A 269710-nucleotide genomic window follows, 5' to 3' on the forward strand; every position below is an offset into this window, starting at 1 on the left:
CAGAAGCTGAGGCATTTCCCCAGGAGAGAGGGGCAAGGCTGGGTGTCCTTCAGCCCCAGGGCACCTCCCTTCCTCCCCACACTCTTGTTGCCTCCTGTCTAACCTCTCTTCCTCCTTTGCCCAGTGCCTGTAGGCTCAAATGGTCAGCAACTCCCATTGTACAGAAGGGGAAACTGAGGCCTGGAGGGAGCAGAGTTGCCCAGGCCACATAGCAAGGTAGCAGCAGAGTCAGAACTGAGCTCCAGCCTGTGTTCTGTTCTCTGCGCCACTGCCGGTCACCTTCGAGTGTCCCACCTTCCGTAGGGGGAGGGGGGAGGGGCAGTCACTGTAGGTGAGGGTCCAGGCCCAGCAGACTGGGCATGGAAGGCCCTAGAATGCCCCTCTGCCTGTGTGGATCACATACAAGATCCAGGAGGCCACGTGGGTACCAGAGACAGCCTGGCTGGGAGGCTGGACCTGCGTTCTAATCCCAGCTCTGCCATAGACCCTGTCGAAATGGCCTTGGACAGCTCCCTGCCCCTCCCAGGGCCTCAGTTTCTCCATCTGTAAATGGATCTAGGTGAACTACAGCAGTGGCTTTCACTTGTTTGGAAGCAGAACCTCAAGCAGCAATGAGAGTTGTTGCCCCAATCAATATGCAGTGATGGCAAATAGGTACCCAGCCAATGGACCCCTTCATTTCCCCTCCACCAAGGAGCTAAAGGAAGTCCCACCCAATCGCAGAATCAGGGGTTAAGAGATCAGGCTCCAGCATAGAACAAGGATGGACCACTTACCAGCTGTGCTTGGCTCTCCAAGCTTCAGCTTGCTCCTCTGTAAAAGGGGGTTAACAGTATCAACCTCCTAGGGCTGTGTGAGGTTAAATGAAATAAGTCATGGCCAGTGCTTGACATGTGATGAACAGATTAAAACTTCAGGCAGGGACTTCAGATGCATGAGTGGAGGGGTAGAGAGATGATGGTCCAGTGGTTAAGAATCTGCCTCCCAAAGCAGGGGATGTGGGTTCAGTCCCTGGTTGGGGAACCAAGATCCCACATGCCATGGGGCAACTAAGCCCACACGTTCTAAATCCTGCACGCCACAACTAAAGAAGCCCCTGCGTGTCACAACGAAGAGCCTGTGCGCTGCAGTGAAGACCTACTGCAGCCAAAATCACACACACACACACACACACACACACACACACACACACACTTCAGGCAATAGCAGCTCTTACTACTAGTCACACCAGATGAGAACCATGCATAAGCCAGCTGGCTTCACCGTGACTTGTATCTGTTGTTCTGGCCCCAAAGCCAGCGCATTCTGGCAGCTGCTACCCTAGATTCCTCAGCCTGCCTGTCTCTGCAGCTGCTCCGGAACAGCTGGGCATGCAGAAGCTGCTTTGAGGCCAGGCCTGGCCCTGGGGAGGGGAAGCAGAGGGTGCCCTGTAATCAGGACAGGCCATGGCGCAGGGTCTGGTTCATCCGGACGACCAAGCCTCTGGTAGGCCATCATTAGCTCCCCTGCCTTGCCCCAGGCCCTGACCCGGCTCCTGAAACCCCAGAGAGAAGGCAACAGGTATTTCGTCAAAGCCTTTCATTCTCAGGGCCACCCCCCAGCTGCCTAGTGACACAGGCAAGAGGGAAAGTCTGCCTGAAGCCAGGGGCCTCACCCACAGGCAGCCATCAGCTCCGGCAAGGACAGGCGCTTGGAACTGGGAATCCTGCGATGTTGGAGCTGAAGGAAACTCAGAATCACCTAACGTGTAGAAATACATACAGTGGAATATTATTCAGTCTCTGAAAGGAAGGAAATTCTGACACATGCTGCAACATGGATGAACCTCAAGGACATCGTGCTAAATGAAATAGACGCAGAGGACAAATGGTATACGGTTCCACTTACATGAGGTCCCTAGAGTAGTCGAAGTCAGAAAGACATAGAATGAGAGCTTCCAGGGGCTGGGGAGAGAGTGCAGCAAAAGTTATTTAAAACAAACAAAAAAACACTTCTGGGGTCTGCCCTTATTTAACAAGTGGGGGAACCAAGGCTGAGATGTGGAAGGAGCTTACACATGTGCACTCAATGGGTGAGTGTTGAGAGACGCCCCCTGACTTTCTGCTCCTTCCCAGGCAAGCCCCACTCTCACCCCCACCCCACCCCCAGCTGCCCGTTCCACCTCCTAAACCTGACTCCAGCTTCCAGCTGGCTCTTTGGCACCCCTTCCAGTGCAATTTCTTCCATTTAAAAAAAAAAAAAACTTTCCTCCTTCACTCCAGGCTTTTTCCTCCCAGTTATAAAATATCCCTGTCCCATAGCAAAGAGGGACCTCATCTGTTTGTTTCACCCCAGGATCCCATCTCCCAGATTTGTGTCAGGCAGGGCATGACCCAGGCTGAATACATGAATTTCAGAAAATTTGGAAAATACAGGAATACTTGAAAAAAATAAATCACCTGTGGTCTCCCACCTTCAACATGCTTTAATGTATCTTATTCTTTCTTTAATTTTATCTTATTGAAGTATAGTTGATTTACAGTTAATTTCTGCTGCACAGCAAAGTGATCCAGTTATACATGTATATATATACACATTCTTTTTCACGTTCTTTTCCATTATGGTTTATCACAGGATACTGAATATAGTTCCCAATACTACACAGGCTTCCCAGGTGGAGCTAGTGGTAGAGAACCTGCCTGTCAATTCATGAGACTTAAAGAGATATGAGTTCGCTCCCTGGGTGGGGAAGATCTCCTGGAGGAGGGTATGGCAACCCACTCCAGTACTCTTGGCTGGAGAATCCCATGGACAGAGGAGCTGTTCTATACAGTAGGATCTTGTTTCTTACCCACTCTATATATACTAGGCTGCATCTGCTAATCCCGAGCTCCCGATGCCTTCCTCTCCCATCCCCTTCCTCCTTGGCAACGAGTCCACTCTTCGTGTCTGCGAGTCTATTTCTGTTTCACAGGTAATTTCGGTTCTGTCATATTTTAGAGTCCACAGATGAGTAATATCATATGATATTTGTCTTTCTCTTTCTGACTGACTTTGCTTAGTATGATACCCTCTAGCTGAATCCATGTTGCTGCAGATGGCATCATTTCATCCTTTTCATGGCTGAGTAGTATTCTATTGTATATGTGCACCACCTCTTCTTTATCCATTCATCTGTGGATGGGCATTGAGGTTGTTTCCCTGTCTTGGCTATTGTGAATAGTGCCGCATTGAACACAAGGGTGCAAGTGTCTGTTTGAAGGTAATATATCTTATTCTAAGCGCTAATAACACTTAAACACAATTTTAAAAAAAGGTCAGCACTCACGACATGAATAGTTTTGTGTCCTGACTTTTTCATGTACCATTTCACCATGAGCATTTTCCTGGTCATTAAGATGTTTTCTTGGGGAGGGACCACGTGGGGTCTGGCGGAGCTGAATTTCTGGCAGTCCTCCAGTTGGGGGCTAGGTTGGAAATATGGAGTTGCTGAAGGAAACTTTACCCAGCCTTGTGCCCCTGGCGGCCTGGGACTGGAATCTTCCCCTTAATGTGTCCACCTGTATGGAGCATCCATTGGAGGCTGTGAGGTACTGGTCAGATCGGGTGTTCCTGCTCCAGTTTGCAGCTTGAGTTTCCAGCTTGAGCAGCCAGCTGCTGGGCTGGCTCCCTCTGGCCATTTATGGACCTTTGTGCTGCCCCCAAGGAAGGTTTCTACTCCACTGGAATCCAGACAGAGGCCAGAGAGGCTGACCTCACTTGATACCATCAGAGCCAGAGGTATCCTAGTGGCTTCCAGCCCAGGTGCTGTTGACCTGTGGGCACTGGCTGAAAATGAGACACTCGTTGGCAGCAAGTTCTACAAGTACGAGCAGATCACGTTGTGTCTACAGGGTCCCGGGCTGTGGCACAAAAGCTGTCAGAGGAAACAAAGACTTCTGCATCAAGATCCGGGACCTTGCTCAGCAGATGGTTCTGAATCCAGACCGAGCTCACTCTGGATGGGTCACCTGTATTGCTGCCTCTCCCCACAAGGACTCCATGTTTCTTTTCTTTTAACTATTTTTCATTTATTGGTAACTCACATCATTCTGAATAGCATTTGAAGCCTTGCTTCAAGCAGTGTTAGAAGCCAACCCAGTAATAGTTGAGATTTATGATGTGCTCACTGTGGTTTAATTTTGGCCAAAGGTCAGTTTTGAGCTATTACAAAAAGAAAGCTCAATGTAGTCATGACACTTGGTAACTTTTGTATTTCCCATTAATCTAGTGAGGGAGTCCGTGTTCACGCAGTGAGGACAGCAGACTTTCACTGTGGGATCCCCCCGTCCCAAGCCAGCATCACAGATCGGCTGCGGTGCCTCTGCCCACCTTCCTACCTCCCTGGCTTGGCATCCTCAGCAGTCTTTGTCTCTGGTGATGAGAAGCGATTGTTTCCCTTGTGGACACCAAGAGTGCAAGCCGTGTCCCCAACACAGCTGCATACTCCCAGGGCGTCACTGGGCTAGTGTTCTCCCCACACAGGGCCCCCTTCCTGGCCTCTGTCAGTGAAGCCTGCTCACCCAGGCCTTTCCAAGGTGTTTAGAAGCTGAGCCCACAGAGACTTTGTGAGCAATGCTATTTGGTCCCTGCTCAGTCACTCCCTTCTTACTGCAGGGGGCTGGGACCACCAGGTCACCCACCATATCCTGCCCACAGAGCCTCTCCTAAGAGTGTTGCCAGGTAGACTGGATTTTAGACAGAAAGCAAATCCCCTATGAGTATCCACTCCCTTTGCCCCTATCCTCTCAGCTTGTGAGACAACACAAGAGCCTCATATAGTATGTGGGTTTTGTTTTTGTTTTATGATTTATTTGTTCATGGCTGTGCTGGGCCTTCATTGCTGTGTGCAGGCCTTCTCCAGGTGCTGTGAGCTGCGCACCAGTTTCAGTGCACAGGCTTCTCATTGCAATGATTTCTTCTGCTTCAGAGCACAGGCTCTTGGCACACAGGCTCCAACAGTTGTGGCACGTGGGCTCAGTTGTTGCGGCTCCCAGGCTCTAGAGCACAGGCTCAGTATTTGTGGTTCATGGGTTTAGTTACCCTGCCACATGTGGGATCTTCCTGGACCAGGGATTGAACCTGTGTCCCTTGCACTGGCAGGCGGATTCTTTACCACTGAGCCACCAGGGAAGTCCTATACAGTATGTTCACATGCCAGATCTGTGCAGTTAATAGGCATCATCTCTCAGACTGGAGGAGGGCTGGATTCTGGGGTCCTGTAGTCCTGGAAGAAAAACATCCTTGAACATGGATATGTATGTGTATGGGTATACACATAGGTTTTTTTTTTTTTCCAGGGGGAATAAAAAGTCCATTCCGCATCTCTCCCAGGCCCACTTCCCACCCCCCAAAGTCAGCAAAAGGTGTTTTGTTTTGTTTTTTTAAATAAAAAAAGATTTATTTTTTAAGCCAGACTTTTTTTGCTTGTTTGTTCTGGCCACACTGCACAGCATGTAGGATCTCAGCCCCCTGCCCAGGAATTGAACCCATGCACCTTGTGTTGGAAGCACAGAATCTCAACCACCGGAGCACCAGGGAAGTCTCAACAGACGGTTTCTTTGCTTCACATGTAGCTATGCATGAGGAACTGGCCATGTCTGGATGGGGTATGAGATGTGGGCACCCCTGGGTTCTTGGAAGCAGCTCATAGACTACTCATAGAGATAGGAGCAACTTTATAAATATTTTTTTTTATAGAGTCAAATTCAGCTCTATCATGGGCAGCGCTCACATTCAGCCCAGCTCACCTTGTAGAAGAGCCAGGACACTCACCACAGTTGTGCTCATCTCCCTGCTATGAAACTGAGCCAGAAGCCTAGTTTCTGGCTGAATAAGAAGTTTGGCTGGCACCTGTGTAATGGCCACCCCTTACTCCCATGGAGCTGTGTATACCCTCAAAAGAGATGAGTGTATTTCTGCCACAAGATGCCATTGAGAAAAGTTTCAGGATGGAGAGCTTAAGGGCTTTTCAGTTAAAAATGACACAGACGTGCTCAGGAATGTCGGCCGCTGCCTGGGCCCTGACACGCTTTCCCCTGGGCCCCTGCCTCTGGATACAGGAAGCCTGGATGCTATTTGGGGGGACTCTGAAGATTTTAAATGCAGCATCAGAGAGAATCCGAAGTTCTGGTCAGTGAAATAAAAAGTTGATTCATTGTTGTTGTTGTTGTTGTTGTTTTTTCAAAGAAAGGATGTTTTCTTAACAACACTGAGAGTGGCTCTGTCAGTGGGTGTCCTTCACTCAGAAGCCGCCTCCTCAGCAAGGCTCCTAGGACCACTCAGCTTAAAGTGGCCCTTTACTCAATCACCTTATTTTCTTCATGACGTGTCTTACTATCTGAAATTATCTTATTCCCTTATCTGCTCACTAGTGTCCTTTTAAAATGCATTTAATGTATCTATCTATCTATTTGGTTGCACCTGGTCGTAGTTGCAGCATATGGGACCTAGTTCCCTGACCAGGGATCAAACCCAGGCCCCCTGCATTGGGAGCTTGGAGTCTTAGCCACTGGACCACCAGGGAAGTCCCCTTCACTTGTGTCTTATTTGTCTGCTTATAAAACTAGCCATGAGGCAGTTGAAGCCCTAGGACAAGAGGAACGAATGGACCACTGGCACCTAGCATACAGCCCCCCTTACCAAACATTCATGGGCTATGTGCCAGGCAGAGTCCTGGTTCCTCAGACCACAGCAGTGAATGAAAAGACAAAAACCTTTACACATCACTGGGGAATGAATGAATGAAAGGATGAACGAACTGGATGAATGGATGGATTTACCTCCTGTTGTTAGACGTTTAGGTCAGTGCACCTTAAACTTTCCCCTGATTTACCTCTCAGGAAATGTCTTTAAATTCTCGCATTTGATCATTCAAATAAATGTAAAGTTTGTATTCTACGCAGAGTGACCAACTTGTCCTGTTTTGCTTGGGACTTTCCTGGTTTTCCCACTGAAAGTCTCTTGTCCCAGGAAAATATTTAGTTCTGAGCAAACTGGGACAGCTGGTCACCCTAATTCTTCACCCTATTATATTCATCATTAAAAAACAAAACAACCAGCTTTATTGAGATATATTCCACGTACCGTAAAATCCACTTGTTTTAAAGTGACAAATCAGCGGGTTTTAGTACAATCACCACCACTATCTAACCCCAGAACATTTTTAGCACCCCAAAAAGAAATCTTGTACCCAAGAGTCCTTCCATTTCTCTGCTGCTTTTGGCCATTTGTGGACAACACCTCCTCCTGGATAACGCCCAGGCTCACCTGCCCACTGCATGGAATCACTGATGGATTCAGGGATGGAATCTGTGAATTCCGTCACAGTCTGATGGAATCACTAGTTCTTGGGGTCACCTTCCTGGGCACACAACCTCTGAAGAAGAACCCCCTGGTTTGGAAGGGCCCCTCAATTGGTTTAATGCTCTGCTGTCACCACTTTGAAATTCTGAATGATTTTTTTAACAAAGGGTCTCACATGTTTATTTTGCACGGGGACCTGTCCATTATGTAGTCTGTCTTTCTTGTTTACCTTCCGCCTCTCACACAGGTTAATACACTCCTTGACCTCAGACTCTGACCTACCCTCTCCGTGCCCTAGTGCCTGGTGGAAGCTGAATGAATGACTACTCAAAATGCATGAATAAAATGAATGAATCACAGGAAGAAAGGAAGGAAGGGGGAAAGAAAAGGAGGAGAGAGAAAGAATGAAAAGAAGGAACGAACGAATGAAGAAAGAAAGAAATTCACCTATTATACCTTGAGGAATAAGGTAGGAGGAATTTTCAGTGTAAACAGAAGTCGAAAGAACATTCCAAGCAAGGGGACAGTGTGGGCAAAGGCAGCCATGGGTGAAAATTTCCAGAGGGCAGGAAGGACCAGGAGGCCCTGGGAAACGTGGTTGCACTGGTCTCAGCTGAACCCCAGGATTCTGGGGGGAAGAGAGGGAGGCAATGGCTGCTCTCTGAAAGAAGCTCTTTCCCTGACTGGGGGCAGGGAGAAAGCCCTGGAATCCAGAAGAGGGGTGCTAAATAGTGCCTCCAGAGGGGCCTCTCCTGTCATGGGTGGTTGGAGAGGTCAGGCCAGGAAGTCGAGGGGAGCAGGTGGGGACAGCGTGGCTCAAATCTAGGCCATCAAGGCTCAGTGATCTTAGTGACTCCAATTGAAACGCCTTTGCCACCACTGGGACAGACGTCAGGGCTTTGACTCAGGGCTCTGCACCTCCTGCCTGGTGCCCTAGCAGCAACAAGGCTTCTCAGGGCCCCAGGCCCCCCACTCCAGCTCACCCTTGGCAGCTAGATAGTTCTCAGGGTCCCAGGACTAGTGAGAGGTCAGAAGAAGCCTTGGCAGGGGAGTCCCAGCTGCCTGCAGGGACAGGAGATAATGACCTCTTGGAGTTTATGGGCATAGGACTTGGCCCTGCCAAGTTCAAGAGAAGAGGCCCAGATAGCTGCAACCCGCCTCCGCCCCACAGAGTTTAATATTGCTAATCTGGGTCCGTCTACTCCTCCCCTCCCCTCCTGACCTCCCAGCCACAGTGACTTTCTTTCCGGCCCTTGATGAGTCAAGTTCATTCTCGCCTCAGAGCCTTTGGACTTGCTGTTCTCTCTGCCTGGAGCGTTCATCCCCTAGATCCAGGCTTGCCTGCTTCTTATCATTAGTGGGGTCTTGTCTCAAACTCCACCTCCTCACTCTGGAACGTTGGAAGGGTCCACTCCAGACCCATGACCAGCCCTTCTCCACTCCATGACCTTGTTTAATTTTCAGACTGCCAGGCTCAGAATCCTCCCCACTATTATCTACTAGCTGGGGCAAGTTTCTGAACCTCTCTGCTTCTATTTCCTCACCTATAAAATGGGGATAATAGTAACACTTATGTCATTATGTTGTTGGGAGGAGTGAGATGGCACAGGCACACAGCAGGATTCCATAAATGGTAGCCCTTGTGACCATCATCGTCTGCCCGCCCCAACTCCCCCTGAGAGGAGAGCCTGTGTCTGGCTTGCTCATAGCTGCAACCCCAGGGCCCAGAACCATGCTTTGTACAGAAAAGCCATTTCAGCAATAGGTTTTGATGTAACTGATCTCTTTGTTTCTCTCTTAATATTTTCCCTTTTCCTATTCTCCCCACTCCCCATGCAAGAGAGGCTGTTAAGCAGACTAAAGGCCTCCCAAGGCTAGAATGAGAGGAAGGATGGACAGAGTGATGAGAGCAGAGACATCGTGGGTGCTGAGAGGTCCCTGCAGGTGGCAGCCGGAGCCCAAAGGAGGACCTACCAGGACTCCCAGACCACAGTGTGACCCCAACTCAGCAGAATGATTCTGTGCCCTCCACAGAAGAAGTGGAGAGGGGTGTTGGCCCCCAAAAGCACCAAGGTGACCCATGCAGACTCATGGCTGGAAGACCCACGGGCCTACCCAAGCCTTAGCTCTATGTACATTCCTCTCCCTGACACCAACTCAGACACACCCCTGGGCTAACGAGAGAGAAAGTTCTACTTCTCACACCCTTGAGTCCTGGCCTGGCAACCATACCTGGCCCTCAGCTAGGAAGTTGCATCATTGTGGCTCACTGACCTCTCTGGGTCTGTCATCTGTAAGGGGGAGGCAGTTCCTCCCAGATGCTATTCAGTTTTCAGGCTTGATAAAAAGCCTGGAAAAACTTTATGTGCTATCTCATCTAAGCCTCTCAAAACCCCTGAGAGATCAGAACTACAATATTCTCTGCCTGACAGATAAGGAAACTAAGGCCCCAAAAGACTTGCAACAAAACAAACCTGGTCTGGGGTTGAGTGGCTGGTCTGACCGGAATCCACTTCACCTAACCCCAGGCCCACCCTGGGTAAGCAGAGAGTGACAATGTTTTCTAAGCCGCACAGACCTGTGCTAGTGACAGCAGGCAGTGGGGCGGGGCGGAGGGGGGGGGAGGGGCGAGGGCCGTACAGAACAGGAAAGAAGCAGAGTGTGACTCAGCCCTGGCCAGTGTGTTGCAGGGAGTATGTGCAATGTCATGCCACTTGGGGGGTGTGGCGCAGCACAGCCTGGTCTGAGTGGTCAGCAAAAGGGCAGAGAAGACTCGCCCCCTCCAGGCCCCAGTCAGCTGCCCAGGGAAGGCACCTGACTGGTCTCAGGAAGCCTGGATCAAGTGCCAGCTCTGCCTCTGGCGCTCAGAGTGACCTCTGCAGGTCTCTCTCCGCCCAGGGCCTCAGTTTTCCCACTGGGCCCAAGTACACAAGAACCTTGGCTGGAGGCTCAGAGAGCTGACAGCTATTCTAGTTGGGCTCTCTATTGCCCCCTAGTGGACAAACTGATGCATGCTTCCATCAGTTCCCAGGTGAGAACCTGCAGAATCGCCCCTCCCCAGTCTTGATCCCTGACCTTGAGTAGGTAGAGGCCGCACCCGCAAGTCTCACTGTCAAGCCTCAGAGGAAGGGAAAGGTCCAAAGGAGATCTGGATGGGGCAGGAGAATTCCCACGCCCTGGTTCTGCTCCTCAATCGCTGTATGAGCTTGTACTCACCTTCCTCTCTCTAAGCCTGCTTCTCTAAGGACGAGAGTTACAGGATGAAGCCTGATCTGGGAAGCATAAGGCTTGATTTCCATCCTTCTAAGGAGCTGTGTGTGTGTGTGCTAAGTCGCTTCAGTCGTGTCTGACTCTTTGCAACCCTATGGACCATAGCCCACCAGGCTCCTCTGTCCCTGGGATTCTCCAAGCTAGAATATTGCTGTGGGTTGCCATGCCCTCTTCCAGGGGGTTTTCCTCACCCAGGGATTGAACTCTACTGAACCCGTTTCTCTTATGTCTCCTGCATTGGCAGGCGGGTTCTTTAGCACCAGCACCACCTGGGAAACTCTTAATGAGCCATGTGAGCTCAGGCAATTGCCTGCACTTCCCTGGGTTTCAGTTTCCCCATCTGCACAACAAGCTGATGGGACCACATGGTCTCAGGACCTCTCTGGCTCTGACATTTAGGGATCTAAGTGGGAAATATGTGTTTAGGGAGATTAAGAGGAGGTGCAAGGGGCCGCAAGGAGAGCTTCCTTGAAGGAAGGACTAGGTCAAAATTATCCCCCAGGGCTTATAGAGGGTCACATGGCATTGAATATATATTCAGGTTTTATATTTACTGAAAAAACCCACACCTAGGACCAGACCCTGTACTGGTCACTGGTCATATGATAGCATACAAAACAGACACAATCCTTGTGCTTGAGGAAAAATTCACAGCCAAGTCAGGGGCACTGATTAGTAAACAAACATTCGCACTCTTGTCTGAACAGGGACGATAAGATTATGGACAAGTCATAGCCATAGCAGTGTTGGAAAATGAAACATCAGAAGGGAGGTAACATGTGAGTAGGGTTTTGAAAGGTGAGGATGAGTAAAACAGGTGCTGAATTCTTCTAAAATTAAACAATTTTTCCTGTCACATTGGCTTGTGCAAAGATAGTGATCTTAGTGAAAATTCTGCTTTTACCTGGGAAAGAGGGACAAGCAAGTTGTTGATGGAGACAGAAAAATCTAACAAAAAGGGCTTCTTCTCTGGGTGCCTAAGTTGAAAATAGATATCAACAGACTGTGACAAATGAAGTGAGTCTCAGACACAGAGTGGGATGCAGAGAGGGGCTGAGGTCAAAGGTCAGAGATGTCTGGTGAGCCTTAATAATAAAAGAGAAACCTCATATTTTGATATGAAGGACTCAAAATGGCCAAGCCAAACTGGCTGTGTCTATGTGGCCTTGAATTTGACAGAGTCATTGCTTCAAGTTTCTTCCTCTGCTCCAAGGCACAAGCCAGCTCAGATTTTCCAGGGTAAACAGCTTCACCACAGTCTCTCTAGTCATGGGGCCTCTTTTATTGGCAATGTCCCATGGGATGTGTTTGGATGCGACAAGAAAAGCAGCACACCCAGCTGGCTCACACCAGCTCACAGGAGTCAGCTGCTAGAGTTTTGGGAATTCTGCAATTTCAGGTTGTTGAAGAGTCATTGTCTTAAAAAATTAAATGATATGAATTTACAATTAAGAGATATTAAAATACAGATAAACAACAAGGTGCTTTTGTATAGCAAAGGGAGCTATATTCAATATCCTGGGATATACCAGAATGAACAAGAATATATATAATTGAATCACTTTGCAGCATGGAAGAAATTAACACATGGTAAATCAACTACAATTCAGTTAAAAAGAAGAAATGTTAAAATAAAGGTAATACTCAAAACTCATGACTTCCTAATGATTTTACTACACTTTACTATGCTTTTAAGGTTATCTGCATCCACTGTAGCTAAATAGCGGAACTCTGGCATAAAGATGTACTTCTGCACACCTCTTTCCAAGTCAGCTTGGTGATTCATTACATTGGTAACTTGAAGTTGGCCACAGTGGGAATTGGCAAATGTTATAAATTGGGACTTGATTTGCTGTTTTGTTGACTTTCTGGATTAAAGAAAGTGATGGGCAAAATATTAACAAAAGTGCTGAAGCTGAAAGAGGTCTCAGTTTAATGAATGTATTTAGAGGGGACTGAGAGAGAGTAGCGTAACAGTAGATCACATATCAGATTTAATGACAATAAATTTATTGGGAGGACAGTTAGCCCCGCAGACTAAAATGCAACTCCATTTCAAACTGTGGTTGAATTGCAACCACAGATTAACTAGACATACAAGAGTTCAGCTCTCTCTCTCTTCCTCATGCGTGGGCTCTCTCTCTCTCTCTGTCTCACTCTCACTCTCTCTCTCCCTCCCCGCGCACTCCTCCACTCTCTTCTCTTCAAGTCTTTGGGTTGGCATGCCCTCACACTTCGAGAATGGATTCTCCTGCTATCTTCTAAATAAAATAGAGCTGTAACACTGATTTGCCTAAGAGCTATAACACGGTTTGTCCAAGACCCGAGAGCTGTGACGTGCCGAAGACTTTAATGTCTGTCGCTCCAATTCTTTGTTGTGATGAGAGAAAGAACCGAGGAACATACACTCGCATGACATCTATGGTGCCGTGACTCGGATTTAACCTGGCTGAAACAACCTCTGCACGGAAGAGGCCAAGCACAGCAGGAGCCCAGCTCAGCAAAGCTCCCGTGCTAGAAGCAGAAGGCGAAGAAACCCAGCACAGGGGAAGGCCCATCGTGCTGGAAACCAGGACGGCGAAAAACGAACTCAGCAGAAAGCTCACATGGCCCCGTCTCAGATTCCAGAAGACCTCCCGTTAAGATGGGAAATAACCAATCCACTTCCCAGCAGACGCCCTTGAGATGCATCCTTGATAACTGGAAGCTGTTCGACTCTCTAGCTCTAAGGAGAAGTCGTTTGAAATTCTTTTGTGCCACTGTGTGGCCACAGTATCCACTGGGGGACAAGGAACACTGGCCTGAGGATGGAACTTTAAATTACAATACCATCCTGCAATTAGAATTATTCTGCAAAAGACAAGGGAAATGGACAGAGATCCCCTATGTCCAAATTTTCTTCCGACTAAGAGATATGAAGGAACTCTGTCTTAAGTATGGGATTGTTGTATGCCCTAAAAGTGAGCCCACTAGGCAAATGGTGTTAGGCACAGGCAACCAAGAAAAGGAACCCCCTCGTGAAGGCTCACCTCCCACAGGTCCCGAGTTGCCTAGTGCTCCTTCCTCATACCCAAATGTGCCCCCATATCCAGGAGCACCCCCTCCACAAAAGCCAGCTCGAGTATGTCCCTTAGTTGAAACTGGAGGAGAATTAGGACCAACCCAGATGGAAGCAATCTAGATGTCCATCAACAGATGAAGGGTAAGAAAGAATTGGTTTCTTTCCACAATTGTGGTACATATACACAATGGAGTATTACTCAGCCATTAAAAAGAATACATTTGAATCAGTTCTAATGAGGTGGATGAAACTGGAGCCTATTATACAGAGTGAAGTAAGCCAGAAAGAAAAACACCAATACAGTATACTAACGCATATATATAGAATTTAGAAAGATGGTAACAATAACCCTGTATACGAGACAGCAAAAGAGACACTGATGTATAGAACAGTCTTTCAGACTCTGTGGAGAGGGAGAGGGTGGGATGATTTGGGAGAATGGCATTGAAACTTGTATAATATCATATATGAAATGAGTTGCTAGTCCAGGTTCGATGCACGATACTGGATGCTTGGGGCTGGTGCACTGGGACAACCCAGAGGGATGGTATGGGGAGGGATGAAGGAGGAGGGTTCAGAATGGGGAACATGTGTATACCTGTGGTGGATTCATGTGGATATATGGCAAAACCAATACAATATTGTAAAGTTAAAAAAAAAAAGTTCAGCAAAAATGAAAAGCTGGAGAATCAATTGACTACATGGAATTTACAATCAAGAGTTCCTACATTGTGCTATTTGTACATTATGTTCTGCACATCCATTTTATCAGTAAAATTTATAACAAACATATGTGTATATGTATATAATGTATACACTTGGATTTCTGAAGAATCAGTTGTCAAATATGTGCTGGCACACCCTTGGACAGCCCAAGTTTAATAAAATCCTTTGCAAAGCACATTTCTGAAACTGAGCAAAGGGCTGGTGTGCTAGCAATGCAGAAAGACAAACTCTGACAGAGGAAGTTTGCAGCAAAGTAAGGGTTTATTTCAGGGCATCAAGAAGGAGGGAGAGACAAGACTCAGATCCACCCCAACATGGTCTTTGAGTTAGGGATTCTTTTTAAAGCGGAAGAACAAAGAGGCTGGGATTAATCATTGCCCAGTGAAGGTTCTTTGTGCCTCAGCTGGTAAAGAATCCACCTCCAATGTGGGAGACCTGGATTGGATTTCTGGGTTGGGACGATCCTCTGTAAAGGGAAAGGCTACCCACTCTACTGTTCTAGCCTGGAGAATTCCATAGACTGTATAGTCCATGAGATCGCAGAGTCGGACATGACTGAGCGACTTTCACTTTCAGTGACGGTTCTGTAGCATTTCTTAATTGTAGTTTCGGAAGTCAAGATGTCTCTAGTTTATGATTATTTGACCAGGTGGTCCACAGCTGGGGTGGAGGTAGGGGTCAGTTGACTCATCTTACCCTGGAAAAACAACCTAAATTTGTACATTAATGAGCATATCTTGTAATGACAACTGTAGTACATTAACAAAATGTTATTGACTACAGCAGTTTTAGTCATCTGACTCTGGTTGATGAGTGTTCAATTAGCACAGGATTGACGTCAGAGGGAACAAGAAAGGGAATAAAGTTTTGGACAGAGATTAATCATAAACTCGATAAAGGAACTCGGCTTCATTTCCACTTGGGGAAGCCCTCTCCACAATGGGAAGCATTTTCAAGACAAAAGACAGATGACTTCATGCTTCCACTGGGGACACTCCCAGGACATAGGGTAGCTCTGTGGCTTTGGGATCTGTCCTCTTCAACAACGACTATAAGACCAACACGTTCAGGGGCTTTGTGGTACTTTGCCGTTTTCCAGTTTAAACTTAAATAAGGCTATGTGGCTGCACGTAACAGCCATTTCTCAAGCTAACTCACACGACAGCAAGAGTTATCCTAAGGATGAACGTAGGGGAGGAAGCGGTCATTAGCAGAAGGGGCAGCTCCCCTTTCCCTCCACTCATCCCTTGGAGGCTACTTCATCCCTCTCTGCCCCTGTACACAGCTTCCTGCATCTTTTCTTTTGTGCAAACAGCAGTGAAGGTGAAAGCAGCTGGTGTAGTCTACAAGTTTACCTGTTCTTAAGTCAGAGATCATCCTGAGTGGATTGACAGGCCGGTCCACAATTCTCAAAGGATCTGATTGGGTGGCTTGGAGCGTGTAGGCATTCCTGGACCAATCAGTCAAGGCCAGGGGTACGGATGGGCGGGGCCAAGGCTTCAGACTGGGCCTCAAGGGCCACACTGAGTGGGGAGCGTGAGCAGGGGCTGTGCAGACTCCTAAGTGATATTTAAGGAGGCCAGTTGGATGCCCAGGACTCACTGGCAGGGCGGGTTTCCCTTCATTCCAGTTCGTGAGAAAGTCTTCTAGATTAATTGGCCGCCACGTGGGGTCTACGATCCAAGCATGTAACTGACACCACTGTCGGTGAAAATGCCTTCATTACATGTATGATGTTTTTCTTTGCAACTTTGAAAAGGAGTAAGTCTCTAGCTCAGGCATCTTCTATATAGTGAGCTTGGAATAAGGATAGTCATCTCTATGTGTCTGCAACCTGGTGACCATCACGGGGCTTCCGGGGTTGTCCATGGATCCCAGTCAAGGTGATGCTACATCATAATCATCTTTTTTCTTCATTTCACAGGAGGCCCCAAGAGCCCTGGGTCCACAGTGCCTGGTACATTCCTGGTCCAGCACCATGGCAACCACTGACAGAGAAGGCTCTCTGGAGCAGACAGCCTGGGCTAAAATCTCAGCACCCTTACTAGCTGAGTGATCTCAGATAGGTGACTCAACTTTTCTGTGCCTGAATTGCCTTATATGTAAAATGGTGATACATGACCGTACCTCTCATCAAATTGTGAGGACTAAATGAGTGAATATAAAGTGTTAGAAGTGCCTAGCACATAGTAAATGTTTAACAAGTGTTAGGTATTATTGTTACTGGCATTTCAACATCAGCTGTGCCCTTGCAGGCCGGCACACAGCATGGGTAGAGGAGCTGGCTTTGCCCTCCTATCATTCACCCCCAAGCCCGCAGGCAGAGTGGTAAGTGCAGGGGGGAGTTGCGTGGAGTAGGAAGGGTAGGAGAACTCTGCAGCCCAGATGAAGGGCGGCTGGACCTACCCAGCTGGGAGGGGCGCTGGCTCAGTGTGAAGCTCAACAACCCAGGGGCCGGTGCTCTTGTGTGTTTCTGGAGGGAGAGGTGTGTGTGCCTCGGCGGTGGTGGGTCTAGGCATGCAGCCAGCTTCCCAGGTGTGAGACCTATGCAGCGCAACAGGGCCCTGCACTCAGAAGGACCTCCCTTGTGGTTTAATGCTTGGAATTCTTACTAATTTTATTTTTCTTTTTTAATTTTCTTAGTAACTTTTTAAACAAGGGGGCCACTTTGCATTGCTCCTGCTGCTGCTAAGTCGCTTCAGTCATGTCTGACTCTGTGCGACCCCATGGACAGCAGCCCCCCAGGCTCCGCTGTCCCTGGGATTCTCCAGGCAAGAACATTGGAGTGGGTTGCCATTTCCTTCTCCAATGCATGAAAGTGAAAAGTGGAAGTGAAGTCGCTCAGTCGTGTCCGACTCTTCGTGACCCCATGGACTGCAGCCCACCAGGCTCCACTTTGCATTGGGCCCCACCAATTATGTCACCAGTCAAGGGTTGGGGATATGTGAGCATGCGTCTGGGTATGTGTGTGAGGTCACATGCAGCTGAGTTACTGACAGGTTCCTGGACTGTGTAATCTATAGCAACTGATAAAGAGGCCAGATGAGAAATTCAGGCAAAGTTTTACTGGGACTTGTGCTGCAACAAGAGGGAGCAAAAACAAGAAACAGGTTCCCTTGCTCACTCCCTGAAGGAGGGCAAGCTGGTCCCTTAAATGTGGTGAGGGTAGGGGTAGGTTCATGGGTCAGGTCAGAGGGGTGGCTTGGGTGGTCTGCTCACCCCCCTTGGTGGTGCTGTGTCCAGGGACCATGCATAATACCCTGATTTTTGCTCTTGACACCTCAGATGTAGCAGCTGGGTTTCTGGCATTTTTGTATCTTGTTTTTCATAATTTGCCCCAACTGTGCATGTACACAGTTATTTTTAGTCTCTTATAGTTTGTATTTTGTCGCTTGAGGAGACATTCGTCCAGGTATAAGCACTGCAACAAAGGGTCTCAGGTCCCTGGTCCCAGCAGTGTGTGTCTGAGGTGTCTCTTCCTCTGGACTTGGGGACTAGAATGGTGGTCTTTGTGAGAATTTCAGAAATACATAGAAGAACTACAAAAAAGATCTTCATGACCCAGATAATCATGATGGTGTGATCACTCACCTAGACCCAGGCATCCTGAAACGTGAAGTCAAGTGGGCCTTCGGAAGCATCACTATGAACAAAGCTAGTGGAGGTGATGGAATTCCAGTTGAGCTATTCCAAATCCTAAAAGATGATGCTGTGAAAGTGCTGCACTCAATATGTCAGCAAATTTGGAAAACTCAGCAGTGGACACAGAACTGGAAAAGGTCAGTTTTCATTTCAATCGCTAAGAAAGGCAATGCCAAAGAATGCCCAAAGTACCTCACAATTGCACTCATCTCACACGCTAGTAAAGTAATGCTCAAAATTCTCCAGCCAGGCCTCAACAATACGTGAACTGTGAGCTTCCAGATGCTCATGCATAGCAAAGGCAGAGGACCAGAGATCAAATTGCCAACACCTGCTGGATCATTGAAAAAGCAATAGAGTTCCAGAAAAACATCTGCTTTATGGACTATGCCAAAGCCTTTGACTGTGTGGATCACCACAAACTGTGGAAAATTCTTAAAGAGATGGGAATACCAGACCACCTGACCTGCCTCTTGAGAATTCTGTATGCAGGTCAGGAAGCAACAGTTAGAACTGGATGTGGAACAACAGACTGGTTCCAAATAGGGAAAGGAGTACGTCAAGGCTGTATATTGTCACTCTGCTTATTTAACTTCTATGCAGAGTACATCATGAGAAACACTGGGCTGGATGAAGCACAAGCTGGAATCAAGATTGCTGGGAGAAATATCAATAACCTCAGATACGCAGATGACACCACCCTTATGGCAGAAAGTGAAGAAGAACTAAAGAGCCTCTTGATGAAAGTGAAAGAGGAGAGTGAAATAGTTGGCTCAAATCTCAACAGTCAGAAAACTAAGATCATGGCATCTGGTCCCATCACTTCACGGGAAATAGATGGGGAAACAGTGAAAACAGTGACAGACTTTATTTTTTTGGGCTCCAAAATCACTGCAGATGGTGACTGCAGCCATGAAATTAAAAGACACTTACTCCTTGGAAGGAAAGTTATGACCAACCTAGACAGCTATTAAAAAGCAGAGACATTACTTTGCCAACAAGGGTCCTTGTAGTCAAAGCTATGGTTTTCCCAATAGTCATGTATGGATGTGAGAGTTGGACTATAAAGAAAGCTGAGAGCTGAAGAATTGATGCTTTTGAACTGTGGTGTTGGAGAAGACTCTTGAGAGTCCCTTCGACTGCAAGGAGATCCAACCAGTCCACCCTAAAGGAAATCGGTCCTGAATAATCATTGGAAGGACTGATGCTGAAGCTGAAACTCCAATACTTTGGCCACCTGATGTGAAGAACTGACTCATTGGAAAAGACCCTGATGCTGGGAAAGATTGAAGACAGGAGGAGGAGGAGACGACAGAGGATGAGATGGTTGGATGGCATCACTGACTCAATGGACATGAGTTTGAGTAAACTCCAGGAGTTAGTGATGGACAGGTGTCAGGAAGCATTTAACAGGAGGCTTCCTGTGTGCTGTTTTGGATCTGTCAGGAATTCTCTGCTCCTTATTAATTCCTGAAGCCTCTCCCAGGACTGAGGAATCCAGGCATTTCCTTCATTAGCGTTTCTATATGGTGATAAGTACCCTCCTCCTTCTTGTCAACCATACAGTAAAAGTGATTGTTCACAAATCTCTAATATGGATTGCCTATGTTTTGTAAGTCTGGAATTTTAATCTTTATCTTTGACGGTATATATGCCCACACCATGTTGATTAAAAGACCTTTGCTCCATCAGAGCACTGGTCCCCATGTGTGTGTGTCTTTCTCTCTCTCTTTCAGGCTGATCCCTGAGTTCACTTTCCTGCCCGGGCTTCCAAGACCCTCTCGAGAAGGTGCTCTATGCCTTCACCCCATCGAGAGGGCGCCTGAGGCCTTCATGAACAGAGCAAGCCCCGTGCCAGGGGCTTTACTGGCTTTCTGGAATATCAGAAACCAAGGAATATCAGCCTCTTTCTCTCCTTTACTTTCCTATCGTCGACTCCAGACCACCAGGTTCCAGTCCATTAAAGGACCTCAACAGATAGGGAGCCTGGCATGTTGCAATCCATGGGGTCACAAAAAGTCAGACACAACTGAGCAACGAAACTGAACTGAACAAGGAGGTAACCACCCAGCCCAGACACAGGGAATAGCCTGTCTCCAGTTCCTCCCTACACCCCGCAGCCCAGACTCACCCCCTACCTCTGTCTCTGCAAAACTCCAGTGTCCCACAGCACCCCTCCTCCCACCCCTGCGGGAAGATAGGAAGGGCAATGGAACTTAGATCACCAATCCCAGGGAGAGAGAAGCGGAAGCCATGCCGGCTGGGCTAACATTATGTGCCATCATCTCCAGATGTGTCACCTCTGTCCTTCCCATCTCCCCCACCCCAGAGATCAGGGAAGGGCCCGTCTCCCCACTTCCCAGGTTGCTCTGTACCTCTTGATCAGGGCTTCTTATGGAGAGAAGCTGAAACAGGTGATCAGGAGTCCCTGTTTGGGGCCTGGCTTCGTCCCCAACTCATTCTGGGACCCTGGTTGCCCTTCTGGAAACCCAAAAAAGTTGATATTATAACCCCGAAATTCTCTTCAGTAGTTGCATCTTACCTGACTCTTGGGTTCCCATGGCCTGTGACAGCCACTCTCGGCTCTGGACAGTGGGACCCTGACCCCAGGCCAGCTCCAAATCCCTGCCCAGTCTGACCTAGATGGTCACTGACTCCTGGATCTGACAGCACCCGGTCCCCTTAGACCGGGAAAGTGTGGTCCTGAGAGGGAATGTGGTGGCAGTGGCTTAGTTGCTAACTTGTGTCAGACTCTTGTGACCCTGTGGACTGTAGCCCATTAGGCTTCTCTGTCCATGGGATTTCCCAGGCAAGAATACTGGAGTAGGTTACCATTTCCTTCTCCAGGACATCTTTCTGACCCAGGGATCGAACCCACGTCTCTTGCACGGCAGGTAGATTCTTTACCACTGGGCCATGAGGGAAGCCCCTGAGAAGAAATAAAACACACCAGTTTAGTTGCAGAGCCCAGGCTCAGGGTAAATCTTCCTGCCAGACCACCTCACCCCACCCCACCCTCTCCAAGCCTCTGATGCCACACCCACCATCCCTGCCTCTGAATTCCAAGCAGGATCCCATCTCTCTTGGGAAACCCAGCGCCAACAGCACCATCTCCAGCCCCACCCCCATCTTTCCTCCAGTCACGGAGGGTTTAAGGACATCACTGCATTCATCCATCGTACAGATGGGAAAAATGAGACCCAGAGAGGGGCAATGGTTGCTCCAGATCACCACTGGGGGTACCAGGAGGCTCCTGATACCAAATCTTGTGGCTCCCCTTAATTTCTCCTCTCATCCTCTTACGTGGGACTCTAAATCCAGTTAAGCATCCAGAGACCCTGGAATCCAAATCCCCCCCTCCAGCACAGGAACTCGGGGCCGGGGGGGCGGGCAGGGAACACTCTATCTTTGGGAGTGGGGCTGGGACAGAAAGGTAACCCGGGATGGGCTCTGCCTCTTCTTTGCCAAAACACCTTAGACACCCACCTCCCCACCACCATCCCCGCCCCCACCTCCAGGCTGCAGGAAGAACAGGCAGGGGTGGGGCAGCCAGCCCTGCCAGGCCCAGAGATCCAAGTGTCCACGCTGGCACTCTTTACATCAGCCTCGCTAGCCCCCTGGACAACACAAGTATGTACCAGGCCCCTTCCCGGCTTCCACCGGTTCAGGTCCCTTTTGTTTCATCTCCTGGACTTCTACCTAAAAATGTGTTTGCCGTGTTCTCTGTTGTAAAATGGCTCTTAAACCACATTGCCTCCTCATGCTATTCAGATGGGGAGACCACTCCAGAAGGCAAGTGGTTTGTCCCAGGTCACAGAGCAGAGGGTGCCTTGTCTGGGACCCCATCTCCTGCCTTCCAGGGTATGCTTTCCTCCCAGGGCTGCCTTTCAGATTTTCCCCTAAGCAGAGTCTGGAAGCGTGTGTGTGTTTGGGGCAGCAGGGGTTGGGGGGCGCATAGAGGGCTTCATGACGGCCAAGGATGCTGCTGAGTCAACCAATGAACTCTGACAGCAGATCTGTTTTCTCTGGGGGACTATCGGTGCCCTGGAAGAGGACAGAGGGATCAGGGAGGCACAGCGCCTGCCCTCAGCAAGCTCTGCATCTGGGCCTGAATATGGGGAACAGGAGTCTCTCCAAAGCTAACTCTAGACACCTCCCCACTCATACTAAGCTTCTCATCCCTGCCCAAGAGCCCTCAATCTTACCACTCTGCCTTTTTCCTGAAGTTGCTGTATCTTCCTCCCTCCCACTCCAATCTTTCTAGGCTCTTCTCCTCTCCCTCCCACATCAGCGTTTATCCCACCCTGTTTCACAGCCAGTAGCCTGGGAAAAGGAGCACAGGCCAAACAAGGAAGAGGTAGGACAGGCAAGTGGCCCAGCAGGATCGGACTGCAACGCCCCCACTTCCCAGGAGGGGGCGCACTGTCATCCACAGCCACCCATCCCTCCAGGAGCTCAGCCCTGCAGGTGCAACCCAGATTCCAGAGCCAGGACCGACATCTTCACAGTCACGCGGCAGGAAGGCAGGGATAAGCTTCCAAATGGAAAGACCCAGGTCCAGAGAAGGGTCAAGATGGCTGGAAACCTGGAGTGACAGAGCAGGTATGAGGCGGAGTCCATGAGCCCTGCTTCAAGTGCCCTGGACTCAAAACTACCTACCTCCTTCCGGTCCTGGCAGATCTACTCCTGCGAGTGGAACTCCATGCTGGGCTGCCTCTGGAGCTCCTGGGTCCAGGGGTACTTTTTCTTGAATTTCTTGAAGGGTACGTATTCTTGAATTCCTTCCAAGACTGACCTTTCTTTTCCCAGGACCCAGAGGGATCTCAGCTCTGCCAGGGGACTCAGGCAGCACCTATTCCCCAAACACTCGCTTCTCTCAGAAGCCAAAGACAGCCCTGGGGCCTCACTATGTACCAGGCTCTGCTCCAAGACATGTGTTAGCTCACTGAACCCTCAGGTGAGGCGCAGAGAAGGCAAGTGACCTGCCCACATGGCCAGTGAGTGGCAAAGCAGGACTAAAAACTCAGGAAGTCTGATTTCAGACAAAGACTGTTAACCACTGTGTCAGAGACCTCTGGCCCCCGGATACCCATTCTCTCCTGTTTCTAGACTAACAGGCAGTCCAGAATAACGACCACGTTTCTCAGTCTCGCTTGCACATGGATGCATGGCTAACATCTAACCCAGAGAGAGGAGATGGTGTAGCTGTCAGGTCGCACCGTTAATTAGGAGAGGCGTGTCCACTCTGCTTCTCCCCTTCTGGCTGTCTGCTGGCGTGGGTGAGCAGACTGACGGCTGCCACAGCCTCACACGAGTGCCAGAAAACTCCTCCCTTAATATGAGTCAGATCGTCGTGCTGTCCTGCCCCCAAACCTTCAGTGGCTTCCCATTCCTTCAGAAGAAAAGCCACTTCCTCCATGATGGGCAAGGCCTTCTCCTGCCTAGCCCTAAGCTATCCTCTCTTCCCAGATCAATCAGCAGGAAAATCTCACCCTTGTTTAACTCTCCCCATGTCTCCTGCTTTCCCAATTCCTTTCCCCACCCAGAAGACACTGATGTATTCATCAAGACCCAGCCCAAAGGGTATCGTGGGATATCATCTATGTGAAGCCTCCCCTGGCCCTACTGGCAGAATGAGCGGCTCCCTCCTGTGGTCTCTCATGGTCTGTGTACAGCCCGCAAGAATAGTGACAGTCTTTCTGTATTGTCATAATCTGTAGATGCATCCACTTCTCCCATCTCTCAAGAATGAGAGTTAAGTCTGGGATATCTGTTGGTTGTCAGTGACCTGCACAGGCCTAGCCATCATGCCAGTGGCAGTCAAGTTCAATGAGTGCGAGAGAGAAGGATACGGGGTGTGAGTGTGTGTGTGTGGTGTGTGTGGGTGCCCTGAGCTGGCTGAAGGCCCAGGCCAAGGAGACAAAGAGGACGCTTAGAAATAGCCCTATCCTAAGCCCCAGGCCAGGCCTGGTGCCCAGATAGGCTGACCCTGAGTAAGGAGGTGGGGGCCCAGGATGGGTGGGTGGAGAGGTGTGGCTCCAGTGGGCTGTGGCCCTGCTGTCCTCTAGAGTCAGCAAGCCGAGGCAGATGGGCTCTGCCTGCCTGTTGTCAGGTGTCCTGGCACTTGGATTTCAGTGACCGCCCCCTTCAGTGACCAGCGAGTATTTCAGGCTGGGGCTAAACATCACCTGTTCCCTTGGCCCCACAACTTGTAGGGCAAAGGGGAATCCACCAGTCCATCCACTAAGGAGGGCCAGGGTTGGGGCAGAGATTCTGGAAAAGTTTGTCCCTTCATCCCTCTAGCCCCACCTCACCCTCTTCCCCACTTGGAAGTTCCCTTCCTGAACTACTGACTGCCAAAGGTTGAAGGATTAAAGAGATCACCTGGCCCAAGTCCTGCCATGGAGTTGGGGACACTGAAGGGAAAAGCCTGGCCCAAGGCTGCAGAGCGAGACAGGGCAAAGATGGCCACAGGGAAAGGTGATGTGGAATAGCAGTTAAGTCATACAAACTCTGATGCTGAAGCTCCAATACTTTGGCCACCTGATGCAAAGAGCTGACTCACTGGAAAAGACCCTGACGCTGAGAAAGACTGAAGGCAGGAGGAGAAGGAAGCAACAGAGGATGAGATGGTTGGGTTGAATGGTATCAGCAAATCAATGGACATGAGTTTGAGCAAACTCCGAGAGATGGTGAAGGACAGGGAAGCCTGGCATGCTGCAGTTGATGGGGTCGCAGAGTCGGACACTACTGAGCGACCAAACAACAATATACAAACTCCAAAGAAAGTATGCCTGGGTCCAAATCCTCACTCTCATGTGTAAACGGGTGATGGAGACAATGCACCTACATCCCTGAATTGTCGTGAGAGTTGTAAGAGCTGAAAGACAGAAAGTTGTTAAGTCCAGTGCTCAGCACTTAGTAAGGCTGCACTGACTTTAGCGGTCATCTTCTGCACCACAGTTTACAGCATACAAAGCTTCTCAACACCCACAGTCTTATTTGCTCCTTCCAGCAACCCTCAAAGGTAGGTATTATGAGCCCCATCACACAGAGAAGGAAACAGGCACAGACACTGACTGGCCAAGTTCACACAGCTGATATGTCTCAACTGCCCACCAGTGGTCTTTCCATACCCAGCCCCCTGCCTCTGGCAGTTCATACACTGGTTCATCAAATAGAGACGGCGACATGGAGAGCTGGCCCTTGGCTCCTGACGCCTCCCTGGGCTCGTCTTACCCCTGCACTGGATGACCCCAGTGCAGGGAAGACTAACGTGCTCATCTGACATCCCTTCTGCCTCTGATCCCAACCTTCTAATTCTTAGTCTTGCCACCACCCGCCCCAGAATGGGAAACCTCTCACTGCGGGCTCTGGTCCTGGTAGTCCCCCAGCCAACCCAGACCTTCCGACAAAAGGCTCTCTCCTTTTCCTCTCTAGTGTCTCTGTTCACTACAGAGCCCAGGGGTGCTGCCCTTCACTGACCCCCAGCCAACCCCAGGATCCCAGGCCCCTAAAAAAAGGCCCAGCCAGGCTGACAGCCTTGGCTCTGTATCTGCTTCCTGTAATACGCTTGGCCCCAGTCTCCCGAGGCCAACGGCAACTCCCTGCCAGGCCCCCTGCCATGGCCTGCCAGATCTCCTCACCTAAGGACGCAATACAGTGGTCACACGTCTGCACCAACCAGGTTCCCTGGGCCTCCTGGAGCTGCTGAAACTTCCCAGAATCTTGGGCAAGCTACTCCTAAATGAAGTGCACTCGAGGGAGTGACCACTGAACCACCTGTTTGGTGCCAGGTCACATGGCACTCGGACATGACCCAGAACTTAGGGTGGTGTGAGGTGCTGTTTGTAAGCACTAGGCTTACCTAATTGTACTTTACTTAATCCAATCTTAATCATCTGTAATTTTTCAGAGGCACATTTTTCATCTGATAGAGGAGTAATCTGGGGAAGGAGCCAGGAGCAGCCCCAAGTCTGGGATCCGGTTAATTTCCTGGGAGCCTCCCTGTCCCCAAAGAGACTCAGGCTACACCTATGTGTCCAAAAGGGCACTTCTCCCTTGAGAAGACTTGGGGCCCTACTCTCCACCGGAAATGGCCCTCAGGAATGGAATGAGAAAAGAAAGAGGAGAGGAGATGGGATACTTTGGCAGGAAGAAAGCTGAGAGCAGTAGACGAGGTGGGGGTAGGAGGGGGGCTTTTCAAACAGAGAGAACACTGACGGGGACAAGTGGCTTTCTTTGCTGGAGAGAGATTGTCTGTCTACTCTATAAAGCCCTGCCCGTCCCTGCACCAGGCCCTGTGGGCACAGCGGGGAGCCTTCACAGGGTTTCTGGCTTAATAGGAAGACAGTGTGTGTGCGTGCTTCGTTGCTTCAGTCCTGTCCAACTCTTTGTGACTGTATGAACTGTATCCCGTCAGACTTCTCTGTCCATGGGATTCTCTAGGCAAGAATACTGGAGTGGGTTGCCGTGCCCTCCTCCAAGGGATCTTCCTGATCCAGGGATCGACCCCGAGTCTCTCATGTCTCTGGCATTGGCAGGTGGGTTCTTTACCACTAGCGCCACCTGGAAAGCCCCAAGAGGAAGACAAGTTCTGAAGCAAAAGGATCGCATGAAAGTAGGGTAAGTGCTACGACAGGGAGGGCTTCCTAGAGGCAAAGAAAATTAAGCTTAAAAGCGAACAGGAATTAACTAAAAGAGCAGAGCCTGGGACTCCCTTGGTGGCCCAGTGGCTGAGACTCCACACTCCCAATTCAGGGGCCTGGGTTCAATCCCTGGTCAAGGAACTAGATCCCACATGCTGCAACTAAAAAAAAAGATCCCACAGGCCACAATGAAGACTGAAGATTTTGTAATGCCGCAACTAAGACTGGGTGCAGCCAAATAAATAAAACTTAGGAAATAAAATAAAAAAGAGCAGGGCCTGGGATGGAAGAGTATTCTAGGCAGATAGCAAGCGAGAAACATGGCGCCCCTTCAAGGCACAAAAAGGGCAGACTGGCTGCTGTGTAGGGGCCACAGCATGGGCGCTGTGGGGCCTGCCTCTCCAAGCAGGCTGAGAAGAGAAATAATTAACCTTTGTAATTGCATTCCCAATCCTACCTTATCTTCCCAGAGTCCTTGGGAGGTCAGCTGGGTGGGGCCTGCTTTTTGCAGATGGGGAAAGAGACCCAGAGAGATGGTGATCTGAGGCCACGGTTAGTAGATAAATAACAAGGGCAGGAGAGGAATGCAAGCGAGTCTCACTCCTGAGACCCTAAAGCTGGGGAGGCAAACAGATTCACTCACTCACTCATGCGTTCATACGCTCACTCCCTCAGTGTTCAGTAGTCATTCATTCACGCCTACTATTTGCCAGGCATCCCCCCTAGAGCAGCACTTAAGTAATAAATTAGATTTATGAGACAAATGAGATAAGGCTAAAAGAGTTTGGGCTGATTCTACCAGCAACAGGGAGGACGGCCAGTTTCTGAGAAGGAAGAGTGACTGCCCTCCACCAGGAGCTGCAGCCCATCCACCCCACCCCACCCAACCTCCCACAAGAAAACCCATTGTTTTCCTTCCAGGGAGCACTCTGCCACAGGCAGCAGTTTCTCAAAAGCAAAGCAGTGTTGAGTAAATCTCTGTCTTCTGCCATCATTTGTTCTCTCAGACCCACAGTATCTAGAACTCTAGGGGAACAAGGAAGCGATTTCCTAGTGACAGAACACTCCATTCCTCCCACTGTGGCAGCTGTCCCTCTCACACTGTAAGTTCAGGGAGTGCAGAGCTGTGGCTCTCCTGTTCCCCCTGGGTCCCCATTGAGCCCAGCACAGTGCTGGGCACAGGCAATGCTCAATTTATTTAGAGAGAGACAGAAAGGGAGAGATGAGGAAACTCCTCTGCAGCATCTGAAGGCACCCAGTGACATCAGAGAAGAGAAATAGATATATTTGGATTCTCTCCTATGGGTCTCAAAGAGCCTTGGTTTATTCTTGAGCACTGCTGGGTCAACTGCCCTGGGGAGGAGACCCAGAAAGGAGAAGGGGTGAGGGGTCACCATTCATGGTATGTGAGGCTTACCATCTGTTATTTCTTTCTATCCTCATGACAATTCAGAAAAGTGGATGGCCTCCCTCCATTTGGGAGGAAAGGAGACTCAAAAGGGGGAAGGCACTAGTTCTGGGTCTCTAGCTAGTAAGTGGCAGGCTTGGGATTTAGAAGCCAGGCCTCTTCCCAAAGATACTGCTTCTGAACAGACCATGCACCAAGGGAGGGGTATGAGGGTGTGGAGGGAAAGGTTGTCTAAGACTTGATTTCATGGCAGGCAGAGGCAGAGAACCCCACCACCATAACTAGCCAAAGAGGAAAATTCCCAGTTATTGGGGGTGGGCTGAGGGTGGTCAGCATCCACAGACTTAGGCCCTGATGGGGTAAAGGGAGGGTCTCCATATCCTGGGTCACTGGAGCCTCCGAGCTCAGCTTCTTTGGCCTCTACCTCTCACATCTCTCCTGTGCCAGCAGCACATCCCCTAGCTTAGCGGAGGCGTCCAGATGGCAGGGAGGGCCAGGGAACAGCTGAAGATGCTGAGTAGGCCTCCGTCGCCCGCCTTCCCATGGCCCCACGGATCATCCGGTGCTGCCAGCCCGTCTCATTGGCTCTCTCCTGGTTACTCATCTCTCCTCTTCTCCATCTTTCCAGCCTGTGGTTGCTGTGGAAACACAGAACAGTGACATCACTATAGGGCGAGGGCTGGGGTGACACTGCTCTTGGCAGGGACTGGTTCCTGCTGCCTGCTAGATGTTAAATCCACATCTGGATTTACCAAGGGCGACAAAACGGGGGGAGGGGGTGGACAGGAAAAGGGACAGAGCTCACACACTCCCTCCCCTTGTGCCGCTTTCCCCCAGTGTAGTGAGCACAAGAAGGCGGGGAGGATGCAGGTGATCAGAGGGATGAGAAGCTGCACACACCTAGGAGGGAGAATAAAAGTTAAGGAGACAGGGTGTGGCTTGGGAGTCAATTCCAGTGAGCCAGGCCTGAGGGTGGGGCATGGGGCGGGTGAAGATGGGGGTAGAGCTTCGAGAATAAAGGGTCTGGGGTTTGTCTAGTTTCTCAAAGCACCGTGCTGTTCAGCTTAGACAGGGCCCACGAGAGGATGCAAAAGACTTCTGAAGATCTCTAGAGCCCCCTCCTCACAGCTACAGCAGTTTTTAATCCTGTCTCATAAATAAGAAAACTGAGGATCAGAGAAGCAAAACAATCTGCCTTGTGTGGCCCGGCAGGTCAGAGCAGAGCTGAGAGCAGGTCTCAGAAGTCCAGTCCAGCACTAACCATGGAGATAATCATTATCCTATAATGATAATAACAGTAGCAGCATTGAACACTGATTCAGTCTACCCTGCTTAGCATTTAAGAGCCTCCTACACCTCGGTGTGGTAAACACTGTCATTTCTCCCATTTTTGAGAGGAAGCTGAGACTCAGTGTGGCTTAAGTGAATTGCCCACACCCACACAGTTAGCACCCACTGAAATCAGAACTGGAACCCAGATCTATCTGCCAGGAGCTGCTCACCCACCCCAGCTCTCCAACACTGCTTCATAAGGACCATGTAGGGAGAGCACCCTGGTCCCTGGCTCTCCAGCCACTCTGTTTCTGAGAGAGGAGGTGGCCCTGTGTCTAAAGGTTGTGACCTTTAGTTGGAAACCAGCTCAATCCCCTCCTCCTCCTACACCTGCTCCGGCAGTGAGGTCACTGGGGCTCTGTGCCCAGCCCTGAGGCGGGTCCCTGCAGCTTTGGCAGAAATAGGCCTGCTCAGTTCTGGCAAGTGGACCTGTCCAACAGAACCAAGAACTTGGGGGAGAAAGGGCTCTTCCTCCCTGGCCTGCTTCCCAGAACGTTAGGGGAAGGGAGGCAGATGTTCTCCACTTCCACATTCAGAAGCAGAGGTCCAGGGAGGTGGCCCGCCACACTGTATGTGTGTGGCAGAGCTGGAGGGATCCCAGGGCTCCTGGGCCCCACCCTGCGGATCTCTGCTGGCTCAAGTGCAGTTGGGCACCATTCCCTTCTGTTTTGCGTTTTCCTTCCTAAGCTTGTCATGTTCCCAGTTGTCTCTCCAGAGCCTGGCACAAAGTAGGTGCTTTAATAACTGTTGGATTAGAAAAAGGAAGGGTTCCTCTAAACCTCAAGTCTGCTCCTCTGTAAAAGGGATGATAACAATAACACCTACTTCAGGAACTTGGTTTTTAAAGTTCAATCAGACAATGCACTTAAAGCCCCCAGCATGCAATAAACAACACAAGGTGGATCTTATCATTAAAAGTGCTTTGGAAACTGTAGTGTCGAACAAGGTAGATTAAGGCCAGTCTCTGAAAGTGCAGGCTGCCTGTGGAAGGCTGCCTGCCAGTGGAAGGTCAGAGAAAGGACGGCAGCTGGGAGCCAGTGGCAGTCAGGCAGAACAGAGCTGTCCTTGAGTCTTGAAGAGCCGGCTGAAAGGACGGAATTTCGGAAGGAGAGTGAGGAGGCAACGGCCGACAGGAGCAAAGGCTCGGAGCTGTGCGCAGAGGTCAGAAAAGCCTGGCGCACGGGCAGGGTAGAGGGGGAGCTGGACAGCTGGGAGGAAAGGCGCGCGGTAGACATTCCGCAGGGAGGGGCGAGCACGTGTGGGGCAGACGCGGCGCGTCGGACAGGGTCACGCTTTTGCCGGGGGCGAGCAGAGGGCACACGCTGACCCCGGTGCCTCTCCCCGCTATCGGGCAGAGTGGGGAGCGGTGGGAGAGCACGGGCTCTGGGACCAGCTAGACCAGGCTCGCCACCTGGACTCCCCACTCACCGTCTCCTTATTTCCTGCGAACTTGTCAGCCCTACGCTGAGTCTCAGCTCCCCTCACCTGTAAAATGAAGATCGAGATGATGCCTGCGCCGCCAAGAGTCGGCCAGCGCTTTCCCGGCGTGGGCATCATGCCCAAGGGGGAGTTTCCTTTCTCCTCTGGTTTCTCATCTCTGTTCTGACCCCAAGCTCCGGGAGGGACCAGGGTACGGATGTCGGTGGCCTGCGCCCCAGCTCTCGGGCACCGTGCCCCCCCAACTGCTTCCTTCTCAGATTCCGAAGAGCGCCTTGAGGCCAGGGAAGGGAGCAGGGCTTACCAGCCCGGGGCAGGGACACGGAGCCCGGGACCCGCGCTGACGTAGGCAAACTGGGTGCCACCGGGGCCCCTTCGCCCCTGGGAGCATTGGGGGATGGGCGACCAGCCCCGGACGAGAAAGGGCCTGCTTGGGGCTTCCTATTTCGGGCGCGGGGGTGTGGGCCACGCCCCGTCACGTGACACAGGGGCCTTTTAAAGCGGCAGCGCGGGCTGGGAGCTGCTGGTCCCAGAGTCCTTGTACGCGTTCTCTGTCGTCTTTCCCAACCTAGCCCAGCTTCACCATGGTGGACGCCTTCGTGGGTACCTGGAAGTTAGTGGACAGCAAGAATTTCGATGACTACATGAAGTCACTCGGTGAGGACGGCTCGGGATGCTGGGCTTGGGATGGATGCTGTGCTGGGGAGGGCTGGCCGCGTGCCCGATCGGAGCAGTTCTCTAGCCCTGGCTAGATCCTGCATGCCTGCTGCATCCCTCCTGGTCAAGGTTGGGGAGCCAGGGGACGCGGAGAAGGTGGCAGCCTGGGCTAGGGCATGCGAGGCCTGTTGGGAGGGGGCTTTTTTTTTTTTTTGCCTCCCCGCGGCGCATGTGGGATCTTGGTTCCCCAACCCAGGATGAACGTTGCCCCACTGCAGTGGAAGCGCGGAGTCCCAACCACTGGACCGCCAGGGAATGCTGGGAGGGGACTTTAACGATCTGAACTTGGTCAGAGAAATTCGCAGGCAAGGAGGCGCCAGGGGGCAGCTGTGTCGGTTGATGGAGGGTGGTGGGGGCAGGGAGGCACTTTCGAGGAAGTAGGGCTTATGATCTGGAGGTAGGGGTGTGGGTAAAAGAGGAGCACTGATTGAAGGTGAGGAGGGAGGAAAAGAAGCATGGGCAGTTTAGGAACTGGAAACTGAACCGTGAAAGGGAATAGAATGGATGGGAAGCGTCCTAAGGTCTAAAGTAGGTAAGTCCCCAGGAGAAAGATGGAAGGGGGAACAGCTGTGAACAGGCTTTGAGGAGGAGGTAAGATGGGCCTGCAGAGTTAGCAAGAACCCCTGCTCCTCTTTGTTGGGTTAGTTAGGGCAAAGGATTGTTGCTGGAGGTTGCCCTTTCTCACCAATCAGCCTAGTGGTAGGGTAGGGCAAGAGGCCCCATCATCAGCTGCAGCCCAAGGATAACTGCTCATTGGAGAAGTATCTGGTTAGGGGGTACAGCAAAGAGGCCTGAAGCAAAGCCAAGACCTAGTAACAGCAGGGAGGGTCGTTGGCCTAGGAGGGTGTGGTGCCAGGATGGAGGAGAATGAAGATTCAAAGAATCTTGCAGAGAAGGACTCCAGAGATCCCCATGCCTTGGTTCAACAGAAGGAGAAGTCAAGATCCAGAAAGAGTAGAAACTTGTCAAATCAGTTCCACAGCAGAGCTGATATGAATATCTAGATTTCTAAATCCCAACAACTCAGAGCAGTTCCCACTATAGGCCCTGGGGGTGGGAGTAGTAAGAACTGCTTCATTCATCATTGATCTCAGCCCTTCCCCTTCTGATATGGATTAGAGGGAGAAGGTCATATCCCTTCTCTGGAATCTCCAACTATGAGATTATCCCAGTTCCCCAAGCTGGGATGGGGAAAACTGGATGGTTGAGCTAGGTTCCATGCCTTCCTCCCAGGGGACGGCTGGATTACAGTAGTTAACCAAGGTGGAACCCAGGCACTTCCCACCTGTTCCTGACCCCTGAAATAAGGACAAGTGTTGACTTTTGAGGCCAAAGTGCTCAACTGCCCCTCTATGCTAAGCAGTATACCCAATGACTCCAGGAAGGCAATAATTCTTAAGAGAAGTAGGAGGCCCAGGGCAGTTCTTAGGGAAGATGGGATGCCCAGAGCTAGCTCCACACCCCCAATCCCCAAAGTCTCTCCTAGCAGACATTAGAACTGAAAACCTAGGTCCCTGAAGTGAGTTGCACCATCCTTACCACCCTTGCTCCCTTATTTTGCCCCAACTTGGATTAAGTCTAAGAATCCACCCATCCTGTTTGTACAGATGGAAAAAATGAGAGGCCGAAGGGGAGAAAAGACCCTCCTCAGCTCTCAGTAAATAGCTTCAGCTTCATTTCTAAGTGGAATCCATCTCTTCCCGGGTCTCCTAATTCTGTAACTTGTTCTTAGCTCAGTCCCTCACTGACTCCACAGTGCCTTCCTTCCTCAAACACTCCACACCTCTGGGTAGGTCCTAAGTAAACAGAGCTCCTTGCACAGTGACAAGGTCCTGCTGTGTGCTGGGGAGTGGGACTAGCCTAACTTACTCTGATAACAGGTGCGTGATCAGTCGTGTCTGACTCTGCGACCCCATGGACTGTAGCCGACCAGACTCCTCTGTCCTTGGGATTTTCCAGGCAAGAATACTGGAGTGGGTTGCCATTTCCTTTTCCAGGGGATCTTCCTGACCCAGGGATTGAACCTGCATCTCTTGCATCTTCTGCATTAGCAGGCAAATTGTTTACCATGTGCCACCTGGGAAGCCCCTGATAACAGGGGGCAAGGCCAAACCCTCAGTGGCCAGGCAGGGTGGGCCAGCAGCAGCACAGCTGCAAAGGGTGCCTGAGCCTCTTTTATGTTAAACCAAAAGTTCTCAGAGGACGAAGAGGCCCAGCCTAGTTAGTGTCAGTGATCTCAGGCACACTTGGCGGCCTCAGACCTAGATGAAGTGCATGCTGGGAGACAGGATGGCCCAGGAGGAACAGTGAACAGTTTTGGAGCCTAAATTCAAATTTAGATAAACCACTCATCCTTTCACTTTGGACAGTACTTCACTCTCAAAGCCTCGTTTGTAAATTGGGGATAATAAAGCCAACTGTTCAGAGCTTTTATAAACATTAAGTAAAACCACCCATGTAGCCAGGCATATCCAGGGACTTTCTACCCACCACCTCACCAAAGCCTCTGCTCTTGGAGAACAGCTCAGCAGAGACTGTTCGAAGGGGAAATTGGAGGCGAAAGGCATATCAGGGAAACCATGACCTGCAGGGCTGTTTGTTCCACGCTCTCTTGCAGCATTGGGGAAGACTTGCTGAGGCCCAGAGGGGAGTCCCCACAGGAGGGGGGGACTGGAGGTCTGACTGCCTACCACTTCAGGCCTCTCCTAAAACTGAACACTGAGACTAACACCCCCTCCTGCCTATCTCCTAGATTATGGATAAGAGGTTTTGAAAATGTCTTTGTTATCATTTATGGGGAATGAGCACCAGTGCATCTCAGAGCAAAAACTTTCAGAAGCAGAAAGTCCTTGTCCATAGGTTCCAGAAGGCAAAGTCCACATTTCTTTTCTTTCTCCCTCAGCCTGTGCTTGGAAAGCTGCTCAGGTGGCCTGGACGAGAGCCTTGGGCTCCAGCCTTTTTTAGCTGAGCAGTAAAGTGAGCTCTGCAGTCAAACATTCTGGATTTGAATCCCAGATTTGTGACCCTGGGCTTCACCTCACTCTCAGTTTTTGCATCTGTAGAGATACTAGCATCAATCCTGCAGGGAGACCAGAAGAACTGAGAGAGACTTAAACGTGTGGTTTTTACCACACAGGAGGCACTTAATAGTAGCTTATTCTACTCAGCTCTGCCACTAACTTGCTGTGAGGCACGCTTGTCCGTTAAGTTTCTCATGTCTCATTGAATCAGTAATGTCTCTTTACTGCACAGAGCTAACGGGAAAAACTGAATTACAAAAAGCCATGTAACGTCTTTGAAGGTTCTCACCCGCCTCTTCTCCCTCCCCAACATTCTGGTCTGAGTTGGTCACTGAGCCCCTTGTACTTCGCCTCTCGCTCCAGCTCATGCTCATACCCTTCCCTCTGCCCTCAGGTGTCGGTTTTGCTACCAGGCAGGTGGGCAATATGACCAAGCCTACCACAATCATCGAAGTGAATGGGGACACAGTCATCATAAAAACACAAAGCACCTTCAAGAACACAGAGATCAGCTTCAAGCTGGGAGTCGAGTTCGATGAGACCACAGCAGATGACAGGAAAGTCAAGGTGAGTTGAGGAAGGGGCCGTGGGGGATGGAAGGCCCTGAAGGGGAATAGGGCGTCACCCTACTGTTGCACCTTGAGGGGTGGGCTGTTGTGGGGGATTGAAGCTGGCCTGTGGGGTGCTGGGATGTCCAAAGTGCTAAAGGCATGAGTCCTGTCCTCTTGTTCTCTTCCCTGTCTTCTTGGGAAGCATCTACCTGTTGCCTGTGGGACTGGACTGCACAGAGCCAGGATATTCTGACCTCAGCGTCTACACCAGCTCCAGCTGGGTGACCTTGCACATGGCATGCAACAGCTCTGGCGTTCCTTCCCCTTCCATAGATGGCGGGGAAGTTATGTGGACATGGCTGTGACCTCAAGTACTTTAGGAACAATGCCCAGAAGTCAGGGTCCTCAACTGAACAGGTGATCCTGGCTGCCAGGAGCCGAGGAGACAGCTGAAGGACAAGAGGTGGAGACCTACTCAGATGCTTCTTCAGCCTCCACCTCCCGGGTTTGGTCAGTGACCCTGAGAAACCATTTCTAGTGCTGCCAGCCTACAGGGAAGAAAAGTTATCTTCTGGATGGAGCATTGTCTTTGGTGTGTTTGTAGTATCTTCTCGCCAAGCCTCCGCCCCTCTCCTTCCAGGGAGGAAGAGGACATCTGTGTCCAGTCTCAGGACTTCTTGGCAGCTTGTCTGCAGGTGGCTGTCTTGGCTGCTTGCCTCAGGCCTCCCAGGCCGAGCCAGGCATGGGAGAGAGAGAACAAAGGGGTTTTGCCCTCGACAAGGTGTTCCTCCAGCAGCACCTTTCCACTAGACCCTATCTCCTCTTCCTCACAGCTGCCCCTGAGGACAGGAGAGGGTCTAGTATCCTCCCTGTGGAGGAAGCTGGAGCCCAGCCCAGGATCACACAGGAAGCTGGCAGCACAGAGGGGGTGGTACCCCCAAATCACAGCCCACCTTGGAAAGAAGTGCTTACCCTACCATAAACCTTCACCTCCTTGAACTAGCCTATCTTCTTGAAGGGCAAGAACCCCAATTAAACACAATAGTAGCTCTCTGGGATGCCTCGGCTAAAAAACTTGCTGAATGGACCAAAAACTAGAGGAATGGGAATGAGGAGGAAGGGGGTGGTAAGGGTGCACACCTACCACCCCTCTAGCCCCAAACACATACACACAGCCTCTTTAGATCTGCTGGTCCATCAGGGTCCCCCAGCCTGGCTTAAAGCCCCCAAATTTCTAGAGAGACCTGGGAAGACTTGCCAGATGAGAGCCAGCTGACGTAGGCTGGCAGCACCCAGAAGACAAAGTGGACATTTGACCAGGGCTATGGAACACCCCAAGGACACCCAGTCCCAGTACCTGGCAGTTGATGCTCACTTATCAGCTGGAGGGGAGAGGCCATATGTGATATGGACCAGGGGGCACAGGAATACGGATGGGACAGTCTAATCTTCCAACACCTCGCATCCCCAAGGTTCTTTTAGACACTATGTGTGATCACCACCAGGAGTCTCAGGATTATTCCTCCTCACTGGTCTTTCCCAGGGATTAGGCTGTACCCCGCTCCTATATCTTAGAGGGACTGGGGCTGTGGGCATCACCCAGGGTATGGGATAAGTGCCCATCTTAAAGGCTGGTGGCACTTCTCAGAGCCAGGCTGTCTGACTTCACTGTACTGCCTGCTTCTCCCTTCTTGCCCAACAGCTGAAGGCCCCTCTTCCAGCCAAGCAGCAGTGGTGAAGTAGACGTCTCACGGGACTGGGCTGGAGGTGGACTGGCTGAGCTCTGGCTCGCACACCATCAGTAGTTTGGGTTAGAAGCTAAGTCCTTTGTGGCCCCGGTGACCAGACCTCTTCTTGCCCCTCAATCCTAGCTCAGATCTCAGCTCAGCCTCTACCCTCTTTCCACAGTCCATCGTGACGCTGGATGGCGGCAAACTTGTCCACGTGCAGAAGTGGAATGGACAAGAGACATCACTTGTGCGGGAAATGGTTGACGGGAAACTCATTCTGGTAAGATGGATTAACTTTGACCCCTTACCCAATTGGTTGCTACTGTCCCTTCAGCTAAGCCTAATGTGCAAAGCCAAGGTCATGCCCTGTGACCAACGGAGGGTGGAGGCAGGCCTGGGTGGTATTAGGACTCGTAATACTGTGGCTCTGGGCTTTGTACATGCCTCTGCATAAATCTCAGCTTATAGGGTGCGTGATTTTGGACAAGTCACCTTCTCCAACTGTAAAGTGGGTACTAATAACGACACCCTTGTAGGACTGCTGGGAAGTCTGAAGGAGAGAGTGCTTGCAGAGCACAAAGCCTCGCTGGTGTGGGAGGACTACAGTAGGCACACTTGACAGCCTTCGTTTCGTCCTCCGCATGGGCCCACTGCCTTGCCCAGGGAGAGGTGGAAAGCACAGCTAAATGTGATTCATGCCCTGTAGGAAAGGCTCCCATCTCCTAACCCTTTGGGCAGGGACAGGCTGGTGATGGGTTGGGCCCTGACAGCACAGTCCTTTCTACTTCATTCCAGGCTCACTCACCTCTCATTGCTTTCCATGCCTGACCTATTGCAAGTACCTGATGAAGGCCGGGGTTGAAAGCAACAACCAGGCTGTCAGATCTGTCTAAGGACCGCACTCAAAGAATGTAGCCTTGACTGAATACCCCCCAGGGGTAGAGACAGCAGTCACTTGTGGTCTCTGCCTCCTTATTCTGTAGGGTCTCAGGTTTTCACCTCAGCATCTTCATTGTAGACCTTCTTGGGTCAGTGTAACCTGCTCACTGCATTCTTGCACTCACACAGGGCAGGGGTCCCTGCAGTTTAGAATGAGGTACCTGGCTCTGGTGGGAACGTGATATACAGAACTAAATACTTGCTGGGCAATGAAGCTATGGTGAAACCATGGGCCTGGCTGTATGATGCCTGGAAGGATGATGGGGGCTTTGGCCTCTGGCCCTGGCACCACCCTAAGTTAGGGAAAGAATGGAGAATTGGTGGCCTAAGATAGTCCTTTACCAAGAGTCTCTGGACATTTTTATTCACCTTTTTATCTACTATGTGCCAGGCACCTTCTTAGGCACTAAGGATGGAAAGGAATGGTACAAGGGAAAGAGAAATACTCTGGGATCTTGACCAAGTTGCTTCCTCCCTGAAAGTTCATTTTCCAAAATCTCTGCAAGAGGAATTACAATACCTAACTTAAAAGACTTGGGTGGATTCCCTGGCAGTCCAGTGCTTAGGACTCAGCACTTTAACTGCCGTGGTCCAGGTTCAATCCCTGGTATGGAACTAAGATCCTGCATGTCATGTGGCACAGCCGAAAAAAAAAAAAAAAAGACTTGGTATAAGCATTAGGAAAAAAAAATCTGTCAAGAACCTGGCACATAGTAGGTAGGCAGTAAATGAAAATTATCATGATGAAGTAGTAGAGGGCTCTCCCCATCAGAATGGAGCGTTCCCAATACCTTCCATGCCCATGCCCTTGCCCTAATCTGACTGTCTTTTTTCCAGACACTCACCCATGGCACTGCAGTTTGCACTCGTACTTACGAGAAACAGGCATGACCTGGCCTCTCCTTCCACTGACTGCTCTTCTGCCAGTGGGCTACTCCTGGACTCGGCACCAGATTGCCTCATTTTTCTCCTCTGGCATTTTGTATAAATCCACCTTGACTGGGGAAATTCTCCTGGGGTCAGGTGGCACCAGCCTGGATCCAGTTCCGTTCTCATTGTGTCTGTTTGTTTTTTTAACTGCATCCAAAGGGTGCTCTGAGGTCAATAAAGCAGAGCCAAGGCCACCCAGTTGCCTTTCTGCCTTTGGTGACATGATTCTGGGATTCTCAGTTTCTGTGTGTGTCAGAGAGTAGGCAGAAAAGACTGCTACTCAGGAAGCAGCACTGGATGAGACTGAAATGGACAGTCTCAGGGACAGGGACAGCTGATCACCTTACATGTACAAAAAATAAAACAGCTGTACCTACACCCTGCCTTCACAGTGCCCGCCCCCCCCCCCAAGTCCAAATGAGCTAGTCCAACCTGGAATAATCACTCAGTGACAGGACTTCTGAACCATCACCCCTGGCCCACCCTGCACTGAATGCCAGGGGGTCTAGACAGCTGCTCTTCTCTGTGGAATGCTGTGGACTCTCTTCAGGCTTGTGCCAGTGGTGGTGGGAGAAAATGCCCACTGGCCAAGATGACTGCTGAGCTTCTGCACATGTGCCAGGCCATTACTCATGGGTACAAATTCTTACTGGTTCTCCAGTCAGCCCTGGGGGAGAGGTCATCCGATCATTACAGAAGTGAGGGCTTATAAGTGATCTCCTAAGAAGGCTGTGACCTGCTAGTGCCTCTGGCTCTGTACCTTAGCTGGGCCGCTCTCCAAGGTCTAAAGTGACATATTAAATGTTTTCCTGTCACCTAATGCAGCCTCAATGACTTTTAAGTCTGTAAGTTTACAGGAAGAGGGATTATACTAATAAGGACTCTCAGTAAGTTTAAAACCAGACACACTTCCATTTAGTACCAGGAATTTAAGCAGAAACCTGAAATGGAACCAATTGACTCACACTGTAGTAAATACAAAGTAAAGCAATGATTTCAGCTCGAGCTGTCTGGTTCAGTGGTCTGCGGGAATGTCACAAGCAAGCTAAGTCACTGCAAACAATGTTTTTCTGGCTGTGACCACTGGCTGTCACTTCTAACATAGCAGAATCATGTCGGGGGGATGGAGAAAGTGAGCACCACTTCTTACCGTGTTCTCCCTCATACTGCCAGTCTCCCTCTGCCCGTGTGCTGGATGTCACAGAGACCATCCACCAGTCAGGCCAGGGTAGGTAGGCCAATAGGCAGGGGCCAATCACTCTGTTCAACTACAGCCAGACTCACCCCCACAGCAGTTCCTGTGGCTCTATCCTGGACTCCTGTACGGGAATCTGGCTCTGGCAGTGGCAGCTGGAGAGGGTAATACGACCTCCCGCTGAATGAAGTTGGGTGAATGAATGGGAGAGCTGCAGGGGTCACTTGCAAAGGGCCCAAGAGTGATAAGGGAACAACTCATTCAGGCAGATGCTTTTGATACCTAACTTCCAGACTTGCCTGTGACACAAGGGGACGCCATCTCCCATGGGAGAGAAGAGGGTGGGAGGCCATATTCTTACTACTGAGTCTTTCTAGGAGCCAGGGCTTCAAAGCACAGGCTCCGGATTCCTTCTCTCAACCACCCTCTCTACGCTCCGTTCTCACTCCTTGTGCTTCTTCTTGTGCTTCTTCTTCTTTTTCTTCTTCTTTGCTGCCTTGCTGTCCTTTGATGTGTGTCTTGCCCTCTTGCCTGTATCACTCTCAGAGTCTGAGCTGTCGGAGTCAGATGACTTCCTGTCTCTATGTTTCTTTTTCTTCTTTTCCTGAAAAAAAAAAAAATTTAAGAACTCAACATTATATGTGTGTATTTGCTTTAAAAAAACATGGCATGTAATCATTAGGGGATAACAATAAATTAGAAAACATTCATAATAAAATCTTTAAGTACTAACAAGAAAAAGTGCTCAAAACAAATAGAAAAGGATCAAGTCATAATGCAGTGTGTATTCTAAGTTCCAAGGTATATAACATATATACATACCATGTGTAATATACATTTACATATATAAATTATAATATTTTGCACAGTAAATTATAATACACATATTTAACATACTTGAATATACTTAAAATCACAGAAAACAGTGAAAACGACACAAACAGGCAACAAGGGTTAGCTCAGGAATGAACTGAATACAGGGAAGCTGGGGCCCTTCACTGTCCTTTTTCACTTTTTTAAAATAAGTATTTACTACTTTCATTTTTAAAAAGCACAAGATATTAATGCTGAAAGTCAAGTCCTTAGAGATCACCTGGTCTCTCAAGAGACAATACCTCACACGTCCGAGAATAAGAGAATAATAGATTGAGAACTCCTGACTCCCAGGCTGGTTTCTATCAGACCCAGCTGCCTGGGGAAATAACAGCCATCAACTAATAAGGCCCTACCTGCTGCCCTTGAATATTTATCATCTCTAACTTTCACAACCAACCTTACAAGAGTAAACTGATACAGAACTTTCTCAACACTCCAGACCCACCCCACCGTGCTGCCAAACTAACAGCACAAATGCACACAAAGAATGAGACAGACCTGTGGGCTTCTGTAGGGTACTCAGAGCAATTTTTAAGCACTGCATGAACCTTTTCCTTGGACTGCAAATGTGCATGTTGCCTTGGTAAGGTTTCTAAGAGATTATGGGAGGAAAAAAGAGAGTAGACGAGGACAAGGCTGCTGCTCCTCCCATAGGCTTCCAGTCAGCATTCTGAGAGCTGTTAAGTCTGCCTGACAGACCAGGTCTTGGGAGCGGGCTGTGAGAAAACAGTGGACCAAACACAGAACCAGGTGTTACACCCAGACTTGAATTCTGGCTTTGCCACTTATATTACTCTCATGTAACCTTGGGCAAGTCATTTTACCTCAGGGTGGCCTAGTCTCCTCAAACGTAAAACAGAGATAAGACCAGCACCTATGTCACACGCCATGATGAAGATTTAAAGAGACAGCGTCTGTGGCTGGAGAAGCTGATCACTTGCCCCTGATCACACAGGTAGGGTTGGGATATGCATTTAGATCATTTGACTGGAAATCTGAATTTTTCTCTGTAGCATATGGCCCCTGTTCCTGAACAGTGATGGAGGCCTCATGGTAAATGGTGGTCAGAACAAGAATTTTGGAACAAGATGGAATTAGGCTCAGATTTCAACTCTGCCACTTACTATGTGACTTAGAACAAGACTTAACTTTTTTGAACTTAAGTTTTCTTTTCAGTAAACTACAAATAATAAATACCCACTTCAAAAGATGCTATGAGGATTAAACATAGTAAGAACTGTCATTAACTATAGTGCCTGATACACAGTAAGTACTCAGTGATAGCCAGAAGTATCATACTATTAGAGAATTCCCAGGATGTTCGGACAGTCTGGCCAAGTATCTACAGCAGATAAGTCAAAGTTCTAAGAGAAAATTAAACCAAAATTCTTTCTTGGAGTCTCCAGTGGAGCAGAAAGAGGGGAAGCTTGCCAGGCCCATGTTACCAAGCTGTAGGAACCATGGCTGGGAGAAGCTGAGAGTCGGCAGATCCATGATTTGGCTTATGGTGTTGCAATCTCCTGGATGGCAAGATCACGGACACCAATCACAGGCTATATGGGTTTGGCAGCCTTGTCCGTTTTTGCCCCTCAGGTAGGACAGAGTCCTGGAAAAGTAAATAAGCAAGTGCAGAGTCTGGCACCAACTCCCCCAAGCCTGGCCCACCCTGGATAAATAAATGAGAAAGGAGAGTAACAATACTACTTTACAACCAAACAGCACTTTAGTTTATCTAGCTTTCCACATCTCATATCTAGTAATATTAATCTGGTAAGGTCAAAATTCAGGAATTATTATTGCCATTTTACAGAGGTGAAAACAACTGAAAGAAGTGAATTAAGCTACACCAAAGACAAGAACAGGGCTTCCCTGGTAACTCAGCTGGTAAAGAATCTGCCTGCAGTGCAGGAGACTCTGGTTCAATTCTGGGTCAGGAAGATTCCCTAGAGAAGGGATAGCCTACTCACTCCAGTATTCTTGGGCTTCCCTGGTGGCTCAGACAGTAAAGAATCTGCCTGCAATGCTGGAGACCTGGGTTTGATCTCTGGGTTGGAAAGATCCCCTGGAAGAGGGCATCGCAACTCACTCCAGTATTCTTGCCTGGAGAATCCCCATGGATGGAGGAGTCTGGCAAGCTGCAGTCTATGGGGTCGCAAAGAGTCGGACATGACTGAGCGACTAAGCACAGCACACACAGCAAAGACAAGAACATTAAACTTTCTAATCCAGAGCTTGGCATTATTTGTACTTTTCTTTCTCTCAATGATGAATGCTCAAAAGGAGGACAGAGAAGAACAAATCACTAGAGAACCCTGGCATGATAGAATGTGGCCTCTAGCTAGCAAGCAGGACTCAAGAAAATGGTCTTCTAGACCTCAGTCTTGACATAGAGGCTCTTTTGCACCCTGAACAAAGAAAATCTTGTCCTCCAGCAGGTTGGCACCATTTTCATTGTGTGTCTATAATCTTGAGCTGGAGAACAAAAATTACTTCATATGTTGTAGTTCAAGAGGAAAGTTGGGAGTTGGGGTAGAGGTGAAGATGGAAAGTCAGAGGTAAAACTAGCTTCTGGTTCCTCAACTGCATTCAATGGGAAAGAGGAGCATAAGGTAAAGGGTAGTGAACCAGGGGTGTGAGCTCATGGCAGACAGGCCAGAAGGACAGGGGAAAGAAGCCACTCCTCAAAACCACTCTCTCGGAAAAGCACATACCCTGTGCTAAACAGTTAGTCCAGCCACATTCTCTATAGTTCTGAAGAAGGATAGCAGTCAACTAGTGTGAGATAAAAACAAAAACTGAGAAAGGGGAAATAACAGCAGTTAACACTTCCTGAGTACCTAGTTTTCTAGATATTGGGCTGGGCACTTAGCACACATACCTCATGACCTTCACAACAAACCTATTAAGTGGGTATAATCATCTCTCTATTTTCAGGAAAGAAAATTATAACTTCAGAAAGGTTTATTGAGATACAGTGCCTTGCCCAGTGGTAGAACCTGGATTCAACTCAGACTGGGCCCCAAATCAGATGTTCTTCACATGGGCTTCCCAGATGACTCAGTGGTAAAAAATCTGCCTACCAACGCAGGAGATGTTGGAGACATCTCGATCCCTGGATTGGGAGGATCCCCTGGAGGAGGAAATGGCAACCCACTCCAGTATTCTTAGCTGGAGAATCCCATGGACAGAAGAGCCTAGGATGCTATAGACCATGGGGTTGCAAAGAGTCAGACACAACTGAGCAAATCAGATGTTTTTTATATCTCCGTGTATATTAAAGGTGGAGAAGGCAATGGCACCCCACTCCAGTACTCTTGCCTGGAAAATCCCATGCATGGAGGACCCTGGTGGGCTGCAGTCCATGGGGTTGCTAAGAGTCGGATACGACTGAGTGACTTCACTTTCACTTTTCACTTTGATGCATTGGAGAAGGAAATGGCAACCCACTCCAGTGTTCTTGCCTGGAGAATCCCAGGGACACGGGCGCCTGGTGGGTTGCTGTCTATGGGGTCACTAAGAGTCGGACACGACTGAGCGACTTCACTTTCACTTTTCACTTTCTTGCACTGGAGAAGGAAATGGCAACCCACTCCAGTGTTCTTGCCTGGAGAATCCCAGGGACGGGGGAGCCTGGTGAGCTGCCGTCTATGGGGTCGCAGAGTCGGACACGACTGAAGTGACTTAGCAGTAGCAGTATATTAAAGGCAGCACCTAAATTAGCATTTTTTAACCCAAAGGCACTGATTGGCCAGAAATCAAGCAAGCAAGCATATATTCTTTTTTATTCTTTTCTCTTTTTGGTTGCACTGGGTCTTTGTTTCTGCACCCAGGCTTTCTCGAGTTGCAATAAACAGGATCTGCTCTTTGTTGCGGTGCGCAGGCTTCTCATTGTGGTGGCTTCTCCTGCTGCCAAGCACAGGCTTGAGTAGTTGCAGCACAGAGCCTCGTTAGTTGTGGTCTGTGGGCCCCAGAGTGTGTGGGCTCCAGCAGCTGCAGCTTGCAGGCTCTAGAGCGCAGGCTCGGTAGTTGTGGCACCTTGGCTTAGCTGCCCACAGCATGTGGAAACTTCTCGGACCAGGGATCAAACCTATGTCCCCTGCACTGGCAGGCAGATTCCTATCCACTGTGCCACCAGGGAAGTCTTTTTCTATTTATTCTTAAGAACCACTCTTGAGAAAGCACTGGTTATTTATTCTCTTATTCTTGAGAAATGATTGATTCTCAAGAGAAAATCTGATTCTCAAACTGATTCTCCAGGGTGAATTTCTGTACAGTAGGATGGAAGGTGATTCCTGGTTAGAATTTGCCTATAAGACCCAATTTATCAAAGCTTGTAAAGGGTAAGACTGGAAGGAAAAGGTTTATTAATCAACTCACAAATATTTACTGAACTTTACTACCTACAAAGCATTTTAGAAAGCCATAGTTACATGAAATGTTGCTTAGGAGATAAGAACACACAGATTTTTAATATAATTCAGACAAACAGAGTACCTGCTAAAGCCATAGTAGCAGATGCAAAGTAAACACATTTAGTAGCTCAGTAGTAGTGACTGGCGCCATTCCTCCAAACCTAAGCTAACCTCGTCAAACAAGGGAAAGAATAACTAACTCCCTATAACCATACAGTACACTCATTCAACAAATATTTGTTGAGTACCTTCTATAAGCCAGGAATATCTACTAATTTGTCTCTTGTAATACTTGAATGACATTAGAAATCAGGGATCAGAAGCCTTCAAGGTACACACTAATCAAGGAGAAACACTAATTAAGATACTAGGCAGTCCATGGAAGTGATGTAAGAAAAGTACAAGTAACATACCACAGACACATAAGGGAAAGAAATCAATTATATCTGAGGAATCTGGAATGGTCTCATGAAGGATAGGTAATGCGTTGTACTTCTAAAAGATGAATATGGCTTTGGCAGGTGGAGTATGGTGGTAATGCTGATGGAAGAAGGGAAGTGAGGGTCTTCCAGACAGAGGGAAGACAGATAAGGTAAATGCTTGAAAGCTCCCATGTGGCTTATTTACCATGTACTGGGTCCCATCACTTCTTTCTTACTCAAAGGCATCAGTCCAAGAATTGTCCCCTCTTTTCTGCATCAAATTTTCCTTCTTTAGTGGCTCATTCCCAGCAGTAAACAAATGTGCTCTTATAGTTCCCATTAAAGAACAAAACAAAACCCTCCTAAGCAATTTTAACCAGGTTAAAATTGTTAAGCTGGTTAACACCACTCTACTGAAACCGGTCTTGTCAAAGTTACCAATGATCTCCACACGGCCAAATTCATGGTTAATCCTTAGGCCTCATTTACTTGATCGATCAGCTGCATTTGACACAGTCTATCATGTATGGATGTGAGAGTTGGACTGTGAAGAAGGCTGAGCACCGAAGAATTGATGCTTTTGAACTGTGGTGTTGGAGAAGACTCTTGAGAGTCCCTTGGACTGCAAGGAGATCCAACCAGTCCATTCTGAAGGAGATCAGCCCTGGGATTTCTTTGGAAGGAATGATGCTGAAACTGAAACTCCAATACTTTGGCCACCTCATGCGAAGAGTTGACTCATTGGAAAAGACTCTGATGCTGGGAGGGATTGGGGGCAGGAGGAGAAGGGGACGACAGAGGATGAGATGGCTGGATGGCATCACTGACTCGATGGACGTGGGTCTGAGTGAACTCCGGGAAGTTGGTGATGGACTGGGAGGCCTGGTGTGCTGCGATTCATGGGGTTGCAAAGAGTCGGACACGACTGGGCAACTGATCTGATCTGATCTGATTTTCCATAAAATATACTCCTGCACTTAACTTCCGCCACATTCTCTCACTCTCCACCAACTTCCCTAGCTGTTCTTTTTCAGACTCCCTTGCTCCATAACCTCTAAAAATTGAAACACTCTGGGGCTCAAGTCCTCAAACCTGTTCTCTTCCCTATATTTACTCTCCAGGCAATCTCATATATGAACTCAAATACCATCTATCTATAGATGGCTCCCAAATTTATATCTCACCTGAGCCTTTCCTTTGACCTCCAAAACTACACATCTAACTGCTCACTCTACACATCCATGTGTGTACCTGATAGGCTTCTATGCCTTACCCCCTCCCAAACCTACTCTCCTGCCCCTCCAGTTTTCTCTCCCATTTTCATTGATGACAACTCAAACTAAACCCAACTGCTCTCCATTCCCAAACCTACTTCTGCATTCCTTCTCTTAGCTCAGTTAACCCAAAACCTTGCAGTCATCTTCAATTGTTCTCTTCCTTATCTTACATCTGATCACTCAACAAATTCTGTCAGCTCTGCCTTCAAAATATATCCACACTTCAACTCCCTTCTCACCACCTCCACTACTTCTACTTCTAGTAGAAGCCTCCATCATCTCTCATGTTTCCATCATCATTTCCATACAGTAGCCAGAATAATTCACTTAAAAGAGAAGTCAGATCATGTCATGCTGCTGCTGCTAAGTCACTTCAGTCGTGTCCGACTCTTAGCGACCCCATAGACAGCAGCCCACCAGACTCCCCCGTCCCTGGGATTCTCCAGGCAAGAACACTGGAGTGGGTTGCCGTGTCCTTCTCCAATGCATGAAAGTGAAAGTGAAGTCACTCAGTCGTGTCCAACTCTTAGCGACCCCATGGACTGCAGTGCACCAGGCTCCTCCTTCCATGGGATTTTCCAGGCAAGAGTACTGGAGTGGGGTGCCATTGCCTTCTCCAAGATCATGTCATCCCTCTACTCAAAACCCCTAATGACAACCATCTCATTCTAAGTGAAAGTTGAGGTCCTCATATTCTCATATAAGGCACTGGTTTCCTTTAATTCATTCACTTCCTATACTGGCCTCCTTGCTGTTCCTTAAAAAGGCCAAGTTCATTCCCAATACCTAGCTATCATACCTGTTGAAAGGCTCACTCACCACTTCTCTGAGTAGCTTGCTTTCTCACTTCCTTCAAAGATCAACTCAAATGATGCTTTTTGAGAAAAGCCTCATGCGAAGAATGGGAAGTCTAGAATGGGAAGTCTAGAATGGGAAGTCTAGAATGGGAAGTCCTGTCTAGAATGGGAAGTCACCTATTTCCTTACCCCATTCTACCATTCCCTCTCTCTCATAACCAAATTAATTTTATCCATAGCACCTATCGGGCTTCCCTGGTGGCTCAGACAGCAAAGAACCTGCCTGCAGTGCAAGAGACTCAAGTTTGATCCCTGGGTTGGGAAGATCTCCTGGATAAAGGACTAGCTACCCACTCCAGTATTCTGCCTGGAGAATCCCATGGTCAGAGGAGCCTGGCGGGATACAGTCTATGAGGTCGCAAAGAGTCAAACACAACTGAGCAGATTAACACACAACACACAGGACTTATCAGTACTTGAAATGTTAGTATTTACTTACTAAGTTCATTGTCTGTAACCCTCATTAGAAAGAAAGTGCCATGAATTTTACCTGTTTGGTCACTACTGTACCTGCAATGACTAGAACAGAGCTTGGCATATAATAGAAATTCTTTTAATGAATGAGGTTGGAGTAGAGTATGTGACAGAAGGGACTGGTAAAGAGATGATATTGTGATGTTGGACAAATCATGAACAGTCTTAAAGGAACTCAGACTTTTCCATAAAAAAAGGGGAATCATAGAAGGCTTTTGAGTGGACTACACTGGATGACCCTCTGTGCTCCAGCAGATCGGGCCCAGGACTGGCAACCTCTCTCGAAGGTAGGCACCAGAAATTCTCTGGATAATAGAACAGAGCCAGCACTGCAGCCAAGGGATGGCTTTCTATTTCTGTTTTCTGTATATAGTACAGCAGAGAGTAATTATAGTAGCCGAATCAAAAGATGAAAATTATATTCTGGATCAAATATAGCTAAACTTCACTATAATAAGCGGGCAGCCAACCCCAAGGTAGATGCTTCCTCATAATAGAGCCTGATTTAGAAAGACCCATGATGGTATATGATAAGTGAAAGAGGCTAGCAAAGCACAGACCACAGGTTCATGGAAAGAGTATCCAGGGCTTCACTATAAAAGCCTCTATACCTATTTTACTAGCCTCTTCATGGCCCATTTCCATTTGCAACACAGAGGTTCCTCTTGTTCTAATTACGGCCAAAAAAATAACTTGCAATCTTCAGACACTGGGATGAAAACTGTCATGAATAGGTATAGCACTGAATTAAACCAATGCATACTAGATTTTTGTACAAGGCTTCCCCGGTGGTCTAGTGGTTAAGACTCAGCACTTTCACTACAGAGGGCACCGGTTTGATTCCCGGTCGGTTAACTAAGATCCCACATGGCATGCAGAGTGCCCCCAAAAAGGAAAATGAAAAAAAATTAAGATATTTTATAAATTTTAAATACTAAACAAATGTATGGCATAAAAGATAATGAAGGGATTAACGACAAGGTGCGAAGACAATGGTGCTAGCTGCTTTCTTGGTAGAAACAATGGGCACCAAGGGGGGAGATTTTACCGTGTCAATTCCCTTAGAGCACTTTTTAATCAAAGAGGACTCATGAGTCAGAAGTTCATATACACAAAGGCATTTTAAAAAGTAGTAGGTATGATGACTGTTACTGCCACCGTTCATCAGACTATTTCTCTACTAAGTGAAGAGCAACGGAAGGTTGGATAATGGGTTGACTAAGCAGGTCATAAAGAGCCTCATACCTAGCAGATCCTTAATAATTATTTTGGAGAACTAAAATACACATCTCAAAGCAGCTTTAGAAACAAAGCAATAACTAATTGTACCAGCTGTATTAAGCAACACAAAAACACCCAAAGACCCACAGCAGTGAGAAAACCACAGAACCATTTTAGGAATCTGACAAACACCATTTAAACTCTAAAAGGTTAAAAGAGAATGAAAAAAATCCCTGCAACATATAAATAGAATTCAGTTTAAAATCAAGCTCTACTAAAGAAGTAAAATTATCTGTCTATAGATATAATCTTTATGTAAAAAATCTTTAAAGAGTCCACAAAAAACTATTAGAACTAATCGATGAATTCAGAAAAGTTGCAGGATACAAAATCAACATACAAGAATCAGTTTCATTTCTATACACTAACAACTAGCAATCTGAAAAGGAATTAAGAAAACAATTCCATTTATAATAGGATCAAAAAGAATAAAATACTTAGGAATAAACTTAGCCAGGGAGGCAAAAATAGTAATAATTCTACATTAGTAATAATTCTACAATAATGAAAACTACAAAGCAATGCAGAAAGAAATTATTCCCTGGCAAACAGAAGGCGAAAAAGTAGCAGTGATAGATTTGATTTTCTTGGGCTCCAAAATCACTGTGGACAGTGACTGCAGCCATGAAATTAAAAGATACTTGCTCCTTGGAAAGAAAGCTATGACAAACCTAGACAGCAGAAATTAAAAAGCAGAGACATCACTTTGGCAACAAAGGTCTGTAGGTCTGCAGAGTCAAAGCTATGGTTTTTCCAGTTGTCATGTATGGATGTGAGAGTTGGACCATAAAGGCTGAGTACTGAAGAATTGATGTTTTCAAACTGTGGTGCTGGAGAAAACTCCTGAGAGTCCCTTGGACAGCAATGAGATCAAACCATTCAATTCTAAAGGAAATCAACCCTGAATATTCGTTTTAAGGACTGACGCTGAAGCTGAAGCTCCAATACTTTGGCTACCTAATGCAAAGAGCCGACTCACTGGAAAAGATCAGGATGCTGGGGAAGACTGAAGGCAAAAGGAGAAGCGGATGACAGAGGATGAGATGACAGATAAGATATAACATCACCAACTCAATGGACATGAATTTGAGCAAAGTCCAAGAGATAATGAAAGACAAGAAAGTCTGGCGTGCTGCAGTCCATGGGGTTGCAAAGAGTTGGACAAGATTTAGCCACTGAACAACAACAGTTACAGAAGAGAAGGGAGAAATACAACAGCCACAGCCTCAGAGCAGTCCACATTCAGAGTTAAAGCAGAGGGCAAAAGAGAGTCAAGCAGTGAGATAAGGGTTTTTTGGGTTTTTTTTCCCCAAAAAAATCAGATGTCCAGACCCAGGCCCTGTGAACTTGGTACTCAAGAGGTAGAAGGGAAACATGTATTTTAAAAATCTCCATGGGCTGGGACTTCCCTGGTGGTACAGTGGACAAGAATCTGCCTGCCATGCAGGGGACTCGGGTTCGATTCCTGGTCTGGGAAGATTCCACATGCCACAGGCAACTAAGGCCCACGCGCCACAAATATTGAGCCTGTGCTCTAGGGCCCACGAGCCACAACTAATGAGCCCCTGTGCCACAACTACTGAAGCCCACACACCTAGAGCCTATGCTCAGCAACAGGAGAAGCCTGCACACTGCAAATCAAGAGTAGCCCCACTCACTGCAACTAGAGAAAACCTGCATGCAGCAAGGAAGACCCAGGGAAACCAAATATTTAAAAAAAAATTTTTTTTTTAAATCTCCTTGGGCTAGTTCACAGTCTGAATATAAGTGAGAGAGGTAAGGAGCAAAAAATACACAGTAGTAGTGGGAGGGGGAAGAAGGAAGAGAATTGAGATATTATAAGGCACCACAGACAGGACTTGGTGACTGACTATGTACAGGATAGAAAGGAGAAAAAAATTAATTGCACATTGTTTCTTTCTTGGAGACTGGAAGGTTATTGCTGTCATTAAAACTAGAAATACAAGCAACAAGGGTTTTAGTGGTTGTGTTTTTATGGGGCTTGGGGTAGGAGTGTGTGTATAGGGAGGAGGGCCAAAGAAGAGCTCATGATAGTCGTGACAGTTAACATTAATTAAAAACTTATCAGTGCTTTATATCTAATTTGAGAAGCTGGGCATCACTCTGCAAGGAGCACATTTATCAAAGATCCACAACAATCCTACTTTGTCAGTTACTGATGTTAGCAAATAGCACAGAAAGGTCTTATACTATGTCTGACTGGCTCCAAGCCAGAGTTTGAGGTACCACTGGGATATTACTTAGTGATGTCAAAGTTGTCAGGGCAGCTGAAGTCTTAGAAGGGATGTGATCACCCAGGGAAAGAATATACAGATTGATAAATTATCACCCATATATTGGGCTAATTCTTAATAATGGTACAATGGGCCTTTTTCCTTGTCCAAAAAATGAAGAAAATACTTAAATTTTTAAATAACGCCCACTGAGGGCAAGGACTTTATCAGAGTTTTTATGTTCCTAGGTTTGCAATGCCTGGAACAAAATGACCACTTAATAAAAGTTTGCTAAAGCTTTAAAACAAAACAAAACCAAAGAAAACTCCAAAACTTAATAACTGGCCACAACTAAAAAAACACTACACTATATGAGAACAACTATTTCTGACCTAATTATAGCATAGTTGTGTTTTTTTTTCTTCCCATTTCCTCTCTGTGCTGTATGCTACAAATGCACTGGGTTTTTTTCTGCACTACAGTAATGTCTGTTTTATGAATTGTATAGACGGAAGATACAACGCAGTGAGACAGGCACTCTTATGCACTGCTGGGTGCAAAATAAGTACTTTTTAGAAAGACAAGTTGATAAGATGTATAGAGAGTCTTAAAGCCCTTATTCAGCAATCTTACTTAGGAATTTATCTAAAGAAAGGAATAACAGACTTGGCCAAAGACTAGGCTGAAGTATTCAAAAATATCCCATAAAAAATACAATTAAATGAACCATCATTTAGCCATAGGGTAGAGTATCGTATGGTGCTCTTTAATCAAGTTTTTAAGAATACTTAGGGCTTCCCTGGTGGCTCAGATGGTAAAGAACCTGCCTGCAATGCAGGAGACCTGGGTTCGATCCCTAGGTTGGGATGATCCCCTGGAGAAGGGAATGACTACCACTCCAGTATTCTTGCCTGGAGAATCCCATGGACAGAGGAGCCAGGCAGGCTACAGTCCATGGGGTTACAAAAAGTCGGACACAGCTGAGCAACTAACATGCACAAGAACACTTTAGGTTACTAGAAAATGCTTTTGATAAATATGAAAAAAGTAGGATACAAACTATACCTAGCAAGATGATGATTGTGCATTTATGTGTAAACACATATATATATGTGAAAATCATATATATATACGTGATATGATATACAAATCATATCATATATATATACAATTACATAGAGCATTATATATTTATCTATGTATATATTTACCTAGAAAAATATAGGAATATTAAGAGTCTCACTGGGTGGAAAGATTACAAGAGATCCTAACATTCTTTACATTTCTCAGTATTTCTAAAATTTCTGCAAAAAGTATATTTTTATTTTAAAACTCAAAAAAATATGATAAATAAAAGCAAGATAGCACTCACCTTCTTTCTTTTTCTAGAAGAATTTCTCGTGGTGTCAGGCTTTTCAAACTCTGCTGACTTTGCCTCTTCTTTCTCCTCTTCCTCGTCAGGTATCAGAGAATACTTGGTCCCACCTGGTTGCATGAAACAATCCTTTGCAAAGTGGCCTGCAGAACAAAAGTAGAAAAAGTAGGGAGGGAAGAAGCGATCTCTCCCCTTAGCAGGTGGATCTTCCCCAGAAGCTCCTGAAGGGCTGGCTGGTTCAGGAGGTACTACTAAGTTCATTCACAGCAGCTACTGCATTCAGAGCAGCTTGACGGCATTGCTCACTCAACCAGAGCTAGACAGGCAGCTGGTCCTAGAGCTGTGGGAAACGCTGGCACTGCTTTGGAAATGGCAAGAATGTGAGGGTATAGGCTTGTGCTGCCCTCATTTGCAACTGGGTTGAGTAATTTTTAAAGGTCTTATTGTTGTTGTTTAGCTGCTAAGTCATGTCTGATTCTTTTGCAACCATAGCTATGGACTGTAGCCCGCCAGGCTCCTCTGTCTGTGGGATTTCCTATATAAGAATACTAGAATCGGTTTCCTTCTCCAGGGGATCTTCCCAACCCAGGGATTGAACCCACGTACTCTGCATTGGTTTTAAAGGTCTATCTGGAACTTATTTCTGACAATGAAAGGCTGCTCCAGAGAGCAGAATATTTACCAGAGGGAGCCAAGTGGCAGGCAAAGAAGCCCTAAAGGAAGATAGCTCTTAGGCAGCAGATAAGAACACAGCACTCAAATTCAAGCTAACACATAGAGAGACAGCAAAGTCACCTAGGGGCAGTCAACATTCACAGTCTGTCAGGTCCGGCAAGGCCTGAGAGATCATCAAATCCAACACTGCATTTGCAGAAGATATGAAGGCCCAGAGTAAAGAAGTACCTCAAGGTCACACAGACAGCAGAACTAAAACTTACCCTGGGTCTCATGTCTCCCTGCCCTGTGCTCTTTCTGTTGCACCCAAACCAACCACCTTTGGCCTGCCTGGGCCAAACTCCATCTTTCATTATTCTTTTCTGCCTCATGTAACACCTGGTGGAAACAAGTTGAAGGTAAGAGAACCTCACTCTCCCTGCGCCTACATTACTATTAAGGGGCCCTTTAACAGATGCTACACAGCTGGTTTTATGTGAGCTTTTTGTAGGCCCTGCCTTAGGGGCACAAAGAATTTGATGAGATCATCAAAAAGCTATGTGTAAACTATAAGACTTTGCAACTCAAGAGTCCAGAAGCTGAATAGTGCCTGGAAGGAGAATACAGCATAAAGTTTTCCAAATATCTGGAACAATCCCACAATATCTGCAAGGAAGTATTTGTTCTCTCAATTTCATTTTTCCCTTCCTCCCTCTACATTAATGATAAATCAGGACTTAAACCCCACAACCTCAACCAGGACACAAATCTGCTACCACTCGTAGAAAAGTCAAGAGAGCAAGGTAGATGAAAGGCTAGGGAGACCTGGTGACAAATTGAGGTCACTCTGAAAATGAGAAGATGGCAATCCCTCTCATTATAGTTCCAACAAGGGAAGTCAGGCTGAAAGGGCTCTTTAATATTTGAGTAGGACTGGAGGAAACTTGAGGAAACAAAGCTAAAAGGAAGTGACTAGACTATTCTTTACTATGAAAAAAATATTGTATTCAGAACTCAGAAGTTAGAGAGAGAAAGGTAAAATAAGCAAGAAAGGATTGACTTGGATCCTTAAGGAATGTATTTCCAAGTCACTTAATTTTTGCAACCAAACAATAATGGTCCTTAGAGATGAAATTTAGATTGTTAATAATCCAACACTCTTACCCCTCCTGTCATAGTACATGGGGGCCCTGCCCAGGGAGGCATCGCCTGCGAGGGAGGGGAGTAGTGGTGGTAGTGTAGTACCCGGCAGGGCCAGCATTCAGAAAAGGAAACAGAAAAAGCAACAAGTCATGAACTCTGATGTGAGTCTAGTAGGAGCAGCAGATAAGCAGGTGAGGCCAACACTTGGCTAAAACCCAGGGTGATCTAAAGGCACACTAGGTGGCCTCCCTCATCCTGTAAAGGGTTCATCCACAAGGAGAATAAAATTGAAAGGGCAGAGGCTTCACCTTACCTTTACAGCCACACTTCTTGCAGGTGGTGTTCAGGACAGCCTCGAGGGTGATCTTCTGCCCAGTGTAATCCTGGAAGGACCGCCTCCGCCTCTCTTCTTGCCTGTAATGAAATGATACTGACTGTTGGCCCTCTTAAGAGATGTGGCCACAGATATTACTAGCTAATACTCTATGTTGGTTTTTTGTTTTGTTTTTGGCGGGTAGAAGGGAGAAAGGAAAAGCACTGGGCCTAAGGAGATAGGCAGTGAAAGCAACAACATGAACTAGACAGTTTTTTCATTCAGGACAAGGCTCTGAATTAATTACTATGAATAAGACTAGATTTCATCTTACTCGTGCACAGGGGATAAAGATACAATTACTCACCTTGCTAGGTCCCCTACAACCCTTACAAGGTCACTCCCGGTGACCATCAAAGATTTCTTAAAAAATCAAGTCCAAATTTCTTATGCTGGTATTCAAGTCCTCTCATAGGCTGTCTCTAACCTACTTTTCTGGCCTCACCTTTACTTGTACAATATGCTCTAGCCAAACCACACTATTTTACCTTCCCCAGATGGTTCACTGCTTTTGCTTAGGCCCCTCCCTCTTCCTGAAATGCTTTGCTTCCCCTCTTTACTCCCACCTCACCGCCTAACTACACCCAAACATTTCAAGGCTCGGCTCAGTTATTGCTCCTCCTATCAAACTCTCCTCCCTAAGTCCCTCAGCCAGAATTAATCTCTTTGTTCATAGTCCCATAACACTTTTAAAAAATTCTAAATATATGATCAAATAATAAAATACACACAGAAAAGTACTCACAAGTATACAGCTTGACTGATTTTTTACAATTTGAAATATCCACATAATCATTCCTCAGAGAAACAGAACATCACCAACACCACAGAAGCCGCTCTAGCCACTGTGCCTCCTCCAAGAACAACCACTATTCTAGTTCCTAACAGAATAGACTAGTTTTACATATTTTTCTAAGTTATATCAAGAGAATCAGAGCAAGGACCCTTCTGTATCTGGCTCCTTTCACTGCTTTGTGAGATCCATCTAAGTGTTGTGTGTGGCTGTGGATCATTCATTCTCATTGCTGTAAAGCATTTTTCCGTTGATGAATATTTGAGTGATTTCTACTATCAGAGTGCTTCTGCGAACTTTCTAGCACATGTCTTTTGGTGAACTTGTATATGTACGTGCATTTCTTTTGGGAAATGCCTAATTCCAGGTAGGACTGTAACTACTGAGTTACAGGGCATCTGTCTCAGTAGACACTGCCATACAGTGTGTTTACCAATTGCACTGCTACCAGCAGAGCCGAAGTGCCCCAGCTGTCTCAGCTTTTACTACCTTTACTATAATACACAGGACCTACACAGAGTTTTCTTAGACAATGTTTAACTGAAGAGTATCATCCCTGATCACTCTTCCTTTCAGACTCAAACTGCATCCTATATACACTTCAATCCTAGCACATATCACACCACATAGTTATTTCTTTCTAGATCCAGGCCTGTTTAAAAATATCTTGTCTTTGGTTCCCTGGCACCTCAGCCCAGGGCTTGGCAAGCAACACATCAATGGATGCTTGCTGAAATTTCTTTGTTCTTTATCCAAAATATTTTTCTTTACCTGAATGTCTTTAACTTTGAACTCTGACTTCACCTAGGCTTTTCCAACTGTTCACTAGCGGGTCTCTCCAGAGTCCAGCAAAAGTAGAGAAATATTGTGCAAAAAGAGCCACATTACCCAAAGCAATGCAGGTTAATCAAAGCAGAACAAAGCTACTCACTTCACAGATTATAGTCAAGTTTTATGGGCTATGTGGGCTCAAGAAAGGAAACAAAGAGGATCAAGATACTCCATATTCTATCCCATTCATTTTTCAAAGTTCAGCTCAAATATCGCATCTTCTATAAAATGCTCCCTGTTACCACAGGCAAAGTTACTACTCACTTTATTTTACCAATTTGTTTATATTTTGCCTCACCCTTTATTCCACAACCTGATGCAAAAAGCCAACTCATGGGAAAAGACCCTGATGCTGGGAAAGATGGAAAGCAAAAGAAGGGAGCTGCAGAGGATGAGATGGTTAGATAGCATCACCAACTCAATGGACATGAATTTGAGCAAACTCTGGGAGATAGCGAAGGACAGGGAAGCCTAGAGTGCTGTAGTCCATGGGGTCACGAAGAGTTGGACACAACTTAGCAACTAAACAACAACCTTATCACAACCAGGACTTGAAAAGTAAAGTCTATGTTAAATTCTTTTCCATATCTGAGCAGACAGCACACCATCTAGCATACTGTTGTCAAAAAAAAAAGCAAAGATGTAAAGTTATAAATATGTCTATACTGCTGACTACGTCTGACTTTGTGTCTATGGCTAATGAGCACTTCAAATGTGGTTTGTGATTGAGGAATTAGATGGTAAACTTTATTTACTTTCAGATAATTCACATTTAAACCACCTATGTGACTAGTGGCTTCCCAGCTGGGACAGACCACACAAGCATATGGTTTAAGTTCTAAAGTCTGTTCATATCCCTAGCTTGTGCCCTAGAAGAATCTTACTCAAATGATAGAAGGTCAGCTGTCTGGTATGGGTCACAGGAGAGGGTCCATTCAAAGAGTGAAGCTTGAGGAACAAACTCCAAGGTGAGGAGCATGAAGAAGTAAATAGTGAGTTACTTACCTAGGATATAAAGTTTCAATTAAGGAAAATGAGTAAGTTCTAGCGATCTAATGCACAGCACTGTACCTATAGTCAACAATACTGTATTATACACTTAAATATTTGTTAAGAGGGTAGATCTCATGTTAAATGTTCTCGCTGCAATAAAATTAAATTTAAGAAAACAAGGCAGGTTCTTGGGGACATAACTTGAACAGTCACAAAAACTCCATTGCTTTCAGATGTCATTTGTAGAGCTCAGTTTCAAGTGGCTATGAGTTGCAGCCTAAGCAAACCCTCATTATAATCAATTCCAATCCTCTGTGGATTCAAACACACCATAAGCCAAATCATACGTCCCACCTAACACTCAATTCAACAAATATGGCACTCACTCTCTTTCTGTCCTTATTGCCATCAAGCTAGTTTAGGCTTCAGTACATTTCACTTAAACAGTAATAATTCATTTACTGGTCTCCAGCACACATAGTTGGATTAATCTTTCATTTTTAAGTTTAACTAATAAGAAGCAAACACTAGTACTAATGATGTGAGGAGTATAGTAAAGTGATAGGACATGGTAGATATATATATATATATATTTGTAAACGGATAATTACAGTGTGGTCATACATAAACTCTCTTTCTAAAGACTATACTATGCTGGTTAAACCCAACTGGAAACTGTATTTAGCCCTTTTCCGTTTGCAGATTCACTTATTAGATGACCTTGTTAATATTCAATACTTTGGGGCCTGAGGGAATGAAATATAAGACCACTAGATTTTGATGGAGAATGAAAGGTAGTTGTCAAGCTGTGGGCAGCTGGAGACAACATGAAGATATTGAGCCTAAAGGGTAAAGCCAGAGAATGGGGTACCTGGAGAGTCTCTCCCACTCAAAGGCTTTAAAAACATTCATATTCTTTGACTGATATGCAAAGCTGCCCACAATCTGACTCCAAACTATCTTTCAAGCCCTACATTCTTGTACCTAAGCATACCCTCTTCTTTCCTTAAACAAGACTCTTGAATGTGCCACATGCTTTCCTGCCTCATGCCTTTCCTCAAACTGTTCCTTCTGCCTGGAATACTATTCTTTCCTCTGCTGCCTGACAAAATCTTACCTAGTCTTTAAGACTTAGCTCAACTGTCCCCTCTTCTTTGACCATCAAGGCCTGATATCAACTCTTCCTCTTCAGGATATTTCCTGGAATCCTTCCTTTAAACCACTCTTTTAATATTTATTACATGTTGCCTTGTATCAGGAGAAGGCAATGGCACCCCACTCCAGTACTCTTGTCTGGAAAATCCCATGGACGGAGGAGCCTGGAAGGCTGCGGTCCATGGGGTCGCTGAGGGTCGGACACGACTGAGCGACTTCACTTTCACTTTTCACTTTCATGCATTGGAGAAGGAAATGGCAACCCACTCCAGTGTTCTTGCCTAGAGAATCCCAGGGACGGGGAGCCTGGTGGGCTGCCGTCTATGGGGTCGCACAGAGTCGGACACGACTGAAGCGACTTAGCAGTAGCAGCAGCAGCCTTGTATCAAAGTTATTTGCATAATTACTTCATTACACTAGGCAGTAAGGTCCTTAGACAGAAACCTTGGTATTGCCATTGTACTTCAAATAGAATAGGAGCCCAATAAATATTTGTCAAATAATAAGTAAATGGATACACTAACTAAACAACTACTAAACATCAAGCATTATGTGAGACAAGAAAGATAAGATGTGGCCTCTGCCTCATGGCTTTTATATATTTTTCAAAAGAAAGAGTGTGGGGGACTTCCCAGGTAGTCCAGCGGTTAAGACCCCATGCTTTCACGGCAGGAGGCATGAGTTCGATTCCTGGTCAGGGAACTAAGATCCCTGCATGGCATGCAGAATGGCCAAAAAATAAAAAACAAAAGAAAAGGTATGATAATCTCAGATACTAGAGGAAAAATGAAGAAATATTTTAAAACAACAACTACATGTAGTTGTTATATGTTAAATTTCTACTATAGATTAGACAATAAGCTGAAAGTGAAAGTCTCTCACTCATATCTGACTCTTTGTGACCCTATGGACTATACAGTCCATGGAATTCTCCAGGCCAAAATACTAGAGTGGGCAGCCTTTCCGTTCCCTTCTAAGTTAAGGTTCTTTCTAAACAAAATTTCATTTAAACCATACCATCATTTCTATTACACCAAGATGTAGGTAGGTGCCAGTCACTTGGTACAGTGAAGATATACCTTCACTGAGGTTCAGAGAGGCTAGGTAACCTCTTCAGGGTCATGCAGAACTAGGGCTCTTCCTGATTCAAGTCTAACTCTAAAACCTGTCATCATTCCACTACACCATGCTTCTTTCCTAGATGCAGTCTATAAATAGTTTACAACAAAAGTTACTGTTCAGCCACTTGGTCATTACTAGAAATAGCCCATACATAGAAACATGTACAACATAAAACCAAGGGGTCCCTTCCTTCCAATTTTATTCCCTCGTTGTAAGAAACAGATGCAGCTCTTTTATCTTGTTTTGTATTTTTACCCTTATAAGAGTGGCTTTAGGAAATTTCACTGCTTTTTAATGTGTCTGTATAGACAGGATTCTTTGGAGCAGAAGTAATTTATTACAATGCAATCACACTAACATTTCTGGGCTCAGAATTATAAAAAATTTCAAATGTAAAGTATTTGTCAATAATTAGCCCTACCAAAAAACAAAAAAATCAACCCTACAAACCTGTCAACATTTACAGACTAAACTACAATAATATGAAAAACTCTGTAAGTCACATGCAACACCTGGAAGCATCATGTGGGGAAAACAATATTAGTTTTAACACCAGAGAGACCTGGATTCAACCCACCATAACTTGTTACACAATCCCCGGCAAGTTATTACCAAGTATCAAGCTAGAAACTAAGAAAATAAAGTAAAATGGAAATAACACCCACTTTGCAGGTTGTTATAAGAATTAGACACATTAATGTGCATGAATCACCTTGCATAAGTCTGACATATAATATGTATTCAATAAATATTACTTCCCGTCCTTCATATTCAAAATTATTTTTTTTCAGAAGGGCTTCCAAACACTGCATTGCCAGACCCCACTCAAACAACACTTTTTTTTCCTTATTTAAAAAAATTAAATAACATGATGGCCACTAAGAGCACCAAATTAGCATGAAATAAACAATGTGATATTTTATGTAAGAAGCAACAAAATAATGTCATGGTTAACCTGAGGATAAACATATGATTTTAGTTGGCTTTCTGAAACACTGAAAACAGTTCATAAACCCCTCAGCCTCCTTCAAGGGATATTAAGGATCTAGGAACCCCTAATTAGAAACCACTTGTGAAGTGAAAGTCCCTCAGTCGTGTCCAACTCTTTGCGACCCCATAGGCTATATAGTCCACGGAATTCTCCAGGCCAGAATACTGGAGTGGGTAGCCTTTCCCTTCTCCAAGGGATCTTCCCAATCCAGGGATCAAACCCAGGTCTCCCGCACTGCAGGCAGACTCTTTTATTAGCTGAGCCACAGGGAAGCCCAAGAATAGCGGAGTGGGTAGCCTATCCCTTTTCCAGCGGATCTTCCCAACCCAGGAATCAAACTGGGGTCTCCTGCATTGCAGGCGGACTCTTTACCAATTGAGCTATCAGGGAAGCCCTAGAAATCACTGCTGCTGCTGCTGCTGCTAAATCGCTTCAGTCGTGTCCGACTCTGTGCGACCCCATAGACGGCAGCCCACCAGGCTTCTCCGTCCCTGGGATTCTCCAGGCAAGAACACTGGAGTGGGTTGCCATTTCCTTCTCCAATGCATGAAGTAAAAAGTGAAAGTGAAGTCGCTCAGTCATGTCCGACTCTTAGCAACCCCATGGACTGCCGTGCACCAGGCTCCTCCATCCATGGGATTTTCCAGGCAAGAGTACTGGAGTGGGCTGCCATTGCCTTCTCCGGCACACCCTAGTTTTACTGAGCTTCACAGATCCTGTGTTTTCTACAATTTGAAGGCAACTCTGAATTGAGCAAGTCTACTGGCATTATTTTTCCAACTGTATTTGCTCACTTCATGTCTCAGTATCAAATAAGGTAATTTGGCAGTGTTTCAAACTTTTTTATCACCATTATTATTTCATTTGTTATAGTGATCTCTGATGCTACTATTATCATCATTTCAGCACTTTTTAGTAATAAAATATTTTTTAATTAAGGTATATATATTGCTTTTTAGACACTGATATTGCACACTTAATAGACTACAGTATACTTTTGTATGCACTGGGAAATCAAAAAATTCATGTGACTCACTTTATTAAGGCATTTGCTTTATGTGGCGGTCTGGAACTGAAACCACAGGATCTCAGAGCTATGCTTGTATTCAAGAAAGATTCTGAGACAGCAAATTCTGTGTATCACCAGACAGTTTCCTACACAGAAAATCTTCTATTCCTAAATGAAAAGTCAGAAGAGCTAGTGAAAGTAAGGTGTTGTGTTCAGGACACAGCACATCCCAAGATGCAGGAGTCTAAAACCCCACTGGAGTTGTCCCTTGTACGTGGTCTCTGCCTTTTTTCAGTCACAGAGCTAGGGGAAAGGCAATTAACAAGTACCTCATGATGAATGCTTTTTGGCTAACTGGTTAAAGGGCAGAAGCAGAAAAAGAATAAGGGGAAGGAAACTTCTATGCTAGGAGCTGCAGAAAAAGAATAAGAGAAGGAAACTTCTATGCTAGGAGCTGCATGCTTGCATTTCATCTTAGTGTTTGCTACAACACTTTCTGGGCTTCCTTGGTGGCTCAGATGGTAAAGAAGTTGCCATCAATGCAGGAGACCTGGGTTCGATCCCTGGGTCAGGAAGATACGCTGGAGAAGGGAATGGCTACCTAACCCCAGTATTCTTGCCTGGAAAATCCCATGGACAGAGAAGCCTGGTGGGCTATAGTCCATGGGATCACAAAGAGTCAGACACGACTAAATAACTAAGCACACACACACACACACACATAACACTTTCTACCTCTAAAAACCAAAGAGCACATAATTTATTAATATCACAGTCTACAAACAGTGGAGTTTAAAGGTGGGCCTGATTCACTATATCATTCTGTGGTTTTAAAAGTTATTTTAACCTTTCTAAACCTTTTACCTACTCAATGATAACGTTGTTGGGATCAAGGTCCTTTCCAGTCCCTTGGTTGACAACCTTCATGGAGAGGGATACTTTTATCCTATCATTTTTCATCTGAAAAACACAAAAGGAAAATTGGCAAAAGCTCAAAGTACATCATTTGGACTGCTGGTCTAAAATTATCTAAGAATTGGATGTTTTTATCATGTATTTAACACTGAATTCCTCTAACGGTCAACATTTTGGGTACTAACAAGCATAACAGGCAAATTCTATGGCAAGGCATTTCAGGAAATGGTTTTCTTATCATTCTTGACCCTCCTTAGGGGAAAGACAAAAATAATTGCTCAGAAATCCGGGGCCTGTGGAAGTAACCAGGCAAAAAATTAAAGCTATTTTTTTTAATATAGTTCAGTGTAATAATCGGTTCAGAGATCCATGAGCATAGAATGGATTTCAGAACATTCCAGTGGACTAGATCTCCTTTTGGACTTTGTCTAAAAGCTTCTTAAACATGAAGTCAACTAACAGTGTCTTTAAATGTGAAGACAGTCGTTAGCCACATTGGTCTTCTTTTGCTTCCATCAGCACTTGAAGGCCTCTACAATTTGCGGTCTTTATCAGCTACTCTCTTTGCCTGCAATATGCTTTTCTCAACTTTTCACATGACTGGCTCCTTTTCCTTTGGGTCTCAGATCATATACAACCACCACCCCCTCAAAAGTCTGTTTTGTTTTATCTAAATCAACCTCCACATCGTTTGACCCTACTATATAGCACTTACTGTAACCTGTAGTTATTTTTAATTATTTTAGTTTGCTTACTTATTTATCTCCTCTTGTATAGAATATATATTCTACACAAGTTCCATCACCACTGAAGTCAGTTATATCTGATTTACTAACTCTTGCATCCCTCAGACCTAGTATATATTAGGCACTCAAACATTGTTGAATGTCTCTTTCAGGACTGTCTCCTCTGCCATCCTCTGGGAGAAGAGCAGGTCTCAGTGTGCATGCACATCACTCCGGTGGTCTGAAGAGACCCCCAGACCCTCAAGTGAGCTGCTGTTAACAGGGTCCTCCAGCATTTTCTCACTCTTCCTCACATAGCCTGGTGTCAGGTATTATGAAAAATGTAAACTCTATGTATGTTTAAAAATGTATGTAAACTCTATGTTCTTTTTTGTTTTGGTCCAAATTGAAGTGTATTTTGAAGTTTTCTACTAAAGACAGGCTCATAGATTTAAGTTTTCTTCTCTCTTTTTGGTTCTTTTTTTTTTTTTTTCCTCCACATCCATCATTTGGATGAACTACAGGGAGGGAAGTCTTATAAACAAGTAATTATTAGACCACACTAATTACAGCTCACACTGTCCTTCTGAGTTTGCATGACAGACAGATGGCCAAAAGGTTTAAATTCAGGTCAGATTATCAGCCACAGTTAACAACATATACACACTTGTGAAATATCACCATGAAAAACTTAGAAAATCCCGGCTTTACTTAATAGTTTCTAACCAGCTAAAGTTGCACAGAACTTTACCTCTCGGCCAATAAGCTTCACCCACACTTTGTCTCCAACATCTACTATCTCAGAGGGCTTATCCACGCGACAGGATGACATGTGAGTTCGATGGACCAGACCTGGGAACAAGAAGAAAAGCGCACTGGGCATACTCATACACATACTCTAAATAACACAGTAAAGAGGCAGTGGGAGTTGGGGGTTCACTGAAAAAGTTTTCATTGGTTTAAAACTGCAAATTAAAACAATTTGAGATGACTTTTTATACGTAATCAACTAACAAATATTCTTTAAAATAATGCTTAATTATAGAGTAGAGACGTGATACAACAGCTATATTTATATAATACTGGTAAAAATACAAGTTGGTACAATTCTTTGAAAATAAAAGGCATTAAGATGTTTATACCTTTGATGCAAAAAAACACCACTTGAATTTTTCCAAAAGAAAAATTCAACAGAGGCAAAAATTTATGGCATATAAAAATGCCTGCAGTATTATCTACAAAGGTTAAAAATAAAAATTATTACAAAATGTAAATGACCAATACTTGGAAAACAGCTTGATAAATTATGATAAATCTTTCGTAAAAGAGTAAGCAGCCATTTAAATTAGTTATAAAAAATAATTATGATGTTAAGTGAAAAAAGTAAAAATAAACAAGGTTGCCATTTTTAATCTATTAAATTAGCAAAATATTTAGAAGAGAATAATATCCGGTGTTGATATAAATATAGTAAAATAAGAAATACTGCTGAAGCTAACGTAAAGTTTTAGAAATCACTTAGCAATGGCTATCAAGAGTGATAGAAATATTTAATAAAATTAATAGACATCCTTTTCCTTGTCTATCCAAGGTCATTTTCTGGGAGAACCACCTTCCTTACATTCTAAAAAAATCTGGTCAGTCCTTGTAGTTTGGTTGGAGCTGATCTAACCCCCAACTGTGGGGATATGACACAGGCATAGTCAATCAAGGTACTTCATTCCCGAGGCCACAGCAACTGACTGGTTCAGGGACAGACACAAGATACTAGCTAAATCAAATCTTTCTCAAGACTTTTGTCAGGATTATAAACTACAAGAAGTTACCAATGCCCATCTTTACCACCAGGTGGCAAGAATCAGCCAGACAGAAGCAAAGAAGAGCCTGCATAAACAAGAGACAAAGCCCTGAAGGCATAAACTAAGCACTGGATCCAGCCCTGGTGGAAGCTAGATTTATTAATATCTTACACTGCCCAGGGAAATTAGCCAGAAATTTACAAAATGTTTCTCCTGCATTTCTGTCCCTAGGAACCAAGAGTTCTAATAATTAACTTGACCCGTAATCACTTCTGAGACTAAGAAAAAAACTTATACTTAGAAAAATCTATATGTACCTAGAAAAGTGATTTACATCAAAAATATTCAATGTATTTTTAAGACAGTGAAAAAAATAGAAACAACCAAATATCCAGCAATAGGGTAATGGCTAAGTCAACTACGGTACAGCTACTTGACAGCCCATTAAAAACAATGTTCAAAAGATTATGTAAAAATATATCAATAATTCATTCTTTTGCAAATATTTGAGTGCCTACTATGTGCCACGCACTGTAGGAAACAGCATTTCTCATTTAAATAATGAAAATGCTTAAAACAGATTCCAAAAACTAGAAAGGAATAATCCAAAATGCTATAGCAATGGTTAGACTAGGGTATAGGATTGCAGGTTAATTTTTTTTATTTTCAAATGTTCTAATAATAGAGAAAACTCTATTCTGAGGGAAATTAATATAATAAACACTTATTCTGAATGAAAATAAACCTGGAATCTAAAGAAAAAGTAGTAAGTCAAAGATTTCTGTCCAAAAAACTTGCACTCCCTGAAGTTTCCTGAGAGAATCACTAACCTTTATTCTCAATCTCTCTTACACACAGGCATACACAAGGTTGTCAGCACATGCCTGTAACAAAGTATCTGCCATCTGTGTCTGGAGCTCCTGTGGGAAGCCACTCCTTTCACTGGTTGTGGTTATTGGGTCTCTCAGACCTACTTCAGCTGATTCTGGAGGCTGACAGTCTATCTTCCAATACTGCCAGAGCTAAAATGCTTTATATATATAATATAACCCATGTTTAAAATTTTAGACCATCATATAATCTTTAAATTGGATAAAATTCATGGATCTGGGTTCTCTTCTTTTTCGTGATCAAGTAATGAGCAGAGTAACCTAATTAGAAAACCCAGAGGAAATTCAGATGCCCTAAAGGAAAGGGAAACATTTCATTTTGACATCTTTTTGGCTCCAACTGTCCTCTAATTCTAAACTTCATTTTTTTCCTGAACTGCAAATGGAAGTTGTGAAGGAAATTAATGTTGAACCTAATATACTTGAGAGAATATTTTTTTCCTGAAACAGGTCTATTTATTGGAGTACCACAAAGAAAGAATGAGTTAACCATCTGTTCTCCTATGTGATTCCAAAGTAGGATATTTTTTGGCCCAAGCATCTCTTAAATATGGCATTTTGCAGAGCATTAATAATGAAAAATTATAAACAATTTAAAATGATTATGTGATACATGTGAATGATAAACTAATGCCATTTAAATGTTTACAAAAAGTATTTTAAAAGACAAAAAAATGTTTAACATTCATTAAGTGTAAAAGCTACAAAATGTATACACAGGGTATAATCTTAATTTCAGTATGTTCATTTCTATGTACATATGTGACTATAAAGAAATGCACTGAAATGTTCACAGCACCTATCTCTGTGTGGTAATAATGATCATTTGCTTTGGTAGGTTCTCTCTTATTATTCCATAAGCACGAATATTTTTAACCATAAAAAATGTTAACTATAAAAACCAAATATATATATATTTATAAACAAAATCTAAACATGATACGTACACTATGATTGAAATTATGTAAAACTATGTCTCATGGACACAGATGAAAAGGGAATACAAAAATTGTTATATTGGTGTGTGGGATTTTTATAGTTGAAACTTAATGGCTTATCTCCTTCACTTATTGGATGAATTAAACAAGAGAAATGGTCGAGCCCATAGTCTTGAATGTAAATGTCAGGTAGGCAGTTGGATATCTAAGTCCATAGATCAGAGGAGGGGTATGAATTGAAAATAAAGTGTAGGAGTCTTCAGCGTACAGATGCTTATATACCAAAATACATTAATCAGACTGTCAATTTAGTGATTGGTTCAGAGATACACACAATTCACCAAGTTATTAACTTACAGTGGAAGATATACTTTTCTTATACCTGGAAGGTTCCAAGTCCTTATTTGGGAAAACTACTCACTGACCCCAGTATCATATACCTAAAAATCAGATTAATGATTGGAAATTGCTTCAACACAGAATAAGAACAAAAGGGAAACAAATGTTTTGAGAGGTGTTTCCTGTCCATGAAGGTTTGATGGACTTCCTCATAAGAGAATCCATCTCTCTAGTTCCTATCATCAGATTCATTTCTTCCTTAATAAGGTAAGATAAACACTGCCAACTTCAGGCTCTCAGGCTTTCTTTTACTATGTTCCAGAGATTGATATCTACTCATATAATCTCTTCCTAGTAGAAAGATACAATCAGATTTCAGTCTACTAAACTGCAATTTCATTCCAACTCTTTTTCCCTGGAATTAAACTCAGATTACCTTGTTGAAGTCTTAAATGTTCCCATCTCTTCAGTCACAGATTTACAGGCAATTACCTGGTATATTTCTATCTGTGGCTAATCCTATACTCTGTATAGGGGATTCATCATTAGTTTAATTCTCAGCCTGAATTCTTGGGAAGTATTTCACTGTTAACCACACACACCACCAATAGTTGGATTAAGTATATATGGTAGAAAACCAAAATAAAACATGAGGCTCCCTCAGTTCATACTGGATACCTCACTAGATCCATTTAATCCTTCCTTACATTAGCCCTTTGACATAGACTCACATGAGGAAATAGTCTAGAAGTAAATTGTCCAAAGTGACAGAGCTGATAAAGAAATGCACTTCAAATGTCTTTGACATCATATTGATACTTCTCCATTATTTTCTATATTATCAATCTGTTATCTTTTCAATTAAAAAGAGAAAGATGACCTGCAACAGTAGAAACACATCTAATTCTTTTCTAGCAAAGGCTCTAAAACAGAAATCAACACAAATGCTTTGCTCACTGTGTTACATGGAGGAAGCAGTCTGTATCTGGATCTCTGACATTAAGTCATAAATGCCCAAAGGGCATATCAAGTCCATCACAATATTCAATAAACCCAATATGATACTTAAACAGAATGACTCCCAACTGAGTGTCTGCTGATAAAAGAAAAAAAATTCTGACAATTTAGAAAGAGCTAGAATCTTAACTGCCATATGAAAAAAACAGAATTAGCCTATTACAGTTCCCTTAAAAATATTCCCCCAACTGTTTTAGGTTCACCATTAATTTTACAAACTTCACTGACAATAAAGGAAAAACGTAAAAATTACAAACTATTAGAGGTCAGCTGCAGCCAAAAAACATCAAAATAAGGTCTCCTTTACCTCTGGGACATATGAATTTCCTCTCTAGACTTTTCAAGTTAAATTACTGAGCTGGTCAAAAAGTTCGTTTGGGTTTTGTTACGGAAAAACCCAGAATGAACTTTTTTGGCTAACTGAGTATCTTCAATCAGCGATTTATAACAATAATGTAGGCACATAAATTAAAGTGCTTGCACATCCTTTATCTTGTGGTATTAGGGATTCATTCAGACATTTACTAAACATCCACTATACTATAAGCAAAAATGGATCCAAGGATGAGTAAGACATGATCTTGTAAGTCAAGAAACTCTAAAAATAACACACATGGCCCCATTTCACAGATAAGGAAACGAAGGCTCAAGGACTCAAGGTTCAAGGCTCAAGCAACCTGCTATAGTCAAAAAGCTAGTAAGTGGCAGAGCTAGGACTAGGATTTATTTTTTTCATTTAATAAAATTCACTGAACATCCATTATATCTCAGGCACTATAGCAGGCCCTGACTCATCCCAGTAGCCTAACTATTACACAGCTCAGTGGATTAACTGAAACTTCACTCATTTTATTATACTACATTGTAATTTGTTTACGCCTCTAGACTGTGAACAATCTGAGAGCAGCAGGGACTATGTTTTCTTATCTCTGTTCCCACATGACACAGTGACCAAAACATAGAACTCAGTAATCATTTGTTAAACCTGAATTCACTGCTAAAAATATTTGCACTTCTACCACAAGCAAGGCACTTTAAAAGTGCAACAGTGAATAATCTCTACTCTCAAAATTTTGTAGTTCAGTGCTGGTGGGAAGAGGATAGTAGAGAAAGAAAGAACTTCATAAACATATAGGGCTGCAATGTCCAATACAATAGTCACTAGCTACAGATGTTTAAAGTTTGAATTTAATCAAAACAAACAAAATTTAAAAGTCAGTAGGCTACTGTATTAAACAACAGATGTGGTACAATATAAAAATATATTTGGTTTTTGTCCCTGCTCCCTACACAGAACACTTAAAACTCTTGGAATTTCCCTAGTGATAGTGGTGTCTTTGTAATTCATAAGCCTCTTTTGATCATACTAGAGTTTATGCTAAAGAGGGGACTTTGTTTTGGGGACCCTTGATAATTCCTGGATGGAGCTGTCACCAGAAAGACCAAGTGATGAAAGGATTGGAACTTTCAGCTCCAATGACCTCCAGGAAAGAGAGAGAGGGGCTGGAGACTGAGCCCTATAAAAACCCTTAAAGCATGACAGCCAGAGAGTTTACGGGTTGTTGAACACATCAACTTGTTGGAGGGCAGTATGCCAGAGGACATGGAAGCTCTGTGTACTCCCCACTCCTGTATCTTGCCCTGTGCATCTCTTCCGTTTGGCTGTTCCTGCTTGCATCCTTTATAATACACTGGCAAACAAAAGGAAAGTGTTTTCCTGAGATCTGTGAGCCATTTTAGCAAATTATCAAACTCACAGAGGGGAGGTCGAGAGAACTCCTGATTCATAGCCAAGTATTGACTGGAGACATATTTAATATGTTTTTTGTTACCCAAACATTATTGACCAGAAACGTTTCAATTCTCCAACCAGTTGGTGCCTGGAGAACTGGTGAACTGGCTGGTGTTACACAGCACATCAGATAAAGAACATTTCCATCACTGTGGAAAGTTCTGTCAGACAATACTATAAGAGGGGAAAGAAAATCTAGTTTAGATCTGAATACTAGGAACCAGTCTTTAACTCAGTAGTGATTTAAAAATTCTGAAAACAGAAATCTGAGAAAAATAACTCAAATTAGAGTCTACCTTCCTGACAGATGTTAAGATCTAGAGATCATTTATTTCATAACTCAGCCCTCTCAGGACTGGACTTAATAATCTTCTTCCATTTAAGGGCAGAGAAGCTAAAGTACACTGTGGAAAAGTCAACTGCTCAAGTTACCAAATAAACCTACAGAAGTGCCCAGGATTAGAACTCGTGGAGTTTCCATCTAACGATTTGGCTCCCTGAGCTCTCCCTTCAAGCTTATCTCAGCACAGTTGTTAGACTGACAGATTCACTTGTAAACTGGCAGCTACGATCAGAGGCATCATCTGACAGGGTATGGATATAAGTGAGTTGAGGACTAACTGCTGGAAGCTGGCAGGCTTTTAATCCTCACACAGTCACCAAAGTGTCACATAAATGCTCAAGTAAGGATGGGACTTTCAGGTACTGGTGGCTATGGCAAGTACACTGACAAGAAAATCTGTCTTCAGATCTAAAGAGGTGCATACCATACAGGGATGAGGATTAGTTTCATGTCATTAAATCTTAGCCAACATGAAAGGAGAAATTTTATTACAGATTGCCGATTGCTAGCTTGGAAACTGGAGAAGGCAATGGCAACCCACTCCAGTACTCTTGCCTGGAAAATCCCATGGATGGAGGAGCCTGGTAGGCTGCAGTCCATGGGGTTGCGAAGAGTTGGACACGACTGAGCAACTTCACTTTCCCTTTTCATTTTCATGCATTGGAGAAGGAAATGGCGACCCACTCCAGTGTTCTTGCCTGGAGAATCCCAGGGAGGGGGGATCCTGGTGGGCTGCCATCTATGGGGTCACACAGAGTCAGACACGACTGAAGCGACTTAGCAGCAGCAGCTTGGAAACTACCAGTAAGCTATTTCTAATTAGCTAAGATGCAATTTGCAGCAGAGTAGTCTCCAAAGCTAAAGGCAAGGTCAGCTTTTATAAAACAACAAAAAAAATTTTTTTAACTACAAATAGCAAAAGTTCCTTAAAAAAAAATAATTTTATAGTATAGTTGATTTAGAAAGTTGTGTTTAATTTCTGCTGTACACAAACTGTGAAAGCTCTCTTTCCATCTCTCCTTTAGCAAACCAAGCTCCCCAGTGGTGACCATGGCTAATTTGTTGACTATTCTTTCAGACTTTCTTCTAAGTATACACAATGACATTTAAAATACATAAGTATATGTTGTTGTTCGTAAGTCACTAAGTTGTGTCCGACTCTTTTGTGATCCCATGGACCTTAGCCCAGCAGGCTCCTCTGTGCATGGGATTCTCCAGGCAAGAATGCTGGAGTGGGTTGACATTTCCTCCTCCAGGGGATCTTCCTGACCCAGGGACGGAACACAGCACTTGCATTAGCAGGTGGATTCTTTACCACTGAGTTACCTCAGAAGCCATAGGCATATGTGAACATGCCTTAAAAAGGGGAGAGGGAGATAAGCAATTTGGAGCGATTGATAATAGGTTATTGTCACATAAGCATGCTGATGCTCAGTCGTGTCCAACTCTTTGCAACCCCATGAACTGTAGCCCACCAGGCTCCTCTGTCTATGAGATTTCCCAGGCAAGACTACTGGAGTGGGTTGACATTTTCTCCTCCAAGGGATCTTCCCAACCCAGGGATTGAACCTGGCAGATTCTTTACCACTGTACCACCTGGGAAGCCCAATAATAGGTACAGAGTTTCTTTTGTATGACAAATATGGTATTAAACTAGATTGTGGTGATGGCTGCAAAATTCTGTGCCTATACTAAAAACTACTGAACTGTGCACTCTGAATGAAATGTAGATCTGTGAATTATATCTTAATAAAACTGTTAAAAATGTTATATAAATGGAACCATAAAACAGGTCATCTTTCAGGATTAGTTTTTTTCACACAGTATAATTCTCTGGAAATGAATCTAGATCATTGCGTATTTTGATACTTGATTCTCATTCCTTTGTATTGCAGAGCAGTATCCCATTGTATGGATATATCACAGTTATATTTTTAATCACTATCGAGAATGAGCATCTTCTAAGATATTTATTGTTCAACTGCTGTTTTTTCTCCTATGAATTATCCTTTCATATCCTTGGCCCCATTCCTACTTTCCTCTTTTCTATTAGTCCTGTGTCATATGGACTGCAAATTCTTTTTTCTCATTTAACTTTGCTTATGATGATGTTTGCAATTATGTTTTTTACTTTTATGTAGTCAAATATACTTCTAGATTGACTTTTATGTAGTCAAATACTCTTCTATATTTTCTCTTAATAATATATCTATGTACATCTTTTACATTAAGATCTTTAATACATCTGCATCAGGAGGCCTGGGTTCTAGTCCTGACCATGCTATAACCTAGCTCAAACATTCTGAGCAGGTCACCAGTCTATGGAATCTACTTAACACGATTATTTGGAGAAACAAATAAGATATAGATACAAAAATGATTCTCTAAAAATGTTCAATAGATCTATCAATTATGAAGAAAATTTACAGCATTTGATGTATATAAATTTGTACTGGTTACAATACTATTTCCTTTCCCTGTGCCACATACTAGAAAACTCACAATGCTGGTCTCAGAGAATAAGTAGCTTGCTCTCCCCCAAATCCTAAGTCCAAAGAGGTCAAGTGACTCAACCAGGATCACAGGAGAAATTTAGGGAAGAGTTACTTCTAGAAGTGAACACAAATGGTTATGCCCCCTGCCCTCCCCAGAAGTCAGAAAAACACCATTCTTCAGAGTTAAGGCTTCCTAAAAGTGAACTTTAATCAACTGTCTGTATTTGTATCTTTACACTAGAAACAAAAACAAACTACTATCTGAAAAAATTAGAGCTTATAATTAGAGGTGAAAGTAGACAGAGCCAAATGAGAGTGCTGAATTTCAAGTTATTGGTTCCCACCTTGCTTCCGACAGCCTGGGATTTTGATAAAGGCTCCATAGTCCGTGACCATAGCAACCTATAAAAACACAAAAAAAGAATCTTTATCACACAAATGAGCTCTCTCCTGTAGAATTTAACCTCATCTCTTTGAATTTCCACTTGGTACTGACTGCCTGTGTCTGTTGCAAAACTGCCTAAAAGTGATATTCTGTCAAACATTCTTTCTGTTCTTTTTGAGATTTAAACTGACAGGTATGTATGATTCTAATAAAAACACTGGTGAGACTGGAGTTATGTCAGATGATATGATGGTACTTGTTGTTCAGTCACTAAGTCATGTCCAACTCTTTGCGAGGCTTCTCTGTCCTTCACTATCTCCCTGAGTTTGCTCAAATTCATGTCCATTGAGTTTGTAATACCATCCAACCATCCCATCCTCTATCGTCCCCTTTTCCTCCTGCCCTCAATCTTCCCCAGCATCAGGGTCTTTTCCAGTGGGCCGGTTCATTGCAAGTACTGAAGCTTCAACTTCAAAATCAGTCCTTCCAGTGAAGGTTCATGGTTGATTTCCTTTAGGATTGACCGGTTTGATCTCCTTGCTCTCCAAGGGACTCTCAGGAGTCTTCTCCAACACCACAATTTGAAAGCATCAATTCTTTGGCTCTCAGCCTTCTTTATGGTCCAAGTCTCACATCCGTATAAAGTTATAGTTTATATTTCCTGGAACAGAGGTCCCCGATCCAAATAGAGAAGTTTAATAATTTGGGATGAATCATGTGAGGCATCTCTTTTTCCTAAACTTTGAACCAGTAAGACCATATAGCTTGCTCTGCTGCTGCTGCTGCTGCTGCTGCTAAGTCGCTTCAGTCATGTCCGACTCTGTGCTCTATTTCACTCCAACCCGGAGTCTTGGGTTTTATCAAGACAATTTTAAAAAAAGTCATTACACAGACAACAACTGACAGAACTTGAAAAGATATAATCAGACAAAGAGTTGTCTTTTGCAGAGTCGACCTAAAATGGAGAAGTAAGAGGCTTGATGTTAGTCACTCAGTCATGTTCCATTCTTTGTGACTCCATGGTCTATCACCAAAATTGATGCTTTCAAACTGTGGTGCTGAAGAAGACTCTTGAGAGTCCCTTAGACAGCAGGGAGATCAAACCAGTCAATCCTAAAGGAAATCAACCCTGATTATTCATTTGAAGGACTGATGCTGAAGTTAAACAGCCAACTCATTAGCAAAGACCCTGATGCTAGGAAACACTGGGGGCAAGAGGAGAAGGGGGCGACAGAGAATGAGATGATTGGATGGCATCACTGACCCAATGGACATGAGTTTGAGCAAACTCAGGGAGATAGTGAAGGACACGGAAGTCTGGTGCGTGGTGCAGTTCATGGGGTAGCAAAGAGTTAGACACAACTTAGCGACTGAATAACAACAACAAAAGAGGCTTGATGGATTTATGTAATATGCAGGCCATAGGTAACAGAAACATAAGGCCCAAAAGCCTTGTCAAAGAAATCATCATCTCAGACTCTACCTCCACTGCTTTCCTCCCCTCTATCCTCTAACCCCCTGCTTCCAATTGTGGATTGGGATTAAAGTTGCCACTATATACTGTATTTATCACTAAATTCATTATTATTTATAAAATATTCAATACAATGTTACACACATAAACTTTGTTCTTTCCAGTGACTTTAAACTTGGTTGTTTCATCTTGGGCAATCACTGTTTATGCTTAAACATAACTAAAACAAGGGGAAGGAAGAAGGGAAAGGGGAAGATAATTTTTGCTGCACCTCTATTCACTAACATATACTAAATACTCACTACATGCAAAACACTATTCAAAGTGCTTTACATAATCCTCATGACACCATATAATGTTGGATGGACTATTATTACTCTCATTTGATGGATGACAAAACTGATGCATGGAGAGACCAAGTGTTTGAATATACAATGTTCAAAGCTAATAAGTAGCAGAGCTGTAATTTGAATCCAGGGAGTTCTTAATGACACTACAGCTGCTCATGGGTTCCCTTTAACTATAAAACTGTTAACAGCCAAAAGCAATGTGACATTTGTTATCTTATCTGCTCCTGGAACAATCTTAGGAGTATATATAGTGGGCCCCCATGTTCCAGATGAGGCAAAACAGTTTAGATAAAGGAAGAGCCCAGGCTTTGAAATGAAAGATGTAGCTTCTAATCCCAGCTCGGCCACTTCTTACTTGTGGAATCTTGAACACAACTTGCTTTCCCATTTGTACTCACTTTGCTGCTGCAAATAACAAATCAGGTACTAATACCCGGCATCCAAAGTACATTCAATAAATTGTAGCTTTCTATTAATTTAAAGTCCAAAACACTGAAGCACAAAAATGTGAGTGACTACTGGAACCGCAAAACAATTAATTACCTTAGATACAGTAGGCACAGAACCTAGATCCTGTGACTCGTCGTAATCCAGTGCCTCATAGTTCACCAAATATTATCACTACTCACTTCAATGTTAGGATAGAAATAGATAAAAACTTCCACTCTCCTCATTCTTAAATGGGCACTTAAACTAACTGTCCAAGATATAGCATTAAGAATGGGTTAAGAACCAATATTTCTAAACTCCTGTTTTAAAATGACGAATATACTACGTTGGTGTAGAAACCAGGTATTCTCAAAGAAACAGGTCAATGAGGCAGATACTGTACTTAAAATCAAGGCAAGGTGGACTTTAGAGATTAGCTGATCCAATCCTGCCATTTTTCAAATGAAGAAAGTGAAGACCAGAGACATGAAGTACTTATCCAAGTTCACAAAGCACGTTGTTCTTTGTAAAAAGGGCTGCATGGATAAAGAAGATAAAACTTAATATTTTTAGCTACAATAAAAGAAAATCCCTTCTTCTTTCTGGACCAACTAAAGGCACCCTGGCTTTTGCCCCAGGGTTCTAGATAGAGGGCTGAAATGATTCATATTGTGTAACATCATTATTTAAGGGCATAATTATCTAAACAACTTAAAAGCAGTATCTGGAAACTGAAGCCCAAATCACCTTACTGCTGTAAAAACAGTATCACCTTTCAGTCCTGAAACTTCACTGTCACATTATGATCTTTTGTGGAAATATCATAACAGATCTTAATTTGGCCTATCCCAAAAGAGAAGGTTAATGTGCTCCAGAATGGATGCACTCAACTGTTTAGTTAGGAAAACACATTCCTGCCCATTTCTAACACCAGGTGTTTCCATCACTGTGTCTCTTAGGGTGCACTCAGACTTGAAATTAACAGAATGGCACCTGCCTTAGATGATTACACAGTCTGCCTGGTGTCCCAAGAACAATTAATCAAACAGCTCAGGGGAGAAAATTCAGTAATTATCTCAACTGAACTCAGGGCTTGGGTAAAATGAATTTACTATCTTCAGATTAGACATTGCATCAGCCTTAAAAGTAGTTATCCCCATAATGTGAACAAGGACTCTGAGGCTCAGAGACATAAGTTATCTGTCTAAAGTCACAAAGTTAGAAAGTATCAGGACCAAGTACAGAAGTTCTCTGACTTCTAGTCCAATGTTATTTTCAATTTACCAACACCAATCTTGCTTCAGCATTTCTTTGGCTATGGCTGGGTTAAGCCAAATTCCAAATCTCTTTGCTATGCTTGTATCCGCTACTATGCTTAATGGACTCTGACACCAAGATGCCTCTCAGAGGACAAGAGAAGGATGAATATTAGCTTGTCAGCAATCTTGTCAATGGGCCCCCCAACTATGCTGAGCCTGCTAAAAGAATCGCTAGAATATGGGGCACACCACCAGTTTCTTCAAAGGGAACTGATCCTAAAATGCTTAGATTCAAATTTAACGCAAACATTTATTTACCAAGCACTTGTATGCAAGATACAACATCACACACTATGAAATAAAAACAACATAAAAAAAAGAGATGCTCAGCCTATTTTTTAAAAAATTTGAATTAGTTACCAAGATACATGAGATAAACATAGCCTCTGTTCTCCAGTAATACACATTCTTGTGGAGAAGACAGACATATACACAAGAAACCATAGTACAAGATAGACTATAAATGTCATGATAGAGGTACAAACAGAGGATGGAAGAACAACTAAGTTTGCCATCTACCTTCCTCCTACACCACCCAATTCAACAAGAGTTCTCTTATGGACCTTTAGGTTCCACCACACATTGATGAACAACTGAACAAACCCAGCTGCAGATTTGGAGAACTTGATTTAGAACTTGCCATTTATTAACCATCAGGGCAATTATTTAACTTCTAAGAAGTTTCATTATCCATAAAATGGGATTAACAATTTCTTCAAAGAAAGTCAATGACACATAATGTGTGAAAGTGCTGACATACATCGGGTTTACAAATTTTTTTTGAATTTTAATGTAAATTCTGCTGCTGCTAAGTCGCTTCAGTCGTGTCCGACTCTGTGCGACCCCACAGACGGCAGCCCACCAGGTTCCACCATCCCTGGGATTCTCAAGGCAAGAACACTGGAGTGGGTTGCCATTTCCTTCTCCAGGGCATGAAAGTGAAAAGTGAAAGTGAAATCGCTCAGTTGTGTCTGACTCTTCGTGACCCCATGGACTGCAGCCCACCAGGCTCCTCCATCCATGAGATTTTCCAGGCAAGAGTACTGGAGTGGGGTGCCATCGCCTTCTCCGTTATTTACATTAATGGAAATACTTCTTTATAAATATTAGGCACTCAATAAATGTTTGCTGGATGAATATTCTGAAGTTTCTTCCTTTTAATTTATCATGAAATTGCTCTTTCTCTAATACCAGTCACTTCTAGGCATTTTTCAAAATGTGTTCCTGAAATATTAGAACTATAGTTCTAGTATTACAACTATAAAGTTCTTTCTGAACACTACTCTAGCCCATTCATCCTTGACCAATAAAATATAAAACCTACACTAATTCAAGCCTCATCTCATATAAAAAGATAAAGGTTAGAAGACACTTTATTACAAATCTGAGTCAGTTTGTAGAAAGAGCTCTTCTCCCTTTTGTGCAATACCTCACAAGTGAGGCCTTCATGATCAGAAAAATCAGTTTTATCTCCTGAGCTACAATTTCTTCTTTTTGAGCTCTAGTATCTCACTGACATCTGGGGATACCATATGCCCTAAAGAAAAAGGACAGAGGTTCTGAAGAGCAGTTGCTTGCTATTTATCAGAATGTTATCATCCTTTCTACCTTGACTTGTACATTACAAGTTGGAATCCACTTAATAGAAGTCTAGAACCACATTTATCTATAATCAACCAATAGTCACAAAGTCTGTCTTCAAAGGCCTCACATTATTAGGTGGTAAAACTTTTGTCAACTATCATAAAGAAAGTATGAATGCCATAAGAATGACATAGTTAAAATAGGTACTCATAAGACACTGAAAACAATCTCGTTTGCTTTATAAAAAGGGAGATAACATTAATGAATTGCTGTATCTCAGGCATTGTGTTTTCATACATGATAGTTTATTTAACTATCATCACAATCCTATGAAAGTTGTTTTTATCTCCATCTAACAAATGAGAAAACTGAGGCTCAAAGAAATTAAGTGACAACCTCAAAGATTACATAGTAAGTAAAAGAGGTAGGACTGGAATCCAGGTTTTGTATGGTTCCAAAGCCTCTGCTCTCTAAACAAATACAATGCCTTCTCCCTCAAAGGTTGATCATTCATTCAGTCATCAAGGTGTATTGAGCACCTTCCATTTTCTACTCACCTACCTGAGACTACACAACAGTGAACAGAACAAGCAGGGCCCTGACTTCATGGAGCTTAGCATCCTCTAAGGAATGTGAAGTCAAGTGGGCCTTAGAAAGCATCACTATGAACAAAGCCAGTGGAGGTGATGGAATTCCAGTTGAGCTATTTCAAATCCTTAAAGATGATGCTGTGAAAGTGCTGCACTCAATATGCCAGCAAATTTGGAAAACTCAGCAGTGGCCACAGGACTGGAAAAGGTCAGTTTTTATTCCAATCCCAAAGAAAGGCAATGCCAAAGAATGCTCAAACTACCACACAATTGCACTCATCTCACACGCTAGGAAAGTAATGCTAAAAATTCTCCAAGCCAGGTTTTAGCAATACGTGAACCATGAACTTCCAGATGTTCAAGCTGGTTTTAGAAAAGGCAGAGGAACCAGAGATCAAATTGCCAACATCCGCTGGATCATGGAAAAAGCAAGAGAGTTCCAGAAAAACTTCTATTTCTGCTTTATTGACAATGCCAAAGCCTTTGACTGTGTAGATCACAATAAACTGTGGAAAATTCTGAAAGACATGGAAATACCAGACCACCTGACCTGACCTGCCTCTTGAGAAATCTGTATGCAGGTCAGGAAGCAACAGTTAGAACTGGACATGGAACAACAGACTGGTTCCAAATAGGAAAAGGAGTACGTCACGGCTGTATATTGTCACCCTGCTTATTTAACTTCTATGCAGAGTACATCACGAGAAACGCTGGGCTGGAAGAAGCATTAGCTGGCATCAAGATTGCCGGGAGAAATATCAATAACCTCAGATATGCAGATGACACCACCCTTATGGCAGAAAATGAACAGGAACTCAAAAGCCTCTTGATGAAAGTAAAAGAGGACAGTGAAAAAGTTGGCTTAAAGCTCAACATTCAGAAAACTAAGATCATGGCATCTGGTCCCATCACTTCATGGGAAATAGATGGGGAAACAGTGGAAACTGTGTCAGACTTTATTTTTGGGGGAGCTCCAAAATCACTGCAGATGGTGACTGCAGCCATGAAATTAAAAGACGCTTACTCCTTGGAAGGAAAGTTATGACCAACCTAGACAGCATGTTAAAATGCAGAGACATTACTTTGCCAACAAAGGTCCGTCTAGTCAAGGCTATGGTTTTTCCAGTGGTCCTATATGGATGTGAGAGTTGGACTGTGAAGAAAGCTAAGCACTGAAGAATTGATGCTTTTGAACTGTGGTGTTGGCAAAGACTCTTGAGAGTCCCTTGGACTACAAGGAGGTCCAACCAGTCCATCCTAAAGGAGATCAGTCCTGGGTGTTCATTGGAAGGACTGATGCTAAAGCTGAAACTCCAATAATTTGGCCACCTCATGCAAAGAGTTGACTCATTGGAAAAGACCCTGATGCTGGGAGGGATTGGGGGCAGGGGGAGAAGGGGACGACAGAAGATGAGATGGCTGGATGGCATCACGGACTCAATGGACACGAGTTTGAGTAGACTCCGGGAGTTGTGATGGACAGGGAGACCTGGCGTGCTGCGATTCATGGTGTCGAAAAGAGTCGGACACGACTGAGCAACTGAACTGAACTGGATGAAGACAGACTTTACACAAGTACAAAATAAATATAAGGCAAGCCATTTATTTATGGTGGGAAAAAGATCTCTGAAGAGATGACATTTGGGCTGAGACCTAAAAAATGAGGAGTTGGTGAGAAAGCAGGATGGTTAGAGACAACTGCATGTACAAAAGTCCTGAGAAGGAAGCAGGCTTTAAGAATATTTGAAACTATAAAGAGACCAGAGTGACTAGACAAACAGTTGTTGTTGTTTTAGTCACGAATTCATGTCTTGACTCTTTTGCAACCCATGGACTGTAGCCAGCCAGCCTCCTCTGTCCATGGGATTTCCCAGGCAAGAATACTGGAGTGGGTTGCCATTTCCTTCTCCAGGGTATTCCCAACCCAGGGATTGAATCCGAGTTTCAAATCCCATGGACAGAAGAGCCTAGGGGACTACAGTCTATGGGGTCACAAAAAAGTTGGATACAACTTAGTGATTAAACAACAGCAACAACAAGACAATGAATAGAGTAGAACAAAACGACACCGCCAGAGTAAGCAGAAGCCAAGTTGGCTAAGGGTCATAAAAACAAATTTGGACATATTCAACTGTAGTGAGAAACCAAGAAGAGCTTCAAGAAAGCAGCTTGGTCCAATCTGTTTTTAAAATGACATTCTGGGCAATTTCCTGGTGGTCCAGTGGTTAGGACTCTAGGCTTTCACTCCCAAGGGCTCAGGTTCAATCCCTTGTCGGGGAATTATGATCCTGTGAGCTGTGCATTGTGGCCAACTAAATAAATAAAACGTTATTCTGGTTACAATGTGGAAAAACAGATTGGAAGGGAAGTACAAAAGAAGTAGAGAACCCAGGAAGGGCTAGGAAGAGATGGAAAACTTAAACTAATGGGGTGCCATAAGATGTCCGTATAGACACCAGAGACATATTTGGGAGGTAGAAAGATAGGACTTGCTAAAGACTGGAGAGAGAGGGAAAAAAAGATCAAATCAAGTAAAGAAATCAAGGATGTTGCCTGGATTTCTAGCATGGGTACCTGAATGAATAATGGGTGCTTTTGCTGAGACGGGAAAAATGAAAGAACAGATTTCTTGAGAAAATAAAAAATTCAGTTTAAAACATAAATTAGAGGGAGTTCCCGTTAGTCTAGTGGTTAGCATTCCAGGCTTTCACTGCAGTGGCCCAGGCTCAATCCCTAGTTGAGGAACGGCGATTCCACAAGCCATGAAGCATGACCAAAAAAAAAAAAAAAAAATCCCTTAAATCAGAGATGCTATGAGGTATCCAATGAAGATGTGTCAAGTCTGCAGTTAGAAGTCTGGAGCTTAGAGGAGGTACATGTGGGAGTCAGATGTTCTACTAGTACTCCCCATTTAAACTGTAACATTCAAGGCATTCTCAAGTATTCAGGAACTCCAAACCCCGCAGCTTTTCACCCTTAATTTATGCTTAATGTAAATGGTAGGATTTCAAAGACAAAAGAATATACCTCTCCTTGGAAAATAGTATAGAGAGCAGGCAAGTTCTCCATGGTCTCGGGTCTTCCTGAATTCATCCTTAATGCTCTATGGTTCCTCCATTTCTCTTCTGCTAAAGCTAATTGAAGTGTTCTGTCACAAAGAAATAAAACAAGCAACAATTAGAGACATATCCGTATAAACAAAAAAGTGTTGCTGATCTACACGTTCTCCCTACAGAATAATATCATTGGAGTTAACACCATGTACTTTTATTCAAACCTCTTTTGTCCACTGTAATTATGAGGAGTTTTGGAAACCTTGATCTTACTCCTTTTCAATTTGATACTTACCCAAGGCAATTAGCCTATTGTTTTTTGTTTTTTAATTGTTATTACTGCTATTCTTTTGCCAAACGAAGGCTTTTGGTGGGGGAGGGAAGCAATGAATGGACCTGTAAAAAAAAAAGGAATAATAATAGTAATAAGAGCTAACATTTATCAAGCACTTACTATGTTCAGGCTCTGTGCACATCCAATATCTCATTTAATCCTCAAAATTTTCAAGATGTAGGTTCAATTAATTATCATATACATGAATGAGATAACCGAGGCTTCCAGAGGTCAACTTAATAGGTCTATGTCAAAAACCCAGAAAATGGTGGAGTTAAATTTTGCCTGACATCACAGTCCATGCTTTTAACAATGATGCTGTGCTGTGCTCAGTCATTCAGTTGTGTCCGACTCTTTGTGACCTCATGGGCTGTAGCCCACCAGGCTCCTTGCCCATGGAATTTTCCAGGCAAGAATACTGGAACAGGTTGCCATTTCTTACTCCAAGGGATCTTCTCGACCCAGGGATCAAACCTGTGTCTCTTGCATTGACAGGCAGATTCCTTACCACGGTACCACCTGGAGAGCCCTTTTAAAAATGACACTAGGCACTGAAATGACTTCAAAAAGAGAGTATAGCTTACTTTTTTTCCCTAATGAAATTAAAAACATGCATGCTCATTTTAAAAGTTCATATAACACATTAATAATGAAGAAAAGAAAATCATCTTTAATTCAGCCTGATTTATATCCTTTCAGACTTTTTATATCTACAAGTGGGTTTTTTAATGGAATCATGAAACCATTAATTAATCTTAATTAGTAGCCATTTTCTTCTATATTTTAATAATTCATACACAAATACACACATCTTTTTAAAATGCCTATATAATAATCCCATTGCTGGATGCACTGAACTTATTTAATTATTTATGAATCATGTTAAAATGCAGATTGCAATTCAGTAGGTCTAGGGTGGTGCCCAAGAAAGGGCATTTCTAACAAGCTCCCCGGGTGATACTGATGCTGCCAGAGTATCAAGTCTCAGAACTCTGAAGTTGGAAGAGACCTTAGAGGTACTCTTGCTCAGCTTTCTGGTTTCAAACAGAGAAGAAACCAGCAACCTAGTGGCTCTTAACCATGGCTCTTTCAGGATAATTCGCTGCTGTGCCGTGTGCTGTGCTAAGTTGCTTCAATGGTAAGTCGGACTCTTTGAGACCCCATGGACTATAGCCCACCAGGCTCCTCTGTCCATGGGATTCTCCAGGCAAGAATACTAGAATGGACTGCCATGTCCTCCTCCTGGGGATATTCCCAACCCAGGGATCGAACTCGCGTCTCTTAGGTCTCCTGCATTGGCGAGGAGGTTCTTCACCACTTGCACCATCTAAGAAGCCCACAATACAGTATGATCAGTGCTTTAAAAAAAAACCAAGTGATTAGGTTCAAAGTATTAAGAAAACAAAGAGGCCACAAAGACTTGGACACGACTGAGTAATTTCACTCACTTACTCATTAAGAAAACAAAGAGAAGAGAGCCTGGGGGAAACAAGGACATTTGAAAGTTTAAAAGGTGACAAGTGAGTAGAACTTTAAGAATAAATGGAAGTCCTCTAGCAGAGAATACTGTTTGTTGGCCTCATAAGAGTGTCTGATTCTTTGTAACTCCCTATACATTAAGATTGCCGGGAGAAATATCAATAACCTCAGTTATGCAGATGACATCACCCTTATGGCAGAAAGCAAAGAAGAACTAAAGAGCCTCTTGATGAAAGTGAAAGAGGAAAGTGAAAAAGTTGGCTTAAAGCTCAACACTGAGAGAACTAAGATCGTGGCATCCGGTCCCATCACTTCATGGGAAATAGATGGGGAAACAGTGGAAACAGTGCCAGACTTTTTCTGGGCTCCAAAATCACTACAGATGGTGATTGCAGCCATGAAATTAAAAGACGCTTACTCCTTGCAAGGAAAGTTATGATCAACCTAGACAGCATATTAAAAAGCAGAGACATTACTTTGTCAACAAAGGTCCGTCTAGTCAAGGCTATGGTTTTTCCAGTGATCATGTATGGATGTGAGAGTTGGACTGTGAAGAAAGCTGAGCACCAAAGAATTGATGCTTTAGAACTTCGGTGTTGGAGAAGACTCCTGAGAGTCCCTTGGACTGCAAGGAGATCCAACCAGTCCATACTAAAGGACATCAGTCCTGGGTGTTCATTGGTAGGACTGATGTTGAAGCTGAAACTCCAATACTTTGGCCACCTGATGCGAAGAGCTGACTCATCTGAAAAGACCCTGATGCTGGGAAAGATTGAGGGCAGGAGGAGAAGGGGACGACGGAGGATGGGATGGTTGAATGGCATCATTGACTTAATGGACATGGGTTTGGGTGGACTCCAGGAGTTGGTGATGGACAGGGAGGCCTGGCATGCTGCGGTGCACGGGGTTGCAAAGAGTTGGACACGACTGAGCGGCTGAACCGGAGAAGGCAATGGCAAGCCACTCCAGTACTCTTGCCTAGAAAATCCCATAGATGGAGGAGCCTGGTAGGCTGCATTCCATGGGGTCGCTATGAGTCGGTCTCGACTGAGCAACTTCACTTTCACTTTCATGCAATGGAGAAGGAAATGGCAACCCACTCCAGTGTTCTTGCCTGGAGAATCCCAGGGACGGCAGAGCCTGGTGGGCTGCCGTCTATGGGGTCGCACAGAGTCCGACACGACTGAAGCGACTTAGCAGTAGCAGCAGCAGAGCAACTGAACTGATACATTAAGACCTGAAACTATTTTCCTTGAGTTTTCATAAGCAAGTTACTTCGTCTTCTCCTGAACCCTGAGCACACCCCCATACTTTCAGATGATTACTTCAGGTCCTTCTTTTGGAAACTCTTCCTGATTTACAATGACCATCCATTAACTGAACGGTCTCACTTAAAAATGAAAGAATATTCTGTCAGCCTTCCAAACCCTAGTTCTAAAACATTCCAATACCCAGGAACACGCCTGTCCTTGAATTCCATAAGACAACTCATGTCCTTTATAATAAACTTGCCCTTTTTTGTTTAGGTCAGCCAGAGGTGAGTTTTATTACTGATTTGTCAGTTCTTGAGAAATGGCTGATAAACAGCTTACATTTAAGCATCACAGCCTGATTGGATCCTGCCTCTTCCAATTTCCAAGCTATGCAGTCTCATCTCTAGTCCTTCCCTTCCCTCTGCCCAGCTTCCTCACCTCATATCCTAAAACAAAAGTTATTAACCTGAGGCCAATGACTCTATGAAGACACCTCAATTATCCCTTCAACTCTTGGGGCAGTACTGAGGTACAGACTCCATACAGGCATCAGCAGCTAGGACATCTAAATTAAATTCAAACAACCTATTCTATCAACTGTTCTTCTCTAAACAAAAGTCACAGAAAGAGCTATACAATCTTAAGTTATTTTTGACAGATTTTTGCCGTGATAAGAGTATGAACAGCTAAGTTTAAAGCTCTCCTATTTGCTCCTTTTTTAGAACAGTAGCTTGAGAAACCCTATGAAATTCTTCAAGCAGGAAACTGGGATGCATTTTTGAGAGAAATCTTATTATACAACAGTAACAGGCTTACAAAGATTTTTTTCAAATTATATTCTGCAGAAACCTAGGGTTTTATAATGGTTATTCAAAAGGAATCCAAACTGGAAAAGAAGTAGACCTGTCGCTGTTTGCAGATGACATGATACTATACATAGAAAATCCCGCCCTTTCCGGCCTTCAAGATGTCGAAGCGAGGACGTGGTGGGTCCTCTGGTGCGAAATTCCGGATTTCCTTGGGTCTTCCGGTTGGAGCCGTGATTAACTGTGCTGACAACACAGGAGCCAAAAATCTATATATCATCTCTGTGAAGGGGATCAAGGGACGATTGAATAGACTTCCTGCTGCTGGTGTGGGTGACATGGTGATGGCCACAGTCAAGAAAGGCAAACCAGAGCTCAGAAAGAAGGTACATCCAGCGGTGGTAATTCGACAACGAAAGTCATACCGGAGAAAAGATGGTGTGTTTCTTTACTTTGAAGATAATGCAGGGGTCATAGTAAACAATAAAGGCGAGATGAAAGGTTCCGCCATCACAGGACCAGTTGCAAAGGAATGTGCAGACTTGTGGCCCAGGATTGCATCCAACGCTGGCAGCATTGCATGATTCTTTGGTGTATTTGTAAAAAAAATAAAAATTATTTGCTCCCAAAAAAAAAAAAAAAAAGAAAATCCCGAAAACACTACCAGAAAACTTACTAGAGCTCATCAATGAATCTGGTCAAGTTGAAGGATACAAAATTAATATAAATACAAACTAATATACAGAAATCTGTTGTATGTCTATACACTAACAATGAAGGATCAGAAAGAGAAATTAAGGAAACAATTCCCTTTACAATCGCATCAAAAATAATAAAATACCTAGGGAAAAATCTACCTAAGGAGGCATGGTAGTTACCGAGAAGCTTCTCAATAACTCAAGTTCATCTTTAAAAAGTCTGTTCTGAGATATCTAGGGGCCTCAAAAAAGTAGGGCCTAGGCCAACCAACCAAAAGAGAGTCTCCATACTAAAGATGAGGGAGCACAAGCAAAAAAAAAATCAGAGTTAGGAGAGGTCCCACCCCAGCAGTTGGGAAGCAAGGAGCCTCGCCCCAGTAACTAAGTAGATGTTGATCATCTTTTTTTAAAAAACAAAAAAATGTTTTATTTATTTAATTTATGACTGGGTCATCCCTGCTGGGTCCGGGCTTGCTTTAGCTGTGGCAGAGGCTTCTCGCTGTGGTGGCTTTTCTATTGTGGAAGACCAGCCCTAGGGTGCTAGGCTTAGCTGCCCCACAGCATTCAGGAATTTAAGTTCCCAGACCAGGGATAGAACCCATGTTCCCTGCATCAACAGGCAAATTCTTAATCAGTGGACTACCAGGGAAGTCCTAAACACTCGATTATTGCTGATTCCTATTGCCCTCCCAGCTTTGGGATGTGTTATGGGAGTGGGGGGCGGTTTATAGGATGGGGCCTACTTTTAACAGTATATTCTGCTTTGATCTGGTTTACCTATCAAGCTTTTATGTAACATTTAATTTGGAAAAAAACATTTCTGTTGCTTTTAAAAAGTTTATAAAACATTGAGATAGATAATAAGACCAAATCTGTGGACTTAAAAGAGCTATTAAATTGACAAGGATTGAGGTACACCATTTGGAGTTGCCTTGCAATAGTTCTAAAGACAGAAAATCTCCCTTAATTGTTTCATTGACTGCTTTAAACAACTATAATAAATAAGGAAGCAATAGGGACCCAGTTATTCGCCACCTCCTTCCCAAAACAAAGGGCAGCAAGAAAAATACAGTGTGGGAATGGAAATGGGAATGGGAGGTGTAGCAGGGGAACGGTAGCCCAGAGTGAAGTTAGAGCCTATGCTGGGTGAAGAGGAAATTTGCGAAGAAGAGCAACCCAGTGCAGGGAGAAGCAGGATGATGAGTATGTCTGCACATTGGGGTAATCCAACGGGAAGTCAGTGCCCAAGGATGGAAGAGCAGGGCATGAGGGTTAGAGGTAGTTACGTAAGGCGAATTTTCTGATTTTAGAAGTTATATTATAGTTATACAATAGAATGTCCTTGTCTGTAGGAAAACTAATTCATGGGTGATGGGGCAACAGTCAGCAACTTGCAAGTGATTCATTAAAAAGTGTTTTTTGTACTGTACCTCCATAATTTTGTTAACTTTTCAGGCTTTTTTTCCATGTGCCTGCAATTGGGGAAAAAAATAACCACATCCTCTTCTCCTATCTCTCAAGCAATAAGAAGTTCATAGAATATTAAATTGGAAAGATACTATATGGCCACTTTGGAACTTCATTTCATGTGTCGCCTTACTGATCTGGCTCAAGATTACAAAACCATGAATGATGGAGATGGGATTCAAATCCTATTTACTAATTTTTTTTTCTTTTTTTTTCTAGATTGTGAAATTCTTCTAAGCATGCCCTTGTCTTGCACATCATCATATCCTTCAAATCGTCAGTGCTTACCACAGTATGGAGCACATAGAAAGGCTTAACTGTCAACTGAATTACTGACGTACTTAATTTTACTTGATTTTAAATTGTTAGTTAATTTATCAATTCAGCACCTTCATTGATGTTTATATGTCAGGCTCTGTGTTAGGCACTTCATAAACCTCCTTTCAATCCTTATAACAATTCGACAAAGTAGGTTCTCTGTTTTAAAGGAATGAAGTAACTTGTCCAAAATTCATAGCTAGCATAAGTCACTCAGTCCTATCTGACTCTTTGTGACCCCTGTAAACTGTAGCCTGCCAGGGTTCTCTGTCAATGGCATTCTCCGTGCAAGAATACTGGAGAGGGTTGCCATTTCCTTCTTTAGGGAATCTTCCCGACCCAGGGATCTAACCTAGGTCTCCTGCATTGCAGGTGGATTCTTTACCACCTGAACCACCAGGGAAGCCCCCAAATTCATAGCTTGAAAGACACAAACCTTAGGCCGTGCCAAGAGACACACATACTTGCTACTAAACCATCCTTTTCATCACCATCTCTGTCCTCAGAAACTTCCTAGTCATGTAAGGATAATGGTGACAATTACAATGCAGTATGATCAGTGCTTCAAAAAAGTGATTAGGTTCAAATTATTAAGAAAACAAGAAAGAGAAGAAGGGCCTGGGGGAAACAAGGAAGTTTAAAAGTTGAAATGGTGACAACTGAGTAGACCTTTAGTGATAAATGGAAGTCCTCTAGCAGAGAATACTGTTTGTTGACCTCATAAGCATGCATGCCTGCATACTCAGTTGTGTTCAACTCTCTGCAACCCCAAGGACTACAGCCCACCAGGTTTCTCTTTCCATGGGATTATCCCAGTAAGAATACTGAAAGTTAAAGTCACTCAATTGTGTCTGACTCTTTGCAACTCCATGGACTATACAGTCCAAAGTGGGTTGCCATTTCCTCCTTCAAGGGGATCTTCCCAATCCAGGGATGGAACCTGCATCTCCTACATTGGCAGGCAGAATCTTTATTGCTAAGCCACTATTTTCTTCCAATCTATCTATCAGCCTTCTCCTTTTTCTTCAATCCTCCTTATCCAGCTTAGATTCCATAGTCCATCATTCAAACAACAGCCTAACTTCCCTTTAATTCTGTCTTTATAACTCACCTAACCAGCAGCACCTCTACCCTGATGGAGTGCAGCAGATATCAGAACCCATTCTAACTAGGTTAAGCAGAAAGGGATTTACTGCCAGGTATTATGTGACCTACAAAATCACTGGAACGGGTATAAGAAGTATTGGTAGAACTTCCCAGGAACAACTCCTAACCCACAAAACAACAGTTTTTACGATGATAATAAAGTTATGGCTCTCACTACAGAAACTCACAAAACCAAAAAGCCTCTGCTTTATTTACCAGCAAAACGGGACACCTTTCACCCTCCTCCTCTCACTTCTAAATTCAATTTTCATCTTAGGTGCAAAGGAGTCCAGGAAATCTCTGGCTCTCAGTTCCACCAATACCCCAGTCTTCACTGCCAGCAACTCTCAACAAAGTGCTCTTTCTGCATCTATTCATACTACTAAACCTGAGGCATCAAGCTGCCTTCCCCAAGCCACCACCCCCTCCACCCAGCAAACACACACACACACACACACACACAACCCTGTGATTGCCCATTAATCTTAAAGTAAAAGCTACAAAGTCTGGCCTCTACCCGCCTCCAGCTTCATCTTGTACCACACTCCCCTTCACTCTCTGTGCTGGCCACAACGGCCTCTTTGTGCCTTTTACTCATTTTCCTCGCATTTGCCACAGGACTTCTGCACATGCTGTTCTAGATGGAACATTCTGCCTTCCTCCCTTCACCCAACTAATTATAATTCTTCCCCGAGGCTATCAGTTCAGGCATATTTTCCTCAGAGAAGCGTTCCTGTTTATTCAGGCACCCATAACACCACGTACCTCTCCTAGGTAGCACACACTTCCGTACTTCCCATTTCCTAGTGAGATCACTGGTGAGCATTTATTTCCCCCCAATCCCAGACTTAAAGCTCTGAAGTCAGGGACCATGTTTGGTTCACAATGTCTCCCCAGTGCTCTGTATTATAAATATTAGTTGGACGACTGAGAAGAAGGCCTAGTTCATAGGTCTGAGTCCGAATTTCTCAACAAAATTGTACTCTGGAGGCCAAGAGTCGGACATTTCCTTCATCTCTATCTTTATGAGGGGCACTGAGGAGGCGCTAGTAAAGGCTGCGGAATCATGGCAGTGACAAGTCCGCCTCTTCAGTCAGAGAGGGCCCTGATGGAGGCCAGGAGATGGGCCTTTTCTCCCTGGGATCCGCCTGGGCCAGAGCTCTGCACGGAAGGCACTGTTGAAGAAGTCAGCCATTGAGGGCCCCAGGCTGGTGCAGAGGCTCCCAAAACTCTGCTCCAGGCTAGAAAGGGAACCCAGGCTATGTGCTAAGTCGCTTCAGTCGTGTCTGACTCTGCGACGCCGTGGACTGTAGCCCGCCAGACTCCTCTGTCCGTGAGACTCTCCAGGCAAAAACACTGGAGTGGGTTGCCATGCACTTCCGCAGAGGATCTTCCCCACCCAGGGATCGAACCCGCGTCTCTTAGGCTTGGAACCCAGGATACTACACACCAGAGCTGGGAACACGGGGCCCCCCTTTGCCTGCAGCTGAGAAGAGCCAGCCTCAGACCACACAACGGAGGCGCCGCCTCCAGATCCCACAGCCACCCGCCCCCCGACCTTCCTTACACTTACTCGTTGTCAGCTTCTGGTCTTCCCCTCGCAGCATTGCGCGAAACACCAAAACCCAGTCAGTGAGCGTCCACCCACAAGACACAGCGCGCCTAGGCGGGACTCCAGCTCCATCCACCAATCCTGAATTCGTACTCCAGTGATGTCAGAAAGAACTGGCCAATAACAGGAAACTTCTCAGGGGGCGGTGCTGAGAGGTATATTGGAAGTCGATTGGGTTCTATCGGCCGGAAGTTCTACGGGAAAGACTAAGTCCGAGCCAATCGTGAGGTACCTGAGGGGGTCGGCGCGGTCAGTGGCGGCCTGAGGAGAGTGGCTGCCGCCATGATAGAACAGCAGAAGCGTAAGGGCCCAGAGTTGCCACTGGTCCCAGTCAAGCGGCAGCGACATGAACTACTGTTGGGAGCGGCAGGGTCGGGCCCTGGAGCCGGGCAGCAGCAGGCGGCGCCGGGAGCTTTGCTGCAAGCGGTGAGTATAAGGAGCAGGCGGCCTTCGGCCCTCAGCTCATCTTCCTCTCCTCAGCGCTTGCACCTGGTGATCCTGCGCGGCCCTTAACTCGCACTCCCGGGCGGAGCGGGACTCTCCTTCCTAGGAGTTAAAGCAGAAAAACACAGTAAAAGCGGCGTACACCCGGCGATTCTCCCTGCGTTTCTCCATTTGACGCTCGTTTTCAGCGTCTTGACCGCCCTATGAGGAGATGTTAGAATTAAGAATTAAGGATCTTGAGCTAAAAACCGGGACCAGGGTTTTGACTTCTTAAATGTTCCAGGGATCCAGTGTAGAATAAACGATAAACGTTCAGAAAACTTGGAAGATTGGATGGATGAATGAATGAATGAACGAGGAAAGGGGGGAAATGAATGCCGCTGGCTCGTTTTGGGGACTTGGGAAACTTGCTTTTCGCTGTGTTTCTCTGCACTGGTATTAATAATAACCAAAGAATAGTTACCATCCATTGAGCCCTTGTGCTGTGTAAATGAAAACTCTATTAATCTCGGTAACTTCCTAAGAGTTAGGAAATATTATCCTATTTTGTAGACGACTCATAGCTCAGTTGGTAAAGAGTCTCCCTGCAATGCAGGAGACCTGGGTTTGATTCCTGGGTCAGGAAGATCCCTGGAGAAGGAAATGGCAATCCACACCAGTATTTTTGCCTGGAGAATCCCATGGACAGAGGAGGCTGGTAGGCTACAATCAATGGGGTCGCAAGAGTCAGACATGACTTAGTGACTAAACCGCCAGGAACAGCTTTTAAACTCAGAATCCATGCTCTTTAACTACATTTCCTGTAAAATTGAGGTGGTGATCATACCTCTGCCTGTATCCTGTTAGGCTCAGCTAAGGAAATACATGTCTTCCTGCCCCCCACAACTCCTCAACCAGCTGGTCAGCAAATGTTGGCACCACCCTCAAAATATATCCAGACTTGCTACCACTTCTTCCACCTCCTGGCTTCCATGGTGGCTCAGACAGTAAAGAGTCTGTCTGCAACGGGGGAGACCCAGGTTCAGTTCCTGGGTTGGGAAGGTACCCTGGAGAAGGAAATGGCAACCCACTCCTTTTTTCTTGCCTGAGAAATCTCATAGACAGTGGAGCCTGGCGGGCAGCAGTTCATGGGGTCACAAAGAGCTGGACATGACTGAGTGAGTGACTAACACTTTCTACCACTTCCATCACTAGCTCCTGATTTAAGACATTAGGGCTTCCCTGGTGGCTCAGAGGTTAAAGCGTCTGCCTCCAATGTGGGAGACTCGGGTTCTATCCCTGGGTCGGGAAGATCCCCTGGAGAAGGAAATGGTAACCCACTCCAGTATTCTTGCTTGGAGAATCCCATGGACAGAGAAGCCTGGTAGGATACAGTCCACAGGGTTGCAAAGAGTCGGATACGACTGAGCAACTTCACTTTCACTTTCACTTCACTTATCTCATCTGGCATTATTGCTGTAGGATGCTAATGGTATTCCTGTTTCTGTTTATGGATGCTCAGTCTATTCTCAATCCAGTAGCCAGAGAAATCCTTCTAAACATAAGATCATATTACCCCCTACTGAAAACTTTCCATGGTTTTTCACGTCAGTCAGAGTAAAACTGAAATCTTGACAATCTTTTGCCCTCTTTCACTTGACCTCTCTAATCTACCAATTTTCGATTGCTCGCCTTTCTCCAGTCACAGTGGCTTCCACGCTCCTCCTACAAAGTCTTTGCATTTGCTCTGCTTTGTACTGAAATACTCTTCTTCCAAGTGTCCACATGGTTTACACTCAGCTCTTCCCAATCTCCGCTCAGATAACACTTTTCCACTTTCCTGACCAGCCCATTTTAAATTGCCATACCCTGTGCTCACCTACATTGCTGCTTTGTTTTTCTCCATAACACATGCCACCGTCTATATGTTTTACTTGTTTCTGCTCACCCTCCCTCTTTTCTGTCCTTCCCACTAGAACACAAGCTTCATTTTTTATCTCGTTCAATACTGTTTCCTAAGTGCCTGGGACAGTACCTGACACAGTATTTCTTGAGTAAATGAGTAAGCTGGAAACTGCTAAGGAGATTTGCAGATTATTAATAGTGTACTTCTGTCTGACGAGAATATCAGCCCGGGTTTCTTTGAATTGCCCGCTACTGAGACTGGTCTTAATATCCAAGACCATAATCAAAACTACTTTCTTCAGTAACCTGTACCCTGCAGGGTTGTTGGAAACATTAGTTCAATCATTCATTCATTAAACGAACTAGAGACTGGGAAAACAGTGTAATGTTACACTGGTAAGGTTCCTGCACTACAGAGCCCTTCTCATGGCAGAGCAGGGGAGACAAACTAAACAAATACATAAGAAACATTATTTCAGATAGTGATAAGTTATTTGAGGGAAAACAGTAGTGTTGATCAAATACAAAAGAGAGGTAGGGTGCTGCTTAGGCTTGAGTGTTCCAGGAAAGATGAGAGAAAGCACTGGAAAGAAACCACACACAGAAAGATCTCAGGGAAGAGGCCTCCTGTCAGGGGCAACAAAAGATCCTGAGGCAGAAATAAGTTTAACATGTTTGAGCCATTAAAATTTGGCTATGGGAGAGCAAGTGAAGGAAGAGAGTTAGTGTAACAGACACTGGAAACTTCAGCAACAGAGTATCAAATTGGAGGCATAAGTTATATGAGAAGAGTTGCTGTTCTCTAAATCAGGAGAAATACACTCCATCATTGTTTCCATTGTCCTTTCCCTGTACTCCCGGTTCCCCAACTTTTCAGTCTCCTTTGTATGTAATAACTACACTGTACTTCTCATTTTTTCAGGGTCCTCCAAGATGTTCCTCCCTTCAAGCCCCAATCATGCTTCTCTCAGGACATGAAGGGGAAGTGTATTGCTGCAAGTTTCACCCCAATGGATCCACCTTAGCATCTGCAGGATTTGACCGACTGATATGTAAGGCATAATTTTTGAATCTGGAGTAATTGCTGTCTGCCAATACTGCCAATTATACTGATTATTTTTTAAAACTTTCAGTGCTATAAAAGGTATCAATCTAAATTGGTCACATAACAAACTGTGTGGCTAATAAGCTAAAATAGAGTCATGAAAATACTGAATGATTTTGAATGTAGAACTTAGGGTCCATGTGGTAAATACAGTAGAAGTTATATCACCTGCTGGAAAGTGAGTTGCTCTAGTTTGGGAATTTCCTCTTCATGGAGGCAAATCTCAAGCCGATTTAGCAAGCCTAAACTTTAAGATCTACACTTTAAGGCTAATGAGAGTAATGAGGAGAGAGAACTTTTTCCCCAAAGATATGAGGCTCTCTTGATCCATAGCCTCAGAATCTTAGCATTCAGGAAGGAGGAAATCCTAACATCGCAACTCACTTGGATAATGTACTTGTCTCTTATTTGGATCTGCTACCAGATTCTCAGCTTCCAGTCAGAAACACCCATTTGGGGAAAATAAGTAGAAATCATATTGAAGAAGTCATGAGAAAAAGCAAAAGAGAAGGTTACAGAAGCATCTGATGCTTCCTCTGGCATCATTTGCCACATTGTGAAATGAAATGGGTCCTTTGACTCCGTTCTATTAACTGTGCCTCAGGGTGAATGACGGAGAAGGCAATGGCAACTCACTCCAGTGCTCTTGCCTGGGAAGTTCCATGGACAGAGGAGCCTGGTAGGCTACAGTCCATGGGGTCGTGAAGAGTCGGATACGACTGAGCGAATTCACTTTGATTTTTCACTTTCATGCATTGGAGAAGGAAATGGCAACCAACTCCAGTATTCTTGCCTGGAGAATCCCAGGGACGGGAGCCTGGTGGGCTGCCGTCTATGGGGTCACACAGAGTCGGACACGACTGATGTGACTTAGCAGCAGCAGCAGCAGGGTGAATGATGTCTGTTTTGATTTCAGTTTCTAGTTTGGTGTTCCTTAAACTTACTGGTGGCCGTCTCTAGAAGGCTTAGGGATCTTAGCTGAACATACTTTAACTGCTGATATACTTAATTTCATCAAACAAACTAGAAGCAGTTTTATCTGCAGGAAGGTAACTCTTAAGTAGCTTATTATGTATATAGTGTTCCTTAATAATACTTATCAAACTTCACTCTGTGTTGGACCAAGCCCCCTAAGAATTGGAACTGTCTCTATTCATTTACCTTATTTTACTCCAGCACTTGGAATAGGTATTTAGTACATGTACACTAAGTAAATATAGTATAAAGTCATTACCATGTGACTTTCAAGTCAGTTGCAGCTTCCAAAGTTTCCCATAAGTACCATCATTTTGCAGTCTGCTTCTACTCATAGGAGACAACTAGCTGTGAGTGCCAACTTTTTAAAAGTATGGAAGAAAACTTAAGATTTAAAAAATTATATCCATTATCTAAAATGTTTTTATTTTATGAAATGTGAAAACGCTGCATTATTTTTGTTCTAATGTAAAGAAGATATTGTTGATAGAATTAATGGTGTTTCAAAGCAGTGTAATTTCAGAACTGTTGTTCTAGTGAATTCTTAAGTACCCTTTCCATGGCCAGTAATAGTTTTCTTTTGCCTAGTAATGTTCACAGAGCCCCTGTCTCCCTAACAGTGTTGTGGAATGTCTATGGAGACTGTGATAACTACGCTACATTGAAGGGACACAGTGGAGCAGTGATGGAGCTTCATTATAACACAGACGGCAGGTGAGTATTCTGCATTGTGGATGATGGCTGCTGCTTATATTAATTCTTCTTGGCATCCTTTCATATTTCATCCCTGAGTTTTCTCTTAAAAGATCGTGCTATCAAAAATTACTGCATTTTGAACAACCACCTTATCATCCTATCACTGTCACCCCAAGTAAGGTATTTATTGCTCCATAAGAAAGTCACTCAGTCACATCCACAACCACATGGTCTATACAGTCCATGGAATTCTCCAAGCCAGAATACTGGAGTGGGTAGCTATTCTCTTCTCTAGGGGATTTTCCCACGCCAGGGATCAAACCCAGGTCTCCCACATTGCAGATGGATTCTTTACTGTCTGAGCCACCAGGGAAGCCCATTGTTCCATGTATGTATTTATAATATCTAACACTTCAACAGCCAGAAAATTTTTTCATTTTTAAGACATAAAATGTAATTTCCTTCTGTACAAATTAATTATTTTTTATTATAAAAGTAGTGAAACAATTTGTTGCAAGAAAACTAAAAAAAAAAAAAAAGGCAGGAAAATGACAAAATACACTACAGCCACCAGGGAAGCCCATTGTTCCATGTATGTATTTATAATATCTATCTAACATTTCAACAGCCAGAAAATTTTTTCTTTCTTAAGACATAATAGGTAATTTCCTTCTGTAGAAATTAATTATTTTTTATTATAAAAGTAATGAAACAATCTGTTTCAAGAAAACTTAAAAAAAAAAGCAGGAAAATGACAAAATACACTACATTTTTATCATTCCAAAGATAATCACTGTTAATATTATGGTATATTTTTCTCAAGAGTTTTTCCTATTCAAAACAGTTTGATTTTTATGTATGTATTAGAAGTACTTGTGTAAATTCCCTGGCAGTCCAGTGTTTAGGACTCAGCGCTTTCACTGCCATAGCCCAGGTTCAGTCCTGGTTGGGGAACTAAGGTCCTGTAAGCCACACAGTCAAAAAAAAAAAAAAAAAAGCTCTTATACAACACAATCTTGTCTGCTGTTTTTACCCTTAACATTATTCAACTTTCATTATCTGTTCATTATGACATTTATTATAAATATTTTAACAATTGAATAACTTTATAATAACCATGGATTATATAAAAATGTAATTCTACAAAATTAATTAATCCCATTCAGTATTTCAGTAAACATTTATTGTCTTACAGCTCTTACCTCTAAAATTTTAGAGTTCCTTGAATAACTAGGTACATAGCCTTGTGTGGTTTTCCTGTTTGAGTAAAGAAATCATTATAAAATCAATCATAACTTAGAAGTCATTCTCAGAGGCAAAATAAAAGCTTTGATTTTTAGAGAAAGAGTTAGATTTACTGAGCCAGGAATTGCTACTATCTGTCTTACTTCTGCAGCAGGGAGTGATTATACATTTTCAAGTGGAAGGATGTGTGAAATGTAGTATATCACAGAGGAGGGAAAGATTGAGAAGACTGCCGTATTAGATGTACAACATGTCACGGGGACTGACAAAGGGAAAATTTTTTTTACATTTATTAGAGTAGACCTTATAACTGGGTCTAGACTACCATTAGGATTTTGGTACATTGGGTGAGACATTCCCGAAGCAGGTGCCAAACTGTCAGAGCACAGCATGTTAGTGATCTTGAAGACTCGGGTGCATTTTGACGAGTAAGGAAGACAGATTGCTGTTCCTTGTCTTCACTTTTTTTTTTCTTCCTCTTGCTTTCTAGTATGCTCTTCTCAGCATCCACAGATAAAACTGTGGCAGTGTGGGATAGTGAAACAGGCGAGAGGGTTAAAAGACTGAAGGGGCATACTTCCTTTGTGAACTCCTGTTACCCAGCCAGGAGGGGCCCCCAGCTTGTTTGCACTGGCAGTGACGATGGTACAGTCAAGGTGGGTGTTGTCTGTCTCTGTGTTGAGGGTTTCTGAGGCGACAAAATGTGAAACTTACCTTGTCTTCCCACCTATGCTATACCCTTCTCTCCACAACTTTGTTTCATCACACATTTCCCAAAACAGACTCTTTTTAAAATACACTTCAGATAATAAGCAGTTGAGGTTTTTTTCTTTTTTTATGAATCCTACAGACTGTTACAACCATGTAGAACAGTTGTCACTTGGAATAAAGTAGACCACCATCCAAGAATAATTAGATTCTTGACTTAGTGTTTACTTAATTATGTGACTTTAGGTCACTTTTCTGATCTTCAGTTTCCCAGTCTTTAGTGACAGTAATATACATGTCTTACAAGGATGTTTTGAAATTTCAGTCAGTGTATAAAAAGGCCAGTACATGTTTTCAAAGCTATTGCTGAGTGAGGATGGAGCCAGGGTAAGTTAAAGTGCTAGAAAGCCCTCTCACTAGGACCCAGCTGGTTTTCATCCTCAGTGAGTATTTACCTGGTTGCTGTAAACTGTAGTTTCTAGAGTTCTGATGCAGTTGATTCTGACAGAGTTTTGCCAGTTTTCTGCTTTTGTAGAGGGACAGTCTTTGGGCACTCAGTACTCTGCCATTTTCACTGATGTAACCTCCTCTCCATATGTATCTCTATATATTTTTTTTAATGTAAGTTGTAGCCGAATAATGAATTAAGATCTACAATTTCAAAACACTGGTCTAATATCCTTTGTGTAGAACAAATGAACTAATAAACATGGTGAAGATGTCCACTCTAAAGGCATTTAATTAACCACATGTATTCAGACTTTTAACAAAGAAGTCTGAAAATATAACCAAAGTGATTTATTCTACCAGCATTCAGATATATTGGCAAAATTATAGTCAGTTCTCACCATGTTGATGGGATAATCAGACAAATTTCTGAACAGGGTCCCTTTACTGATGTTTTCACTTCCACAGTCCTTAGATTTATGGGTGTACTGTGCAGTTGTTTCTTAGAGTGATGTTACTGTAGACTGTCTTGTCCTCTTTTTCAGCTTTGGGATATCCGCAAGAAAGCAGCCATCCAGACATTTCAGAACACCTACCAAGTTTTAGCTGTGACTTTCAATGATACAAGTGATCAGATTATTTCTGGTGGAATAGACAATGATATCAAGGTATTTTAGATGTTTATGTTATATTTACTTTTCACCTGTCTCCATTTACAGAGGTAAGTCTTTCCAACTTCTTAACTTTGCACTTTATACCACCTAAGTGAAAGATAAACTAGAACTTGTTTTCTTTCTGTCTTGTCTTTATTGACTTCTGTGTCAGGGTTGCATTACAACTTATATGGTCCCTGTCCATCAGGGACCAGGCAGTTTATATGAAGTGAGAAGTCCCTGTGTGGGAACTCTGAAAAATGAAGGGTGTATTCCCTGAGTAACAGCATTTGAAACTTTTTTTTTTTAACCTGCATTGCCTTCATTGAGATAGCAATAAATCAGTTTGTGATTCTGTACCCTAATCTTTCAGTGTGTTTTTGTTTTTGAAACTATAGAAAGGAAGTTTTGGGGGATCCGTAGCTAAGAATGTGAGAAGGTAGTGATGTTGACGAAAAGAGGCAATAGACTTCTTGATAGTATAATATAGCTCAAGCTTTCAAGTAATTGACTTGAGGTCTAATCTCAGTTCTACTGTTCTCTAATTTTTTGTGACTTCACGCTAGTTCTTTAACTTCTTTAAATTTCTGTTTTATGTGTGTAGTGGGGGTTAACAATATCTATCGCGTAGAGTTGTCTTGGGCATTAATGAGCCGAATGCAGTAGAGCAGTAGAGTAGAGTTTCTGGACATAGCAGGTGCCAGTAAGTATGAAATGTGTGGGGGGAGGGGGCAGCGACTCCGTTTGTCTCTGCTTTTACTTATTGGCTTCCTTAGGTATTTCAAAGACTTTGACTTACCTTATGCTTTATCATGAGAGTAGTAATTATTGGGTAAATACTCAACTTCTTATGTTGTTTCTACCTAGAAATCGTACTGTACTCCCATCTCTCCTTGCCTCCTTTGCTGTTACTATGGATGGAATGTCATTTTATCTACAGGTAGTCCCTTAAATGGAAAGATTTCAACCTTTCTTTCCTGTCTCTGGGACCTTATGCTGTCAGTTTTCCCAAATCCTATCCTTTTAACCAACTGTATTGCTTCTTATTAGCATTTCATCATGCTCAGGTCTTCTCTTATTGGGGAAAGAGTCTGCCTTCAGTTCCACATTGTCTTGTTATTGCCCTTTCAGTCTTCCCCTTTACAGCCAAACTTCTTTAAAGATGGTGATAGTGGTTACAATCATAATACTGTTATCATCATCCTCTAACACTTAAGCGTGTTAGGCACTGTTCTCAATGTATGCTGTGCGTGTTTGTCCGTAAGTCGGGTCCAACTCTTTTGCGGACCCTGCCAGGCTCCTCGTCCTTGGAATTTTCCAGGCAAGAATGCTGGAGTGGGTTGCCATTTCCTACTCCAGGGGATCTTCCTGAGATCAAACCCGCATCTCATGCATCTCCTACATCAGCAGGTGAATTGCTTACCACTGTGCCACCTGTTGTTCTTAGAGCTTTACGTTATAATTCTTTTAAGCTTCACAACGGACCTATGAAATAAGTGCTGTTAATGGGCTTCCCAGGGTTGGAAAGAGTCGGATAGGACTGAGCAACTGAGCACACACACAATACCATTTTACCAATGATTCAAAACCCAGGGTTTGGGCCCAGAGTCTTGCTCTTATTACCTGTGAGAAATCCCCTGAATATTTTCTACACTCACTGTCTTTAATGCCTTATCTCCCTTTCATTTCTCGATTCCATGTCTCCTGACCACTGCTCATCAGTCTGGCTCTGCCTCCGTTGCTTTATTAACACTGTTCTCTTCAAGGTCACCAGTGATCTCCCTGGTACTAAATCTAGTAGATCCTTTTAGTCTTTGTTTTTTTTAAACTTGCTCTGACAGTATACTTCCCTACCCTTTTCATCAGGCATAGCCGTCAGATACATCTGCAAGCTATTCTGTCTATGCATTTTTTAAATGTTGTTATTCCCCAAGGTTCTTTCCTCAGTGCTCTTATTATATTCCTTTCCCTGGGCAATTCCCATCTAATTCTGTGACTCTAATTGTCATTTCTATGCAGATAACTCGATGTTCTCAACCCACATCTTCAGATCCAGACCCATATATACAGCCAGCTACTCAGCATCCCCATTTGGAGTACCTAAAAATTCACCATTTCCAAAATTCAACTTCACGTCCCTTTTCCACCCTATGACTCTTTGGAGACTACAGTCAGAATGTGGGTGCTTAATTAGATCACCTCAACAGCAAATGCATTATTTCCCTGAGTGAAGTTTGGGAACCCACTATCATTAGAATCACTAGACAGCTTCTAATACATTGGAGGTGGACTGGTGTCATCTAGCCATGGTAATTTTCATACTTTTAAGTTATTATTATAAAAATGTACCTACTGTGAAATTAGATGCTCCCCGGTAGTCTAGTGGTTAGGATTTGGTGTACTCCCTGTTGTAGCCAGAGTTCAGTTCCCAGTCAGGGTAGCCTTACCCCTGGGTTTCCCAGGTGGCACAGTGGTAAAGAATCCTCCTGCGAGTGCAGCAGACTCAAGAGACACAGGTTCAATCCCTGGGTTGGAAAGATCTCCTCGAGTAGGAAATGATAACCCGCTCCAGTATTCTTGCCTGGGAAATTCCATGGACAGAGGAGCCTGGCAGGCTACACTCCATGGAGTTGCAAAGGGTTGGACACAACTGAGTGACTGGGGACACATATGAAATTAACCTCTTTTTAGTATACAGTTCTGTGGATTTTAATGCTTATGCAGATTCATGTTACTACCACAGACAGGACAGAACAATTTCCATCACCCAGAAAAATTTTATAGTACTGTTCTGCATCAAACCCTCTACTCATTCCTAATCCCTACAAACCGTTGATCTCTTTCTTGTCCTATAGTTTCTATTCCAGAATATCATGTGAATAGAATCATACCATGTATGACCATCTGAGACTGACTTTTTAAACTATGAGAATTTGATCTTTTCATAACTGTGGGGATAGACGAGCCTAAGAATAATAATCTCATGCTAGTAAGTCCTTCTTAAAACAAATAGTGTGGCTTATTCTGGGCTCTTTGTCTAAATTTCTGTTTTGGGACCTTCTATAAACAAGTAGGCTTCCCTGGTGGCTTAAACAGTAAAGAATCTGCCTGCAATGGAGGAGATCTGGTTTCAGTCCCTGGGTCAAGAAGGTCCCCTGGAGAAGGGAATGGCTACCCACTCCAGTATTCTTGCCTGGACAAGAATTCCATGGACAGAGGAGCCTGGCGGGCTACAGTCCATTGGGTCACAAAGAGTTGAACACAACTGAGTGACTAGCACTTTTAACTTTCATAAACAAATACATTCAGTTGTACTTTAGTTCTGAAGGGACTGAGTTTCTTTTTAGGTTTTGAAGGTTTTCCATGTCTTCTCGGATACATATATGTACCTTCTCTTGGATCAGTTTTTTCCTCACATAGCTAATCTCAGTCTTTGTTGATATATACCAATTTTGTTCTGAAATCCAAATTTATCTCAAATATGAGAAATATATAAATAGAGTCCTATGAGTACAGCACTTAATGACTCTTCATCATAGCCTTGTAGGCTTTTTTTTTTTTTTTTTTTTGGCTAAAGTATAATTGATTTACAATGTTGTACTAGTTTCTGGTATAAAATAGAGTGTTCAGTTATACATATGTATTTTTTCTCATATTCTTTCCCATTATGTTATATTACAAGATATTGAATATAGTTCTCTGTGGTATACAGTAAGACCTCATTGTTTATCTGTTTTCTATATAATGTGTGTGTTAGTCACTCTGTCATATCCAACTTATTGCAATCCCATGGACTGTAGCCCACCAGGCTCCTCTGTCCATGGAGTTCTCTAGGCAGGAATATTGAAGTGGGTTTCCATTTCCTTCTCCAGGGGATCTTTCTGACCCAGAATTGAACCTGAGTCTCCCACATTGCAGATTCTTTACCGTCTGAACCACTAGGGAAGCCTGTGGGTTGCCATGCCCTCCTCCAGGGGATCTTCCCAACCCAGGGTTCAAACCCAGGTCTCCCGCATTGCAGGTGGATTCTTTACCAACTGAGCCACCAGGAAAGCCAGTACTGAAGTGGATAGCCTAGTGGGTTGCCATGCCCTTCTTCCCGGAATCTTCCCGATCCAGGAATCGAATCAGGGTCTCCTGCATTAAAGGTAGATTCTTTACCAGCTGAGCTACCAGGGAAGCATATAGTAGCTTATATCTGCTAATCCCAAACCCCTAATTTATACCTTCCCCATTCCCTTTCTTCTGTGGTAACCATGAGTTTGTTTTCTATCTCTGTGAGTCTGTTTTGTAAATAAGGTTACTTGTGGCATAGTTTAGATTTCACACATACGGGATATATATACACACACATATATGTGGCTAGTCCTTTGCCTAGAATCCCCAACATTGGATATTGCCATGACTGGCTTAGTGTTTTCTCTAAGTATGAGCTCAGACATATCTTTTTAATTTTTTTCCAGCTGCCCTGGGTCTTCGTTGCTATGCTCGGGTTTTCTCTAATTGTGGTGAACAGAGCTGCTCTTTGTTGTGCCCAGGTTTCTCGTTGCAGTGGCTTCTCTGGTTGTGGAGCACAGGCTCTAGAGCGCATGGGCTTCAGGTGTTGTGGCCCACGGGCATAGTTTCTCCATGGTATATGGAATCTTCCTGGACCAGGGATCCATCCTGTGTCCCCTGCATGGGCAGGCGATGTATTTAGTATTTTTGGCTGTCCTGGATCTTCGTTGCTGCACAGGCTTTTCATATGTATCACTATCACAAATTATGCTGCTGTATGCAGTGTATCCAATATATCTGCGTGTGAAGCTTTCCATATTTAATTACTTCTTAGAATAGATTTCTAGATGAAAATCAGTGTGTTAGCAAATATAAGGATAGTTCATGTTTTGGATACAGTTGTCAGATTGTTTTTTGATGATAGCAGTTAATAAAGATGGTATTTGAAATTAGGTTGCTTTAGTTATTTTATTTTGCTCCTGTATAACTAAGGGGTATGCTAGAGGAATGTGAAACCATCCATAGAATTTCAGTCTTCTCCCTATTTAACAGCATCCTGTTCTGACATGCTTAGGGATGAGTAACTGTTCTTGGACCCAGAAAGACTCTGAATAGTACGCAGGCCCTCATAAGTTTCTTTTTAAAATGCAAAAGGGAGGCTCCTTTTCCATCAGAAATAGACTCAGAAAATGTCAAACCTGAAAGGGACTTTAGACATCTCGTCATCTCTCTTATTGTACAGGTGACTAAAGCAAAGCCCTAAAAGGTTAAGTGATTTGGCCAAGATCAAATAGTCTGTGGTAGAGCCAGGACTCTCCAGAGGGCCAGTAGTCTTACAACTCTATCATATTGCTTCTACTCAATTAACAAGTATCCTTTAAGCAGACAGGGGCTTACCACTCTTGAGCTGGCTTGACAAATCCCTGCACTGCCTTACTACGTTAGGAAGTACTCCTGAAGAGCCTGGTTTTTGTTTGCTTCTCAGTCTCTCAGAGAGCACTGCCTATTCTGGGACAGGAGGAACAAATAGGGAATGGAAGGCCCTCTTAAAATCTGGAGTGAGCAAATTCTGATTATATTTGTGAACAAACACACAGTTCCTGTTAGGCTCTTGAGATTTTCTTCCTGGGTATAGGATTGTGGAGTCAGAGGAAAATGAATAAAAGAAGAAAATGTGCTTCTGTTTGGTGGCTTGAAGATCTGGTTGGCATTTCTTATAATCTTGAGCTCTAGTCAGAATGGGAGGTCAGTTGGTGAATTTTTTTAATTTATTTTTTTAACATAGTCCCATCTGTGTTCTCATCCTTTCCAATTATTTGGACCAGAAGGCTCTTTCTAGAATCTGATCAACTCATTCCACTACTCTACCCTCCTGTGGCTCCCCAGTGAGGGAGGTAAAGTCCAAGCCAGTCATTCAAAACCTTTCATGAGCTGGCCTTTGCCTGCCTATCACTCAGGCATTGTCTGCTTCCTCTCTGCCCATTTCCCTACAACCCAGCAATTTTTTCCTGTCCCTCTGCTTTCATGCATCATCTTTGCCTGGGAATAACCTTCTACTTTGTCTAAATAAAGAAGTACTTCTTGGGAATTCCCTGGCAGCCCGCTGGTTAGGATTCCCTGCTCTCACTGCCAAGGACCTGGGTTCAGTCCTTGATCAGGGAACTAAGATTCCACAAACTGCGTGTCATGGGAATAAATCAGTAAATTCTTTTTCCATGCCCTGCTCAAGTGCTTTATTCTTTGTGAAACCTTCCCTTTCTCACTCCCATCCGTGTACCATGGCAACATTAATCCCTCTGCCCTCTTGGCTGTTGCCCCTTGTGCAGGCCTCTCGTCACTTGTTTAGCTCCTTGAGAACAGAACAACATTTCTTTTATCTCCAACAGTGCCTGCCACAATCACTGAACAGCTGATTAGGACATCTGCAAAATATTTTGCTTAAATTACTGCCCTACTCACTCTTCCTCTGGCAAATCCCGGATACATTTTGGGTATACAAAACAACGTGTGCAGGCCCCAAAGTGGAAAGTCTGGAAATAGCTCCCAAGTGCTGTGAAGGATGATGAATTTCATTCTCCTAAAGAGCTAAAGGTTTCAACAATGCCTTCTCTGAAGAGAAGGAACAATGGCTTGAACAAAAAATGTCAGCCACTTCAAGCTTTCCTGATTATTGAGGCAGCAAACATCCTGACACAAAAATCATTGTGTATAAAGTGTGCTGGGTTCCACACATGAATGAGTTATTGATGGGGAAAGTGGAGTTGTCTGCCGTATGTATTGCTTTGACAAACTCATTTCTAGATGAGGAAAGTGCCTTAAAGGGACAGCGGAAAATTTAAGTTAGAAAAACTGTGGCAATATTAAATCAAATTTGGATGAAATTTTGTATAACAACAGTGACCTTAACAGAACTGCTGTTCTTTTGCCACATGACATTCCAGACCATTTCTGTTGCCTTTAATGTATTTCTTTTATGTAATTATAAATAACTTTTATATTTTTCTTATTTGCTTAATAATAGTTTGTTTATAAACATTTTTACATTTGATCTTCAGAATGTTTTTAGGATTTGCTTAATAATAGCAACCAATTAGAGGGCCTGCTGTGTACCAGGCATTCTGTCTGTAATCCTCACAAAAGCCGTAAAAAGTCAATGTTATCCCCATCTTACAGGCCAGAAACAGGCTCAGAAGGGTTAGTGGCCCAATAATACAATACATAACTCATTAAGTTGCAGTGACTGATTCAGTCTGGCCCTAAACCCTCATGCATTCCACTTTGGTCTTCAAAGTCTAGCATAAGCGCCCGTAGTGTTACAGTGTGTTTATGAGCCATAACTTAATAAACCATTTATTTTTTTCTGTTTGACATTAGGTTATTTTCAGCTGAAGTGTTTCTCTTAGCTTTCCTAACCAGAAAACCGTGAACTTAAACTTTATTTTTCTTTTAATGTGGTTTTCCATCGTATGTGTGTATATGTATTATGACATTAAATGAACATTTTTAAACCTCTGTTTTTGCATATTACTGTGTTATGTACATTTTACATGCAATCAAAATGCCTTTTTCAAATGAAGTCATTTAACTGTGTTTATATAGTTGTTTGTAATAGTTTGTTTCTAGTTAAAAAGAATCATAGATTGTGTTTTAAAAGCTACTTTGTTTTTTTAATTCCTAATACATTTTGTTATGAATTGAAAATAACCTCTTTAAATCCTCTTATGTTTTGTTAATATTTTGACATTCATTAGTTTATATTTTTCTAGCCAAACTTAGTAACTTTAACTCTGTTTTTAGAAAGACAGGAGTTTTTCCTTCTTTGATAGAAATTCTATATTTTGTGGTAAAGTAGTGCTTGGCCCAGAGGCAGATTAAGAGGGGATGCCAATTTTCCCAGGTCGACTCTTTAATAACTGTTTCTTTGCTGTTCACAGTTTGATTTCTGGGAGTGTCACCTTGTTTTGTTCTGTAGGTCTGGGACCTGCGCCAAAATAAGCTGACCTACACGATGAGAGGTCATGCAGATTCAGTGACTGGCCTGAGTTTAAGTTCTGAAGGCTCTTACCTCTTGTCCAATGCAATGGACAATACAGGTAACTTTGGAAAGGAAACCTCTCCATGTCAGTCGCTGTAGACCCTAAATAAAATGGGCGTTAGGTGCTCGAAATATGTGCTGGGGTAAAAGAGAGTCCAAGGAAAGAGCCCAGGATGGCTTGCAGGTGTCCACCAGGGCAATTAGGAAAATAGGTTGTAATAGAAAAAACTTTAGAAGAGATGGTCAAGAAGCCATGATGATAGTCCCAAATCTTCCATCTAATCCCTGAACATCTTTACACATAGCATTTGTTCTTTCTGGGCATCAGTTTCTATACTGATAATGTAGAGAGTTCCAAGCTCAGATGATCAACAGACCTATTGATATCTCACTTGTACTCTTTCTGCCAGTCTATCTTCCCTCCCTACTCCAAAAGCATCAATGTGACGAGAGGTCCTCATTAAAACACCTCGATTTCTGGATTTACACTAACACACTTGTCCTTTCTTCACTTGTTTTTGAGTTGTTGGGTGGGAGGATGTGTTTTCCATAGCAGAAAAGGAAGATGACATCTTGGATTATATGCTTAATACTGAAGGAGTTTGGAAATGCCCCTCTGGTATACTAAAATGTTTTCACTAACATTTTGTAATGAAAACTGTGCCTAACCCTCAAAGTGAAGTGAAAGTCTCTCAGTTGTGTCTTAACTCTGCAACCCCATGGACTGGACAGGCCATGGTCCATGGAATTCTCTGGGCCAGAATGCTTGAGTGGGTAGCCTTTCCCTTCTCCAAGGAATCTTCCCAACCCAGGGATTGAACCAAGGTGTCCCACACTGCAGGCAGATTCTTTACCAGCTGAGCCACAAGGAAAGCCCAATAATACTAGAGTGGGTAGCCTATCCCTTCTGCACGTGATCTTCCCAACCCAGGAATCAAACCAGGATCTCCTGCTTTGCAGGCAGATTCTTTCCCAACTGAGCTATCAGGGAAGCCTAGCCCTCAAGGGGTGCTCAATAAATACTTGCTGAATGAATGAACATCCTTGCCTTCTGGCTGTATTCTCAGCTGAATAGCAAATTTTCATGTGTAGTTTCACCTTTTTATGCCTGTTTAACTTCAAGGATTGTTGGCTTTTTTCCCATACTCAAGTAAAATTACAGCACTCAAATTTCACTGTACATTTAGCTTTAGTTAACAATGGCTGTGGCCACTGCTTACTGTGGGTATTTATATCCTATTTCAGTAGATTTTTGATTGTCTAATTCTAGCATTGTTTGTTAAAAGGAAAGGTAAAAAAAGAAAAAAAGTGAAGTCGCTCAGTCGTGGTCTGACTCTTTGTGACCCTATGGACTGTAGCCTACCAGGCTCCTCCGTCCTTGGGATTTTCCAGGCAAGAATACTGGAGTGGGTTCCCATTTCCTTCTCCAGGGGATCTTCCCAACCCAGGGATCGAACCTGGGTCTCCCTCATTGTAGGCAGACGCTTTACCATGTGAGCCACCAGGGAAGTCATTATAAGGAAGGGTGAGATTTCCTAAATGGTTTTTAAAATAAAAATAAGAATTTCTCATTATAGGTATATAATAAAAATTACAAATTCATTTTATTGTTTATTGCTGCCAATCTTAAAGCCCTTTTATGTATCATCTTATTTGACCTTTAAAATATTTTTTAAAAAAAGATCAAATGGCATTCTCATTTTACAAAGGCACCCAAAGCACAGAGAATCTCACTGTTTTCCTGATATTTTCCCCATATATATAGCAGAGCTAGAACTGGATTCAGTTCACTTTTTCTATATTGGCCTTGATTACAATTAAATTGTCAGATTTTCCTGTGAGCATAACTGGAAAAGCTTAGTCCTGAGTTTGATTTTTATAGATTGATTGTCACAGTAGTCAGTGGTGTTTAGATTGTCATGTTGAAACTTTGCTAGATGGGACTCAGGTTTACAGAGGAATCATTGGCAATATGTTTTGTTGAAATCAGTATCGCACTCAACTACTTTCTGTTGCAAATACCAGCAGTGTGTTTGACATTTTCCCTTCCTACCTTCTCAGTGTCTTTAGTCCCTGATAAGGAACTTGAATGCATTTCATTCCCGTTAGTAAAAGAAAAAAGGCTTATTAAATAGCATTGTACCACGTTGGTCTTGCTCCACCCACTAAATAGCATCTGTCATTGACATGATACTGGTTTCAGCTGGGTTCTCAGGAAACCGCTGTCTGATAACTGTTTTGTTTTCTTTGTTTGAATTTGCAGTGCGGGTCTGGGATGTCCGGCCATTTGCTCCCAAAGAGCGGTGTGTGAAGATATTTCAAGGAAATGTGCACAACTTTGAAAAGGTGAGTTCTGCATGGCAGAGGAATTTTACTGTCCATTTGATTCAAAGACATTTAAGATGATGCTAAGGATATAGAGATTAATAGCTCTCCTTAGAAGGAGCAGCATTCCAGTAACACTTTTGTCCAGCAAAACTGCTCTTGCCAGAAATAAAACTGACAGCAGCATAGGCAAGGAGGCACTCATAGGCAGATGGTGATGGAGTCCTCAAATTTAGGACTTCCCACTTCAACAAGATGCTTCTGTTTTCTTAATTCTTTGGGAACTTTGACTCTCACAGGTCAGTGTTCCATATGGGACTCAGACTCCCGTGGCTGCTACCCAGATGACCTCCCTCACCCTCCCAGTGACCAGCTCTTAGAGTCCTCAGATACATCCCTTCCCTCAGTAAGAACCACAGGCCAAGCTCTGAGAGACTGAAATTTTGCCAAAACTCTCAGATGAGCTCTTCAAAGCAGCTTTTGCTCCAGACAGTTTGTTAATATAGACTAATGTTTTCCTTTTGAGAACCCATTAAGGTTCACTGAATCTTTTATTTGATTTCAAAATAAAAGAATTTTATTTAAAGATAAATCAAATTTTATCTTTTGTTAGAATTGATTTTATTTTTATTTTCTTCAAGATAAAAATTTTAATGAGAATCCAGATAAATGAGCAAAAGAAGCCCCCATTAGTAGGCAGAACAAAATTTTACAGCCAGGTCCACTGTTAATTTACTATAAATTAAGCAGTTTTGGTTTGAAATATATCAAAATAGGCTGTCTTGGGCCACAGAATATAAGACAATTGTTGATTATATGTTGCAGAGAATACTTAAAACTCTGCTCAAGAGGGCGATTTCTCTAGCAGTCCAGTGGTTAAGACTCCACACTTCCACTGAGGGGAGCACAGGTTCATGCCCTGGTCAAGGAACTAAGATCCTGCAGGCCATGCAGCACAGCCCAAAAAAAACCCAGAAAACAAAAAACTGTACTTAAGCATTTAAAATCTCTTAGTGATGTTATAGTCTAATCAAGAGGGGTGCATACATTTGGTACAGTACTGTATTCATTGGATTCCTGCCTGTTCATCATTATAGAATCTTCTGAGATGTTCTTGGTCACCTGATGGAAGCAAGATAGCAGCTGGCTCAGCTGACAGGTAAGGATTACTGGACATGAGGTAAAGAATGATGTAGCTATGCAGGTATCTTCTCTTGTTTAATACATGAAGTGCCAGTTCTGAGCCAGAGCAAACATTGAGTTATAGCTGTACTCAGAGATGAAGCTGTATGTAGTGCAGTCTGAAGGGTTTAAAGATCTTGTGGACAAATACATCGTTTCTACCCTCTTTGGATACATTTTAAACCTGGAAGGTAAACCGTTTTTTTGGTTGTTAGATTGCCTTTGCCAGTGAAATAAAATTCAGACTCCTAATCTGGCTCCAGTTCTCTTCATGAGATTCTTCTGCCATGCTTCAGTTCATTCACATACATGTTGTGTTATTACATACTCCTCCCCCACCGTCAATCACCACAGTGCTTCACTCACGTGGAACTTCTCCTGTTCTTACATTCCTTCCTAGCCTCCATTATCCAAACTCCTGTATCTCCCTAGTAATCTACCTATATAGTATCTATATACTTACCTGGCCCTCTCTCTCCCTTACCTGTTGGGCATTACTAATTGCTCTTTTTTCTGGGTTGTAATCACATTATATACACCTAACCTTTATTAGCAGTCATTGCATCTTCAGTTCAGTCTCTCAGTCGTGTCCGACTCTTTGCGACCCATGAATCGCAGCACACTGGGCCTCCCTGTCCATCACCAGCTCCTGGAGTTCACTGAGACTCACATCCATCGAGTCAGTGATGCCATCCAGCCATCTCATCCTCTGTCGTCCCCTTCTCCTCCTGCCCCCAATCCCTCCCAGCATCAGAGTCTTTTCCAATGAGTCAATTCTTCGCATGAGATGGCCAAAGTACTGGAGTTTCAGTTTTGGCATCATTCCTTCCAAAGAACACACAGGGCTGATCTCCTTTAGAATGGACTGGTTGGATCTCCTTGCAGTCCAAGGGATTCTCAAGAATCTTCTCCAACACTACAGTTCAAAAGCATCAATTCTTCGGTGCTCAGCTTTCTTCACAGTCCAACTCTTGCATCTATACATGACCACTGGAAAAACCAGAGCCTTGACTAGACGGACCTTTGTTGGCAAAGTAATGTCTCTGCTTTTGAATGTGCTATCTAGGTTGGTCATAACTTTTCTTCCAAGGAGTAAGCGTCTTTTAATTTCATGGCTGCAGTCACCATCTGCAGTGATTTGGGAACCCAAAAAGATAAAGTCTGACACTATTTCCATTGTTTCCCCATCTATTTCCCATGAAGTGATGGGACCGGATGCCATGATCTTCGTTTTCTGAATGTTGAGCTTTAAGCCAACTTTTTCACTCTCCACTTTCACTTTCATCAAGAGGCTTTTGAGTTCCTCTTCACTTTCTGCCATAAGGGTGGTGTCATCTGCATACCTGAGGTTATTGATATTTCTCCTGGCAGTCTTGATTCCAGCTTGTGCTTCTTCCATCCCAGCATTTCTCATGATTGCATCTTATAGTAAGACAAATATAGTGGGGCAACCCCTGCTAAATTATTTGCTCCTAGAGATCAGGGAATGAATCTTACTCATCTCTGAATCCAGGGCAGTGCTTGACCAATTCTAAGCAATATTGCATGAATGAATTCCTAGCTCAAGGATAGTCAGATTTTGTCCTGCATATCAGCTCAGCTATTAATAATACCCAACTGTGTTGGGAATGATTCAGAGCTGGATCTGAGTTCAGTGAGAAAAGTGTCAAGATTGCTTGGTGAGGATGTGGCAGAATGCGGGCTAGATAGTTTCCAACCCTGAGCTGAATCAGTTTAAACTGCCTGAGGAATTAAATGATGAATGAGAAACAGAGAAGGTAGAGAATTCTTTAGTGAGATGCTATTTTATTTGGTATGCCTACGGTGACGTTATTTGGGAGGGAGTCAGATGTTGAATAGGGATGTTCAAGTGCCCAGGCTTTTGGGCCACAGTATGGGATGGTAAATAATGACGAGGCCCTGGGGACTTACCTGGAGGCTCAGTGGCTAAGACTCTGCTCCCAATGCAGGAGGCCGGGATTCGATCCCTGGTCAGGGAACTGGACCCCACATGCCACAGCTAAAGATCCCTCATGTCACAACTGAGACCTGGCCCAGCCAAACAAATAAGAATAACTATTTTATTTAAAAAAAAAAAAAGAATGACGAGGCACTCGGATGGTAGACTCTGGGTTTAGCTCCCATTGGGAAACGTTGTTAGCCCTCTTCTGCTTAACCCCATCTTTCTCCCAACTTAGAGATTTTCCTGCTACTCAATGAAAACAGGCATCATCTTATAAGCAGTAAGCCTTTCCCAGGCTAGCTTGGGCTTTCAGCGTATTCTGGAGTTTTCTCCTACTTGGGGCTCTAGCACAACCATAAAGAAGCCTCACTTTGATCTGTCCCACACCTTTCTGACCTGTGAACAATTCTGAATAGAAGATTCCAGAATCCATTTTTTTTTTCCTTGGCATGTTTAACGCCAGGGGAAAATGGGTGAATATTTGAGTATTTTATGGCAGGGGAAAGGACCCAGGTAAAACTGTGCCACATTGCTGGTTTGAGTCCTGGTGGTTTAGCAGGTTACCTTGGAGAGGGAATCTAAAAGATTTTCAGTTGCCAGGTTTCTAAAGAAGACCGTGAAAAACAGGTCCACGGTTCAGATGTCTTACATTCTGACAGAGTAAGAACCTTTCTAGGTATTTGTACATGATTTTCAGTAGAGCTGTATCTTTCCTGTGTGATTAAGCTTTTAAATGATGTCTACCTAGCTATTCTGAGCAGTTTGTTTCTGACACTGGCTCTTTTCTAGCTTTCGGTGTCCTCTCTTCCCTCTTTCCCTCCCCACTGTTCCTTTAAACCTTGCATGTGGAAGCATGGCTCTGGTCTAGGGAAAAGCCTGTCTGTCTACCTGCTGAGGGTTGGCCACATTTCACAGGCCACCTCACCAATTAGCCTCAAGTCAACAGTGCTCTGTTACATAAGGAGCCTGATTCCTGCCGAATGTTGCCATCCCAGAATAAGGAGAGGATAAGGCCCCTCTAAATTTAGCATCTAATTGGCAGCCATGGAAAGTGAGGCCTTAAAGTAAACCCTTGGAGATCTGGACTTCTGCTGGCTTTTATATGCCTGGATAATGTATCCTTCTCAGAAAACTGCTTTTCAGCTTGGCCTGAATTTGGCAAATTTCTCTTCCCTACTTGTAGTTCACCTAGCTACTCCTGTTCAGATTTGAAACCTTTCAAGAGTTCCTATCAAGGACTATGAAATGACTGGTCAGTCTCTGCTGTGAGTGATTTATTCAGTGTATTGATTTCATGTGATTCTGTTTTGTTAACTATTTATTCATCATAACAATAGTGAAAGTGAAGTCGCTCATTCGTGTCCGACTCTTTGCGACCCCATGGACTGTAGCCTACCAGGCTCATCTGTCCATGGGATTTTCCATGCAAGAGTGCTAGAGTGGATTGCCATTTCCTTCTCTAGGGGATCGTCCCAACCCAGGGATCCAACCCGGGTCTCCCGCATTGTAGACAGGCGCTTTATCATCATAACAATAGCTATCATAAATTCTGTGTGCTGGGCACTTGGCATACATTATTTCATTATTTCATTTCTCTCAACCAAGCTATGAGATCAGCATTGTCTCCATCATTACTCCATCATAAGGCCCTCAGAGAAGTTAGGTAAATGTCTAAAGGCTACTTAGCTATTAAATAGTTGAATTGAGACTTGAACCCAGAACTTAACACACTTTTTCACTATGCCACATAGCCTCAGCTGGATTAATGAGGACAGTTACTGTGTGTGACAAGACACTGGGGAAAACCTGAGCATTAGAGCCAAGGAGTCTAGAGACAGATGGGGTTCCCTCTCCTCCGCCTTGCATGGAGTTTTTATTTATTTCCTATGGGCTTCCCTGGTGGCTCAGAGGTTAAAGTGTCTGCCTCCAATTCGGGATACCTGGGTTCAGTCCCTGGGTCGGGAAGATCCCCTGGAGAAGGAAATGGTAACCCACTCCAGTATTCTTGCCTGGAGAATCCCATGGACAGAGGAGCCTGGTAGGCTACAGTCCACGGGGTCGCAAAGAGTTGGACATGACTGAGCGACTTCACTTTCACTTTGACTTTATGGAGCCTAAACCTTGTGAGCTACACTGTAATTAAGAAGTTCTTTTTTTTTTTTTTAATCTTCATTTTAAACTAAAAATGTAATGTTCAGAACTAGGCATTTTATAATCATGTACTGATGAGTATACCCTTTAGGTGTTGATTGAACAAAACAAATATGTGAATAATTGGTATAACCTATTTGAAAATCATCAGCCTTTTAAATGTACCAGCATATTTTCTTTGCATGGTCATGTGAAGATAATATCTATTTATTTTACTTTCAGCTTAAAATGACCCAAACAAGGCTGAAGGTCAAAGAAACTTCTTTTGGCAGGGGTAGAGGGAGTGAGAGGTGGCAAGGGACGCAAGGCATTTGAAGGTAGTAAGAGAAAGGAGAATACTGGAATATATATTAAGAATTTTAATTTTAATTCTGCCACTGATGAACTGTGTAACCTTGGAGAAGTCACTATACCTTAGTTTTCTTTTCTGTAGAATAAGTTTAGCTAATATCTGTTGGCCCCTTCCCATGCTAGCATTAAGTATTTTTCTGCCCATGAATTCAGTGCAAGATCTGGATCGAGTGTATATTTGGGTTTAAGACATTCCTAGGTATATAAGAAGTTAACTACACCCTAGTTATATTGGGTGCTCTTTTTTATTAAAAATATTTATTTATGTCTGCATCAGGTCTTAGTTGCAGCCCTCGGGATCTTTCACTGTGGCATGTGGGCTCTTTTCTAGTGGTGGCACGCAGGCTCAGTAGCAGCAACATATGGGATCTTAGTTGCCTAACCAGGAATTGAACCCATGGTCCTGGCATTGGATGGTGGATTCTTAACCACTGGACCACCAGGGAAGTCCCTGGGTGTTCTTTAAAGATTTCTGTGTGGGAGCTATAGGAAGAACCATTTGTCTGTCTTCTCTGTGATCTTTCCTATTTAAGAAGCTTGTATTAGAAAATACCAATAATTTAGCTATTCCTGTTTCTCCACTCAGTTGCTCATGGGCAGGATCCATGCCTTATTTGTAATCTATTTTCCTAATTTCTAAACATCAGAGCACAGTTCAGTAAGTATGGAGTCACTAAATAAAAGGTTGCTTCCACTTCCCTTAAAAAGCCATACTTCTTCCTTACCCTTAGTTCCAGGATGCCTTAGCCTTACTCTTCATGATATTTGCAGGTTCGTCTACGTCTGGGATACCACAAGCAGGAGGATTTTGTATAAGCTACCGGGCCATGCTGGCTCCATCAATGAAGTGGCTTTCCACCCCGATGAACCCATCAGTAAGTCTGTCCTGACTGGGAGTTTACTTGCTTCAGGTCTATGATTCAGTGATATAGTTGGATAAAAGAATGATGTTTCTTAATGTTCAGATATAAACCAGAACTTAACTTACCTTTTATTGGCTAGCTAAGCTAAATAATGGGACTTGAATTTCTGAGAAAATATAACTTTTTCCAGGGCTAAGAATAATAAGCAGAAGCACATTTACAAAATGACTAGCATAGACATTGATTCTTCTCTTCTAGAATGACTGAGATCTTTTTCTTAAGGCTTGACTGACAAGGAAAATCAAGATTTAGACCCTGATAATGTATTTCCCATAGCACGGTCCACCCTCATGGTTTTGAAAGAATTTGGATTGAAAAGCCAAGCTATAGTTTCCTGTGAATGGTTATTAGGAGGAGGGGAATGTAAGCTAAATCCAGTTGCTCTTTTATACCAAAATTGCCTCTTGACATAAGAGCCCTTAAACACCAAGTCTCCTTGAGCCTTCATTACTTCCAGTTATCTTCTCTGTTCTCTTCACCTCAGTTCTCTCAGCATCCAGTGACAAGAGACTATACATGGGGGAGATTCAGTGAAGATACGGAATGGAAGACTCCACAAGACTGCTTGACCCTGAGACCTCAGACAGCGTAAGTGGCATCTAATGATGTCCAAGCCAGCATCCTCCCTTCAGATGAAGATTGTTAGTAGCAAGAAATGAGGAGGAGGTAGCTGTGTTCCAAACCACCAGTGTCCCAGTTCACCACGATGACTAAGGCAAGCTTCCAGTGGCCTCTTAAAACCACATGCCAGATTTTAGGGATTGTTTTATTTTTTCCTCTTTTTTTTTTTTTTAAATAAGGTTTCTTCAAAAGGACAGACATTGGTTGGTTTATCATTTCCTGTTTCCTAATCTAGGCTGAAGACAGGGAATGTGACTGAAATGTATTTATCGGGTTTTTGTTTAGTTCAATAGCTTGTATGTTTTCTTTCTTTGTTTCTCTGACTCATTTTGTATTAAAAGCCAACTAGATGCCTTTTTACAGAAGCCATGTGGATTGAATTTATTGCTGTCTTTTCTCTGAAGCTTGATCACTATAAATCTGAGAGCATGGTGTGACCAGGGGATACATACAATCCACTTAAACTTCAGAGAATCTGAACATGGTCTGTGTCTACACTGCCAAAAGCACTTTTCTGAGCAGCAATCCCTACCCTCAGGTTTCCTAAAGTGGGCAGGTTTGCAGCATTCTCAGCCGGTAGCAATAGCATTGGCTGGAATGGCTCAATTCAGAAGGAATATGAGAGGACCTCCCTGGTGATTCAGTGGTTAAGAATTTGTCTTGCAATGCAGGGGATACTGATTCCATCCCTGGTCTGGGAGGATCCCACTTGCCATAGAGTAGCTAAGCCCGTACACCACAGCTACTGAAGCCCACATGCTTAGAGCCCGTTCTCCACAACAAGAGAAGCCACCACAGTGAGAAGCCAGTGCACAACCAGAGAGCAGCGTCCGCTCTCTGCAGCTAGAGAAAGCCTGCATGGAGCAACCAGACCCAGTGCAGCCAAAAAGAAGGAAATCTTTTTTAAAAATTGGTGCTACTGAGCCATGACATTGTCTAAGACTTAGTTACTTTCTACCCCCACGGCAGGTTACTGCTGTCTCTGGATTGCAGGGTGACTATGCCCAGCATACAAAAATCAGCACTAATGAAGCCCATCTGGCACTGGGGACTGGAGTCTTCTTTTCTGAATCTCCTGTCTCAATATAGAGGTCTTCACACCTCCAGCCTGTTCTGAACATGTTTCGTATTATACTTTTAGCTCACAAACGGAATCATCTATTATAAAGTTAGAAAGAGGATGGGGGTTTTTTGGGATCTTAGTTCCCCAACCAGGGGTTGAATTCATGCCCCCCCACAGTGGAAGTACAGTGTCTTAACCACTGAACCACCAGGCAAGTCCAAGAAAGAAGATAGTTTTAATTGAGCATATGTTCAAGATTTAATGAAGCGACCAGCAGGGTGATAAACCTGTCAAACCAATTACTTCTAATACAGAGAATAAAGTACACTGGAAACAGAAACCACTTTATTGTTTCTGACAATTAAGGGGATTTCACAGATTATATGATTATGCTTAGGTTGGGACTCAGAGACTGAGTAGTAGGACTTTGCCAGGTGGGCATAAAACATGTGCATTCTAAGAAACAGCAGGCGTAAGTTTGAAAGATTGGTGTATTTTATGAACCAAAAGAACTTCAGTATGGTTAGTGGTGGGGAGTTGCAAAATTAAGTATCCTGGAGAGCTTGTACTTCATGTAATTGATCTTACAGGTTGAGGTTTCCTCAAGTGTATTCCACAGAACACTGTTTCCCAGGTATGTTAGAAACATTGGGGCATAAAGATGCCATGCTCAAATGACTTCACGAACACTTGGTTAAATAAACTGAAGCAGGTTTCTTTACTTCAGGAATGCTTAGAACGTTTATTAAGTATAGAGGGATTGTCAAAAGGAACGGTGACGTAGATTTCAGATGTAAGCAATAATCATATGTGTGGTTATTACATATGATAATAATGTCATATCTCTTCTGCATTTTGCCAGAAGAGACTTGGCCAAAGATGGTTTGCAAGCTACTTCTCACACCTCTATCACAATCACAGGTTACTCCCTAATCCCTTATAGATACATAGTCTACATACCTCAGAATTAGTTCCCTCAACCCACCTTCATCTTTCTTGGCTTGGGATAAAATTTGAACCTTGACAGTGCTCTTTTAAAAACCTACCAATCCCTTGAGAAGTTGGCAGTGATTGGGAAGAACCAAGGCCGTGGAGACTTCAAGGGCTTTCCTCTAACCTTAGCCTCTTCACTCCTCCCAAGAGCCTTCTTCAAAGGCTGGATAGAAGCCATTAGCAGGAAACAGCAGCACCAGTTATAATTTGTGGGGAATAGGCCCTAGCCTGGGGAATAAAGTTTTGAGTGTAAAACATCCCTAGAGGGTGCAAATTGTATTCTCACTTTGGGAGAGATAGATTGCTCCCAAATGAGTAATGGCATCTCTGGTTTTCAGTTAATTTCCCTTTATGACTTCCACAGTCTCTGGCACTTAATACCATTGGCACTTAAGGAGCCAACTGTATTTTTCACTGGGTGGTTAAATTTTGTGAGCTGAATTGTCGGGGAGGTGAATTTGGACAGGTTAGGACTCTTAACAGAGTTACTTCTTCACAACAAAACTAGAGAGTTACATGTTTCTCCTGATAGACCTAAAATCTGCTGCTTGTTAATAATCTTAAGGTGTGTGAATAGGAAAGTGAGATAAGAGAGAGCCCTGAGCACTTTAGGGCTGCAGGCAGTTGAATCCTAGGGATAGGCCATTTGAATTAGGACAGTATTTGGCCTTAGAAGAGATTTTAGCTGTATCCCAGGACAGAAGGCACCAGACTTAAAAGATAGCCCCTATTCCTGTGGGACCAGATGAGCCTACCCTCTGCCCTCTGGTCAATTGTCTCTAAATTGCAGACCCATAATGATCCTTCTTCAATAAAATAGCCCTGGATGGGCATCCAGCCTCTCCACACCAACCCTGAGCTATCTCAAACTCCTCCTTTCTTCTAGGCTTCAACTTCTTTTCTTCACTTGCCTCCGTGACTCAACCTACACTCTTGGATTCTTCTCTAATTTATATCCTCTAGAACAGTAGTTCTCAACTCTGCACAATTTTGCTACCCAAGGGACATTTTCAGTGTCTTGGGACATTTTCAACCATCACACCTTGCCGGGGTCCAGCCCCGGTGGATCTAGGGAATTTGAAGTGGGGACGGCGTCGGCAAGGATCAGGAAACAATTGTTTAATTAAATGTTAATTAAGGATATAAAGAGTAATAGAATAAGGATAGCTCAGTGAGGAAATTTAGTGGAGAAAAGAGGCTGAATAATTCCGCCAGAAAGTGAGAAAGAATGACATGGGGAGATCAAGTTTCGGTGAACAAGGCCTACACTTTATTTTCTAAAGTAGTTTTTATACCTTAAGTTATGCATAGAGGATAATGGGGGAAGGGGTAGAGTCAGGCAGCAAGCCAGGCTTTCTTCCTGTGAACTTACCATACGCAAAAGTTTAGGTGATTTGCATCATCTTCTGGCCCGGAGGCCTGTTAACATTTTAAGACCCTTTCTTCAGAAAACTTATTTTTCTCTAAAGGTGATTAGTCAGGCGCCACCCTCCAAAAGCATTGGATAAAGTTGTATTCCTATAGGGCAAAGGTGTGGTGGGCTATAACAAGAAAAAGAATTAACTCAAGGGTCCAAGGTTACAAACATTAAAGCTACTGCTTACATTCCTGAATGTAATCAATACACTGCCAGGGACACAGTAGGTAAGGGATATGGAGACTTAGCAGCAAACATTGGCCCAACAAGTGAAAAACCCTTCACCAATACAATTTCTAATCAATCTTTTAACTGCTCAAAGGAATCTGTATTTAGACAGTTTAGAACATCTCATGCCTCTCACAGTTGGGAGGCTCTGAACAATCACATGTGGCCGGAAAAACCTATTCAGACAGGCTAGAGGACTTCCAAAGGAGTTTGTAGGTTGAAACACTGTCACACCCAGGAATTACTAACTGGAGCTGTAAGCTAACTCTTTTTTCAGAGAGAGGTAGTGGGGGACAGCCCCCCGTAAAGTCAGAGGTGTAGGTGAGAACACAAAGCAGAAAGTAGGCAGACTCTGGTTTGGGGGGTAGATGTTTGAGAATTTCCAGGGGGACTCCTGAGGCTCGATCCCACCTTTGTGTATGCCGAGCCGCCTTCCTCATGACCTTTGCCACGGGCGGAGCTTTCTGGCTCCTGGCAACACCTGGAGGGACGCTGTGCACATCTAGTGAGTAGAGGCCAGAGATGCTCAAAGAAGTAGGTGCTTGGGCCTTCCCTGGTGGTCCACTGGTTAAGAGCCCGTCTGCCAAAGCAGGGAACACGGGTTTGATACTGGGTCAGGGAAGATTCTACAGGCTGCAGGGTAACAAACCTGTGCACCACAACTACTGAGCCCTTGCGCCTAGAGCCCAAGTTCCACAAGAAGAGAAGCCACTGCAATGAGAAGCCTGGGCAAAGAAGAGTAGCCCTGGCTTGCTGACACTAGAGAAAGTCCAAGGAAGACCCAGCACAGCCATAAATAAATATGTAAGTATATAAATAAGTAAACGTTTTTTATTTTTGTAAAAAAAGAAGTGAAGGTGAAGTCACTTAGTCATGTCCGACTCTTTGTGACCCCGTGGACTGTAGCCCACCAGGCTTCTCCATCCATGGGATTCTCCAGGCAAAAATACTGGAGTGGGTTACCATTTCCTTCTCCAGGGGATCTTCCTGACCCAGGGATCGAAACCAGGTCTCCCACATTGGAGGCAGACACTTAACCTCTGAGCCACCAGAGAAGCCCAAAAAAAGAAGTAGGTGCTCCAAAATGTTATTAGTGATGCCTTTGAAACCCTGCTCCAGAGCTGTGATTCTCAAATTATGGTCTCAAACATTAACATCAGCATCTCCTGAGAATGTACTAGAAATGCAAACTCAAGAGCTCTGCCTCAGACCTACAGAATCAGAAACTTCACGGTAAGAAGGTGTTCAGCAATCTGATTTAACAAGTCCTCCAGGTGACTTCCCTGGTGGCTCAGATGGTAAAGCGTCTGCCTACAATGTGGGAGACCCAGGTTCAATCCCTGGGTTGGGAAGATCCTCTGGAGAAGGGAATGGCAACCCATTCTAGTACTCTTGCCTAGAAAATCCCATAGATGGAGGAGCCTGGTAGGCTACAGTCCATGGGGTCACAAAGAGTCGGACACGACTGAGTGACTTCACTTTCACTTTCCAGGTGATTCTCTAGTGGTAAAGAACCCTCCTGCCAGTGTAGAAGACATAAAAGACAAGAGTTCTGTCCCTGGGTCAGGAAGATCCCCTGAAGGAGGGCATGGCAACCCACTCCAGTATTCTTGCCTGAAGAATCCCCATGGACAGAGGAGCTTGGTGGGCTACACTCCATAAGATTGCAAAGAGTAGGACACGACGGAAGTGACTTAGCGTGCACACACTCGTTGACTCTGATGCAAGTTTGAGAACCACTGCTGTAGTCTCAGAAAGTTTTCATCTTTCCTGGGAGAGCCATCCAGACTTCTGTTTACTTAGTGATAGTTGTCTTTGACTATGTAACTGTTCTTTTTGGCTTACGTGGTTTATCTCACTTGTTACATCTGGGACAAAACTTTCAAAGAGGAGGAGTAACAACTAAGACCAACCAGCTGATAAGTGGCAAAGCCAAGACATAAATCCAACTGGAAATCTTACCTTATCACCACAGTGTAGGGCTTGGTGACTTTTAACCTTGAATGCACATTAGAAGCAACTGTTGTTCAGTTGCTCAGTCATGTCTGACTCTTTGCAACCCCATGGACTGCAGCACACCAGGCTTCCCTGTCCTTCACCATCTCCTGGAGTTTGCTCAAACTCATATCCGTTGAGTCGGTGATGCCATCCAACCATCTCATCCTCTGTCGTCCCCTTCTGCCTTCAATCTTTCCCAGCATCAGGGTCTTTTCCAGTGAGTCAGCTCTTCACATCAGGTAGCCAAAGTAGTGGAGAGTCAGCTTTAGCATCAATCCTTCCAATGAATATTCAGAGTTGATTTCCTTTAGGGTTGACTGGTTTGATCTTGCTGTCCAAGGGACTCTCAAGAGACTTCTCAGCACCACAGTTCAAAGGCATCAATTCTTCGACGCTCAGCCTTTCTTATTGTCCAGCTTTCACATCTATACACAACTACTGGAAAAAGCATAGCTGTGATTGCACAGACCTTTGTCGGCAAAGTAATGTCTCTGCTTTTTAATACACTGTCTAGGTTTGTCATTGCTTTTCTTCCAAGGAGCAAGCGTCTTTTAGTTTCATGGCTGCAGTCACCATCTGCAGTGATTTTGGAGCCCAGAAAAAGTAAGTCTGTCACTGTTTCCATTGTTTCCCCATCTACTTGCCATGAAGTGATGGGACTGGATGCCATGATCTTGGTTTTTTGAATGTTGAATTTTAAGCCAGCTTGTTCACTCTCCACCTTCATCAAGAGGCTCTTTAATTCCTCTTCACTTTCTGTCATAAGGGGTGGGGAATGAATTTAGTTCAGATGACCATTATATCTAACTGGACAAGAATACCTTAGAAGAAAAGGAGTAGCCCTCTTAGTCAACAAAAGAGTCCAAAATGTACTTGGGTGCAATCTCAAAAACAACAGAATGATCTTCATTCATTTCCAAGGCAAAACATTCGATACCACAGTAATCCAAATCTATGCCCCAACCACTAAGGCCAGAGAAGCTGAAGCTGAACTGTTCTATGAGGACCTAAAAGACCTTCTAGAACTAACACCAAAAAGAGATGTCCCTTTCATCAGAGGGGACTGGAATGTGAAAGTAAGAACTCAAGAGATACCTGGAGGAACAGGCAAATTTGGCCTTGGAGTACAAAATAAAGCAGTGGTGGTGTTGGTTTAGTCACTAAGTTGTCTAACTCTTGCGACCCCATGAACTGTGCCTGCCAGGCTCCTCTGTCCATGGGATTCTCCAGGCACGAATACTGAGTGGGTTGCCGTTTCCTTCTGCAGGGATCTTCCTGACCCAGGAATCAAACCCAGGTCTCCTGCATTGCAGGCAGACTATCAACTGAGCTATGAGGTAAGCCAAAAATGAAGCAGGGTGAAGGCTAACAGAGTTTGCCCAAGAGAATGCACTGGTCATAGCAAACACCCTCTTCCAAAAGTACAAGAGACAACCCTACACATGGACATCACCAGATCAGATCAGATCAGATCAGTCGCTCAGTCGTGTCCGACTCTTTGCAACCCCATGAATTGCAGCACGCCAGGCCTCCCTGTCCATCACCAACTCCCAGAGTTCACCCAGACTCACATCCATCGAGTCAGTGATGCCATCCAGCCATCTCATCCTCTATCGTCCCCTTCTCCTCTTGCCCCCAATCCCTCCCAGCATCAGTCTTTTCCAATGAGTCAACTCTTCGCATGAGGTGGCCAAAGTACTGGAGTTTCAGCTTTAGCATCATTCCTTCCAAAGAAATCCCAGGGCTGATCTCCTTCAGGATGGACTGGTTGGATCTCCTTGTAGTCCAAGGGACTCTCAAGAGTCTTCTCCAACACCACAGTTCAAAAGCATCAATTCTTCGGTGCTCAGCCTTCTTCACAGTCCAACTCTCACATCCATACATGACCACAGGAAAAACCGTAGCCTTGACTAGACGGACCTTTGTTGGCAAAGTAATGTCTCTGCTTTTGAATATGCTATCTAGGTTGGTCATAACTTTCCTTCCAAGGAGTAAGCGTCTTTTAATTTCATGGCTGCAGTCACCATCTGCAGTGATTTTGGAGCCCAGAAAAACAAAAGTCTGACACTGTTCCCACTGTTTCCCCATCTATTTCCCATGAAGTGATGGGACTGGATTCCATGATCTTCGTTTTCTGAATGTTGAGCTTTAAGCCAACTTTTTCACTCTCCACTTTCACTTTCATCAAGAGGCTTTTGAGTTCCTTTTCACTTTCTGCCATAAGGGTAGTGTCATCTGCATATCTGAGGTTATTGATATTTCTCCCGGCAATCTTGATTCCAGCTTGTGTTTCTTCCAGTCCAGCGTTTCTCATGATGTACTCTGCGTATGAGTTAAATAAACAGGGTGACAATATATAGCCTTGACGAACTCCTTTTCCTATTTGGAACCCAGATGGTCAATACCAAAATCAGATTGATTATATTCTTTGTAGCCAAAGATGGAGAAGCTCTCTACAGTCAGCAAAAATAAGACTGGGATAATGAACTCATTATTGCAAAATTCAGACTTAAATTGAAGACAGTAGGGAAAACCAGTAGGCCATTCAGGTATGACCTAAATCACATCCCTTATGATTGTACAATGAAAGTGACAGATTCAAGGGATTAGATAGAGTGCCTGAAGAACTATGGATGGAGGCAATTTGTATGGCAATGATCAGTGATCAAATTGTAACACTGTACAGGATGTGGTGATCAAAATCATCCACAAAAAAGAAATGCAAAAAGGCAAAATGGTTGTCTGAGGAGGCTTTACAAATAGCTGAGAAAAGAAGAGAAGCTAAAGACAAAGGACAAAAGGAAATATATACCCATCTGAACGCAGAGTTCCATAGAATAGCAAGGAGAGATAAGAAAGTCTTCCTCAGTGATCAGTGCAAAGAAATAAAGGAAAACAATAGAATGGGAGACTAGAGATCTCTTCAAGGAAAATGGAGATACTAAGGGAACATTTCATACAAAGATGGGCTCGATAAAGGACAGAAACAATACGGACCTAATAGAGGCAGACAATATTAAGAAGAGGTGGCAAGAATACAAAAAAAGGTCTTAATGTCCCGGATAATCACTGTGTGATCACTCACCTAGAGCCAAACATCCTGGAGTGTGAAGTCAAGTGGGCCTTAGGAAATATCACTAGGATAAAACCTAGTGGAGGTGATGGAATTTCAATACTGAGCTTTTTCAAATCCTAAAAGATGATGCTGTGAAAGGGTTGCACTCAATATGCCAGCAAATTTGGAAAACTCAGCAGTGGCCACAGGACTGGAAAAGGTCAGTTTTCATTCCAGTCCCAAAAAAGGGCAATGCCAAAGAATGCTCAAACTACTGCACAATTGCACTCATTTCACGTGCTAGCAAAGTAATGTCCAAAATCTTCAAGCTAGACTTGAATGGTATATGAACCTAGAACTTCCAGATATTCAAGCTGGATTTAGAAAAGGCAGAGGAACCAGAGACCAAGTAAGCTGAAACTTACAAGTTTGGCCAGGAAGCAGAAGTTGACCCACTGTGATCATCTGTGTCTAATTGACTATTGGGCAGAAACAGTCCATTAGAAATTGGCTTTGTGCAGAAAAATTACCTGTGACTTTCCTTCAAAGTATAGCATCCAAAAGCACTAGAGCCAGAAAGGACCTTATGGGTACTTAGGTCATCTAATCCAACCTCATTTGCAGAAGGAGAAACTGAAAATATATCCTTTACACAAGGTCACATGCGAATTAAGTTAGAGGTTTTGCTCATTCAGGAAACATTAATTCAACAGGCCTCTGTGGTGGGCCCTGTGCTGTGCCCGGAGAATACAGAAATGACCGAGTCATAACCTCATCTTTGAAGACTCACAGGGCAGAACAGTGGGGAGAGAAACAAAAATCATGCTTCTCAAACTTATCCACATAAATGCCTTAATGGCAGAGGAGAATGAACTGGAGCAGGAATGAAGAACTCCTAAAATTAATAACTTTGAAATTTCACCTTGAAACTACAAAAATGTATGATTTTCCCCCTCAACTTTTAAAAATGTTCTGAACATAAAAATTGAAATATTAACATAGTATATATATATATATATATATGTTCCACCTAGATTCAATCATCTCTTCTGGTAGCTATGAAATACATATACTGCCATGTGTAAAATAGATGGCTAGTGGGAAGTTGCTGAATAACAGAGGGAGCTCAGCTTGGTGCTCTGTGACAACCTGGAGAGGTAGAATAGGGAAGGCGTGGCTCAAGAGGGGATATATGTATACTTATGACTGCTTCATGCTGTTGTACCACAGAAACCAAAACATTGTAAAGCAATTATCCTCCAATTAAACAAATTAAAAAAAAAACTTTCAATGACTATTGAAAATAAGATGCAGTCATCATAATTCTTTACTCCCAAATATCCCTAAATACTCCAGTAGGTATCTCCTGAAAACATTCTCTTTCACAGCCACAATACAATTACCACATCTAAGAAAATTAACAGCAATTCCATAATATCATCTAATGATCATATTAAAATTTCCTCATTAAAGTATCTTTTATAGCTAATTTTTCAATCTAGAATCAATCAAGTTTTATGCTTTGGGGTATTCTCTCTCTCCAGTGTCTCTTAATCTAGAACAGTCCCCCATATTTTTCCCCCAGTGAAACTGACTACTTAAATGTATATGATTTTGTATGCTGCTTCGTAATATAGCTGTGCTGGTTTTACAATAATGAATGTTAAATGAGAAAGCAGGTAAGGCCGGCGCCCCAGGAAGATGTGCCACGTTTATTTCTGCTTTGTGTCTTCTCATGTTCTGGTTTTAGAGACAAATATAAATAAGAAATTCAAATTCAGTCTAATACATACTGTCAGAGGTACGCCTGCAAACTAGGAGGCAGTGGCTATGGAGAATTTAGGCAAGGTTTTACTGAGGAAATGATGCTTTAAGTGAATCTTAAAGGAAGATGGGAGATTGAGGGGGAGAGATCTGAGAGGGGGATTAAGTACTGTCCGGGCAGCAGACAACAAACTGATGTGATCAAAAATGACACACAGCGCGTGGTGATGGCTTATTTGGGGAGTGACAGATGAGGAGAAACCTTGGGAAGTGTTGGAGTCTAAAAACCAGGTGGTCAGCTTTGGGCTTCATTTTATGGGAAGGAAACCAGCAAAGGTCTCTTGGTACTCTCTGCATAGGAGGTCAGCCACTCCTGAGGTTGCCTCAAAATGCAGAGCCAAGACAAGTGGATTATAACAATGCAGATTTACACTCAACAAAGAAAGCAGCTGATTCAGACCTGTCCACATACAGAACGGTGGAGAGGTCCTCCGCTCTGGAGTATACAAGTAGAAGCTGGGTGACCATTTGACAGGAATGTCTGTGTTGTACTGATTGAGATAGTTAGAGCTGCTCATCAGAATCCCTGGGGAATATATTCTGTAACCAGGTCCCACCTGCAGAGATTTGGTTGGAGTTGAGCTGGTGTGGGGCCCTGATCGAGGTGCAGGTGGTCTGCACACTAACATTTGGGAGCCGCTCGATCAGAGGACCACTGTGGTCCTTTCCAACTCCATTGTTCTATGATTTTACATGCTGTTTACCTAAGATGGTAATTTTAGAATTCAGTGAATTGTTTGCTGTGAAAGGTTGTCTAGTTGAAGGCTTATGGAAAATGATGAGGAATTGAGAATCCCATCAGAGCATTTGGGACCTGCAGGAGGGGCCAGGCCTGAGCTGACCCCGTCTGTTTTCCTATCCCCAGTTGGCCCTTGGGCAAACCCAGCACAGCGTAATAAAGGCCCAGGGAATTATGGGGCCGACTGGAGAGAGCCTCCTGCCATCTCTCAATGTCCCCAGCTCAGTTGGCCTGAGGGCAGATTTTAACTGAAAGCCCATGTGGCCTCTAAGGGCTAGTGAAAAGGGAGATTAGTCTTGGCTGTTGGCAGATTCTGTGCTAGGATTCTGGGCCCAGACAAGGAAAGTCAACTTTCTATAAGCTTTACTGCCGTCAGAGCTGTTTAGGGTTTCCTGACCTAGACCCTGCCTGTTCATATACACCCTGTTCTTCCTCTTCCTTTCTTTTCAACCATTCTTTCTTATCAGAGATTTTTCTTTTTTCCTCCACCCAATTTCCTTTCAGGAAATTGGTTGGAAAGGAGTGGTGATAGGAAGGAGGCAACAGGCAGTAAAAAGTATGTGTAGAAATCAAAGAGAAGGGATCATATCTCCTAAACACAACTTGCTGTTGAACACTTCTGTGCTGGGACTTATTTTTTCTCTAGCAGCCCACATTTCAGGCATCAGCTTTTCTCGAAGTTTTCCATCACTGCCTGTACCCAAGCAGAGTTTGTCATTTTTTCCACTATTAATTTTCTGTACTTCATTGGCACTTTGCTATTCTGTGTATCGCTCGTAACAATCTTTATTTGTCTGCCTCACCCACAGGCCCAAGAGTCACAAACTCAGATGCCATCAGGGCCCAGAGAGGAAAGGCAAATGGGTGAAGCTGCTGGGTTTAGGGAAATAAGTATTGTACGATGTCATGCTGTAGGCCAGTGTGCTAACCCTCCAGACTTTAGCCCAAGGATTATCAGGGCTACCTGATTCATCTTTGATTCCACAGTTCCTAGCTCAGTGCCTGACACTGTAATGGAAATGACCTGGAGTTCTTGAGATCCAACTCTACCCTAATGTGCTGTGTGACATAAAAAAACTCACTCAACCTCTCTGCCCTTCTGTCTTTCAGGTTCTCTGTTTCTTTCTTTTTTTTTTTTTGCCAGCCATATGGCTATGCAGGATCTTAGTTTCCTGACCAGGGCTTAAACCTGGGCCTAGGCAGTGAAAGCGCAGGGTCCTAACCTCTGGACTGTGAGGGAATTCCAGGGATCTCCGTTTCTTTATGTATTACCTCTTCAAAAAAGGCATTTTGCAGATCATCTCAGCCGGTGGATTTTTCACTTGGTTCCTGACAGACTTTGGCTCGAGGTGCTGATCTGGGGCCTTCACGAGATGAGAGAGCAAACTGAGACAGCAAGCTGCCAGTCCTTTTTCTCCATACAACCAGAGGGCTCCCACATTCTTTTTTTTTCTTTTTTTTTTAGTTTTAGAAATGTATGATTTATTTTGAAGAGAAGAGTCTGCTGCTAAAAAATTTGAAAACCATAAGGAATGCAGTAGGTTCTGCCTGGATTCAAATCCTGATTCTTCCACTTTCTTGTTATATCATGCAGGTGATCTAACCTCTCTGAGCCTCAGTTCCGTCTCCTAGAAACTGCAGATGGTGATAACAGTACCCATTTCAAAGGGCTCCTGTGAGGTTTAATGAGTTAATTCATGGAAGTGGCTCTGAACAGTGCCTGCGCAGAATGCTTAAGAGGTGTTAGTTACTGTGTCATATTAAGGTCTTCATCCCTAGTCCTGGCACAAAACTTCTAAAACTCTTGCAGTGCCCTCAGTGATAGGGAGTGTCTTTTCTTATTCACAAGTCCCTTTTGATCACACCTGAGTTTATTCTAATGAGGTGGCTTAGGATGAGACCCATAGACAGACCAGAAAGACCAAGTGACCAAAGACTGAAATTTTAGCCCCTCCTACTGAGCTCCAGGGCTTCCCTGGTGGCTCGGATGGTAAAGTGTCTGCCCACAGTGCGGGAGACCTGGGTTCGATCCCCAGGTCGGGAAGATCCCCTGGAGCAGGAAATGGCAATCCACTCCAGTACTCTTGCCTGGAAAATTCCATGGACGGAGGAGCCTGGTAGGCTACAGTCCATGGGGTTGCAAAGAGTCAGAGACAACTGAGCGACTTCATTTTCTTTTCTCACTGAGCTCCAGGAAGGAGAGGCAGTAGTCAGTGACCAAGCTCGATAACAACTCTTGAACACTGAGATCCTGAGAAGTTTCCAAGTTGGTGAATCATCTGAGAAGGTTGTGCACTCCAGCTCCACAAAGACAGAAGTGCCCAGGACCCTTCCGGACTTCACACTATACACCTCTTCATCTGGCCATTCATTAGTATCCTTTATAATAAACCAGTAAAAGTAAGCAAAGTGCCTTCCTGAACTCTATGCACTGTTCATAGACAAATTATCCAACCTGAGAAGGAAGTCCTGGGGAGACCACCGTATAGCTGGTTGGTCAAAAGTAAGTGAGGCTAGAGATTTGCAACTAGCGTCTGAAGGAGAGGCAGTCTTGTGGGACTGAACCTTGATGCTGTGGGTCTGTGCCAACCTGGGTAGTTAGTGTCAGGATTACATTGTTGGACCATCAGCTGGTGTTGGAGAATTGGTTGGTGTCAGAAAACACCCCAGAAACTGTAATTGGTGAGCATGTTCAGTCCTCTAACTTGGAGGGAAAAATTAATAACATTTCCTCTATCATGTGAATGAACTTTCTCAGAAACCTTCAGTGTTTCAACCCACAGAGGTACTAATGGTGGAAGATTCAAACACAGCATCTAGGCTTGTTTTAGGTCAAGGGAAGAATGTAACACCTCAGAAATTTCCTCACTTTAGCTGCTCCTGATTCATCTCTCTCTGAGGCTGACCATGATCCTGCCTTCTCACTCCGGAAGCGTGGGTATATTCTGAATCATCTCTGTCCTTTATTTCTAAATCCTGCTTTATTTCCTCCACATTCTTTCCCTAGTCCAAGGGTTAGTCATCTTTTGTGTCAACTACTCCAAACCCCTCCTGACATCATCCTCAGCTCCTAACACCCGCAACTTCTTGCCAAAGATGTTTCTGTCTCTACAATTAGATTGCCTTCCCCCTTAACATCCTGGTTTCCAGGTGGTAAAGAGCATGGATATGCTACAGTCTGAGGCAGAAATATTCTTTCACCACGTATTTGCTGACTCCTGACACAATCCAAGCTCTGTGGGATATAGAGATAATTTATGACATAGTGATGGTTCCAAATAATAGCAAAGAGAGATAAGAAAGCCTTCCTTGGTGATCAGTGCAAAGAAATAGAGGAAAATAATAGAATGGGAAAGACCTGAGATCTCTTCAAGGAAATTAGAGATACCAATGGAACATTTCATGCAAAGATGGGCTCAAGAAAGGACAGAAGTGGTATGGACCTAACAGAAGCAGTAGATATTAAGAAGAGGTGGCAAGAATACCCAGAAGAACTGTACAAAAAAGATCATGAGCCAGATAATCACAATGGTGTGATCATTCACCTAGAGCCAGACATCCTGGAATGTGAAGTCAAGTGGGCCTTAGGAAGCATCACTACGAACAAAGCTTGGAGGTGATGGAATTCCAGTTGAGCTATTTCAAATCCTTAAAGATGATACTGTGAAAATGCTGCACTCAATATGCCAGAAAATTTGGAAAACTCAGCAGTGGCCGCAGGACTGGAAAACGTCAGTTTTCATTCCAATCCCAAAGAAAGGCAATGCCAAAGAACGCTCAAACTACCGCACAATTGCACTCATCTCACATGCTAGTAAAGTAATGCTCAAAATTCTCCAAGCCAGGCTTCAGTAATACGTGAACTGTGAACTTCCAGATGTTCCAGCAGGTTTTAGAAAAGGCAGAGGAACCAGAAATCAAATTGCCAACATCCGCTGGATCATGGAAAACGCAAGAGAATTCCAGAAAAACATCTATTTCTGCTTTATTGACTATACCAAAGCCTTTGACTGTGTGGATCACAATAAACTGTGGAAAATTCTGAAAGAGATGGAAATACCAGACCACCTGACCTGCCTCTTGAGAAATCTGTATGCAGGTCAGGAAGCAACAGTTAGAACTGGACATGGAACAACGGATGGGTTCCAAATAGGAAAAGGAATACGTCAAGGCTGTATATTGTCACCCTGCTTATTTAACTTCTATGCAGAGTACATCATGAGAAACGCTGGGCTGGAGGAAGCACAAGCTGAAATCAAGATTGCCGGGAGAAATATCAATAACCTCAGATATGCAGATGACACCACCCTTATGGGAGAAAGTGAAGAAGAACTAAAGAGCTTCTTGATGAAAGTGAAAGAGGAGAGTGAAAAAGTTGGCTTAAAGCTCAACATTCAGAAAACTAAGATCATGGCATCTGGTCCCATCACTTCATGGGAAATAGATGGGGAAACAGTGGAAACCATGTCAGACTTTATTTTTGGGGGGAGCTCCAAAATCACTGCAGATGGTGACAGCAGCCATGAAATTAAAAGACGCTTACTCCTTGGAAGGAAAGTTATGACCAACCTAGATAGCATATTCAAAAGCAGAGACATTACTTTGTCAACAAAGGTCCATCTAATCAAAGTTATGGTTTTTCCAGTAGTCAAGTGAGAGTTGGACTATAAATAAAGCTGGGCGCCGAAGAATTGATGCTTTTGAACTGTGGTGTTGGAGAAGACTCTTGAGAGTCCCTTGGACTGCAAGGAGGTCCAACCAGTCCATCCTAAAGGAGATCAGTCCTGGGTGTTCATTGGAAGGACTGATGTTGAAGCTGAAATTCAACCTGATGCGAAGAGCTAACTCATTGGAAAAAACCCTGATGCTGGGAAAGATTAAAGGAGGAGGAGAAGGGTATGACAGAGGATGAGATTGTTGGATGGTATCACCGACTCAATGGACATGAGTTTGGGTAAACTCCGGGAGTTGATGATGGACAGGGAGGCCTGGCATGCTGCGGTACAGGGTTCGCAAAGAGTTGGACACGACTGAGCGACTGAACTGAACTGAACTGAACATGGTCCTCATAGAGCTCACAGTCTATGGGGGGAAACAAAATCAAATAAGGACAGTAAATCCCAGTAAAAAGTGTCATGGAGATAACACTGGTCATCCCAAAGGAGGGTGCCTCCTTGAGGCCGTAGTGTTAAGGAAGGTCTGGGTTGGGTGGGGGGAGTAACAAGTGAGCTGAAATTTGAATAGGACGCCTCCAGCCTGAGCATTCAGATGGGAGATGCATTCTAGACAGAACAACACACGCAAAACATGGAAGTAAGTGATGGTGTGGTATGTGTGCGGTGTGGGCAAGACTTTGTCTAAATGGAATGACCCAGGGCAGAGGCTAGTTCTGCTGATGTCAGGCCATCAGTCCTGGTCCCATAGGACAGATTTAAAAGTCAGTCAGTCTGTCCTTGAGCAGGGTGTCACAGGCATAATGTGATACAGCCAAGAGCCTGGCAAGCACAGGTCACAGCCCCAGTGGAATCCGCTGTTATTAGGAGTAAATGAGATAGTGTATGTCAAGTACCTGGCTCAAAGCAAGCACTCAATAAATGGAAGCTATTATTGTTATTATTATTGAATTGCATTGTTGAGTGTCACGAGGGAACTGGCAGATGCTGTATGTGGAAGGGGCTCCAGAGAGGATCTGCTAGAGAACCGTTACATTTGGGCTAAGACTTTGCCAGGCTGGTTCTTTTTCTTTTGTAGGAAATGGACTCTGGAGAATCTGATGAAACCTGTGGACATTCTCCCAAGAAAAAGACACATCTGTTCAGATGATGATTTGTGTATTATTTCAGGGACTTCCCAGACTCCTGGAGGCCTGTTTAGTCATGGAAACTGGTTGGACACAGCTGTTATTTGCCAAGCATGGCTGAGAAAAGAACCCACTCTTATCTTATTATTCTAAGTGAAAACCTCACCTCACATAATTTCTTTCTTTTTTTTTTAATTTTTTACAATTAATTTTTGTTGGAGTATAGTTACTTGACTAGAGAAGGGAATGGCAACCCACTCCAGTGTTCTTGCCTGGAGCCCCCCAGGGACAGAGGAGTCTGGGGTCCATAGAGTTGCAAAGAGTCAGACACGACTGCCATGACTGAACACACACGTAGTTGCTTTACAGTGTTGTATTAATTTCTACTGTGCAGCAAAGTGAATCAATTATATGTATACATTTATTCCTCCTTCCCTGGTGGCTCAGATGGTAAAGGAACTGCCTGCAATGCAGGAGACCCAGGTTCGATCCTTGGGTCAGGAAGATTCCTGGACAAGGAAATGGCTACCCACTCCAGTATTCTTGTCTGGAGAATACTGTGGACAGAGGAACCTGGCAAGCCACAGTCCATGGGTTTGAAAAGAGTCAGACACGACTGAGCAACTCACATTTTAACTTTATACATATATTCACTCTTTTTAAGATTTCCTTCCCATTTAGGTTACCACAGAGCATTAAGTAAGTTCCCTGTGCTATTCAGCAGGTGCTCATTAGTTATTTTATACATGAAGTGAAAGTGAAGTCATTCAGTCATGTCCGACTCTTCGTGACCCTATGGGCTGTAGCCTTCTAGGCTCCTTCACCCATGGGATTTTCCAGGCAAGGATACTGGAGTGGATTGCCATTTCCTTCTCCAGGGGATCTTCCCAACCCAGGGATTGAATCTGGATCTCCCAAATTGCAGGCAGACTCTTTTACCGTCTGAGCCACCAGGAATGTGTGTATGTCAATCTAAATCTCCCAATTCATTCACCCATCTACATAATTTCAAATCTACCAATAATCTGTGTGGTTTTTTAAAAAAATAATTAAATTTATTTATTTTTAAAATGAAGGATAATTGCTTTACAGTATTGTGTTGGTTTCTGCCAAACATCAACATGACTCAGCCATAGGATGTATACCTACATCCCCTCCCTCTTAAATGCTGTGTGCTTAGGACTTCCCAAGTGGGGCTTCCCTGGTGGCTCAGAGGTTAAAGTGTCTTCCTGCAATGCAGGAGACCAGGGTTTGATCCCTGGGTCAGGAAGATCCCCTGGAGAAGGAAATTGCAATCCACTCCAGTATTCTTGCCTGGAGAATCCCATGGATGGAGGAGCCTTGTACTCTACAGCCCACGGGGTCGCAAAGAGTCGGACACAATGGAGCGACTTCACACTCTAACTTTGGGACTTCCCTGGTGATCCAGCGCAAATGCAAGGAGTACATATTTGATCCCTGGTTGGGTAACTAGGGTCCCACATGCTGTATAGTGCAGTTTAAAAAACCACAACTATGTGGCAAAAAAATACAATAAATTAAAGTACCTAGTGGCATGCTGACAAGTGGGTAGAGGAGGGAGACCAGTGAGGGGACCGTTCTGATAATCCAGGAAGAAGACAGGGCTGGCTTCGGGGGCATGTGTCCTCTGCATCACGTGGGACACACCCTGTGCTTGTTTTCATGCTCTGCTGTGTTTTCATTCCTAATGAGCCATAGGAGCCTTGCATTTTCATTTTGCACTGGACTCCACAGATTATCTCACCAGTCATATGAGAACTTATGCATTTGAGTGCTCACTGTGTGTTGTTGTTCAGTCGCTCAGTCGTGTCCAGCTCTTGGCAGCCCCGTGGGCTGCAGCATGCCAGGCTTCCCTGTCCTTCACTCTGTAAGCTGCACAAAAGTGGCACAGCTGCAACTGGAAGCCAGGCTGCTTGGGTCCAGAAGCATAGGTCTTCTAAGGTCTATGTCATTGTGTCTTCTGTGTCCAGAGTGCTCGTGAGACTGGAGAAAGGGTGAAAGAATAAGAAACATTCATTCTTGGGGACTTTCCTGGTGGTCTCATAGTTAAGAATCTGCCTTGCAAGGAAGGGGATTGCTCCCACATGCCACTCAGGCAACTAAGCCTGCAGTGCCCCAACTAATACCTGATGCAGCCAAAAATACACAAATTAAAAAAAAAAAAAACACATTGTTTCTTTTTCCAGAACACTATTCTTCACCTTGACCTTTCCTTCTAAATCTGGGTATCAATGCCATGTCCTAAAGGAGGCTTTCCTGGTCTCCAAACGTGAATTACAGCCTCCTTATTCTTTTACTCTTCCTTATCTTTTAAGGCACTTACCAGAATTTGTCATTATGTATTTGTATGTTTTCTGGTTTTGATGACAATCTGTCTCTAGACTATTCTCTCAGTGAATGCAGAGGTCGGTTCATCCCCTTATCCCCCAGTGGAGATCCTGGTACCTAGTAGGTATTCCATAGATATGAGCTGGAAGGTAAGTTCATAGAATATAATGACAGGTCAGATGGGATAGAGAAGCCCCCGAGGATAATGCAGAGATACCCACTTGAGTGATGCTAGTCCTCAAGACGACTGTAAGAAGTTAGGAGTGGTGCTGGAATGAGTAAATGGATTGGGGATGTGTTTGAGAGTTTGAGTGCTTTTCAAGGGGGGCTGTCTTGGAGAAGGCAGTTTCCACTGACAAGTCCTTCACTCCCTCCCCATTGCTGCCTGGGATACGTGGACTACAGCCCCCTGGGCAGACCTCTGCCATCAGGCAACTCTGTGCTCATGCCCCTGGGAGCCTGCCTGTTCCCTAGCCTGGGAAGCTCAGTGGGTCCCGAAACAGCGCTGCAGGGCTCATTTCTGGATCATAGGGGCCCCAGGGGTGTGTATGCAGTCAGGTCGGGCTCAGTAAATGTCAGTAGAGGAAATGAGAGAAGGAAGAACTCTGGAGGAAGGCTGGGATGGGTAGCAGATATAGGAAGTGGAGTAGAAGGAAATAGAGGCCGAGATTGGAGCCGCCAGGCCCTGGAGACAAGGTGGACAGAGGCATGCTCCACACTCTCGGGAGACCAGGCACAGAACTAAGCGCTTGATTCACATAACTGCATTTCATCTTTGTGGCAACACGACAGCAATCATTATTGCTCCTATTTTGTTAAGAAAACGGAGGCCCAGAGAGGTGACGTGATTTGCCCAAGGTCACACAGCGAGCGAGCTGCGAAGTCTGGGTTTGACCCAAGCTTGCCCTCTGCTCACTTCATTCCCTGCCTCTTCGGCTCTGCTCTCGGTTTCCCTACCCCTTCTCCCCACCCCTCCGCTTCCTTGGCCGCCCCGCCCCACCTCTCTCCTCCCCTCCTCTCCCCTCCCCTCCTCTTCTCTCCCTTCTCTCTCTCTGTCCTGCCCTCCCTCTCGGCAGCCGCGGCAGCCGAGCCACGTGGTGGGGCCGGGAAACCGCGGCCGCGGAGCACCCGGGCGGCTGCCCCAGCTGGGCAGTGCTGCTCTGCGCTGCGCCGCGCTCGGTGCCTGCGCTTCCCTCTCCTCACTCCCCTCCAACCGCCCCGGGGCGGGAGGCGCGCCCGGCAGCGGGGCGTCCAGACAAAGGAGGCGCGGCAGAGCCGGCGCGCGGGCGGACGGACCATGGACTCCGAGCGCGAGCGGCCGGCCCCAGCCCTGAGGACCCGGCGCTCCCGGGCCCGGCCCTAAGGCGCCCGGCCCCGCCGCCCGGGGCGCCCAGCGCGGAGGACGCGGAGCCCGCGCCGCACGGAGGAGGCGGCGGCCGCCGAACTAGAGGGGCGCCGCGGCGGTCGGCGCGCGCGACCCCCGGAGCCATGGGCAAGTGCAGCGGGCGCTGCACGCTGGTCGCCTTCTGCTGCCTGCAGCTGGTGAGCGCCGCGCGCCCGGGCGGCCGGGCCGGGTAGGGTAGGGCGCGGCGGGGCGGGGTCCCGGGGCGAGCGGGTGGGGTGTGGGTCTGGGTGTGGGTCTGGGGCGAGCGCCGGGGTTGGGGGTGGTCTGGAGTCACGGAGAGGACGGGCGGAGCCTGCTCCTGCTGGCCCGGCTGTCTCTTTGTGTGCGCCTCTCGCCCGGCGCTCCCCGGTCCCCGAGTGCGTCCTGTGCGCGAGTCCCCGGCCCGCCCGGCGCCTGGGGCTCCACGAGACTGGCCCGCACTGGACGAGTGGCCTCCTGTTGGGGAGATGCGCTGTGGGAGTGTGGTTCTCCGGGGCTTGGGGGTGTGTCCGAGGCGGGTGTGTGGATCCCTTGAGGTTCCTGCCGTGTGTTTTCCTCTAGATCACTCGTTTGCGTGGGTCTCTGCCTCTGGTCTCCGCCCCACTGAGCGTTTCTCACAAACTCTCTGCTCCTGTGTGTGTCTCTCTCCGCGTTTCTCCTTGGTATGTGTCTAGATCTCTGACCATTTCTGGTCCATGTTCATCTGTGTGTGGGGGGCTCTTAGACTCCAAGAACCGTTCACTCTTTTGTGCTCTTCCTGCCTGCCTCCACCCTCCTGACTGGGCAGGCCTAAGAGCCCCTCCCTGGAGAGGGTCACAAGGAGCTACTAGGTCCTGGGCCAGCTGATCAACCAGCTGCGGGACTGCCCTCCCTGCTTTGGCTGTGACCACCCTAGCGATAGGCATTGTCAGTCTTTCCACCAGAGGGGCGGGGTGTGGGGGGGTGGAGTGGGTGAGATAGGGCTGGCAAGGATGGGAGTGGAGATACTTGGGTGCCCAGGGAGGGTGGGAGTACCTGGGGACACTGTACATAATCTCAGCTCAGGGAAATCAGGTTCTTGTCTCAGGGAAGCGAGGGGAGTGAATTTGGGGGCTGAAGGGGACCAGCTCTGCCCCTCAATACAGACTCTGGCAAGTGAGTTTGGGAAAGTGATTAAGGAGAGGCCAGGATCTCCTGCCTATGCTAGAGCTGAGATCTAACCAGTAAAGAGGTCTGGTCTGGGTTCCACTTTTGCCTGCATCCATTGCCCTTCCTCCACCACTGGTGTGTACATACAGTAAAGCAGAAGGAAGCTTTGAGTGTGGATACACACACCCCATTCATCTTTCTTCTTTCCTCTTGGGGACCCCAGCCCCGAACACTCCATCCACAGACCTGCCCTCTTGGACAGCGGCCCAAACAGCTGGGCCCTGAAGATTGGAGCCCTGCTCCCAGCTGTGGGCTGCAGGGCAAGTGACATCTTGGTCAGCCTCTCTGTGAATTGCTCATCCTTGAGGTTGGCAGGGGGGATTAATTAAGATCAGGTAGAATGGAAACTCCAGAAGAGCAGAGATTATCTGTTTTGTTCGTGCTAAATCCCCAGCAGCTGGAACAGTGCCTGGCACTCCATTAATATTTGTAAAGTAAATGAGTGAATCAGTTATTTGGCAACTCCTGGCTCCCGGTAGAAACACCCTTCTTTATCTCCTTTCAAGAACATAAAATTCCAAAAAGTGCTGAAACTTTCCAAGGAATTTTCTTTCTGAGTTTATTTTAAAATTTTAAACTAGGACTTTTTCTTATTAGAGAAGTAATATACAGGGACATCTTGGTGGTCCGCTGGCTAAGACTCCTCGCTCCCAATGTCGGGGGCCCAGGTTCAAGCCCCGGTTAGGGATCTAGATCCCACATGCAGCATCTAAGAGTCTGCTTACTGCAACTTAAGATCCACTTGCTGCAAATAAAAAAGAAAAAGAAAGAAAAGTAACATACACATTTTATAAAATGATTAAATCAATAAATAACCAAATAGAGCAGAAGATAAAGACGTTTCCTTCTATGCCCAGTCCCATACTCCAGAGATAAGCAGTATTAACAGTTTGACCCACCGTATTCTCTGTTGATGATAATAACAGTCCTTAGCTTTAGGGAACAGTTACTAGGTGCTAGGTGCCCTTGTAAGCACTCTTCCATGTATTAACTCATTTAATTCTCATAACGATCCTATGAATTTACTGGTCCTGAGTTCTCTAGTTAGGGGCTATGAAGCCAGGCAGCTGACCAGCATCCTCCCTTGCCTTCTTTACTGGAAAATAAGTAGTTCTGGCTGTGATGAGGGGTGCTTACTTCTCTGTAGATAAATGAAGGTGGCGAGGCAGTCTCCCTGCTTCTCTCTTACCTGCCTCCGTAGCTCTCCCTAGCTCAGCTAAACCCACCTTTCCACTTGGAGGGCTCCCCAGCATAAGCGGCTCTGGAATCCGACAAGACCTGGGTGGGATTCTGATTCTTCTGAGTCTTAGCTGGATGCCTTTGGGTAGCTTGTGAGCATTCCATGAGATAATCTGGGGAGGTGCTCCAAGGAGGGACTTGGAAATTGGTCTCTTGGGTCTGTTGCTCTGTCTGGGCCGATTGCAGAGTGGGTCCCTTCAGCTGTCGCTAATCCCCAGGAGCCTCTGCTGCCTCGAAGTCTCGTTAATGTGCTCCTGGATGGTAGAATTCACCAACCTGACCATCCCAGGGAGAAGGGAGCCTGTTTTCTCATCCAGTGAAAAGGGGCAGAGAAGGAAGAGGCTGCTAAATGTTTCTCAGCTAAAAACTTTTGCAGAAGAACTGTATCATTTTTCTTTCTCATGTGGGGTTTGATGATTACAATAAAACAGCCCAGTTCTAAACACTTCTGGAGTTGGGTTAGACTTGCTTTGGGTGAGGGAGTAGGATGTGAGGGTGCACTAGAGGTGGAAGAAGCGGGTGAGGGCTGAACTGTTCAGGTAGACAAGTACAGGGGACAAGCCTCTGGAGTTTGACAGGACAGACATGGGATTGAGTCCTGGCTCTGTCACTTCCTAGCTGTGTGATCATAAGCAAGTTGTTTGGCCTCTCTGAGTCACATTTTGTCATCTGTTAAATGGAGATGATAGAAACAGTTCCCGGGGGACTTCCCTGGGTGTCCAGTGATTAAAAATCTGCCTTGCAATGCAGAACACCTGTTTGATCCTTGGTCCGGGAAGGTCCCCCGTGCTGCAAGGCAAGTAAGCCTGTGCTCTGGAGCCTATGCCTACTGAGCCTACGTGCTGCAACTCCTGAGGCTCCTGCACCCTGGGACCTGCGGAAACTGAGAAGCCACCGCAATGAGAAGCCTGTGCACCTCAACTAGAGAGTAGCCGCCGCCCTCTGCAACTAGAGAAAGCTCGAGCAGCAACAAAGACCCTGTGCAGCCCAAAATAAAAAAATATTTTTTAAAAAAGAAAAGAGTGCCCAATCCTTAGAGGTGTTGTGAGGGTTAAATGCATATAGCTTGCACTGTGCCAGGCACAGAGTAAGCATTCAGTAAACTGTAACTTTTTTTTTTTTTTAACTTAACTTTTTGTTGTTGTTATCTTTTTAGAAAAATTTTTTTAATTAATTTTTTTCACTGCACTGGGCCTGTTGCTGCACTCGGACTTTCTCTAGTTGCGGAGAATGGGGCGTGCTCTCTAGTTGCGGTGCATGGGTTTCTTACTGCAGCGGCGTCTCTTGCTGCAGAGCACAGGCTCTAAAGCACGCAGGCTTCAGTAGTTGTGGCCCATAGGCTTAGCTGCTCCACAGCAGGTGGGGTCTTCCTGGACCAGGGATTGGACCCGTGTCCCCTGCGTCAGCAGGCAGATTCTTAACCACTGGACACCAGGGAAGTCTGTATTGTTATTATCTTAATGATGTGTATCCTGAGATGCTTCCCCGGAATTGTGACCCAGACATATCCAAGGGCCATCCTGCACTCTTCCTTTGTGGGAAGCAGCACGAAATTGGACACGAAGCTAAGAGTCTGGAGGCCTGGATTCAAGCCTTCCTCACTGACATCCGGTGAACCTGGGCAAGTCTTTTCCCTACTGCAAGCCTTGGCTTTTCCTCATCTTAAAATGGGAAGAACCACTGGTCTGTATCTCTAGGGTCCTGCTAGTTCTGCCCATCTGGCACACTGGGAGGATGTCTAGACTGGCCTGGAGGTTTCCATGTGTCTCAGTCTGGTTCCACTATGTGGAATATCTTGGGTCCCTTGCTTTCTCCTTTCCTGGTGTATCATCTTGACATTATTAATGTTATTCCTAATTTTTGTGTGTTTCCCATTTACCTCCCCTGCCCTTCTTTCCTGGTTCACCTCCTTCCTGAAACCTTGCAGGCTATGCTATTCTTCCAGTAAGAGGATGAGCCAAGGAGATTTACACAAGGGAATCATCATCAATTTCTTCACCATCGTCATTTTCTGGACTCCTGTGCTAAGCACTTTATATGCATTACCTCATTTAACCCAATGAGCTTACATATGTCACGTACTTGGCAGAGTGCCTAGTGTGTGTTCAACGATCGATAAACGTAAGCTATTTTACAGCTTTTATCCTTCTTATTGTTACCCTACAAAATGTGATAGAGGTTTTTATTAGCCCCTTTTTCTGATGAGGAAACCGAGGCTCAGAGAGGTCTAAGCTAGTCAGTGACGGAACCAAGATTCACGCGCTCTTTGGCCTGAGCAGAGAGCCACCCTCTCTGCCCTGTGTCACTCTGCTGCTCATGCTTCAACAGCCTGTGGCCTCGGATCTCTTCACTGTGTCAAGCCTCAGTTCCCTTATCTGAAAACTGAAATGGTACTATTTCAGTAGGATCACGCACCTGCCGGGCTCCGTGAGCCGTGAGCGGTCAGTAATACATCATTGCCATGGTTGTTCTTGTCCCTGCTCCGGGTGACCTTGGGCACATGCATTCGTTCCTCTGGGCCGCGGTGTCTTTCTCTGTCCAAGAGAAAGAGTTATCCTTACCCTTCAGAGTTGGAAAAAGGGCTTGGCCAGCTGCCGTGTACATAGTAGGTACTCAAAAAAAAAAAAAAAAAAACCCACCGATTTTATTCTTTTCCCTTCTGGAAAGCTCTTTGCTTTCTGGAAGGTAGTGGATGAGGGGGGGAAATATGTTGCTTCCTGCTGAGCTGCGAGTAATGGTGTGAAACGTGGTCAACCTGATTGATGTCGTTATTAGCAGCAGTGATGGTGAAGACCTGAGGGAGCGGGGTTCTGCAGGGGCCTGTGCTCAGAAGCAGCTGCATCTGCATGCTCAGGGCTTCCTGGGGAGGGGCCAGCTTCAGAGTCAGAGCACTGGCCCTCTTTGTTCCCTATACCCCTTTGGACAACATAGGGGCTCAGGTAATCAAGTCCCTTTTGCAGATGGACAGACTAAGGCCAAACAGCCCTCAAGACCCTGGATTGGGGCAGGGGGCAACATATGACCCTGGTTCTGCTCCTTTGCAGGGGTGGGTGCCTGGGCGAATTTGACATAAGTACCCCATAAATGGCAGCCACTCTGAGATCTGGCCTCCAGTACTCTTGCCTGGAAAATCCCATGGATGGAGGAGCCTGGTAGGCTGCAGTCCATGGGGTCACTAAGAGTCAGACACGACTGAGCGACTTCACTTTCACTTTTCACTTTCATGCACTGGAGGAGGAAATGGCAACCCACTCCAGTGTTCTTGCCTGGAGAATCCCAGGGACGGCAGGGCCTGGTGGGCTGCCGTCTATGGGGTCGCACAGAGTCGGACACGACTGAAGCGACTTAGCAGCAGCAGCAGCAGCAGCTGAGATCTGGCATAGAGGGGTGAAAGACCAGTACCTCCGGGATCAGGCAGACATTGCTGCCTTGCTTTGTGACTTCCAGAAAGTCTCTTACCTTCTCTGAGCCTCTGCTATAAAGTAATCAGAATAACCATGGTACCCCATGGCAGTTTGAGGGTGTTCCCTGAGCTGATGATCCGACAGCACTGGCCCAGGCAAGTGCTCCCTGTGGCCTTGAGGTTCGGATAAGTCACTTCAGCTCCCATCTCTGCCTGGATTAGAGATTTTAGTGATCAGATTCATACCCATTAACTTTCCAAGTCTTAGTTTCTTTATATGGAAAATGTGTGGTTCTGCCAGAAAAAATAATAAGAACGATTTCCTTTTTATTTGGTGTGTGCTGTGAGCCAGGCACTACACTAAGCATTTTACATACCTTGTCCCTTGTTACTATCTGGCTTATCCACGGCCACCTGTATACTGGGGACAGAAGAGGATTCACACATCAGATCTAGAACTCCACACCTTCTACCTTGCATGCCCTGTTGTGCCCTCTGTAGGATTTGGGAGATGCAGGATGTGGAAGCTGATGGAATAATCTAAATCTTCCTTCATCCGTAAAGAATTGTTACTAGATGACTAGATGCCAGACCTTCTGAGCTGCTTATTCAACTGCAACCCCATCCAGCATCCCCACTTCTACTCACCGCAAGGCCTGTGTTAGGTTTAAGAGAATTTGTGACACAGGTTAAGAACAAATTACCCAAGAAATTAACCTGTATTGAAGACTTATCAGCCCTCATTACAACTCGAAGAGATAGGGACGGTCTTTATACCCATTTACTGATGGGCATACTGAAGTCAGAAGAATGAAATGACTGGTTGCCAAGGAAACAGAAGATACAGTCTAGGCATCACATAAATGATCAAGGGGAAAGGATCTGAGAATAGTTGCAAAATCTGGACCAAGTAGAGATGGTCAGCTCTGATGGTTGAAGTCTCTTTTCTCCTCTAGTTTCAGGGAGTAGTGAGTGATGGGAAGCAGGCTGAGACCAGAGATGTGGAGTTTTTTAAAATTATTTTTGGTTGCACTAGGTCTTCGTGGCTTTGCACAGGCTTTCTCTAGTTGGGGGGAGCAGGGGGCTGCTCTTTGTTGCAGCACATGGGCTTCTAATTGAGGTGGATTCTCTTGTGGAACACAGGCAGTAGGCACGCGGACTTGGTCGTGGTGGCGCATGGGCTTAGCTGCTCCACAACATGTGGAATCTTCCCAGACCAGGGATCAAACCCGTATCCCCGGATTGGCAGGTGGACTCTTATTCACTGTACTGCCGGGGAAGTGCAGAGGTGTGTTTTTAAAGGCCGGCTCCTGGCCACAGCGGGTGGAGATGGCTTTGGTCTGGGGGACCCCAGTCTTATGCTCTTGGTCTCCCTGCTGGTCCTGGAGAGGGAGAAGGATGGTGATTCAGAGACCGAGGGAGAGCCTCAGGCAGCAAAGCACGCCTCCCTGGGACTTGTGCCAGCCAAGTACCGGGGTTTTGGAAGAGCAGTTGCTGAGGCTGTGCGTTCTGATGGCTTACCCTGGTCTCCTGGCCCCTGCCTTTCAAAGCAGCTAGTACATCTAGAGGCAGGGAGTTCAACTGGGAAGAGCTTGAGCTATGTCGTCTGGCTGGGGGTTGAGTTCCATCTCTTGTCTCTTTATAGCTGGGTGACCTTGGGTAAGACACCTAACCTCTGTGAGGTTCCACCTGCACTTCTCTAAATCAGGGTACTAGTAATGTGCCTCAAAGAATTGTCCTTCCTGGAGATAAAATAGGCTGCCTAGGAGCCCACAGAGTGTTCACACTCTTTTTTAAAAGTACATTTATTTAAGTAAATTTATTTATAATTTTCTTATTTTTTTATTTATAAATTTTTATATATTTATTTGTTTTTAGCTGTGTCAGGTTTTGGTTGCAGCATGCGAGGTCTTCGTTGTGGTGCATGGGCTTCTCTCTAGTTGTGGTACTCGAGTTCCAGAGCGCGTGGGCTCTGCAGTTTGCAGTCATTTGGGCTCAGTGGCCCCATGGCATGTGGGATCTTCATTTCCCTACCAGGGATCGAACTTGCGTCCCCTGAATTGGAAGGTGGATTCTTAACCATGGGACTACCAGGGAAGTCCCAGGGTTCACTCTGGAATGCCTTGGAAATGAAACAGCAGATTCTATGAACCTGAATATCATGGGATAGGAAATGGACATGTCCTTTTATTAAACTAGTTGAAGCAGAGGTTCTGCTAAATCTGTGTGGCCTTCCGCCTTACTGTCCCTCGATCTTCTCTTGCCTAAAATGGGAATGATAATAGCACATTCTCTTAGGACTACAGTGAGGGTGACCTGAGATAAGGCAAAGAGACCTCTGGGCACAGAGGCCAGCATTCACTCAGGAGATCAGAGAGGAAGCGTGGCTCTCTGCGTCCCCCGCTGTAAAGGGAGAAGGTTGGACTCCTCATCTCAAAGGACCTCTGCAGCTCTGACTCATCCGTGAGTTCCGTCCTTTCCTGGGTGGAGATCAGAGCTGCTGCCACATCAGCCCACTTTGCTGCAGGCTGTGGTGACTGATGGGAGGATCAGGCTCTGGGCGGAGGAGGGAACTCCTGCCACCGAAGACCTGCCTGAGCTTGACACCTGGGTTGTCCAGAACTCAGGGAACCTCTTCCTTCTGCTGTCTGTTTGAATGAGATTCCCTATCCCAAATGCCCACATGGCATATTTGGTTGTAAAATCAAGTCTCAGGCTACAGAGGCTCAGAGCAGGAGGTTCTAACCCATCACTAACTCCTGGCCCACCTCAGGGGAACTTCCTCACCCCAGGAAGATAAAATACTGTCGGGTAAGAGGGCAAACATTGCTTCAACTAACCCTACCCTGAGTGGCATTCAGCAAATATTTATGAAGCATCTACAAAGTTCTGGGCATGATTCTTGCTGCTGCCCAGAACCATGATTCTTGGTCACTTTAGGGTACAAAGTATGCCCTCAGCTGCAAGGCAGAATCCCAGGATTCTGGTACTCACTTGCTGTGCAACTTTGAGCTGGCCCTGTCCCTCTCTGGGCCTCTTTCTCTCCAGTCTATGAAACCAGGGGATGGAGGAGAGGGTGTTGAACTCTATCAGCGGTTTTCAAACTACAGAGGCTCTGCCTTGGTGGGCTGACCATTGAGTGGTGAGTTCCCTGTCTCTCATAGTGATTAAGGATTAACATGTAGGTTGGATGACTTGGATGTGTACCGATCTAATGATGATCTGAGTCCTTTGGAGGCACGAGATGCTGATTCTAGGTCCTGAGAGGACAGTGGCTATCGTACAAAATGGTATATATTATGAATAATGAAAATTGTGAGCACTTTTGTGCTTTCGCCATGTCCCTTTACCTTGAGCCTGCTCCCCCACCACCCCAAATCACAGAGCCTGGCTGAGCTCCTGGCACTGAAGTGGGGAAGAGTAGAAGTCTGCAGGTACTTTACTCCATGCTCACTCCGGCTACCCATAGCCCTCGATGGAGAGGCAGCCCTGGGATTATTAGGGTGGGGTGGCTTCTACACCTCTTTCTTTGGGGGTGGGGGTGTTAGGTTCTGCAGCCCCAGCCTGAACCAGAGACGTGGGTTTTCAATTACACAATTAAATGCACAATTAGGCATAATTACCAGTGCTCAGAGCCCGAGACTGCTCATAATAGGCGTGTAATCTACTGCAGCCTCTGTTTATACTACTCAGCGAGCTCCCTAATGCTGCCAGGATGCCTTCACACTGCACTGTTGCCATGGAGACAAGCCCGCTACCACCATGCAGGGCTGACAAATGGTGTTCTGGTCCTGGACCCCTGGATTGTTTCCGAGGTCTCGGCGGCCAGCCCGGAGTGGAGGGGCCAGCCAGGTGCTCCCTGCCCTCTGACATACCCCGCTGGTTTGAGCTAGCCTCAGAGCCACCTGGGAGGGCAGGAGGCAGGAGCGTCAGCTTCCCCTCCCCCTGCCCCAGAGTCCTCGAGGCTGGAGCAGGATGGCCCAGGTGCTGTGAAAGGTCTGAGGTTATCGAGCCCCAGTCTGGACACAGGCTGGACAAGGAGCCGTGCACACAGCCGGCTCCCGCACGGGCCTGGCTTTGCTGTGCACTGGCTCCATGACTTCAGAGAGGTCTTCGCCCCGCTCCAGGGCTCAGTTTCGCCATGTGTAAAATGTCCAATAGAGAAGATTTACGGAGCGTTTCAAAGCACTGCCTAATGTCACGACTGCTTTACCTGGAGTAGCCTATTCACACTCGCTGCACCCCGTGTGGTAGACAGTTGCGAGCCCCGTTTTCCAGGAGCAGACTCCAGGGCCACAGGCAGTTATGTCAGGCCGGGATACAAACCTGGCAGGCTGACACCAGATCCCACTCTTGGCCTCTAGCATGTGGCCTCACCTGTGTCATCCCACATCCCCAGAGCTGGACCACTCTTCTCCTCACCTCCTAGAGGAGGCCTCTGAGATTCAGAGAGGAGCAGTTACTTGCCCTGTGTCACACGGCAAGGCAGTGACACAGCCGGGTCTGGCTGATGCCAGAGTCAGGATGGCTAACTTTGGCCTCTTAGTGGAAGTCATAAAGGGTGAAAAGATTTCCTTCTAAAAGTACACACCGAGAACCCCTTGATCACCACCCGGCCTGGCCCCAGCCACGGGTGAGTCCTGGGGTCTCTCAGATCCAGCACTTCTATTTGACTTTGAAGGAAATCTTGGTCTAGTTCTTTAATAATCTGCCCCAACCTTGGTCACTGTAAACAGAGCATATTGTTATACTCTCTCTCTCTCTTTTTTTTTACCTCCTTTCTCTGTCATTCAGCATATTATGGATACTGTATGCCATAATATCCATACAGCCATAATATCCATATGTCCCTAAGAGCTGGTACTGACTATGTGCCAACTGTTGGGGCCCAGAATGATCAAACACAGCAGAGAAGCGACACTGGACCCCAGAGCTTCAGGGTCAGGTGGGCTTGGGTTCAAATCCTGTCATATAATGCGTGGTCTGGGGCAAGGTGTTTAACCTCTCTGTGCCTTAGTTTCTTCATGTGTTATGAAGGCATCGATCTGTACCTTGTATGGTGTTGACAGTATTCTCAATAATAACTGCCACTTACCAGATGCTTTCTGTATGCTAAGCATTTGGCTAAGACCATTCACTATATGTTCTGGGTGAACCTTCATCACACAGAATCTCTCATTCCCGTTTAGCAGACAAAGCAACTGAGACTCAAGAAGTTCAAGTGCCTTGCCCAGGGCCCCAAAAGCTCAAGTCCAGAGCCCCTACTTATCTTTACTAGGCATCCTGCCAGCATGGACATGCGTGAGTTCCTCCTGCCACCTCCCTGGAGGCCCTGGCTGCTTGGCCAGTTCTTCTTAGGGAAGGAGGCATCCAAATGAGAGGGCAGTCTGAGGGCGACAGTGCCCTCACCCACGGTTCTGTCTAGCTGGATGGTACCCACTGAAGCCCTAAAGGCTGGGTCTTCTGAGAGGAGGGTATCAAGACACATCACTTCCCCTCCATACTCTCCAGCTGGGAAAACTAGGATTTGCATAAGTTAGTGGTAAAGAACCCGCCTGCCAATGCAGGAGATGTAAGACACCCAGGTTCAGTCCCTGGGTCAGGAAGATTCCCTGGAGGAGAGCATGGCAACTCACTCCAGTATTCTTGCCTGGAGAATCCCATGGACAGAGAGGAGCTTGGCGGGCTACAGTCCACAGGGCTGCACAGAGTCAGACACGACTAAAGTGACTTAACACAAGGACAGTGCAAGTCAATGGCAGAATTGGGACTAGAACCCAAAGTCAGTTTCGCACACTTCTTGTTACCTTCCTTTTACCACTCCCCACCCCCCACCAGTCCTTTGGAGAGAGGTATCTGGGGCCTGTGGTCTGTATATTTCTGTGTTTGTATGTATGTATACAGGGGCTTCACAGGTGATGCTAGGGTAAAGAACCCACCTGCCAATGCAGGAGATATAAGGAGATAGGGTTCAATCCCTGGGTCAGGAAGATCCCTTGGAGGAGGGCATGGCAACCCACTCCAGTATTCTTGCCTGGAGAATCTCATGGACAGAGAAACCTGGCAGGCTACAGTCCATAGGGTTGCAAAGAGTCGGACACAACCGAAGTGAGTTAGCACGCACGCATGCATGTATACATGCAGCTGTACACAGCTGCATGCCCAAGCGTTTGTGGGGCAGACACTGGCACACGGAGATTTGTGGATCGATAAACATCCCTTCTGCTTCCTCCCTCTTCATTTATTCATGAACTCTGAACTCTTTGGCTCCAGAGAAAACTGCCTGGAAGAAAGCAATTAGAGCATAATTAGAACCACTCCTATTATCAACTCTCAGTGGGAGAGGAAGGGGGGCTGCTAGGGCGTAGGGGTGGCCCCGGGAGTTCCCATCACCCCAACTCCTGCAGTTGCCCATTCAGCTCCTGCTCACCCCACGGAACTCAGCCACCATGGAGTCCCAGGCCCTAGTCCATCTTCAGCAGGGAATAAGGACCTCATCCCTGGAGGCGTCCAAGCGCTTGATAAAGCCAGGGAAGAGAGCGTTCTGCCTTGCACGCTGAGTTAGAGTAGGTGATTTCCAAGACCTTTCCATGCTGAGCTGCTTAGGTGCCCCTGCCAGGACCGGAGCCAGGCACTGCAGGAAAACTAAGAAGCACAATATGGCTCCTGCTTTCTAGAAAACATCCCTGTATCAGATTGCATTGAATGAAGATTACAGTGACAATAGGAAATGTAAATTACCTGGAGGAAGCAATTTACCATTCATTGACGGCTGATTAATAGTAATACTAACAGCACGAGCAGTCGATGTTTATGGAGTGCTTCTGAGCCCAGAGCCACGGCTCTTGACCAGCAGGGGTCCCACCAGCAAAGAGGGAGCCAGCGTTCCTCCTCCTGAACCTGAGGACAGGAAGATAAGACGCAGTGGGGTGCCAGGCACTATGCTTCTCAGTCAGATGCATTTTCTTAATGAATCTTGCAGGGACTCTAGAGGGTAGATACTAATATCTCCAGTGTACAGGTGAGGAAACTGAGGCTCAAAAAGTGACACAGGCTGCCCAAGATAACTGCACCAAGACTCAAACCCAGGCCTTTCGGACTCTAGAACCCTCCTGTGCTTTGTACTTCACTGGGTTTGAGGGTGCAGTTTGCTTTCTCCTGATCTTCAAGTTGGCCCTTGGAAGCTATTTAATGCACCCTCTGTGTCCATCTCCTACAGAAGGTAATGTGTTGAATCATCTTATACCTCTTTTTCTCACCATGTGCCAACTGAAGAAAGAATGGAAGAGCCCTACTCCTGATCTGGGTCACTGCTCCCAGAACCAGCCTTGGCAAAGGACATTGCTGGCCTAGCAGATGAGGATCTGGGGCCTCTTGAGAGAGGGTCACCATGGATACAAGGGCCTGGGCTGTAACCAAGGAGACAGCCCCCCAGCCCTTAGACTGTGGCAGGACAGTGTGGCCTCATGATGGGGAGGGGAGGAGATTGCCACTTGGGGCCCAGGTGGACAGAGAAGGAGATGCTGGGCTACATGCGGTCTGAGGAGGAACCCAGGACTGTGATGCTCCCACCTGGGGATGGGGTGGATACCTAGGGACCACAGACTTCCTCTTCCTTTGTCCTGTCCCACCTGAGGGGAGGTTGCCATGATAACCAATTCCCCTTCATTGACCCTCTGCAGGGTGCTGCCCTCTTTCTCCAAGTGACAGGTGGTCACCCTGGCAGCAGGCTCTGTGTCCCCCAGGGGTCTCTGACTTTCCAGGAGCCCCTCCCTTACATGTGAAGATAGATGGTTCTGCTACACGCTGCAGCTCTGTCCTGCTAGAGCTGAGGGTTCACATTGGACCAGCTTTTGTTTGTTTTTGACAGCCTTGTGTGGCATGTGGGATCTTAGTTCCCCAACCAGGGCTTGGACCCATGCTCCCTGCTTTGGGAGTGTGGAATCTTAACCACTGGACTGCCAGGAAATTCCTTTTTTTTTTCTCCAGCGTGGGGCCAGCTTTCAGATGTGGGCCTTTTACCAGCCCAGTGATCGTCATGAAGTACAGTCAGATCCTGCCTCCTTCTGTTCCTCCCCTCTCCATGGCTCATTGTTGCCTACAGGGGGACGTCTGATGGGTCTCAGACTTTAGCGTGCATCAGACTCATCTAGAGGGCTTGTTCAAATACAGATTTCTGCACCTTGCCTCAAGTTTCTGACTCAGTAGGTTCAAGGTGGAGACCGAGAATTTGCGTTTCTAACTAGTTCCAAGGTGCTTCTGTTGCTGCTGATCTCACATTGAGGACCAGTGGGCTAGCCAGTGGGACAGTGGGCCGCCCCACGACACCACTTCCACGCCCCTGAGCTCAGGCCACGTGGAGGGAAGCTCACAGCTGCACCTCACACCTCTGTGCCTTGCATTTGCTCTTTCTGTCTCTGGAGGGCCCTTCCCCTCTTCATCTCCTAAGGCCCGCTCACTCATCATCTCCTCTTTGGAGCCTGTCTTCCTGCACCTGTCTTCCTATGGACTCTGGCAACACCTTGCCCCTATTACGGCAGGTATCAGTCTGTTGTCATCTGTTCCTATTTCCACATGAAATCGTTCTCTGTAGACTCTGAGCTCCGTGGAGTCTGGAGAGGAGCCTGAGCCATCTGGTCCTCGGAGCCTGGCGCTGAGTCTGGCCCTCAGAAGGCCCTCAGTGGTGGCGATGCTTGAGTGAGCCCTGTAAGCAGATGGAAAACCCGGGTGAATAATCACAAAGCTTACTTTGCCTACTCTAGTTCTGGCCCTGTGCGAGATCCTGGGAATTCAGTGGTGTGGGAGGCAAAGTCTTGGCCCATGTGGGTTCAGGTGCTGTCAGTGATCATATTGCCGTGTGGGCAGAGCTTTGCAAAAAAGAAGACAGTGACGGAGCCAGGTGTTAAGGGGAGGGCTTCTCAGAGATAGCCTTCAGGGGAGTTGAACAGTCTGCAAGCAAGGCACAAAGCTTTTCACAGACTTACTGCATTTACTCCTGACTACAGCCCCACCAGGCAGGAACTGTCGTCGTCCTTGTTTTACAGATGAGCAAAGGGGGACCCAGAAGGGGAATTCACCAGCCACAAATCACAGCACGCAAGCAGCAGAGCTGAGGTCTGCCTGGATTTCGTGATGCTAAATCCTAAGCTCTCCATCTCCTGGGGCTACCCAGAGTCCAGGCACCTATGTGGCCTGAGACTTTGTCAGGAATGTGGCTCCAGTGAGGGCTTACCGGCTTGCTCGCAGCAGACCCCAGGGTCCCCTGTTAGGTCAGCCCCAAGGCCACTTTCAGGACCTGCCAAGGCACGTCCAGAGGGAGCCTGTACAGCTGGTGTGTGCGCTCCAGAACCCCTGGGACAAAGGACCGCTGTCGGGGGGCGGGGAAGGTGTGGGTGTTGGCCTGCACATGTGTCCCAGGCCCCCAGACCTGTGTATGAAGCTCCTGCACAGAAGGGACCAGGAAGACCCTACTGTCTAACAGCGCAGAGCCCTGAGGAATCTGAGAAATCTCAGCACACAGCCTGGCCTTCCAGACTGCTGGGTCTGGAGGGGAAGACAGACCATATTTTATTCAAAAGTTTGTCAGCTTGATTCGGAACTTAAATATTTGGACGCACGGTGCTCTGTTGGTACTTTCGCCTCAGTGTCCGGAGGCCCCCAGATGTTAGCAAAGCTTCTGGACTCAGGGGTGGGTGCAGGCAGAGGCTCCCGGGTGCCTTGTCTGCCTCCGGCGATGCCAGCTGCTCCAGCCTGTCACTGCCTGTCTGCTGGTCAGCAGCCCCGGAAGCCACCTGAGTGGGCTGCTGTCCCTAAGCTGCCACTCGCTGTCATCCCCGAGATAGGCCACCAGGGACACAGGGATCCTCCCGTGAAGGGAGAGGCTGGCTGGGGTCCAGCCTGGGAATCACACCGTGCTTGTCAGCTGTTGACAGGTGGGGCTGGTTGGCTCCTGGGCCTGATGGGGGAGAGATGGAGGGTGTGGGGATGCGGCCAAAGGCCTGTGGCCAAATCCTTGACATATGCTAATGGACTCTTGCCCTCCCAGCTTTGGGAGGAAACAGTGAGACAACCGGCTTCTGCCTCTCCTGGGGAACTTGAGCGGAGGCAAGGTGCTCAGCCTCTCCGGGGCCAAGTTTCTTCATCTGTAAAGTGGAGATCATCGGATCCTGCCTCTTAGGGCTGCCCAGCAAATTCAGCAAGAGAATCCGTGAAAGGCGCTCAGCGCAGCACCTGGCCCTTAATGCTTACAATGTGGTTCAGTTCAGTTCAGTTCAGTCACTCAGTTGTGTCTGACTCTTTGTGACCCCATGGACTGCAGCACGCCAGACCTCCCTGTCCAGCACCAATTCCCGGAGTTTACTCAAACTCATGTCTATTGAGTCGGTGATGCCATCCAACCATCTCTGTCGTCCCCTTCTCCTCCCACCTTCGATCTTTCCCAGCATCAGGGTCTTTTCAAATGAGTCAGTTCTTTGCATCAGGTGGCCAAAGTATTGGAGTTTCAGCTTCAACATCAGTCCTTCCAATGAACATTCAGGACCGATTTCCTTTAGGATGGCCTGGTTGGATCTCCTTGCAGTCCAAGGGACTCTCAAGAGTCCTCTCCAACACCGCAGTTCAAAAGCATTAATTGTTCGGCCCTCAGCTTTAGCTGCTGTAATTACAGCCAAGGCGAATCGCGCTGAGGCTCCAGGAGGTGGTATGGCTGTAAAACTCCCAGTTAGGACTGTTTGCTGAAAGGGAAGCTCGTGACAGAGAATCTGGGACTGCGGGAGCCGGAAAGTTCCCAGAGAACATCCCTCCAACCCGTTGTACAGGTGAGTCCACAGAGGCCCAGGAGATAGTGGGCCCGAGGGGATGTTAATCTCTGTCTCCTTCCCAATGAAATTCAGGGAGCCTGTCACTGAGGCTCACCATGGACTGTTCCAGAAAGCGAGCTGGGAAGGATCGTGATTACGAGTGTGATTCCAGACCAAAAAAAACCCTGAATAGAAATAAGCTCTCCAGGTGGGTGGAAGCGGATTGCTCTCTGCTCAGTTCTGGGCAGCCATGGGCACAAGGCTGTAGGTAGACCTGTCCTCGTGGGCTCGGTGTTTCTGGGCAGGAGTTGGTGGGGAACAGGGGCAAAGTCAAAATGCTATAGACATTCCCAGGAGATGAGCGCAAACCCCATTCTGACACCTGGTGACCTCAAGAAAGGGCCTCCCTCTCCCTTTCTGGACCATGGGGACACAGTTTCCCTAGCAGGATACAAAGTCTGTTACTCAGGTCACCTAGGGCCAGAGGACCTGAATTAAAGCTTCACGAGCTGTGGGCCCTCGGGCAAGTTACTTTTCTCCTTCATGCTCCAGTCTTCCCATGTGCAGAGCGTTGAACTGGCGTGTTTCTGTGGAGGATTAAGTGAATCAAAGCATGCTGAGCATTTGAGATACTTGGCAATCATAAGCATTAGCTGTTGGCCTCTGTGTCATTCTGGGGATAGAATGAAATACCACCTGTGAAGGGCGCTGCTCAGCATGTGCACATAGTAGGCACCTAAGAACCATGACTTCTTGGGACTTCCTTGGTGAGCCAGTGCTTGAGAATCCACCTCCCAATGCAGGGGGTGTGGATTTGATCCCTGGTCGGGGAACTAAGATCCCACATACCAAGGGGTAACTAGTGAAAGTCGCTCAGTCATGTCCGACATTTTGAGACCCCATGGACTATACAGTCCATGGAAGTCTCCAGGCCAGAATACTGGAGTGGGTAGCCGTTCCCTTCTCCAGGGGATCTTCCCAACCCAGGGATCAAACCAGGGTCTCCTGTATTGCATGCAGATTCTTTACCATATGAACCACCAGGGAAGCCCAAGAGGTTAACTAAGCCGTCTCAGCTAGAGAGCCCACACTGCAACAAAGACCCAGCGAAGCCAAACAAAAAAGAACCATGCCTTCCCTTTCTTTCCTCCTGTGAACCAGGCCTGGGGATGAGGCAGGGCCCATCCTTGGGAGGGCCCCTCCCTCTCCCTCCACTCTTGGCTGCCTTGCAGACCACGCACCCCTTCCTCCAACAGGTCCGCCAGCAGCCTTCTGGCCTGCAGCCAGGAAGTGATTGCAGGCGGCAGCTCCACTCCTCAGCTCCCCTGCCCTCCCTTTTCATCTTCCCAGCCAGTCCCTCAGGAAGGGGGATAGGGACAAGGATGAGAAGGTCTCCTGGGGGTGGCAGGTATCTGGTTAAGAGCCAGGCTCTGGCTCCAGAACCACCTGGTTTGCCACTGCTCGTGCCCTCTCCAGCTCTGAGATCTCAGGCCACGCTCCCCTCCATAGAACAAGGATGATAGCCCGTCCCTCATTTAAATGAGAGAGTGCGTACAAAGCACTTGCCTCAAAACCCCGTCCCTCATTTAAACGAGAGAGTGCGCACAAAGCACTTGCCGCAAAACCTGGAGCAGAGCTGCTGTTTAGTCTCAGTCGTGTCTGACTCTGCAACCCCATGGACTATAGCCCGCCAGGCTTCTCTGTCCATGGGATTTCCCAAGCAAGAATGCTGGGGTGGGGTGCTATTTCCTTCTCCAGGGAATCTTCCCACCCAGGGATCGAACTCATGTCTCCTGCTTGGCAGGTGGACTCTTGACCACTGAGCCTCCAGGGAAGCCCCTGGCACAGGGTTAAGTGCACACAAAGTACCAGTCATCGATGTTAGTATAGTGTTGAAGTTCAAAGCCAGGCATTTCAAAGGGAAATACTTCAGCTGTGTCACCCAGAGGGGCAGGAGGGGTACTGCCCTCCCGTGCAGGGTCTCTCACAATCCTTTTTTACCACCCTGGCTCTCACAGACCTCACATGATCCCTTCCTCTAGCCTTCTGTTGGGCCAGAATAGAACACTGGGGGCAGGTCCCCTGGAACCGATAAATCACCAAGAAAGGAAGAGGGTGACAGGAAGGGGGAGTGACACTCCATTCTTTCCTAGGTGCCACAGATGAATCAGAGCAGGAGACTTGCACAGATGAGCAGACCTTTACCATATGGGAGAGTGAAGGCAGCACAGAAGGAAGGATGCCAGAGCCCCCCTTTACCTCTCCGAGCCTCAGTGTCTTCATCTGTCCAGGGGGGCTAACAATCCCATTCCAGGGTGGTGGCATCCATTGCACCATCTTCTGAGCTGTGAAGAGCTGCCCAGATGTTGGCAGCTGGCTGTGATTCCCCACTGGAAGGAGAAGCCGGGACCTGAGCCAAGGTCTGGACAGTGCTGGAAGGGGGATTCTGAAGCCCCGGAGAGGGACTTCTAACACCCACCACAGTTGCTAGGCAGACTTCCCACCTGGCCTCTCATCAGGATGGCAAGTCAGAAGTGGTTGCTGTTACCATAGCAGTGAGACTGGTTTTCATCAGTGTTTCCTCCTTGGGAGCATCAGTACAGGAGGGGCCACTAAATAAGGCAGGGAATTGGGGTTTTTTCCATCAGGTCACATGAAGAGTGACTCAGCCAGGAGAAATGACCTCCCAACTCATTCCAGATGTTGACTGGGAGCACTTGACCCCTGCAGTAGGCGCTTATCGCTCTCCACCCCCACACCGTGAACCTTTACCCAAAGAGCACTCAGAGGGCTCGGTGCCCCCGCCCCAGCCACAGTGGGCCTCCCAGCCCTTCTGTCTACCTTCTCCCTCTCATTCCCCCTGCTCTAGACATGGGGGTCTTCTCTGGACCCTTCTACTTGCCAAGCTCCTCTCATGCAGGATCCTCGGCCTGAGCGGTCTTTCCTCCTCTCCTGTCCTTGCTAACCCCTCTTCCTTCAGATCACTTCCTCCCTAAAGTCTTCCTCAACCACTTCTGTCATACCTCTCATTCTTGACACCTCTCCCATTATTAGCACAATAATAATTTCCGTTTGTGCACATGTGTCTCTGTGTGTGTGGTTCCCTCCCCCTACCCACCCTTGAATGTAATTTCCATCAGGATGAGAAGGGCAAAAATGTCTGGACTTTTTTTTCTCCTTATTTTATTGAGATATAATTCATATACCATAAAATTCACCATTTAACAATTCAGTGGTTTTTAATATGTTCACAGAGTTGTGTAACCATGGCCATTATCTAATTCCAGAACATTTTTCATTGCCCTAAAAAGAAACCTCAAACTCATTCCCCCTGCCCTCTGGCCCCTGGCTACCAGTAATCTACTTTCTGTCTCTCTGGGTTTGCCTGTTCTGGACATTTGTTATAATAGAATCATATGATGTGTGGTCCTTTGGGACTGGCTTCTTTCACTTAGCATGATGTTAGGGTTCATTCATATTGTGGCATAGGTCATTCCTTCATTCCTTTCTGTAGCTTAATAATATTCCATTGAATGGATGTATCACATTTTGTTTATCCACGAATCAACTGATGAATGTTTGGTTTGTTTTCCCTTTTTGGCTGCTATGAATAAGGCTGCTGTGAAGATTCCTGTACAAGTTTTGTTTGAGCTCTGTTAAATTCTGAGGTATATACCTCGGCATGGAATTGCTGGGCCATGTGATGTGTGTGTGCTCAGTTGCTCAGTTGTGTCCAACTCTGCAAGCCCGTGGACGATAGCCTGCAGGCTCCTCCGTCCATGGGGATTCTCCAGGCAAGAATACTGAAGAACAGTGCCATGCCCTCCTCCAGGGGATCTTCCCAATCCAGGGATTGAACCCAAGTCTCCTGCATCCAGGCAGATTCTTTACATCTGAGCCACCAGGGAAGCCCCGTGATAACTATGTGTAATTTTTTGAGGAGCTCTCAAACTGTTTCCCGTAGTGGCTGTACCATTTTACATTCCCATCAGCAATGCATAAGGGTTCCAGTTTCTCCACATCCTCACTATACCAGCTTATTTAGAGTAACTGTTCCTGTGGGTATAAGGTAGTACTTCATTGTGGGTTTGATTTCCCTGGTGACTAATGATGTTGAGCATCTTTTCATGTACTTACTGGCCAATTATGTATCTTCTTTGGAAAAATTTCTATTCAAATCCTTTGCCCATTTTTAGTTGGGTTGTTTATTGTTCTATTGTTGCTTGGAAGAGTTCTTTGTCTTCCCTTGTGGCAGTTCCTGCCAGTGAAGGAGATATGGGTTTGATCCCTAGGTCAGGTAGATTCCCTGGAAAAGGAAATGGCAACACACTCCAGTATTCTTGCCTGAGAAATGCCATGGACAGAGGAGCCTGGCGGACTACAGTCCATGGGGTTGCAAAGAGTCAGACCTGACTTAGTGACTAAATAGCAACAAGAGTTCTTTATATATTCTGGATTCTAGACCCTTATCACATCTATGATTTGCAAATATTTTCTCCTATTCCATGAGCTGACTTTTCACTTTCTTGATAGTATGCTTTTATGTTCAAAAGGTTTGGATTCTGATGATGTCTAATTTATCTAGTTTTCCTTTGGCTGCTTGTGCTTTTGGTGTCATATTTAGGAACTGTTGCCTCTTTTAAGTTCACTCAGATTGAGTCCTGTGGTTCCTTGTAAGAGCTGTATATTTTTAGCCCTTATGTTTAGGTCTGTGATTCATTTTGAATGAAGTTTTATATATGGTGTGAGGTAGGAGTCCAACTTCATTCTTCTGCATATGGATGTCTAATTGTGCCAGCATCCTCTATTGAATAAATACTTTCTCCATTGAATCATCTTGGCACCCTGTTGAAAGTTTTTTGTAAATATATGAGTTTATTTTCAGATTCTAGGTTCTATTCCATTGATCTATATTTCTGACCTTATCTCATTACCACTGTGTCTTGATTACTGTAGTGTGTTCAGTTTTGAAGTCAAGAAGTCTTCCAACTTTGTTCTTTTTCAAGATTGTTTTGGCTGTTTTGGGCCCCTTGGGTTTCCATACAAATTTTGGGATTTTGATAGAGATTCATTGAATCTGTAGATCAATTTGGAAGTATTGTGATCTTAACAATATTAAGTCTTCCAGGTTATGAACACTGGATGTCTTCCCATTTATTTAGGTCTTTAATTTCTTTTAGTAATATTTTGTAGTGTTCACTGTATGAGTCTTGCACCTCCTTGGTTAAATTTATCCCAAGTACTTTATTATTTTCTATATTATTGTAAATAAAATTGTTTCCTTATTTCAAGTTTGAATTGTTCATTGCTAGTATATAGAAATAAAGCTGGTTTTTGCATACTGATTTTGGACCTTGCAACTTCAGTGCTCTGATTTAGTAGCTCTAACTTTTGTGTGTGTGTCTGTGTGACTTCTTTAGGGCTTTCTATGCACAACGTCATGTCATTTGCCTCACAAATATCACGAACAAACTAGTGGCTACAGTGGGAGAGGGAAGGGAGAGCGGTGGGGGGAAATATATAGGGTGGGGGAAATATAGGGGTGGGGGAAATATATAGGGGTGGGGGAAATATATAGGGGTGGGGGGAATATATAGGGGGAGGGGGGAAATATATAGGGGTGGGGGGAATATATAGGGGGAGGGGGGAAATATATAGGGGTGGGGGGAATATATAGGGGTGGGGGAAATATATAGGGTTGGGGGGAAATATATAGGGCGGGGGGGAGAGGGGAGGGAGAGGAGTGGGGGGAAAATATATAAGGGTGGGGGGAATATATAGGGGTGGGGGAAACATATAGGGGTAGGGGGGAAAGGGCTATGGGATTATATGCAAATAGGTTGTGAAACCTTTTTTAAAATTGAAGTATATTTGATTTACAATGCTGTGTTAGGTTCTGGTGTAAGCAAAGTGATTCAGTTATACATGTATGTATGTATTCTTTTTCATATCCTTTTCCATTACAGTAAAACTATTATAAATTGTAAAGCACTATAGAATTTTAAGGCTTTTTCATTCAATTAAAAAAAATCATATTATCTGGAAACAGAGATAGTTTTACTTCTTTTTTTTCCAATCCAGGTGTCTTTGCTTTCTCTTTCTTGCCTAACTGCCCTGGCTACAATCTCAAATACAATGATGTGAGGGGTTCGGGTGTTTCTCTTTAGACATTTCTGTGTTTGTTTGTTTTGAGCTGTACTGGGTCTTCATTGTGGTGCACGGGCTTCTCTCGTTGTGGAGCACGGGCTCTAGAGAGTGTGGGCTCAGGAGTTGCTGCGTGTGGACAGGGCTTCTCTACTTGAGGAGTGCAGGCTTAGGTGCCCCACGGCATCTGAGATCTTAGCTCCCTGACCAAGAATCAAACCTGCGTCCCCTGCATTGGAAAGTGGATTCTTAACCCCTGGAGACCACCAGGGAAGTCCTTCCAATACAATGTTGAATAGAAGTGAAGGAGAGTGGACACGTTGTCTTGTCCCTGATCTCAGTTTCTCACCATTAAATATGATACAAGCTGTGGGGTTTTTCATAGATGGCTTTTACCCGGTTGAGGAAGTTACCTTCTGTTCCTGTTCAGTTGAGTGTTTGGTTCAGTCCAGGGCTGTGTCTGTTTCTGCTTTTGCTCACCACTAGATCTCCAGTATCTAGTATTGGTACTGATACTCGGTGAAGATGTACTGGTTGAACAAAGAGAAAATGAAAAAGTCTCGTAATGACCTAAAGAGCTCAATCTTCTCAAGACCCTTCCTACAGTGATTCCAGCTTCTATATCTCTGACCTCAGGTGTAGACACTTTCTCTTCACTCATTCCCTTTGCTTATCCTGGCCTGACCCATAGATGTGGGCTCTGATATCAATTATCTCCATTTCAGATGAGATGGGCTCTAATATCAGTTATCCCCATTTCAGCCATGGTAAGAGGCTTACTAGCTGTGTGGCCTGTGGGCAAATGGTGGAGGCAGGATTTGTACCTGGTCTGGCTGACTTCTCAGATTTCAGTTCCTGTACCTGCCTGGTTGGTGAGGGGTCAGGGTGAGAGGAGCTGAACCATAGGATAAAGACCTGTATTTCTACAGAAGATCCATTCTATCCTGATCTGAGGGGAAATGGTAGAAGGAGAACCATAGTCTACTCTACTATGTCAGAGTAGAGAGAGAGTGTGTGTGTGTGTGTGTATGTTTGTATTTTCTCAGTCATGTCTGACTCTTTGCAACCCCCTGGACTGTAGCCCACCAGGCTCCTCTGTCTGTGGAATTTCCCAGGCAAGAATACTGGAGTGGGTTGCCATTTCTTACTCCAGGGGGTCTTCCTGACCCAGGGATTGAACCCGCATCTCTTGCGTCTCCTGCATTGGCAGGTGGGTTCTTTTCCACTGCACCACCTGGGAAGCTTCAGAGCAGAATATTAGGTGCATATTCTTTTGAGATAAAACAGACTTCCAGGAGATTCTTCTCTTGCACCAGGCTCCTTGGAGGTCAGTTCTGCTGTTGGGGATGCTCAGGTGGGAAGGAGGAGGAGCCGGGGCTTTATTGTTCTGCTTCTCTTGACCCAGTTGGAACAGAAAGTGTGAGCCCAGGAGTTCTGCCCAGCGAGGAGGGGAGCTTGATGGTTCCCAGGGGTCAGTTATCCCATTGAGTCCACTCCTTAACCTGGTAGGCAAGTAGGGTAGGGGCTTCAGGCCCCATTCTACAGATGAAAAAACTGAGGCCCCGAACAGTCAAATGATTTGCCCAAGGTCTCAGCATTCATAATTTTCTGAGTTAGACAGGATGTCGTAGGTTCATAGCAGAGTCCAGGAGGGAAAAGGCAGGGTCAGGAGGAGGCCCTGAAACGTGTTGGTCTGAGTGCCTCTGCTTACAGACAAGGGCCGCCTACTCTCAAGGCTGACTCAGCCAGGCTGGCTCAGAGGGAGCACTGGGTCAGCTTCAAGGGAGCGTTTTGAGGGACCCCTGGGATAGCGCATTTGACATGGAGATTTGCAGAGATGCTGTGAAGGCAGGCAGGCCACCCACTTGAGGTGATAGCACAAGGGCTGCAGGAAAGCATCCAGAAAGAATGAAAGAAACCTTCACTGAAGGGGTGAGAAAACTTCAGCAGATCAGAGCACCATCTACAAAAGTGAGGGTGAGGTGGACGGAAGGACTGGACTCAGAGGAGACCAGAGAATGGCATCTTCTGGGTGCACCTTCTGTGCCAGGCATCTGCTTTATATCCTCTCATGTCAGCTCTGAAAGGTGGGTTTAATTCTTTTCCTATTTGTAGACAAGGGAACCGAGGCGTAGGAGGTTTAGACTCGCTGGACATCACACGGCTATTAAATGAGGAGTCTGAACAGAACATATCTCAGCGTCCTCTGTGGTCCTGGTGGATCCTCTGGGAGGGCACCGGTTTCAGCAGTTCGGGGAGGCATCAGCAAGAGTCGTGCTGACGCTGTGCGGGAAGAAGAGGAGCTGATAGGGAGAGTGGGGTGGTGTGCAGGCTCTGGAGCCCACAGCGTGTGTTTGAATCCTGCCCTGTGACCCGGGGTCTGTGACTTTGCTCCCTGAACCACAGTGTCCACAAGCGTAAAATGACACTTCTCAGGAGTGAGAGAGTCGATGACACGGACGTCAGGCCGCATGTACAGGGCAAATCCCTGGAGCGGAGGCCTAGCTTTCTGCTCTGGTCTCTCATTACACAGACACTTGGAGTCCATCTTCTGAGCAGCCAGTGCAGGCCTGGTACAGAGTCAGTGTCCACGAATGCTTGGTGAGTGAGTGAGGAGATCAAGGGTGGAGCAAGGGGCCAGACCCAGCCAGGCAGTTGCTGGACTGAAGTGTGGTGGTGGTGGTGGTGGTGGCGGCGAGGCGGGTAGGAGGGTCAGGGGAATCAGGGACAGTGCCTTAAAGGAACCTGCACAACTGGACCACTGTGGTCTCCTGTCCTTCAGAACAGGAGTCCTCTGAACTGTGGGGTTCTGGAATCTACACCATGAGTAATAATCACAGTGCCATTAACATGGCTTTACCTATAGCTGAGGGCCAGCAAGTGTTCTGAGTGTTTTACACATATTCCCTCATTTAGGCCTCAGGACAATCCCATGAAATAGGTACTGTTATTATTATCTTCATTTTACAGATGAAGACATTAAAGCACAGAGAGGTTAAGTGACTTGCTGATGATCACACAGCTAGGAAGTGTTGAAGGTCAGATTCAAACCCAGACAGTCTAGCTTCTAGACCACACTTTTAACCACTACACTGTTACAGCTTCTCTGGGGTCAAGCTGCAAGAGTCTGGCCTCGGGATGAAACCAAAGACTTCATAGTGAAAGTCACTCAGTCGTGTCCGACTCTTTGCGACCCCATGAACTCCAGCACGCCAGGCCTCCCTATCCATCACCAACTCCCGGAGTCCACCCAAACCCATGTCCATCGGGTTGATGATGCCATCCAACCATCTCATCCTCTGTCGTCCCCTTCTCCTCCTGCCCTCAATCTTTCCCAGCATCAGAGTCTTTTCAAATGAGTCAGCTCTTTGCATCAGGTGGCCAAAGTATTGGAGTTTCAGCTTCATCATCAGTCCTTCCAATGAACACCCAGGACTGATCTCCTTTAGGATGGACTGGTTGGATCTCCTTGCAGTCCAAGGGACTCTCAAGAGTCTTCTCCAACACCGCAGTTCAAAAGCATCAATTCTTCGGCACTCAGCCTTCTTCATAGTCCAACTCTCACATCCATACATGACCACTGGAAAAACCATAGCCTTGACTAGACAGACCTTTGTTGACAAAGTAATGGCTCTGCTTTTTAATATGCTGTTTAGGTTGGTCATAACTTTCCTTCCAAGGAGTAAGAGTCTTTTAATTTCATGGCTGCAATCACCATCTGCAGTGATTTTGGAGCCCAGAAAAACAAAGTCTGACACTGTTTCCACTGTCTCCCCATCTATTTGCCATGAAGTGATGGGACCAGATGCCATGATCTTAGTTCTCTCAATGTTGGGCTTTAAGCCAACTTTTTCACTCTCCTCTTTCACTTTCATCAAGAGGCTTTTGAGTTCCTCTTCACTTTCTGCCATAAGGGTGGTGTCATCTGCATATCTGAGGTTATTGATATTTCTCCCAGCAATCTTGATTCCAGCTTGTGCTTAGTAACAGTAGTATTCCCATTTTACAGATGAGGAAACTGAGGCTCAAGGAAATGACTTTCCCAGATCCCACAGCTTGTTAAGTGACAGCTAGGACTCCATCCAGAGCCTGCGCTGATAACTCCTAGACTGTGTTCTCAGTCCCCTCCTGGGCAGATGTTGACTCCTGATTGTTTCATCAACTTTCCGATCTTTGCTACCCCACTTCCATTGTCATAGCCACTCCTGAGATCCTCTACACCTCCTTAACTAATTAATTCTCACTGCCTAAGTGGCAGCTTCATTAATGTTCTTTCTACCATGAGTTTTTGACTTAATAATATGGTATCGTTCATTGTACTTAATGGGGGGAATCTGATTAATCACCTTTATATATATCCAAATGTCCATTTGTCTATAGCAGCCATGTCCTGGGAGAGCCTGGTTTATGGTGGGTTTTCTCTGTCTGGGTTGTCTTCCCCCACTCCCCAGGTTCTCTCTGGAGGGCACCCTCCTCCCAGGCCTTCACTCCCCACTCCAGAGCCTGCTGAGGAATGGCACTGGGGATATGCTGACAGTTGGGACATGGGAATGGGGCAGAGGTAGAGGGGGCATCTCCAAGAAGGTGGGAGCCCTAGGAGGGAGTCTCCAAGCATGAAGAGGGATTCTGGCTCCTGCCTTCAGCCATCCGAAGAAGGCCTTGATATCTCCATTAGATTGCCCATCTCCAGCCCCCTTCCCCAGTCAGGGAGCCCTGTGCTTGAGGCATCCATCCATGGATTCTACCTCTGTCCATGGACTCCTCCAGGCAAGAATACTGGAGTGGGTTGCCATTCCCTTTTCCAGGGGATCTTCCCGATCCAGGGATCAAACCCAAGTCTCCAGCATTGCAGGCAGATTCTTTACCATCTGAGCCACCAGGGAAGCCCTGGCTAACCCTACTCAAAACTTCCCTGGCTCCTGGGGCCAGTGGGATAAACCTCTAGGTCTGAGGCCCAGCTGTAGCTGTCCATACCCTGCCACCCTCACTTCATCCATGCAGAGCTGCTCCAGGCCCCCAACTGGACCACACCCTTCCACATCTGGGGTGACTAACTCATCCCAGTTTGCCTGGGACTTTGGGGTTTATCCCCTCAAGTGCTGGACCTGGAGAAACTCCACAGCCCCAGGCCAATCGGGGTGGTTGATCACCCCACCCACACCTCGGGGGTTTGCCCATGCTCATTCATCCCCTGGTAATTTCTTCTCTATTTTGTTTTTTTATAAAAGCATTGCTCATCAATGTAGCAACCTTACAGAAATCTCTCTAGTGGACTCTCAAAGACCCCCCTCCAGTTCCAGTCTCCAAAGTTAACAGTTTGATGATTCTTTTTCTTTCTTCTGCACGAAATTTGGATCCTGCTGGGAATTCCCTGGTGGTTCAGTGGTTAGGCCTCTGCGCTTCCACTGCAGGGGGCACAGGTTTGATCCTTGGTCAGGAACTAAGATCTCTTATGCCTCTCGGCACAGCCGAAAGGAAGAGAAAAAGGGTCATGCTTCTCAGGTGGTCCTGCAGCCTTTCATACCACACAGCTTGACCCTCTTTCCACACCCTATTGTAATGTCTGTGTTGGTTTCATCTTAGGGAGATGTCATAATTTACTGCGTGTCCTTTTGAGGGACATCTGGAGGATTTGCAGTTGTTTTTTTTTTAAGTCCAAGGCCATTTTTTTTTTTTTTTTTTTTAGTTTATTATGTATTTTATTTTTGGCTGTGCTGGGTCTTTTTGCTATGTGAAGGCTTTCTCTGGTTGTGGCGAGCTGCTACTGCTGGTAAGTCGCTTCAGTCGTGTCCAACTCTGTGCAACCCCATAGACGGAAGCCCACCAGGCTCCCCTGTCCCTGGCATTCTCCAAGCAAGAACACTGGAGTGGGTTGCCATTTCCTTCTCCAATGCATGAAAGTGAAAGTGAAAGTCAAGTCGCTCAGTCGTGTCCAACTCTTAGTGACCCCATGGACTGCAGCCCAGCAGGCTCCTCCATCCATGGGATTTTCCAGGCAAGAGTACTGGAGTGGGGTGCGAGCTAGGGCTACTCTAAGTTGTGGTGCATGGACTTGTGGGTTCTTCCTGGACCAGGAATCAAACCAGCAACCACTGGACCACCAGGGAAGTGCAAGGCCGAGTTTAAGTATCACCTCCTCTGTAAACCCTTCTTTAACCCTCCAGGTGGTCTCAAGTTTCTTTCTTATTACTGTCATTATTTTAATAATAATAGTTAACATTTATGGAGTGCTGATTATCCAGCACTTGACATACATTATCTCATTTCATTTTCACAAGTCCAAGAAGTGCAGAGACTTGGTATCCCCATTTTACCGATGGGAAGACTCAGGCTAACATGGCAGATAAACCCAAGCAGTGTGACTCCAGAGCATTCCCTGAACTGCCTTGCATGGTTTTCCCAAGGGTACACTGGAGTGGTGGTGCCGGGGGCCCGGGCCAGGCCAGAGGCCCTCTGCTGCCCTCCTTCCCAGCTGTGCACCAACCAGGTCAAAGCCCAGAGGTGTTGTTCCTGAAAGGCCAAAGCTGGTAGCCTACAGTGTCTAATTCACTCTTGCCAAGATCCAGAAATTAGGGGTGGGGAGAGCAGGCTCTTGGGCTTTTCTGGGCCTGTAAGAAGGGTATGCCCACAAGCAGAAAGCAGAGTGCCAGGACTGGAGACTGGAGGTTGGAGGAGTGGGGCCAGGCCTGGACTTGGGAATGAATTTACAAATGTGTGTGCATGTTGAGTTGCTTCAGTCATGTCCGACTCTTTTCGACCCTTTGGACTATAGTCTGCCAGTCTCTACTGTCCTGGGATTCTGCAGGCAAGAATACTGGAGTCAGTTGCCATGCTCTCCTCCAGGGGATCTTCCCCATGCAGGGCTTGAACCCACATCTCTTACATCTTTTGCATTGGCAGGTGGGTTCTTTACCACTGGGGATCTAGAATACCCCTTGATTTTCTCAATACTGCTGTCAAGTAGGCACCTTGTGCCCATTCTACAGAGGAGAAGACTGAGTCACTGGTCTGAAGGTCCTTCTCTGCGCTGTCCACACCACCTCCCACTCTGGTGCCTGCGAGTTTGGACCAGATGGTCAATGAGGAGTTAGGTGTCCCATGAGATAGAGGGACCCTTTGATTTTAGACTGACCTTGGTATCGTCCTGGGCTGCTAGGCCCAAGGGTTATGCAAATTAATGTAGATGTATGCTAATTAGGCCTCTTCAAGGCCTGTTCTTCTTATGGAGCTGCCGGCTCAGAGGTATAGGGGGACAGATCTGCCCAGAAAGGGCCTGAGGAGCCCCTCAACTGGGGATAGGTCAGCAGTCACTGGGATGAAGGGATGGGGTTGCCATGGAGACAGAGGCCAAGCCCCAGCCACTGCCTCAGGATAGTCCAGGACTGGCCAGATCAGCCCACTGAGACAGTCCAGGGCCTCTCTAACAGCTCTAAGTGTGGTCTCCGAGGGCTAATTATGTGGAAGGTAGTGACCAGCTGCTCCCTGGCTCCTCCAGGCCCGGATGAGGGAGGGGGCTGGGCCACAGCGGGTGGGTATGAGAACAGACAGATGGCAGTCTGGGGGCTTGGAGGCTGGGGAGCTGTCCTGAGGAAGAGGGCACAGCACTGGGAGGAGGGGAGGAGGTTACCCCTCGAGAGCAGAAGGCACGAGGTTGTAGGGGTGAGTATCCCAGTCTCCAAGAACCACGTGGTGGGATTCTGTAAGGGCTCCGCCCCAGCAGACATTTGCGGAATCAGCTCTTCTGTGTGACCCTGGGTAAGCCCCTTGGCTTCCTTGAGCCTCAGTTTCCTCATCTATCAGTAGAGGTCAGATTAAGAGATGTGACCTGGGACTTCCCAATTGGTCCAGTGGTTAGGACTCTGCACTGGCCTGCAAGCCATTTGGCACAGCCAAAAAAAAATAGAGAGCAATGTGACTCGAGTATAAGGGGCAGTATACAGTAGGTACTCAATAGGTGGCTGTACAATTCTAAGACCCATTGGGAGAGGTTAGTTTAGTTTGGGTGGGGGCTTTCTTTGTATTTGTTTTGTTTTTTTGTCCTCGCTGCACAGCTTGTGGGATCTTAGTTCCCCAGTCAGGGATTGAACCTGGGCCCTCGGCTGTGAAAGCACAGAGTCCTAACCCCTGGGCCACCCGTGAAGTCCCTAGTTTTCTTGTTGGAAAGAGCTTCTTCTCTTCTTGCCTCCTCCGGCTTCCCTTGCTCCCTGGCCTGGGCCAGGTGTTCTGGTATCTGTCCTGAGGAGGGGAAGGTTTCTCATCCAGGGAGGAAAGGAACTGGGCCCTGTGGACTCAACACTGAGCTGTCAGCACTAAGCCCACAAAAGACACTCAAGAACTGTTGGCAGAATGAATGAATGAGCAGATGTGAAGTGCTCAGAACAGTGCCTGGCTCTAGTTGGAGGTTAATAAACATCAGCTATTACTTCTCTGCCCATGGGAGGCTGGGCTGGGGGGCTCACCAGAGCAGAGCAGATTCTGTCCCCACTTCTGCTCTGTCCCTTCATATCACCTTGGCTGTCTAGAGAGATGTCTGGCAGGTAGGAAGAGCAGTGGAGATAGAGATAAGAACTCAGATCTTAGCTCTGCCACATCCTGTCTGAGACACTTGCAGAGACTCAAGAAGACCGCTCTGAGCCTGCTGTGTAAGAGGGGAACATTCATATCAAGGTGGCCACACTAGGGCTCTGGGGAGAGGGCTGCTGGCACCTGGAGAAGGGGTGGTGATGGGTCTGAGTATAGTCAGGCAAGGGGAGGCAGGGCTGTGATGACCCAGGCAGAACCTAGAGAGACAGGTTGTACCAGGGACTGGCAAAACCAGAGGTCCCAGGATCCCAAGGCCAGTCCCCCTGCAGGCAGGTGGGCTGCAGCAACAGCAGGCCTGGATAGTAACCTGGAGCTGGAGTGGCCCCCATAGTGCAGAAGAGAACACTGAGGCCCAAGGAGTTTTGCCCGTGGTCACAAAGCATGTTCCCGTCACAGGAGATCTCAGATCCTGAGCCACCCAGGTGCTCTCCACATAGTCTTGTGATGAATCAACAACATCTTACAACATTTTCTCTTAACTTTAAAAAAAATGTAGCTTTGTTGTAAAACATCTCAGAAATCCAAAAGTGTTGTGTATTTAAAAGTAAAAGTCTCCCGTTTCCCGCTCCCTAGGGAGAACTTCTCATAACCGTTTGTTGTATGTTTCCCTGGCTCTCGATTCGGCATTTACAGTCACACACATCTTGTATCTGTCTTCTTTTTTTTTTTAAACATAAATGGAATCATATTGTTCTGCAGCTCTTTTTTTTTCTTCTTTTCACTTAACAGTGATAGCCTTGGACATTTTCCAGGAGGATCCAGGCTGAGCCAGAGTGAGGCAGAAGGGCTGCAAGACCCCTGGCAAAGAAAGGGAGAGAGAGAGTGTGTGTGGCGGGTAGGAGGAATTCCCCACAAGTCACTACACACAGTGGGTGGGAAACCAGGCAGAGAAGCCTCCATCCTCGGGTCCCAGAGGACTGTGGCATCTGGTCTCTAGGCTTGAATTCTCTGTGGTCAAAGCCACGCTAGCTTGCTTATCACCATATACCCCACATTGTGCCTGGCACATAGTAGGTGCTCAAGAAATGCTTGTTGGATGAATTGAATTCCTTTTAGTCCCATCTTCCCTGACCCTGCCAGAGACTGCCTAGTCTCCGTTGACCGTAGTCTTTTTAATCTCTTGCTGGGTGTTTATTTTGACTCATGCTCAAATGGCTATGGATGCCAGATGGACCCTAGAGAGGGGGTCCATCCCTGAGCTCTGAGACAGAGCTCAGAGAAAGAGAGAAGACCCTCCCCTTAGACAAGTCACTGCCCTTCTCTGCTGTCAGTTTGCTCCCCTCTCTAATGAGGGCTTGGACCAGCGGGTCTCCAGGGGTCCTTCCAGCTCTGCCATCTGTGGCTTCAGCCCCACTACCTCATTTCACGGATGAGGAGCTGAGTCGACTTTAATTTTGTCAGCTGCCTCAGAAATCCATTGGGAAAAGGGGGGCTTGAGTTTGGGGATGCATCTGAGGCTGCTGCCATGTCCTAAGCACCAACTGTGTGCCAGGTACCCGCTCTAGAGCTTCACATGCACTGTCCAGAATCATCAGGGCATTTTCCCAGTAGGCAAACAGGCTGGCTCAGAAAGGGGGAGTAACTTGCCCAAGGCCACACAGTGAGTCAGGGACTGATCTGGGAGTGGAGCTCTGATCTGCCTAGAGCCCCCAATGGTGAGCTCCTCCCGCCTCAGCATCTCTGTGAACTAAAGCCAGTAAAGGAAAAAAATTAATAATGTGAAGTCAGTAAAGGAGACCAGGTTGAACCAAACTATTCTCCAGAAACTTCAGGGTCCCCTTCCTCATTGTTTCCCCAGACAATCTGACTTCTGTATCTAAGTCCCCTGGTGACATGGCTAGTATTTGGGGCAAAAAGTGATTGACTTGCAGAACTGGCTGGCAAGGGCTTGGGCACATGAGGCTTCTGATGGGGTTCTGTGGCCCCAGGCTTAGCCCTCTCCCCCAGCTAGTTTCCTGGGGCTGGGGTGGGCCCATCTGCATTATTCATTCTTCACCCCTCAACCCCCAGCCCCCCACCTGGTGTTGGGCTCCTGGGGTTGGCGTCTAGACAGACAAGAGCATCCTACTGAGAACAGAGGCAGCCCTGACTCGGGGCTGAAGGTTCCCATGGCAACTGCATCCCCCTCAGCTGGCAGCTACCCAATAAATAAATAATCAGGGATGGGGGTGGGGAGCTCAAGGCCGGGGGAGGGGCAGCAGGGGAGCCTGGTGGAGGCTTCACTCTGGAAAGAGGTGTGGGTTAGGCTTGAAGTGGCCTGGGGGCTGGTATTGCAATCAGCCAGGTGAGAGGGTAGAGGGAGGAATATGGCCAGACGTGAGAGATTCAGAAGATCAGAGAGCCGGGACTTGATGACAGGCTAGGCATGCAGGTGAGCAAGAGACTAGGACCTAAAGCTTAACTTCCTAGCTCATGCAGCTGGACACCTCATGGGGCCCACATCCCAGGCAATGGACCAGGTTTGGGCGTATTAAGTTCATGATGAACCATCCATTGGGTACTTGGTTATAAAGGGGCTGGAGGCTTAAAAGACTGAAGCTGGCAGGAGGTCGGGGCATGCATTTGCTGGGACACATGGAGTATGAAGAGAGGATGGGCTGCACCGCAGTCAGACCTGAGAAGTGGAGGATGTGTGTGCCAGGCATGGCTCTCGCCGCTGGAAATGCAGCAGTGAACATCCCCACTCTCCTGGAATTTGCTGTCTAATGCAGGAGACGGTAAATAATGAGTAAGTAGTATGTTAGTCAGTGAAAAGTACCACGGAAAAATAATTAAGTGGTGAAGGGTGGGAGGAGCCAGGAGTTCTGCAACAGAATATAATTTTACATGGTGCTGACTCTCCTCAAGATGAGATGAGGGAGGTACTGTGAAACATACCCATTTTGTTGGTGAGGAAACTGAGGTACAGGGAGATTCAGTGACTTGCCCAGAGTTGTAGAAAAACCAGTGGCACCAGGGTTCTAACCCAGCTCTGCTCCTAATTTCCTGGACCAAGTTGTTATAGCAGGTGGGTGGGGGAGTGAGTGGCAGGAAGGATGTGAAGACCTTTAATCAACTTTGGATGTGAGAACCTTGGGATACATAAGGCATTAACTGGAGAGGAAAAGGGGTTGTTGTTTTTTTTAATAGAAGAGTCTTGAGCATGTTTAGGAGCCAGAGGGAAGGATCCCAGGCAGGGGAAGAAGTTGAGTTTACAAGAGAAGAGACTGTGGATGACATGGGCTCCTGAGAAGGTAGAGAACACAGTTCGGAGTGCAGGAGGAGGCATTGGCCTTGGGTGGGAGGAGGGATGGAGCCTCAAGTGTAGGAGATGGGGGTGAAGGAGACCAGGTCTTCACCCAGAGCAGGGTGAAGGACACCCAGCAGGTGGAGGACAGCGAGAAGACCTGAATATCATCAGGGAGAGTGATTTCCTGGGGAGCCTCTTGGATTTGATCATTCCAGATCTCCAGGGGCCCCAGTCTGCCCCGGGGAGTGACTCTGCAGCAATGCTTGGCTGCTTTTCAAGAACTAAGAAAACTATTAATTGGGTTTATCCAGGAGTGGGCTTTCCCTGACATTCGTGATGAAAAGGCAGAGGAGTATGAGAGTCTGGGTTGCAGGCGAAGCTGATGGTGAAGTGAGGGGTCCCGTGATCCCAGCAGGCTGACTTGGGATGTGAAGTGGGGAATGGAAGCGAGGAGAGGGCTGGGGAGCTGGCACCCTGGGCTGGGCTCGTCATCATGAAGGCTATTGGAAAGAAGGTGGGGTGGTCCGAGAGGGGCTCAGGAATCGCTGACTTTGGAAAGCGTGGCAGTTACAGGTGGTGACCCAGCCCAAGAGGTGGCCGTGGACAAGGAAGAATGGAAGCCTGGGTCATGGGAGAGGACTTAAGAGGCTGAGAGATTGGGGTACTGCAGGGGGTGCCCCCACCCGATGTTAGAGTCAACCAGGGTGATGCAGGGATCGAGGAATCATCTTCAAGGAACGGACCTGACCTGGAGTGGATGATGAAGCCAGCCATGGATGAGGGTGGGACAGCCACAGGCCTCCCACCTTTGGGCCCGAGGAAGGAGATGAGAGAAGAGAAACAGAGTCACTGAAAAGACTCCAGAGAGGCAGGGTCCTTGGGTGAAGATGTAGCAGGTGGGGGACCCCTTAGAAAAGGCACTGAGGCCAGAGAGACACTCGCTGGTGTGGAAGGGCTCGTGAAAGGGGGCTCCGGGGGTCTGGGTCAGGAAGCGGCACAGAGGGGCATTCAGATCAAGGGCAGAGAGGACTGACCGACGGGCAGGAAAGTGGGACTTACTCTGTGGGCGCTGACAGATCCAGAGAGGGCTGTGGGGCTGAGGGGTCTGGATTTCTTCTGTCCTGCTGGGACTAGTTACCACTCATCCTGCTTGTCTGGGGTCCTGAGTGACCTGAGAGTTGGCTGGCCCAGAGGCCATAGAGATTACCCCAGGCTCTCTGGGCTGCATGGACGACAGAGTGACTCAAGCAGATTTTGTGCTTTAAAAAAAGCACTCCACAGAGGTGGTCGGCAGCCTCCCTCTGCCAGGAAATCTGGCAGGAGGCTGCAGCACTTGCCCACAGAAGCCTTGTGCCAGCTCACGGAGGAGAGAGACCCAAGAAGCCAGCTTGCTCTGGCCTGTAGGCTGACCAGGTCAAAATTTCCCCAGAGTCATTTTTTCCCTCTCACTGCATGTGTACTTGAACTTTTTGCAAAGGGATAGGTTGCTGTTGTCTCCACACAAGTCGTCTCATCAAAGGAAAAAGGACACTCCAAGGCCAGTTATGATTTACACCCACTGCAGTCTTCAGACTAGTGTTTCTAAGCTGGTGGAACCAGATAGGGGAGATACTCCTCCTGTTTTTTGTTCTTATCTTTACTTGTTAATTAGCCGCATATCAGTGCTGGGGAAGCAGGAGTTCTGGAGTAACAACAGCTTTAGAATTGGGATTATATGGAATCTCAGTTAAAATATTTATTTAAGTTGATCTCTGCACTCACCTTTGGCAGAAGAGGCAGCATCGTTCAGGCCTGGGTTATCACGCTCATCACAATGGTTTGTAACTGTCCAGTTTTCCATCCATCTCCCCACCTAGGCTCTGAGTTCCCAAAGGGCAGGGACTGCAACATATTCACTTCAGCATCCCAGCGTCAGCACGAGGCCTGACACAGACTAAACATTCTGTGAATAAATAAATGATGGACCCTGGATGGATGAGGGCATGTCAGATGTCGGAGGGATGAATAAAGGGATGTGGATGGGGTTTTGATGAATGAGTGGGTGAGTGTTGGATGGGAGGCTGCAAGGATGGCTCAGAGTGACAAGAACAGCTAGTGTTCCATATTCAGTGGAAAGAGAGGTCCCTCTGGGCCAGGCAAGAAGTCTTGCTAGGGAAGGAGAAAATTGTGCTATATTTTGAAAAATGAGGAGGACTTGGGTATAGGAAAAGGGAAATGATAGTGAAACCTCAACTGTTATTTCAGCTGCTTAGGGGCAGAAACTGACCCAGAATAAAGAATTGAGCCAAATCCTAGCAGCCTTCAAAGCCCAACTAAGAAGCTTTGGCTGTTAGGTCTTCTATTAATTAACTACCTTCTATTAAGTCTAATAGTTTATGTGATGTCTCCATATCCTCACAGCTTCCTGGGGGAATTCCTGTCTTCCCCATTTATAATTAAAGAAATAGTCTCAGAGAGGGGAATTAACTTGTCCTGAGTCACACAGCAATCTGCAGTCTGAACCTGAGTTGACTGCCGCTCACTGCATCTGTGAGGGCCCTGAGAACACAAGGGCTTTGAGCAAGGGCCAGGGTGGGGGTGCGGGTGATGCCAGGTTTAGGCAGTTGTGTCCAGGCAGGGTGTCTCCCCAGCTACACTGTGAGCCTGGGCAACTCTGTCACAACCTCATTTCCAGGATCCCATGCCAGCTGAGTCCAGAGCACCCACCCGGACCTCAAACCACCAGGGCTCCCCAGGGCCTCACAGAGTCAAGATAGAAAGGAGAACAGACTTGGGGCAGGAGCTTTGGGTTCAGGCCATTGGATTAAAGACCAGAAGAGCCCTTAGATTATTTAGTCTGGCAGCCTCTGTGTATGAAAGAGGAGCCCAAGACCCACAGAGAAGGTGGCTTGCCCATGTAAGCCAGGAGTCAGTGTTAGAACCTCAACCAGAAACCACATGTCTAAACTCCCAAGCCAGTGCCAACCGGGAAAGGTGGCGTGTTGGTGCCAAAATGGGACAGAAGGCAGAGAAAGGCAGGGTGTCTGCCTGGCTCTGCCACCAACCTGCTGTGTGACCTTGGGCAAGTCACTTCCTCTCTCTGGGCCTCATCGTTGCTTTCCTCTGAGCTAATGATCTCAGCGGTGCCTTTCTGCCAAGAAGTATCCAATGAGAGATGAACTTGGAAAGCTCTTTGCAACCTGCAAAGCCCTGGGAGGGGAGTCACCAGCAAGAGGCAGGCCGGTGCCAGGTCATTGGATGCCAGGGTTGGGCCTCTGCCCAAGCTTTACCATCTGTGTGGTACCATCACCTCCACCCCCTCCTGCCTCCTAGCCAGGAAAAAGCCTTCTGGGACCTTATTTTATTAGGATCATCTCTCCCTACCTAGACAGACTCTCTTCTCTCTCCTTCTATGTAGGCAGGACTCTTGGGTATAAGTGACAGAAATCAGTACAAGGAGGGAGAATTCGTTTAGTCATGGCTGGATCCTCAGACCCAAAACAAGGTCTCCCAGACGCTCCCCTTGCGTGTTCACTCTTCTTTCCTCACTCTCTGTCCCTTAGCTCTGGCTTCCTCCTCAAGCAGGCTGTCCCCTGCATGGTGGCAAAGACAGTCCCCAGGAGCTCTCAGCTGACACTATACCCATCCAGGTATCTTGGCGGACAGGCAGCATCTCTGTCCTGATCCCCCAGCAAATATCCAGGCAACTCTCAGGGGCAGAGCGCAGAGATAGTGCCCATCCATGAGCAGATCACTGTGTGCTGCTTATTTACTTAGACTTGGGTCCTGAGCCCACCGCAGAAATCAGTACGCATGGACTGAGGGTCTGGGAGGCAGTTTCCAAAACAAAGAGATAGGTTCTGTCAACAGAAGAAGGGATATGGGACGGTCGGTAAGCATTGGTATCCTTGGGACCTGTGTTTCTAAGTGTATCAGCTGAAAGGTTGAATCAGAGGCTACTGGAAAGGGACTGTTGATCGAGTCCTATATCAGTTACCTCCTGCTGCATAACAAATCCCTCCAAAATGTAGTGGTGCAAAAACAATCATTTTCGGGAGTTCCCTGGCAGTCCAGTGGTTAGGACTCAGGGCTTTGACTGCCATGGGCCCAGGTTCAACCCCTGATTCGGGGAACTAAGATCACACAAGCTGCACGATGTGGCTGAAAATTTAAAAACAGTAATAAAAACAAAAAATAGAACAACCGCTTGATTTAGCTCACGATTTTGTGGGTCAGCTGGAGGTTCTTTGGTCCAGGGACATGTCTTTGGTCTGTTGGTGGGTTGGCTAGTGTCTGAGTGATCTAGGATGGCCTCACTCGTGTGTGTTGATGTGGCTGTTGGCTGGGGTGCCTTGGTTCTTTTCCCCGTGCCCTCTTATCCTCCTGAAAGTGAGCTTGAGCTCTTTCAAAAGTTGTTTTCTGTGTTATCAGTGTAAAAAGTGGGCAAGCTCCAATGCACCAGCGTTTTTCAAGCTTTTTCACCTGCTTCCTCTTGGCTCACATCTCACTGAATGAAGCAAGTCATGTGACCGAACACAAGCATTAGTATGGGAAGGCACTGCCAAGGAGCACAAAGTTAGTGTGGAAGCAGGAGGAGAAAAAGGAAAGCAAATCCCTTTCTCTGCAGCCCATGGATCCCCTGGGCCAGGACAACCTCCAGAGAGGGGTCCTTAAAAGAGGAAACTCAGTCCTACCAGCTTCCCTGGGTCCTCCAGGGCCATGGCTCATCCTTAGACCAGTGCTAGGGGGAGCCAGTCTGAATCCTGACTCGACTGAGACCCAGCCCCCTGGGAAGCTGCAGGTGCCAGGCGGGGAGGCTTCTTGGCAGGGAGGAAGGTGTTCTGAACCCTGGCTCCTGTCTCCCATTAGCCCACCCCAAAGTGATCACCAGGGCTCCATCCCTCTCTCATCCTCACCAATTTGTCCTCACCTCCCAGTATCCCCTTGGGTACTCCAGGCTGGGGTGACCTTGAGACGTGTGTACAGTCAGGTCATGGTGCCTCATCACCCTGGTAACTGGTGTCCCCTGCTCCACAAGGTTGAGGAGGAGTCCCCATCTTCCTCCTTTAGGGAGTGACGTGGCCTCAGCCTGCTCTTTCCCACAGGTGGCTGCACTGGAGCGGCAGATCTTTGACTTCCTGGGCTACCAGTGGGCTCCAATCCTAGCCAACTTCCTGCACATCATGGCAGTTATCCTGGGCATCTTTGGCACCGTGCAGTACCGCTCCCGGTACCTCATTCTGGTATGGTTCACTCGGCCCCTCCCCAAACCAACTCCCTCTTTCTCATCCCCATCCATTCCCACCTCATTCTCCAGCCAGAGCTGCCCCCCAACCCCGGGCACCTAGACCCCTGCCTGAGTCTTGGCTCCAGCCTGGCTGGTGATATCCAAATCCCAGTGCTTCTTTGCTCAGTGGAGACAAGATTAGTACTTTCCTAAAGAATTTTCTATGGAAAAGTCCAACTATTAACCAGATGCATCATTGAGTGAGTGCTTCCCATGTGCCAGAGCTCCCTAGTAGCTCAGTTGGTAAAGAATCTGCCTGCAATGCAGGAGACCCCGGTTTGATTTCTGGGTTGGGAAGATCCCCTGGAGAAGGGATAGGCTACCCACTCCAGTATTCTGTCCTAGAGAATTCCGTGGACAGTCCATGGGGTCTCAAAGAGTCAGCCACAACTGAGTGACTTTCACTTTCATACTTCACTTTCCCATGTGCCAGGCACATGCCAAGAGTTTCACTAGCTTTACTTACCTTTACGACAGCCCTGCGAGATGTATCTTACTGTCTCCATTTTCCAGATGAGGAAATGAGGCTCAGAAAGGTGATGAGGACTCCTTGAGTCACACAGCTAATAAGTGGCGGGGTTAGAGCATCGCTGCCAGAGCGAAGGCTCCTGCCGCATCCCCACGCTGCCCCAGTAGGTCCGTGTGAGGGATGCACTTGGTCTGGCTTCTCAAGTTGCTTCAGGAAGGCTTGGCTCTTGTCCCTTGATGTTCATCAAGCATGTGGTCTAGAGAGACTCGTGGGATTCTGAGGCCAGTGCCTCCTGCGCCCAATCCCAGGAGTACATTGTGTCCCTGGCTCCCTCCACCTACGTCCTCTTTCTAAGCTCTGGTCCCTGAAGATCAAACTCCTGTTTTCAGCTGGTCTCACCCTCGTCTGCTGCTCTTCCGCAGTGACCCATTCACACACCTCTCTTGAGGGAAAAGGCTCTTTGGTAGGTTTGCTTCATAAATGCCTGACACCTCAAATACTGATGACATGTAATTTCATGCCCCTCCCACCCCCAAGCCCACTCACCCTCATTCTAGGCTGAGTTTCCCCACCTCCAACAGGCTCAGTTCCAGAAGTCAGGTGAACAGGGCCCTTCCGAAGCTCTCCCTCACCTAAGAGGACTCTCCTCTCCAGTCCTTAGGAATGCCCCAGGCGCCTCTGTAAACAGCACTGTCTTCCAGGAAGCTGCCATTAGAATCACAGGCATAGGATTTGGGTGGAAATCATCCAGCTCCTTGGGCTTCCCAGGTGGCTCAGTGGTCAAAAAACCCAACTGCTAATGCAGAATCTGTAAGAGATATGGGTTCGATCCCTGGGTTGGGAAAATCCCCTGGAGGAGGAAATGGCAGCCTACTCCAGTACTCTTGAAAAATCCCATGGACAGAGACGCCTGGCAGGCTACAGTCCATGGGGTCACAAAAGAGTCGGACACGACTTAGCAACTAAACGACAGCAACCGCGAGCTCCTCTCTAGTTCTTGGCCATGCGCAGGATGCCGTCTGGTGTCTTTGTTCTCTACAGATTGGATAGGACTACCTACCAGAGGACTTGGGTTTGCATGACAGCCCTACCTCTTCCTAGCTGTGTGATCTTGGAAAACGTAAACCTCTTCTCTGAGCCTTAGCTTAGCTTTAAAGAGAAAGACGGTGCTTTCCCTGCAGGGCTCTCGTAAGGGAGCCTGATTGTAAGATGACTTATACACTGAGAAGTGCTCTCTGAGTGAGGCACTGTCATAGTTTCCCCTGCGGAGGTCTTTTTAGTCCATTGACCCACCCCCCTCCCCACTCCCCCAGGCCCCGCCCTGACCCCCCCTCTGCTTTCCCCAGTATGCAGCCTGGCTGGTGCTCTGGGTTGGCTGGAATGCTTTTATCATCTGCTTCTATTTGGAGGTTGGACAGCTGTCCCAGGTAAGCCTCGGGCCTGGCATTGTCAGAGGGCAAAGCCTGGCATCCCCTGCCCCAAGGGCTCCTGTGGTGTGGGTCTGGGGTGTCATCTCCTAAAGAGAACACTCTCTACACATTGGAGTAATCTGTGCTCCCCCTCCACCCCTACATTTTCATTTCTGGCCTCTGTACTTCTCAAAAACAAATGATGAAGCTGAAGGGCAGTCTGAGTGAAGATGGGTTGGGGTTCCAGTTGATCACAGTCTCAGAAGAAACCATCAATATGTCATGACCCAGAAGACTTCTCTTAGGCTTCACACATGTTCAGTGCAAAAGAAGTGAAAATGCAACATGCTTAGTATGGCTTAGACCGTGAAGATTTGAGTCCAGTTCTGATAGATATTTTTCAGATGAGAAAGAGACTAGGTAGTAGAGTCTGTTCTGGGAAAACTGAACAGACCATGTCACATGGAGAACTGTTGAAGAAAGTGGGAGTATTTAACCTGGAGAAGAACAAATCCAGAGGGCACAACTCCTAGTTTTAGATAGAAAGGAGGCGAAATACATGAATGAGAGCACTTGGCTTCGTACTGTTGCTAGATTTAAATCCCAGCTCAAACATTTCCTAGCTGTGTGACCTTGGGCAGGTGGCTTACCCTCTCTGAGCATCAGTTTCCTCATCTAGTAAGTGCAGTTAATAGAAACTCCAATTTCATGTGGTTGCAGAGGGAGATCGCACATCTCAGTGCTTGGCACCCAGTCGGTATGCAGTGAATATTTGTTAATGGACCATATGAGTGAATGGATTGGGAAACACATGCATACGTGGGTGAGAACTGATTAGCCAGCCCCTTCTCCATTTCAAGAGGAAACCAAGGACTAAAGAGAGGAGAGGTTTGCCCAGGGTCACACACAGGGAGCAGTGGAGAGGTTGAATGAGCTGTGAAGGTCTGTATTGGAGATTTCACTAACAGCTGGAAAGGGGAACCGGCCACCATTAATATCCTTTCCCGCCCTGAAATTCTGAGGCTCCTGTGGGGCTGTAGCAGCCCGGCATGATCATCTGGCGCCACCTACTGGCCAAACGTAGACTTGCAGATACAGACCATACCTTTCACAAATCAAGCCAGGAAGGGAAGCTGTTATAACCCGGTGTGAAGTAGACATTTATATAAGGTCTCCTGGAACTTGGGAAGGATCTTCACCCTGCCCCCAGCTCAGTATCCTAGGCCCCTCTGCCCCTAGGACCGGGACTTCATCATGACCTTCAACACATCCCTGCACCGCTCCTGGTGGATGGAGAACGGGCCAGGCTGCCTGGTGACACCTGTCCTGAACTCCCGCCTGGCCCTGGAGGACCACCATGTCATCTCAGTCACCGGCTGCCTGCTCGACTACCCCTACATTGAAGCACTTAGCAGTGCCCTACAGATCTTCTTGGCTGTGAGTTTCTGTCCCCCTGCCCATCCCAGCCCTGCGCTTAGCAGTAACACACACACAGTTACATAACCCTCTTTCCTCTTAACAAGCCAGTAAGATATCGCCCAGGTCCAACTGGAGAAACAGAGGTAAAATAATCACTTGTTCAAAGTCACACCCAGAACGGAGAACAGAACCAAGTGTATTAAGTTTAAGGCACAGTCATTAAACTTGGGAAGTTGTTCTGGGTTTGCCTTCCTCTCAGCATATTTGGCCCCTCCAGCCAGGGTGGGCAGGGCCAGGCAGGGGGTGAAGAAAGAGCTTCCCACTCCTCCCTCTCTTTCTGATGCGCTGTGTCCTCCCTCAGCTGTTTGGCTTCGTGTTCGCCTGCTACGTGAGCAAAGTATTCCTGGAAGAGGAGGACAGCTGTGAGTCCGGAACCCCTAGGGAAGTGGGGACCCCATGTCGTCAGCACCCTGGACAGGGGCCCAAGCGGGAGGGAGCCCTGGGTCAGTTAAGGGGTCCCTGAGACTAGGCTGGGTGGGGATCTGCATAGCCGGCCCATTCTGGATGAGGATCAGATGTCCAGGTGCCCAAGCCAAGGCACTGCCCCACTACCCGCCCCGTAGGCCCCGTCCTGTCCCCTCGGAGGGGTCCACAGCCTCACTCCAGTCAAGCACCACCCATTCCCAGTTCGTCCCACTCCAGCCCCTCGGAAGGGCTTGCCTCCCTGCTCGTTCCCCCACTCCCACCCTACAGCCTTCTCCCTTAAACGACAGCCCTCCGCATCTACCCTCCAGCTCTCTATCTCAGGCCTTGGCCCATCCCTCGGGATGTTACAGCAAAGCTCAACCCCTCAGGCCCTGTACCCGATCTGATCCTCCCTTTCAAGACCCAGCCTCCCATCACCTCGCCTATCCAGAGGACCATCTCTCTAACCACGTGCCATCTCCCCTTCCGCAGTCGATTTCATCGGCGGTTTTGACTCCTACGGATACCAGGCGCCCCAGAAGACGTCGCATTTACAACTGCAGCCTCTGTACACGTGGGTCATGGCGCGGAGCCGTGTCGGGTGGAGGGACCCCGGCATTAGTGTAGGAGAAAGAAGGGGAGGGGGGAGCGGAGAGGGCAGGCGGATCTCTCCGCCTCCCTATTCAGTGGTCCGCTTCCCTAATTGGTTTTTGTTTCTTGCAGGTCTGGGTAGCGTTTGCCCCACGCCCACCCCCGCGGCTAGACTGACCGCCGCTGCCGCGAGCTCTGGCCAAAATGGCAGGCGCGCCCCCTGGCGGCTCCCTGACTGACTGCAGCCTGAGCCGGCTGGATCTGGGTCTGAAGCGGACTTGGACTTGGCCCTTAGCAGCCTGGACCTGAGGGGCGGGGCGGGGAGCGGGGTGTGGCGGGGAGAATCGCGGGGTTTGTATTTTTGTTTTTTTAATCTCAGCCTTGACGTGTGCGGGAGACTCCCCCGCCCTTCTCCAGCCTCCCCTTTCTCCCTTCTTCCCCCAGCATCCTGTCCCCTGTCCAGAGGGAAAGGTCAGGAGAGACACACACACCCCATCTCGCCACATTTATTCACCAGCCCTGAGGAAAGTTCCCCCGAACCATGAAGAGGAGGAGTCCTGGGTTCTAATCTCAGCTCCATCACTAACTCTGTGTGACATCTGGCAAAGCCCTTGTCTTCTCTGGGCCTTAGCTTCTCACCTCAAATAATTAAAATAATCCCTTAGTAAATGGAGCTCTTCCTAGCCTTTTCATTTGACTCTCAATTCTCTGGACTATACTGGGGCTTTGCTATAATCCCCATTTTGCAGATATGGAAACTGAGTCCCAGAGATGTAAAGCGATTTGCTTGAGGTCACACAGCTGGGCTTTTGGTGGAGGCAGGCCTTGAATACAGTATATCATCTGTAGTTTCGGACTCCAAAACCCAGTGTCCAGTTTCTGAATTCCGTTTCCAAGCCCCCTTCCAACTTGGACACTCTAGCACCCATATGGCATACACCACTCTCACATACCACCACCGCCACTTGCCAAAGCCTCTCTTAAAGCAATATACCCGTTCTCTTGCTGGACACGGGATGGACAGATCCCAGAGCCCTGAATTCAGCCTGACCGACAGGGAAGCCTTCTTAGACTCGGCCTCTGCCCACCCTTGGCAAAGCTTTCGAGCTTTCTCTAGCAAAGGGGGGACACAACCCCATTGCCCCAGTCCCTCCCAGGTCCCTGAGGCTGCTGCACCCATGACCCCTCACCCCCTCAGCAACTTTGCCAACCTCTAAGGACACCATCCACTTCATCTGATGAAAGACCAGTGGTTCCAGCATGGAAAAGGGCTCATCTGTGCTGCCCAGCCACCAGGGTTGAAAGATCACCAGCATTCATGATCGTTTCGGTGTCCAGAAGCAACTTCTAACAACCCCAGAAGTTGTTCCAGAGAGGCAGAATGGGGGAGGGATGCCGTAGGGGAGATGGGTCTGGAGGGCCAGCACCCTTCCTTAAGAGCAAGTCGACGTAAGGGCTCAGTCTCCTCACCTCCCTCCTCAGACACCTCTGAGGACCCTGCATCCCGTGTGCTGGCTGGTGAATCCAAGGGCAGGAAGATTGGGCCTCAGCTTCCAGTTTGTGAAACAGGAGTGGCTCCGGCTTAGGAAGGAGGGTGGGAGGCCCGGGGGAACCAGGTGGAAGTACAGACGGTCGTACACCTGAGCCCCTCCATGACGACCATTCCTCACTCTCCACGCGCTGATCTGCCATCCCCTCCTGTCTAAGGCCAAAATATCCTGAACTCGGATCCCACCCCAACATCTAGTATGCAGGTCTGTGCTGAAGAGCCAACCCTGGGCATTTCTCTGGTCACTACGGGACCTGAGATCAGCCCTGGCCAGCTACAGGTGCAGCTCAAGAGTGTGATGGTTCCCTCCGGCCTGGCTGCTGCTCTGCCCCTGGGCCAACTCCTGCCTCCAGCCCTCTCCTCCCACCCCCAGCCAGCTGTCATCTCACCCCGAACCCCTTTTCTACTCAGCAGGTTTAGCCACTGGTGCTTTGAAGCCTTTTGTTTTTATAAGATGGTTTTTTTTTTCCAAGGAGACGAGATTTTCGTCTCACTGGCAACTTGCAAGGCAGGGAGTGTTGCCCTGGTTTCTGTGCAGGTGGGTTGATTAAAGACTGTGTTTTCTTCTCTCTTCCTGTCCTCCTGCCCATGAGTTAGCAGGGTCTTCTAAGGGAAAAGTCTTTGTATGAAGGGTGGGCAGAGGTTGGGAACCTATGTCATTGTCATGATCAAACATTCCTGGGACACTGGCCTGTGCCTCTGGCTGGCTGTGTGGCTTTGGGCAAATGATCCTCCCTGTCTTGCTTCACAATCCCTTGGAGAGCTTTCTATTTTTCTGATTAAGTGCATTTTAAGATTATGCTTTCAAATATCATTGGCATCTTGGCTCTGCCCTCTTCTGATGATTCAGTTCCTGACTTGGAATAAACTGGCAGACAGCGCTTTAGACACAGATTCCTGCCTCCCAACTAGGACATCCTGGCTCTTTTTCTGACCATACCATGAGAATCAGTCTTTGAATCTTAAACATTTATTTTTGTGTGTAAATAAGTAATACGTATATATGACGCAGAATTCAGAAAGTTTCAGGGGGCTATGTACTCTTCACCTATTTTTCATATCTTTCCAAAGATAGTCAATTTTTTAAAATTATATAAAATCTTTCCCCCTTTTCACACAAATGGTAAAATATGTTACTTACTCTTCAACTATACTTTTTTCAACCTAACTCTTGGAAATCTCCCAATAACACATGTGGAGCTGTCTCCCATTCTTCCACAGTGATTTGGTAGAACAGATTTTCAAGATCTCCAGGTGACCTTGCAGTTAGGGCCAAGAACCAGAGGTTCCACATAAGCATGCCAGGTCCACTATGCCAACCTCTGTGGACCACTCCTGGTTGTGGAGTCAGAGGGAAGTAAATCAAGGAGTTTATGGTCTAGTGGGGAGCCCGTGGAGTGGTCAGGTGGAAGGGTGGATGCTGAGAGCAGGTGGTCAATGCTAAGGACAGTTTAGCATGAAAGGCAGTTGTTAATAGGAGCTAACAACATGAGCAAAAGTAGGGAAGGAGGAAAGCCCGTGGTGTCTAGGGTAAGAATGGCCAGAGACGAGCTAGCTGGAGGAAGGTTCAGTGGGGAATGTATTAGATTTCTCTTGCCGTCATAAATTATCACAACTTTAGTCTCTTAAAGAAATACACATTTGTTATCTTAAAGTTCAGTAGAAGTCCATCATGGGTCTCACTGGGGTAAAATTAAGATGTCTGGAGGATTACACTTCTGGAGGCTCTAGGGGAGAAAACATCTCCTTGGTCTTTTCTAACTTCTAGAGGCTCCCTGCATTTCTTAGCTCTTGGCCTCCCTCTTCAAAGCCAGTGACATCACAGCTCTCTGATCCTTTTTCCCATCATCGCATCTCTCTAACCACAGCCAGGAAAGGTTCTCCACTTAGAAGGATCTGTGTCCAGGATAGTTTCCTCCTCTCAAAGTCTTTAATCCCATCTACAAAGTCCCTTTTGCCATCTATCACATTCACAGTTTCCAGAAATTAGAATGGGAACATCTTTCCCAGGGCGGGAGGTCATTATTCTACCTTCCACAGGGAAGGAGTCCTATCCTGTAGCCCTGAATGTCAAACCAGAGTGCATCAGAATGTCAAACCCGGGGGTGGGGGGTTGGGGGTAGGTGTCGGGGGGTAGCTATTGAAGGACTTTCAGCAGAAGCTACTCAGAACTGTCCTCTAGCGAGAACTGGCAGGGCTGGAACAGTGGGTTAGAGGAGGGAAGCAGGAAGCAGTGTTTTGTCTGGAAGAAGTTTAGGGTTTCCTTCTTCTCTGTGTAAACATGTGTTCTTGGAGGTGTGTGTGTGACCAGGAGCTCTATGTGTATAAACTTGGGATGGCCCCTGCAGTAGAGTCATGATCAGCATGAACTGTAGGACTCAGGCATCCCTTGGTCCCCGTTCATCACTCTAGAAACTAGTTAGTTTGGCCTTCCCACAAAGCCCAGCACAGGGACTTCCCTGGTGGTCCAGTGGTTAAGAATCCGCCTGCCAATGCAGGAGACACAGGTTCGATCCCTGGTCAGGGAAGATGCCACATGCTGCAGGGCAACTAAGCCTGTATGCCACGATTACTGAAGCCCATGCACCCTAGAGCCCGTGCTCTGCAACAAGAGCCAGGGTAAAGAGACGCCCACGTGCAGCAACGAAGACCAAGTGCAGCTTCTGCTGCCCTGGGGCCATTTCCCAGCAACCTCTGCACATTCGAATAATCCAGCTAGGATAGATCTTCCAATGACTATTGAGTCATAAAGGTGCCCAAGCCATTCTTTGAAGCACTAAAATACGAATTCCCCAAGGTGCATTTGACAAGCACAAGAGTCTCCTGGGATTTGTAGACAGACTAGTGTTTGCTTGAATAAGTTAGGATGGGGTCTTCCTGTTTCTAAACAGAGGGAGTGCCTGACACCAGATCTCGTTGCCTTGTAAGGTTCATTACTCCACAGGCTACTGGCGCTTGACAGGCCAAGCTTCTCACGTTTACAGAGCATAAGAATGCCTTAAAAATCCAAATTCCTAAGCCTGATCTGAGCCACACTGAACCCAACATCTGGGCAGCAGCAGGAACCTATGTTTTTCCCAAGTGCCCAGAGTGATCCAGGTTTGGGAAATTCTAGAACCAGGTAAAGAGGCCTCCAAACATTTTTGAAACTCCCTCCTCCAGGGTCATGGAAGTGAAGTGAAGTCGCTCAGTTGTGTCCGACTCTTTGCGACCCCATGGACTGTAGCCTACCAGGCTGCTCAGTCCATGGGATTTTCCAGGCAAGAGTACTGGAGTGGGTTGCTTTCCTTCAGGGGATCTTCCCGACCCAGGGATCGAACCTGGGTCTCCTGCATTGTAGGCAGACACTTTACCGTCTGAGCTACCAGGGTCATGGAAGGCCTACCCAAATTATGCCTTCCATCCCCCGCAGAACTCTACTCTAAGACCTCTAAAGTTTAAATTTCATTTGTTAATACTTGTTACAGTCTTAAATTTTTTTAAAAATGGGTTAATCGTGTCAAAAGGTAGGATCAACTCTTGAACTTTAACACTGACAACTTCACCACTAGGTTAGTTTGAGCAAAGACAGGTCTGAGTTTGCCCACCACCACCTGAGCTGGGGACCACACCGTGCCCCGAGTCTCAGACTCAGCGATTCCCCTGATACCAGTCTGATGAGGTCCAGGCCGACGAGGTGCAGAGACAGCCCTGTGTTGGCCTTCCAATACTGAAGTTTGAGATTCCCTCTGCCCTCTCCTCACCCTGGGACCTGGGGCCCCTCCTCCCCACCTCTGGCCTTGGCGACTTTGTCATGACATGAGAGAACTGGACTTGGCAGAATACTCCTGGGTTTCTTTACTGCTGACGTTCTGGGATGGGACTTCTCCACCCTACCTGTACTTGGGGTGTGTTTTTAAAATACAGATTTCTGGGCTCCACTCATGTACCAGATTCCAATTCACTGAGACCCGAGCATCTGAATTCATTCTTCAAATATTGATTAAGAATTTACTGTGTACCAGGCACTGGGGATATGAAGTGAACAAAGCAGGACATAATCACTGCTCTCCTGGGGGGAATCTATGGGAGGATACACACAAAGGCAGAGCAGTAAATTATATGGTTTGTCAGATAATTGTCGTGGAGCAAAAGAGGGCAGGGCAGGGAAGGCAGGATAGGGATCAATTCTGGTTTTAAATTGGACATCAAGTCCGTCAGAAAGGTTTCTTCCCCCTGGCCATGCACTGTATGGCATGTGGGATCTTGGTTCCCCAAGTGACCAGGGATCAAACCCACACTCCTTGCATTGGGAGTGCAGAGTCTTAACCACTGGACTGTCAGGGAAGTCCCTGAGAAATTGTTTTGATAAAATACCTGAAGAAGTTAGAAGACAAAGGGAATAGCAAGTACAAAGGCCCTGAGGTAGAAGCCCGAATACTAGAAGGAAGCAAGGAGGCTCAGATCAGACAAGTCGCTCAGTTGTGTCTGACTCTTTGTGACCCCATGAATCGCAGCACGCCAGGCCTCCCTGTCCATCACCAACTCCCGGAGTTCACTGAGACTCACATCCATCAAGTCAGTGATGCTATCCAGCCATCTCATCCTCTGCCGTCCCCTTCTCCTCTTGCCCCCAAACCCTCCCAGCATCAGAGTCTTTTCCAATGAGTCAACTCTTCGCATGAGGTGGCCAAAGTACTGGAGTTTCAGCTTTAGCATCATTCCTTCCAAAGAAATCCCAGGGCTGATCTCCTTCAGAATGGACTGGTTGGATCTCCTTGCAGTCCAAGGGACTCTCAAGAGTCTTCTCCAACACCACAGTTCAAAAGCATCAATTCTTCGGTGCTCAGCCTTCTTCACAGTCCAACTCTCACATCCATACATGACCACAGGAAAACCCATAGCCTTGACTAGATGAATCTTTGTTGGCAAAGTAATGTCTCTGCTTTTGAATATGTTATCTAGGTTGGTCATAACTTTCCTTCCAAGGAGTAAGCATCTTTTAATTTCATGGCTGCAATCACCATCTGCAGTGATTTTGGAGCCCAGAAAAATAAAGTCTGACACTGTTTCCCCATCTATTTCCCATGAAGTGATGGGACTGGATGCCATGATCTTAGTTTTCTGAATGTTGAGCTTTAAGCCAACTTTTTCACTCTCCACTTTCACTTTCATCAAGAGGCTTTTTAGTTCTTCTTCACTTTCTGCCATAAGGGTGGTGTCATCTGCATATCTGAGGTTATTGATATTTCTCCCAGCAATCTTGATTCCAGCTTGTGTTTCTTCCAGTCCAGCATTTCTCATGATGTACTTTGCATATAAGATAAATAAACAGGGTGACAATATACAGCCTTGACGAACTCCTTTTCCTATTTGGAACCAGTGTGTTGTTCCATGTCCAGTTCTAACTGTTGCTTCCTGACCTGCATACAGATTTCTCAAGAGGCAGGTCAGGTGGTCTGGTATTCCCATCTCTTTCAGGATTTTCCACAGTTTATTGTGATCTACACAGTCAAAGGCTTTGGCACAGTCAATAAAGCAGAAATAGATGTTTTTCTGAAACTCTCTTGCTTTTTCCATGATCCAGCGGATGTTGGCAATTTGATCTCTGGTTCCTCTGCCTTTTCTAAAACCAGCTTGAACATCAGGAAGTTCATGGTTCACATATTGCTGAAGCCTGGCTTGGAGAATTTTGAGCATTACTTTACTAGCGTGTGAGATGAGTACAATTGTGCGGTAGTTTGAGTATTCTTTGGCATTGCCTTTCTTTGGGATTGAAATGAAAACTGACCTTTTCCAGTCCTGGGGCCACTGCTGAGTTTTCCAAATTTGCTGGCATACTGAGTGCAGCACTTTCACAGCATCATCTTTCAGGATTTGGAATAGCTCAACTGGAATTCTATCACCTCCACTAGCTTTGTTTGTAGTGATGCTTTCTAAGGCCCACTTGACTTCACATTCCAAGATGTCTGGCTCTAGGTCAGTGATCACACCATCGTGATTATCTGGGTCATGAAGATCTTTTTTGTACAGTTCTTCTGTGTATTCTTGCCACCTCTTCTTAATATCTACTGCTTCTGTTAGGTCCATACCATTTCTGTCCTTTATTGAGCCCATCTTTGCTTGAAATGTTCCTTTGGTATCTTCTGTTGTTTTCCTCTATTTCTTTGCATTGATCGCTGAAGAAGGCTTTCTTATCTCTCCTTGCTATTCTTTGGAACTCTGCATTCAGATGTTTATACCTTTCCTTTTCTCCTTTGCTTTTCACTTCTCTTCTTTTCACAGCTATTTGTAAGGCCTCCCCAGACAGCCATTTTGCCTTTTTGCATTTCTATTCCATGGGGATGGTCTTGATCCCTGTCTCCTGAACAATGTCACGAACCTCATTCCATAGTTCATCAGGCACTCTATCTATCAGATCTAGGCCCTTAAATCTATTTCTCACTTCCACTGTATAATCATAAGGGATTTGATTTAGGTCATACCTGAATGGTCTAGTGGTTTTCCTTACTTTCTTCAATTTCAGTCTGAATTTGGCAATAAGGAGTTCATGGTCTGAGCCACAGTCAGCTCCTGGTCTTGTTTTTGCTGACTGTATAGAGCTTCTCCATCTTTGGCTGCAAAGAATATAATCAATCTGATTTCAGTGTTGACCATCTGGTGATGTCCATGTATAGAGTCTTCTCTTGTGTTGTTGGAAGAGGGTGTTTGCTATGACCAGTGCATTTTCTTGGCAAAACTCTATTAATCTTTGCCCTGCTTCATTCCATATTCCAAGGCCAAATTTGCCTGTTACTCCAGGTGTTTCTTGACTTCCTACTTTTGCATTCCAGTCACCTATAATGAAAAGGACATCTTTTTTGGGTGTTAGTTCTAAAAGGTCTTGTAGGTCTTCATAGAACCATTCAACTTCAGCTTCTTCAGCGTTACTGGTTGGGGCATAGACTTGGATTACTGTGATATTGAATGGTTTGCCTTGGAAACGAACAGAGATCATTCTGTCATTTTTGAGATTGCATCCAAGTACTGCATTTCAGACTCTTTTGTTGACCATGATGGCTACTCCATTTCTTCTGAGGGATTCCTGCCCGCAATAGTAGATATAATGGTCATCCGAGTTAAATTCACCCATTCCAGTCCATTTCAGTTCGCTGATTCCTAGAATGTCAACATTCACTCTTGCCATCTCTTGTTTGACCACTTCCAATTTGCCTTGATTCATGGACCTGACATTCCAGGTTCCTATGCAATATTGCTCTTTACAGCATCAGACCTTGCTTCTATCACCAGTCACATCCACAGCTGGGTATTGTTTTTGCTTTGGCTCCATCCCTTCATTCTTTCTGGAGTTATTTCTCCACTGATCTCCAGTAGCATATTGGGCACCTACTGACCTGGGGAGTTTCTCTTTCAGTATCCTATCATTTTGCCTTTTCATACTGTTCATGGGGTTCTCAAGGCAAGAATACTGAAGTGGTTTGCCATTCCCTTCTCCAGTGGACCACATTCTGTCAGATCTCTCCCCCATGACCCGCCCATCTTGGGTGGCCACATGGGCATGGCTTAGTTTCATTGAGTTAGACAAGGCTGTGGTCCTAGTGTGATTAGATTGACTAGTTTTCTGTGAGTATGGTTTCAGTGTGTTTGCCCTCTGATGCCCTCTTGCAACACCTACCATCTTACTTGGGTTTCTCTTACCTTGGGCATAGGGTATCTCTTCATGGCTGCTCCAGCAAAGCACAGCCATTGCTCCTTACCTTGGACGAGGAGTATCTCCTCACCGCTGCCCTTCCTGACCTTCAACGTGGGATAGCTCCTCTAGGCCCTCCTGCGCCCGCACAGCCACGGCTCCTTGGACGTGGGGTTGGTCCTCCCGGCCACCGCCCCTGGCCTCGGGCGTGGGGTTGCTCCTCCGGGCCGAAGGAGGCTAGTGTGGCTCAAAGCAAGGAAAGGGGAGAGTGGGAGGAGACAAAGTCAGAGAGATAAGGGTGTGAATGTCTGACACTGTATTGGCTTGAACAACACCATAAGGGCTTTAGTTTCTGATCTGAGATGGGAAACTATAGAACTAGGAAGAATCCCTTGGGATACTGTATGAAGACTACACTGTAAGAGGTCAAGGACTGGAGCATGGAGACCAGGTCAGATGCTATCAAGACAATCCAGGTGAGGGATGGTAGTGCTCAGTTAGGATGGCCAGAACAAAGAGGCCTCAGGGTATTTCTTTCCAGTCCTAAAATGCTAGGAATTGCCAGTCTAATTGAAGCAAGGAGTTAATAGACAGGCAGTGCCTTGTCTTGTGTGTTAAGCCAACAAGCATTTATTGATTATCAATCCAGCACCATTCACTGAAAGCTCTGATTCGAGGCAGCATGATCAGCACCTATTAGGACAGACAGTAGCTGCAGGGGTGGTGAGGAGGGGCAACCTCTCCCAGTGGGGACTCAAGGAGGGCCTCCTGGAGTGACCCAGAGGGAAGCGCCTGGATTTCTCTAGGTCAGAGTTTCTCCAGCTCCACATTATTTCAACCTAATAGTAGTAGTGTTAGTTGCTCCGTCGTGTCCGACTCTGCAACCCCATGGACTGTAGCCCGCCAGGCTCCTCTGTCCATGGGATTCTCCAGGCAAGAATACTGAAGTGGGTTGCCAAATGCCCTCCTCCAGAGGCTCTTCTCAACTGAGGGATCGAACCTGGGTCTCCTGCACTGCAGGCAGATTCTTTACTGTCTGAACTTGGGGCCAGGTGCTTCCTTGCCTTGGGAAGCTATCCCGTACACTGTAGGATGTTCAGCAGCGACCTTGGGCTCCACTCACCGGATGTAGCCCCACCCTCAGTAGTGACAATTGCCAGATATCCCTGCGGGGCGACATTGCCCTCAGCGGGGAACTGCCTCTCTAGACAGAAGAAATAAAGTGAGTTAAGTCATAAAGGAGGGATGAGTGAGACTTGGGTAAATCACTTAACTTGAGCCTCATTTTTTCTCATGTGTAAAATGGCGCAGTATCTGAAAGGTTTATTGTGATAATGAGAATACCTGTAACACACTTGACATATAGAAGGTCCCAGATAAATGTTAGTTCCTTTCCATCATAACACGAAAATGACACCTCCTGACCCTTGTCTCATCAAATGATGGGCTGCTTCCGAGACTGGGATCTTCAGGCTCCAAACTAGGGCGTTGGTGTTTCTGCCCAGACAATGGCCCTGGGGAGAAGGGAGGAATGAAGCTACATCAGTGGCTCCAGACTTTTGAAATTACCATGCTCATCCTCACCTGATTTTTTTTTAAAAGAGAGCATTGATTCATAATTTGTTTCCCAACTACTCAAGGCAGCTGTCCCAGCTCTGTGGGGCAGGACTCACCACATGACCTCCTGGAGCACTGGATCCTTTATCAGCTTGATGACCTCTTCCCATTTCAGTACGAGATGGTTCTCTGGCTTTCAGAAATACTGCGAGGTCACAAGGACCCCAATCTGCTACAGAGGCTCCCAAATATCAGATTAAGAATCACAAATGGTTGGTGATTATAAGAGACCGGGGATTCCCAAGCCTCTAGCCCCAGCACCAAGTCCTGCAGCTACCGTGCCAGGCACTGGACTCGAGGTTTCACTTGTGTCAATGGCTCATTCGCTGCTAATGTCACCGTTTCATAGATAAGGACATGGATAAGGATTGCATTACATCTGTATATTGCTTTGAGTACTATGGTCATTTTTATTTTTTTAGGAAGCAAACAATTTGATGTTTTAATGATCTTATCTTAATTACTTTTGTCTGTGCTAGGTCTTCATTGCTGTGTATGGCCTTTGTCTAGTTGCCAGAGAAAGCAGAGGCTACTCTTCATTGTGTTGCACAGGCTTCCGATTGCAGAGGCTTCTCTTGCTGCAGAGCACAGGCTCTAAGGCACGTGGGCTTCAGTGGTTGTGGCTCATGGACTCTAACGCTCCAGCTCAGTAGCTGTGGTGCACGGACTTAGTTGCCCCCTGGCATGCGGAATCTTCCCAGATCAAGGATGGAATCTCTGTCTCCACCATTGGCAGACTGATCTTAACCACTGAACCACCAGGGAAGTTCACTATGGCCATTTTAGCAATATTAATTCTTCCAATCCAAGAGCATGGGATCTCTCTCCATTTCTATGAAAGCATTAGTTGCTCAGTCATGTTCGATTCTTTGTGACCCCATGGACTGTAGCCCATCAGGCTCCTTCGTCCATGGGATTTCCCAGGCAAGGATACTGGAGTGGGTTGCCATTTCTTTCTCTGGGATCTTCCCAACCCAGGGATCGAACCCAGGTTGCCCACATTTCAGGCAGTTTCTTTACTGTATGAGCTACCCGGGAGTCATCTTTAATTTCCTTTAACACTATCTTATAGTTCTCAGTATATAAACCTTTCACTTCCTTGGTCAGGTTTATTCCTGTTTGCTTTTTTTTTTTTAATGTGATTTTTAAAGGGATTTTGTTTTTATTATCCCTTTCTGATATTTCATTATTAGTGTAAAGAAATGCAATAGATTTCTGTATGTTAATCTTTTTTTTTTTTTTTTTGGTTGTGCTGGGTCTTTGTTGCTGTGTGTGGGTTTTCTCTGGTTGTGGCAAGTGGGGGCTACTCTTCGTTGCAATGTTCAGGTCTCACTGCGCTGACCTCTTGTTGTGGAGAACAGGTTCTGGGTGCAAGGGCTCAGTGGTTACAGTTCAAGGGCCCTAGAATTCAGGCTCAGTGGTTGTGGCTTACGGGCTTAGTTGCTCCACCCATGTGGAATCTTCTTGGACCAAGGATTGAACTTGTGTTGCCTGCACTGGCAGGCAGATTCGTATCCAGTATGCCACCAGGGAAGTCCATCTGTATGTTAATCTTGTATCCTTTTACCTTGCTGAATTCATGTTTCCGTTCTAGTAGTTTTGGTGTGGCATCTTTAGGGTTTTCTAGACATAGTATGTCACCTGCCAAGGATAAGGACTTCCAAAGTCCCTCACCCTCCGGGTGAGTACACCTTATATGCATTTTTGTCCACATTCTTGGCTTCCTGCTCTTGTGTGTACGGAGGGTCCTCAGTGTGACTGGTGGGGTTTGTGAGGGTGGTGGGAAATAAAGCTGTGAGGCCCAACAGGAGAGGATGCTACTGACAGGAGGAATATAGCCAACACTAAACCTCACCGAGCCCTTACCGTGTGCTGGGGTTACATCAACTCCCTTAATCCTCACAGAGAGCCTGTGAGGCAGCTGCTGTAATTCCCATTTGGTGGATGGGGAAACTGAGCCACAGAGAAATTAAGATTGCACAGGTGGTAAAGGGGGATGACGCCTGCTTGTTGAACGCCTGGCCGGACTCCTCATGAGTGATATTGTTCATCCTCCCCACCATCTCCAGTAGAGGTATAGCCCCTGTTTTACCCTTGCTGTCTCTTGCTTGTTTTCACAAAAATCCTAATCTTGCTTTTGCGTGCTCTCACTCTGCCTCCTTCCGGGGGGAACTCTGGGGAGCACGGCTGTCACAGCGACACCTGCTGGCTGGTGCCATATCTACACTGCCTCCAGACACCTGGACTCCCACTTCCCCCCGCGAATGCCTGACCATCCTGCTGCCCAGACACCACCCTCCCTCTCTTGGCACCAGACTCAGAAAGGGCTCTGCAGAATAACCAGGGTTATGCAGAACCAGACCAGGGTTAGTGTCCTGGCTCTGGCACCTGGTAACTGGGAAATCTTAGTCATGTCTTATCATTTCTTGATAAAAATCCCTCACTTGTAAAATTCCTCACCAGGCAGGGTTCTCTGAGAATCACAGGTGCTCCTGAAAATGAGAGATGCAGCGTGAGTTCCGCCCCCTGGCCTCCAGGCACAGAAGGTGTCCTCTCTGCCTGCCTGGGGTGAGTGTGAGGAGGTAGGATTGCACTCCAGCCTGCACGCCTGCTCTTCCCTCGCATCTCCCCACTTCCTGAAAGATGGCAGCTCCTGAATCACCATGGATGGGGATGGCGGGGGCGCTCAGGGCCCCAAGGAGAAGGTAGATGGGGAGCTGGGGTCAATGGGACTGCACGGGGAGAAGGTCAGTAGGGAGAGGAGAGGAGTCAGGGTGAGACAGAGCACTAGGGGACCAGGAAGGTGAGTTCTTGTCTCAGTTTAATGGATCACTTTAGACAAGCCAGCCGCTGGTCTGAGCCTCAATATTCCCATCTGGAAAATGACCCTCTTAATGTATATTTTCAGGCCATAAAGGGTAAGAGCTTTGGAAATTGTAAAAACTACACAGGGAAAGAACTCACTCTATTTTGGGGTGGCCTGAGGCCTCCTTGACAGACCACACTCTGGAGCAGTCTGGTAGGACTTGAATCTCAGTTCCGAACCCCAGAGGGGCTCCCAGAGGCCCCCTCAACCAGCCAGACCCAGTCTTCCTCCATCTGCCTCTGCAGCCCAGCCCGCCCTCCTGAGATGGCCACGGGCAGAGGACCCATTTCACTGTCGCAGGACTTGGCCTTGAGAATCAGCCACCATCCATTTCTGCCTCCTCTCCATCCCAAGTTCTGCTCACCTCCCTGCGGCCTGCACCCAGAGGCCCCAGGAAGTATCTCTGAGCCTCCACTGTGATAAGCACTGCCGTTGCCCGGAAGTGAAAAGAGAGCTCCCAGATGGAAAAGGAGCTGTTCTGGGTCTGAGGACCATCATCTGTCCCCATTCCATGACTGCAAGCACTGGCCAGGGGTCTGGATGTCACTGGCACACTGCTGCATCCAGCCTGGTCCTGTCGGTGCTCAGTAGGTGCTTGTTGAGTAAGTGAGAGAATGAACGAATGAATAAATGAATGAGTGAAAGAATAGCAGGGCGGATACTGTGGTTATTCCCTTCTACAAACGAGGAAATTGAGGTTCGGTGAGGCAGAGGGCCCTTTCCTTCGCCGGGCCACCCAGCCCATGACTGGACTCCTGTTTTCCCACTCTAATGCCCTGTTCTCCTGCGGGCAGAGATCCTGCCTCTTTGCCTGGGTCCTGCAGCATGGTAAGAATTACTGGCCTAATTCCCTGGGTTTTAGGGAACCTGGGCTCCCCAACATCCCCCACCTTCTTTTCCATGGAAAAAACGTAAAAACCCTCATCCTGGCAGGGGGCAACACAGCCTCGTCTCCTGGGTGAATGCACATGTCACACCCCTGGGAGCTGTGGTCACCACTACCACAATGAGGTCCTCAAATCCCTCTGACCCCTCTAATGTGGCCAGGTCACAGTGCCATAGCTGGAGCTTTGGAATAGACAGCGTAGAATCCAACCCCAGCTCTGTCCCTGGGCAGCTCACTTACCCTCTCCAAGCCTTAGTTTTACTTATATAGACGCATCTCTCTCTCTGGGTTGTACTGGGTTTATAAGGACCCATGCATCACTGTGCCTGGCACTGAGTAGGACCTCTATATATGTAGCTTTTCTGACCCATGTCATCAGTACAAGGTACGTTGACACCTCCACTCTGAGGTCAATGCCAAGGACCATCAAGGACTCTCTAAGCTTGGGCCAGCCAGGGAGAGGTGAGGTGGCCACTGACTACCTGTTCCTCCAGCCACAGCCCCATTAGAGTGCAAATGAAGCTCTCTTTGCTTTCCTTTTCCCACCAGAGTGTCACCTGCCCACCCTTCTGAGTCCTGCTGGTGGCCCAGCCAGCATCCTTGGCCTGGCTCCCCAAGGGGCTTGCTCCCTCTGTTCCAGTGACCTATTGCTGCCTAACAAATCAACTCAAAATGTTGTAGCTTAAAACATTTTAATATATCTCACAACTTGGCGGGGGGGGATCAAGGATTTGGGTGGGTTATTCTGCTCCATGGCACCAACCATAGTTACTGGGCAACAGTAGTTAACGGGTGATGAGTTCGGTCTGAGAGTCCTAGGCACCCACAAGGCTGCCCTCACATGCTTGCTGTCTGGATGGCATCAGCAACAAGACTGAGCTCAACTGGGCCCATCTCCCTGTTGTCTCAGGGTCTCTCCACATGGTCTCTCCAGCAGAATCACTGGAGTTTCACAGGGTGATTCAGAGCTTCAAAAACCCAAGGTGGCACTTCCAGTCTTCATAAAAGCTAGGTTTGGAACTGGTACAGCATGTCTTCCACTATAATCCATTGGTCAAAATAGCCACTGGCTGGTCGACATTCAAGAAGGGGAACCACTAACCCTATCTCTTAACAAGAGGACTGGCAAAGAAATTGTGGCCGTCTTTAGTCTGTCACACCATCTAAAGTCTCTCCATTCCCTTGAATTTAACACACATGTGTATAGCCTCAGCTTCTACTGTGCCAGGCCCTGTACAGGGTACTAGGGATGAAATGGTCATGCTAGAGGAAACTTAAAATCATGGCTGTGTCTTAAGAAGTGGAGATATCCTTATATAAAAGATGTCTTGTTTCTGAATGCCTTAGGGGGTTAGATTTGCGATGGGTTTAGGAGTAGGGGCTAGAAAGAATAGAACATTTTCCACATACAGGGTGAGAAGAATGTTGGGGGACAAACTGATACAAAAAAAAAATGAGAAACAGGAAAAGGCCTGGAAAAACTGGAGGGGGTGAGCTGGATGAAAATCTCCCCATGGTGGAAGAGCTTTTCAGACAGATGTCCAAATTCACATTCATTCATTCATTCAACTGAGGTCAGTCTACTGCCTACCAGGACTGAGCACTATAAACAGGATGATGAGCAAGATCAGTCCTTATTACAACATCATAGGGGAAGAAAAAGAACACACAAAAAGTAAAAAGACAGATAAACAAAATAATGACAAATTGCTACAAATCTTACTAAGGAAATTCACAAGTTGCTGAAAAAGAATAAAATAAGAACCAACTTTAGATATTAAAACCCTCCTCCCACGCTCATCAAATCTTTAGTAAAATCTGCTACCCACACAAAGGCCTGTGTGAGGGGGGATTTGTGGAAGTCAGAGAACAAGGCTGAGTTCTAGATCTGGTCTAACAAAATGAGTACCAGAGACAGGAGAACAAGATGGAGATGCTTCCATGAGCTCAACTAATTAAGCAGGAACAGGGGCTCAAATTCCAAGTCCCATCCCTACACTGCATCTCCCAGGATTTTGCAAACAGCCTGCAAGTGTGTGGACCTCTACAGATATATGAATGGATGAGTCAAATCACAATCTGGGTTCATAATCTCAGCCCTTAAGGGGTCACAATCCAACAGGGTAGGCACCCTCTCCAAAACCGGAGCACATCAGAATCAGATGTGGCCTGTGATGGAGGCGTGGAGAAGGGACTTAGAAACACAACCTTGTTCATTGATGTATGGCAGAAATCAAACCAATGTTATAAAGTGATTATCCTTCAATTAAAAAGAAATAAACAAAACAACAGCAAAAAAGAGAGAGAGAGAAACACAACCTTGAAACACGGAGCAGGGAGAACTGATCACTCTTCTGGATGAGTTCAGAGAAGACTTCCTGGAGGAGAGGACATTTGAGCTGAGTTTCAAAGGATGAGAAGGAGGTTGCTGGGTATCAGGAAGAATGAATCAGTTGGTGCCAAGCCAGACAGCTCTTACATAGAGACCCAACAACACAGTGGCTTAAGGAACACAATGTCTTTCTCACATTACAGTCCCCATGTGAATCGTCCAGGTAGGTGGCAGCTCTGCTCCCTGCAGTTACTCAAGGACCCAGGCCATTCTCTACAAAATTGTTATCATGAACGTCTCTGCAACTGTCTCAGCTCTCACATCTCCACTTCCTGCTCCTCTCCTACTGGGAACTCTTGTCTCCACCACGTGTGCCTGTGTCCATGCTGTGGGTCAAAAAAGACGCAGCATGGAGCTCACTTGTCTCCTCATTGAAGTCAGGGTGAACCCACATCCAGGCCCTTCTCAGACTGATTTCTCCCTCTTCATCTCTCAGTGACAAGGACTCTAGATTGGCTCAGCCTTCAGAAAGGCCCTCATTCTGGGGAGACGTTCCAGCCCCATCCGCACTAGATCACTGTAACTCCCAAAACCCATTCCGATTGGACAAATGTATGTCATGTGCCCATACATGAGCCAATCACCACAACGAAGAGAATGGATACAAAGATTGGTCAAGCCATTCCTGTACTCACTTCATCCCTGATGCTGTGAATGTAGCCCCATCCTCACCGCACTGAGTCAGTGGGAAGGGCACTTCCCTCGAAATGATAGATCTCCAAATGAAAATCAGAGGGGATGGATGCTGGGGAGCCAATTCACAAATGATCATTATGGTGCAACCCCCCTTCAGTTTTCCACCAGCCTTTCCAAAAATCAGTAATGTCTATTCCTGCTTCCTGGTCAAGGCCTATACCTTCCTCTTTTAGCTTGGTTCACAAACATTTGCTGAGTCCTCTTTCTCCATAGAGGGGCTGTAAACTGAGAAGAAATGGATACAACCCCTGACTTCTACAAATTCACAGTTCAGTGGAACAGTATTAGAAGCTACCATTCGTTGAGTGTCTGCTGTATGTCAGGCACTGTTATGCCTTTCACACATCACCACATTTGATTCAAACACACAAAAAATGGTAGCCTCTGTGCACAGCCCCTGTTTCTTCAAACTGTAAGCTCTGAGAAAATCCACCAGCCTCTAATGACCTCTTCCTCCTCATCTCATGCCAATCCTCCTTCTTGTTTGAGTGCCCCACAACGACCTTCTTTCAAGTCCTTGATATCACCATGCTGCCTTCTACCCCAGGACCTTTGCACATGCAGGTTTCTCGGTCTAAAATGCACTATCTCTTATTTTTCCTACTTAACCTATGAATCCTTCAAATGTCACATCAAACATTCCTCTGGGAGAGGAAGGTCTCCTCTGACCTTCCAGATGAGGCAAAGATCTCTGCTTAGAGGCTTTTGGACCACTCTGCTCTTCTTCCTAGCACTACTCACAAGTATAATTATATGCTCATTTGTATTTAGGGTTTGTTATTAGTTTCCCCACCGGACAGTAAATTCCCATGGGGGCAAGAATAGGGTCACCAGATAGTTTTACCTAACACATAACAAAAGCTCAGCAAATATTTGTTGAGTGAATAAGTTGTACATCCATGTGCCTGTCCCCCAACATATGAGGGGGCAGGAGCTGAATCAATACTTGTTAATGTGCTCTTAATCCAGAATGTGACAAAGCAATGCTTACTTTGGTTTGTGGTAAGTTTTGTCACTTGTAACTGCTAGAATCCTGGTTAACACAACGTTCAAACAAGTTTGATAAAGACTTTTTTTTTTGGCTGCACCACTGCAGCCTGTGGGACCTTAGTTCCCCCACCAGGGATCGAACTTGTGCCCCCTGCACTGGAAGCACCTAGTCTTAACCACTGGACCACCTGGGAAGCCCCCTGAGCTAGATTTTAAGGGGGCAGGAGACCCAAGTCAAATCATAAATCGTTTAGCATGAACCTGGCTTCCCAGGTGGCTCAGTGGTAAAGAATCTTCCTGCTAATTGAGGAGACAGAAGACTGCTGCTTGATCCCTGGGTCAGGAACATCCCCTTGGAGAAGGAAATGGCAACCCACACCAGTATTCTTGCCTGGAAAATCCCACGGACAGAGAAGCCTGGCAGGCTACAGTCCACGGGGTCGGGAAGAGTTGGATACGACTTAGCGACTGAGCATCCATGACACATCACAGGCCCTCATCTCCCAGAAGACATCTCTCTTATAGTTCCCCATACTTTTCCACCAAAGTACATACCACAATTTTAACTGGGTAATTCGTTTTGCCATCAGTTGTTCACTGTTTTCTGATTAGACTGTAAGCCTTATTTGTGTACAAACTGTAAACTCGTCACTGCATACCTTATACTCAATATATGACCAACACAGAGCAGGTGATCAATAACTATTTTTTGAAAGAAATCAAAGTGAATAAATTAGTGAATAAAATAATTAGGCAGTAATTAAACGGTGGTTCAAAGCACCAGCTTCAGGGTAAGAAAGACTCTCAAAATACTAAGTCAGACCCCAGGTTGAAGCGCTTCTACCACCTACTAGCTGTGTTAATCCGGGCAAGTCATATCAACGCTTCTGAGCCTCAGTCTTCTCAGCTGTAAAATAGGATGATAATACTGAAGAAGGAATTCATAGGGCCTGGACTCCATCTTAGGCCTGATCATGCTCGGCCACCTTTCCAATGGACTCTGAACTCTGTGTTTAGTGCCTTTGAAAACAATAACAGAAGGATAAGACCCCCTCCAGACAGGGGAACCTTGAAGATCGTATCTAGGTTACTCATCGCCTAAGAGAAAACACACACTAATCACCCCTTCCTCCAGACAGGCCATAAATTTTTCTGTATCTATCAGAGTTTAACCTCGGGTTTATCGATTATTGGCTAATTGTTTGACTGTTTGAGCACATGAGCACATAGCACGTGAATGATGGGGTTATTGGGATTGTATTTTCCTTGGTTTATGTAAGTCTCAAGGAATTTGGAGTGGTGGGTTCAGACATGTACACACGGGGTATAAAAGATTTTCACAAATGCTGGTCGGGGTCCTTGGCCAAGAGGAGATTTTGCCTTGGGCCCACCGGTGTAATAAAGTGCACTCCACTATCTGCATTGTCCTTCTGAGTGAGTTTGTTTCCCAGAACGCATGGCTACCAACACCACCACCTATTCTATGGATTGGTGTGTGGAAAAGTGGAAATTGCATGTGAAGTTATTAGTACAGCTATTAATACAATTCTTCCTAGCAAGTATTCAAAATGTGTGTTGGTGAAGAGTCTGACAACAGCCTTCCTTTTCACTTCCATCCTCCCAATCCACTCTCCAAAGACCCTGAGAAACAAGATAGGCCGTGGTCATGCTACAGAAGAAAATGCAGACAAAGGATTTCCTCCAGGCCTCGGTGGATCAGACCTGCTGATCCACAGGACCGGCAGAGTCTGCCGGAGACCAGCAGGTGGGGCTGCAGAGCGAGCGGCTTCCTGGAAACTTCTGGGGCCGCGGGCGCTCAAACAGGGCGTCGGGTCCTCGGTCCGCCCATTGCGCCCCCTCCAGCCTGACACCTCCCACCCCTTGGTCCCTCCTGGACTGACACTCCCTGAGCTCGGGCCCCGCCTCCAGCCTCACCCTTCGTGGAGCACCTCTTCCTGACTCTGGGCCCCTCCGAGCACCGCCTCTTTCCCCGGAGTTGAGCCCCGCCCCCCGCCTCCACCCGGCTCCTCCCAAGGCTTGCGCCCCGCCTCTCAGCCCCACTGATTCCCTTTGTTCATGAGCCAGCTCGCCCGGGTCTTGGTAGGCGCTGACTCAGCGGAATGGAACCAGACCCTTGGCGCCCCCACCCCCACCCCACTCTCCCAGCAGAGTTAGAGGTTGGCGCCTGGGGAGATGAGAGGTGCGATTGCGCCCGCCCAGCCGCTCTTCTTTTGTTCAGAGAACATTCCTTTGCTCCTGCCCTCCCAACCTGGACTTCACGGTTCCTCTTTCAGGACCGTGATACTCAATATGCAGCCCTAGAACCTGGCTCCCACCACGTCCTGGTTGTTGGTGTGAACCTCAGGTTTGTTGTTGTGTAGTCGCTAAGTTGTGTCCCACTCTTTGCGACCCCATGGACTGTAGCCCACCAGGCTCCTCTGTCCATGGGGTTTCCCAGGAAAGAATACTGTGTTGCCTTTCCTTCTCCAGGGGATCTTCCCCAGCCAGGGATCATACAGGCATCTCCTGCATTGGCAGGCGGATTCTTGACCACTGAGCCACCAGGGAAGCCCTCAGTTTGCTCATTTGTACAATGGGAACCAGAAGGCTGATGTTGAAGGAACACTTGGGAGATTAACTGCGAAAACACGATTATGAAAGCTGCAGACACAAAATGAATGTTAGATGCTTGGCTTTGGAAGGGCTCCACTGATAAAAGCTGACATATGTGTGTTAAGTTCACCTCCTTCATTTCTTCTCACCTTTCTCAGGTCTTTGAAACCACACTTTCTCAGTAAGGGCCTTCCCTGATCTCTCTTAAACACCTACAAGCTCCTGGAGTTACCCTGTCACACATTTCCATAATAGGCAGTAGCTTCCTCAACTCAGATACTTGCACCTACTTTCTTTTTAAATTGAGGTATAATTTACGGCGAATGAAACGCACAGACAGAACTTAAACACGCAGTTCCATGAGTTTTGACAAAATGGAAACATCTCTGTAACTTACACCTCTATCAAGACAGAGAACACTGTGGAGACAGAGAACTCCACAGGAAATTCCCTTCCCAATGAAGAGCATCTGTCACCGCCCACAACCACTGTTCCTATTACAATTAACCTGGAGACGTTTTGCCAGTTCTAGAACTTCATATAAATTAAAGCATACAGTATGACTTTTCTGAGTCTGACTTCTTTCATTCAGCGTATTCTTCTTGAGATTCAGATATATTGTATGATTAGTAATTTGTTTCTTTTCCTTGATGAGTAGTATTTCATTATATAGCCATAGCATGCTTTGTTTATTCGTTTCTCTGTTGATGGTCTTTGGGGTTGTTTTCAGTTGGTGGCAATTATTAAACTATGAACATCACAATTTTTTGTGGACCTGCTTTTTTTATTTCTTAGGAGAGGAATTTCTGGGTCATAAGGTTGTTGTAGGTTTAATTTTATAAGAAACTGCCAAATAGTTCTCTACAGTGGTTATAATATTTTACATTCTTACCAGCAACATGAGAGACTTCTGGTTCTTCCACACGCTCCTGAACATTTGGCACCCCCAGTCGTTTCACTTTCGTGAAAGTGGGTGCAATGTATCTCCTTATGGCATTGCTTTTTAAAAAAAATTAATTAATTAACTTATTAATTTTGGGGGGGGGCTGCCCTGGATCTTACTGCTGCAATTAGGCTTTCTCTAGTTGCAGTGAGCTAGCTCCTCATTGCTTTTCATTGCAGTGGCTTCTCTTGTTACGGAGCTGGCTCGAGGTGAGTGGACTCCGTAGTTGTGACACACAGGCTTATTTCCCTGTGGCAGGTGGAATCTTCCCAGACCAGGGATTGAACCCATGTCCGCTGCATGAACAAGCAGATTCTTAACCACTTGACCACCAGGGAAATCCATGGCATTCATTTTTGAAAATAATGGATCAATATTTTTAAACGATCAAGACAAGTACACAGTTCCAAAAATTTGAAAGGGTCATCAGCAAAGAAAAGGCTCAGGCCACTCCTTTTTTTCTCCCTAGAAAGTGTCAGCCTTAAGAATGGCTTGTCCTACATGAAAAGATCCTCAACATCACTCATTAACAAAGAAATGCAAATCAAAACCACAATGAGGTACCATCTCACCACAATGAGGTACCAGTCAGAATGGCTGCTATCAAAAAGTCTACAAACAATAAATGCTGGAGAGGGTACAGAGAAAAGGGAGCCCTCTTACACTGTTGGTGGGAATGCAAACTAGTACAGCTACTATGGAGAGCAGTGTGAAGATTCCTCTAAAAACTGGAAATAGAACTGCCATACGACCCAGCAATCCCACTGCTGGGCATACACACTGAGGAAATCAGAATTAAAAGAGACACATGTACCCCAATGTTCATTGCAGCGCTGTGTACAATAGCTAGGACATGGAAGCAACCTAGATGTCCATTGGCAGAAAAATGGATAAGAAAGCTGTGGTACATATATGCAATGGAATATTACTCAGCTATTAAAAAGAATGCATTTGAATCAATTCTAGTGAGGTGGATGAAACTGGAGCCTATTATACAGAGTGAAGTAAGTCAGGAAAAAAAACACCAATACAGTATATTAATGCTGTAAATTCCATATACAGCGTTTTAGAATTTAGAAAGGTGGAAACGATGGCCCTATATTTGAGACAGCAAAAGAGGCAGAGATGTAAAGAATAGACTTTTGGACTCTGTGAGAGAAGGCGAGGGCGGGATGATTTGAGAGAATAGCATTGAAACATGTATATTACCACATATGAAATAGATCGCCAGTCCAGGTTTGATGCATGAGACAGGGCACTCAGGGCCAGTGCACTGGGATGACCCTAAGAGGTGGGATGGGGAGAGAGGTGGGAGGGGGGTTCAAGATGGGGAACAAATGTACACCCATGGCAGATTCATGTCAATGTCAATGGCAAAAACCATACATTGTAAAAATGGCAAAAACCACACAATATTACCATACAACATTGTAAACTAATTAGCCTCCAATTAAAATAAATATATTAATTTAATAATAATAAAAACAGAATGGCTTGTGCTAAAAAAAAAAAAAAGAAAAAAGAATGGCATGCACTTCCACTGAGATTAAATGTTCTCTTTGGCTATATGTCTTTTTTTTTTCATTAGAATATAAACCCCAGGAGGAGAGGGACCACCTATGGTGTTCACAGCTGTGATTTGAGCTCCTCTCCAAAGTTAATAAAAGCCCAATAAATATTGTTGAATGAATGCCTGGGACTGTTCTAGACAAGCCATATAATCTATTATATTATCACATTTTGATTTAAGAGAGTAGCAGAGTCCCTTAGGACAGAGCTTGGAATTGAGTGATTCAATAAAAATTTGTTAAATGAATGAATATTGATGAAGAAGATCCCAGAGGAGTTTTGTCTGCAATGCAAGCTGGCTTTTTTCTTTTTTCCCCCAAACACTTATTTGTCAGGCACTTATGAACACACAGAAAAGAGACATCTGTTGTTTTGGCTGCCTAGCATCACTTCTCCCTGAGTTTGCCCAAGTCCACATCCATTGAGATGGACGGGAGACAGTGAGGGACAGGGAGGCCTGGCGTGCTGCAGTCCATGGGGTTGCGAAGAGTTGGACATGACTTGGCTACTGAACAACAACAACAGAGCATCACTTCACCCTTCTGGTAACATGACCTCAATTTTTCTCTGGGAATTGCCTTCCTTCATGGGCAGCCCACACTTGCATTAGCTCCAGGTGGCCATGCGACTCAAGCCTAACCAATCAGGTCGTCTCAGCCCTTTGGCAACAGTGACTGGTTTAGGGATGTGCCCAGAGAGCAACTTGGGCCAATGAAAACCAGCCTTGGACTTGTGTACAAACTGTTGTGCAAGAGAGCTCTGTGTTTTTCTTACTTGACTTGGAATTGTAAGGACAGAAGCCTGGACAGTTGAGATCAAGGGAATTGAGTTTTGAATTAATTTAGGGAGCAAGGCACAGGGGTAAGTTCTTGGCAGAGGGAACACCCCCAGCATGAGAAATAATGGGAAGAAGCAACTTGTGTGCTTATAGTGCAGTCAAGTGAGAGAGAAAGGAAGCAGAAGATGAGTTCAGGGGTTCAGGCAGAGGCCAGCCTTGAAGAGTCTGATGGGATTTAGAGAAGGGTTTGGATTTTAGTCCAAGAATTTTTTGGAAGGTTTTGGGAGGGATGTCGTGAAATCTGATTCATGCTCTTTACAGACCATCCAGTAGAGTTGAGACCAGGAGTGAGGGATAGGAATATTGGAAGAAAGCAGACCAGTTGGGAGGCTGTTTTAGTCACCAGGGTAGAAACAATGGTGCTTTGGACTAGAGTAGCAGTTGTGAAAAATAAAGTGATTTGGCATGGCTTATTTGGGAACGGAGCCAGAGCAAAAGAAAGCAGAGACTAGAGAGTTGTTTTTGGTGACATCGGTTGAGACCTTGGATTCACCTATGCCTGAAGCTGTTTCTCCTGTATTTTTCAGTTATATGAGCCAATAAATTCTCTTTTATGATTAAAGATAATTTGATTTGGGTTCTAACACTTGGAAATGAAGTGAGTCTTAGCTTATGTGCATTACTTCATTAATCCTGAAAACAAATCTATGGAATTGGCACTATTATTAGCTCAATTTTGCAGCTGAGAAAACTGAGGTTTAGAGAGGAAAAGTGAACTACCCAGGGCTACACAGAGATTAAGAGGTAGAGATGGGATTTATACAGAGTCACTAACTCTGAAGCTTGTGCAATTAACCCTACAGGACACTGATTGTAAACTCTGCCCTTCCCCTCCCCTCTGCCTAATATCACCTTCCTGACTGGCACTCCTGACTTGCTCTGCCTTAAAGGAGGATTCAAGGCCTTTTAGTTCCATGATTCAGGGGGAGGCCTCCTACTCCAAAGGCATCCTCAAGGGGTCAGAATCTCATCCACCTATTTATATGACTCCCCAAAGTTACTTATGCAAAATAAGTGACATACCAGTGTTCTCAAGCAAGTTCTTAGTACTGACCCTGTTCAGTTCAGTTCAGTTCAGTCACTCAGTCATGTCCAACTCTTTGTGATCCCATGCACTGCAGCATGCCAGGCTTCCCTGTCCATCACCAACTCCCAGAGCTTGCTCAAACTCATGTCCATCGAGTCAGTGATGCCATCCAACCATCTCGTCCTCTGTCGACCCTTTCTCCTCCTGTTTTCAATCTTTCCCAGCATCAGGAACTTTTCTAATGAGTCAGTTCTTCACATCAGGTGGCCAAAGTATTGGAGTTTCAGCTTCAGCATCAGCCCTTCCAACGAATATTCAGGACTGATTTCCTTTAGGATGAACTGATTTGATCTTCTTGCAGTCCAAGGGGCTCTCAAGAGTCTTCTCCAACAGCACAGTTCAAAAGCATCAATTCTTTGGCACTCAGCTTTATTTATAGTCCAACTCTCACATCCATACGTAACTACTGGAAAAACCATAGCTTTGACTAGATGGACCTTTGTCGGCAAAGTAATGTCTCTGCTTTTGAATATGCTGTCTCGGTTTGTTAAAGCTTTGTCATTGACCCTGAGTTACACGTGAAAGTATCTTCATATATGTGAGACTCAAGGAGCACGTGTGTCAGTATTGGAGGCTGTGAAATAAGATAAGACTCTTGAAAGGGGCAGAAACTTAGATCAAATAAACTGAAGAAAAGTGAGATTAGATTCAAAATATAACATTATTAGTTTCGGGTATGGCTGGATCCAGGAGCTCAAATGATACCTTCAATTCCTCTTATGTTATAGAATCTCTAGGTGGGAAGTATGAAGACCTCCAGCAGTCCAAGGTTTAGCTTAGCAACTTCAAGAAAAAGAGATAAATGACCTGTGAGAATTTTCATAATGTATGAGAGTGTAATTGAGTATCAAGCCTATGGAAGGCAATTTGCTAATATATATTTTAGAAATTTAACTGCATATAACTCTGGATCAAACAATTCTATATCTACAAATCTCACTTACAGATCTATGTGTACATGGAGACATATATAAAGAATATGCCTTGCAGTTTTGTTATAGTAAAGACCCAGGTATAATCTAAATGTCCTTCAAATGTTTAAAGTCTGCACACATGTAATGCTGTATGTCATTGATATGAATGTGTTCAGTCACTCAGTTGCATCTGACTCTTCTCGACCCCATGGACTATAACCCACCAGGCTCCTCTGTCCATGGGATTCTCCAGGCAAGAATACTGGAGAGTGGCTTGCCATTTCCTTCTCCAAGGTATTTTCCCAACCCAGGGATTGAACTCATGTTTCCTGAATCTCCCGCAGTGGCAGGAAACCCAAAATGAATGAGGTGTGTCTAAAATGTGCTGGCATCATGCCATCTCCAAGATGTGAAATAAGGAAAGTAAACAATACACAGAGTATGCGACTGTTTGTTTTGCTTTTTTAAGGAGGATAGGAAATATATACTTACATACGAGCTTGTACATGTGCCGAATAGTTCTGTGAAAATACTTCATGCACATATTGCCTATTAAAAAGCAATTTTAAGGGGGACTTCCCTGGTGGCCCAGTAGCTAAGACTGTGCTCTCAGTGTAGGGGGCCTCGGTTTGATCCCTGATCAGGGAACTAGATCCCACATGCCACAACTAAGAGCCGGTGAAGCCAAATGAATAAATTAATATTTTAAAACACACACAAAAACACAATATTTTAAAATGTTGTAGTGGGCAATATTGATGTTTAATCCAGATTCCCACAGATCCTCTCCTGTGTCCGTCTCCCCTGGTCTGGGTCCTGGTGATAAGAGTTTTCAATGGCCCGTGCCGGAGGGCCTTCTTTGGGAAACTGGACATAGCTTCCAGAGCTGCTTTGCCCTCCAGAGAGCTAGAAGTATCTGGGAGTTTAAATTCCAGCCCTGACTCCATACCCCACAGCTTTACCCTGTGGGCATGGCTGACCAGAATGGGAGTGGCAGCCTGGCTCCCTTGCCTCTGGCCCAGACAACTCAGAGGCTGTACTTCCAGCTCACAGTTCCCACTGGGCTCAGGCAGACGCTGCACCCCCTTCAAAATGCTGTCTGAAATCACATCCTTGTTTGTCCTCTTCCTCTTCCCTGACCAGTTCCTTTGCTCCCTTAACCAGTTTCTCCTGGTAATGAATCACTTGTCGAAAAATCTTTATCTTGGAATCTGCTTCTAGAAAAGCTCACCCATTTCTTTGCTTTTATTAAAACAAGACTTAATCATTCATTCATTTATTGAATTAAAGAAGGAATATAGACACTAACTTTACCATCACTGTAAAATTCAAACAAAACTGGGCACAGAGCAAGGATTAATTTCATTAAGTCCCAGGTCCACTGCTCCCTGAGGTGGCAAATGGTGCTGTTGAGGATACGGGAGTCTTTTCAGACCTTGGACTATGTGTTTTCACTCATTTTGTTTGCTCGTTTTTTCATAAATGGGATCACTCTGTGTGTTGCATTTGGCAACCTGCCTTTTTTCTTTAGAGGTCTGTCTTGAATGTTTATCCATGTCAGCACATCTAGACTCCCGGGTGACCTTCCTGAACTGCCCACGACATGAGCCCTGCTTAGAGCCCTTGAAGTAATGCTTCCCACTGCACATGGAGGAATAAAATCCAAACTCTGTCCTTGGCTACAGGGGTGACTTGATATGGCCTTGCCTACCACTTCCATCTCATCTCATACTCTCCTCCCCTCATGCACGACACTCCAGTCACAACAGACTCTCCTCTGTTGCTAGGATGTGCCATGCTCTTTACTGCCTCAGGGCCTTTGCACAGCGCATCTCTTCTTTCTAGACTATTTTTCCCCTTCCCTCTTTGCCTAGCTAACTCCTACTTATCTGTGAGGTCCCAACAGAAAAGCCCTCTGCAGGGCCCCAGGCTGAGTGACATCCCATAACACTCTGTGTTTTTCCTTTGGGGCACTCATAAGTAGTTTGTCTTGCCAATAATTCACATCCGTGATTACGCTTCTGATTAATGAATTGACTAGCCACATGAGTCTCTGTTTCATGTTTTTCTGCCCCACAAAAGTGCAAGCTCCATAGGGCAGGCCGCTTCTGTCTTGTTCAGTCACAGCCCCAGTGACTAGCACGGACCTGGCCAGGAAGAGACGCTCCGTGAGTGACTGCCGAGTGAGGGAGACGAGGAACTGGATGCCAGCAGACAGCTTCTCTCCATCTCCCTCTCTCTGAGGCAAGGCTGTCTCATGTCTCTGCTTTGTTCTTAACCCCCACTCTGGGGCCAGTCCTCTCCACAGGCCAGTGACAGACACTCACAGGGAGTTGCTGCCCTCCCATTCCTTCAGGCTGCGCCCCTCGTCCAGGTGCCCCTGGACCCACCAAGGACATGACTCCACATCAGGGCCTTTCCTCCCTGGAGCCCACCACCAGCTGATCACGGCTTGTGGGTTTCTTTGCTCAAGTTCCTAGGAAAGCGTCTCCCTTGGTTCAACACAGCAGAAGAATTGTTTTCTCTTGGACCGAGGATCCATCCCGCCATTCCTCTCTGGCCGAGACAGCAGCAGAGACTGTGGGAACCAGGGCAGCTGAAGTCAGCAGGGAAGTTCAGCGTGGCAGAAAACCTGACTGGCATTTTTGGCACCAGTGGAAAAGGAATCCAAAAACACAAAGTTGATTTTTGGCGTTATTTTAGTTTTTAGTTTTCTGCTTTAAAAAAAAAAAAATGGGTATGGCAGCTTCTGCTTTCTAGATAAATTTTCTGTTGCTTCTTCCCATTCACAGAGACATTTTGGGCCATGTGTCCAGCCCTGATTTTCTGGTAACTGACCCCTACCACAGAGAAGGAAGTGAATATGATCCTACCTCCTTAACCATAGCTAATTGGTCCATGGCTCGACAGCTGACCCAAACTGGGTCAGGCTGAGTCCTGGGGCTGAAATTTATCACAGAGCTCCAGAAAGAACCCAGCAGTTTACCTCCAGAAGCAAGATGGAAGAAGAGGAGGAGGAGGAGGAAGAGGTGACAGGGGAGAAGACCAGCTACTGGGAGTAAAGAGGGACCAGACTTTTTGATCTGATAAGTATTTATTGAGCAACACAATGTGTCAGGCATGATTCCCTGTGCTAGAGGTATACCAGTGAACCATGAAAGTAAACAGCCATGCTCTCTTGGAGGGTACATTTTAGTGAGGGAGAGATAGTAAGCAAAATGAATAAGAAAAGGAAAAATTAGATGATGCTCAGAGGTAAGAAGGAAAAATTAATAAAAAAGGGAAGCGGGAACTATCAAGGGCAAGAACTGAAATGCTGGTTAAGGCATCCAGGAAAGTCTTCACCAAGAAGGTGATGTTGGGGACATCCCTCGTTGTTCAGTGGCTAGACTCTGAGCCACTAGTTCAGTGGCTAGACTAGTTCAGTGGCTAGGCTCTGAGCAGGGGGCCCGGTTTAATCCCTGATTGGGGACCTAGATCCCACATGCCACAACTAAGAACCGTCTCAGCCAAATAAAATTAAAAATAAACTCTTTTTTAAAAGAGAGAGAGGAAGTGATGTTGGAGCAAAGCTCTGAAAGAGGAGAGTGGTTCCTGGGAGAAGAACAATCCAGGCAGAGGCCCCAGGGTGGGAGCAAGCCCGAGAAGCCATTGGGGCCATGTCGGTAGGACCTTGTGAATGAGAAAAGCCACTGGGAAGTTGAGAGCAGAGGAATGTCATGACAGGACTTACTCTTTCACTGTTTCACTGTTGGGGACTGCGTTCAGTCCCTGCTAAGGTCCCGCAAGCGGCACAGTGCGGCCAAAAAAAAAAAGACAACTGCAAGTGTGAAAAGGCCCACGTGAGTGCTGCATCTGTATCCCCAGGAATTAGCACAGGGCCTGGCTCAGAAAAATCACATTATTTCCGCTGGTTAATTGAATCCAGTGAAACCTTGGTCTGGGGAGTAAGGAACTCAGAAATACAAAAAAAATCCCATGTGGAAACAGCTTTGTTCCTACTCCAAGCAAAGGAGCTCCACTTTTTCTCCTTCATAAGTTGGACTCTGATGTGATTTCTTTCTGGAAAAAAAAAATTTTTTCTCTGGTTTAAAAAAGATTTTGAGGGACTTCACTGGTGGTCTGGTGGTTAACAATCCACCTTCCAATTCAGGGGACATGGGTTTAACCCCTGGTCAGGGAACTAAGATCCCACATGCCCTGAGGCACCTAAGCCCAGGTGCCACAGCTGGAGAGAAGCAACGAAGACCCGCTGCAGCTAAATCAATCATCAATCAATCGATTTTTTAAGTTTGAAAATCACTATTTCCAGTTAAATGTGGCAGACTGTACACACACTTTAATATGTGTTTCCTCTAACTACAGTGAGAAGAAAGGCGATTGAGCTGACTCTAAACCAGCCAGGGCACAACTAAGAAGTCACCTAATTTCATTGCGGCATCCTCTTGAAACTCAGGAGATGTGGAACCAGATGGCTCTGGCTCAGGTGTGATCGCAGGGCTGGGAACTAGAGCCTTGTTGAAATTCTGTTTGAGAAGAGTTAGACTCTCAGATCCTTCTCCTATTTCACATACCACCTATATATCACTTTCAATCTCAGTTGCCCAAAGGTGAATTTTGCCTTGATTTGCTGAACATTTTCACCAATGCTGATTAACTAGCTTGAAGCCATCTTTGCAATTTTTAATTAAAATCAACCAGATTATCAAAAAAGTGAAATGAATAAAAACTTTCTACAAAGATTATAATAACCTTTGACAAATCTGAAAATTGAGAATCATTCATTAAAAAAAAAGTCTTAAAAAAAATAAAAAATAAAAAAAAAATTAAAAAAAAGTCTTTCTTTGAGCTATAAACTTGTCCCTGGAAATCATGTATTTTGACATGAAATCTCAAAAGTGGTATTCTGCTCCTAAACAGATGTGTTTATAGCAGTTTATATTACTTATATTCATCATTTCCGCTAACCTCATTTAACATGGAATTCAGATCTATAGGCAAATTTCTACAAGCTCATACAGGAAAGATTTTTTTACAAATAAGACAAGTATTACCTGACTTGCAGGTTTCCCAGAAGGAATTCCTAATGTAGAGCTGCAGGTTTCCTGCCTGACCATCAGCACTCAGATTCACCCAGTGTTTCCAAAATAACTCATGTCTTTCAAAGTATTTATTACCACTTTGAATATTTCATCTCCAGCAAATTGCCTTGAAACCTCAGAGGTTCTATCAGACTTTTCTCTTTGTGGATTTTAACTGGTACCACATAAATACAACAATTACTACAGTCTGTATCATCGTCAATCTACAATGAAAGCTTTAGTGTACCTAACATTTTTCTGGATAATGCTAAATCATCTGACATATTGTCAGTGTGCCAATTAATAGCGTAGTATTAGTCTAAATTGACACCTTTCCCATTTCCTTTTGCTTCCAAATGTGGTGTTTCCTTTGATCCAAAATGCAGTTTTCACTAATTCCATGCCAGCAAAATTAGCACTTGGGCCATTGCATACAGGCATCTTCTTCTTGTTTAGTCACTCAACTGTGTTTGACTCTTTGTGACTCCATGGACTGTAGCCCATCAGGTTCCTCCATCCATGGGATTTCCCAGGCAAGAATACTGGAGGGGGCTGCCATTTCCTTCTCCAGGGGATCTTCCTGATCCAGGGTTGGGTCCCATGTCTCCTGCATTGCAGGCGGATTCTTCCCCGATGAGCCACTGGGGAAGATAAGGCATCTTGGTTTCAGCCATTAATTGTGTGAAGTTGAAACTGCCTTTTAAGCTAGACCTGATACTATGAAAACTAATCTCACAAAAAGAATTTTGTTCTTTACTTTGCACGCAGAGATGCTCTTAAAAATTCAAACCTGTGTATGTGTGTGTGTGTGTGTGTCAAATGATATTGTTCACACATGTAAAACAGCTCTTGGAATGAAAATAATGACAATACCAGTGAAAGTTAGAACAGAAGAGGTGGAAAGAATATTATGGAATGTCACAAAAAGTAGAGCTAAATGATGGAGAGATGGAAAATAGAACAGAAGAAATTATCAGAAAGTTAGAGGGCTAGTCTAAGAGTTCCAGAAAGAAAAGAGGAAATCAGAGGAGAGGAAATCCTCAAAGAAACAATTCAGGAACTCCGAAGAACTAGTTACCATAGTGAGGTCCATTGAGTTCCCAGAAAATTAGATGAAAATCAGTCCATGCCATGTTACATTGGCAGGAAATTTCAGAACAATAGGGGGAAAAATGATGTTACAAGATTTCAGAGAGAAAAACAAGTATTCCATGTGCATGCACAGACACAGAGTCTGATTGTGGTGTTAAATCTTGTTAAGCAAAGGATACTGACTTTGTTACCATGTAAAAAGCATGACACACAAGTGAAACCCCACAACTCAGATTGGGGCTTGAACTTATGGGACTCATACCTGGACAGAACCCAAACTGAGATTTGAACCCACTTTCTTTTGGGGGAAGGGCTTTTGGGATCTTGGGCTTCCCTGGTGGCTCAGTGGTAAAGAATCGACCTGCTAAAGAAGGAGATTTGCAAGAGACGCGGGTTTGATGCTTGAGTTGGGAAGATCCCCTGAAGAAGGAAGTGGCAACCCACTCCAGAATTCTTGCCTGAGAAATCCCATGGACAGAGGAGTCTGGTGGGCTACAGTCCACGGGGTCGCAAAGAGTCAAGCGTGACTTAGCGACTAAACAGCAGCAACAGTGCAGGATCTTAGTCCCTTCTCCAACCAGGGACTGAAGCCAGGCTCCCCCCACCCTCAACCTCAGTGAAAGTGCCAAGTCCCAACCACTGGACTGCCAGGGAATTCCTGAACCTGCTGTCTTTTAATTGAAATCATGCACCTCAGAGGGCTTCCCTGGTGACTCAGATGGTAAAGCATCTGCCTGCAGTGCGAGAGACCCGGGTTCAATCCCTGGGTCAGGAAGATCCCCTGGAGAAGGAAATGGCAACCCACTCCAGTATTCTTGCCTGGAAAATTCCATGGATGGAGGAGCCTGGTAGGATACAGTCCATGGGGTCGCAAAGAGTCGGACATGACTGAGAGACTTCACTCACTCATGCACCTCAGAACTTAAAGCTGTTTCTTTGCCTCATTGCAGAAAGAATTTAGTGAGAGACAAAGTGATAGGTAAAAAGTGGATGTATTTAGAGAGATACACATTCCACAGACAGAACCCAGTCTGCCTCGAAAGGGGAGAGTGGTGACAGGGCATGGGGTCCATCTCAAGAAATGAGAGCAGCCTTGGAAGAAACTCCACAGATAGAGTGTGAGCCGTCTCAGAAGGTGAGAGGCCCCAAATACAGGGTGGTTAGTGTTTATGAGCTGGGTAACTTCATAGGCTAATGAATAGGAGGATTATTCCAACTATTTCGCGGTGGGGATTTCCAGGAATTGGGCCACTGCCCACTTTTTGGCCTTTTATGGTCAGCCCTGGAACTGTCATGGTACCAGTGGGGTGTCATTTAGCTTGCTGATGTGTTACAATGAGCATATATATACTGAGGCTCAAGGTCTAGGGGACGTTGACTGGTCCACTATCTTGGACCTAGTTGGTACTAACCAGTTTATGGTGTGTCTTCAACAGCTGTGTGATTCTTTTAAAGGTTGTACCCTGTCCCCTTCCCTCTTATTTCACAAGGATATACTTTTTTTTTTTTTTTGCTGTGCCATGTGGCTTGCAGGCAAAATCCTATTATATTTACCCTTCAAGACCCACTCAAAAGTGTCCTTCCTTGCTCCATCCTGAACCCCTCATCCTTAAAGTGAAAGTGAAAGTCAGTCATATCCGACTCTTTTCGACCCCATGGACTATACAGTTCATGGAATTCTACAGGCTAGAATACTGGAATGGGTAGCTGTTCACTTCTCCAGGGGATCTTCCCAACCTAGGGATTGAAAAGTGCAGATTATTTCCTAGCCTTCTCTGTGTCCTCAGCACCTATGTAAAATATTATGAAATTAACAGCATAGGCTTTGTACAGATGAAGTTCAAATCTCAGTTCTACCACCTACTTGCTTCGTTAAGGGTCTTAACACATCTGGGCTTCATTTTTTTCATCTGTTAAGTGGAATAGGCTAGCACTGCCTTACTGAGTTGTTGTTAGGATTAAATGAATTAATACATGCATATAACAAGTTCTTAGTGCATGCTTTGTAGTGAACGTTCAGTAAGTGTTGGCTCTGGTGATTGCTAACGTATAATCTTATTCTCAAGCAAGCACCTTAATCTTTCGAAGCCTTAGGTTCCTTATCTCTAACATGGAAATCATGATAGCCCAGTCTTGCTGGAGTGGAGTGAGATTTGGATCAGTTACTGCTTGTTAACCACCTGGCATCACCATCCGCATACCGTGAACAGGAGCTGCTGCTGCCAGCGTTGATGTTTCCATCTATTTTGAGAGTTTCCACAGAGTACTTTTCCGTGACTCTATCTCCTCCCCTAGGCATTGGCATCTCCAGGGCAGACACCCCAGGTGGGGCGGCTCACTCAAGACTCCTCTCCCTAACTTCCCACTGATTGGCCTCCCAGTAAGAAACTCACGGTTTCAGTCTGGCTAGGTTTTTAAAAAATAGTTCCCGGCTGCATATGAAATACACAGATGCCGTCTCCTTATGAAAAATGCATGCTTTATAGCTAAGGCTAAAATCTGCTTCAAGCCTCGTGCCAATCCCAACCCTTTCAGAGGTAACCACTATCAGTTGGCTGGCTTATTTTTATTGAAGCTGCTCAGTATTTGAGCATTTCCAACCTGAAGACTCATGTCTTTTTTCTTTTCTGGAAAAATTCCTCAGCCCTATTTCTTCCAGTATTGCCTCTTTGCCATCCACCTTGTTCTCAACCCCTGGATTGCCTGTTAGATGCTTTCAATCTGGCCTCCATCTCTCTTAATTTCCCTTTGTTTTCCTTCATCTCTTGTTTCTGGGTCAACTTCTTAATATTATCTTGAATTGTTTCCCTGAAATTTGATTGTGTTGTAACAGAGCAATGAAGATGGCTTCAGAATCTAGTAACAGTTCATATAGTCTACAAAAATTTGAAAAGAATGTGATATTATTAATATTAGAATGTGGCAATATAGAGAGCTTCATAAAGAAACAAGTGCTAAAAGAAAAATGTAGTTGCAATCCTTTTAAAAGTCTTGTCCATTTTGAAAAACTCACAGTGAATTAAAATTTTTAAAGTATGGACAGAAAATGCTTCTCACCAAAAAATTACAAAAACTCTTGGTAGGACTTCCCCGGTGGTCCAGTGGCTAAGACTCCATGCTCACAATGCAGAGGGCTAGGGTTCGATCCCTGTTCAGGGACCTAGATCCCACGTGCTGCAACTAAGAGTCACATGCCACAATTAAAGATCTGCCACATGCCACAAGGCAGATAGCATATCCCACGTGCTGCACCTAAGATCTGGCACAGCCAAAATAAATATAAAATATAAACAATTTTTTCTAGCATTTGTATTTTAACCGTTGATAATATTTGTAATATATTAGGAAGTAGAACACTTTTTCCAAGGCAAAGGACTAACAATCAGCTTGTGAATGTTCTTTTGATTTAGCCCAAGCGAAGTAAGGGTGAGATGGGCCATTTTGTACATAGGGAAGTTAACCCCTCAGCCTCTGAGGCTCCCCACTCGCCCCACCCCATGCCTGGTCACCCTGCATAAACAGGCAGCCTGTTTGCCTCACTTAGGAATCCAAGTACCATAATGATGACAAGATGGCTCAGATTACACTCAATAGCTCTGAGGTCAGAGGGCCCTGAGAGCTAGCCAGTACCAACTGCTTTCACCAGGAACAAAGATCCTCCTTCATCAAAGTAAATTACTTTCCAAGACATCCTTAACCTGTGACCCTATCCATGTAAAGGCTTTTTATTGCTATTCCTGTTTACTAATTATGACTGCCATTTGTGTCCAGAGATTTTTTTTTTCCAGGTACGCTTGATGTATTTCTGTTTCCTAGTGACAGAGAATGCTCTACACAGTGTCATGGGCTGTGTTCCGTTCCTTTCGTTGTACTTTGGTTTGTTACTCATTAAGGCATATTTGGACAGAAAGAAACACTGAGAAGTGGATTGCAACACACACATTTCTTTAGCTGAGCAACCTCTGATAACACAAGATATATTTGAATTTTGCCCCTGCAGAAAAGTCAAGCAACTTTGTTGTTTATTCAAGCATTCGTATTATGGTGTCAGTTTCTAACATAAATCATAACTTTCACACACATATTCTTTCAAAAGAAAAATAAAAGCAAGCTACTTACAAATATTTTCCTCAATGTTACCTGATAGTTTCTATCAAGATTGACTATTGAAAATTCTGGGATTCCTGGGGAGCTCAAATGGTAAAGAATCTGCCTGCAATGCAGGAGACCTGGGTTGCGATCCCTGGGTTGGAAAGATCCCCCGGAGAAGGACACGGCAACCCACTCCAGTATTCTTGCCTGGAGAATCCCATGGACAGAGGAGCCTGGCAGGCTACAGTCCATGGAGTCACAAAGAGTAGGACGTGACTGAGCGAGTAACACTTTCACTTTCATTGAAAATTCTATCTGGGTTATTTTTTAAACAGATAAACTGAAATATATTCACCAACAAAATAAGTTCAGTATATGTTGCCAACTTGTTTACAAGTGTCTTATTTTAAAGGCAGTTGTGTATTTATGTTCTGTGATACCTAATTTGTTAGTCAAGTTGTTTTTATTCAGAGTTTCATTTTACAGCTAAAGAGCATCACAAACTGCATCCTAGAGTGGAAAACGTAGGCATTTGGGGGGGACATCAGTTCACACAAAAACCCATGTTGAGATACTTCCCCCAAAATTAATGTTATGTAATTTAATTAATATTATATCATTTTAAGAATTATTTTCCCAGAAAAACAGGGAAACAGTATAAACACGTTACTCTTATGGATAAAAAGAGGTAGCAACCAATTGCTCCTTTATTCCTTTCTCTTTTTTTGGAGATTTCTCTACTTATTTGGCTGCACCTGATCTTCGCTGTGACACTTGGGATCTTTGCTCTTAGTTGTGGCATGTGAGATCTAATTCCCTGACGAGGGATCAAACCCAGGCCCCTGGCATTGGAAGTGCAGAGTCTTAGCCCCTGGGCCACCAGGGAAGTCCCCTCCTTTATTTTTTATTGTAAAAAAGATTTTGCATTCAGTATATTGAGATGTTTAGATACTTCTATATTAATTGGCCACTCAGAGGAGAAAACTAAGTAAACCACATTACTCTTTTTTTTCCCATTAATGTTTTAAAAGCTGAATCTTTTTTTCCTTCTTTCTTAAAAATTGCAAATATAGTTGATGTACAATATTATATAAGTTACAGGGTACAGTAAAGTGACTTACAATTTTAAAATGTTATACCCCACTTATAGTTATTATAAAATATTGGGTATATTCCCTGTGTTGTACAATGTATCCTTGTAGCATGTTTTACACATAATAGTTTGTACTTCTGAATGTCCTACCTCTTATATTGTCCCTTCTGCTTCCCTTTCCCACTGGTAACCTCTGGTTTGTCCTTCTACATCTGGGAGTCTAATTCTTTTTTGTTATACTCACTAGTTTGCTGTGTTTTTTAGATTCCGCATATAACTGATATCATCCAGTATTTGTCTTTCTCTGGGTGACTTATTTCACTTAGCGTAATACCCTCTGGGTCCATCCATGTTGCTGCAAGTGGCAAAATTTCCTTCTTTTTTATGACTGAGTAGTATTCCATTCGGAGAAGGCAATGGCATCCCACTCCAGTACTCTTGCCTGGAAAATCCCATGAACGGAGGAGCCTGGTAGGCTGCAGTCCATGGGGTCGCAGAGTCAGACACAACTGAGTGACTTCACTTTCACTTTTCACTTTCATGCATTGGAGGAGGAAATGGCAACCCACTCCAGTGCTCTTGCCTGGAGAATCCCAGGGACGGGGAGCCTGGTGGGCTGCCGTCTATGGGGTCGCACAGAGTCGGACACGACTGAAGCGACTTAGCAGCAGCAGCAGCATTCCATTGTGTGTGTGTGTATATATATACCACCACATCTTCTTTATCTGTGATGGACACTTAGACTGTAAAAGCTGAATTTTGTTTTAAATTGAAGTATAATTGATTTACAATGTTAGTTTCTGGTATATAGCAAAGTGATTCAGTTATATAAATATATGTTTGTTTGTTTTCAGATTCTTTCCCATTATAGGCTATAACAAGATATTGGATGTTATTCCCTATGCTATACAGTTAATCGTTGTTATTTTTTATTTTATATATAGCACTATGTATGTTAATCCCAAGCTCCTAATTTAGCCCTCCCCCTTCCTTTCTCCTTTGGTAACTGTAAGCTTGTTGTCTATGTCTGTGAATCTGTTTTTGTTTTGTAAATAAGTTTATTGCATCATTTTTTTTAAAGGCCACGTAAAAGTGATGGCATATAAAATTTGTTTTTCTCTGTCTGTCTTACTTCACTTAGTATGATAACTTCTAAGTCTGTCCATGTTACTGCAAATAGCAATATTTCAGGGTTTTTTTTTATGGCTGAGTAGTATTGTATTGTATTATATACCACATCTTCTTTATGCATTTGTCTGTTGATGAACACTTAGGTTGCTTCCATGTCTTGGCTATTGTAAATAGTGCTGTATAAGCTGAATCTGAATATTGAACTCTTTTGCACATCTTTTGATATCCAGATTAAAATCAGTGGAAATGAAATGGGAGCACAGCATGAAGGATTTGTATCTGCTAGCGTCTCAGGCCAAGCATCTATCTTCTGAATGATAGAACAGGGAAGTTCTGTTGGTCTTACTACCTACGCGGTTTTCATTTTGAAGTAACTGCTGTTGTCTGGCTTATTTGTGGTACTTTTTCTTTTCTCTCTCTCTCTTTATTTTTTAGGAAAGAATTCAAATAGATCAGATCTTACTGGCTTCTGTTTGAGAGAATGTTCCCTATATCGTTCTTCTTCCTTTTTTTTTTTTTGTTAATATTGAGAGACAAGTTTTCTTTGGGCTTGCTAAGCCTTTGGTTTTTTGGCAATGGTCTCCAGTCAGATCACAGATTCCAATGGGTTAGGGAGGATTGAACTCAGCACAATATATGAGGCAATGGCTGTAGGAATCTAGGAAGCAGGAGGGTGTTGCTTCATAGTTGTCAAAGGCACGCTCGGGTCAATTACTGTGTTGGTACGATAAACTTGGTCCAACAGCCAGCTCTGGCCGGGTAAGATTTTTCAGTTGAGTCATGTTGCCTGGGTTGACCAGTGCCTTGCTGGAAATATGTTAGCTGGTGTGTGACGATTCCTGACACATAGTACCCTTCCCTTAGTCCAAAACCCCTATTGTCTCTGTGATTAGTAGCTGCTCCATGCTGGAGAGAGAATTCAGGCCATCTCTGGGCTGAGCCAGGTGGGGGGTTTTGGCCTGTCCTAATAGATAAGCCTTTTTGCCCAATTTTTTCTCATCCATTTGCTGATTTATATGCTTTTTGAAGTCATCTGGGGACTTCTCTGGTGGTTCAGTGGTTAAGAATCCATCTGCCAGTGCAGGGGACATGGGTTCAATCCCTGGTCTGGGAAGATCCCCCATGCTGTGGAGCAACCAAGCTCATGCACTGCTACTAAGCCATGCATCCTAGAGTCTGTGCTGCTAAACAAGAGAAGTCGTTGAAATGAGAAGCCCGCACGCCTCAACTAGAGACTAGCCCCCACTCGCCATAGTTAGAGAAGGCCCTCGCACAGCAATGAAGACCCAACGCAGCCAAAAATCAAATAAACAATATTTGCAAAATAAAGTCACTTGGAATCTATAATCATGTCCCCTTACCTATTTTTTTTTCATTTTTTAATAGAGGTATAATTTCCATAGAATGATATCCTCAGATTGTATGTGTACAGTTGGATGAGGTTTGACAAAGGAATATACCACTGTAGCACACAGGCTTCTCATGGTAAAGAATATTTTCACCACCTATAAAGGTCCCTCATGGGTTTCTCTGTTAATCTCCTCACCCTCATCCCATGCAACCAGCTCATCGATGATAATAAAGCCTACGAGGAGTGTGCTGTTCTGATTTCTACATGTAGCAGAAATTGTCATGAGCAGTTGTTCGTGGTAATGTACAGAAAAAAGTCATATTGACTGTCAAGTAGTTTGTGAGTATTATCTCATTCATTTTTCACAACAAATTTGTCAAGTATCGTTATCTTGGTTTTACAGGTGAGGCAGCTGGAGGTCAAGTGAGGTGAGGCTGCTTAATTGATAAGAAACTAAAGCTATTGGACTCCCAAGTTTCTGTCCTCTTCTGCCCACGTTGCCTCAACATTAACCCTTATAAATGACTTAAAAAAAAGAAAACAACAGGGCCACGCTAAGGTGAGATAGAACAGGACTTGACCTAGAAGGTATCAGAACCCTAGGTCTCTAGGTCCCCTGGGGAGAGGCCTGAGTCTATTGTGATATGGTGAAATCCAAGAGCTCTTCAGTTTTCAGGCGGATGGCAAAATCAGCCATAGTGAGAGGATTTATGCCAAGGAAATTGGCAAATGTTACAAATCAGAGCTGTCTTTTCTCCCCAGAGAGCTCACTGTTGTGCACTGACCAGCACACCACTGGGAACATCCATCACGCTGGCCACCTTTTTATGTGCAGAATTATCCAAGGTCACATAAGTCTTTTTTTCTTTTCTTTCTTTCTTTCTATTTTTGGAGGCTCCTTGTGGCTTGTGGGATCTTAGTTCCTTGACCAGGGATTGAACCCAAGCCCCTTGCAGTGGAAGGGCAGAGTCCTAACCACTGAATCACCAGGGAATTCTCACAGAAGCTTTTTAAAATACTAGTGGAGTGGAAAAGGCACAGGAGACCAGGTCTGATCTGAGTTTTGGAGCCCCTGAGATGAGCTACCTTGAACTTGCCATGCAGACTGGAGATTTAGGTTGATCCTCTGTAAATAAGGGGAGCAGCAAGCCCTGGCACATGAAATTAGGGTCCTGGTAGCATATCCAGCTCAGGCTTTCTGATTCTTCTAGGCCTGGGAAGGAGTCAGGGAAGGACAGGACCAGGCAGGCTTTAATAGTCTGTTAGTTGTTAATAATGTAGAAGCCTACGTGGTGAGATAGACCTTAATTTTTGGTTTAGCAAGAGAAGCTGCTGTTTTAAAGCTGCTGCGTGCTTCTCAGCCTGGAAGAACATAGAGTCACCTAGGGACTGAGCTGTCCAGGGGAGAAGTCCAGGAGTGACTTTTATTAGTTATGTATTTGTGTGCTTGTGTGTGTGTGTATGTGTGTGTGTGTGAAGGTAGTACCCTTTGTGGCCTAACAGGGGCTGCCTGTCCAATTTGGTGTCTGGATGGAGACAGGAGGAGGGAAGGAAATTTGCAATCCAGGAATGATCACATTGAAACACTGATCTCTCTCTTCCAGAGTCAGTGTTACTAGGCCATGTCTGAAGAACTAACATATCTTCTCTCTTCTCTTTCTGGAATCCCTCGTAGTGAGATACTGTTCATCCTTCTGAACTCACCTGTCTTTTTCCTCTTAGATTTGAAGTTTAATTTAGAAAAATTAGAAAATACAAGTAAATGCAATTCAGGCAGACATGGGGAGAGCTTGCCCTGATTCACTCAGGCTGCTTTTCATTTACTCACAAATACATGAATGGAAGAGATCTGACTGTGTGCGTGCTGTCTTAGACTGAAATTTTCACTTAACACATTTGGCATGTAAATATACATGTGCAGCATTGTTCCTAATATTAATAGCTATCATTTATTTTTCTGGAGGGCTTTCCACTCCATTATTAATTTAACCAAACCCCTGATGCCAACAATTAGATTGTTCCTTCATTTTTGTTATGAATGTATTTCTCATACTTGTTCAAGAACAATAACATTATTGTCCTTGTTTGACCAGTTAAAATGTTTTTCCTGCCTCTTCTCTCCCCCTCTCCTGTCAAAGATAATCAATTGTAACATTCTGAACATTGTGTGAGCATGAGGAAATATATAGATGGATCTATTCATGTATATCCTCACACAATTATTTTGCATATTTATGTTTTTTGTAACTTTCATATCAACAGTAGGATCATATTATGTACTGCTGCTGCTGCTAAGTCGCTTCAGTCGTGTCTGACTCTGTGTGACCCCATGGACGGCAGCCCACCAGACTTCCCCGTCCCTGGGATTCTCCAGGTAAGAACACTGGAGTGGGTTGCCATTTCCTTCTCCAATGCATGAAAGTGAAAAGTGAAAGTGAAGTCGCTCAGTCGTCTCCGACTCATAGCGACCCCATGGACTGCAGCCTACCAGGCTCCTCCGTTCATGGGATTTTCTAGGCAAAAGTACTGGAGTGGGGTGCCATTGCCTTCTCTGCATATTATGTACATTTCCATTCAATTTCTTTTTTTTGCAACCTGACAATTCAACATGGAGATCTTGCTTGTCAATGAACAGAATTAACTCACTTTTTTCTTTTAATAGCTGCAAAATATTCCAGGCTGGTAATATGCCACAACTTATTCAAGCATTCTCCTGTCAATGGAATGCAGGTGGTTTTCAGGTTTTATTGTGTTTGTTTTGTTTTTGACTTTACGAACAATATTGTAATTCACATTCTTGTGTGTCTGTCCTTTAATTGTGCCTGTATTTCTGTTGGATGCATTGACAGGTGGACAAAAGAGTTTGTGTAAATGGCAATTTTAAATTTAAAATTCACATTCTCGGGCTTCCCTGGTGGTCCAGTAGTTAAGGACCATTGGAATGGTCCGCCTGCTGATGCAGGAGACACAGGTTCGGTCCCTGGTCCGGGAAGATCCCACATGCTGAGGAGCAACTGAGCCTGTACACCACAACTACTGAGCCCAAGTGCCTAGAACGCCACAAGAGAAGCCCAAGGAAGAATAGCCCCAGATAGCCACAGCTAGAGAAAGCTCGCAAAGCCATGAAGACCCAGCACAGCCAAAAATGAACACATTGAATAGATGAAGGGATACAAGGACCATATCTTGGGGAATGCCAACATGTAGAGGTTGGAAAAAGGAAGAAGATTCAGCAAAAAATACAGAGAAGGAGAAGGCAGAGCTGTAGGAGGACCAGGAGTATGGTGCTCCAATAACCAAACGAAGAAAGGGTTCCTGGGAGGACAAAGTGACTGACTGAGTCAGAAGCTATTTATCTGGCAGGTAAAGGGGACTGAGATCTGATGTTAGGTTTGGCAACGTGAAGATCAAAAGTGACCTTGTTTCAGTGGAGGAATGGGGACAAAAGCCTGATTAGTATATTTAAGAGAAAATGGGAGAAAAAGTGGAGGCAGTAAGATTAGATAATTATTTTGAGATATTTTGCATGAAAGGAACCAACGGGGTAGGGTGGAGGCTTCGAGGAATCTGGAAATAACAATTTCATACTTTCTTTTCCAATATTTATGCTGGGTACTTCATTTTCTTGTCTAATTTGATAAAACCTCTGAAAACATTGTTGAGTAATAACATGTAAGCAGATATCTCAATCTTTTCCCAATTTTGATGAAAATGGTTTTAGAGTTCAACCATTTAGAATGATGTTTGCTATTGATGTTTGGTAAGTGAATTGTTGAGCTTTTAAAAGATTAATTTATCTTTTGGCTGTGGTGAGTCTTTGTTGCTGCCCAGACTTCTCTAGTTGCAGCAAAGAAGGGTCACACTTCCTTGCTGTGCGCAGGCTTCTTATTGCGGTGGCTTCTTCTGTTGCTAGAGCACTGACCCTAGGTGTTCGGGTTTCCGTAGTTACAGCGAGTGGGCTTAGCGGTTGTGGCACACAGGCTTAGCTGCTCCGCAGCAGGTGGGGTCTTTCTGGACTAAGAATGGAACTGTTGTCTCTTGCATTGCAAGGTGGGTTCTTAAACACTGGACCACCAGAGGAGCCCAAAGTAGTTTTAATTATCCATATTTAAAGGAATTAATGAGGTATAACATAGATACAATACACTGCACAAATCTTAAATGTGTATCTCCTTAAATTTTAGAAACGAACATACCCATGTAACCATCTCTTCGACCAAACTTAGAGAACATTTCCAGCACCCTAGAAGCTTCTCTCTTGCCCCTCCTGGCAATATCCCTCCTCTTTCTATCATGGTAGAGCAATTTTGTCAATTTTTTAAAATCTTTTATTTATTTATTTATTCTTCTGTCTGGCTGTGCTGCAGCACTCAGGATCTTTGATCTCCGTGGCAGCATACAAACTCTTAATTACGTCATGTAGGATCTAGTTCCCTGACCAGGAACTGAACCTTGGTCGCATGCATTGGGAGTGTGGAGTCTTCACATCACAGAACCGCCAGGGAAGTCCCATTGCCTATTTTAAATTTCATATAAATGTAACCAAGAGTATGTACTCTGACATCTGGCTTCTTTCCCTCAATATTGTATTCATGAAGTTCACCTATGTTATTGTGTACAATGAGAGGTGATTCTTTTTCATTGAGCTTCTCTCATAGCTGAGTTAATAAAGAATCTGCCTGCAATGCAGGAGACCCTGGTTTGATTGGGAAGATCCCCTGGAGAAGGGATAGGCTACCCACTCCAGTATTCTTGGGCTTTCTTTATGGCTCAGCTGGTAAAGAATCCACCTGCAATGTGGGAGACCTGGGTTTGATCCCTGGGTTGGGAAGATCCCCTGGAGAAGAGAAAGGCTACCCACTCCAGTATTCTGGCCTGGAGAATTCCATGGACCCTATAGTCCATAGGGTCGCAAATAGTCAGACACGACTGAGCGACTTTCACTTCCTTTTCATTGCTCCATGTTGTGATTTCCCAGGCAAGAATACTGAGGTGGGTTACCATTTCCCTCTCTAGGAATTGAAGAGGAGTCTCTTGCGTCTCCTGCATTGGCAGGTGGGTTCTTTACCACTGAGCCACCAGGGAAGCCCAAAATACTCATTTTTCAGATCTCCCATTGATGAATATTTGGCTATTATAAGTAAAACTGAAAGTGAAGTGAAAGTCGCTCAGTCGTGTCTGACTCTTTGCAACCCTGGAAGTAGCTAGCTTTTCCCTTCTCCAGGGAATCTTCCCAACCCATTGGAGGCAGATTCTTTACCAGCTGAGCCACAAGGGAAGTCCTTGTGGCTTCAAAAGGGAAGTAAAACTGCTACTCTCATTTCGTTTCCTCATATTTTACTTAAGAGTTTTTATTAGGAGTGAGTGCTAATGCCTTTTCAGCATCAATTCTTATAATTGTATGGGTTTTCTTCTTTAATTTATATCAGTATAGTTCCCCATAGCTAATGCATTCATATACTCAGAATTAAGTCTACTTGGCCATAGTGCATTATTTTCTTAGTATGTTGCTGAACTTGAATTTCCAAAGTTTTATCAAGAAATTTTACATCTGTATAATGTGATTGGGTATGAAGTTTTGTATGCTTCTTATCAAGTTGACATAGTAAAGTTATTCTATTTTCATGTAAATAAATTGTAAAGCATTCAATTTTGTGATCTAAGATAACCTCAGATACACTTGATTTTTAATGATTAGAGAGAACTCAGCTGTGAAATAATCTACATCTTTTTATGTGATTTTAAATTTATTTTGATATAATCTTATACTTAACAAAAATCAAAAACTAAGGAATTTCATATTCAATAATTGTTTACATTTTACCCTACATAATACTCTCATCCTTTCTCTCTCTTTCTTATATTCCCACATGTAAAACAATGACATTCTCTTATATAACCACAATACAATTATAAAAATCAGGAAATGTAGTATTAGTGCATATCTATGACCTAATATATAATCCATATTCAAATTTTATCAATTGTTGCAGTGATGCACTTGGATGTTTTTGTTCAGTCGCTCGGTCATGTCCAACTCTTTGCAACCCCATGGACTACAGCACCCCAGGCTTCCCTGTCCTTCACTATCTCCTGGAGTTTGCTCAGACTCATGTCCATTGAGTCGATGATGCCATCCAACCATCTCATCCTCGGTTGCCCCTTTCTCCTCCTGCCCTCAATCTTTCCCAGCATCAGAGTCTTTACCAATGAGTTGGCTCTTCACATCAGGTGGCCAAAGTAGTTGAGCTTCTGCTTCAACATCAGCCCTTCCATTGAATATTCAGGACTGATTTCCTCTAGGATTGACTGGTTTGATTTCCTTGCTGGCCAAGGGACTCTCAAGAGTTCTCCAGCACCACACTTCAAAAGCATCAATTCTTCAGCGTTCAGCCTTCTTTATGGTCCAACTCGCATATCTGTAGCTCAGTTGGTAAAGAATCTGCCTGCAATGCAGGAAACCTGGGTTTGATTCCTGAGTCAGGAAGATACCCTGGACAAAGAAAGAGCAACCCACTCCAGTATTCTTGCCTGGAGAATCCCACGGACAGAGGAGACTGGCAGGCTACAGTCCATGGGGTCACAAGAGCCGGACACGACTTAGCAACTAAACCACCACCTCATATCCATACATTACAACTGGAAAAACCATAGCTTTGAGTATACGGACCTTTGTCAGCAAAGTGATGTCTCTGCTTTTTAATATGCTGTCTAGGTTTGTCATAACGTTTCTTCCAAGGAGCAAGCGTCTTTGAATTTCATGGCTGCAGTCACTGTCCACAGTGATTTTGGAGCCCAAGAAAATAAAGTCTGTCACTGTTTCCATTTTTGCCCTAAGAGCTATTTATTCCTCAGGACCAAGATCTAATCCAAGAGTATGAGTTGCTTTTAATTGCCCCATCTTTAATCTCTTTTAATCTGAAATATTATGTTTTCAGATTAAAACTTCCTTTATGATGTTGACCTTGGCATTTTGGAAAAGTCCAGGCCAGTTATCTTGTAGAATATCCTTCAGATGGTTTTGTCTGATGTTTCCTCATGACTAGCTTCAAGTTATGCTTTTTTAGCAGGAATACTACAGAAGTGAACTGTGCCCTGTTTTAATATTTATTTATTATCTTATTATTTGGCTGCATCGGGCCTTACTTGCGGTAAGCGGGATCTTCATTGCGTCCTGCAGGATCTTTCCTTGCGACCCGTGGGCTCTCTAGTTTCAGCTCGTGGGCTCCAGAGTGCCCAGGCTCAGTAGTTGTGGCACACGGACTTAGCTGCTCTGCAGCGTGTGAGATCTTAGTTCCCCGACAAGGGATAGAACCTGAGTCCCCTGTGTTGCAAGGCAGATTCTTAACCACTGGACCACCAGGGAAGCCCCAGCTGTGTCTTTCTCAGGGCATAGCACCCTGATAAACTCAGCTGTCCCAATCACGGTGATGTTAACTTTGAGGATTTGATTAAGTTGATGTCCTCCAAGTTTATTCACTGCAAAGTTATTATTTTTTCTCTTCAAAATTAGTAAATATTTACAGAACATTACTTTGAGATCACTTAAATTACCTGTTCCTCATCAAACATCTGACCTCATACCTTTAAAAAATAATAGAGCTTTAGTCACTTTTTGATCTCTCCTTGACGATTAGTGATTCAAGTTTTCTATTTATTATTGGGTCCGTTCTCAAATGTTCGCCTGTCTTCTCAGTTCTACATTCTGAGACATTTTATTTAAAATTCTTCAGCTGCCTTGTGTTTTTGAAGCTTAGCCGTATTATTAATTCCAAGAAGTCTTATTCTGTTTATTTTTTAAAAGCATGCTGTTGCTGTTTAACGGTTCACAATAACATCAAAGTTTTCCAAGGATACTAACTATAGTCCCTAAATTATCTTTGCTACCTCTGTGATCTTTTTTTTCCGCCTGTGTTTTTATCTTGGCCTTCCTTTTTTTCACGTTTGCATTCAGCAGGCTTTCGTCAAATGCCTGGCAGCTCTGGCTCGTTTGCACTTCTAAGAAAAAGGCAATGGAAAGGAAAGGATTTGCTTGAACTTGCCTGAGGCTCTCTGACTGAAGCCTCCTTTCTGAGGAGTGGGAGGGGCCATCATGGCACTGGAGGACCCCTGGAGGAGAGATTTATTGGGGCCGTTGCTACCTCTCCAGCTGTCTTTATGGTCTCCAGAGACAATTCAGTTGCTTTAGAGAGGAGCCCTCCGTTATAGCCTTTCATTCTGGGTGGTGGAAGAGTCTTTGGGTGGGACATTCAACTAGTACCTACATTTACAGCCCATTTCTGAACGCTAACCTTTTATCCCAATTCTCATTTCCCAGTCAGGAACCCTTCTAGAATTCTGCCAGGAATGTGGATTCTCTCTTCTCCTGCAACCCTCTCTCTGCATTTTCTGATTTTCTGCTTTCTGGGATATACTTCCTCCATCAACTCTTTGCCATCCATAGGTCATCATCCTGAAATTTGTTGAAACTTCCAGTTCACTATTGAATGAATCTCCTTCATTATTTTTTAAGATGCTGATATATAATTTCTAAATATTTTTCTATTATTTTAATTGGGTTTCCAGACAGAACATAATGCAAGGGTCATGCTGCCATCTTGAACCATAGCCTCTCTGGGCACCTTTTCATAGAATTCCCTTTACTGCTTCAGCTAACTGAAATTTGACTCCATTACCAGTAACCAAAGCATTTCTAAAATAGAAGGACATAGTCAATTTGTATCTCTCTGCTAGGCGCCCCCACCATTCCTTAAGCCTTTTTGCAAATAGACTATAATGCAACTGATGAACGTGACGCTTGAGATCACCCCCAGTTACCTGGCATCAGAGTTTTGGTTGCTTTAAGAATTCTCAGTCACACTGTTAATTTATACCCTGATCCTCAGATTCAAATGCCTGGAGGATTTAGGCAGATATCATCAATGGATGAAGTGGGCCAGGTGGGGACTGGGGAAATTTGAGAGTTTGTGCCTCTTAGCCAGACAGCTGCCATCAGACAGCTCTTCATTTTTTTTTTTTAATTTTTTTTTTTTTTTAATTTCAAGTATACACGTGCTCCCCATCCTCAGACAGCTCTTCAGATCTCTGCTGTCTGGATATGTGACCAAAGTTGCCAGGTCTTCTGATATTCAAGAGAAACTGGAACTCTAAAATGTATGTAAAAAAATCCAGATTTTTAAATGTTAACAACTGGACTTCCCTGGTGGTCCATTGGTTAAGAACCTGCCTGTCAATTCAGGGAGCACAGGCTCAATCTTTCATCTGGGAATATTCCACATGCCAATGGGTAGCTAAGCCCAGTTGCCAAAACTACTGAGCCCTCACACCACAACCACCGAGGCCCACACGCCCTGCAGCTTGTGCTCCACAATCACAACGAGAAGCCTGCCCCCTGCAACTAGAGAGTAGCCCTTGAGTAGCAGTGAAGACCCACTGTGGCCAAAAATAAATAAAAATTTAAAAAATGTTAGCGACTAAATGTTGAACATTTAAAATACCATTCTGGCAAAAGAAAGCATGCTCTAAGGCCACGTTTGTTACTTCTGATTTGCTCCCTAAAGTATCTAATCACATCTGATTTATGTGTCGCTTTTATTATTCCTGCTACTGATGACAATTTTACTGTGTATTTCCTATTAGGCATTGTGCTAAGCAGTTTATGAGCATAATTGCATTTCATTGCCACAGCAACACTAGGAAGTAGGTATTAACTTTTCCATTTTATAGGTGAAAGTGTACAGCAAGACTTTTTGAAATACAGCTCTTAAATCTTTTAATGGCTTCCTGTTACCCTCAAACTCAAGTTTCCTTAGCTTATTTATTTTTTCTTAAGTTTCCTTAGCTTGGTTTATAAGGACTTTAACACCCAGCCCCCTATGTCTCTCTCATCTTGCCTTGCACACTGGGTTCAAGCAACTCTGAAATTTTCTCTTTTCCTTCAACTTATTAATCTTGCTACTGGGTTTAGTTCTTGCTACTGGGTTTTCTCTACCTGATTAGTCTTCTACTTTCCCTGGTGGCTCAGCTGGTAAAGAATCTGCCTGCAGTGTGGAAGACCTGGGTTTGATTCCTGGGTTGGGAAGATCCTCTGGAGAAGGGAGTGGTTACCCATTCCAGTATTCTGGCCTGGAGAATTCCATGGACTGTATAGTCCATGGGGTCGCAAAGAGTCAGACTAAGTGACTTTCACTTTCACTTTCCTCTTCTTGTAACCACCTGTCATTCACTCTTCAGGCTTCAGCCTCCAGATCACTTCACCCATCCCCATAATTTCATCCTCATCCTGAATTAGGTTAGGCACTTATATGATGAGTTTTCATAGCATTTATGTCATTTCATTGTTATTACTGGTGTAGCAAATATGATAATTCATTATTTCTTCCATCTTTACCCCCAACTGAGTAATAACGTCCTTAATAATATGACATATAGGTCAGAGTCCACAAATTCTCAGTCACTTTCAGATATTAAATATGTGTCCAGTTTGACACACTACAATAATTTTCAGCAGGGATCAATAAACTATAGCCTCTGGGCCAAATCCCTGTTTTTGTAAATAAAGTTTTTTTTTTTTAATAGTCACATCATTCATTCTGTATTGTTTATGGCTGCTTTTATACTGCATCATCAGATCTGAGTAACTGCCTGACCTCTATAGAAAAGATTAGCCAACACCACTAGGATAGTGATAATCATAAGAATAAACAACAATGACAAGTGTTGGCTGCTGCTGCTGCTAAGTCGCTTCAGTTGTGTCCGACTCTGTGTGACCCCAGAGACAGCAGCCCACCAGGCTCCCCCGTCCTTGGGATTCTCCAGGCAAGAACACTGGAGTGGCTTGCCATTTTCTTCTCCAATGCATGAAAGTGAAAAGTGAAAGTGAAGTCGCTTAGGTTGTCTACTTGAAAGTTATACAGTCGTGTCCAACTCCTAGTGACCCCATGGACTGCAGTCTACCAGGCTCCTCCGTCCATGGGATTTTCCAGGCAAGAGTACTGGAGTGGGGTGCCATTGCCTTCTCCGAAGTGTTGGCTAGGATGTGCAAAAATTAGGGTTCTCATACATTGCTGATAGGAATGTGGAATGGTGCAACTGCTTTGGAAGAGAGCTTGGCAGTTCCTCAAACTGTTAGAGTTACCATATGACCCAGAAATGCCACTGTTAGGTATATATTCAAAAAAATTGATAATATTTGTCCATCCAAAAAGTTGTGCACGAATGTTTATACATATACATACGAATGTTTATTCATAACTTCCCCAAAGTGGAAAAAAAACAAAACTCCATCAACTGATAAGTGCATAAATAAAATGTTGCATATCCACACAATGGAATTTTATTCTGCAATAAAAAGGAACTGAGAGAGTTACTTCTTAGATAGGTTGATAAGAAGTCTGGGGTCCCCGAGGAGGAGAAAGGGGTTTGGGGCTCTTGAGAAGGAGAAAATGGCAAACTTCTTTTCTCCATTCCTTCATCTTAATCACATAAAAAGTTTTTTTCTTTAAGATCAGAGCTGATTATTGCACAACAAAACAACTCTGTACTAAGGATTATATAACAACTATGTATCCTGCTTTGGGGCTTCCATGGTGGCTCAGATGGTAAAGTGTCTTCCCGCAATGTGGTAGACCCAGGTTCGATCCCTGGGTCGGGAAGATCCCTGGAGAAGGAAATGGCAACCCACTCCAGTACTCTTGCCTAAAACATTCCATGGACAGAGGGGCCTGGTGGGCTACAGTCCATGGGGTTGCTGAGAGTCGGACACGACTGAATGCCTTCACTTTTACGTATGTATCCTGCTTGACATGTTTCTCCTTCTTAAGAATCTTCTGGCTAATCCTGTTATCTTAAAATGTATACTGTGGGAGTGGGTCTGGCAAGATCTTTCTATTGTTAGTTCTAATCCTGCTATCTTAAAATGTATACTGTAGGAGTGGGTCTGGTAAGACCCTTACAACCCTGAAACATTCTTTTGATTTACTGTAATAACCAATGGAAAAAGGATATAGCTCCCTTGCTAAGACTCCCTTGCTAAGGGGGGACCCTCTGTCCCCCTTCTGATGTCTATGTCAGAAGCTTTCTCTGCCTCTTTCTATAAAACTCTGCTACACAAAAGCTCTTGAGTGATCAAGCCTGGTCCCTGGTCTTGAAGCTAAATCTTTGGAGCTCATGAATCTGACATCATTCACATGGTAAGCTATCAGAACGAAGCACTGATAAGAGGATACAGCATAAATAAACCTTGAAATCATAATGCTAATAATGTGTGTCTTTCTCTTGACTCATCAAGGTGTTTTTCATTTGCTATTTAGCATCATTAAGTAAAAAATTAAAATGATAAGTTGTTAGCATGAATTTTCATTCTTTTTATTTTATATGCTTATATATCTTATATTTTTACATTTTCTGTTAAATTCTGCTTTTAAATGCAAATATAAGAGCAATTTAACTCGTGCAAATTCATCAAACTTACACAATTTGCATTTCATAGTTTGTAGATACATATGTAATTGGATTTTACCAGAATAATGGAAACACTATATTGAACTAACTAACTTGCTTTTATTTCACTGCTGGATGTGTATGTATTCTATCAACACTGTCTACCTTTGGTTTACTGATGAATAATGGAGGAAATGAAATAGAAAAATAATATATATAATAATAGTATTAGTCTGAATAAGAAGTAGTACTACTAAAAGTTAATCATATGAAATACTGATGAATAAGGAATGAAAATAAACTATGAGTTGCCTGTCTTTTCCCTCTCCTCTTGTCATTTTCAGGGTAACTAGTTAATGAAGGGAAGTAACATGGATAAGAAAGGATATGGTAGGGTGCCCTGATCATCTGTGTTTCTTAGAAAGCCATCAGCTCATTTCTTTAGTCCAAGCAAGTTCTGGTTGGAACAGGAGCCTTGGCTTGTCAGGAGTAGGAGAGTTCCAGCTTACTCAGCCATAGAAGTAACCCGATTACCTTGCACTGGCTCAGTCCCACTGAATTCCCATATATCACAGGTCCATTGGCCACCCGTACTCATGGGGCCTTGTCAACACAATTTGTAAATGGGGGTGGTGAGGAATGCCAGACACACGTGCTTATCTCTTCCTCTCCTGTGCATGCCCCGTCTTCCCCTCAGGTTTCTCGTACAAAACACACGTTCAAAGATGGAATGATTAAGAATGTCAGGATGATGACAGCAGAGTATTAACCAAGCCTGGGGGCCCTTGGAAGGACAAGGCCCTCTGAGACTGCAGAGTTCATACACCGGAAATTGGCCCTATCTGGAGGTTCCCCAATTACTGTGGTTCTTTTTAGAATTTGAGGCACTTAGCATCTTTCTCCCACTTTGGGGGCAAATCTCCAAATCTAATCTACTTGAATCTAGAAAAATTTCCGCATGATTTCCTGTTACACTTGCATGGCAGAGCCTGTATTCTCTCCTTCTTCTGTGATAATTGAATTCTGAGCATTCAACTGGGCACAAAAACCACAGAATAAAGACTGCATTTCCAAAAAGTATTTGCGTCTGTCTAGTATGGCCATATAACAGAGCTCTGGCCGATGGGATGGAGGTGGAAGTACTCTATTAAGAGCCCTAAGTATAACTCTTATTAAGGAACTCTGTGTGATGCTCAGGCTCCTTTCATTCATTTTTAATTCCTTCCTGGAGTGTAGATCTGGCTTTTTTTTTTAATATTTATTTTTATTTATTTACTTGGCTGCACTGGATCTTAGTTGTGGCTTGTGAATTCTTAGTTCACAGGAACTAAGTTCTTGTGTGGTATCTAGTTCCCTCACCAGGGATCAAATTCCGGGCGGGCCCCCTGCATACTGGACCACGAGGGAGGTCCCTAGATCTGGCTTCCTTGCACCTTGAGATTGTAGACCCAGCATGGTGGAGCCACAAAAATAGGAAAAAAAACCTATGTCTTGACAATAGAATGACAAACGAATCCTGAACCACCACCTAGACACAGTTTGGGCTTAGTTGCCTTTACAGCTAAACCTAATCCTAATAAACGTTGGTTGTAAAAAAAAAAAACAAAAAAACATTGATTGTTTTTAGGTGACAAACAAGGATCTACTATACAGCACAAGGAGGTATACTGCATATATTGTAATAACCTATAAGGAAAAAGAATAGGTATAATTGAATCACTGTGCTGGATACCTGAAACTAATATGACATTGTGAATCAACTATACTTCAGTTAAAAAAATGAAAAAAACACATACAGACACTATCTGTTTTATACTCTCTTTCCCAGTTGGTTTTAAGCTCCATTAATGCAAGAATCCATCAGCTGGATTGCCCTGTTTGCTGTTGTAATATGAGCATCTGCACACCCTGCTCAGCACAGAGCAGGTGTGTCACAGTCAGATACATGAATAAATGAGTAAACTGAGATCCAGGTAGTTAATGAACCTGCCCAAGATCACACTGGATGCCTGGTAGGAGGCAATGTGACTCCAGGCCTACTCCATTGACTCAGGGGCAGCATTACTTCCCATCTTTCTACTTTGCTGGAGCACTGACGCTACTGAATGACTTACAATTCCCAAACTCATCTTGTTGTTTCATGCCTTTGGCTTTCTGCCCAAGCTGTTCCTTCTGCCTAGAATGCCTTACCCACGACTCCTGCCTTGCCTTGTCAGCCGGGTGAACACCAACCCGCCTTTCAATACCCAGAGCATGTGTACCTCCCAGGGAGGATTAACATTTCCTTCTCCGCTCCCACTGTACTCTACACTGATTTCTATCAACCTGCTGATAATCTTTTTCTACACTATAAATTGCAACAAATCTGCACTCCTGTGCCCCCATTGTGATTTCTCCAAGGGCAGGAACAGGGTTTTATTTACTTCTGAGTTCCCAGAGCCTGGAACACAGAGGAGACCAAAATATTTGTTGAATTGGTAGGATCCTGATCTCAATTTATAAATCAGGAAATTGATTTTAAAATAGGATTAAGTGTTGCTACACAGCTAACTCTACAGGTCTACAGAACACGGGTCTCCTGGCTTCAGTTTGTGTAGTAGTTCACTAGGGCTGCTATGACAAAGCACCACAGACCAGTTGATTCATTTATTTTATTTATATATCATTATTATTATTCTTTTTTGGCCACATCAAATGGCATGTAGGATCTTAGTTCTCCAAACAGGGATTAAACCTGCACCCCTTGCACTGGAAGCATGGAGTATTAACCCCTGAACCACCAGGGAAGTCCCAGACCAATTGATTTAAACAGCAGGTATTTATTTTCTCACAGTTTTGGAGGCTAGAAGTCTAAGATCAAAATGTCCACAGGATCGGTTCCTTCTTGGGACTCTGAGGAAGAATCTGTTTCATGCTTCTCCCCCAGCTTCTGGGCTTCCCTGTGGCTCAACTGGTAAAGAATCCGCCTGCAATGTGGGAGACCTGGGTTCAATCCCTGGGTTGAGAAGATCCCCTGGAGAAGGGAAAGGCTACCCACTCCAGTATTCTGGCCTGGAGAATTCCGTGGGCTGTATAGTCCACGGGGTTGCAAAGAGGCGGACATGACCAAGAGACTTTCACTTCACTTCCCCCAGCTTCTAGTGGTTTGCAGGCAGTCTTTGGTGGTATTTGGCGTGTAGAATCATCACCCAATTTCTTCTTTCATTTTCATATAGTGTTTTCTAGTGTGTGTGTCTGCTTGCAAACTTCCTCCTCTCATCGTATTGGATTGGAGCCCACACAAATGACCTCATTTAACTTGATTATCTCTGTAAAGGCCCGATGTCTAAATAAGGCCACATTTTGAGGTACTCTGGGTTGACTTCAACATATGAATTTTAGGCGGACATAGTTTCTCAACAGCAAACTGAAGAATTCAATGTGAATGATTGTTAAGGTCACTTTTGCCTCCAAGCCCAGGCGGAGGAAGCGGTTGGCTAAAGACCACATAGATAACAGCTGAAGCTGGGATTCAAATCTGAGTCAGCCTGACTCCAAACCCTGAACTTTCAAACCAGTGCAGATTTGCGATGCCCAGTTCACCGGGAAACAGCCTTCACCTTCATGGGCACACAAACCTCTTTTCGGGGTCAGCATGCATCCAGATCTTCTGTTTCTGTAGCTGTTCTTAGCATTCACCCTCAGTTACCCTCAGCACAGCTTTGTGTCCGATTCTCAGCTGCAGTCTGAAGCCGTGGACAGGAGCCCACCAGCGCCTACCTGTTCCATCTGCAGCCCCAGCAGGGAAAGAGAAGCCCAGAGTTTCTCATAAATACTTCTTTTATGAATGTATGGTGGGCAGATGGTGCTGGGTTGCTAGAATCCCCAGACAGGTTGACGGGAAATCTACAAGCGAAGGGAATTTGTGCCTCACCTCCTGTTCTGAGGCCAGGAAATCTCCATGTCTTTTCCAACATGATTCCCAATGACTAAGGAGGTACCTATATGGGTAGTCCCCAAGGCACTTTCACAGTGTCCCACACATCCCAGAGCAATGTTGCAAGAATCATCGAAGTGGCCAGGGTCACTTCCATCTCTAAACTTCAATTTCACCTTCTGTGAAGAGGGATACAAAAGTATTTATCTCTTCCCGTTGTATTAAATACTTATCATTCACTGAACTCTTGCTAGGGATCAGGAGTTAGACTGAACCAGGCATTGGCAAACTTTTTCTGTTAAGTTCCAGATACTAAACACTTTAAGATTTTCAGGTAAAGAGCCAAAATTAACACTATTACATAGGGATGTATATAACAAGACAGAAAACAAATTTCCACTAATTTTTTGTGAAATCAAAAATTTAGGAAAAACCTCTGTAATGACGTGTATGGAAAAAGAACCTAAAAGAGCGTGGATACAGGTATATGTATAAGTGATTCACTTTGTTATACAGCAGAAACTAATATAACCTTGTAAATCACCTATATTCCAATAAAATTTTTTAAATGTAAAAACCACTTTAAGCTAGTGAGTTTTGTAAAAAGAGGTAACTTGTGAGTTGTAGTTGGTTGACCTCTTCTCAACACATTTCACACAATGGCTCAATTAATCTTCACACCAACAGGATGAGTTGTTTAAGGATGAGTTATGTGCTATCTTTATCCTTTTTTTTTTTGCATATGAGGGCACCAAGAGAGCTCTAGAGAGGTAAAGTAATTTGCCCTATTCACACGATTATTAAGTAGTGGAGCTGGAATGTGAATCAAGGCAATCCATTTCCAGAGTTTGCAAGCTCACATTGTTGTAGAGCAAACCAAACGTACATGTAGGACTTGACATTTAGATATTTTTATTTATATGTAATTGATCCCCTTTTTCCTCTCAGAGATGCCAGACTGGCAAAGAGACGTTTCCAATACAGAATGATAAGTACAAAGAGAGAAGGAAGCATACGGGGCTTTAAGGGTAGGGGGTTCTCTGAAACTCCCAGTTTCATGCCCCTTGTAGAGTGCGTGCTCAGTTGCTCAGTCATGTCTTTGGAACCCCATGGACTCTATCACATCAGGCTCCTCTGTCCATGGAATTTTCCAGGCAAGAATACTGGAGTGGGTTGCCATTTCCTCTTCAAGGAGACCTTCCTGAACCAGGGATCGAACCCATGTCTCTTGCGTCTCCTGCATTGGCAGGTGGATTCTTTACCTCTGAGTCCCCTATGCCCATCACCTCCCAATACCCCTGTGACTTAGTGATGGTAAATTTGATTATCTCCAATTTGAAAACACAAACTCAGAAACTCAGAGAGATGAAGTAACTTATCTAAGGTCACACAGCAAGTGTGTGGCAGAGCCAGGATTAGGACTTCAGTCTCCTGAACCTTATCTAGGATGCTTTCCATTCTCACACAGTGGTCCATGGCTATTAACTCTTCTCCTGGTGAATAGGTATCCAGGACCTGGTTCTTCCAGAGAACACCATGTGTGATCCTGGGTTATGTATACACCAAGTACCAGAACATTAGAATTCCTAGGAGATCAAAAGTGGCAAGTCCAGGCTAATGCTACATGCTCCCAATGCAGGGGTTCTGGATTCGATCCATAGTCAAGAACCAGATCCCCCAGGAAGCAACTAAGAGTTTACATGCCACAACTAAGACCCAGAGCAGTCATATACATAAATAAATTAATAAAAAAATTTTTAAAGTGGCAAGTCCATGAGAAACTATCAGGAGCCCCTGCTACTTCTAGTAGTCCTGTGGTTCCCAGGAATTGCTGGCTGCTTGGCATCAATTATTCCATTTAATTTCATAAAAGGCTCCAAGATCTTTCATTTGCTAATCTGTGGGTACAAGAATAGGTCTCAGTGAAAGGAGCAAATGCTCTGGGGCCAGACTGCTGCTTTTGTCAATCCTGACTCAACCTACCAATTTACCAGCTCTGTGACCCTGGTTAACTTGCTTCACCTCTCTGGGCTTCCCTTTTTTCAGCTGGAAAATGGGGACCATAAAACCTATTTTGCACAGCTGTTCTAAGAATTCAAAATAATACTTGTATTAGTTATCACTAAGGGACAGGATTATGTTTTGTAGGCCATGCGTATTTTGTAGACTTCTATAATTGCAAATATTTTATAACAATCCTGTGTTGTTTTATAAGTAGAAAAGTATGTAGGAATGAATAAGGCATATATATTTAAGCTAAGTGCATGTTGTAAGGACTCAACATGCACTTGTTTGTGTATGTAATTATTCAACAAATATTTAGAGAGCATGTTAGGGCTTGTGGGATTGGAGTTCTACCGAAGTTCCCAGTGGGAGTCACTGAACGAGGGTGGGAGGCATTGGCTGTAGTGGGAACAGAGTGCTGTAAGCAGGTGACAGGCCAGGCAGGGAGTGTGAACTTCTAATTGCCAGTTAAGGGTCATGGAGACACTGGGAGAAGCCAGTGCCCAGAACAAAGGGTAGGTTTTACGGATTAGTAGAGCTTGCTGGAGTGCAGACTGGGACGGCACTTTCCCACAGTTCACAGTGATTTTTTTGCAGGACTATACGGAAAAGAGTTTTTTGTTTAAGGATGGCTCACTATTTGTGAACTTCTGTAGCAGAGAACTCAGAGCCATCAGATTTAAAGACCCACCAGGTCATTCATGGTTGAGAAGGACAGTTCTCAGATAGCTGCTGGATTCTCAGATGGAGTTCAGTGCCCTTGAAGATTTAAATATTAAACCTAAAACTGTTAAAGCTCAGGGCAAAAAAAAAAAGATAGGTGAGTAGGATTGTAACATAGTGGACAGAAGAGCCTGGTGTGCACCATCCATGGGGTCAAAGTGTGAGACATGACTTAGTGACTGAACAGCAGTGAGTTTCTAACATAAGGTTGAGAAAGGTGTTCCAAATGGTCAAAAAACCCCAGAAATCATGATATAAAAAAGTGATGAATTTGATTAGAAAAAAAATCTAAAATTATGTACTGCAAAATAATCCAAAAATAAGTTAAAATACAAATGGCAGATTGGGAGAAAATATTTATAACATATATACCTGATAAACATACTGTAAGCATAGAACACCTATGCTATGCTAAGTCACTTCAGTCGTGTCCGACTCTGTGTGACCCCATAGACGGCAGCCCACCAGGCTCCCCCGTCCCTGAGATTCTCCAGGCAAGAACACTGGAGTGGGTTGCCATTTCCTTCTCCAATGCATGAAAGTGAAAAGTGAAAGTGAAAGTGAAGTTGCTCAGTCGTGTCCGACTCTTAGCGACCCCATGGACTACAGCCTACCAGGCTCCTCCATCCATGGGATTTTCCAGGCAAGAGTACTGGAGTGGGGTGCCATTGCCTTCTCCAAAAACACCTATAAATAGACAATTTAATAGAAAAATAAAGAATAAACATAGGCAATTCACAAGAGAAAGGGCTGAAACATTAAAAGAGCTTTGGAATCCATCCTGTGCAAAGTTATAAAAATCCAACAAAAGAATACAATCTTTTCACCTATCAGAATGACAAAATTAAAAAAGGTTCTTGATAGCCTGTGTTGGTGATGAAGTGTTTGTGTACATTTGTGTATCCTTCAGTTCAGTTCAGTTCAGTTCCTCAGTTGTGTCCGACTCTTTTTTTGGGACCCCATGAATCGCAGCACGCCAGGCCTCCCTGTCCATCACCAACTCCCAGAGTTCACCCAGACTCACGTCTGTCGAGGCAATGATGCCATCCAGCCATCTCATCCTCTGGCATCCCCTTCTTCTTCTGCCCCAAATCCCTCCCAGCATCAGAGTCTTTTCCAATGAGTCAACTCTTCGCAAGAGGTAGCCAAAGTACTGGAGTTTCAGCTTCAGCATCATTCCCTCTAAAGAAATCCCAGGGCTCATCTCCTTCAGAATGGACTGGTTGGATCTCCTTGCAGTCTAAGGGACTCCCAGGGGTCTTCTCCAACACCACAGTTCAAAAGCATCAATTCTTCCTCACTCAGCCTTCTTCACAGTCCAACTCTCACATCCGTACATGACCACAGGAAAAACCATAGCCTTGACTAGACGGACCTTTGTTGGCAAAGTAATGTCTCTGCTTTTCAATTTGCTATCTAGGTTGGTCATAACTTTCCTTCCAAGGAGTAAGCATCTTTTAATTTCATGGCTGCAGTCACCATCTGCAGTAATTCTGGAGCCCAAAAAAACAAAGTCTGACACTGTTTCCACTGTTTCCCCATCTATTTCCCATGAAGTGATGGGACCGGATGCCATGATCTTCATTTTCTGAATGTTGAGCTTTAAGCCAACTTTTTCACTCTCCTCTTTCACTTTCATCAAGAGGCTTTTTAGTTCCTCTTCACTTTCTGCCATAAGGGTGGTGTCATCTGCATATCTGAGGTTATTGATATTTCTCCCGGCAGTCTTGATTCCAGCTTGTGTTTCTTCCAGTCCAGCGTTTCTCATGATGTACTCTGCATATAAGTTAAATAAGCAGGGTGATAATATACAGCCTAGATGTACTCCTTTTCCTATTTGGAACCAGTCTGTTGTTCCATGTCCAGTTCTAAATGTTGCTTCCTGACCTGCATACAGATTTCTCAAGAGGCAGGTCAGGTGGTCTGGTATTCCCATCTCTTTCAGAATTTTCCACAGTTTATTGTGATCCACACAGTCAAAAGCTTTGGCATAGTCAATAAAGCAGAAATAGATGTTTTTCTGGAACTCTCTTGCTTTTTCCATGATCCAGCAGATGTTGGCAATTTGATCTCTGGTTCCTCTGCCTTTTCTAAAACCAGCTTGAACATCAGGAAGTTCATGGTTCACATATTGCTGAAGCCTGGCTTGGAGAATTTTGAGCATTACTTTACTAGCATGTGAGATGAGTGCAATTGTGCGGTAGTTTGAGCATTCTTTGGCATTGCCTTTCTTTGGAATTGGAATAAAAACTGACCTTCTCCAGTCCTATGGCCACTGCTGAGTTTTCCAAACTTGCTGGCATATTGAGTGCAGCACTTTCACAGCATCATCTTTCAGGATTTGAAAGAGCTCAACTGGGTTCCATCACCTCCATTAACTTTGTTCGTAGTGATGCTTTCTGAGGCCCACTTGACTTTACATTCCAGGATGTCTGGCTCTAGATGAGTGATCACACCATCATGATTATCTTGGTCGTGAAGATCTTTTTTGTACAGTTCTTCTGTGTATTCTTGCCACCTCTTCTTAATATCTTCTGCTTCTGTTAGGTCCTTACCATTTCTGTACTTTATTGTACCCATCTTTGCATGAAGTGTTCCCTTGGTATCTCTAATTTTCTTGAAGAGATCTCTAGTCTTTCCCATTCTGTTGTTTTCCTCTATTTCTTTGCATTGATCCCTGAGGAAGGCTTTCTTGTCTCTTCTTGCTATTCTTTGGAACTCTGCATTCAGATGTTTATATCTTTCCTTTTCTCCTTTGCTTTTCGCTTCTCTTCTTTTCACAGCTATTTGTAAGGCCTCCCCAGACAGCCATTTTGCTTTTTTGCATTTCTTTTCCATTGGGATGGTCTTGATCCCTGTCTCCTGTACAATGTCAACAAAAACAAGACTGGGAGCTGACTGTGGCTCAGATTATGAACTCCTTATTACCAAATTCAGACTTAAATCGAAGAAAGTAGGGAAAACCACTAGACCATTCAGGTATGACCTAAATCAAATCCCTTATGATTATACAGTGGAAGTGAGAAATTGATTTAAGGGCCTAGATCTGATAGATAGAGTGTGTATCCTTATATTTTACTAATGGATTTTGAAATCAGACAATCATTTTGGAGAGCTGGGTCTTAACATTTGAATTATTTTCTTTCTCGCCTTCCTCCCCTCATCCCCAAAAATGTAAGCTCTTTGATAGCAAAGACCTCGTTCGTCATACCCACTGTTGTGTTCCCAGCACCGGAAAAAGTATATGGCATAATAAGCCTTTGATAAATATTTAACTCACACAAGAAAAACATGAATTGGTTGGTGGTTTAGTTGCTAAGTCATGCCTGACTCTTTGTGAGCCCATGAATTGCAGCATGCCAGGCTCCTCTGTGCATGGGATTCTCCAGGCAAGGATACTGGAGTGGGTTGCCATTTCCTTCTCTAGGGAATCTTCCCAACCAAGAGATCAAACTCGGGTCTCCTGCATTGCAGGCAGATTTTTTACCAACTGAGCTATGAGGGAAGGCCAAAAGCATGAATTATGCATTCATATTTCTCTAGGTGCAGAAATCCTATTCTGGAAATCTATTGAACAATACTTTCATAAGAAGACAAAGATATTTCTATAAAAATATTTATTGAAGATTATATGAAATAGTGAAAAGAAAATTACATACAGAATAACTGTTCTCCAATAAGAAAGGACATGGAACAACGGACTGGTTCCAAATAGGGAAGGAGTATGTCAAGGTTGTATATTGTCACCCAGCTTATTTAACTTATATGAAGAGTACATCACAAGAAATGCTGGACTGGATGAAGCACAAGCTGGAATCAAAGTTGCCTGGAGAAATATTAATAACCTCAGATATGCAGATGACACCACCCTTACAGCAGAAAGTGAAGAACTAAATAGCCTTTTGATGAAATTGAAAAAGGAGAGTGAAAAAGCTGGCTTAAAGCTCAACATTCAGAAAATTAAGATCATGGCATCTGGTCCCATCACTTCATGGCAAATAGATGGGGAAACAATGGAAACAGTCTGAGACTTTATTTTGTTGGGTTCCAAAATCACTGCAGATGGTGACTGCAGCCATGAAACAAAAAGACGCTTGCTTCTTGGAAGAAAAGCTATGACCAGCCTAGACAACATATTAAAAAGCAGAGACATTACTTTGCCAAGAAAGGTCAGTCTAGTCAAAGCTCTGGTTTTTCCTGTGGTCATGTATGGATGTGAGAGTTGGACTATAAAGAAAGCTGAGTGCTGAAGAATTGATGCTCTTGAACTGTAGTGTTGGAGAAGACTCTTGAGAGTCCCTTGGACTGCAAGGAGATCCAAGCAGTCCATCTTAAAGGAAATCAACCCTGAATATTCACTGGAAGGACTGATGCTGAAGCTGAAACTCCAATACTTTGGCCATGTGATGCAAAGAGCTGACTCACTGGAAAAGACCCTGATGCTGGGAAAGATTGAGGGCAGGAGGAGAAGGGGATGACAGAGGATAAGATGGTTGGATGGCATCACCAACTCAATGGACATGAGTTTGAGCAAGCTCTGGGAGTTGGTGATGGACAGGGAAGCCTGGCATGCTGCAGTCCACGGGGTTGCAAAGAGTCAGACATGACTGAGCGACTGAACTAAACTGAGTAAGAAAGGATCCATTAAAAAAAAAAAAATTATACTATGAAGTATTATGTAGCTGGTAAAAAGAATGCAGTAGAGTTGTACATATTGTTCATGATATTTCATTGAGGAAGAAAAATGAGTTGTACAGCAACAGATATGAACAGAGAGGATGTCCATGTTTGATTTGGGGGGTTTTCTTTTTCATCTATTTATATATTTTAAATTAAAAGTTATACACAAATATATTTAAGGCATACAATGTGGTGATTTACATACATAGTGAAAGGATGACTACATATATGTAGTCAAGCTAATATCTCATCTCGTCACACAGTTATCTTTTTCATATGTGTGATGGGGACATCTGGAGCTTACTTTCAATGAAATCCCAGGGCTCAATACAGTAGTATTAAGTTGTAGTCATCATTCTACATAATGCAATGGTGTACCCTTTGGCCAACCTCTCCCCAATTCACTCATCCCTCCAGCCCATGGAGACCACCATTCTGCTTCTATAAGTTCCACTTTTTTTTTTAAGAGTCCATATATAAGTGAGATGATACAGTATTTATCTTTCCCTATCTGACTTGTTTCACTAAGCATAACATCTTCCAGCTTTATCCAGACTGTAGCAAATGGCAGGATTTCTTTCATTCTCATTGCTGAGTAATATTCCTTTGTATATACACAACATCGTCTTTATCCATTCATCAATGAACTCGGGTTCCTTCCATATCTTGGCTGTTGTAAATAAGACTGCAGTGAATGTGAGAGTATAGATATCTCATCAAGATTCTGATTTCATTTCCTTCTAACATAATATTTAGGAGTGGGATTGCTGGATCATAGAGTTTTGTTGTTCAGTTGCTCAGTCGTGTTCAACTATTTGCAACCCCATGCAGTACAGCACGAGGCTTCCCTGTCCTTCACTATCTTGCTCAAACTCATATCCATTGAGTCCATGGTGCCATCCAACCATCTCATCCTCTGTCATTCCCTTCTCCTCCTGCCTTCAATCTTTCCCAGCATCAGGGTCTTTTCCAATGAGTCAGCTCTTCACATCAGGTGGTCAAAGAAGTAGGGCTTCAGCTTCACCATCAGTCCTTCCAGTAAATATTCAGGGTTGATTTCCTTTAGGATTGACTGGTTTAATTTCCTTGCTGGTCAAGGGATTCTCAAGAGTCTTCTCTGGCACCATAGTTTGAAAGCACCAATTCTTCGGTGCTTAGCCTTCTTTATGGTCCACCTCCCACATGACTACTGGAAAAACCATAGCTTTGACTGTACAGATCTTTGTTGGCAAAGTGATGTCTCTGCTTTTTAATATGCTGTCTAGGTTTGTCATAGCTTTTCTTCCAAGGAGCAAATGTCTTTAATTTCATGGCTGCAGTCACTGTCTGCAGTGAGTGACTTTGGAGCCCAAGAAAATAAAATAAAATCTGTCACTGTTTCTGTTGTTGTTCCCCCATCTATTTGCCATGAAATGATGGGACCAGATGTCATGATCTTCGTTTTTTGAATGTTGAGTTTTAAGCCAGCTTTTTCACTCTCCTCTTTCACCTCCATCACCTTTAGTTTCTCTTCAATTTCTGCCATTAGGGTGGTGTCATCGGCATATCTGAGGTTATTGATATTTCTCCCGGCAATCTTGATTCCAGCCTGAGCTTCATCCAGCCTGGCATTTCGCATAATATATTCTGCATGTAAGTTAAATAAGCAGGGTGACAGTAAACTGCCTTGATATACTCCTTTCCCAATTTTGAACCAGTCTGTTGCTCCATGTCCGAGTTCTATTTTTAATTTTTTTGTGGAATCTCTGTAGCATTTTCCATAATGGCTGTGACTTCTTGGGTTTTGTTTGAAATGTTTGTAATGAGCAGATATGGCAAGTGTAACCTTTAGAACAATAAGGAAAAATTAATGAATATAAGTGCTCTTTTATTTATTTATTTTTCATTTTGCGTGCTCAGTCACTAAGTCATATCCTACTTTTTGCAACCCCAGGAGCTGTAGCCCTCCAGGCTCTTCTGTCCATGGGATTCTCCAGGCAAGAATACTGGTGTGGATTGCCATTTCCTTCTCCAGGGGATCTTCCCAACCTAGGGATTGAATCTGGGTCTCCTGCATTGGCAGGTGGATTCTTTACCACTGAGGCACCTGGGAAGCCCCTTTTCGTTGCTGTTCAGTTGCTCTGCTGCTGCTGCTAAGTGGCTTCAGTCTCTGTGCGACCACAGAGATGGCAGCCCACCAGGCACCCCCGTCCCTGGGATTCTCCAGGCAAGAACACTGGAGTGGGTTGCCATTTCCTTCTCCAATGCATGAAAGTGCAAAGTGAAAGTGAAGTCGCTCAGTCGTGTCTGATTCTTTTCGTCCCCATGGACTGCAGCACGCCAGGCTCCCCTGTCCTTCACCATCTCCTGGAGCTTGCCCAAACTCATGTCCATTGAGTTGATAATGTCATCCAACCATCTTGTCCTCTGTCATCCCCTTCTCCTCCTGCCTTCAATCTTTCCCTTCATCAGGCTCTTTTCTACTGAGTTGGCTCTTCTTATCAGGCAGCCAAAGTATTTAAAGTATTTGCTCTTTTAAAGCAAAAGCACTAAAGAGAGAAATTCAGTAGTCTGCCTAAATCATCAGAGTCTGGTTGTTTTTCCCCCTCTTCTACCTTCTCTCCTTCTCCTTTTTCTCTTTCTTCTCCTCCTCTTCCTTTTCCTTCTTTTAAATTCAGTACGATTTTTTTTTTAAGTACATAAAGACTTTACCACATTTGTGTATATAGTCAAGGCCAAGGCTGTGACTGCCTCCGAATGGACTGGATAAGACAATCCATGATGATGGGCTGTTTTTTTATTTTTGGCTTCATGGAGTCTTGGTTGCAGCATGAAGGATCTAGTTCCCTGACCAGTGGTTGAACCCAGGCCCCCCAGCATTGGGAGCACGGAGTCTTAGCCACTGGACCACCAGGCAAGTGTTGGTGATAGAGTGTTGACTGAGAGTTCATGAAGTCTCAGGGAACCATTTTACATTCCTGCCTCCTTACAGAGATTCTCTGAGATAAAGATCCACAAAGAGCTGCAGTGGAGTTTAGTGATTCCAAACTGACTGGGTTCAAGCTCCAGCTATGCTCTGTCTCACTGTGTGGTCTTAGCAACTTTTTCCACTGTGGGTTTCTCCTTAAAATGAAAGATAATAGCTGTGACTTTTTTGGTGGTCCAGTGGCTAAGATTCTGAGCTCCCAATGCAGGAGGCCTGGGTTCAACCCTTGGTCAGGGAACTAGATCTCACACGTTGCAACTAAGAGTTCCCATGCTACAACTAAGACTCCACACAGCCAAATAAATAATAAATCTATTTTTTAAAATGGTGGTGCTAGTGGTGAAGAACCTATTTGCCATGCAGGAGAGGCAAAAGACACGGATTTGATCCCTGGTTCAGGAAGATGCCCTGGAGGAGGGCATGGCAATCCACTCCAGTGTTCTTGCCTAGAAAATCCCATGGACAGAGGAGCCCAGCAGGCTACAGTCCCTAGGGTAGCAGCAACTTAGCACAGCATACAATACAATAATAATATTAATAGCATCTGCCTCACAGGGTTGTGGTGAGGATGACCTGAACTAATATGTATCAAGCCTGTAGTGCAAGGCCTGGATGAAGAAACTGAGGTGTACCATCAGGGATTCTAGCCTACCTCCGATGGCCTGGCTTTATAGTCTGAGTGTTCACCAGCCTGCTGGTCCTTCCAGTCAGCCCTCCTTGGGGAGCCAAGCTTTCACTTGGACTCTGAGGCTGAATGGAGAGGTGGAGTTGGGAGAAGTTCCTTTCTAGATCTCCCCAGTGTTTCTTCAGCTGTTGCGGACAGCTGTGGTTTTCTTAAGCAGGAAATAGCCTTAGGAAAACCAGAAGGAAAGCTCTTAGCACTCTAAAATCCCCAGAATTTTTATGCTGGTTGTGAAAGGAATTTGTGCAAGTCTCTGGGAGGGTCTTGAGGGGTCAGGTGTCTTGTGGGGACTCATTTCCTTCTTGGCCTGAGGGAACGCTTTCCTCTTAGACTCCAGTGGAGGGAGGCAGACCTGGCGGGAACTCCAAGGGTCAGGCCCGGACCTAGTCCTCCTCTGTTAGGGGAAGCACGCTGACTGAAACGGCCCACCCTGGCCAGGCACCATAGTAACTATTTGCATGAGTTGTTTTATGACAGGAAGTCCTGGTAAGGAAAATGGAACTAATAAGCCACCACCAACCAGAAGAGTTAGGGAAAGGTCAAAAGGAGACACCACATGTTCCACCACCTCCCAGAATCCTTCTCGCTGGCATCCATCTTGGCTGAACAAGGCGTGTGCCACCAGGAAGGACTCTGAGTCAGAATGACTGGCTAACGACAACCCAGAAACTAATTCCATCACCAGACTGCGAGCCACGAGGCAGAGCAGTTCTCCTGGGTTCCCTTACTCTATTGCCCTCCACCGGGGCACCCTTTCCCAATAAAATCTCTTGCTTTGTCAGCACATGTGTCTCCTTGGACAATTCATTTCTGACTGTTAGACAACAGCCCAGTGTCGGGCCCTGGAAGGGGGTCCCCCTTCCTGCAACACTTCCACTCCCAGAGACCCTATAGTGCCAGCAGCCAAAGGGTGAAAGAAGTAACAGATAGCTCCATCCCAAAAGCTGCTTTGAAAATCACATGTTAAAAATATTTTGTTTGGTTTTTCAAAGTTTTAAAAGATGTTTACAGAAAAAGAGCAGATGTGACATTGTTCTTCTTTAAGAAGAGAGGTCACAGAGGGAATGTGGTAAAAACCCAAGGCTTCCCCTGGGCTGCCAGCAGCTGTGTTCCCCTTCCCCCATCTCGCCCGGCTAGTGTGGCCAAGCTGAGGGATATGGAAGGGGGCAGAGAGCCTGCACTGGGGCAGCGGTCCAGGGGGCACCTAACAGTGTAAGGATCTGCCGCTGTTCATACTCAAAGGCCTTTCCACCCCAGGCCCTCTCCGGGGCCTGGCTCCTCTCCCAGTCCCTTCCACCCACTTATGATTTCAATTCCTGAGGTTTGTGTGCAGAGTCTCTGTGTGCCTTGGGGAAAGGAGCCTGGCTTCACCCAACTGAAAATAAAGAATAGTAAACCACAAAATCAAAACACAACCACAAAAAGACACCTTGGAAAGCAATATTTATTCTGGCTTTGTTTTTCCTTGTAAAAGGTAATACATGTTGTAGACAGCGCGGAATGGCAAACACGAAATGAAAATACAGCGCGTCCCCGGCACCAGGTGCTAGCGAACCGTTCTGTTAACAGTTCGCTTCTTCTCTTCGGGTTACAGGACATCTGTAACGTTTATTTACACCCCCACCCGGAGCTGGGACACATTCCCCGCCCCCCGCAGCCCCCACACACACACCTGTCACTGCGCGCCTGGGTCCCTGAAGACTGGACCGCTGACTGCCTGCCCCACTCCCGCGCGGAGAACGGAGTCGAGGGCGCTGCACTGGGAAAGGTTTACCAGGAAGCCGGGGCTGGAATGGCGCTCCGGGCAGGGAGTGATATCAGGTGGTGTCTCTGCAGCTGTGGGGAAAGTGTTCTATGAACGATAAGAGGACCAGAGACTCCATGTGGGCTCCCTGACTCCGCGAAAAGGGCCCCAGAGGGCAGAGGGTAGCTCCTTCTTTCCTTTCTCTCTCCCTTTAAGATGTATCCATTCACTCTCTCATTGAACATTAACCAGCGCCCTTCCAGTCCGTTCTCCACTTACCGCCCCTATCCCCCAAGCCGCCGGGAGTAGGGTGGGGTGGGGGGGTAGCGAAGGTCCTGGACTTCCAAGAATTCAGCCTGCAAGACAAGGGAAAAAATAAGGGACTCTGTGAGGATGCCCCAGGAATGGAGGAGAAAGAGGTGAGAAAGGAAAAGTAAGGGGAAGCAGCAGAAACCCCGTTTAAAAAAAGAATATTCTGTATTATAACAGCACTGTTATTTGGAAATGCAAAACAAAGCTCTAATTTATTTTATTTTTTAATTGAAGCATAATTGATTTACAATGCTGTTTTAGTGTCTGGTGTAAAATGCATATATTCTTCTCCTTTTGCCTTCAATCTTTCCCAAAATACATATGTATACATATAGGTACATGCACATATATATTCTTTTCCATATTCTTTTTAATTATGGTTTATTGCAGTATGTTGAATATGTTCCCTGTGCTATAGGGAGCACAGTAGTTCCCATTAGAACCTTGCTTTTTCTTTATTTTTATTAATACTTTTTGATTTTTCTTTTTTGGTCACTTGGCATGTGGAATCTTAGTTCTCTGACCACAGGTTGCACTCATGCACCCTGCATTCAAAGTACCAAGTCTTAACTGCTGGACCACCAGGGAAGTCTCTAGGACCTTGCTTTTTGTCTTTTTAATGTATAGTAGATTATATCTTGGAGAAGGCAATGGCACCCCACTCCAGTACTCTTGCCTGGAAAATCCCATGGGTGGAGGATCCTGGTGGGCCGCAGTCCATGGGGTCGATAAGAGTCGGACACGACTGAGCAACTTCACTTTCACTTTTCACTCTCATGCATTGGAGAAGGCAATGCAACCCACTCCAATGTTCTTGCCCGGAGAATCCCAGGGACAGGGGAGCCTTGTGGGCTGCCGTCTATGGGGTCGCACAGAGTCAGACACGACTGAAGCGACTTAGCAGCAGCAGCAGCAGCAGATTATATCTGCTAATCCCAAACTCCTAATTTAACCCTCCCCATACTCTTGTTGTTTTTTTTTTTACATGACACTAATTCAACTCTTTTATAAAAATTATTTATTTATTTATTTTTAGCTGTACTGTCTTCTTTGCTGTGTGCAGGCTTTCTCTAGTTGCGGCGAGCAGGGCTGCTCTTCGTTGCAGTGGCTTCTCTTGATGTGGAGCGCAGGCTCTAGGCTTGTGGACTTCAGTAGTTGTGGCCACCCTGGGCTGAGTTGCCCAAGGCATGTGGAATCTTCTCCGACCAGGGATCAAACCCATGTCTCCTGCATTGACAGGTGGATTTCTTATCCGCTGTGCCTCCAGGGAAGTCTAGGATGTTTGGTTCTTAATACACTAATGTCCCATCAAAGTCTTCTTTTATGTATAAAGTTGATTTCAATTATAATTTTTACAGAGTTGCAGTAGCCCACATTTATCATGTTTTTCAAGTTATATATGTTATCTGGATTAGAACATTTTGAAAAGGTCATGATATTCTTTCAGTATCATAAATCTTTCTTTTAAGGATGTTATTAGTGGGTTGAGTATAGCAAAATAAATTGAAATAATTTGAAACTTAATTTTGGTTCTTGGCAATCACAATAAAATGAGTCTTCCTCCTTTTTCTTAGCATTTTCTACTATATAGGTAATGGCAGCAATGTTGAAATTCTATAATTTGGCATCAATAATTCATTTTTCATAAATCTTGCTTCCTGTTTTAGACAAAGAGCATCTTAATTTTTTTTCAATGCTTTCAAGGCCATTATTTATATTAAAGTTTGGTTCCTGTATAGTTTATTTAAAATATTTTCCCTAAACACCATATTCAGTTCAGTTCAGTTGCTCAGTCATGTCCGACTCTTTGCGACCCCATGAATTGCAGCACTCCAGGCCTCCCTGTCCATCACCAACTCCCGAAGTTCACTCAGACTCAAGTCCATTGAGTCAGTGATGCCATCCAGCCATCTCATCCTCTGTCGTCCCCTTCTCCTCCTGCCTCCAATCCCTCCCATCATCAGAGTCTTTTCCAATGAGTCAACTCTTTGCATGAGGTGGCCAAAGTACTGGAGTTTCAGCTTCAGCATCATTCCCTCCAAAGAAATCTCAGGGCTGATCTTCAGAATGGACTGGTTGGATCTCCTTGCAGTAAAAGGGACTCTCAAGAGTCTTCTCCAACACCACAGTTCAAAAGCATCAATTCTTCCACGCTCAGCCTTCTTCACAGTCCAACTCTCACATCCATATAATGACCACTGGAAAAACCATAGCCTTGACTAGACAGACCTTTGTTGGCAAAGTAATATCTCTGCTTTTCAATATGCTGTCTAGGTTGGTCATAACTTTCCTTCCAAGAAGTAGACGTCTTTTAATTTCATGGCTGCAGTCACCATCTGCAGTGATTTTGAAGCCCAAAAAAATAAAGTCTGACACTGTTTCCACTGTTTCCCCATCTATTTCCCATGAAGTGATGGGTTGGATGCAATCTCAAAAACGACAGAATGATCTCTGTTCGTTTCCAAGGCAAACCATTCAATATCACAGTAATCCAAGTCTGTGCCCCAACCAGTAACGCTGAAGAAGCTGAAGTTGAACGGTTCTATGAAGACCTACAAGACCTTTTAGAACTAACACCCAAAAAAGATGTCCTTTTCATTATAGGGGACTGGAATGCAAAAGTAGGAAGTCAAGAAACACCTGGAGTAACAGGCAAATTTGGCCTTGGAATATGGAATGAAGCAGGGCAAAGACTAATAGAGTTTTGCCAAGAAAATGCACTGGTCATAACAAACACCCTCTTCCAACAACACAAGAGAAGACACTACACATGGACATCACCAGATGGTCAACACCAAAATCAGATTGATTATATTCTTTGCAGCCAAAGATGGAGAAGCTCTATACAGTCAACAAAGACAAGACCAGGAGCTGACTGTGGCTCAGATCATGAACTCCTTATTGCCAAATTCAGACTGAAATTGAAGAAAGTAAGGAAAACCACTAGACCATTCAGGTATGACCTAAATCAAGTCCCTTATGATTACACAGTGGAAGTGAGAAATAGATTTAAGGGCCTAGATCTGATAGATAGAGTGCCTGATGAACTATGGAATGAGGTTCGTGACATTGTACAGGAGACAGGGATCAAGACCATCCCCATAGAAAAGAAATGCAAAAAAGCAAAATGGTTGTCTGGGGAGGCCTTACAAATAGCTGTGAAAAGAAGAGAAGTGAAAAGCAAAGGAGAAAAAGGAAGGATATAAACACCATATTAGCCCTGAGCAAATGCATTTAAAAGTTGAAATTTACTAGGATATACATTGCATTCTAGAATCTATTATTATATCTGTAATAATATAATCAACAGTTTCTATAAAGGGTTTTGCATCCTGCACCTTGAGTTTTTAGTGACATAATGGCATTCACTTATCTTCCTCATTGTGGGTTCAACATTGACATTCAGTGTCAGAAAATGACACTTATGTTTGAGAATACATGTTCAAAACACTCGAGCACTGCATCATAACTGAAATTTTTCTGAATTGTTCCCAGACAGTACTTAAAAACTCACTGACATCAAAAGAATTTTTTACCACATCATTCACTATCAAGTTTAAAGAATACAGAAAACAAAGAAAGCAGATTTCCCAGAATTATTTTTCAAGAATTTTCTGTTATAATCTATTATGATTTTCCATGCATTTTTGTTGCATTGTCATATCCCTGGCCTCATGGGTTATTTTTGCCTATATCCAGTTTTTGTAAGTGGTCTGCTGAGAATGCAAAATCCTTCTCTAATCAATTCATCTGCTAAAATCCCCCAAGATGTTCACATATAGGCATTTTTTTGTATTTTGGAAATGAACAGATCTAAAATAATTGTTATGTATTCTACATAACTTGTTCCTGGAGTTGTATTTAAAATAATTGAGTAACGTCTAACATTTCTTACTCTATTCAACTTGTTCTTATTCACTGAATCTACATTTTTATGTATTTAATTATTTTACTTTGTCTTTTATTTCCTAAACAATGCACTGTATTACTTTGTGTCAACATTTATAGTTTGCATAAATATTCTGACATAATTGTATCGAATTCTGCTATGATTCCTGCCAAATTAAGATGATTTCCCATTATCACACTCATTAACTTTCTTGGATGAGCTTGGATATTCCCTCATCAAAAAGTGAATCACCGGTATCACATGTTCAAAACAGCACCCATTTTTTTTCATTTTTCATGTGGATATATTTTTGGAATCAGATTTCAGTTTGGTTGGTGTACATTTAACTTTCTTCATGTTTATTAGGAATATGCAGTAAATGCTGCCAACCTTTGCTTTCATTCTCATTCTAGTGTTGATTCTCCCCCGCCCCCATCCCCAAAGACTTTACAATGTAGACATAATAGAGAATCCTTTCAGGTAGGGGACTTCCCTGGAAGTCCAATGGTTAAGACCGCAGGCTTTCAGTGCAGAAGGTGTGGGTTCAATCCCTGGTCAGTGAACTAAGAGCCTACAAAACTCCCAACGTGGTTAAAAAAAAATTAAAATTAAAAAATCAGGATTTAGTGATTTTTTTTCCTAGAAGAATTGGGAATCTTAAGTTTGCAAAACTTTCTACCAGTGTTGTTCTCTAGAAACTTAACATTTCTTACCCAAGACAGGTCATTTCAACCACAGTTGCCTGTTTAACATGGTAAGTTCTGTGGTCAGGTACCTGATAGGCAACAAATATATTTGGTTTAATGCATTCTTGTTTTTTGGGGGTTTTGGGGTTCTTTACCACTAGGACCACCTGGGAAGCCAAATAACACTTTATTATCAGTGTTATGTACTAATAAACTTTAACAGTGTATAATATTTGTAGTAATGAGATTTCTAGGGCAGCTCATAAACAATTGATATAATTAGCAAGTCATTATATAATAATCTTTAATTTTATCTGTATAATGCTTTGTAGGTTTTTCATGGTAGATTCACGCTAGTTATTACATAATAATTTGTGTCGTTTTATGAAAGTACTAGTAAATTTAGTTGGAAACTCAACAATAACCTCATGATACAGAAAGCAGATGGTGTGAATTGGAAGATAAAACATATCACATTTGGCCAGGCCACTGATTCCAATAGGATACTTTCCTTACTGGTCAACAGTGGAGTCAAAAAAAGCAGAGCTTGTTTATTTTATTTTTTACATATTTATTTATTTGGCTGTGTCAAGTCTTAGTTGTGGCATGCAGGATCTTCTCGCATCATGCAGTATCTTGGTTGAGCCTTATTGCAGCGTACAGGCTTCTCTCTAGTTGTGGCCAGTGGCTTCAGCAGTTGCAACTAGTGGGCTTAATTGCCCTGTGGCGTGTGGGCTATTAGTTCCCTGACCAGAGATTGGACCATGTCCTTTCCATTGGTAGACAGATTCTTAACCTCTGAAACACCAGGGAACTCCCCCTTATTCTCTTTTAATCCTACTCCAATCTAGTTTTTGACCTCACGATTCCAATGAAACTGCTTGGCCAAGGTCATCAATGACCTTCATTTTGTTAAATTTCCTCCTCCTCCTCCAAACACTTATTTCTTTTGGTTTCCAGGGCTCTACATCATCTACCTCCCATCTCTTCTCTGTCTGTTTGTGGACTTCTTCCCCCTCTCCCAGATATCCCTCATGTGTTTTTTCACATGTTACCTTCTCAACTGGCTTACCTACCCTGAGGACACTTTTTAAATTCCTAAGTCTATGCCCTCCCCCTACCCCCAGCATACTTGAGTGCTCTTATCTTCAGTTCAGTTCAGTTGCTCAGTCATGTCTGACTCTTTGGAACCCCATGGACTGCAGCATGCCAGGCTTCCCTGTCCATCACCAACTCCTGGAGCTTGCTGAAATTTGTGTCCATTGAGTCAGTGATGCCATCCAACCATCTCATCCTCTGTCATCCCCTTCTCCTCCTGCCTTCAATCTTTCTCAGCATCAGGGTCTTTTCAAATGAGTCAGCTCTTCGCATCAGGTGGCCAAAGTATTGGATCTTCAGCTTCAGCATCAGTCCTTCCAGTGAATATTCAGGATTGATTTCCTTTAGGATAGACTGGTTTGATCTCCTTGCAGTCCAAGAGACTCTCAAGAGTCTTCTCCAACACCCCAGTTCAAAAACATCAGTTCTTTGGTGCCCAGCTTTCTTTATAGTCCAACTCTCACATCCCTACATGACCACTGGAAAAACCAAGACTTTGACTAGATAGACCTTTGTTGGCAAAGTAATGTCTATGCTTTTTAATATGCTGTGTAGGTTGGTCATAACTTTTCTTCCAAGGAGCAAGTGTCTTTTAATTTCATGGCTGCAGTCACCATCTGCAGTGATTTTGGAACCCCCCAGAATAGTCTGTCACTGTTTCCATTGTTTCCCCATCTATTTGCCATGAAGTGATGGGACCCGATGCCATAATCTTAGTTTTCTGAATGTTGAGTTTTAAGCCAAATTTTTCACTCTGCTCTTTCACTTTCATCAAGAGGCTCTTCATTTTTTCTTCACTTTCTGCTATAAGGGTGGTGTCCTCTGCATATCTGAGATTATTAATATTTCTTCTGGTAATCTTGATTCCAGCTTGTGCTTCTTCCAGTCCAGCATTTCTCATGATATACTCTGCATATAAGTTAAATAAGCAGGGTGACAATAAACAGCCTTGACGTACTCCTTTCCAGATTTGGAACTAGTCTGTTGTTCCATGTCCAGTTCTAACTATTGCTTCTTGACCTGCAAACAGATTTCTCAGGAGGCAGGTCAGATGGCCTGGTATTCCCATCTCTTTAAGAAGTTTTCTCTTATCTTAATCTATGTTCTGTTTTTCCTTTATGTTTATCACTTTTCTCTCTGAAAGTGAAAGTGAAAATCGCTCAGTTATGTCTGACTCTTTGTGACTCTTTGTACAGTCCATGGAATTCTCCAGGCCAGAATACTGGAGGGGGTAGCCTTTCCCTTCTGCCGAGGATCTTCCCAACCCAGGTCTCTCACAGTGAAGGCAGATTCTTCACCAGCTGATCCACCAGGGAAGCCCAAGAATACTGGAGTGGGTAGTCTATCCCTTCTCCAGGGGATCTTCCTGACCCAGGAATCAAACCTCTCCTGCATTGAGGGCGGATTCTTTACCAACTGAGCTATCAGGGAAGTGAACTGAGAACTTCCATATGTACAATCTGGGTTTAGAAAAGGCAAAGGAACCAGAGATCAAGTTGCCAACATCTGCTGGATCATAGAAAAAGCAAGGGAATTCCAGGGAAATTTTTGTTTCATTGACTATGCTAAAACCTTTGACTGTGTGGATCACAACAAACTGTGGAAAATTCTTAAAGAGATGGGAATACCAGACCACCTTACCTGCCACCTGAGAAACCTGTATGCAGGTCAAGAAGCAACAGTTAGAACCAGACATGGAACAATGGACTGGTTCAAAATTGGGAAAGGAGTACGGCAAGACTGTTTATTGTCACCCTGCTTATTTAACTTATATGAAGAGTACATTATGCAAAATGCTGGGCTGAATGAAACTCAAGCTGGAATCAACATTGCAGGGAAAATATCAATAACTTCACATATGCAGATGACACCACTCTGATGCCAGAAAGTGAAGGGGAACTAAAGAACTTCGTGATGAAGGTGAGAGAGGAGAGTGAAAAAGCTGAGTTAACATTCAAAAAATGAAGATCATGGCATCTGGTCCCATCACTTCATGGAAAATAGATGTGGAAGAATGGAAACAGTGACAGACTTTATTTTTGGGGGCTCCAAAATCACTGCAGATGGTGACTGCAGCCATGAAATTAAAAGACACTTGCTCATTGGAAGAAAAGCTATGACAAACCTAGACAGCATATTAAAAAACAGATATATCACTTGTTGACAAAGGTCTGTATAGTCAAAGCTATGGTTTTTCCAATAGTCATGTACAGATGTGAGAGTTGGACCATAAAGATGGCTGAGTACCAAAGTATTAATGTTTTTGAACTGTGATGCTTGAGGAGACTCTTTTTTTTTTTTTTTAAAGGCTTCCTGTCTTTATTTTTTAAAGGAGGACACAGAGAATAAGAGGGACATGGAAAAACAGGAGGGGAAGTGAGAGGCACATTGGTAAACACAGGATAAAATCAACTCTACATTCATTTATAGTTCTTCTCTAGTCTCAGCCCTAATGCTACCTCCTTCATGAAGTCTTCCTGAGGAATTACTAGGTTCACCATTTCTTCTGCTCACCCCAGGACTGTGTGCTGACCACCCCTAGTTACTCTGATGTAACCTCACCGTCTCTCCCTGCCGGCCCACAACCGCCGGCCCCCCCACCTCCCGCCACGACTGTCAGCTGCCTAGGGGCAAGGACAGCCCTCTTTCATCTTTTCGTTCTCTGGCACTGCGCCTAGGCCCTAACTGGTGCTCGGAAAACATTTGCTGGAAGGATGGATGGTGGCCTTCTCTGCTGGTCTCAAAGCAGTAAAGATTCTGCCGCAATATGTAAGACCCAGGTTTGATTCCTGGGTCAGGAAGATCCCCTTGAGGAAGGAATGGCAACCCACTCCAGTATTCTTGCCTGGGAAATCCCATGGACCCAGGAGCCTGGCGGGCTACAATGCATAGGGTCGCAAAGAGTCGGACACGGCTGAGTGAATAACACTTTCACTTCACCCCTTTCTGGGATTCTCCCAGTATTCCTTCCTCGGGCAGAGACCCACAGGGCAGTGAGGGCCGGAGATCCCACCGGGCTCGGCTCGCAGAGCATTCTCAAGTTGTACCGCTCCTTCTTCGTGGCAGTTAAGACACCTTAAGGCTGTCCGTGTTGTGTTACGGAAGTGCCTTGAGGAGACTCTTGAGAGTCCCTTGGACAGCAAGGAGATCAAACCAGTCAATCCTAAGGGAAATGAACCCTGAATATTCATTAGAAGGATTGATGCTGAAGCTCTAATACTTTGGCCACCTGACATGAAGAGCACATTCATTGGAAAAGACCGTGATGCTGGGAAAGATTGAGGGCAGGAAGAGAAGGGGGAGACAGAGGATGAGATGGTTGGATGGCATCATCAACTCAATGGACATGAGTCTGAGCAAATTCTGGGAGATGTTGAAGGACAGGGAAGCCCGGTGTGCTGCAGTCTATGGGGTCTCGAAGAATCAGACACAGCTAAGTGACAACTCCCACGGCTGCCAGAATAACATCTCTCTTTCCCTTGTTTCCAACCCCATTTTCCTTCTTTTTCCTTCATGGACAATCATTTAATTAATCTTTGAAATTATAATTAAGTATTATTGTAAATTTCAATAATATTTTTAAAATAGTAACTTTTAGTGTTTGAATTTAATTTATGAGAATGGGATTGTGTTTCTTTTCTTAATTAAATTTTAAAATAGGAGTACAGTTGATTTACAATGTTTTGTTAGTTTCTTCTATACACAAAAGTGATTCAATTATACATATATCCACTCTTTTTTAGATTTTATTCCCATATAGGTCATTACAGAGTATTAAATAGAATTCCCTGTGCTATGCAGTATGTTCTTGTTAGTCATCTTAGTCATCTATGACTAAGATGTTAGTCATATACATATATATATATATATATATATATATATATATATATATATATATATATAAAATAGATATATATGGAGCTTCCCTGGTCATTTAGGTGGTAAAAAATCTGCCTGCAATGCAGAAGATCCAGATTCAATCCCTGGGTTGGGAAGATCCCCTGGAGAAGGGAATGGCAACTCACTCTACTATTCTTGCTTGGATAATTCCATGGAAAAAGGAGCCTGGTGGGCTACAGTCCATGGGATCACAAAGAGTTAGACAGGACTGAATAACTAACACTTTCACTTTTGGTGTGTATATGTCAATCCCAATCTCCCAATTTATCCCTCCCACTTCCTCTTTACCCCATGGTGATAATAAGTGGTTTGATTTTTTTTTCTGGGAGGGGGGGCTGTGCCTCAAAGCATATGGGATCTTAGTACTTAGACCAGGGATAGAAGCTGCACCCTTGCATTTGAAGCATAGATTCTTAACCACTGGACTTCCAGGGAATTTCCTGTAAGTTTGTTTTCTACATCTAGGACTCAATTGCTATTTAGTAAATACGTTCATTTATACCATTTTCTGGGGGTAAGATTCCACATATAAGCAGTATCATATGATATTTGTCTTTCTCTTCATTCAGTATGACAATTTTTAGGTCCATCCGTGTTGCTGTACAAGGCATCATTTCATTCTTTTTTATAGCTGAGTAATATTCTGTTGTGTATATGTACCATATCTTGTTTATCTATTCCTCCATCAATGGACATTTAGGCTGCATCCATGTTCTGGCTATTGTAAATAGTGCTGCAATGAACATTGACATACAGGTATCCTTTTGAATTGTGATTTTCTTTTGATATATGCCCAGGAGTGGGATTGCTGGAACATATATTAGCTCTATTTTTAGTTTTTTAAGGCATCTCCATACTGTTCTCCATACTAGCTGTACCAATTTACCTTGCCACCAACAGTGTAGGAGGATTCCCTTTTCTCAACACCCTCTCCAGCATTTATTGTTTTTAGATTAAAAAAATACGTATCTATCTTTTTATTTGGCTGAGCTAGGTCTTAGTTGTAGCACGTGAGCTCTTGGTTGTGGCATGTAGGATCTAGTTTCCTGAACAGGGATCGAACCAGGCCCTCTTCAGTGGGAGTGTGGAGTCCTAACCACTGGACTACCAGGAAAGCCCCCACTTCTTATAGATTTTGCCATAGCTCACATTTGTAGATCAATTCTTTAATGACTTTAAGTTCTGGTGCCCTCAGGCAATACATGGTTCCATAATCCTTGTTGAGCTCAAAGATTGTGCTATCAAAGACCTGACAAAGGCAAAGAACCTGCAGCTCCTTCCAGCGCTTTGAGCTCACCACTGATATCCCTGATTTTGATGACAAATGCCAATTTGGGTTTCACAGGTAGATAGAGGTTGCCAACTTTCCTGTCATTTTAACCATTCAAGTCTCAGTCTATACATCTGCCTATATTCCTTGTAGTAGTGATTAACTTTTTTGTGTAGGTGAGCTTCCTCTTTGCCTTTCAAAGCTTTTTTTTTTTTTTTTTTTTTTGGGCAAACTTCTTTTAGACGCTTGATCTGTGAACTTCTTTCTTAGATGCAGCTCTGTAAAATTCCTTCATTCTTAAAGGCTTGTGATACAGCGGTATCTTTTTCTCCTTTTCTGCATCCTCCATGATTCCAGATGGAAAAGAGGAAGAAAAAAAATGTTTTTCTTTTCGAAAAACTAACAGAGTGAGGTTTAATGAGAATAAAAAGTGAAGCGAAAGTGAAGGTGCTCAGTCGTATCCGACTCTTTGCAACCCTGTGGACTGTAGCCCACCAGGCCCCTCAATCCACGGAATTTTCCAGGCAAGAATATTGGAGTGGATTGCCATTTCCGTCTCCAGACTGAGAATAAAAAGAAAAGCACAAATAAATAATATAAATAAAAAAGGGCTTCCTAGGTGGCTCAGTGGGTAAAGAATCCACCTGTAATGCAGGAGATGCAATTTCTACCCCTGGGTCACAGAGATTCCCTTGGAGGAGGTCATGGCAACCCACTCCAGTCTTCTTGCCTGGAGAATCCCATGGACAGAGGAGCCTGGCGGGCTACAGTCCATGGGGTTGCAAAGAGTGGGACACAAGTGAAGGGATGGAGCACGCACCAAGCATAAATAATAAAGGGGCCATAACTACCGGGAAGACATAGATTTAAAAGATAATAAGAGGACTTCCATGGTAGCCCCGTGATTAAGAAGCCACCTGCCAATGCAGGGGATACAGGTTTGATCCTCGATCCGAGGAGAGCCCACATGCCTCCAGGGCAATGAGGCCTGTGCTCCACAACAAGAGAAACCATCACAGAGAGAAGCCTGCGCATCGCCAGCAGAGAGTAGCCCCTGCTTGCCACACCAGAGAAAGCCTGTGGGCAGTAACAAAGACCTAGTGGACCCAAAAACAAATAAAATATATTTTTTCAAAGGTGGTAAGAGAAAACTATTGTAAACTTATGCCAATAAATTTCCAAATTGACATGAAATAAACAACTTCCTAGAAAATGTAACAACTAAAATTGACTCAAGAGAAACCCAGAGACAAGTAACCTTGTAGTGATTCAAATTGTACTCTGGAGCATTTATCTGAGAGAAATGAAAATTAAACATCTGTACATGATGGTTTATAGCAGTTTGGCTTGTAATAGTAAAAAACTGGAGACAGGCAAAATGTCCTTCAAAGGTTGAAATCAATGGTTCAACTGTATCACTGAAAACTACTTAATTCAGCAATGAAAAAAGAACATTGATACATGCAACAACATGGATAGAACTCAAGGGAATTCTACTGAGTGAAAAAGCCAGCCTTGAAAGGTTACCTACTAAATGATTCCACTAATATAACATTCTTGAGATAAAATTATAGAGATGAAGAATAGATTAGTGGTAGCCTAAGTTAGAAATGGGAGGGCAGGGGATTTTCCTCGTGGTTCAGTGGCTAAGACTCCACACTCACAGTGCAGGGCTGTGGGGTTCGATCCCTGGTCAGGGAACTAGATCCCACATGCCTCAGCTAAGAGTTCAAATGTCACAACTACAGATCCCATATGCCACAACTAGGGCCTGATGAAGCCAAATAAATAAATAATTTTTAAAGAAGAAATGGAGGGGAGAGGAGTGATTAATAAAGGAGGAGCAGAAGGATCCTTGTGGAGATGAAATAACTGTGCATCTTGATTATGGTGGTTGGTGGTTATACCCATCCACACATGTGATAAAAGTGTACACCCACACACGCAGAAATGAGTGCCTGTAAAACTGGTGAAATCTGAATAAGTCATGTGAGTTGCTCCATAGTCAATTTTCCGATTTTGATATTGTACTATAGTTATGCAAGATGTTACCGTTGGGGAAAACTGGGTGAAGGGTAAAGAGGATCATCTAGAACATTTTTTTTTTTTGCAACTTTCTGTGAATCTATCAGTATTTCATAATGAAAGGTTTTTGAACATTGGGGCAGTAAGCAGCTTCTAACAAAGAGATCACCAGGCCATGATGGTTTTACAGGCAAATTCTGTCTATTTTCAAGCCACAGATTATTCTCATACACAGATCATCTTATACAGCTTCTTCCAGAGCATAGAGAAAGAGGGAAAACCACCTTCTGCCAAATCCATGAAGCCAATATAACCTGATAGTAATTTCAGATAAAGTTAAAATGGAAAAGGTATTACAAATCAAATTTATTTGTGAATATAGCTGCAAAGATTCTAAACAAAATATTAGTGAATAATATCCAATAATGAATAAAAGAAACATACAATGACTAGATTGTAGTTATCACAGGAATAAATATACATATGTTAGACTATCTAGAGATGTCACTGTTATAACAGATTAAGGAGAAAAACATCCATATGAACGTTTCAATAAATGCAGGAAAATTATTTGACAAAATTGAACATAAATTAGAAATAGAACAGTAATCCAAAAAAAAAAAAATCAGTTCTGAATATTAACTGGAAGGATTGATGCTGAAGCTGAAACTCCAATACTTTGGCCACCTGATGCAAAGAACTGACTCATTGGAAAAGACCCTGATGCTGGGAAAGATTGAAGGCAGGAAGAGAAGGGGACGACAGAGGGTGAGATGGTTGGACAGCATCACTGACTCGATGGACATGAGTTTGAGTAGGCTCTGGGAGTTGGTGATGGACAGGGAAGCCTGGCGTGCTGCAGTCCATGGGGTTGCAAAGAGTTGGACACGACTGAGCGACTGAACTGAACTGAACCAAAAGAAAGTACCTATAAAAAAAACTCACAACAAATGTTATCATAAATGTAGAAACTTGGAAAGCATTCCTTTTAAAGTTATAAACCTGATATGCATGCCAACTATCACTCTTTCTCAACAATGTGATGGAAGCTCTAGCCAGTGCAGTAAAAAAAAAATGAGAAATTCGTGGTGGACTTCCCTGGTGGTACTGTGGATGAGAAGCTACCTGTGAATGCAGAGGACATGGGTTTGATCCTTGGTTAGAGACAATTCCACATGCTGCAGAACAACTAAGCCCATGTGCCACAAGTACTAAGCCCATGCCCCAGAGCCTGCCAGCCGCTACTACTGAGCCCACATGCCACAACTACTGAAGCTGGTACAGCTAAAGCCTGTGCACTGCAACAAGAGAATCCGGAACACCAAAATGAAGAGTAGCCCCCACTCATCACAACTAGAGAAAGCCCTCAGGCGATAAAGAAGATCCAGTGCAGCCAAAAATAAATAAATACATAAATAAATAAATTCAGGGCATAACTATTGAAAAGGAAGAAACAAAATTGTCATTATCTTCAGATGGCATGATTATTTTAGTTAAAAAAGGCAATAATCTATAGACAAGCTACTGGAGTAATAGAAGAATATTGCAAGGTAGTTGATTATAGGGTCTGTATGCTGCTGCTAAGTTGCTTCAGTCGTGTCCGACTCTGTGCGACCCCATAGACAGCAGCCCACCAGGCTCCCCTGTCCCTGTGATTCTCCAGGCAAGAACAACGGAGTTGGTTGCCATCTCCTTCTCCAATGCATGAAAGTGAAAAGTGAAAGTGAAAGTGAAGTTGCTCAGTCATGTCCGACTCCCAGCGACCCCATGGACTGCAGCCCACCAGGCTCCTCCGTCCATGGGATTTTCCAGGCAAGAGTACTGGAGTGGGGTGCCATTGCCTTCTCCAATACAAATAACCAAATAGTTTGGAGATCAAACCAGTCAATCCTAAAGGAAATCAATCCTAAATATTCATCAGAAGGACTGATGCTGAAGCTGAAGCTCCAATACTTTGGCTACCTGATGCGAAGAGCCAAATTATTAGAAAAGACCCCAATGCTGGGAAAGATTGAAGGCAGGAGAAGGGGATGACAGAGGACGAGATGATTGGATGGCATCACTGACTCAAGGGACATGAGTTTGAGCAAGCTCCGGGAGATGGTGAAGGACAGAGAAGCCTGGTGTGCTGCAGTCCGTGGGTTCACAAAGAGTGGGATATGACTGAGCACAAAACAAATACAAAGAAGGCATTCACCATTCTATAGACCAGCAAGTTTATATGATGTAATTATACAAATAAAACATTAAAATAGCAACAAAACTATGACAGAGGAGTAAATCTAATGAAAAAGGTATAAGATCTTTATATACAAAATTATAAAACTGTACTAAAAAATACCAAGTGTGTCCGACTCTTTGCAAACCCATGGACTGTAGCCCATCAGGCTCCTCTGTTCGTGGGATTTCTCAGACAAGAATACTGGAGTGGGTTACCATTTCCTTTTCCAAGGGATCTTCCCGATTCAGCAATCGAACCCCAGTCTCCTGCATTGCAGGCAGACTCTCTATGAGTTCCAGGGAAGACCCCGCCAAATACCAAAGAAGACCTTGAAAAGTTAGACGTATCCCATATTTAGAGTAGGAAGGCTTAGTATCAGAAAGACACGTCTGTATAAGTTGATCTATAAATTCAATATTTTTATTTATTTTTAACTTATTTTACTGTGCTCGGCCTTAGTGCTGTCACCCAGGATCTTTTAGTTGAGCCATGTGGAATCTAGTTCCCTGGCCAGGGGTCAAACCCAGGCCTCCTGCAATTGGGGACACAAGGTTTTAACCACTGGACCTCCAGAGAAATCCCTCAATAGATTTAAAACCAAAATCAAATAGTATTAGATTGACAAGCTGATTCTGAAATGTGTATATAAGAACAGAAGACCAGGAGTAGTTAAGACTAAATTTTATTTTTAAACTTATTGTATGTATTTGAAATTTTCTACAGTAAAGAAGATTTTAAAAAACCATGTCTGTTTTTGGTCTTTTATTCTTACTGTATTATAAAACTCTCATATAGTCATCATTCAACTCTAACAATTATCAATTCCTGTACTATCTTGCCTCATTTATACCCTCTTTTACTTTCCCCACTCCTGATTATTTTGAATCAGATCCCAGACATTACATCATTTCATCCTAAATGGGAAATGGGAACTCACTTTAAATGTTTTGACAACATAGCTGCAAGAGGAATTTTTTCCCTCTCCAGTTAAGTTACTCATACATTCCAACAAAATAAAACAGAAAAGGAAGTTAGATTGTGTTTCCCTTAAATATATTTCAAATTTCTTTTTAATTTTGGCAGTTTAATAATACATCTAAAATTTTCAAATAAACACACAAAAAAAGATGGAGTTAGCTCCCTTTTCTTTCTAAGCAACCTGTAAGAAAATGGTTAACTCAAATGCATTAGGCTAATGGACTGAGGGATTGATTTTTTTTTAAAAAGGTTTCTTGATTGTTATTTTAATCAGTGAGAGATATAAAGGAGTGCATATATGTAACATATATATGAAGGGTACAGTCTGTTAAATTTGAACATATGTATAGAGCTATGTGGGCTTCCCAGGTGGCTCCAGTGGTAAAGAACTAGCCTGCCCATGCAGGCGATGTGGGTTCCATCCTTGGGTCAGTCATAAAATCGGTATGGTGCATACTTTACACTTTACCGCCAGAATTATAAATCTACCATTTGTCTTCTTGAACACAATAAACAATGTGATGACTACAATATGAGGTGCTTTGGCATGCCTTTCAATTGTGTTGCTGTTGTGCTGTTTTTTGTTCATGTTATCTTGTCTTCCAGTATACCTAATTATTTTTGTTTGTGAAACAAATACATTTGCATAATTGTTCATAGAAATAATTCAAGTTCCAGAGGATTCACTTTGTTTTCTGCCAAGTATTTGGGCATTGGCATGCTGGAATCATTCAGACAATTTCAGGGTTTCAGGTATTTTGAAGCTGAATTTCAATCTGTAAGACCTTGTCTACTCTACGTACATTTGCTTTCAGGGTATAGTCTCAAGTGAGAGCTGTTTACTAGGTGCTTTCTCTCTTAGCAGGTTCTGGACTCCGATCTCTGTTTTGGGAAGTACCCAAGATAGGCTCTTAACTATACCTCAGAAAGACTGCTGCTGCTGCTAAGTCGCTTCTGTCGTGTCCGACTCTGTGTGACCCCATAGACTGCAGCCCACCAGGCTCCCCTGTTCCTGGGATTCTCCAGGCAAGAACACTGGAGTGGGTTGCCATTTCCTTCTCCAGTGCATAAAAGTGAAAAGTGAAAGTGAAGTTGCTCAGTTGTCTCCGACTTTTATCGACCCCATGGACTGCAGCCCACCAGGCTCCTCCGTCCATGGAATTTTCCAGGCAAGAGTACTGGAGTGGGGTGCCATTG

General features: G+C 44.9%; 5 protein-coding genes and 3 long non-coding RNA genes across 12 annotated transcripts; 7 read left to right on the forward strand and 1 right to left on the reverse strand.

The window, feature by feature from the left end:
* Positions 1-30680: 30680 nt before the first annotated feature.
* FABP3 (fatty acid binding protein 3) lies at positions 30681-38928 on the forward strand. The gene is made up of 4 exons (XM_061389921.1): positions 30681-31504; positions 34979-35151; positions 37044-37145; positions 38642-38928. The coding sequence occupies exons 1-4, from the start codon at positions 31432-31434 to the stop codon at positions 38693-38695; spliced, it is 402 nt and encodes a 133-aa protein (XP_061245905.1). The 5' UTR covers positions 30681-31431; the 3' UTR covers positions 38696-38928.
* A 694-nt stretch (positions 38929-39622) lies between these two features.
* ZCCHC17 (zinc finger CCHC-type containing 17) lies at positions 39623-91820 on the reverse strand. Of its 3 annotated transcripts, XM_061389870.1 has the most exons (9): positions 91713-91816; positions 82934-83034; positions 82613-82733; positions 73799-73856; positions 64593-64693; positions 63070-63161; positions 55248-55348; positions 53135-53280; positions 39623-40533 (listed from the first exon to the last, which is right to left on the reverse strand). In XM_061389870.1, exons 3-9 carry the CDS (start codon positions 82676-82678, stop codon positions 40372-40374), a joined length of 726 nt encoding a protein of 241 aa, XP_061245854.1. In that variant the 5' UTR covers positions 82679-82733; positions 82934-83034; positions 91713-91816; the 3' UTR covers positions 39623-40371. The 3 variants fall into 3 exon arrangements, with proteins under 3 accessions (XP_061245854.1, XP_061245868.1, XP_061245860.1); XM_061389884.1 differs by lacking the exon at positions 82934-83034 and having other exon boundaries at positions 91713-91820; XM_061389876.1 differs by lacking the exon at positions 82934-83034 and having other exon boundaries at positions 91707-91802.
* LOC133231554 (uncharacterized) lies at positions 44140-64296 on the forward strand. Its single transcript, XR_009731161.1, has 2 exons — positions 44140-45809; positions 64015-64296. It is a non-coding gene; the product is annotated as an uncharacterized LOC133231554 (long non-coding RNA).
* LOC133231523 (large ribosomal subunit protein uL14) lies at positions 86655-87159 on the forward strand. The gene has a single exon (XM_061389917.1). The coding sequence runs from the start codon at positions 86672-86674 to the stop codon at positions 87092-87094; it is 423 nt and encodes a 140-aa protein (XP_061245901.1). The 5' UTR covers positions 86655-86671; the 3' UTR covers positions 87095-87159.
* A 150-nt stretch (positions 91821-91970) lies between the features above and the next one.
* On the forward strand, positions 91971-117821 carry SNRNP40 (small nuclear ribonucleoprotein U5 subunit 40). Its single transcript, XM_061389866.1, has 10 exons — positions 91971-92177; positions 95002-95131; positions 96780-96873; positions 98591-98756; positions 99801-99923; positions 107878-107998; positions 110204-110286; positions 111363-111424; positions 116684-116787; positions 117320-117821. The coding sequence occupies exons 1-10, from the start codon at positions 92034-92036 to the stop codon at positions 117367-117369; spliced, it is 1077 nt and encodes a 358-aa protein (XP_061245850.1). The 5' UTR covers positions 91971-92033; the 3' UTR covers positions 117370-117821.
* A 4766-nt stretch (positions 117822-122587) lies between these two features.
* Positions 122588-134389, forward strand: LOC133231546 (uncharacterized). Its single transcript, XR_009731160.1, has 2 exons — positions 122588-131147; positions 131924-134389. It is a non-coding gene; the product is annotated as an uncharacterized LOC133231546 (long non-coding RNA).
* A 3928-nt stretch (positions 134390-138317) lies between these two features.
* NKAIN1 (sodium/potassium transporting ATPase interacting 1) lies at positions 138318-184947 on the forward strand. Of its 3 annotated transcripts, none has more exons than XM_061389894.1 (7): positions 138318-138464; positions 177976-178113; positions 179973-180053; positions 181275-181472; positions 181816-181876; positions 182412-182542; positions 182643-184947. In XM_061389894.1, exons 1-7 carry the CDS (start codon positions 138411-138413, stop codon positions 182685-182687), a joined length of 708 nt encoding a protein of 235 aa, XP_061245878.1. In that variant the 5' UTR covers positions 138318-138410; the 3' UTR covers positions 182688-184947. The 3 variants fall into 3 exon arrangements, with proteins under 3 accessions (XP_061245878.1, XP_061245885.1, XP_061245890.1); XM_061389901.1 differs by having other exon boundaries at positions 182412-182493; XM_061389906.1 differs by lacking the exons at positions 138318-138464; positions 177976-178113 and having other exon boundaries at positions 179972-180053; positions 181259-181472.
* Positions 184948-191471: 6524 nt separating this feature from the next.
* Positions 191472-196860, forward strand: LOC133231562 (uncharacterized). The gene is made up of 2 exons (XR_009731162.1): positions 191472-195913; positions 196512-196860. It is a non-coding gene; the product is annotated as an uncharacterized LOC133231562 (long non-coding RNA).
* The last annotated feature ends 72850 nt before the right edge of the window (positions 196861-269710 follow it).

Source organism: Bos javanicus, chromosome 2, assembly GCF_032452875.1.
Source record: "Bos javanicus breed banteng chromosome 2, ARS-OSU_banteng_1.0, whole genome shotgun sequence".
NCBI lineage: Eukaryota > Metazoa > Chordata > Mammalia > Artiodactyla > Bovidae > Bos > Bos javanicus.

Excerpts from the sequence above, each read along its gene's own strand:
- FABP3 (XM_061389921.1), top strand. The coding sequence starts at position 31,432 with ATGGTGGACGCCTTCGTGGGTACCTGGAAGTTAGTGGACAGCAAGAAT. Across the intron at positions 31,505-34,978 it reads TGACTACATGAAGTCACTCG|GTGTCGGTTTTGCTACCAGG; the intron begins GTGAGGACGGCT and ends CTCTGCCCTCAG. Across the intron at positions 35,152-37,043 it reads CAGATGACAGGAAAGTCAAG|TCCATCGTGACGCTGGATGG; the intron begins GTGAGTTGAGGA and ends CTCTTTCCACAG.
- ZCCHC17 (XM_061389884.1), bottom strand. The coding sequence starts at position 82,678 with ATGAATTCAGGAAGACCCGAGACCATGGAGAACTTGCCTGCTCTCTAT. Across the intron at positions 73,857-82,612 it reads ATACTATTTTCCAAGGAGAG|GTTGCTATGGTCACGGACTA; the intron begins GTATATTCTTTT and ends GTGTTTTTATAG. Across the intron at positions 64,694-73,798 it reads CCCAGGCTGTCGGAAGCAAG|GTCTGGTCCATCGAACTCAC; the intron begins GTGGGAACCAAT and ends TCTTGTTCCCAG.
- LOC133231523 (XM_061389917.1), top strand. The coding sequence starts at position 86,672 with ATGTCGAAGCGAGGACGTGGTGGGTCCTCTGGTGCGAAATTCCGGATT.
- SNRNP40 (XM_061389866.1), top strand. The coding sequence starts at position 92,034 with ATGATAGAACAGCAGAAGCGTAAGGGCCCAGAGTTGCCACTGGTCCCA. Across the intron at positions 98,757-99,800 it reads GTGACGATGGTACAGTCAAG|CTTTGGGATATCCGCAAGAA; the intron begins GTGGGTGTTGTC and ends CCTCTTTTTCAG. Across the intron at positions 107,999-110,203 it reads CAATGCAATGGACAATACAG|TGCGGGTCTGGGATGTCCGG; the intron begins GTAACTTTGGAA and ends TTGAATTTGCAG.
- NKAIN1 (XM_061389894.1), top strand. The coding sequence starts at position 138,411 with ATGGGCAAGTGCAGCGGGCGCTGCACGCTGGTCGCCTTCTGCTGCCTG. Across the intron at positions 138,465-177,975 it reads CCTTCTGCTGCCTGCAGCTG|GTGGCTGCACTGGAGCGGCA; the intron begins GTGAGCGCCGCG and ends TCTTTCCCACAG. Across the intron at positions 182,543-182,642 it reads GGAGGGACCCCGGCATTAGT|GTCTGGGTAGCGTTTGCCCC; the intron begins GTAGGAGAAAGA and ends TGTTTCTTGCAG.